Consider the following 288358-nt stretch of genomic DNA (forward strand, 5'->3'; position numbering starts at 1 on the left):
TCTCTTTCATTTAACAGGAGTAAAGTATGTCCTATGTGATATGAATAACTGGATTTGTTGAAATCTAATTGAAATAGTTGATACTTTGGGTGAGGCTAATGCCATACTCCATATTTCCTCCGTTATTATACCCAAGTCTATTTCCCACTTTTCACTTAGCTTGGGAAGATCTTCCCCATGATGTATATTTATAAGAAAACCATATATCCGTGACAATATTTTATTTGAACCTAGGCCTCTCAGATATTTTTTAATAGGTAGATCCGCTATACATACTGAGACACTGTTAAATTGTTTAGAGAGAGCGTGTCTTAATTGTAGGTATCTGAAAACATATGAGGCAGGAAGATCATATTCCCTTTGCAATTGAGCAAAGGTTTTTAAAGTTTGATCAACATACAGTTGCCCTATAGTGTCGATACCATATCGCCCCCATACCTTCCTCACTTGTAAAGATCCCAATTCATTTAGGTATTTAGATTTATATAGTGGAGTATCTGAGTCAACCTCTTCAATTTTCATAATTTTTACTACATATCTCCATATTTTAATTACCTGTATAAATATAGGTGGATCACTTTGTGAATCCTTATTTGCAAGGATTGCTTGTAAAGGAGTATGTTCTGGTGTAACTTGCGTGACTATTTATTTAAGCGAGGAAGTAGTCTGTGACCGATTAAAACATTTAAAGATTAATAAGTCACCAGGTCCCGATGCTATTCACCCAAGGGTTCTAATGGAGCTTCACTCTGAACTTGTAAAACCGCTATTTTTGATCTTTAAGGATTCAGTAATATCAGGTATGGTTCCCAAAAACTGGTGTATAGCAGAAGTAGTGCCTATATTCAAAAAGGGAATTAAAGCTGAACCAGGTAATTATAGACCAGTTAGTCTTACATCTATAGTGGGGAAAGTATTGGAAGGTATTCTAAGAGATAGTATTCAGAAGTTCCTTGAAGTTAATAAGGTCATTAAAAGGAATCAACATGGGTTTATGAAGGACAGATCCTGTCAAACCAATTTACTTGGCTTTTTTGAAACAGTAAGCGCAAACCTAGATCAGGGTAAAGAGGTGGATGTAATCTTTTTAGATTTTGCCAAAGCATTCGACACTGTATCACACATGAGACTTATCTACAAGCTACAAGAAACAGGGCTAGGAAGCACAATATGCACTTGGGTCAAAAACTGGTTAGATAATAGGGAGCAGCGCGTTGTGGTTAATGGATCTTTTTCAAATTGGACTGAAGTGCTAAGTGGTGTGCGCAAGGCTCAGTATTAGGACTGCTATTGTTCAATATTTTCATTAACGACCTAACAGAAGGTTGTCAAAGTCAGAAAAATATCACGATGCACACTGCCATATTTGCACCTCATATGTGTCCCTGCTGCGCATGCGTGCGCTCTCCCGTGCGTGCGCATACTCGCTGTTGCGGGCACCCGCAGGCGCACGGTATGCGCATTTACGGTAGAGATTGTATGCGTCTAGCGGGCGACTCTTTCGTTACATATTTCCACTATATAATGTATTTTGTAGATCATGGTCCCTTTGATAGAATCTGAAAGTTTAGTTAATGTAGCATGTTCATGGACAGAGAAATCCCTCTTTGTTTGATACAAAGGGTCAGACAGGAGTAATACAGTGGTGTTTAGTATCCATCGGAAGAGTATTTAATTAGCAATATTCCGGTGTTGGTTTGAAGCGGATTAATCGCTCGTGCGAATAGTTATGGACATAAGAAGTTTATGTCCATTTACTATTATTTGCACTTACTTATTCATGCGGCGGGAAACCCAGTTTCCCACCCACCTGAGCAGTTGGAAATCGTCACAGCCCACCTGTATGAATCAACCTATGACCTTTTGTTATGATGCGAGGAGGAATCCCTGTGTCCAATGAACAATGAGATTGTAGGGACCATTGAATTGTATTGTGTGTGGGGCATAAATAGACAAGCCGATCACATCCAGCTCACTCTTCAACGGTTCTCATTGCTGAAAATCGGGAGCTGGATGTCCAGAGGCGCATGCGATCGTTCCCCTTGTGCGTAAGTTTTCTCCGCAATCATATTGTCTTTCTTGTTATTATGGGCCATATCTCTCTCTCTCTCTCTTCTCTTTCTCTAGTATTCTCTTAAACGTAATAGGATTGTATTGTATTTACTGTGTAGTTATCTGGTTAGTTAGTCTATGTTATATTGTAGTGTATGACTTGTAATTGTATTATTCTTTTTCAAGTATAACATTCATATTAGGCGTTAGACCCTAAGCACGGTATTTGTGTATTTCTTATAGTGTTACGTATTCTCAGAGCGTCGGTGACGCTCGAACAGCTTTTAAGTTAATAAGGTTACACAGTGTTGCATCTACACTCAATCTCTGCACCAAGGTTTACTGCATAATACACTGTTTTATGGTATAGTTACAAAGGTTTAACATTGTGAGCGTCTGCGCCGCTGGTGATCTCCTCGTGGTCTCGAGCGTCCGCATCGCTATAGCAAAGCATTACGTTAGTCGGCAGCCAATAGTGTGCCTGCCTGTGATCTCTTGGCCGTGAGCGAACGTGACGCTTGAGCGTCTCGACCTCGGCTAAGCGATTGCTACGCAACGTGCGTATCCTTACGGTACTCCATACGTCAATAGCGTACAGTGTTCTTAGACCTCATAAAGGGTTTTAAATAAGATAAATATTTAGCTTTATCAATTGGCGGCTCGTCCTGTCCTTCACATATCTCTGCTAGGTAATTTCAGCAGACATTATCCAGCAGCAAAGGGCGGGAGGTCATATTCCTCGTAGTGCTGTTTGGATAAGCGTCTGCTTCGCTTAGTAAAGGGTGCTGAAGGAATCCGGAACCGGAGGTAAGAACAAAACGCTAGTGTCTTTTAAAACTGTTTATTTCTGTCTTGCGTACGCACGCACGCACATATCTGCATTTCTTTTTCATTCGTGTATTTTCATATATCACTCTCCTGTTTGCCATTTTATAATTGATAAAACGTGCTAAGAGAGATTTGTCGCTATTTCATAGTTAAAGTGTAAAGCCCACACGCAGCTCTACCTAAGGCATAAGGAGAGATTGGTGTGTTGCGCGGTAGACGATCGAGAATCATCTACATTGATAAACGTGTTAGTTGTGTTACGGTGGATATTTGCTTTGCGTACAAGTGTCTCTAACAAAGGGTGAGACTCGCGTACGCAACTCAAAGGCCGACGCACGCAGCGTAAATTACGCAACGGAGCGTCTGGGTATGCCCACGTAACTCAAGCCACACGATAGTGTTGATTTTCAACAGGCGATAAATAGCGCAACAGGCGATAAATAGCGCAACAGGCGATAAATAGCGCAATAGGCGGTAAGTAGCGCAAGTCTATTTTAGTGTCCGAAATTTAGATTAACAGATCCTTCTCCAAATTCACAACACATCTGGTCTAAAGAAAATTTCTGCGCAGAAATAGAAATAGAAACAAAAGTGTGCGTGTGGTGAGTGAGTGTTTTGTATATATAAGTTTATACAATTTTCCAGGTTGAACCACAAGAAGTCGAGTTCTCGCAGAGGTACATGCATGTAAGTGTCGTACATGGTGGCGAGGGAGGCATCCCTTGTTAAATATAAAATTTGAGCAGTAGAGTATAGTAGACCAGGAGGTCATACTACAGACCAAGAGGTACAGACCAGGAGGTCCAGGTACAGCAGACTAAGAAGTCTGCCATAAATAAGAGAAAAGGGCACAACCCAGGGGGGTTGGTGCAAAACCCATATAGGCCAATAAAGCTCTGGCTGAAGGAATTCGCAGCCGAAATTTTCGATTCCACTGGTCGCTCAGTACATAAGATTAGTTGCTTATGTGCTGAACGATTGTACCGCACGTAATTGTGTACATTAGTTAATCTGACCAGTACCATTTGTGTACAAACCCGGTCATAAAACTATTTGTACACTCTGATGTGATTTGTGTAATTTTTTATTTTCTGAAGGGAAGTTCGCTGGTCACTCAGGAATTGTCCAACAACCAATAGTTACTGGAAAGAGTAAGTGTTCTGCGGATATCCCTCGCATGTTCCAGTAAATAGAGGTTCATAGGGGCCCTGGGTCGAGTACGCCAGCGCTAAGGCAGTGTGTGGGTCGTATTGGTCGGCGTGGGCGAGTGAGTGGGGTACTCGGTAAACCGCCACCGTCAGCCTATCGTGAACATTTTGGTTTTTGTAAGGGTTCGCTGAAGACCCTGATTGAAGGTCAGAGGTGGTGAAAGCAACGCCTGCAAGTTATGGGGGCCAATTGTTCAGGAAGGGGGCGATCAACCTCGGTTCGGGTTGATTCAGTAAACCGACCAGTCGGGTCGGCAAGGTACGTAATGTGTGAAAAATATGGTTCACATACAGAGGTTTTATGTGATGAATGGGAGAGAATGACAGTGCATGACGGGGAGAAATTCCCAAGAGTAGGTAGCTTTAGCCCAGAAGTGTTGCAAAATTTAAGGAGGAGGATATGTCTCGTTAAATCAACAAAGAGACGAATCCAACATTATGATTATTTGCAGTTATGGCAACAGGAGGGTGAAATACAGAGAGGATTGGCTCTGGCGGCGGGATCTAATCCTATCAAGAAATTGATAGCGACGGCCCCGCCGCCACCATACATATCAGGAGAGAAATTGGTTGCGGAGAATGACGTATTAGGGTGTAACAAACAAACACTTAGCAACTGTGTAAATGTTAATAAGTTAACTAATGCAAGTATTAACCCGTGCAAGTTGTACCCTGTTTTGAACTTTCCCCAGGAGTGTGATCAAGAGGACGAATCGGCAACAATATCAGCGCTCTCTCTAGCAGCCACCATAGCAGAGACAACAGTAGGCACGGCTCCACCCACGAGATTAGTAACAAAAGCCCCTAGCGGAGGGATAGGTGAGGTCGTATCTACAGGTAAGTACGGCACCATACACTACGCTGAAACCATTTCACCACAGGCTGTAGAACCTACACAGAGTGATGTTAGTAGACTTAATCCTGTTAGGGTAATAGCAGTGCCAAATGGGAAAACTGACACGACAGGAATCACACCTGTTAGGAACATTGCCATGTACAGCCCATTTTCCCGAATGGAATTAAAAACCATAGTGTCTGAATTCCCTGATCCTAGAAAAGACTTAGTTGCTAGCCAGAAATACATCAGAGACCTAGGGAACACTTTAGAGCCCAATAACAAAGACTGGCAGGTATTGCTGAGGGCATGTTTACCCTCCAATGTCGACGCAGCTCAATTTTTAGCTGACTGTGGATTAGATCAGGATGTACCTCTTACAGATGTGTACAACAAAGATAACGTAAAAAGAATAAGTTTACAGTTAAAGGAGTATTTCCCAGCGGTAGTTAAGTGGAACAAGATTTTCTCCATTAGACAGAAAGAGTCAGAAACTGCTGCAGAATATTTTCACAGGGCATTACTAGAAATGGCAAAATACACAGGTATAGAGGACATTAAAACAAACATAAACCATCGAGAAGTAGCAGTATCTGTACTAATGGATGGTTTAAAAGAGACATTAAAGACAAGAGTACAGACCACGCAACCATGTTGGCGAGGTCTGTCGGTGGCTACTTTGAGAGAGGCTGCTATTGATCACGACCGGAATATCACCCGACACAGGGAGTCACAAGGTGATAAGTTAATGGCCGTAAGTATACAGGCCCTGACCACAAGGCAGCCTTTGTATAAATCACCAAACCCTGTGGGTAAGTCAAATGTGGTAACTTGTTTTTCATGTCATAGACAGGGACACATGGCACGAGACTGTAGAGTGAAAAATTCACAAAACTCATATCAACCCCCTAGACAACGACACGACACACGACATTGGGAGCAGGGTCCGCAGAAACGGAGTTATGAGCCACATGCAGGGGAAACAAAAAGATACCCCCCGAACAGAGACTGGCAAACTCCTGGCAGTTCCCATTTAACCCCTTCACAAGTAGTTGCTGCCAGCGGGATTCAGGGAGGTCACCATACCCAATAGGGGTGTGGCCATACCTGGAATCTGCAGCCAGTAAAATTGATTGCAAATCTTGGAAGTGAACCCGAAATTGCAATCAATGTAGCTGGTAAATCATTAAACTTTCTTGTAGATACAGGGGCGGCCAAATCAGTGATAAATTCGACAGTGGGCATGAGAACCACTGGTAAGACAATTCCAGCCATAGGGGTAACGGGAGTAGTCCAGCACTACCCTGTTAGCACACCAGCCGAGATTACAGTAGGGCCTTTACATACCAAGCATTCCTTTTTGCTGGCTGCATCGGCACCGACTAATCTCCTGGGAAGAGATTTATTGTGTAAAATGGGGTGCGTCATCTATTGTACTCCTGAAGGTGTATTCTTGGACATACCTGAGAATCACGCTCAGGAAGTGCAAGACATGTTAGACTCCCCATCAAAATTAATGTCACATACCATCATGACAAATAGGACTCCATCCCAAGTAGAAGAAATGACATCCCAGATACCAGAGTCACTTTGGACTAAAGACGGACAAGACACTGGATTGATGGCAAACGTAGCTCCAGTAGTTGTACAAGTAAAAGATGGTAGGATAGCTCCAAAAATCCCACAGTACCCTCTGAAGCCAGAGGTGGAGTTAGGAGTTTACCCAGTAATAGAGCGCTTGCTACAACAGGGCATTCTGGTAAGAACGTCCAGCACTGCCAATAGTCCCATCTTCCCTGTTAAAAAGAGTGGGGGGAGGGGTTACCGGCTAGTGCAGGATCTAAGGGGGATTAACAAAATAGTTGAGAGTCAGTTCCCCGTAGTGCCAAATCCAGCTGTCATCCTTATGCAAATCCCTCCCACTGCAAAATTTTTCACTGTTATTGACCTCTGCTCCGCTTTCTTTTCGGTACCTCTGCACCCTGACAGCCAATATTTGTTTGCATTCACATACAGAGGAGTCCAATACACATGGACTCGATTACCACAAGGTTTCATAGACAGTCCAAGTATATTTTCCCAGGCTTTGCACGATTGTTTACAGTCTTTCCAACCAGAGAGTGGATCAGTATTAATACAGTACGTGGATGATTTACTACTGTGTTCTGATTCATTGGAAGCATCCCTGAAGGATACGAAACAGCTCCTGTTTCATCTCTCAGACACAGGACACAAGGTTTCCAAAGACAAGTTGCAATTATGCCAAACTAAGGTAAAATATTTGGGACACTGTCTAACACAAGGACTGAGACACCTGACCGCTGATAGAATTCAAGCAATTAGAGACATGACTCTGCCACAAACCCAGCAACAGATCAGAACATTTTTAGGAATGTGTGGGTATTGCCGTAACTGGATCCCAGGGTTTTCCATTCTAGCGTTACCTTTGCAGGAGATGGTCTCCTCAAACAAACCTGATCGGATTTCGCATACAGACGAGTCCGAGTTGGCATTTGAGAGACTTAAACAGTGCCTAACGCAGGCACCAGCATTAGGTATGCCAGACTATGGGAAACCCTTTGAGCTGTACGGAACAGAAAGTGCTGGTTGCGCGGCAGGCGTCTTAACCCAAAAGCACGGTGATGCCAGCAGGCCAGTAGCATACTACAGCGCTCAGCTAGACACGGTAGCGCGATCCCTCCCCACATGCTTGCGAAGCGTTGCTGCGATAGCATTGCTAGTAACGAAAAGCGAAGATGTAGTGCTAGGTCACAACCTCACGATTCATACACCACATGCAGTGTCAGCCTTGCTAAATTCTGCCCAAACCAGGCACGTCTCATCAGCGCGGTTTACAAGATGGGAATTGGCACTAATGGCCCCCGTAAACATCACCATAAGGAGATGCAGTGCATTAAATCCTGCAACATATCTCCCAGGTGTGCCTGGACAGGCACAAAGGGTGGAGGATGAGAGTGGTGGGGAAGGAGAATTTAATACAAGGGAGGACACACATGATTGTATGGAATATTTGACACAAAATTTTACCGCAAGGCCTGACATCAGTGACAACCCACTGGAAGATGTAGATCTAACTTTCTACATGGACGGTAGTTGTCACAGACAGTCAGACTCGGGAGACTTGTGTACTGGATACGCAGTCGTTGATGACCAAGGCACCATAGAAGCGGAACCGCTAGGCCCACCTCACTCAGCCCAGGTTGCTGAACTGGTCGCCCTAACCAGAGCATGTGAATTGGCTAAGGGCAAATCAGCCAATATCTACACCGATTCTAGATACGCATTCGGGGTAGTCCATGATTTCGGAGCCCTATGGCGCCTCAGAAATTTCATGACGGCAGCTGGTACACCGGTAGCGCATGCAGCTCACATCAAAAGGCTTCTAACAGCGATACAGGAACCCGACAGAGTGGCTGTTATCAAGTGTAAAGCACACACATATAGCCAAGACCCAGTATCACTTGGTAACAGCCGAGCAGACGAAGCAGCTAAGTTAGAAGCTGGGACCCCCAGACAGACAGACACCACACAACTGATGGTATTTAATACCATCAACACACAGAAGTTGTGTGAGATGCAAAATTTGTGTTCCACACAGGAAAAGGCAGTCTGGAAGGCAAAGGGATATGGCCAGGAGTCCTCAGGACTCTGGACGGATGGACAAGGTAAACCGGTGGCCCCCAGAGCATATCTCCCATGTTTAGCTGAGGCAGCTCACGGGCTGACTCATCTGGGCAAGGAAGGAATGTGCAAGCTGGTAAGAGCATATTGGTGCGCCCCAGGATTTTCATCTCATGCAAGTAAGAGAGCAATGTCATGCCTTACATGCTTGAGAAAGAATATCGGAAAGGCAATACCAACAGAACCATCTCATATCTCACCTACAGGCGGTCCTTTTCAGGTAATACAGATTGACTTTATTCAATTACCCCCTTGTCAAAATTTGAAATATGTACTTGTTTGTATAGATGTATTCTCAAATTGGGTCGAAGCATTTCCTGCGGCCACAAATACCGCCATGTTTACTGCTAAGAAAATTGTGCAGGAATTTGTATGTAGATATGGTATCCCTAGAATAATTGAAAGTGATAGGGGTACCCATTTTACAGGTGATGTCTTTCAAGGAATGTGTAAGTTGATGGGAATTGATAGCAAGCTGCACACTCCATACCGTCCACAGGCGAGCGCGAAGGTGGAAAGAGTGAACAGCACTATTAAAAATAAACTGAGCAAAGTTATGGCAGAGACAGGATTGACATGGCCAGAAGCTTTACCCATTGTACTGTACAGCATCAGAACCACTCCCAGGTCCCCTCTTAATCTGTCTCCCTTTGAAATCTTGTTTGGTCGACAACCGCATGTTATGATTAACCCTCAGGATGATTTGAAGTGTAACAATGAAGTGACTGTAAAGTACTTGATTAACATGAATAAACAGCTAAGGAATCAAAATGATAATTTGAAGTTGGTGATTCCTGATTTACCAGATAGTAATTGTCATGACATTGAACCTGGGGATTATGTAATGATACGGAATTTTCTACGCTCAGGTTGCCTTATTGACAGATGGGAAGGACCATACCAAGTCTTATTGACTAGCACTACAGCATTGAAAGTTGCCGAGAGAGAGACTTGGGTTCATTCGTCCCATTGTAAGAAGGTTGCTGATCCAGAGAGGTCCCGTGATAAGGAACAGACGGTAGAGGAAGTTGTATCACTGGAGTGTCTGTTCCAGGAGGACTGAGGCGGCACCTGAGCATTGAGAATCACAAGATCAAAAGCAGTTGTCGATTCCCTGTTCCCTTTTATTGTTTTTCTCCACTTCCCATCCCCCCTCCCTCAAATTATTTTTCCCCCTTCTCATTCTTCTTCGTTTCCTCCTATAAGATGGACTTGCCCCAAGAGACTGTGATCCGGATTTTCCTGTTGACCATGATGTTGACCAGAGCAGTCTGTTCCGGCGAGAGTACCATGGAGGTCGAGAGAGGTTCTGGAATGGGTTCTGATGACAGAGATGGAGGCGTAGTTTTCCGAGAACAACATAATCAACAATCAAAGGCGAGTATCAGAAAACGATCCGATAGCATTGACCATAGAAGGAATTGTGAAGGATTGTTAGCTGAAGAAAACTGTATCTGTAGGCTCTGTGACAATGTAGTTGAGGATGGATGCATCAAGAAATGCCAATCCAGTTTTAATATCCACATGGACCGGCATCCCTTGAGTGACTATCACTCCTTAGTGGGTAGTGTGCTAAATCAAACAGATTGTTGGGTATGCTCTCAAGTACCTCAAGGTCATAGCAAATCAGGACTAGTACCATTTCCTTTAACGATAGGGGAGGTACTTGAGCTAAGTGGTGGGAGGCCGGTGGACAAGAGGTTTAATATCTCCAGTCCTCCTAGTTTGAAGCTCCACCAATATCATGTGGATAGATCCCTCATATGTTTTAACATTTCCAATCCCCGAAAGCCGGGAAATTGGGAAGTGTCATGGAGTAACCAAACCATGACCTTTTCATATAGAGCAGATAGAATGCCGACAGATACAGAGCTTATACGCCACATAGCCAGTAGAGGAAAATCTTTCCGATATAGGTATACCCTAGGAAATAGGATTACGAGAGTGGGAGAGGTATCACCAGGATACTGTGCACATATCGTACAAGCTGATACGTGTACTAGACAGATGGGAGAATTAGGGTTAGGAGATTTCACATGGAAGATGTGTAATATGGTTATGTCCTACTCCGTCCCATATGTTCTCCCCGATGATGCATATTTCATATGCGGGAGGAAGGCGTATAAGTGGCTTGCCCCAAACTCTGAAGGATTGTGTTATATTGGAAAAGTATTGCCTGAAGTAATGACTGTATCACATGCCAAAATGAAAGATATACACCGTGTTGCCCAAGCTCCTTATACTCACACCCATTACGAGCACGTAGTTAAACGGCACCTGATAGAAAGAACAGAGCATCCGGCCTCTGACATGATCCATGAATCCACCAGGATTCAGTTTCTAATCGCGTTAGACATCACTCGCACCGCCAGAGGAGTGTTGAATTATAAATACATATCTGCGCTCGCAAATTTGTTAGACAATATCACAGAAATGTATGATGACACGTTTAGGTATACTGGAAGAGAACTTCAAGCTTATAAAACAGAACTGGTTCAGCATAGAATGATTCTCAATTATCTCACGGCAGTGACAGGTGGATATTGTGTCACACTGGCAACGCAGTACGGCGTGAAATGTTGCACATATATTACAAATAGTACCGAGGACCCGGTCGAGGTCATAGACCAAAAGATGGACGATATTCTCCAACTGAAGTGGGAATTTCGCAGGAGACACAATCTCACTCTTGCTGCTGTAGGTAATGAGCTGACTGGTTGGGTGTCATGGTTGAACCCGCGAAATTGGTTCACTGGTTTAGGAGAATGGGCTCAAGGAGTCAAAATGGATGTTGGGAAGTTTCTCCTATGTATCTTAGGTGTTATCATAACGATTGGCTTGATATTTAGATGCGGTCAGGCTTTAACGAAGTGTAAACGAAGTACCAGGGTGATGAGTTTAAGGAATGAGGAAATTGTAATTCCAATGGATTTGATTTATGACCCAAATGTAGAAACAATGATGTGATGAAAATGCGATTTCTACGGTCCGTTTCTTTCACCTGTTTTTCCGTTTTCTCCAAGGTAAAAAGACCCACTTGGACGAGGAATTTGATGATCCTGTATACAGACAACTGATGGATTAAAGAAGAAGTTTTGACAACCTTATACACAGATATTTGATGAACTTTGCCATAGATCCCCAGTTTCCCTAGAAATTTTAAAATTACGCTAGCCCAACACTTTTGTAAATCTATGGACATTGACAAAGCTTTTTGCCCACACGCCTTTTGGCAAAAGCACAAAGAAGACTGCATTCAACAGACACCGAACAAGACTTCAACCGACAAATGTTCATTTACCTGACATAGAATACCACTGCATTTACCGTAATTATGTCTTTTCTTCATCTCTACAACCTTCAGGTAATTACACACATAGTCGATAGGGAATACAGGCACAGATATCAGCAATCACATATTCCCCCATTCATGTATCATCAACTAAAATGTGCTCCCCATTTTGTTACAACCACAGCCGAAAAGAGCTCGGTAAAGTTTGACAGCCCATCCACAGACCCGTACCACGGGATAAGAAGGAATTCAAATGTATACTTCGCAATGCCTCGAAGCTTGATTTAAAACACGTACGGCACGATGATACATGACCCCCAAACACGGATTCATACACACATGCTTCTGCTATCTCACTAGGTCATACCCTTTTCCTACCTTCTCCTCTCCTCCCCTACCCAACCATGGAAATGTATTAACCCCTGACATATATTTTTCTCGTTTTGAAATGTTTTAGGAAGTGGCAGTTATTGTTGACTGCCAAAGGGTGGACTGTCAAAGTCAGAAAAATATCACGATGCACACTGCCATATTTGCACCTCATATGTGTCCCTGCTGCGCATGCGTGCGCTCTCCCGTGCGTGCGCATACTCGCTGTTGCGGGCACCCGCAGGCGCACGGTATGCGCATTTACGGTAGAGATTGTATGCGTCTAGCGGGCGACTCTTTCGTTACATATTTCCACTATATAATGTATTTTGTAGATCATGGTCCCTTTCATAGAATCTGAAAGTTTAGTTAATGTAGCATGTTCATGGACAGAGAAATCCCTCTTTGTTTGATACAAAGGGTCAGACAGGAGTAATACAGTGGTGTTTAGTATCCATCGGAAGAGTATTTAATTAGCAATATTCCGGTGTTGGTTTGAAGCGGATTAATCACTATTGTTACTATTATTTGCACTTACTTATTCATGCGGCGGGAAACCCAGTTTCCCACCCACCTGAGCAGTTGGAAATCGTCACAGCCCACCTGTATGAATCAACCTATGACCTTTTGTTATGATGCGAGGAGGAATCCCTGTGTCCAATGAACAATGAGATTGTAGGGACCATTGAATTGTATTGTGTGTGGGGCATAAATAGACAAGCCGATCACATCCAGCTCACTCTTCAACGGTTCTCATTGCTGAAAATCGGGAGCTGGATGTCCAGAGGCGCATGCGATCGTTCCCCTTGTGCGTAAGTTTTCTCCGCAATCATATTGTCTTTCTTGTTATTATGGGCCATATCTCTCTCTCTCTCTTCTCTTTCTCTAGTATTCTCTTAAACGTAATAGGATTGTATTGTATTTACTGTGTAGTTATCTGGTTAGTTAGTCTATGTTATATTGTAGTGTATGACTTGTAATTGTATTATTCTTTTTCAAGTATAACATTCATATTAGGCGTTAGACCCTAAGCACGGTATTTGTGTATTTCTTATAGTGTTAAGTATTCTCAGAGCGTCGGTGACGCTCGAACAGCTTTTAAGTTAATAAGGTTACACGGTGTTGCATCTACACTCAATCTCTGCACCAAGGTTTACTGCATAATACACTGTTTTATGGTATAGTTACAAAGGTTTAACATTGTGAGCGTCTGCGCCGCTGGTGATCTCCTCGTGGTCTCGAGCGTTCGCATCGCTATAGCAAAGCATTACGTTAGTCGGCAGCCAATAGTGTGCCTGCCTGTGATCTCTTGGCCGTGAGCGAACGTGACGCTTAAGCGTCTCGACCTCGGCTAAGCGATTGCTACGCAACGTGCGTATCCTTACGGTACTCCATACGTCAATAGCGTACAGTGTTCTTAGACCTCATACAGGGTTTTAAATAAAATAAATATTTAGCTTTATCAAGGTCTAGAGAGCATGGTGTCAATTTTTGCAGATGATATCAAATTGTGTAAAGTTATAAATGCGGAGGGGGATGCTGAGTCGCTTCAGAACGACTTAGTTAAATTAGAAGCTTGGGCAGCGAAATGGAGAATGCGCTTCAATACAGACAAGTGTAAGGTAATACACTGTGGTAACAAGAACAAAAATAACACCTACCTACTAAATGGGGTAAAATTAGGGGATTCTGTACTGGAAAAGGACTTAGGTGTCCTCATAGATAGCAAACTAAGCAGTAGTACCCAAAGTAGGACTGCAGCAAAGAAGGCTAATAAGATATTAGCATGCATAAAATGAGGAATTGATGCTAGGGACGAGAGTATTATACTCCCGTTATATAAATCACTTGTGAGGCCACACCTTGAATACTGTGTACAATTCTGGGCACCTTACTACAAAAAGGATATCCTGGAGCTAGAAAAGGTTCAAAGGTGGGCGACCAAACTAATTAAGGGTATGGAGACGCTAGAATACGAGGAAAGGCTTGCAAGACTAGGCATGTTTACACTGGAAAAGAGAAGATTAAGAGGGGACATGATCAACATCTACAAATATATAAGGGGACAATATACAGATCTTGCGTAGGACCTGTTTTTGGTTAGATCAACACAGAGGACTCGTGGACACTCGCTCAGGTTAGGGGAGAGGAGATTCCGCACAATACGGCGTAAAGGCTTTTTTACGGTAAGGACGATACGTGTTTGGAATTCCCTGCCTGAGGGAGTTGTAATGGCCAACTCAGTCAACACCTTTAAGAATGGGTTAGACAAATTCCTAATGGATAAGGATATCCAGGGTTACGGGACATAATCAAGCACTATGGTTATAATAAAAAAGAGGGGTAAAATGTAACGGCAGTCATCAACAACAGTCAAAATTTTATACAAAATAATCCTTCATAGGAGACCACAAATAGGTTGAACTCGATGGACAATTGTCTTTTTTCAACCTTAGATACTATGTTACTATGTTACTATGACTATACTCCTAATCAATAGACTGACATCTTTATCACTGACCCAAGCCTGCATGTGAACCATCTGGACAGCCACATAATATAGCTTAAAGTCCGGCATTGAAAGCCCCCCACATAGTCTAGATCTTGTTAAAGTATCTAATTTAATTCTAGGGCGCTTATTTGACCATACAAAGGAAGATATTATACTATTTAATTTCCTAAATATCTTACTGTTAATATATACTGGTGACTGTTGTATTATATATAAAACCTTTGGCAATATAACAATTTTTATCAGGTTAACTCTACCTGTTACGGTTAGGGATAATCTACTCCATGATTTAATTTTACTGTGTAGATATTCAAATAAGGGCTGGATATTCAGTGGGATAAAATCCTGTGGCACATTAGTAATCCAGGTCCCTAAATATTTTAATCGATCTACCCATTTAAGTAGGAGATTAACCTGCCCTAACTTGGACATATACCCCTAAGTGGGAGGAAGTATGATTTCCCCCAATTAACACCAAGACCCGAATATAATCCATATTCATGAATTATCTGTAAAATTACCGGCATTGATTTAACGTAGTCTGAGAGAAAAATCAGTAAATCATACGCATATAGGGCCACTGTATCTACATTATTCCCAGCTTTAAGACCCAATATCTCAGGATGTGATCTCAAGGTACATGCTAATAGTTCAATTGTTAGTGCGAATAATATTGGAGAAAGTGGACACCCCTGTCTTGTACCCCTATCCAAGGGGAATGATGTTGAAATGTATCCGTTGACTGATACTCGGGCTTTGGGGTTCCTATATAGCAACTGGACCCATTTAATGAAATCCGGATCTATCCCATATGCCCTCATCACTTCCCATAGAAAGGGCAATTCTACTGAATCGAATGCTTTATTGGCGTCTAATGACACTACCGCTGGAAATATTTCATTACTATGTGGAATCTGGAAGTGTGAATATAGACGTTGAAGATTGATAGAGGTAGATTTCCCTGGCATAAATCCCATGTGATCCGAATGCACTATTTTAGTTATAACTTTATTTAATTTAGTAGACAAGATCTTAGCCAGGATCTTAGCGTCTGTAGTTATTAAAGATATGGGTCTATATGATCCTGGTAACTTAGTATCTTTCCCTGGTTTCAGAAAAACTATTATTGCTGCTTCAGACATACACCGGGGTAGTACATTTTCCTCATAGCATCCTTGTCCAATAACCTAGGAGCCAATACATTTATGTGCTTTTTATATACTTCTATAGGTAGGCCATTAGTACCAGGGGCCTTACCTACTGGAAATGAATTTATAGCTGACTCTATTTCCACAATTGAAATTGGAGCATCTAGCCATTCTTGATCTTCAGTTGTAATACTAGGAAGACCAACTGTATTAACATACTCCACCAACTTGACTTGACTAGAAGATACCTTGGAGTCATAGACATCACGGAAATACTTTACAAACATTTCAACAATCTCTGGGGTTGTGCTAACTATATTCCCTTCTTCTGTTTCTAGCCTGGTCACCATATTTAAGGGCCTTTCTAAATTTACTAAGTATGCCAAGTAGCTACCCGCTCTATCTGCATTCAAATATTTAGAATGAGAATTAAATAACAATTGATATTTAGTTCCCTCCTGCATGTATATAATCCACTCCTTCTGAGCCTTCAACCAGGCTAGTCTGGATGGTTCTGATCTATCTCTCAAATACACCCATTCCAAGCTATTACTTTTATTTTCCAGTTCCAATGCTTTTTTCCTATATGAGATTTTCAATTTGGCTATTCTCTTAATTAATGACCCTCATATATACGCCTTACAGGCATCCCACATTACTGCTATTGTAGCCGAGCCCATATTATCCCCCAAAAATTCTTGCCATAGATTTTCCATTTCAGATCCTTCTCCCATTTGTGCTACCCAGGAGGGACGCAATTTCCAAAAGGATTGCCCCTTATACACTAACATCTCCAACTGTATAATCAGTGGAGAATGGTCCAAAATCCCTCAAGCTTTGTATTCTACTGTAGAAATACTGGTTAGCAAATTTATAGATACAAATGAGAAGGAATGGTATGTATTTGAGTAACATGAGTACTGCTGTATCCTCGGATGGCTATCCCTCCAAGGATCGATCCACCCCAAATCTCCCATAAAAGATGCAAATCCTGCCCCCCCACTCAGAGAGGGGGTCGGGATTTTCGCCATCTATCCAGCAGTGGATCGATTACATTATTAATGTCACCCAGGCATATAACTGGTACTTCTGTGGATATTGCTACAAATTCAACAGCTTTTTTTAGAACCTCATACGAGATAGGAGGAGGAATGTATACTGCCAATATTATCATCCGTCTTGAGTATATCTTACAGTCCAGAGAGACATAACGTCCCTGATAATCTATTTTTACCAAGATACATTCAAAAGGTATTGTCTTTTTAACCAAAACAGAAACCCCTCTAGCGTGCGTTGTAAATGGGGCATGGTATGCCCAGCCCACCCAGGGCCTCTTTAGAGTCATAAGTTTTCCTCCTGTTAAATGAGTCTCGGTTAAACACACAATATCAGCTCCATATTGCCGTATCTGTTTTATCACCAAGGAGCATTTTAATTTGTAATTAAATCCCCTCACATTCCAAGTTAATATTTTAGGTATTTATCTCCAGAAAGGTCCACCCATAAAGTAATATATCATCGCAATAATTATTGTCCCATTTCTAATATGTGAGTTAGGAGCTTTTGTCGTTAGCAGTTTCGTGTAGCTGCACACCAGACATTTTACAGTTATAGACAGGTAAACACTCCTATCGACCCTTCCTTCCCCTCCCCCAACCCTATATACCATTCAAACACTGGCATATTTACAACCCCCTTCCAAAACCCTCCCAGTTAACATCCACATACAATACATTAAAAACGTACCAAATACACACAAACATTTCACTTTCAATTGGAGGCAATTAATTCTAATGGCCTCCATAGCACGTTGGTCTCTTCGACCAAAAAAACAAACATATTTTCATCTCTCTATATTTCTTATTTTCCCCTGCATTACCTTAGATTTAATCATCCTTTATTTTTTATGATCTTTACTCATATGTTATATCTATGCTTATATCCCTCCCTTCATGTCCTACCTCTAATAGATTGCCTCCTAAACTAATCTACAGTATATTCCATCTATAAATGAACCAGCCTAATGGCTGATCTTAATAAGCGGCCATCTGCCTAACTCCAGGTGCTTGAGAATCCAGCCATTTTGCAGCTTCTCCTGTTGTTGAAAAAACTTGGTTTCATCATTCGTCATCACCCTGAGTTTAGATGGAAAGAGCATAGAATATTGCAAGTTCAAGTCGCACAGCCTTTGTTTAATTGCCGCAAACTTTGCTCGATCTTTTTGCACTTCTATTGCAAAGTCTACAGATACTTTATCTCGGGCCAACTTCAAAACTCTGTCTCGATCCTGAAAGTGCAGTATCCTTACTATTAATGTACAGGGCGGAGCTCCTGGTGGTTATGGGCGGAAAGGTATACGATGAGCCCTTTCTACTGCGAACTGTGCTGAAAATGAGTCTCTGCCAAATTTTTCACATAGCCATTTACAAACCTATCATTGTTTCTACGGCGTCTCCCTTCTATATCCATCATCTTATTTTGCATAGGTGCCACTTGTTCTGATAGTGATTTTACTTGTCCTTGCATGGGGTTGCATAGATCTTCTAGAGTGCCAACCCGAACTTCCACTTCGCTCACCCTTTCACGCATTTTTTGCATGTCCTGCCACAGGAGTGAAATATCAATTTGCAGACTTACGATTATTTCTGCGAGACGCTGTTCGCTGGTATTAACTGCTTCCAATACTAGTTGAAGTGTCACTACAGGTAGAACAGGAGTGCTGTGAGTTTTAGATGGAGTAGTATGGGGTGTATGGGTCTCTGAACTTGTCCGTGACTGGGTTTGGGAACGGCATACTTTTCTAGCCTTGCAGCCGCTGTATTCTGCCCCTTTTTCCCCATTTTTACCTCGGACTCTAAGTACACTGTCTTTAAAGAAATTCAGTGATTCAATTTTGTATAATTTGTAGTCAATACTATTTTCACTATGGTAATATAATCGTCTTATATTTTCCAACGGCATGGGGGAGAGTATCAAAAATTTAGCTTTCCGGCATATACAATTAAAGGTGCCTTCACTGTTATATCTCCAGAAACTTATCCACACAGTCAATGTTATATTTCCAGCAGCAAGTGAAATAAAGATATAATTAAATCTCTAGCAACATTTCATTTCATGGGGTATAGTTCATGTTATATTTCTGACGGCATACTATTTTACTCCTACAGCATATAGATTTTTATATTTTTGGGATCATAGGACACTTTATATTTCCAGTAGCATAGCACAGGCTTCCATCCTATGTTTCCAAAGTCAAACCAAATATGGCAATCTGCAGGGTTTATCACTCTGCAGAACCCTGCACCAGCCGCAACCATAAAAGATTATTCACAGGTTCTTATACAGTATAAACAGTCTCTCATGCCACTCACCAGAGCGTCTGTCCTCACCCCTTGCTGCACTGTGCTCTTAATGTCAGCCACCGGAGTCATGTTGAATATTTCTATACCCCCATCCGGGCTCCCAGGGTGCCGATATTCGCTAGGGATAGCCCAATGCCATCAGCCTAGCCGCTCTCCCACCACAGGCTAAATGCTTCCAACGCTGGCCTCCCCCAACTGTTACTGCTTGCCGGGACCCGGTCCATGCTGTCAGGGGGCCACACAGGAAGAAGCTGGAGCGGACTCCCAAGATCTCTGCAGCAGTAAGCCGTCTCCGTCCACCTGACCTCGCTCTCACCGGGGGCAGGGGGGCTTCTAGCGTAGATCTCCACCACCCGCCGACGCCTCCAAGACCCGATCCACACCACCAGGAAGCAGCTCAGAGAGACACCGGACCGGACTTCCACAGTGTGTCCGCAGCCACAGAGGTAGGCCGCCTCCGTCCTCCTGACCACACTCTCACCGCAGGCAGGGGAGCTTCCTGCACGATCCTTCAGCGCGAGCTGCTGCTTCCGGGACCCGGACAATTCCAACAGAGAGACACATACAGGGCATCAGGATGTAATCGAAGAGACCTTCAGTTCAGCGTCCTACTCCCGCGCTGCTGTGGCCACGCCTCCTGTATGGTTGGTTTTAAATTGGCAAACTGACAGTTATTTTCTCAAAACGCCCGATAATTTTGATCAAATGCCAAACTGATATTAACCTTTCATAATCTGGTGGTATTATTATTGTCCCCCAAAACATATTTAAGGAGTAAGAGAATTTGATGCGCTATACAAGAAACTTAATAAATAAACAAATAAGAAGCTTTGATGGACTATAATTACACACCTTTACTCTTCTTCTTTCTATATTTAATATATATATATATATATATATATATATATATTTATATATAACTGTTACCTCAACACTGATTGGTTGCCATGCCAAATTCTCCACTGGCTGATTTCTCCACTCTTTTCACTGCTTCATAAATAGACCCCTAAATGTTTCTTATCTAAACTGCTTTTCCCATAAACAAAATCAGGTTTCCATGGAAGTTAACATACAAATTTAAGCAGAAAAGTTGTTTTTCTTATATATTAGAGGTCATTAATCTTAGGCATTTCCAAAAAATATTAATTTTATTCTCATGCAAGCAGTACAATGATAATAGCAGATGTCAGAAAGGGTTTAGATACTTTTAGTTGCCAAGTGAAATGAATACTTAGGACATAAATATAAAGGGAGTATACCAGATAGAGAGACTTAGATCATAGAAAATATACAAATGGTTTCAGAAATGAAGGTTGGTGTCTCAGTTGGATTTAAGTCAGATGAATAATCAAAAGGTACACTTAATAGCAGTTTTAAAGAAGGATCCTACGATGAGTCTCTTGAACTATAAAATTCAGATGGATTATCTTTGTTTCAGAGAAAAAAGTGCATCTGCACTTGTCTAATTGGACAAAAAGGACATAAACTCAGCCTACTGAAATAACCTTGTATATCCTGTGTTAATTGGTAATAGTTAATTGGTATTTATTAAGAGTGGGCCACAACAGTCTTCTTTATTTTATTTATTTTATTTGTATATCCTGTGTAAATGAAAGATATCCACTGATTAAAATGAAAAATATACATGGTCGAGTAACATTATTATGACCACCTCCTACATTTGGTGTCGGCAGCACGAGTACGTCACGTGTCATGCGCTGGCTTGGGGGGGTATATAAAAAGTACGACGATAGATAGTCTGCACACATATCACTCGTTGCTGTCCTGGTTAAAAGGGGCAAATTATCCGAGTTGCAAAAAGGGATGATTATTGGCCAAAATTAATAAAAAAGAATGGTAGATTGGAGTATGAAATATATTGTGTGTGTATATATATATATATATATATATATATCATATGATCATGCTTCCCGAGCGAAATGCACGTCACTTCCGGTCCCAGTGTCCGAACTTCCGGTTGCACGGATCGCGGACATCGGCACCTTGTTCTGGACTCAACTCACATCCATGGCTGTAAGTATGTCTCCCTGTACGGAGGTATATTGAAGGGACTTATCATACGTACAGTAATTACCAGCAACTGTTGGTTATATCCTTCCTTTTGCCCTCCAGGTGTATGTGATTACCTGACTCTGCAATCAGTGAGAGTGCACGCAGGGATTTTCCCACCTTATGATATATTTCATACTCCAATCTACCATTCTTTTTATACATTTTTATATGTATATGTACCTATATACTGAATATTAACTGCTAACACCATATACCTCTATTACATTTATATGTTAAATGCTTTCACCCATCAATTCCACAGTGTCTTTAACCTATGAATGATAATTCATCATCAGTCTGTGATAATAAGAGACATACTGCAGTTTTGGATAATATTACACCAATCTAAGGCAGAGACAGACTGTACCCTTGGATAAACAATACACAGCATTATACATGCATATTACATGCCTTCATACTTATCATTCACCCATAGGCAGCTATGTGCTGTGATCCAGAGTGACCTTACTCGTTTAACTATTTCCCTCCCAGTCTGCCTAAGGTAAAGACAGGCTGTGATCGAGAACTAGAAATGAACCCTGCTATTTCCCACAGACTCAACCCCACTGCAGAATCATTTTTGCTAACATTGATTGCAATTAAATCTCTTGTTCAACTTTATATTTTATAAGAACAATTATTTTACCACCCTTACAGTCTTCTGGACTGAACATAACTCATCACCATTTTTTACTTCTTTCTTTTACCATACAAATTTTATTACTAAACGCTTAGGATCACTCTCTCATCCTGTGAGTCATGATAGGTTCTGCAATGCACAAATGTAACAGAACCTTATCTTTTTGACATCAAAGGACAGCAGAAGTGCTCCTCTATTCTTGCCTAGAGCCAATAACTTATTCTGACCACCCTCTCATTCTGTCATTCGATGTACATACAAATGACAGAAAAGTAGAAGTGAGAGGAATTCTCTGGGACCCACAGGGCCTTTAGCAGCCACCTTGGTTGCCTCGTGGTAAATCCTCTACTGGTGTGAGGGCCATCTGATATGCTACAGTGGAGAAGCTCACCGTCAAAATGAACCTGGGGGCTACCAGACATGTGTATAAAACGACAGTTCAGCCTGACTAGCTGCTGTCCATGCTGCACTACGCTGTTACTCTGGCTATTAGCTGGTGGCCATAATAATGTAACTCCCCCGTGTGTGTGTGTATATATCTCCTATATATTAGCCCAGATCTGTGACTCTGAGACTCATTTCCTAACGCTGGGAGGAATCACAATGCCCAGCGTGAGTCACAGAGTCAGTGGCTGGATGAAGAGCGTGATGCAAGAGGCGGGCGTCGGGTACGCGCACTGTATGCTATATGAAGATGATGGTGGTGGGGGGATTCCCTATTCCGCTGTCCTGGCCTCTGCTCTCCCCACCCTGCAAGGGAAAATGATGCGCGGGCGGTGCAGCTGAGGCCTCCCCCGGACCCGCCCATATCACTCACCTCCCCGCTGTCTGGAGGCAGCCCATCCCCAGTGCACAGCCCGCTCCAGCCCCGCAGCCACCACCACCTCCTCCGTCCTCCCCCACCTCACGCCCAGCGGACTCAGCCCCGCTGCTTCTGCTGGCCTCACGAAATCTCCCCGGCCAACTCTCGCAAGGTCTGGGGGCAGACCCTGGGTCCACTTAAAGGGGACATGCAGCAGTGGCAGCTCCAGCACCAGGCTGAGGGAGCTCCCCTGACATTGTGTGCTTGTGCAGGGCTACTGCTATAGATATATATATGCGGCATCCCCACAACCACCTCTCCCCCACCTGCGGCACCACCACACCCGCCCCTTCCCCATCCACGGCACCCCTGCAACCACCCATCACCCACCCGCGGTTGCTCCAGTCTCCCTCGCCCACTCGCAGCACCCCTGCACCCGACCCTCCCCCACCCGCGGAACCACCGCACCTGCCCCTCCCCCATCCACAGCACCCCCGCAACTGCCCCTCCCCAATCCGCGGGACCCCGTCTCCCATCCGCGTCTCACCTGTACCCGCCACTCCCCCAACCACAGCACCTACAAGGTGATTCATCGTGCCCTGCATGCGCTGTTTACGCCATTGCAAGGGGCTACAACCCCTTAACCATTGCACGCCCTTTGTCCGTGCAATATTTAACTACTCAAAAAATTGTGATTGGAGGTAATACTCCATCTAATAAAAATATTGCATGCCACAAGGGTGTGCAAGGGTTAAGGGGGTGTGGCCCCGATGAATCACCTAATATCTATATATATCTATATATATATATATATATATATATAGCACACAAAGCCCGGCACTCCCACAAATGGCAACATGCCCAGGTGCCCTCAGGAGAGTATATATATATATATATATATATATATATATGTGTATATATATGTTTTTTCAGTGTAGCGTGTCGTCATGGTACCCAGAGCATGTGGATTCTACCCCCTCCCCTCATTCTGAAGTGTGCCAGAGAACGGGTATGCCTAGCATCTGGGGAGAAGTCAAAAGGAAATTAAAAAAATAATAATAATTTAATAAAAAATAATTTGTTGTGCAAATTTCCAAACACCATTTACATGTGCTTACAAAAAATTCCAAAATACAGTGAGCTATTTGAATATTTCAAAAGTTTAGATATTACTTTAAGCATTTTAGTTAATCTGTCCATTCTTTATTTTCTGGTGTCCACTGAGTCTTCTATAAAGTTCTTACATTAATGCCAACAGTTATGGGAGATGTTTGCAAATAACAGAGAACTCTGAAATCTGCCCTGATGTAAAAATCTGGGGAAGTTCATTTGTCATTCTGCTTGAGGTACGTTCAACACTTGTATATGTGAACTCAGATGTCAAATCTCTGGGGGTTTTTTTGTCCACAACAGTCGATCTGTTTCCAAAAGAACATGACTCAGGAGGTTATTCCAGTCTGCCTCATCAATATCTTTTTTCCCTTTCGTACTGGCGCCAAGTGTTGTCATCCATCCATTCAAGCATTACACTGTTCTCTTCACAATCACAAACTTTAGTTAATATAAAAAAAGTCAAAAAAGTCTATGCTGAGAAAGAATGCAGTGACATACTTGTACACCTTTCAAATGTTTTCTTTGTTATTGTTATCTTATTGTTATCTTAACTGTCTCCATTACACGTTGACCCTCACTCTACTTTTAAGGAGGGTACACACGGAGAGATCCATGCTTAAATTCTAAGCAATCTGACTAGATTGCTTATAAATTAAGCAAGGATCTCTCCGGGGTGGTAGTCATGTGACCGCCAGTCGGCTGACCGACAGTCACATGACCTCCTCCGTGAGCCCGACGGCTCACTATCCCGATGGTTGGCATGCCGACCAACAGGGACTATTTCCACTCGTGGGTGTCCACGACACCCATAGAGTGGGAATAGAACCCGTGGCGACTGCAGGTCGCCACCGAGCCCGCAAGGGGCTTGCTGCACTTGCCCCTCCCCGCCGGGATCCCGGCGTCGGTATGCTGCCAGGATCCCGGCGTCAGTAAGGTGACCGGCGGTCAGGAGACCGCCGGTCACCCGTACTACACCCTCTCTCCGTGTGTATGCCCATAGCGATAGCGCTATCGCTGACTCTAGATTTGGCAAATCTAGTAGATCGCTCACTTCACTGCTCTGCTCTGTGAGCGCCCCCCCGCTCAACAGACATCGCGCTTTGTGCTGAGCGGGGGTGGGGGAAGAGAAATGTGTGCTGAGCGTTCTGTGATAGATTGCTCAGCACACATCTTCCCCATGTGTACCGGGCTTAAGAGTTATAGTTCCATATATTGGGTTCCCACATGATAGACCCCATAAATGTATCACCTAATTAAAACTCTCAGGAATGTGATTAAAGGGTAGCGATAGCTTCTAGCACCGGAGCACTCCCATCTGTCAGCATTTTAATCAACACTTTAGAGATATCTGGTCTGTAACAGAAATGTACACACTGGAAAAGTAAAATGTCACCTTTAAAATACTGGACCACTCTCTCATTTATGGATACATTTCTCGTTTGTTTTCTTAAAAAACTTTTTTTTTGCCCATCATTTATAACCCTAAATAACATAACAAGGAAGCTCCCTTTAATTCTTGTATGACATCACAACTTTGCATGTTTCTGATTTATGGAAATCTGTCATATTGGAAGTAATGACTGGGGTAGAATACGTATAGTATGATTCTGCACTAGACCTTTTATTATTAATTTGATAATCAGAAATTTGAAGCAGAATAACCAACTATATTTATCTATAGTATCCTGAACCAAGATACAATTTTCCATTAGCTTGTGCTCTCATAAGTCAGTATACACGTTTTAAGGGGGAAAAAAAACACAGGAAAGATTACTTTTTTGTGGGGCATTCTAGTCTATATGAAAATAATGATGTAGACAGAGTAAAAAGTAAACTTTTGTTAAGTATTTTTTTCTAAATTGAATACTCATACACAGACACATCTATAGGAAAACTAAGTAGAAGTAATCATTACTCAGAACTTGTGGGTCTTGAGACAGCAACTATAAATCATGCAGATTAATATTTGTAGTCACGGTAATCGTACACCTGCTTCTGCTGCCCCACCGTGTGGAAAATGCAGTGGACAGTGGAGTGAGACACATTGATTAACCCCTGATTAGAAGAAAGATTGTAGTTAAATATGCTGTAAGGTAAAATGCTGCTTAGAGAGCCTTGTTGACTAATTGTTTAGTGCAAAGCCTCTGTGGCAAGTTCAGGGATGGCCAATACCAATTTGCTGTCCTAGGCAAGATTTTAGCTGGTGCCTTCCCCCATATTAACCCCTTCAGTGGTGGGTTTTCAATTTAAAAACACACTCTGGGGGGGGGGGGGTGTTTTTAAATTGGCGTGGGAGTGGGTGGGGGAAGGAGCGGAGGGACAACGACGAGTGACGGGGGGGGGGGGTTAAACCCCATAATGGAGTATGATGATTCCCAGGCGCCGTGCACGCTGCACGACTGTCCACAGAGAATCGGGAGGTAGTATGCATCGAAATCTTCCGGGTTAGCCTGCGCTGTCAGTGCTGGCTGGTCCGAAAGATTTCCGTGCATACCACCAAAGGGGTTAGGGGGGAGGGGGGCGGTATCACGGGCCTAGCGCCCAATCACACTTGTCACATGGCCTAGTGCCGGCGCTACATGTGCCCTGGGTTTACAGGTTTAGTTATAAAGATAACTGCCAACCATGGAGGGCACAGAGGTGTACCCTCTGCACTTGCCTTTCCTTGCAGGGGGTCAGCATTGCTCATCAGCTTTCCAAGCACTGGATCCTCTCTTGCTTCTGGGCGATAGGTTGACACCTCCAGCTACTTTAATTTTAATGGACTTCACCTGAACAGCAAGGGAACCAGAATAAGCTTTTCTGCAGAAGCCTCCTTGCCACCAGGGTTAAGGAGACCTTAGAGATTTCTGCCTTAATTTGCCATCTTCTGTGTTCCTTCTGCTGCATATTTCATGCTTCTGTTTTCTGGCACTGTTTTCTGCACCTCATTCACACATCTTCTATGCTCTCCTTCCACTGTAGTATTGTATTGCGCTGCTCATGACATGTATTAAAAGCAGGAGTCAGTGGGGGAAGTGATGATACAACAGCTCTTGATTGTCTGTCAGTCTGTGACTGGCTTGCAGCCAGCTTCAAATTTTAAATCCGAAGCAGCTCCTCAACTGGCACTGTGCTCCAATGTTCGGTCCCAGTACCCAGTACCCAATGGGACACAACTCTACAGTGCTGCTCCTGTGGCAGCCTCTGCCCAGCCTGCAACTGGGTGCCTCCTTGAAGCTAGTTCACCCTAGGCAAGTCTGCCTATGCCCAGGACCGGTCCTAGAAAAGTCACACTAATGAGAGCACAAAATAAAATAAAAGGAGTACCTGGAAGATACAGTAGATGACAAAATTTGCAACAGATAACAGTCAAAGTTACCCTGACTTCAAAAATTCCTCCAGCACACTGAAATGAACTAGCAAAAGAAACTTACATCCTATATGATAATAGAAATGCAGAAATCTTCAACTACATACATTTGCAAACATATGGTACTCCACCAGCCACAGCAAGGCGTATCTGATCCGGTGGCCTTATTTTACATGGTAATAGCACCACTTTGGGCTATATTTTTATGTCATAAACTTGGCTGGTGGGCCAACTAGAGCAGGCTTAGGCCTCATGGCAGGAACTTGAATGTTCTGCCACAAAACTCATACAGATGTTTGCAGGACAGAACTTGTGCACATTCAGAGAAGGTTAATGGTGGTGGTTGATCTATACCTCTGCTCGCTGGGCTGGTTGATGGTGACACAGGCAGCGTGTGTACATTAAGCAGTAAGTTAACTACAGTATGACATTCTGGAGCTTTTAATGTGCAAACACATTATACTATATGCTGGCCAATTCAAGCTGCTTTTTCCATAAGATCTATGCAGTATTATTCAGATATTCAGCATGTGTTACAGCATAGCAGCAGTCAGCAGCATGTTAATACAGGTTGAGTATCTCATATCAAAATACTCTGAAATACAGAATATTCTGAAATCCAAAAAGTGAGACTGAGATAGTAAAACCTTTGTTTTGTGATGGCTCAATGTATACAAACTGTGTATAATACACAAAATTATTCAAAATATTGCCTAAAATTACCTCCAGGCTGTGTGTATAAGGTGTACAGTATATGAAACATAAATGCATTCTGTATTAAGACTTGGGTCCCATCGCCATGGTATGCAATTATTCCAAAATACAGAAAAATCCGATATTCAAAATACTTCTGGTCCCAAGCAGTTTGGATATGGGAGACTCAATCTGTAATGATATCCTAGTATTGTCCTCTCTGTCACAAAATGGAGGTTAGCCGCTATAGCTTACCTTCGCTGCAAGTCTTGGTGCGATCCTTCAATCAAGACGTGTCCCCGCTGTGTCCTGCCGCTCGGCACGGCGTCCATGACTGTGTTCCAGCGTGCTCCTTCAGGCAGCTGCTCCAAGCCGCAGCACGCCGGAGTTCCCGCCGCTCTCCTCCATGAGCAGCGCCATGACAGGCTCCAGTCAGCTGCACTCCCAGGAGCAAACCAGGAATCTCTTCCACATCATGTGAGCCGCTCATCCATTCAGCTGCAAGCACCGGGTATAAGTTTCAGCTCCCTGCACTAACAAGCTGTCAGTGCTTTGGTGTCTCTCAGCCTGGAGAGAGCTCCAGAATCTCCTGCAGATAATAGACTCAGTGCAGATATCATCTATTGCACTCCCTGACTCCCTGGATCCTGACATCTCCAGACTCACTGGAAGTCCGCCAGTGATCAAGAGGGACTGTCTAACATCCCTAGCGACTTTAGAGACTCTGCTGGTTTTTACCAGTTTCCAGTTCAGCACTGCGCAAGGTAGCGCACCATAGTAAACGGAAAACCTGCTTCTGCTGATTACAACATTGCAGACTCTAGGGGAAACCAGCAGTGCTGACACTGCACTGCACAGTATACGGAATCCCCATTGCACTACCACAGTTGTCTATCATCTGGAAACAAGTATTGCTGATATCCTCAGCTTCGTCTTCAAGTATTGCTAACATCCTCAGCTTCATCTACAAGTGTTGCTGACATCCTCAGCTTCGTCTTCAAGTATTGCTGATGTCCTCAGCTTCCTCCACAGTCATTTCTGATATCCTCAGCTTCGTCTTCAGTATTGCTGATGTCCTCAGCTTCCTCCACAGTCATTGCTGATATCCTCAGCTTCGTCTTCAAGAATTGCTGATACCCTCAGCTCTCTCCACAGACTCATCTACCATTGTTGCTGATGCCCTCAGCTTCTTCTAAAGTCATTGCTGATATCCTCAGCTTCATCTTCAGTATTGCTAATGTCTTCAGCTTCCTCCACAGTCACTGCTGATATCCTCAGCTTTGTCTTCAAGTATTGCTGATACCCTCAGCTCTCTCCACAGACTCATCTACCATTGTTGTTAATTCCCTCAGCTTCTTCTACAGTCATTGCTAATATCCTCAGCTTCGTCTTCAGTATTGCTGATGTCCTCAGCTTCCTCCACAGTCAATGCTGATATCTTCGGCTTCATCTTCAAGTATTGCTGATACCCTCAGTTATCTCCACAGACTCATCTACCATTGTTGCAGACGCCCTCAGCTTCTTCTATAGTTATTGCTGATGTCCTCAGTTCTCGTCTACAGTCTTTGCCATAGACTTCAACCTCTTCATAGCTACCACACTGGTTCCAGCCTGTGACCCAAGCCTCTCCTTCGTTGCTGGTCCTCCCAGCATTCCGTTACTCACCAGTCCTCACGTGACTCTCTCTGTAGGCAATAACCCGGCTACCCATTGCACTGGTGGCTCCCACCATCAGTGTTCCAGTACCCATTAGCAGGTCACCGACCATCACAGTTCATACTGCTTGACTGCCACGCCTGAATGAGCAGACCAATTCTTAAGCCAGCCCAGTTCTGTCCACAGCTCTCAAGATCAGACCCAGTGTCCAGTACTAGTCCGGGTGCACAACCAAACTCAGCCGTGACACTCTCATTGGTACTGTAACTGGGATAATGAAGATTTGAATCCTTTCAGTAAGACATTACTATTAACAAATCTGTAGTTATACAATGAACTGTTAAATTGAAGTTCTTGATGTTACAGCATAAAATTCTACCAGGCAAACTGTAATTAGATAAATCTGGTGCCTACATAAACCAACCATATGCTTCAATTAAAAGGGCTTTAATAGCAAATCCTGCTTCTCAAAATAGATAATTTAAAGACCATTTTCCTCACTGGACAAATATCTACATCTTTATAGACTACATTTGATCGCCTGCCATTTGGAATGTATGTCATTTTACTGCCTACACTGAGTCTTGGGAAACAAGTTAGAGCATTATTCCATACACGCTGGCAACAAATACTCTCATTTTTCAATGTGCCAGTGTATATTAATACTATTAATGTCTCTGTTGAGTTGATAGTTCCATTTAGAATAGATCATTTTATTGTTTGCTCACTTTTTATTTGACCTTAAATAGTAATAAATTATTCACAATATATTTCCATCCAAACAGTCATTTTTCAACATGCCCCTCCACCACTAACGAGAAATGGTAGAGGCCTCTCAGCAACTGTGTTAGGGCCCGTACACACGGTGAGATTTTTTCTTACGATTCTGACTATATAGTCAAAATCGTAAGAAAAGTTAGTGCAAATCGCAAGGTGAAAGTCACCTTGCGATCCCGACTCGATGCCGATGCGCGGTCCCGCGCGGTCGGCATCGCAAGAATAGATAGACTATGCAGGCAAGTCAATTTTGACTATCTCTATAGTAGAGATAGTCAAAATTGACACTTAGCCAAAATCGCACAGTCAGTATCACAAGCACACTCATTCTGAGTTGATCGGTAGCTGCCGTTGTTCGCAGAGCAGCGATCAGGCAAAAAATTGGCACTTCTGCGCATGCGTATGATGCACAGTGCGCACGCGCGACGTACTTTCACAAAAGTCGATGCAGTTTCACACAAGGTCTAGCGACGCTTTTCAGTCGCACTGCTGATCGGTGAGTGATTGACAGGAAGTGGGTGTTTCTGGGTGGTAACTGACCGTTTTCGGGGAGTGTGTGTAAAAACGCAGGCGTGCCAGATAAAAACGCAGGAGTGGCTGGGGAAACGGGGGAGTGGCTGGACGAACGCAGGGCGTGTTTGTGACGTCAAAACAGGAACTAAATAGTCTGAAGTGATCGCAAGGTAGGAGTAGGTCTGCAGCTACTCTGAAACTGCACAATTTTTTTTTTGTAGCAGCGCTGCGATCCTTTCATTCGCACTTCTGCTAAGCTAAGATACACTCCCAGAGGGCGGCGGCTTAGCGTTTGTACGGCTGCTAAAAGCAGCTAGCGAGCGATCAACTCAGAATGAGGGCCATGGTGTCTGTTTGTAATTTGGAAAAAAGACATTGCAATTAAGAATTAAGGGTCTGATTCGGACACATCTCTTTTCACAGATGCAAACAGCGCGTTTTAGCATACAGAGTATGCACAGAATATACACATTTTCACGTATCTCCGAGTTGGACAGACCTTTGTCGGATCTGGCCATGGGTATGAACCAAGATATGTTCCATAGGAGTGGAGTTTGCATGCAGCTATAGTTTTGCGCTCTTTTAAAAAGAATATTTTGATTAAATCATATTGCATTGTAACAACGCTTAAGATATATTACTTCAGTTGCAAAACAGGAAAATAGATCACAAGAAATCCAGTGACCAGTGAACAAATTACATTGAGAGAATAAATCGAAAAAACATTGAGAATCATGGGTTATGCAATAAGCGGAAAGGTCACCACCAGTATGTAAGAAACATAGGGCCTAATTCAGCATGGATCGCTATTCAGAGAATTAGCAAATTGAGCGATTATTGAACGACCGCACATGCATAGCGTTCACATTGCGCACACGCAAGGGGTAATATCATAAAAAATTCTGTACAGATCATAATCGCAATGTAGCCACCATTTGACTGACAGGAAGCCAGTGTTTCTGGGCGGAAACCTGCTGCTTTCTGGGTGTGACAGAATAAACTCAGGCATGCCCAGGCGTTTTTGGCACAGACCACTTCCAGGTCGTCTAAGTCGCAGATTAGTTGCAGCCTCAGACCTACTTACACTTGCTCAGATGGCAAAAAATCTTCGATGTTCCAGAAATTGCCTATGCATCTGCGCGTGGATAGCGATCTGCGATGCATTTGCAAAGTTGCATGTGGTGTTTATTCTTCCTGACGGGGCGGAGCCTTTCTACTCATAGACAACTGCAATTTCTTAGAATAACGGGGCGGAGCTTCTCCTCATAGCTGACCCAGCAGCGTTCAGCGCCATTTTCCTGCCTGCAGAAATGCTGTCAGTGAGAGCTGTCCCTCCAAATCAACTCCAGCTATCTTATATGGTATCAGGGGGTTGTAGAAGGGGGGGAGGCTGTAAATCTGTACTGTGCAACCTATTAAGGTGCACAGTAAGTGCTGGATAAGGGTTTCCCTGTATCCTGAAGCACTATGTGTGGGTTGGCTCCAATCTCTGTGTCTCTCTTGCCATTCTTAGGGGGGAAACTCTGTCTGTTCCTAGTGTGTGTGTGTGTGTGTGTGTGTGTGTGTGTGTGTGTGTGTGTGTGTGTGTGTGTGTGTGGAGTGTCTGTGGTCTCCATTAAGCTATGTCAAGGGACTCTGTGTCATATGCTACAGAGAATATGCCCTCTCAGGATGATCGCATTCCATGTAATCAGGATTGCACTGTGTTAGCGCAGGTCCCAGCAAGGGAGCCTGAGTGGTCAGCCTCTATTAAAAGTATGATTTCTCAGATTTCTACTAGAGTTGCACAAAATGAATCTGCAACTCAGGTTTTACAGAACTCTATGGCAGTTTGGTCCGGTTCTGTTACCTCAGGGGCCCCTACTGTATGCTCCCAAAAATGTGCTCTTGCCCAGATTATGCAAGATGACACGGATACCGATTCTGATGTGGCAGACGGTGATGGGGATGTGCTGCAGGGGGTGGCATCTCTTGCAAAAGGGGTGCAGTTGATGACAGAGGCCATTAGAGATGTGTTGAATATTGCTGATACAACACCTGAGCAGGTTGAGGAGGCTTACTTCACTGACAATAAGAAAGCCTCGCTAACCTTCCCTGCATCTAAGGAATTAAATGCTATATTTGAGAAAGCCTGGGAAAACCCAGAGAAAACATTTCTGATCCCTAGAAAGGTTCTGGTTGCTTTCTCTTTCCCTGAGGAGGATAGGAAAAAATGGGAAAACCCAACCATAGTTGACGCATCTGTATCAAGGCTCTCAAAAAAGGTGGTTTTACCTGTTCCCGGATCTACCGTATTAAAAGAACCGGATGATCACAAAATTGACACTATGCTCAAATCCATATACACGGCTTCAGGGCGATACTATGTCCTACTATTGCCTGTGCATGGATTTCCAAAGCTATAGTAAAGTGGTCAGGCACATTACTTGAGGATTTGGATACAATGGATAAAAGTGACGTTGAATTGTTTTTACGTAACATTCAGGATTGAAAGACCTGGGTTCAATGGCTGTGGGGATATCTTCCATGTCTAGCTCAGCTCGTCGAGGACTGTGGCTGTGCCAGTGATCTGCCGATGTGGAATCCAGGAGAGGTGTGGCGACCCTACCCTACACAGGTCAGGCTCTCTTTGGGGAAACGTTGGATGTGTGGATTTCCACGGCTACAGCGGGTAAGTCAACTTTTCTTCCCTCAGTTGCACCTACTACGAAGAAACACTTTTTTTCTGCTGCCTCACAGTCTTTTCGGGCTGTTAAAACAAGAAAGGCCAAGCCTGTACACCTTCTTTAGAGGAGGTCATCCAAAATCCAAGAAACCTGCTGCAGCGGGTTCCCAGGAACAGAAGCCTGCTTCAGGTACGCCAAAGTCCTCAGCATGATGGTGGACAGCGCGGCCTGGAGGTGGAGCCGGTGGGGGCGAGACTCAGGCATTTCAGCCACGTCTGGGTGTCATCCGGCCTGGATCCCTGGGTGCAAGATATTGTGTCCCAGGGATACAGGCTGGAGTTTCAAGATCTCCCTCCTCAGCAATTATTCAAATCAGGCTTGCCAGCTTTGCTGGTGGACAGGGCTATCCTATAGGAAGCCATCCAGAAGTTGGTGGAGTCACAAGTCATTGTACCAGTTCCAACCCATTTGAAAAACAAAGGTTACTATTCGAACCTTTTCGTGGTACTGAAACCGGATTGTTCGGTCAGACCCATTTTGAACTTAAAATCGCTAAACCCCTTTCTGAGGGAGTTCAAATTCAAAATGTAGTCTCTGAGGGCGGTGATATCAGGTCTGGAGGAAGGGAAATTCCTGATATCCCTGTATATCAAGAATGCATACCTCCACATTCCGATTTGGCCGCCGCATCAAGCTTTTCTCCGATTCGCACTGTTAGACAGTCATTTTCAATTCCAGGCCCTGCCATTCAGACTGTCCACAGCACCGAGGGTATTCACCAAGGTGATGGCGGAAATGATGGTTCTCCTCCGCAGACAGGGGTGAACATAATTCCGTATCTGGATGATCTGCTGATAAAAGCATCGTCCAAGGAGAAGCTGTTACAGTCCATTGTTCTCACGACCCACCTACACGGTTGGATCCTGAATCTTCCAAAATCACATTTGGAGCCAAACAGGAGGTTGTCCTTTCTGGGAATGATCCTTGACACGGAAGTGCAGAGGGTGTTTCTCCCAGAGGAAAAAGTGTTGGTGAGAGTTGGAAAAAGATTTGGGGGTATTCATTGATAATAGGCTTAATAACCGTACACAATGTCAAAACGCAGTAAAGAAGGCAAGTAAGGTGCTAGCGTGCATAAAAAGGGAAATTGAGACAAGGGACTCAGATGTAATCATGCCGCTGTATAAGGCATTGGTACGTCCGCACCTGGAATATTGTGTTCAGTTTTGGGCACCATTGTATTTAAAATACATCAGTGAACTCGAAAGTGTTCAAAGGCGAGCTACTAAATTGATTAAAGGCCTAAGAAGGACTGGACTATAAGGAAAGACTTACTAGGCTGAATATGTATACACTAGAAAAGAGGCGCCTAAGAGGAGATATTATTAATATATTCAAATATGTATAGGGACATCACAAAGAGTTATCAGAGGAATTATTTATTAAAAGAACACAGTTTAGGACACGTGGGCACTCGCTGCGACTGGAGGAGAAAAAGTTCCGAACGCAACGGAGGAAAGGGTTCTTCACTGTTAGGGCAATCAGGATGTGGAATTCCCTGCCAGGGAAGGTGGTAATGGTGGACTCTGTAATTGGATTTAAAAAAGGAATGGATACATTTCTGAATGAAAAAGCTATCTAAGGTTATAATACTTAAAATATCAATGTGGTTAATCCGGGGGTAACATGAGTTATAGTAGCTAACTAGTCATAAAACATTATTTAGCAAGTATGTAGAATCATCACAACTTAAAACAGGTTGAACACGATGGGCAATTTGCCTCTATTCAACCTCAAATACTATGTTACTATGATACAAGCAATGGTCCGGGATGTCCTGAAGCCAACCCGGTGTCAGTTCATCAGTGCATTCGACTTCTGGGGAAGATGGTGGCCTCTTACGAGGCTCTTCAGTACAGGAGATTTCATGCTCGACTCTTCCAACTGGATCTCCTGGACAAATGGTCGGGATCTCATCTACACATGCACCAGAGAATTCGTCTGTCGCCAAAGGTCAGGATTTCACTCCTCTGGTGGCTACAATTGCCTCACCTTCTGGAAGGCCGCAGGTTCGGGATTAAGGACTGGATCCTTCTGACCACGGATGCCAGTCTGCAGGGTTGGGGCGCAGTCATTCAAGGGGAGACCTTCAAAGGACAATGGTCAAGTGTGGAAGCTGGCCTACCTATAAACATTCTGGAACTAAGAGCAGTCTACAATGGTCTTCTCCAAGCGGCTCATCTTCTGCGAGATTGAGCCATTCAAGTGCAGACGGACAATGTAACGACAGTGGCTTACATAAACCGACAGGGTGGAACGAAGAGCAGAGCTACAATGTCAGAGGTAACAAGAATCATCCTCTGGGCAGAAACACACGCATTGTCACTGTCAGCAATCTTCATTCCGGGAGTAGACAACTGGGAAGCGGACTTCCTCAGCAGACACGATCTCCATCCGGGAGAGTGGGGACTCCATCCGGAGGTGTTCACGGAGGTAACAGATCTTTGGGGTGTACTTCAAATAGACATGAGGGCCTCTCGTCTCAACAAGAAGCTTCAGCGGTATTGTTCCAGGTTGAGGGACCCACAAGCCATGGCAAATGAGTTACAAACTAAAGATTTTAAGATCTGACAATGGAGGAGAGTATCACAAAAAAGTTTGTCAGACTTCATCAATTTCACTTTCAGGTGCCTGGTATGAACTTACGCCTCTGGACACCACTGTAAATTAATTCCTGTATATAATACATGTAAAAACACAAAGTTTAATGCTATGACTTTAGGGTTCATACAAGAATGTCAATTATAATAAACAATGCATCCCTACTGTACATTTTTTTATGTATATTAGAAGTAACCCAGAAATTTGGTGCCCTGAATAAAAATATCATATCATTTACAGTAGAGTGTGAACTATCCTATTTACAGAAGACAAACTTTAATACTTTTTGTTTGGATAGTAAGACTTTAAATATGTAAGCGTAATGTAAGTGTAATGTAATAAGTGTAATAAAATTCAATACACAGCAAACCAAGCCCGATGAAAGGTCTATCTCATCACTTAACAAGAGCAAAAGGAAAACGTGTTTCCAATAACATAGAATGTAGAATATCCAAAATGTGGCTTATGAGTTTATTAAATATGGCCGACTCTGATACATTCCAAGTTGGCCACACTCCTCACAATTGTACAAGTTGTATTACATTATAAGAAGTGATTGATAAATAGCCCACAACACTAATAAAACAGTAAAGGTGACTGTACTCTTTACTAATAATTATGTTGAGTTTACCAGCCTATGTGAATATACAATTTACATATGTACAGGTATTTATTTATTTATTTATTTATATCATCATGCACAGACACATTATGTCTGTATTTTGTGTAAATAAATATATGGACAACTTTGTCTGGCACATTTAATTTTCCAATTGTTGCCTAGATTATGGTCCTGCAAACTCCTTTAGTGATATATTCTGCGCTGCTTGGTATAGAGACCTTTAACAATATCCAGTGCTGCTAAACTGTCAGTAATATTCATCACAAAAAAAAAGACTTTCACAGCTGCTGCAATTAGAGAGTTTATTGTAGTTGGCAATCTGAAGTATAAGCAGAATAAAATAATTTCAAATGTTAAACTGTAAATCGAATATTTATATATATTTTTTAATACGATTTTTTTATTTTAGTTTCAGAGATAAAAAAAAGAAAGTTAAAGGAAACATGCATTACAAACACAGGAAACATACGAGGAGTAAAAAAAATGCTCCATTTTTTATTTACTAAACTAAAAATTGTTTTAGTTAGAAAGGAAGGAGAAGAGAAGGCAAGGTATGGTGGTAGTGAACAAATGGGGAAGGTGGGGTGCTATATAGGGTTATGGATCAATGCATTGACAGTCAGAAGGTCGACAATGTCTATGTCGACATAAAATGGTCAACATGCACAATGTCGACATGGTTAAAAGATCTACATGTCAACATGGAAATGGTTGACACATGAAAAGGTCGACATGAGGTTTTTATTTTTTTTGGTGTCAAAATGTCCCTTACAGTACGTGGACCCTGAATTAGTGCACTGCATCCCCTCACATGGCTCGCTTCACTTGCCATGCTTTTGGCAAGATGCCTCACTCCGCTTTACTTGGCACAGGTTACTATTCCCAATAGTAGTCCATGTGGATGGTAAAGTATGAAAAAGTTCTAAAAATGAAAAAAAAAACTCATGTCAACCTTTTCATGTGTCAACTATTGTCATGTCGACCATTTGAATCTGTCGACCTGGAGAGGGAAGAGTGAGAGACCCATGGAGAGTGAAAAAATTAGATAATCCTATAGAAGGAAAAGCGAGAAAATCCTAGTCAGGGAAAAGTGAGAGAATCCTGGAGAGGGAAGAGTGAGTGAATCCTGGAGAGGAAAGAGCGAGAGAATCCTGGAGAGGGAAGAGCGAGAAAATCCTGAAGAGGGAAGAGAGAGAGAATCCTGGAGAGGGAAGAGTGAGTGAATCCTGGAGAGGAAAGAGCGAGAGAATCCTGGAGAGGGAAGAGTGAGAGACCCCTGGAGAGGGTAAAAATGAGAGAATCCAATAGAAAGAAAAGCAAGATAATCCTGGAGAGGGAAGAGCAAGAGAATCCTGGAGAGGGAAGTGTGAGAGAATCCAGGAGAGGGAAGTGTGAGAGAATCCAGGAGAGGGAAGAGTGAGAGGATCCTGGAGAGGGAAGAGTGAGTGAATCCTGGAGAGGGAAGAGCGAGAGAATCCTGAAAAGGGAAGAGCGAGAGAACCTGGAGAGGGAAGAGTGAGAGACCCCTGGAGAAGGAAAAAATTAGAGAATCCTATAGAGGGAAAAGCAACAGAATCCTGGAGAGGGAAGAGTGAGAGAATTCTGGTGAGGGAAAAGAGACAGAATCCTGGACCGGGAAGAGTGAGAAAATCCTGGAGAGGGAAGAGAGACAGAATCCTGGAGAGGGAAGAGTGAGATAATCCTGAAGAGTGAAAAGTGAAAAGTGAGAGAAGCTTGAAAAGGGGAGAATGAAAGAATCCTGAAGCTAGGAGAAGGTTATTCTGGAGAGGGAAAATTATAGAATCCTGAAGAGGGAAGAGTGAGAGACCCCTGGAAAAGGGGAAAAAAAGAGAATCCTATAGAGGGAAAAGCAACAGAATCCTGAAGAGGGAAGAGTGAGAAAATCCTGGTGAGGGAAGAGAGACAGAATCCTGGAGAGGGAAAAGCGAGAGAATCCTAGAGAGGGAAGAGTGAGAGAATCCTGAAGAGGGAAAGTGAGAGAAGCTTGAAAAGAGAAGAGTGAAAGAATCCTGAAGCTAGGAGAAGGTTATTCTGGAGAGGGAAAATAATAGAATCCTGGAGAGGGAAGCGTGAGAGACCCCTGGAGAGGGTAAAAATGAGAGAAAGAAAAGCAAGATAATCCTGGAGAGGGAAGAGTGAGAAAATCCAGGAGAGGGAAGAGTGAGAGGATCCTAGAGACGGAAGAGCGAGAGAACCTGGAGAGGGAAAAGCGAGAGAAGAGGGAATAATGAGAGAATCCTGGAGAGGGAAAAGTGAGAGAAGACCGATGAGAGAATAGTGATAGGTATCTGGAGAGTGAAGAGTGAGAACAGCCTGGAGAAGGAACTTGCAGACAACAATATTGCAAAGTTGAATAGTAATATAGGCACTTAAGGGTATATTAACTAAAAGTCAATTTAGGTTTTCAGTTGATTTTGAGTTGATTTTCAGTTTATCTTGTGTGACAGGTGTTTACTAAAATCAAAATAGACTCAAAATTGACCCAAAACTGACAGAAAAACAACTTTACACTTAAATAGAACTACAATAGAACCTTCAATACTTTAACATAGAGTTCAATTCCTAACCCATATTTACTAGTAGTCTATTTGAAAATTGACCCAACATCAACCCAAAATCACAATTTTCAATAGAACCATCAGAAATAGTTCTTTTTTAAATTTTTTTGTATGCAGAATTGTCTGAAATATCAATATGATGGAAATGAAAACATGGTAAAAAAAAACATGTGGGGCACTCTGGCTGCATAAATCATGACATTGAAAGGCACAGCAATTTTTTTTTTTTTTAAACCCAAGAACATGCAAATTAGCCCAGGAATGAAGGTGTTGGTGGGTAATACAGTGCACGTGACCTGTTTTGACCAATATAAATGCTTTTGTTTATTTTGGGTCGATTTTGAATTGATGTTCGATTGATGTTTGATCGATTTTGTCTTTTTTTGTCAATTTTGGGTCAATTTTTGATGAATAGAAGACTTTTAGAACTACAAAATAGAACTCACATCACAGCAATTATTAAAAGGAACTTTAATTTGACTTTAAATAATTGAGCTATTTGGAATAGAACCACTGTAATAAATTTTGCGGGGATGTTGGTTCTATTCTGGTCGATTTTAAATAGAACCAAAATCGACTTTTAGTAAATATACCCTTTACTGTCGGCAGTCATATTGATTTCTTTATCTCCAAAGGCTCCATTTAAGAACAAGTCATAACTCCTTTGGTATCTTGCAAATAGGTCCTGGCAGCAACACAGCTACATTTTACTAAGGGAAATGAAGGAAATATTATTTTAAAATATTATAACGTAAGTTCTCATTAAAAACAAAACACTGAAAGTATGTCATAAAAAGAAAGTACCAGGTACATGTTCTATATGCTACAGGGTTCAAATAGGGACAGAAATAATTTATTACAGGATATACAACCTATTGGAAGGACTAGACTTTAATCAAGAAAAATAGAACACTCTTTACCATTCTTCAGGACAGATCTATGCACCACTTCTTCCAACCTCATTTAATAAGAAATATTCTAGCACTAGCCAAATCAATTGAAAACCAATCCTCTTGAACACAGCAGCAATGAATTCTCTATTCCACAATACATACGGTTAGGAGAAAGGACAACTTTCATATATGACAAATTAGATAATACTGACCCATAAATCACAAAAACAACAAATTTGAGCTTAAATTCTGTGTATACAAATTTGAGTTGGACCAGATTCTCCTTATGTTTGTGCTGCCACCTACCTAGATGAAATGTGTTTCATGAGACACAGCTGGAAAAGGAAGAACTGGAATATACACACTCAGACATCATGAACAAAATGTACTTTATTCCGGGAGCACAGCCTAAATACTGAGCACATAGAAGAAGCCCTGAATAGTCGGCCTGCTGGGCACCTGTTGTAGATTGAGGTGAACTACTGCAATTTACTATGCTGGAAAGCTTAGCAGAGCAATTTGGCAGAAATAAAAAAGCATTCAGTCTTTGTAGTAATGATTCAGTTACTAATAGGAAAAGTGGGAACAGAGACCTATTTAAATTTGAAACACGTTTGAAAATTTATAATAAATTCAAAGTTATAAGCATTCCTGTGCTGTCTACATGCACATGTTCAATGCACAGAACTGACAGGTTACTGGAAATAGGACTTCTTGCGTAATGAAGCTTTGGGAAATGACCTTGCAATAACAAGCAAAACGTGCTGCATGTTTATTTGAGGAATTCGTTAATAAATATTGTTCAATTAGTCCACAGCAACATACTGTGTTCTTAAAATATTAAGAAATGGGAAGGGGGCTTTTAGATCTAATATGTTCCATTTATTGTTCGTGAAAAATAAACGTAGTAACCACAATTTGCAGCAAGACACTACATTAATAGACAGTGCTATAGTACAGAGGAAAATCAGAAAGCCAAGATAAACGATAAACAGAAAAAGGAAAAAAATTGAAAGAAATTACATTCGCTTTTATCTAAGTAAGTGTAGTTCAGTAATTTAATATATTAGATTAACTTTTTACTGTTACAAATAAATATCCTTTCACCTGAAAATATTTTAAAATATTTGCAGGTGAAAAAGCTATAAAGTGTTTTTTGTTTTCTTTTACATACTGTAAGTCCAGTTGAATTAATGACATTTTTTCTTCTTTGAGATTGTTTATCATATGGAAAAATACAGAACAAGACTAAAGGTGTGTATACACGGTGAGATATTTCTTTCGATTTTGACTATATAGTCAAAATTGTAAGAAAATATAGTGCATATTGCACCATGTGTATAGTCCTTGCGATGCCGATGCTCGGTCCCGTGGGATCGGCATTGCAAAGGCAAATAAACTGTGCAGGCAGCCCAACATTGACTATATCGGCAGGACTGGGCTCCAGCCACGTTGAATAGTCAATGTCAGGCTGTACGGCACATCGCCCCATGTCTACACAGCCTAAGACCACAAGGGGCCCCATCCAAGTTATGCAAAGGTTTGAAGGCTGGTGGTACAGTGCATACAGAAAGTATTCACATCGTTTCACTTTTTCCACATTTTGTTATGTTACAGCCTTATTCCAAAATGGAATAAATTATTTTTTCCCCTTCAAATTCTACACACAGTACCCCATAATGACAATGTGAAAAAGTTTTTTGGGAGTTTTTTTTGCAAATTTATTAAAAATAAATAAATAAAAATTATGTGTACATAAGTATTCACAGCCTTTGCCATGAAGCTCAAAATTGAGCTCACGTGCATCCTGTTTCCACTGATCACCCTTGAGATATTCCTACAACTTAATTGTAGTCCACCTGTGGTAAATTCAGTTGATTGGACATGATTTGGAAAGGCACACACCTGTCTATATAAGGTCCCACACTTGACAGTGCATGTCTGAGCACAAACCAAGCATGAAGTGAAACGAATTGTCTGTAGACCTCCGAGACAGGATTGTCTCGAGGCACAAATCTGGGGAAGGGTACAGAAAAATATCTGCTGCTTTGAAGGTCCCAATGAGAACAGTGGCTTCCATCATCTGTAAATGGAAGAAGTTCGGAACCACCAGGACTCTTCCTAAAGCTGGTCGGCCATCTAAACTGAGCGATCAAGGGAGAAGGGTCCTAGTCAGGGAGGCGACCAAGAACCCGATGGTCACTCTGTCAGAGCTACAGCATTCCTCTATGGAAAGACGAGAACCTTCCAGAAGAACAATCATCTCTGTAGCAATCCATCAATCAGGCCTGTATGGTAGAGTGGCCAGACAGAAGTCACTCCTTAGTAAAAAGCACATGGCAGCCTGCCTGGAGTTTGCCAAAATGCACTTGAAGGACTCTCAGACCATGAGAAACAAAATTATCTGGTCTGATGAGGCAAAGATTGAACTCTTTGGCGTGAATGCCAGGTGTCATGTTTGGAGGAAGCCAGGCACCACTCATCACCAGGCCAATACCATCCCTACAGTAAAGCATGGTGGTGGCAGCATCATGCTGTGGGGATGTTTTTCAGCATTAACAAAAAAAGAGAAAAAGTTTTCCTTGATAAGGGCACACACAGGCTAATACACTTTAAATTACTTTAAGTCATCTTCCTGATAGGTAGATGACGATTGATTGATTGATTGATTGATTAAATAATATAACTTTTATTAGATATACATTAGTAGCTTACGAAATATGTGCAAGTGAAAAAATATGAACCAGTGTACAAATTAAATGTGAATTAAAAGGCTAAACCACTGTTCTTGTGTGTTTTATATTTATTCTCCCATATTGGAGTGTATATTAAATGTTGCTAAAGTAGAGTATAATTCAATACTGTAGCAGTTTCTATTGCTTAAAGAGGATACACTTGTATCAGTTCTAAGCTGATATGGATTTCTATTTATTGTGGAGTAATCTCAATGTTCCTTGTTGTGCCTCTCACTTATTGTCACATGGGAAACATTTAGGATGTGTACGCATCACCTACATGTAATTAACCCTTTGTGACTCAGGCATAACTTGTATCCATCTCTGCAATAGATATTGTGTATCCCAATTATATTAGTGTTATATATATATTAATCTTATTTATCTTAAATTAGTTTATTGATACACAATTATACACTGTTGGACAGAGCCTTCAGATGAATTATTAATGGTGGTAATTACATTTAATTTAACTTCAACACATGAAATATAAATTGATATTGTTATGTGCATGGAAACTATACATAGGTTGGCACCATGTTAGGCTTGCTTTATACTGTATAACTATATGTTGGTGATTATATTACCCACCCAGAGGTCAGTCAGTGTGAGGTGGGTGCAGGAGGGTATGTACCCACCTGGAGGCCAGTCAGTGTGAAGTGGGTGCAGGAGGGTATGTACCATCAGTGTGAGGTGGTTGCTGGAGGTTATGTACCCACCCGGAGGCCAGTCAGTGTGAAGTGGGTGCAGGAGGGTATGTACTATCAGTGTGAGGTGGTTGCTGGAGGTTATGTACCCACCCTGAGGTCAGATAGTGTGAGGTGGGTGCAGGAAGGTATGTACCATCAGTGTGAGGTGGTTGCAGGGGGTTATGTACCCACCCGAAGGTCAATCAGTGTGAAGTGGGTGCAGGAAGGTATGTACCATCAGTGTGAGGTGGTTGCAGGATGTTATGTACCCACCCTGAGGTCAGACAGTGTGAGGTGGGTGCAGGAAGGTATGTACAGTCAGTGTGAGGTGGTTGCAGGAGGTTATGTACCCACCTTGAGGTCAGACAGTGTGAGGTGGGTGCAGGAAGGTATGTACCTGCCCGGAGGTACAGTATAATAAAATGACCGGTAACGCTTGTATCATTGTGTAGCTTTCAATCAATATTTTGTGAAAGTTACGCTAGGTAGCAGCTGCATATTTTTGATTATTTTGCACTAATTGAAGCCCCACCACTGCTGTAACTCCACCCACATAATCCACAGGTATGCCCTGCCTATTTTATCAGTCCAGGGCCCCATAATTTCTGATGGCAGCCCTGGTCATGGGTGTTAATCAAAAGCTCCGTCGTGTGTGCGAGGAAGAGAAGCCTATTTCTGATGGTTATTAATGATGATTGTTGAAAAGTCTGGCGGCAATGGGTTTAGCTTGCACATGCACGATCCTCCACTTTAGTTTAATGGATACTCACAATACCAGCAGTGCTTGCAGTGATTTTGAGGCAGAGTGAATGAAAGTCAGTGTGCATTTATAGAAGGAAATAAGCAAGTAGCTAGTCAAATGGCGATATGTTGTGGCACTTTTTGTGTGTGTCGCAGCCTGCGACTGCATCTTTGTACACAGTTGCACTGGCTATGGCAACTGATTCCCACGGTAATTCTGAATCACAGTCGCAAAGGGATTTGTGTCCACCTCTGAATCAGACCGTCAGTGAGAAGAACCCCATCCAGCCTGATAAGATGGGAATCAAGGAGTGACTAACCACAGTACCACAAACTCCTTGACACAACGTCCAACCAAAGAATTCAACCTCTTCTGTACCAAATCTAAATCTACAGGATTCGTTCAACATCTCCACAACTTGTCTTTATGCACTATCAGACCACATAACATGGCAGGAAGACCACATTTCCATAATTCTCCTCAGGGCCCAAGAAACGGCTATCCTAGGATCCAATGAGGTATAAGATGAGATATCGTTACCCCCAGGTGGACTATCAACATAATGTATCAGGCTACAGGAAAGAACATGAATGGAATAATCAAAAAGGACATGCCAACGCATACCTCTACAACCTAACCAACACACCTGATGCAACTCTGGAAACAAGTCAAACTGCTTAGCAAAAGGAGACTGGCCTGCCTAAAAAAAAAAAACAGATTGGCCTAAAAAAACAAACTGAATTAGACAAAACAAAATTAAGAAATAAATATCAACATCAATCATAAAATTGAGAATCAATACGTTCCAAAGTCAGAAAACAAAAAGGTGTGTGGGGGTGGGAGGGTTTCATAACTTGACTGAGACAAAAGACAAAAACCCTACTGGGTTGATTAATCACAGCTCCAGCAAGAAAACAAAATTCCTCAAGGACTCCCACCAAAGGTGACTGAATAGCTAATTCTTAGGTTAGGATACAAATTAAACTAACAGAATGTAATGTGACATCTGTAAACATTAGATTTTCTTAGGCTGAGGGCTTTAGTTTCAGGAACAGAAAAACCTGACACCACAGCTGACATAACTGCACCATTTCTAAATGAATATGAGGGTTATTCAGGTTTGTTAGCAAACCGAAAAAAGATCCTCTGAGGCAACACCATAAGTTTTGGTGATATATACTGTTGTTTGTTGATGTTATGTGAGTGCATTTTTCTAATAAATATTTTATGTCTCTAAGATAGTATTGCACTATATATTTTTTGTCCATTTGAGCTTTAGTACAGAAGATTCCTCTCACCTCTGGGGTGATGATGTTCCTGTGAGACCATATCATTGATGGTGATACATGCTGTTTAACCTTTACATCATGTGAGTGCAATTTTGTGGGAAAAAAATAAAATGTTTTTTTAAGCCTTTATTGCACTGTGGGGGTAATTCTGAGTTGATCGCAGCAGCAAGTTTGTTAGCAATTGGGCAAAACCATGTGCAGTGCAGGGGGGCAGATGTAACATGTGCAGAGAGAGTTAGATTTGGGTGGGGTGTATTCAAACTGAAATCTAATTTGCAGTGTAAAAAAAAAAAGCAGCCAGTATGTACCACAGAAACAATATAACCCACCCAAATCTAACTCTCTCTGCAAATGTTATATCTGCCCCCCCCCCCCCCCCCCCTGCAGTGCACATGGTTTTGCCCAATTGCTAACAAACTTGCTGCTGCGATCAACTCAGAATTACCCCCTATGTTTGCATCTGTTTTGGAGTTCTAGTATAGAAGTGTCCACCTCATAAAAAATCATTTTGGTTATCCATTCACCAGGAATCTAAGTGGGGAAAGAATCTTCTTTTTTTCTGAGTAAACATTTAAGCAATTACTGTACACATCTAAAGGTGACTCTGTAATCTGGGGCAGTGCCATTGTGGGCTACTACTTTTGTAATACATTGCTACTATTTGGAGTTTGGTGTCACCATAGGCTGAAGCCATCAGTGTATGCGCATTGTAAATCTATTTTTTACCATTAAAAACTTGTAATTAAGTCACTCACCTCCTCACAAGGTTTTCTAGGGCTAGCAAATCCGCAACAGAAGGAGATTAGGCTCAGTTCTAATACCCTAGCAATTGCAGGGTAGTCCCAAATAGCAGAAGATATGTACAGGTCAGGTACAAGCCAAGGTCCAGTACTTAGCACTGCTGACAGGCTCAGGAGGTAGGTGATGTCTTCATACAGACATCTGACTCCTAACAATCACTTAGTTTAGGTACCTTTAAGAACTGTCAAACAGCCTGCTCTTTTGTGCCAGTCTGCGCTGACTCCACTGTGAAGGTGCCCAAACTTCCAGCAGCCTGAAACAGAGACCTCTGTGCAAGTGCCTGACCTCCAGGGGGTAAATTTACTGAGGTGGGAGGTCTATAAAACTGGTGATGTTGCCCATAGCAACCAATCAGATTCTACTTAACATTTATCTAGCTGCTTCTAGAAGATAATAGATAGACCAGGATGAGCAGTAATAAACCCTTGCAACAGCACTGTTGGTGCATTCATTTACTTTACTGGATACTGATAAGAATAGAGAATAATGGCATAGAATACATTCAACAGTTACAGAATTTTTAGAGGAACAATTAGCATATGAGCAAGTGGAAACAGCAAATGTGAAATTATCATAAGCTTCAGGAAATGTATGATAATAATAATAATAATAATCAAGTGGTATCTAAGTTCACATGAGCCAAAATGTGGGTCACATATCACAGACGTATCTCTCTCTGTTGCAGTAGCTAATATAAAACACCTAAACATTACTATCCTATCCAATTATGCTATTGCAATTTTTAATAAACTATGTGATCTCGTTGGGTACCATGTATCAGAGGTGCCAATTTATGTTTTTGCTTATGAGTGCTTGAGCCTGTGATGCCTGCAAGCAAGGGGGCATGGCCTTGTTAAAATGGGTGTGGCCTCACTTAAAATGGCTGTGGCCTCACAGGAAAAGACTACCTTACACCCCAGTTTTTGCACCAACAGACCTCGGCCACCACAGGGAAAAACTCAGTTTTGTGTGGTGCTTAATTTGACCATATTAAGCCCAACACAGTAATGCCACTTGCACCATATTATGCCACACACCACAATGCCCGTGATACATTATGCCCTACAGTAAAGCCTCTATTACTTTTAAAATTACCTGCTTGTTGCCAAGGGTTTTCACATGCTGGGTTTCATGCTCATTGCAAGGGGTTTCATGTGCTGGGTGTCATGCTCGTTGCCAGGTTTTTCATGGGCTGGGTGTCTTGTTCATTGACAGGGGTTTCATGCTCTGGAATCCGTGCTTGTTGCCAGAGGTTTCGTACTCTGGGACAGGTGTCATACTCGTTGCCACAATTAATGCTCATTGCTAGGGGTAATACTCATTGCCAGGGGTGTGAAATGATAGTTGACAGGGTTAAATCTAGTTGCCAGGGGTGTGGAATGCTAGTTGCCAGGGGTAATGCTCATTTCCAGGGATGTGCAATGCTAGTTGCCAGGAGTGTGTAATGCTAGTTGCCAGGGGTAATGCTAGTTGCCAGGGGTGTGTAATGCTAGCTGCTAGGGGTGTTTAACATTATTTGCCAGGGATAATGCTCGTTGCCAGGGGAAGTATACAGCCAGCTGGCCAGCCAGCTCCCCTGCATGCCTGCTCCTTCCCTCTCCTCCCTGTCATAGTACTCCAATCGGGGGTGGAGTTTTGCAAAATGACGCATTTTGCAAAATGACGCAAATGCGTAATTCCATGAAACTCCGTCCCCTGAATGGAGTACATTGACAGGAAGGAGGAGGAGGTAGTGAGACAGGGGAAAAGTGCCGCAGCAGGCGTCCATGGGTGCTCATCATTTCTTGTGGGTACTCCCTGGCCCGAGCACCCACTGAAAACGATGAGCACCCATTATCGGCACCTATGAAGGGATGCCAAACAGAATTTTAAGCTTTAGTGTGCTCTGTTGAACATTAACTTTGCCTATTCTTCAGTATTATCCTCAAAGACTGACTTATCTGGTCAGTTCAGGCAGCTTTGGAACCATTAAACCCACTGAACCAATAGGACACAAACAATAATTCAACACTAACAGCAGAAGCACCTCTTTCTACATCTTTGCTGCCAGTATCCCCAATTAATACGAAATCTGCCAACATATTAATCAGATGGTACAGTCAGTCATATGGTACCATTAAAATATAGGTGAGGGTCTCTTTAATGCCTGGGCCCATTGTGGTCTTATCAATACAGTTTTATTTGTACTGGTCAGGTTGGAAGGATGCAGTAAAAACTTATGGCTGCATACCCCTAACCCATTCAACATTGATAATGACCAGAACATACCCTCATTTTTCATAAATTCCTCATATTATAATTGTGAGTGGCAGCTCTCCGATTTATGGTAATCCCAATGAGGATTGAACCTGTATCGTGTTTATGGTGTGTGTGTGTGTGTGTGTGTGTGTGTGTGTGTGTGTGTGTGTGTGTGTGTGTGTGTATTCAGGTAATGTTCCCAGCTGCTCTCTGTGAGATACTGTATATAAAACATTTTAATGTTGGATTATTAAATGTTACGTTTTATTTCCTATACACGTTACACGGTATTTACCGATCCAATAAGAGTGCGCCCACACAAAGAGTCTTCTTTTTTCCTCTTATGTTGTTTGCATACCTCCTTCTGACTCTGGGCGCGCCACCAAATGGACATACTAAGACTGATACATGTTGTATTCTTATTGTCCCATTTTGGTTAATTATTGATTATTCATAATATCTTAACTGGTGCCAATCACCCTTGTTCTCTGTAAAACCACTAAACCCAGTACAGCCAGACACTCACTTCTTGCTTGCAGTATTACTGCAGTTTACTCACATTTCACCAATATCATTATTCTTGAATAAGGGACTGTCTTGCATCTCTGTCATTCTCTCCTAGGGGACAAACTGTGTTTGGAAATACAGTATCTCCCAGGCAGTCAGTATGTAAAGAACTGGATGGAACTCTTAAGGGGAAATGTATCAAAACGTTCTAAATAGTTAAGTTAAAAAGATGCTCATAGCAACTAGCTTTCACATATCCTTTTATAGAATGTACTTGATAAACGCTAGCTAGAAGCTGAATTTGTAACTTTGGAGAAATTCTCCTCTTTTGAAGTTTTGATACATTTCCCTCTATTTTCAGTATACACATATCAGTCGATTCACTGGCTCTTTTTTTTAACCCTCGCTCATGCTGGGATAGGAGGATATGTGTGACCCATGCAATCTGGGAAGCTTTGGACTTTTGTTAGGGTGTACTGTCTTTCAAAACACGCACAGGCAGCCTTAGCCAATATCCCCCAGCCTTAGGCAATATGCCACTGGAGCCCTTCTCCCGGAGCATTTATTCTAAGGCTTCCCACTATTTGCCTCCTTTCTCACTCTGTCTCTCTGATTACGCCCCTTCTTGCCAGCGGGAAATGCTCTTCCTCTCCTTCAGCCACATGTCCACCTAATTTGCTCTTGACCTCATCTACCAATGCGTGGTTCTGTTTTCTGCTGTCATATTTTAGTAGCTGCACATGGCGTCACCATTCTGCATTTTTAGTCCTAATTCCTGAAAGACAAAATAACCAAAATAAATCTGCTGGTACTTACCAACTCAGTTGAAACCAATAAATCAATGTCAAGGCACACTAACAGTCCATGGGGGTCATTCCGAGTTGATCGTATCTGTGCTGAATTTAGCACAGCTACGATCATGTTCCCAGACATGCTGGGGGGACGCCCAGCACAGGGCTAGCCCACCCCGCATGTCTGTCCAGCCCCCCCCCCTCCCGCACAAGTACAAAAGCATCGCACAGCGTACTTGTTAAGTAACTCCGACCAGCACAGCTCCTGTGGCTGACTGGGAGTTGCTCGTCGTTGCCCCTGGTCACAGCGGCTGCGTGAGCACAGATGGTTAAACCAAAATAACAGGCACTAATTAAGTCACAGGACTCAAGTATGGCTATCCTTAAAACGTGTACTGTTAAGGCCCGTACACACTGGTCGATGTATCGGCCGTTCTCTTGAACGGCCGATACATCGCGGGACCGTCGGCCAGTGTGTACGGGCGATACGTCTGTGAACTCCGTCGTTCACAGACGTATCGCGTCGGCCGCGCAGCACAGCCGACAGCCAATATATCTAACGATATATTGGCCCGTCGCTGTGTGTGTACAGGGCGGTCGTCCGACCGCCCGTACACATGCTGCGGCGGCCGGCGGTGATTGACAGGTGAACTGGGCGGGCGCGAGCGCCCGCCCGCCCAGTTCATGACGTCAGTCCCCCGACGGATCGGGCTGTGTGTATGCACAGCACACTGCCCGATCCGTACATAGATATATCTGCAGATCAATTGATCTGCAGATATATCTAATAGTGTGTACCCACCTTAAGTGTTCCCTGAGAACCAAGGTTGGGAAACACTGCTATAAATCATGAACGCTTCAGCTACATAGTCAAAGTCAGGTAGCAATGAAAGGTGACTACATTAGGACATCACAACTGGCACCAGGTACATTGGTTAATTATTTAAAGTTATAGTTTAAATATTAAATAAGTAATTTAAAAGCAAAAAATAAAAAGGACATTGCATTGTTGAAGGACCTTTCCACTGAATGCATAGCAGATGTCGTTTTCTATCCATCTTGGCCTGATTTCTTTCCTGAACATTGTATAATTTTGATAGACTGACAGATTTGTATCCCTTGCCATACTTTTGCCAGTAACAATGAAAATTATGGCTTTTTTAATATTACATTTTATGATTCCCTGATATTTTTGAGAGTTCTTTAAGCTTTTACATTCAAATTGTTCCATGATCCCAGTAAATGTTTTACTTTTTTTCTTTTTTTAATGCCAACTTATATATTGAAAATGCTGGTGATAAGTTAACTGAGAAAATACAGAGATCAGTCTGACACTACCAGCCAGGAAATGTCATACTGTATTATTTCCATTTACCATTATATCCTCTAACCAACTTAATTACTTTTTATACTTGGCACAAATGCATTTAATTCACCAGGCCCGGCCACACAGGCCAATAATTACTTTCAATGTGGATAGAAATTAGAGCAAATAAAACATAGCATAATGTTTCATTGTATGTATTTATGCATGGAGAGGTGTCTGTCTTCATAAAGATGATACATGTGCAGACGTTTAACCTGGACTATGGGAAAATTAATGGGAATCATCAATCCACGTGATGTACACCCAATGTGTTGTTATTGTGGAACCTGCTACTGCGGAGACCAAAAGGAGTCACAGTCTCTTCTAAGATGAACCACAACATTGTACAAATGTATACATGTTCTTTATTATTATTATTACTACCAGTTATTTATATAGCGCACACATATTCCGCAGCGCTTTACAGAGAATATTTGGTCCCTGCCCGGTGGAGCTTATAGTTTCCCTATCACATGTGCACGCAGACACATTTAGTCTAGGGTTAATTTTTGTTATGAGCCAATTAACCTACCAGTATATTTTTGGACTGTGGGAAGAAACCAGAGTACCCAGAAGAAACCCACACTAGTACAGGGAGAATATACAATCTCCACACAGTTAGGGACATGGTGGGAATTGAACACATGACCTCAGTCCTGTGAGGCAGTAATGCTAACCATTACATCATCTGTATTGCCCAATGTTCTACATGAACTCAAATATAACTTCCAATATTGCCTCAAAGGGCATCTTGTAGCAGGCAGTCAACATTGGGTGATTTAAATTTGTCCTAAAAAGTTTTATTTATAAAAAAAAAAATAGGATTGACCAAACTGGTTCATGCTATTTTCTATGCACATGCAGATCTATCCGTAAATGTTTTTGCTACTGGAAATACCAATATTTTTTTATTTCTGTTTGCTGCATGGCACTTTTACAGGGATTGGTTGTCCAGTACCAAATAAAATTAGTTTTGATCACTGTGATAGGAAAAACCAGTGTTGGCAGCTGCCAATCATAAAATATGTTGACAAACAGAAGCACAAAACTGTCCACAACTACAACACTGCACCTAAGGGTGTCAGGTAATCACAACTTACTTAATCATTTTTTCTTGATAAAAAAAAACTTAAAAAAATGCTGATACCCTAGGGTTTCGTGATTCAAAAAAGTTTGGGAATCTCCGGGTTAGTATGAGAAGTATTGAAAAAAGGACAGGAAGAAGAGAGCAGGGCATATTATAATATTAGGTTTATAGTCCATGTAGCGATTACAGGTTTACTCAGGATACAATAATAATAAGAATTACAGTTAGTTATTATTCAGTGTACGAGGGACTAGACTCTGGATACCTGGCCATATTTATTTAAAAGCCATGAAAGAATGGGGATGAAACCTCAAAGTGGTCTAGACATGAGGATATCTCAGAGGAGTAAGGTAGGAACTTTCCTCCATAAAAGGGCTATGGGCCTAATGTCAGACCTGATCACAGAAGCAAACTATTTTTCTAATGGGCAAAACCATGTGCACTGCAGGTGGGGCAGATATAACTTGTGCAGAGAGAGTTAGAGTTGGGTGAGTACTATTGTTTCTGTGCAGGGTAAATACTGGCTGTTTTATTTTTACACTGCAATTTAGATTTCCGTTTGAGCATACCCCACCCAAATCTAACTCTCTCTGCACATGTTATATCTGCCCCACCTGTACTGCACATGGTTTTGCCCATTAGAGAAAATGTTTGCTGCTGCGATCAGGTCTGAATTTGGCACTATTTCTGGACAATGACAAAATATGTGGAGCAGGTTGCCCCCCTGCCCATGTCTGCACCAAGGAAGAGCAAAGCTTTCTAATTTATTTTGTGAATCCATGTCTGGGCCGTGTACCATTGAAGCAACATTTTGGTGGTATTTTCACGGCTATGTAAGTAAGAGGAGGAAATTCTGAAATTAGACCTGATATAGGTCCAACTCTCTGGTTCAAAAGTCTCCCTTACATCACTTTACCAGGCTAGTTCATGAGTATTCAGAATGGACCATTAGTCACAATGAAGGGCATTTGAACAAGAAAACAGGCCTCTGGAGGAGGGCTTGAGTCAATGGAGATATTCTAAGTAAGTTTATGATGTCTACAAAGAGTGTTAAAAAAAAGTGGCATATCTGAAGATGCTGGAAGTACTGGAATTATCAGTATTTTTTCTATAGTATCTAGCTCAGAAAAAAATCTTCCATTTCTTGAAATGGACTAACTGTAGTTTTGCATTAGAGATATGGAAAAGTCATATTTATCAGGCAAATTATGTAATCCTGTGGCCAGAAGTAAATTGCTGGAAGCCTGAAGTGCTAAATGCCCCAGTTATGCTTGCTGCTCTGTGAGAGTGGATAACAAGCAACATGTTCAGATTTATTTATTTTCTAGCAACAGATATTTCTTTGCCCTGCATATAGGATTTTATAGGTACCAATTTAGATTATTGTTTCACCTTCAACTAACATCTTAATAAGAAAGAATACATAATATGAAATATAGTAAGCCAGGGTATTGTGGTTCTGTTGCTTGTGGCCTAACTAGACAAATCTAAGCACGACATGTGACCATTAGAGACCCATCTCCTTGAAAGCTTCCTTACATGGAGATAGATGAAGGCCGCCCTTTGGTAACACCTCAGGCAACCAAGGGAAAAACGTGGCCCCACCAGCCATGGGATGAACCCTTGCTACCAAATGCTATGGTCACAGAAGCTTGGGTGTATTAGAGGTCCTAATTGTAGAAAGAGCCTGAAGACCGGAGTACCAAGTGGACATATTGCTTTTGGTTGGCTACACTGTGCACCTAGTTATAGAAACCGTTTACTCTGGGTTTTCTAAAAAAATAAACTTATAGGTGGACATTCTGTATCATCACAAATCCATATACCATCCTCACATCCACAATCTGTTTTTGTAACATCACCATATAGTCACTGCAGATCTGGTGGACATGTTCATGATGGAATCACTGGAAAGGTCACTACAATGCCCTACCTAACAGCACTTTGGGACCAGTCCCTTCAGTACATTTTTCTAAAACACTACTTAAAGAAATTGCATTTACATCTTAAATTTACCATGAAGGTGAGGACATTATGGCTGTATTTATTATGTGTTACTACAGTACATTTAATGTGTAGAAAAGCACCCATGCATCAATGTACACTTCCTTATAAAAAAGCTCCTGGGAGGTGGAAAACCCAAATTAAATGTTCTGAAACAGTTCTATGATATGCCTCATCCAGGTACATGCCACAGATGGGTTATACCGTCTTCCCACTATGCTGGATACTCATAATTCAAGTGAAGTCCATCAAAATCAACATTTTATAGATTTTTTTGTTAATTCAGAGGAAGGCAAAAGAAAACATCTCCCAATTTAACCTCTAAAGGGAGCAAAATTATTTACTGACTGAAGAATACCCTAATTGCTTAATTTGCTCGTTATAACTTACTGATAAAATTCCTTGTAAGAAATGCATTCAAACAATTTTACAAGGGTGGGATGAGTAGGCAAGTGGCCATGGGGGCAAAGGGGGGTGGGGGAGCTTGGGTGGAGCTCTAGGGAACTGCTTCCATCCATTCTGCTGGAGACTTCAAAGCTAATGAAGCTAACTGCCCATCTCTATATGGGACCGGGTCCCGGGCTGGCTTATCACCCACATATCACCGGTTACAATTATGTGTATCCTTCCCATTTTGTAACCGCCCCTTGCTAGCCATACACTGTATTGGCTGATATTGCCCACAGCTCCCGTATTTAGGGACATCCAGCATTCCTCTCTCTAGCAGTGCCCATTTGGCTGCTAACCTCTGGCCTGGACTGCTCACTGTTCTGGTGGATCTGTCTGCCAGTAACACAATTGGGTCCTCTGTAACACCACTCAGCTGGCACAGGCTATAAGTCTGAACTGTCTTTACTCTACTGAATTCCCTTTCCAGTTGTGAGTACCCCAGTGGTATTTTTCAACCACCAGAGCCATCATCACAGGGGCTGCTAATAACCCCTGCTGTTACCTGCATATGTATAAAGATGTTAGCTTAGCTAAGTGAACAGAAACACCCACCGAAGCCATCGCTACATGCTCAGAAAAGGAATACTCCATCGCAACTGCATGGTGGCACAGAACAGTGGCACAAGCTGCGATGCACACACGAAAACAGTCATGAAAATGCCTGCGTTTTTGCAGACATTCCCGGTTATCTCCTCCAGACAGTCTCTGCGACTGATTCCTCACTGTGAGTGGCATTGCAAAGGTACCTTTGTGTGTGCGCACTGTTGCCATAATGCGTGCGCAGTCTGCTGATAAACGCTCAGCTGAGACCGCATCTGAATCAGGGCCATTGTTAACCACACAGTTAATATTGTCCATGACATTTCATTTAGATGTCCCTCCTCTCCAAGGCTGCTGCATAAGTTTGACAACTTGCCAATTTTGCTGGACTTCTACCAGATCCACTAGACCCCTGGTGCCAGGTGAGCCATATAGTCACTGAGTTTGCAGGTTTTACATTCCAGGCTAGCCATGTTGCTAATAATGCAGATTATTCACTATTGTATATTCCAGCTTTAGTCACAGACAAAATTTTGCCCTTCAACATGTGCCCTCCTCAGTGATTATAAGCCATTCTGAAAAAATTATCAGTATACTGTATATCAGTGGTATATAACCCAGGAGCCATTTCCTGTGACCACCTTGTTTTGGATCATGTGATATATCTGGCCACTGACAAATTCAGCACTTAGGTAGAACAAGTATGAGCAGAAATCTCACTTTTCAAAGATCAGGGCTTGTTGGTGTTATGGGATGTACAGTGGAGGGGGAACGGCAGTCCTGTGTCAGTTATACCCCTTTCACTCTATAAACCCGGGTCCAACCTGAGTTATTGAACATGGTTTTAAGGTGTGTCACAGCTGTTGAAACCGGGTTCACACTGCAGGCTGGCCCTGAGTTATTGCCGGGTCATCCCTTTGTTTGCGCTTGGATATGACATCATCTCCATGCACCAGTGATCCAGCTCTCTGATACTTTTATCATGACCTGTGTCAGATAACCCGGGGCACGCTTTCACACTACAGACTTGGGACGCACCCAGGGTGAAACCCGGGACAGATCCAAATTCAACTATGGCCGCGACCTGGGTTGAATACAGTACCTGGGGCACAGAACCTGGGTAGTCCCTTTCACACCAAGTCAGGACATGGGTTTCCCCAGCAATATCCTGGGTTAGAGGCTTGGTGTGCAAGGGGTATTACTGGCTGAAGTATATCCTGATCGTCCCTAAGTAATGTCACATGCCGAGCCATTGGAACATGGTATGGGTGCGTTATGCTTCAGGGGTGCACTAACTGATTGACCACTTTAGCCCCCTGTAGCACTGAGGCTCAGATTGGTCCTGAAGCTATGGGCTCGATTTTCTTGAAGGCATGGCTGACCTCCTGGGCATAGCTAGGGACAGATCCCTATTTTTACAGAATGAGCAGCATACAAATCAAGTCAGATCCAGACAGGACGATCACCATCATAAACCCCTCTGAACGGCAGTTACTTTACCCTGGATGACCACAAGCTAGGACTGACTGAGGAAAAGGGGCTACTTGTCAGAAGACTTCCCCAAGTCAGAGTCTCATCCCCTCTACCTCCTTAGATTCAGATTTTTAGTAAAGAGACTTTACTTATGCCTGGTACTCAAAGTCACTGCAGTTTGCCAGGAATACAGTCATTAGGTCGACCATACTTAGGTCGACAGTCATTAGGTTGACCACTATTGATCGACATGCATTAGGTCGGCATGGTCGCTAGGTCGACATGTACTCGGTTTTTAAAAAAAATTATCTTTTTTTTTACTTTTTCATACTTTCCGATCCACGTGGACTATGATTCGGAATAGTAACCTGTGCCGAGCACATCGGTAGCGGAGAGAGGCACCTTGTCCAAAGCATGGCGAGCGAAGCGAGGGGACACAGTGCACTAATTGGGGTTCCCCATCACTTTACGAAGAAAACAACGCCAAAAACAGAAAAAAAACTCATGTTGACATTTTCCATGTCGACCTTGTTCATGTCAACCTAATGACTGTGTCAACCTATTTCAGGTGTCGACCTAGTCACTGTCAACCAACAGTGGGCGACCCAATGACTGTCGACCGAAGTGTGGTCGACTCTATGACCCATACCCATTTGCCATCATGCTGATCTGCTGTTACAGCATCTTCTTCCATGCCCTGGAGTGCATTTTGCAGGTTCCCAGCCCAGGGCAGTCCTCTGTCTCCTACCTCAGACGTTAGTGCTCCTGAGTTTGTTGTGAGCTATGGTCAGTGCCAATCTCCCTGCACCAGCTTAACAGCTCTTTTCCAATGTGCAACATCCCCTCTGTCCTCCTCCTGTCTGTGCCAGCCTCTATGCCCTTCTTCTGTCTGCACCAGCTTCTCTTCCTTTCTCCCCTTTGCATCAGTCTCTTTGTCCTTTTCCTGTCTGCTTCAGTCTCTCTTCTAGTCTCCTGTCTACACCAGTCTCTCTGTCATTTTACTATCTGCACCAGCCTCTCTCCCATTCTCCCTGTCCTTGCCCTCTCTTTGCCAGTCTCTCTTCCATTTGCCTGCCTGTACCAGTGTTTCTGCCCTTGCCCTCTCTGCGCCAGCCTCTCTCCTTCCCTTGTCTATGATAGGGTCTCTTTTATAATACATCTGGCAGTTCACGCGAGATCTGGCATAACTGTAAATTCTACGTATTTTCCAAGTATAAGCAAGTAGTTTATTTTTGCAGTCCCTTCAAATGAACTCTTGCATGGGGTGCCATATTTTTATTTGCCCTGGGCAAGAACATCAGTAGGTGAGTCTAGCTAGTGATTCTGCCACTACTACAGCACTCCACAATGAATTGCAGTCTAACTGCTCTTACAGTGAAAATTCCCTTTTTTATTTTACTGTTGCAGTGAAAATTATTCTCCAGTCGCTGTGGATGAAACCTTGTTGCCTTTAGAGTCCTGGGTGTAAAACATTTGCCAAAGGTGCCTTTTATCCAAACTGACATACCCTACTTTCATAAGTCAGTATAATTTATCTAGTTACCAGCCCAATCAGGAACCAGGTGTGGTATCATAGTTCTTTCTAAATAAATAATGGTGCAATAGCAGTTTACTGATTAATATCTATATTAGTATTTTTGGACCTATACATTTTTCTCTCTTCTCTCGACCTTTCCATCTCTGCAACCCACAACCTGCCTTTTTCTCATCTCTGTCTTATTTCTTTTTTACCTATATGATACCCTATTTCACACCATAATATGTGATCTCTATTGCTATATCACCTTCAGTATTATCTATTTAACCAAAATGGTCTCTATAACTCTGGAATAAGGTTAACATCTGCAACTGCTAAAATACTTAAACACATTTTTAAAAGTGCCCAGTTGGTCAGTATTCCATTCCATCTGCTTTAACCACTTTCCTCGCAAAAACGTAAGGGAAACGACCGCAGTCAGGAGTGTGTTACCTGAAAAGGTCGTATCCCATACGTCTGGCATGCCCTGCTGCATCAATGTCTGTTAATAAGGAAATCCATTCTACACAAGTGCAGAACGGATTTCCTCTTGCTGCTGTGGCCCCCAACATCAATCCCAAAACCGCGCCCCAGAATGCCATGCGAGCAGCATTTCAGGGATCATGTGCCGGAACTAAAAGTGTAAAACACTAAAAGTTCTCCCCAGCTCAAGTATGCTGATTTCTGCCTGTGCAGAGGACAGCTGCAGTAAAGGACCCTGACCCACACTCTGCTGTGCTCTGCTATAAGGTGTGATGGCTGGGCTATATTGAGGGGTGGTATTCATGTGACCGGCGGTCGGGAGACCGACAGTCACATGACCTCCTCCAGCATCCTGACCCCTCACTATCCCGATGGTCGGCATGCTGACCAACATGGACTATTTCCACTCGTGGGTGTCCACGACACCCATAGAGTGGAAATAGAACCCGTGGTGACCGTAGGTCGCCACCGAGCCCGCAGCGTGGCGAGTGCAGCGAGCCCACAAGGGGCTTGCTGCACTCGCCCCTCCCCGCCGGGATCCCGGCGTCGGTATGCTGCCGGGATCCCGGCATCGGTAAGCTGACCGGCGGTCTCCTGACCGCCGGTCAGCCATACCACACCCATATTGACAGGGGAGTAATGAGGAGGGTTGTCACCTTTTGGCACTGGGGGTGAGATTGTTGCATAACAAAAAGGTGGGGGGTGGGGTTTGATAATGCTGGGGATCTTTTTCCACAATGGGGGGGGGGCTATTTTTGATGGGGGCCTATAGACACGGGAGATGGGGGCGTTGCAAAACATAAAATATAATATCAACATTATAAAATGTTGAAATATACATTTATTGTAGTTTAAAAACAAAAAAATAAGATTTTACTCACCGGTAAATCTATTTCTCGTAGTCCGTAGTGGATGCTGGGAACTCCGAAAGGACCATGGGGAATAGCGGCTCCGCAGGAGACTGGGCACAACTAAAGAAAGCTTTTAGGTCACCTGGTGTGCACTGGCTCCTCCCACTATGACCCTCCTCCAAGCCTCAGTTAGGACACTGTGCCCGGACGAGCTGACATAATAAGGAAGGATTTTGAATCCCGGGTAAGACTCTTACCAGCCACACCAATCACACCGTATAACTCGTGATACCATACCCAGTTTAACAGTATGAAAACAACTGAGCCTCTCAACAGATGGCTCAACAATAACCCTTTAGTTAACAATAACTATGTACAAGTATTGCAGACAATCCGCACTTGGGACGGGCGCCCAGCATCCACTACGGACTACGAGAAATAGATTTACCGGTGAGTAAAATCTTATTTTCTCTGACGTCCTAGTGGATGCTGGGAACTCCGAAAGGACCATGGGGATTATACCAAAGCTCCCAAACGGGCGGGAGAGTGCGGATGACTCTGCAGCACCGAATGAGAGAACTCAAGGTCCTCCTCAGCCAGGGTATCAAATTTGTAGAATTTTGCAAACGTGTTTGCCCCTGACCAAGTAGCAGCTCGGCAAAGTTGTAAAGCCGAGACCCCTCGGGCAGCCGCCCAAGATGAGCCCACCTTCCTTGTGGAATGGGCTTTTACTGATTTAGGATGCGGCAGTCCAGCCGCAGAATGCGCCAGCTGAATTGTGCTACAAATCCAGCGAGCAATAGTCTGCTTAGAAGCAGGAGCACCCAGCTTGTTGGGTGCATACAGGATAAATAGCGAGTCAGTTTTCCTGACTCTAGCCGTCCTGGAAACATAAATTTTCAAGGCCCTGACTACTTCCAGCAACTTGGAATCCTCCAAGTCCCTAGTAGCCGCAGGCACCACAATAGGTTGGTTCAAGTGAAAAGCTGATACCACCTTAGGGAGAAACTGGGGTTGAGTCCTCAATTCCGCCCTATCCATATGGAAAATCAGATAAGGGCTTTTACATGACAAAGCCGCCAATTCTGACACACGCCTGGCTGAAGCCAAGGCCAATAACATGACCACTTTCCACGTGAGATATTTTAGATCCACGGTTTTAAGTGGCTCAAACCAATGTGATTTTAAGAAACTCAACACCACGTTGAGATCCCAAGGTGCCACTGGAGGCACAAACGGGGGCTGAATATGCAGCACTCCTTTCACAAACGTCTGAACTTCAGGTAGTGAAGCTAGTTCTTTCTGGAAGAAAATCGACAGAGCCGAGATCTGTACCTTAATGGAGCCTAATTTCAGGCCCATAGTCACTCCTGCTTGTAGGAAATGCAGAATTCGACCCAGTTGAAATTCCTCTGTTGGGGCCTTTTTGGCCGCACACCAAGCAACATATTTCCGCCATATGCGGTGATAATGCTTTACAGTTACATCTTTCCTGGCTTTAATCAGCGTAGGAATGACTTCCTCCGGAATGCCCTTTTCCTTCAGGATCCGGCGTTCAACCGCCATGCCGTCAAACGCAGCCGCGGTAAGTCTTCGAACAGACAGGGCCCCTGCTGCAGCAGGTCCTGTCTGAGCGGCAGAGGCCTCTGCTTCCCAGTTGTCCACTCCCGGAATGAACACTGCTGACAGTGCTAGCACGTGATTTTCCGCCCATCGGAGAATCCTTGTGGCTTCTGCCATTGCCATCCTGCTTCTTGTGCCGCCCTGTCGATTTACATGGGCGACTGCCGTGATGTTGTCTGACTGGATCAGTACCGGCTGGTGTAGAAGCAGGGATTTTGCCTGACTTAGGGCATTGTAAATGGCCCTTAGTTCCAGAATATTTATGTGTAGGGAAGTTTCCTGACTCGACCATAGTCCTTGGAAGTTTCTTCCCTGTGTGACTGCCCCCCAGCCTCGAAGGCTGGCGTCCGTGGTCATCAGGACCCAGTCCTGTATGCCGAATCTGCGGCCCTCTAGAAGATGAGCACTCTGCAGCCACCACAGCAGAGACACCCTGGTTCTTGGAGACAGGGTTATTAGGCGATGCATCTGAAGATGCGATCCGGACCATTGGTCCAACAGGTCCCACTGAAAGATTCTGGCATGGAACCTGCCGAAAGGAATTGCTTCGTAAGAAGCCACCATCTTTCCCAGGACCCGCGTGCAGCAGTGACGTGCGGTGGGGTGAGGCAGGTGAGGCAGCACATCTCTGATCAAAACTCACCAAATTTCCAGGAGTTTATAATGCTGCACCTGTGTATAATGCCCAGATGTACCCTTTGGCTCATATATTGCATGTAAATCTGGTTCTTGGGTTAGCCAGTGCCTCCTGAGCCATTTAGCTCACCGCACGTCCCTGGCGTGCAGTGATGCACCGATACCTGTTTCGGTTTCAGGAGGTCTCTGACTAGAGATGACAGCTCCTTGGCTTTCTCCTCCGGGAGAAACACTTTTTTCTGGACTGTATCCAGAATCATACCCAGGAACAGTAGACGTGTCGTCGGAACCAGCTGTGATTTTGGAATATTCAGAATCCAACCGTGCTGGTGTAGCACCTCCTGAGATAGTGCTACTCCCACCAACAACTGCTCCTTGGACCTCGCCTTTATTAGGAGAACGTCCAAGTACGGGATAATTAAAACTCCCTTTCTTTGAAGGAGTATCATCATTTCCGCCATTACCTTGGTAAACACCCTCGGTGCCGTGGAGAGTCCAAACGGCAGCGTCTGGAATTGGTAATGGCAATCCTGTACCACAAATCTGAGGTACTCCTGGTGAGGATAGTAAATGGGGACATGCAGGTAAGCATTCTTGATGTCCAGGGATACCATGTAATCCCCCTCGTCCAGGCTTGCAATCACCGCCCTGAGCGATTCCATCTTGAACTTGAATTTTTTTATGTATGAGTTCAAGGATTTCAAATTTAAAATGGGTCTCACCGAACCGTCCGGTTTCGGTACCACAAACAGTGTGGAATAGTAACCCCGTCCTTGTTGAAGTAGGGGCACCTTGACTATCACCTGCTGGGAATACAGCTTGTGAATTGCCTCTAGCACAGCCTCCCTGCCTGAGGGAGTTGTCGGCAAGGCAGATTTTAGGAACCGGTGGGGTGGAGACGCCTCGAATTCCAGTTTGTACCCTTGAGATACTATTTGCAGGATCCAGGGATCCGCCTGTGAGCGAGCCCACTGATCGCTGAAATTTTTGAGGCGGCCCCCCACCGTACCTGGCTCCGCCTGTGGAGCCCCACCGTCATGCGGCGGACTTGGAAGAAGCGGGGGAGGACTTTTGCTCCTGGGAACCTGCTGTTTGTTGCAGCCTTTTTCCCCTACCTCTGCCTCTGGACAGAAAGAACCCGCCTTTTCCACGCCTGTTTTTCTGAGTCCGAAAGGACTGTACCTGATAAAACGGCGCCTTTTTAGGCTGTGAGGGAACATGGGGTAAAAATGCTGACTTCCCAGCAGTTGCTGTGGAAACTAGGTCCGAGAGACCATCCCCGAATAACTCCTCACCCTTATAAGGCAAAACTTCCATGTGCCTTTTTGAATCTGCATCCCCTGTCCACTGGCGAGTCCATAAGCCTCTCCTAGCAGAAATGGACAATGCACTTATTTTAGATGCCAGCCGGCAGATCTCCCTCTGTGCATCTCTCATGTATAAGACTGAGTCTTTTATATGCTCTATGGTTAGCAGAATAGTGTCCCTGTCTAGGGTGTCAATATTTTCTGACAGGGAATCTGACCACGCAGCGGCAGCACTGCACATCCATGCTGACGCAATAGCTGGTCTAAGTATAATGCCTGAGTGTGTATATACAGACTTCAGGATCGCCTCCTGCTTTCTATCAGCAGGTTCCTTGAGGGCGGCCGTATCCGGAGACGGTAGTGCCACCTTTTTAGACAAACGTGTGAGCGCTTTATCCACCCTAGGGGGTGTCTCCCAACGTGACCTATCCTCTGGCGGGAAAGGGAACGCCATTAGTAACTTCTTAGAGATTACCAATCTTTTATCAGGGAAAGCCCACGCTTCTTCACACACTTCATTTAATTCTTCTGATGGGGGAAAAACTACGGGTAGTTTTTTCTCTCCAAACATAATACCCTTTTTAGTGGTACCTGGGTTTATATCAGAAATTTGTAACACCTCTTTCATTGCTTCAATCATGCAACGAATGGCCTTAGTGGACATTAGACTAGACTCATCGTCGTCGACACTGGTGTCAGTATCCGTGTCGACATCTGCGTCTGCCATCTGAGGTCGCGGGCGTTTTAGAGCCCCCGATGGTCTTTGAGACGCCTGGACAGGCACGAGCTGAGAAGCCGGCTGTCCCGCATTTGGCATGTCGTCAAATTTTTTGTGTAAGGAGTCGACACGTGCACGCAATTCCTTCCATAAGTCCATCCACTCAGGTGTCTGCCCCGCAGGGGGTGACATCCCTTCTACAGGCATCTGCTCCGCCTCCACATCATTATCCTCATCAAACATGTCGACACAGCCGTACCGACCCACCGCACACACACAGGGAATGCTCTAACAGAGGACAGGACCCACCAAAGCCCTTTGGGGAGACAGAGTGAGAGTATGCCAGCACACACCAGAGCGCTATATAATGCAGGGACTAACTGAATTATGTCCCCTATAGCTGCTGTTATATATACTGCGCCTAAATTTAGTGCCCCCCCTCTCTTTTTTACCCTTTTCTGTAGTGTAGACTGCAGGGGAGAGCCAGGGAGCTTCCTTCCAGCGGAGCTGTGAGGGAGAAATGGCGCCAGTGTGCTGAAGGAGATAGCTCCGCCCTTTTTCGCGGACTATTCTCCCGCTTTTTTATGGATTCTGGCAGGGGTAATTATCACATATATAGCCTCTAGGGCTATATATTGTGGTATTTTTGCCAGCCAAGGTGTTTTTATTGCTGCTCAGGGCGCCCCCCCCTAGCGTCCTGCACCCTCAGTGACCGGAGTGTGAAGTGTGTATGAGGAGCAATGGCGCACAGCTGCAGTGCTGTGCGCTACCTTGGTGAAGACTGATGTCTTCTGCCGCCGATTTTCCGGACCTCTTCTTGCTTCTGGCTCTGTAAGGGGGACGGCGGCGCGGCTCCGGGACCGAACACCAAGGCCAGTTCCATGCGGTCGATCCCTCTGGAGCTAATGGTGTCCAGTAGCCTAAGAAGCCCAAGCTAGCTGCAAGCAGGTAGGTTCACTTCTTCTCCCCTTAGTCCCTCGCTGCAGTGAGCCTGTTGCCAGCAGGTCTCACTGTAAAATAAAAAACCTAATTATATACTTTCTTTCTAGAAGCTCAGGAGAGCCCCTAGTGTGCATCCAACCTCGGCCGGGCACAAAATCTAACTGAGGCTTGGAGGAGGGTCATAGTGGGAGGAGCCAGTGCACACCAGGTGACCTAAAAGCTTTCTTTAGTTGTGCCCAGTCTCCTGCGGAGCCGCTATTCCCCATGGTCCTTTCGGAGTTCCCAGCATCCACTAGGACGTCAGAGAAATACAGTATAATTTTACTTCTCAAGATCAGGGTATCTGGGTACTTTCTCCCGTATTCCCTTTTATTAAAAACTAATTTAGTTTGCTTATTTTAAAAACTCTACATAGCTGCCTAACAGTGCTGTGGTCACCTGCAGAGCTGGATTAACAACAGGGCAGCTAGGTCGGTTGCCCAGGGCACCTCACACATTGCCCTTCCCCCCACCGCTTTATTACCAGTGTGGGGGCACTGTGGCTTATGTTATCTGGGGTTTCTGTGTGGCATAACATGAACTGGGAGTATTACTCTGGGTTTAAAGCATTTGTGGTGCTAGGATTATTTACACATTATATTTTTAATAAGTAAAATACTCTGCAACCTTAAGGCAGCAGAAAGGAGTGCTGATATAGATTGCTTAAATAAGAAAGATTTCTTTTAATCAAGGAAATTTACTAATTACACCAAGACATACAAAAAGCAGCATCACATATAAATAATAGCAATAAAAAGTCACATGCAGTGATCATACCAAGAAATCTTGGAGTAACGTATTAATTATTGTATTATTAATTATAGATCTGTTCCTTTATCCGTAATTTGGGTATGCAAATTTGTACTAGTCAGAGACTGTGTATTTCAACACCGGTGACGGAATTAAGTGACGGCTTCACTACTCCCGTGGGTGAGATCAAACTCTGTGGCTAGGGGTAGTAGCATAGCGTACCTGCTTCATGACATCATTAACACATTTGGGATCCCATTTACAATACTGACTTTGCCTTTGAATATTCATCAGATGCACTGTCTCAAAATTTGCATACCCAAATTAGGGATAAAGGAACAGCTTTATAATTAATAAGTTCTCCAAAATTTCTTGGTATGATCACTGCATGTGACCATTTATTGTTATTATTTATATGTGATGCTGCTTTTTGTATGTTTTGGTGTAATTAGTAAATTACCTTGTGATTAAAAGAAATCTTTCTTATTTAAACATTCTATGCAAACAAAAATACAAACACAATGCGCTACCAATGGTGTAAATGCAGCCTGCCACTAATACAGAAACACAGTGAAACCCTGCTCAGAAGCCGGTCTCAGGGGCTAATTCAGACTGGATCATTGCAGCGGCAGCGATTGCAGTATGAATTTTTTTGTGGAGTGCTCCTGTGCACCCCGGGAGCCCAGTGAAATGCTAAAAGCATCTCTGGGCTGTGAATGCCTCTGCTTGATTGACAGGCAGAGGCGGTTGCGGGGTGGGAGGGGGCATGCCAATGGTGTTAAAACACCATTGGTGGGGCGCAGTCCGGACAACGCAGGTGTGTACAGACCGTTGGGGTGGTGGGCCGTGGCGGCTGCCTGACATCACATACAGCTGCTGCGACCCGAGATGTAGTGGATAGTGACCTGCCAGCGCACAGGAGCTGCGCTGGCAGGAAGCTACTTGCCAGGTGCAAAAGCATTGCCACCGTGCAATGCTTTTGCACCTGTGTGGGTGAGGTAGGGCCTGACATGCGGGGTGGACTAAACCTGTGCTGGGCGTCCCACCACATGTCAGATTAAATGATCGTAGATGTGCTGAATTTAGCAAATCTATGATCAGATTTGAATTATCCCCTGTCTCAGTGTCTCTGGATCTCAGCTCCCCTCCAGGTGGTTCTGTTCCAGTTTCCGGGCTTCTTCAGAATCTACATCAGACAGTTTAAGCTAAGTCCTGGGAATTTGCATTAGTTATTTTCAAGAGTCTGAGTTACAACTTGAATTTGATTATTTATATCATCCTGTGCATTGTTGCATAATAATTCAGTATTTACTTTATCAATTGTTTGTACCTTCCTGTGTATTGTTGCATTTATGATCAATTGACAGTTGCTTATATCACCTTGTGCATTGTTGCATTCATATACAGTTTATATTTAGTTGCTTATACCACCTTGTGCATTGTTGCATTTGAATACATTCAAATGCTTATTTCAGTTTGTGCATTTTGCAGCTTTATCCATTATTACCTGTTCCACTTCTCATCCAGTGAACTTCTCTCTATAGTTTCTATTTTTTGCCCTTGCCCAGCCTCCTATAGTCGCCTTGTCCTTCTATAAGACCTGGGGGCATCTAAGTACTGGGTGGACCTAATTAACCCAGAAAAGACGGCTGCTATAGGTGAAGCCTAGTATTGCAGGAGGCTAGAAGACTACTGGGCAAGTGTAACAAAATCCTTTAGTTAGCTAGAAAGCATAATTGCTCTATGATAATCAAGACTGAAAATGTTTATTTAATTAGATTATTACAAATGTTTCCAATACATTTATCAATTTTCTTTGAAAATGTTTTAGGATCCTACAGAAAGCATTATAATAGTGTACATTACACATGTACATGACAAAACAGCAGTTGTATATCCAATTTAGTTGTTTTATTTAATGTAAGAACTCTAATTTAAATGATTATTTTATATACAAGTTTGGTATACTGGTTTACCATGGCCATGTTGGCAAAGATACTGTATTGAGCAACTAGTTTTATTTTACAGAATGTGGCCTCAAAACAACTGTGATGGGCGATTCTATTAGCAGCGACATGCCACCAAACATACCGTGATATTCAGCTGCCTAATATGTAGGCTACTTTTCAATGTTCCAGATTTGCCATTGTTTGCCTTTACTTCTCATAAACCTATTAACGCTTGTCGGAGATCTCCTTTCTTATGGAGATATTTACTACTACTACTACTACTACCACCACAGTGGCTTGGATTGTACACCAATGAAATTGCTTGGAAGTGTGGTCTAGTAGTGAGAGACTTGTGTAATGTTATATGATACTAATGGGGTGTTGAACAGAGATGCAGTTAAAATGCCAGCTGTTGGGATCCCGGCGTTCCGGATACTGATGCCAGAATACGACAGCCAACATTATGCCGGTGGAATCCTGACACCCGCCCGGATTTCCCACTAGCTTGGTGAGTCCATGCCACCAACCGAGTAGGAATAGAACCTGTGGCGTGCAAAGCTCTCCACCGAACCCGAAGCACGGAAAGTGCAGTGAGTCTGTGACGGGACTCGCAGCCTCACAGCCGGCATCCCGTCTGCTGGTATATCATACCAGATCTGTTGAACAGATGGAAGATATGACAAAGAGCAGGCAAAGACATAAAAGCTATTGTAGAAATAAATTTAACAACATAAAGCACTACAACCCAACAAACATACAAATGTACACATACAATCCAAGTGGCACTTTTATTTTAGACATAATAAAGTTTATTGTGTTGGCATTAATAATAAATTTGAAGACAACGCAACATGTCTTTACATATTCTGTAGTTTTCTATATACTAGTTTTGTATGCCATTTACTATGAAAATGTGGTCTCTTAACTCATTCTTGAAATAAAAGCACATCTGAAATATATAGCTTGATTGGCCTTTAGACTGATGTATTAAATACCATCAAAATATGGAAAGAGATTAAAAAATTAAATTATGTCACTAAAAATGTTTAAGAAAGAAGCCACAGCAGTCATGAAATAAACACCATACCGTGAGTTAACAACCTGCAAATGTTAAGTAATTAGGTGTAAAACATTCTGACAATGGGGGTAATTCAGAGTTGATCGCAGCAGCAAATTTGTTAGCAGCTGGTCAAAACCATGTGCACTGCAGGGGGGGCAGATATAACATGTGCAAAGAGAGTTAGATTTGGGTGGGTTATTTTGTTTCTATGCAGGGTAAATACTGGCTGTTTTATCTTTACACTGCAATTTAGATTTCAGTTTGAACACACCCCACCCAAATCTAACTCTCTCTGCACATGTTATATCTGCCCCCCCTGAAGTGCACATGGTTTTGCCCAACTGCTAACAAATTTGCTGCTGCGATCAACTCTGAATTACCCCCAATGTCACTACCTCTTATCTCTCCTTGGAAATGAGTTTTATTATTTCAATAATAAACATAATGAATGGTGGACATATATTACATAGGTTATAAGAACCACTGAAAAAATACTAAGCTCCTATAACAATTACATAAAATGAAATGTTATGTCAGAGGTTTATTATGATGAAGTTAGCAACATTCATGCCAGTAATGTCAAACTGTTACGAACAGCATTGTATCCCGCAACACAATGAAGGTTAAGGAATGCTCAGAACTTTGCGTACTGGTCTTCACCAAATATAATTAGACTCGGGTGGGACGTGCCTGTCTTCAGTCCTCTTAGGTGAAGGCGTGTGCTGTCTGTTTTTGGTACCTGTTGGCCTTAGAGCATTCATGGCATTTGCTCCATAGCCTGTAAAATGAAGAGAACAGAAATGAGAAAACATCATGCACCATTATTCACACTTCACTAACTTTTTTTTTTTACTTCTTTCAAACATCGTATTAACAATCAACATTTAAATGTGTTCGAGAAAAGATACAAGTGAAGCATATCAGATGTGTATAACCAAGAGGCATTGATCCATCCACTACACTAACCACTCCTATGCTATCCTTTAAAAATCATGATCTCTTGTAATTCTTCTTCTGTCAACTATTTAATGACATGTGGATGTAATCTATAGTATGTTGGGAAAACCAAACGATATTCCAAATGCAGGAACACATTCTGCAATATTAGATATTGACTACATTCCTGATATAGATGCACACGCAAACAGCACACAATGCCAATGCTCACATAGCTGAGCAATCAGTGGCATTTGCGGAGGCGGGGCTGCAGCGCAGTCCAAAATCCAAATCAACCAATTGCCACCCCAAATGCTGCCAAACATTGCTGGCCAGGACACACTGGCAGTTGGTGTGGATCGGCCTATTTGAATTTTGGACTGTGCTGCAGCCCCACCTCTGCAACCACCACTGTTAGCTATTATTTGCTACTGCACATGTGCAAAAAAAATCTGAAAACTCCTATGACGCATGCATTATCCTGACATTATGAGAAAGGTGGCGGAGACTGGGAGGTGGCCTGAAGTGAACACAAAAAAATCCATCTCATGGGGTTGTTATGGGAGTTTTGCGATTGTATCAAAAAGTGATTTACAGTAGTTCTCACATGCACAGCTGCAGTGTTCAGATGCAGACATTTCACCTGCCAAAGGGCAAGTGCAAGTGTCGATGGTGGACATGACGACTGTGCACTGATGGGGGGGTGTCTACAATCATTGGCAGTGTTACTGCGTGCGGATCGCAGGAATTGGGTATCTCAAAGCTCGCACATTGAGACACAGGCATCTGCACAAGGGAAAACTGAACTATGGGGGGGGGGGGGGGGAGGGGGGGGTTGGACTGCACACCCTAATTCTAAACATAATGAGATGTTCTACCATGCTGGGACTTGTAGTTCCACGTAGAAAAAAAAAGAAAAATGCAGATGTACACTCTAAACACTGCTAATTTGAATAATTATAATAAACCCTGCAATATAAAACTGAGGTGCTTAGCATCATTTGGCCCAAAACATGGGCCCACCAACCACGACTAGGTGGCCTCATCTGGTGGGTCCCTATCATTAAGACACAGGCATCTGCACAAGGGGAACGCTGAAACTAGCATTTGCATATTATTGCTCCTGCATCTCTGCCAGCAGACGCAGCAACATTCAACTCTGAATCAGGTGCACAGTGTATCATAAAGTTTCAGTTAGATAAATAGAAAAGATCCCAGCTCTCTTAGGCTTAGAGGATTTCAGGTGGTACATTGTAACTCAAGGTGGATATACCGCAGGGACAAAGATTTAGCTAGATGTGAGAGTTTTGGACTTAATGAAAGTATTGACATTGGGCCTGATTCAGAGATGGACGGATATCACACAGCTATTACGTCTTTGTACACAGTGGCTGTATGATAATTTGCTAACACAGATAATATGATAATATGCAAATAAAGATAATATGCTAACACTGCAGGAGGCGTCTTGTGTAAATAAAAGATAAAATAAAAACATAAAAAACACCTAAATATTTTAGACTTGACACAAGTACCCTACTTATATTTAAGTGGATTTTGTTAGGCTTAGATACTGCTGGCCTGTCCTCTCTTCATTTCTGAGTAAGCTGTGGATATTTCCAGCCCTGCTACCTTGGTTGGAGTCCAGAGGAGTCCTTGTAAAAGATGAACAGGAGTGCCAAAGTTAAAAAGGGTCAGAGACTACTGCCAAAATGCAGAACTGACATCAGTGTGCCTATGTTTTATACAGACAGGGATATCATTTAATGCTCCAGGGAAAGTTTAGTGTGTGTTGGAAAGACATCTTTCCAGTAGGTTCTGCTCAAGTAGGAGCTGGTTTATGGTTCCCTGGAGTGAATGGAGGAGAGAGGGCAGGCCTCCCAGCTAGGTAAAAGTCTGATTAGCATGATGTTGTTGTGCACTCTAAAAAACATTGTGTCAACTTGTTATCTGTGTCGCACTAAATGGGGAATACAGCATAGAAGCTTATATTAGGAGACTTACCTATTCTAAGTGGCCCAAACTTGCTGTGTACAACTGTTATGTGCATGAGTACGTAGGCTACAAGCTAGGTTCCTCACAAATATAGAGGATGTTTATGTTAGCTAGAACTGGAGAGAATTTTTCTTGCATTTTTCTTTATTTTCTTCCTTAAATGAGCAGGTCTCGAGGACTTGTATTCTGAAAGGAGATGTGCTTGAAGGAGAGTAGTGCCCAGGGTGATAATACAGGATGCGCTTATGTGACCGGAGGTCAGGAGACCACCGGTCACAATATCGATGCCAGAATCCCGGCATCTGAAAATCCCGCCGGTCAGCATGCTGACCAACAGGGACTATTCCCACTCGTGGGTGTCCATGACAGAGAGGGAATAGAACCTGTGGCAAGCACAGCAAGCCACCGAGCCCGCTGCATGGCAAGAACAGCGAGCCCGCAAGGGGCTTCTTTGCACTCGCCCTCTCTGCCGGTCACCTAACAGCCAGGATCCCGCCATCAGTATTGTGACCGGCGGTCTCCTGACCTCCAGTCACACATACCCAACCCGCTAATACCACTGGCTCTGACTGCACCTCCAGCACATTAACCATAATTTGACCACCATTATTTTGTGTTATAAGAAATCTGTACACTAAGGGAGACACAGTAAAAACAAACAGCACCAGTTCATGAAGGTATAAATCAAATTCCTTTAAATGTGGTTATTTAACAAGTAAGGTGGACAAGTACTAAGCAGTGATTAAGTGGCGAAGTGAGCCAGCGGAGAAATTGACCATGGTAACCAATCAGCACTGACGTAACATTTATAATTTGCATACTATAAAAGTATACAGAGCAGCTGATTGGTTGCCATGGGCAACTTCTCCACTGGCTCACTTCTCCACTTTTATCACTGCTTAGTACATGTCCCCCTTAGTCCTAACAGCTTATTAATGAGGGGCACAGCATGTTGTCACTGTACACGCCTACTCACTGCTCTGTTACTATTCGCAGTGACTGACACCAGTATACAGATGGGTCCACATTTATCTTGACCTTTAATAGGATTAACTGAGACTGGCCAGTCAGACTTAATCCCCTGCTGTAATGACTTAATCCCCTGCTGTATTGTTCTCTGTATTGTATTGCAGTTGAGAACAATAGATGAAGAGTTTATGCTAATAAATCATGTTGTGCCTAGGCGCAGAAAACTAGTCTAGATAACCGTGGACCCATCTGTATATTAGGGAGAGACTTCTAGGGAGAGACTTCACAGAGTGCATCAGAAATAAGTGCTGAAACGGATTCTATCTCACTCCCAGTACACTCTAGCCCTTACTGTAAGCATGTTTCACTGAGTATAGCACAGAGTATATTTTTCTCTTGGATTGATGTTTCCTTGATGTTTTAGACTAACAAAATACACAAAGGACTTGCATACACTATATACTGAATGTACAATGAACCTAAAATCACTATTTACTAAAGATGATGCCGTCATTGTACAATGTTTTGATGTAGTCACAGCAGGAAGACTGGACTGCTGACAGTTGGGACTAGCAGTGGTCATGCTGCATTGGAAGCATAGTCAGACCATGTGAGAGTGTGCGGTGTACCTTGGGCCATGACTAGCGCTTCAGAAGTTCTAGACCACCCTAGCTCCAGAAAATCACCCCTGAATTACAGCACCATAGTGAGTGGAGACAAACTTTCTCCCTCAAACTTGGACTGTCATTCCTAAATCAGGATAGTTATGGAGGTATACAGGAAGTGATGTCAGGCTGATATAAAGTAAGGATTACAAAAGAAAATTGGGGTATGGACTCTAATAAGTAAGTAGTAAGGCGTTACTAATCAAAGTAATATATAGGTATACGATATCGTATTAACCAACGTGGGACTACTGACTTTACCTCAAGTGTTTTTATGCAGTTGTGACTGGTTGGTGGTGCTCCCAGAAATTAGTTCAGGACAAACTACATTTCGTGGGGTTTTCCGAAGAAGAAAAGAAGACTGTTTGGTCTATCTGGGGTAAACTTAAAAATAATTATGCGGTAAGTATATAGGTGTATTTAAAACTTAACTTTTATTACTTTTCGAGACAAACATACATGCAGGCGACTGGAGACATCAGAAAAAGGGGGTTTAAAAAGCGTATTAAATTGATTGCTCACTTATACTCTGCTACACGAAATAATATTTCTGAGAGTATTCAAACATTGGAGAGTGAGTAAGTATGAAAAGAGATATTACAGAGCAAAAAATTCTATTACACTGTTCTCTTTATCAAATTTCTAATAAAAAAAATTGTATATTAGCAATTAGGGAGAACAGGGGTTTGGCTGAGTGACTCAAGGCACCCAAATAGTAAACAGAATAAGTGTGGGAGTAAATTACAGATCTATTCATTCATTGAATTGTACATGTGGGTTAGTGCAGCTTTCTTGCAGGACTTAGGTGTTATGATTCCAGCACTCTGGTCTGAGGAGATCTTATAACAAGGACCTGAGCACTGGAAAGTAATGCTAGGAAAGGGAGCGGGAATGGAAAATAGCCCCTGGCGCCCTAACTCCGTTGTCTCGCCCGTGCTGTCAGAAATCCCTTGCGAGACTATGGTTGCTTGAGCCCATGGCAGCCGCGTTTGAAGGGCGGATTACGTCTGCCCAACTCCGATGCCCCTCAGGTCTTAATGGGAGACAAAGGGAAATCCGAGACAGGGTTATAACAAGGGGCCCTCTAACTAAGCAACAAGGCCAGGGGCTACAAGCTAACTTAAAACTAGAATATGTGCGGAAAAACCGCCAGGGAAAAGGACAACCAAAATACCCACTTGTCCACTCTCCTACCCGGCACCGCCGAGTTCCGGAGAGGACTTGTGGAAGCGGAACCCTCCGCAAATGCTCCGAAACAGAATACAAAATAAAGCGGGCTGAGCCGCAGCACACGGCAGAGCCGCAACTCACGAACACCACACGAGATTCTCTGGCGATCGTTGCGGACAATAAGGGACCAGAAGACTTCTTGGGATGAGATGACAACTCCAAGATTCAGGACCTCTGAGGACAGGAATGACCGGACACAGCAGGACTGGAACAGACGTTCAGCAAACCTAAGCAGCATGCAGGAAGCTATTACCGGCGTCTGTGTGAAGCACTGAGAAGGTATTTAGCAATGAGTCCTCCAATCAGATGTTCAGAATCTGATTACCCTAAATGCTGTGCAGCTGCCCTGCTGCACGCCCTGAAAACCAGTGTGTGTGTGTGTGTTGTTAAATTGACCCTGCAACGGGGAATGCGGTCCGCCCGTGGCGTCCCCGTTGCTAGGGTCCAGGTGGCTCAGCGCGCCCGGCGTCCCTGTGTTGCTAGGGAGCCGGCGGCTACGCACGCACGGCGTCCCAGCGTTGCTAGGGACCCGGCGGCTAGCACGCTCGGCGTCCCTAGTTGCTAGGCGCCGGGCCGCGAGGACATCGCGGACCCCGGCGCCTAACAGTACCCCCCCTTGAGGAGGGGTCAAGGAACCCCCAAAGCCAGGCTTCTGAGGAAATTCTCGAAAAAATGCCCTCTTGAGCCTAGGGGTATGAAGATCCTTATCCAGGACCCAAGACCTTTCCTCCGAACCATAGCCTTTCCAGTGAACTAAAAAATAAAGCCGACCCCGGGACAATTTAGAATCAAGAACTTTCTCTACCAAGAACTCCTGTTGTCCCTGTACATCCACCGGAGATCTACCCTGAGAGATCCTCCGAGGAAATCTACTGGAAGAAACGTATTGTTTCAACAGGGAACAGTGAAAAGTATTTCCAATCTTGAGAGATCTTGGTAAACGTAGCCGAAAGGCAACTGGGTTGACCTTCTTAATAAAAAAAAACGGTCCAATAAATTTGGGTCCCAGTCTAGCCGAGGATTGTCGAAGCCTGATGTTGCGAGTCGACAACCACACCTTATCTCCCACCTTAAAAGTGCAAGGACGTCGGAGCCTGTCAGAAAATTTCTTCTCTCGGAAGGCCGCTTTTCTGAGAGCAAGGTGCACTTTTTTCCAAATTGCTCTGAGATGGGAGGTCAAGGTTAGCGAGGAGACTGGAGAATGATGAAAAAAAGAATTGGCTCTCGGGTGAAAACCAAAAACTGAAAAGAATGGAGACTCTTTGGTGAAGGAATGACAAGAGTTATTATAAGCAAATTCAGCCAAAGGGAGAAACTCGGACCAATCATTCTGGAGTTTGGCTGAATACAAACGCAAATATTGTTTTAATGACTGGTTGACTCGTTCGGTTTGCCCGTTAGACTGTGGGTGGTAACCATATGTTAAAGACAGTGTCATCTTCAATGAGGCACAAAAACATTTCCAGAATTGTGCGATGAATTGTGGACCCCGATCAGAAACAATATCAGTGGGCAAGCCATGAAGCCTGAACACATGGCGGAGGAACAAAACTGCCAACCCTTGAGCAGAAGGCAATCGGGGAAGAGCAATAAAATGAACCATTTTACTAAAACGGTCCACTACCACCCAAATGACTCGGAATCCGGCTGAAAGGGGAAGGTCAACCACAAAATCCATGGAAATATGAGACCATGGCCTGAGAGGAACAGCTAAAGGCATGAGTTGCCCGATAGGCAACGAACGAGGAACCTTATGCTGTGCACAAACCTGACATGAATGAACGAATTCCTTAACGTCTTTAGAAAGACTAGGCCACCACACTGAGCGAGAGACTAACTCCAATGTCTTAGTGATTCCCGGATGCCCTGAGACTTTGTTGTCATGAAATTCAGTTAAAACAGTGGCTCTCAAAAATTCAGGGACATAAAGACGACCAGCAGGAGTAAGTCTAGGAGCTTGGTGTTGAAGCTGGTTTAACTGGGTAAATAAATCCTGTGTGAGGCCTGCCCGGATGACCGAAGATGGAAGTATGGGGGTAACAACAGGATTGCTATTGTGAACTGGAAGAAAGCTACGTGACAGGGCATCAGCTTTTGTATTCTTGGAACCAGGCCTGAAAGTGATTATAAACCTGAAACGAGTAAAAAATAATGCCCAACGTGCCTGCCGAGCATTAAGCCGTTTAGCTGATTCGATATATTGCAGGTTCTTATGGTCAGTCAAAACCGAAATAGTATGTTTAGCTCCCTCCAGCCAATGCCTCCACTCCTCGAAAGCCCATTTCACCGCCAGTAACTCCCGATTACCAACGTCATAGTTGGATTCAGCGGAGGAGAATTTCCTGGACATAAAGGCACAAGGATGTAACTCCAGAGACTCCGGATCCTCTTGAGAAAGGACAGCCCCCACTCCAACCTCTGAGGCATCAACCTCCACAACAAAGGGCAATTCCGGATTAGGATGTCTGAGGACTGGAGCCGAGACAAAGGCTTGTTCCAAGGCCTGGAAGGACAATTCAGCTTCATGCGACCAGTTGGTAGGATCCGCTCCTTTTTTTGTCAGAGCTACTATGGGAGCAACCAGGTCAGAAAAAGAATGAATGAACCTCCTATAATAATTCGCAAACCCTAAAAAGCGCTGAATTGCTTTTAAATTAGTGGGTTGCGCCCAATTAAGGATGGCCTGGAGCTTCTTTGGTTCCATGGAAAATCCCTGAGGAGAAATGACGTACCCTAAAAAAGATACTTCCGTGACGTGGAAATCACACTTCTCCAGCTTGGCATATAAATGATTCTCACGTAACTTTTGAAGAACCAGACGCACCTGGGTAACATGTTGTTCCATCGATTCAGAATAAATCAAGATGTCGTCTAAATAAATGACCACGAATTTCCCTAGGAAGTCACGGAGAACATCGTTAATGAGGTCTTGAAAAACTGCCGGAGCATTAGACAGGCCGAACGGCATCACCAGGTATTCGTAGTGACCCGACTGAGTGCTGAAAGCCGTCTTCCACTCATCCCCAGATTTAATTTGGATGAGGTTGTAAGCTCCTCTAAGGTCAATTTTAGAAAAAATTACAGCAGAACGTAACTGATCAAAAAGTACAGAAATTAACGGCAAAGGATAGGTGTTTTTAACGGAGATCTTATTCAGGGTTCTAAAATCAATGCATGGTCTAAGCGAGCCATCTTTTTTCTCCACAAAGAAAAAACCTGCACTTAAAGGAGATTTTGATGGTCTAATAAATCCCTTCTTTAGGCTTTCTTGAATATAATTATTCATGGCCGTAGTTTCTGGCCCGGACAAGGCATATAATCTCCCCTTAGGCAAAGTGGCACCTGGAACTAACTCAATTGCACAATCATAAGGGACATCGGCAAACTCTTAGTATTCCACAGGAATGAGCTCTGGAATGATTGCTGCAACTCTGACTGGATACGAAATACATTCCTTAGCACAAAATGCACCCCATTGGGAAATCTCCCCGGACCGCCAATCAATGGTGGGATTATGAAAGGCCAGCCAAGGGTGACCCAGAACAACAGGAACTGCCGGGCAATGTGTAAGGTAGAATTCAATATCTTCGGAATGTAAGGCTCCTACTGTAAGTACTACTGGAGGTGTACGGTGAGTAATTACCCCGTTGGAAAGCGGACCCCCATCTAAGCCGTGCATGGTGATACATCTATCTAATGGTAACTGCGGAATGCCTAAGGCCTTAGCCCAAGTTAAATCCATAAAGTTTCCTGCAGCTCCACTGTCGACAAAAGCCGACACCAAAGAACTGAGGCTGCCAAAGGAAACCTTAACAGGGACTAAAAGAGAGTTGTTCGAGGAGATAAGCTGCAGACCTAAGTGAACCCCCTCACAATTCACTTGGTCAAAGCGTTTCCCGACTTGTTCAGGCAATTACGAGCAAAATGTTCCTTACCACCACAGTATAAACAAAGATCGGAAATTTGTCTTCTGGTTTTTTCCTCAGGAGACAGCCGAGAGAGACCCATCTGCATGGGCTCCTCGACGTCCTCTGGAAAGGAATATACACAAGGACTAGACCTTACAGATGTTCCTCTTTCAGCCCTCCGCTCTCGGAGACGACGATCAATCTATATAGCAAGCTCCATTAGTTTATCGAGAGTCTCAGGTGCGGGGTACTGGAGGAGACTGTCTTTAATAAATTCAGATAAACCGAGGTGAAACTGACTGCGCAGGGCCGGGTCATTCCAGCCACAGTCGTTCGACCAACGGCGAAACTCGGTACAATAAACCTCCGCAGGATTTCTACCTTGTTTGAGAGCGCGCAGCTGACTCTCAGCGGACGCCTCTCTATCTGGGTCATCATACAAGAGCCCTAAAGACTTAAAAAAGGCATCTACATATAACAACGCAGGATCCTCTGCTCTTAAATCAAATGCCCAGGTCTGAGGATCCCCCTGGAGTAAAGAAATAATAATCCCAACCCGCTGAGATTCATTACCAGAGGATGTAGGTCTTAAACGAAAATAAAGTTTACAGGATTCTTTAAAATTAAAAAATTCTTTTCTATCACCGGAAAAACGGCCGGGCAAATGCATCTTTGGTTCAGGGACTACCTTCGGGGACGCTCGCAAAAGATCTTCCTGCGATCTCACCGGAAGAGAAAGATCCTGAACCATCTGAGTAAGTTCTTGAATCTGGTTGACTAAGAGCTGACCGGGATTTGGCCCTAAACCTGTCGGATTCATGAGGCCGATAAACTCTCACAAAAACAGAATGAGAAAAAATTAAACCCCGTTTAATTTTAAGTTTTGGTATGGCCGGTAATAATGTTATGATTCCAGCACTCTGGTCTGAGGAGATCTTATAACAAGGACCTGAGCACTGGAAAGTAATGCTGGGAAAGGGAGCGAGAATGGAAAATAGCCCCTGGCGCCCTAACTCCGTTGTCTCGCCCGTGCTGTCAGAAATCCCTTGCGAGACTATGGTTGCTTGAGCCCATGGCAGCCGCGTTTGATGGGCGGATTACGTCTGCCCAACTCCGATGCCCCCTCAGGTCTTAATGGGAGACAAAGGGAAATCCGAGATAGGGTGATAACAAGGGGCCCTCTAACTAAGCAACAAGGCCAGGGGCTACAAGCTAACTTAAAACTAGAATATGTGCGGAAAAACCGCCAGGGAAAAAGACAACCAAAATACCCACTTGTCCACTCTCCTACCTGGCACCGCCGAGTTCCGGAGAGGACTTGTGGAAGCGGAACCCTCCGCAAATGCTCCGAAACAGAATACAAAATAAAGCGGGCTGAGCCGCAGCACACGGCAGAGCCGCAACTCACGAACACCACACGAGATTCTCTGGCGATTGTTGCGGACAATAAGGGTCCAGAAGACTTCTTGGGATGAGATGACAACTCCAAGATTCAGGACCTCTGAGGACAGGAATGACCGGACACAGCAGGACTGGAACAGACGTTCAGCAAACCTAAGCAGCATGCAGGAAGCTATTACCGGCGTCTGTGTGAAGCACTGAGAAGGTATTTAGCAATGAGTCCTCCAATCAGATGTTCAGAATCTGATTACCCTAAATGCTGTGTAGCTGCCCTGCTGCACGCCCAGAAAACCAGTGTGTGTGTGTGTGTTGTTAAATTGACCCTGCAACGGGGAACGTGGTCCGCCCGTGGCGTCCCCGTTGCTAGGGTCCAGGCGGCTCAGCGCGCCCGGCGTCCCTGCGTTGCTAGGGAGCCGGCGGCTACGCACGCACGGCTTCCCAGCGTTGCTAGGGACCCGGCGGCTAGCACGCTCGGCGTCCCTAGTTGCTAGGCGCCGGGCCGCGAGGACATCGCGGACCCCGGCGCCTAACATTAGGTCCTGAGAAGTCAAGAGAAATAGTAGAGACCAGTCGCTTCTGCTTTTGCCCATCTGTTGCCATCGAATGGGCAATGAGAGAGTGGAGAGTCTGGTCTGGAAGGAAGTAAAGTACACTTCTGTCTTCCAATGTGAGTTGTGTGATTGAGCTACCCTGTATTACTACAGTACCTGGTATTCCCAGAGGGTCTCCCTCTCTGATATTGACCCGGCCCAACACTATTTGGCTTCCAAGATCAGATGAGATCAGGCATGTCCAGTGTGGTATGACTGTAAATAGTGGGTTGATAACTTGATGTTTCATATGGGTCTTACCCGTTCTGGATGAGAGAGTGTGTCAGAAAGATAAGGTAAGTATATAGATTGAGGAAGAGGAAGAATTACATTTGGAAATAAGGTAAGTATTACACTTCTGCTGTCCACCCAGGGGCCTCTGTTGCCTGAAATTGGTATTGCAGAGTGCACCACAATTTTGAGGATGAGAGAGTGTACCGAGGGAAAAGTGAGTGGTTTGGGGAAGAATTAATGTGAGAACATTCCTTTCTCCTGGAAAATACTGGTCACATTCATTAGGTTATTGGTAATTGCACAAATGCATACGAATGGACTCTTAACCTGCAGAAAAATGCAGTGATTCCTGCAATCCTCATAAGGCTTCAACAGAGTAAATGAGTATGTTATATTGTTGTAAAATTTTATCCTGTATCCAGATTCTACAAATGAATATGAGTAATCAGGATTCAAAATAATGTGACATACATTGGGAAATGATATTTTCTTTGGATAGACTGGCTTGGGTCACTTCACAATGTAGTAATAATATACAAAGCTGTTATAATATGATGATATTAATATTCGATTTATAACAATTCATAAGTGCAAAACAGCTTATCAGGAAGCTTCATGAAAAATCATATACCGAATTGTATACAGTATTGCAATAGTTTTGTCCTGTATTTAGGTTCTACGACAAGCTTTACAGTTAAATACTATTACTAAAGACATCCAAGCAGTGTCGCTTATAGTGGGACATTATTTCCTTAGAGAGAAAAACCATAATCACCACACATGAAAAGTAGCCATGCTGTTTACCACAGGTGGTTATTTCCATGTTTCAACATTAGATCTTATATCCAGATTCTAAAAGTATATATGAATCATCGGGGTTCCAAGTGATATGACATAAATTAGACACTGATTTTTTCTTCAGAGAGACTCACTTGGGTCACTCACAATGTAGCAATAGTATCTGAGGCTGTTGCAATATGATAGTCTTGGTGTCTAATTTGTAACAACTCATAGATGCAAAATGGCTTGTCTGTAAGCTTCAGGAGAAAAACTGTATACAATGTTGCAATGGTTAAGCCCTGCATCCAGGTTCTACTGCAAACTTTACAAATCGACACAGTTGCCAAAAGTTCGAAAAAATTCACTTATACACCTGTATTTAGACTGGTCATTGTGTTTTAAATTGTTACCCATAGTGTACTCTGTTATATTCTATTACCATAAATTTATAACAATTATAGATCAAAGGGTTTTCTGATAAAGATGCAAAGCAAGTATACACATACTGTATTATGAAGGTCTAATTACAGCCAATTATATTCTATTACCATTAAGGAGTAAAGGAGGGTTCAAATCCATAAGCTCACAATACCGCAGTTTTCAGGAGTGTGGCATTTGTGCTGGAGATCATCCAGCAGGACTCCTTGTTAGAGGGACGATATCCGAGGTGAAGCACCAAGTCAGGAGTCCTCGGAGGTTGCAAAGTTGAGACGCTGTGTGTGGTATGTGCATTGCGGGGTGCCAGGGAGAGAATCAGCACTCCTTTACTTCTCACTGAATTTACCACTAGGGCTACAAATAATAACTGCCACTCCGCTACTCTACAATTCCTAATTAACAGGTTAAGGTCATCATATTATATCCAGCAACAAAACCAATATCAGTGGAAATCACACATATATGGCTGACGCTTTCTATATTGGCTGTAATTAGACCTTCAGTTTTTCTCCTGAAGCTTACAGACAAGCCATTTTGCATCTATGAGTTGCTACAAATTAGACACCAAGACTATCATATTGCAACTGCCTCAGATACTATTGCTACATTGTGAGTGACCCAAGTGAGTCTCTCTGAAGAAAAAATCAGTGTCTAATTTATGTCATATCACTTGGAACCCTGATGATTCATATATACTTTTAGAATCTGGATATAAGATCTAATGTTGAAACATGGAAATAACCACCTGTGGTAAACAGCATGGCTACTTTTTGATGTGTGGTGATTATGGTTTTTCTCTCTAAGGAAATAACGTCCCACTATAAGTATTTAGTAACAGTATTTAACTGTAAAGCTTGTCGTAGAACCTAAATACAGGACAAAACTATTGCAATACTGTATACAATTCGGTATATGATTTTTCATGAAGCTTCCTGATAAGCTGTTTTGCACTTATGAATTGTTATAAATCGAATATTAATATCATCATATTATAACAGCTTTGGATATTATTACTACATTGTGAAGTGACCCAAGCCAGTCTATCCAAAGAAAATATAATTTCCCAATGTATGTCACATTATTTTGAATCCTGATTACCCATTTGTAGAATCTGGATACAGGATCAAATGTTACAACAATATAACATACTCATTTACTCTGCTGAAGCCTTATGAGGATTGCAGGAATCACTGCATTTTTCTGCAGGTTAAGAGTATAGTATAGGACGCCAGGCCTATAAGGACGCTGCAGTGGCTAGTATATGAAGTGGCTAGTTATTAAGTGGCAGCTAATATCAATAGCAGTGTTATACCTGTGTTTCATTGGTTGCATCTTCAACTGATATTTGGAATTGACTCCTGTCTCTCCTTTTCACCAACAGGTAACTACAGCAGAGAGCTGATCACTGTGTGTTTATTGCTAAAAGATATATTTGGTAACTACAGCAGAGAGCTGATCACTGTGTGTTTATTGCTAAAAGATATATTTGGTAACTACAGCAGAGAGCTGATCACTGTGTGTTTATTGCTAAAAGATATATTTGGTAACTAGAGCAGAGAGCTGATCACTGTGTGTTTATTGCTAAAAGATATATTTGGTAACTACAGCAGAGAGCTGATCACTGTGTGTTTATTGCTAAAAGATATATTTGGTAACTACAGCAGAGAGCTGATCACTGTGTGTTTATTGCTAAAAGATATATTTGGTAACTACAGCAGAGAGCTGATCACTGTGTGTTTATTGCTAAAAAGATATATTTGGTAAATTGTTAAGTGGATTAATATCTGTAGTCAGCAAAAACTTTGTGATTGACTGGGGCTTAGTGATCTCACATTTGGTAGTTGATTAACACCTTTTGGTGGAGGGTTGCTGTGTGGGGGAGGGGGTTGTAATCACAAAGAGCATGTGTTTGTAGACTTACTTAACCAGTATAGTATAGGACGCCAGGCCTATAAGGACGCTGCAGTGGCTAGTATATGAAGTGGCTAGTTATTAAGTGGCAGCTAATATCAATAGCAGTGTTATACCTGTGTTAAACCAAAGGAAAACAGAAGGTAAACAAACTAATAAGATAACAAACGGACTGTGTTACAACCTAAATACTCTGGAACTTTATGTGGCCTCTCCTCGCCTCAAACATGAAAACACCAAGACCAGGCTTACCACCTCTCTGTCTGAGAACATCAAGTCTGCCCCTGGGCCTAACCATCAAGATGAACAGGGAACTGTGGGGGAAGAGCACCAGGACCAGGATCAGCAGGGACATCCCCATTGCGTCTGAGTATGCCCCCCTCATTCTCCTACCCACCCGAACTAAGATCTGATCAAAATGTTATCCCACTCCTACTTCTGCCACTAGTTACCTGCTATTGTGTTTTTTTTTCTCTCCATTGCTCGCTTCCAACCCACCATGTGTTTTTCCTGTAATGTTTACCTCCACTGATTGCACACCTTTCCATTGTGCCCTACATGCAGGGTACATCATACTACTACATAAGCATCAGTTTTCCCATATATGAACTTGGCCCTTGTATGGCTCACCTCCCACAGTGTAACCTTCAAAGTGCGCCCAACATGGCTGCCCCATATGGTACACTTGTGGATGGGATGAAAAATACATGGACCTTGTGGTTTTGTTGGAACCCTACTCTAAACTGTAGGACTCTGAAATCACCCCCATTTTGTGTCATCTCTTCTAGGGGTAGACTATTCCACCCTGGGTAATCCTACGCTTAGCGCCCAAGATGGCTGCTGCACTTGGTACCTATAAGGGTGGAATACACAACCCTTGGAAGTTATTACCCAAAATGCCTGCACCAATCCTGCGTTATGCTTTCTGTGGACTTAAGATTTTTCTTTTATGTCTGTGTTGCTTGTCTATTGTTGTATTACTCAAATCCTCTGTATCATGTGCATTGTTTTTGATGTCTGTAAAGCGCCTTGAGTCCTGTTGGAGAAAGAGCGCTATATAAATAAAATTATTATTATATTATTATTAAGAGTCCATCCGTATGCATTTGTGCAATTACCAATAACCTAATGGATGTGACCAGTATTTTCCAGGAGAAAGGAATGTTCTCACATTAATTCTTCACCAAACCACTCACTTTTCCCTCGGTTCACTCTCTCATCCACAAAATTGTGGTGCACTCTGCAATACCAATTTCAGGCAACAGAGGCCCCTGTGTGGACAGCAGAAGTGTAATACTTAACTTATTTCCAAATTTAATTCTTCCTCAATCTATATACATTATCCGGACTCCAGGTCGACACCAAAAAGGTTGATACACCTTAGGTCAACACCAATTGGTTGACACACCTTAGGTCGACATGGCCAAAAGGTCGACATGAACAAAGTCGACGTGGAAAAGGGTTGACATGAGTTTTTCAAATTTTTTTTATTTTTTTAACTTTTTCATACTTTACGATCCACGTGGACTATGATTGGGAATGGTAACCTGTGTTGAGCGCAGCGGCAGTGGAGCGAGGCTCCTTGCCCGAAGCATGGTGAGCGAAGGCAGCTATGCGTAGGTCGCGGTGCACTAATTGGGGTTACCGGTCACTCTACGAAGAAAATGACACAAAAATCATTAAAAACTCATGTCAACCTTTGTTCATGTCGACATTTTGTCCATGTCGACCTAAGGTGTGTCGACCAATTGGTGTCAACATAAGGTGTGTCGACCTTTTTGGTGTTGACCTGGAGTCCCAGACCCTTATATACTTACCTTATCTTTCTGACACACTCTCTCATCCAAAACGGGTAAAACCCATATGAATCATCAAGTTATTAACCTACTATCTACAGTCATACCACACTGGACATGCCTGATCTCATCTGATCTTGGAAGCCAAGTAGTGTTGGGCTGGGTCAGTACCAGAGAGGGAGACTCTCTGGGAATACCAGGTACTGTAGTAATACAGGGTAGCTCAATCACCCGACTCACATTGGAAAGCAGAAGTGTACTTTACTTCCTTCCAGACCAGACTCTCCACTCTCTCATTGCCCATTCGATGGCAACGGATGGGCATAAGCAGAAGCGACTTGACTTCTTAGGTCCTAAGCCGTGCAAGAAAGGTGCACTAATCCACACGTACAATTCAGTGAAGGAATAGATCTGTAATTTACTCCCACACTTATTCTGTTTACTCTTTGGGTGCCTTGAGTCACTCAGCCAAACCCCTGTTCTCTCTAATTGCTGATATACTATTTTTTTATTAGAAATTTGATAAAGAGAACAGTGTAATAAAAAATTTCCGCTCTGTAATATCTCTTTTCATACTTACTCACCCTCCAATGTTTGAATACTCTCAGGAATATTATTTCATGTAACAGAGTATAAGTGAGCAATCCATTTAATATGCTTTTTAAACCCCCCTTTTTCTGACATCTCCAGTCGTCTGCATGTATGTTTGTCTCGAAAGGTAATAAAAGTTAAGTTTTAAATACACCTATATACTAACCGCATAATTATTTGTAAGTGTGCCCCAGATAGACCAAACAGTCTTCTTCGCTTCTTAGTAAAACCCCACGAGAAGTAAAGTAAGGATTACTCTTATGATGACTGAGGAAGTATGAGATATGGCTAAGACATTATGGAGACTATGGAGAGGTGAGCATTAATGAACCTGGGTGCAGGTGAGGGACCCAGGGGCCCATATACACCGCACACCCTTTATAGATTATAGATACACCACTGCACAGATGTGTTTTATAGGTCACTTATACAAAGCAATGGTTTCTAGGGCTAACTCACTGGAGAACATTTTTCCTACACTTACTTATAAGTATTAAAAAAAGGTCTAATGAAAATGGGTTCTGTTCACTGTTACTATAAGCAGGCAACTTATGCAGTATAATTAATTAAAAAACTGACATATGCCTGGTTTGTGGGATGATGAGAGTAAATTAATAAACTATGTTTCTTATTCCAGCAATCCTTCATATGAAGATTTCCAGGTTTATATGAGGCGCCGACCTTGCCAGTGCTTGAACTCAAACATTTTATTGCAAAGTTCCCTTTCTGGCTCTTTTAAAATAGAACCCTTGTTATACGATTGCTGTGTGTATATTATGACTCTTATGCCCTGTCACTGTTTGTTCAGCATACTTACAGATTTGGTAAACAGTTCTGCACGGGGCATGAATACATACGCACAGACCTGTTTGAAGTTCTGTCGCACTCCATAATAGTACCTATCATTATCTGCCAGCATCATCAGATTAAAAGCTTGTGTTGGACATGAGCCAAAAATGTCCCTGCCAGTTTAAACTCCTGTGGTGGTCTGGCTCCTGGTATGCTAAACTCATGGAGGTAAAAAGACCCTAACACTGTTATTTTGAGTGACACTGGGAAAATTGGCAATTTATAGACAGTAGTTTTTTATTGCAGATCTGTGTGGTAGAAGAAGGTTCTTACAATATGGCACCCATCTTAAATTAGCACTTGGTTAAATGCCCGTTTATAGAAGGGGCTGGACTTAGTTGCTGGTGTCACCATCATCATGAATCTTTACACCAGGCCTCCAGTACCTGCATAAGATATATGCTTTCTAAGAAGCATGTCTGAGGATGTGATAAAGTATAATTATGTATCTCCAGGGGGCGTTCTACACTTATTTGAACATATATTTACTATATAAAACTAAAGGGTCTATCTATTAACTATGGGGTCTATTTACTAAGCTTTGGATGGAGATAAAGTGGATGGAGATAAAGTATCAGCCAATCCGCTCCTAACTGGCAGTTAGGAGCTGATTGGCTGGTACTTTATTTCCATCCACTTTAACTCCATCTAAGGCTTAGTAAATAGACCCCTAAGTCTTGGAGATAAAGTACCAACCAACCTGCTCCTAACTGTCATTTTTTAAACACAGCCTGCTGTAACATGGCAGTTAGGAGCTGATTGGCTGGCACTTTATCTCTCTCCACTTTATCTCTCTCCACTTTATCTCTCTCCAAGGCTTATTACATAGACGCCTAAGACTTGCCTTCTCTCGCCAGAAGTAAGCGGACATAACTTAAGATACATAACAACAATCTAAGTATGGATCATTTTAGTGCACAGACTCAGTATGGCAATGTTTATATCCACTCCACAGCCCAGCTCTAAATGAGGACTTTCCCATGGGAGTTCTTTTAATTGTGCTTCAGAGTGTAATAATTGCATTCAATAAATAATTCTGTTTCTTGCCATAAGATGCAAGATCAGCTCCTGACATAAACACTGAAAACTTTCACATAATTATATTAGCCACTCATACACAACCTAAAACCAAATATGTTATTCTCTTTTTTATTTAGCAGTCATTATAAATTAAACATGAAAAGTTATTTGTTATCAAAAACTGATCACAGTGTAAAGAAAATTTAAGATTTAAAACAGTCAAATAAGAGTTCTTTACTATAGTTATCCTAGTACTAATCTACAAAATCCATCTCTATGATCTTCTTACAAAACTACATTTACTATAGAAGTAGACTGCATTATCCTGTAATGGAACATGATTTAGGAAAGATGTAAGTCACCAGCTCAGGGAAGACAGTGGGCTCACTTACGTTTGTTACAGTATCTGCCATTCCATCCTTCCTTACACTGGCATTTGTTGGGTTCAATGCAGGTTCCATGTGAGCCACATGTGGGTTCACAAACAGCTACAGGGAAACAATGTAAGCTTAACATTGTAACACAACTAATACAAAACAATAATATGTATACTATCACATATATAAGGTTATAATAATTTGATACCATCTGTACTACTTTAGAGCATCTACAATATACTGTACAGAAATGAATACATACTGTGAAATGACACCTTCCAGATTATGCTCACAAATAAATGTTTATGTACAGTATACTTTGTGCTGTAGCACATTCCTGTTTGCATTCTGTTTATGTTTTTATGTTCGCATTCTAGGTTTTCTCATGTACCTGTTTAGGCCATTATGTGGTGAGTCTGTGTAACTACAGCCTATCTCCTGGTTGTGTGGCCTGTGCAGTCTCACCTGTCAGATAATTAGGCCATTATGTGCTGAGTCAGTGTAATTGCAGCCTGTCTCCTGTATGTGTGGCCTGTGCAGTCTCACTTGCCAGATAATTAGGTCATTACCATGTGTCTGGCTTCCAGCCATCCTGATTGGGGCTTGCTTTCTTTATTACCCAGCCTGCCCTTCACCTGACGCCGGTGATAGATATACGTTCCTGTTTGTACTTGTGTCCGGGCCCTGTCCTATGGTGGAATCTTGAACCTGTACAATCAGTACTGTAATACTACTTGTGATATCCTGACCAGTTGAAATCCTGTGTACCCTGTCCTGACAGAATCCTGAGCTCATTACCCATCACTTGAGTTCTTGGCTTCAGTTAGAACCTGTCAGCTCATATGAGATCCTGTCTGCCTGTGTTGGACCCATGATCCGGAGAGCTTGTCAGATTGGTACCTGAGCAGAACCAGTTGGCCTTGTATTCAGGTTTTTGTGGAGTTTCCACACAGACACTGCTTGCCTGCATTTCTGTATTATGACACCTTTGAGCATTGTTGCTTTCACAGTTTATTTAGTAGCTTATAACACCTTTAAGCATTGTTGCTTTCCTAGTTTATTAAGTTGCTTATAACATCTTTGAGCATTGTTGCTTTCACAGTCTTAGTTTGGGTTTCCTCTTGTTCACTCTGTGCGGACCTAATTCGCCCATTCAAACACGGCTGCTATAGGAGAAGACTAGCTTTGCAGGTGTCAACCAACCACTGGGGGGAATAACAGAGTCAGAGGCTAGAGTAGATACTCAGATCGAAACAGGCAGTCAATTTACAGAAAGTAAGCAATTTCTCCTTTGCTTTCCCTATCACTTATATAACAGAGTTCACCTCTCTATTAGATCATTCAGCTTGCCCAGCAATGTTCTCACTGCCTCAGGTACCAGCACTTTTATAGACATAAGCTCCACCCCAGCTCCATCCTAATTGGCTGGTTTTAAATCCATGTTTTCTTCTTCCAGAGTCTGATCTGCTGCAAGAGAGCAGAATCTTCCCTAAGCGTACGTGTGGTAACTCCCTTACATTGTCACATATTCCTCCTCCCTAGCATCACCAAATCAGGTGGGTCAGACAACATATGGAAATTTCATGATTATGTACAATGTGGTACTAAAGTATTTGTAAACCCTTTTCTTTGAAACAACACAGCTGAACTGTGATGAATTTGTTTAAAAAAAAATTATTTATTTGTTAAGCTAAAAGAAGTTACGTTTTCTTAAGAAATAAATAGTTCAAATAAAATCACCAGTTACTAACATACTCTACTATTTTCACAATAATGCAAAAAACTAATTTAGTATTTGAAATTAAATTAAAACAGCCATGACAAAAATGATTATAATATATCACTAGTAAAATCTAAATACGACTGACCATTACAATGTTTTAATTTACAAAAAAAACTCAGGAATTTCTTCTCAATAGTCTTACTTGCAAGACCACTAAATGTGTTGCAGCAAATTTGCTAAATGTTTTTGAATAATTATCATAATTATAGTTCACTACTTACGTTTTGAGCAGAGATCTCCTTGGTAGCCTTTGGAACATTTGCATTTGTTTTTACCACTGCATTTGCCTCCATTTCGGCATGGCTGGTGACATTTACCTAAGGAATCCCACAAAAGCACATACCATTCTTAAATTACAAATCTCAATTTACATAAACATCAATCATCCTTATCCGTAAAGGAAATGAGTAAATCCACCTTAAGACTGGTGTTTATTTCAATATATTTATTTTCCTTTCTTTGATCTAGGACATTTTGCAAAGTACCAGACACATTCAATTTACTAGGTTCTTTTTTGTTATGGAAACAAAATCTAAGTAGTCTGCAATTCCCATGACCATAGGCCATACACAATGTATGTACCAATGACTTCATATTTTGAACAATAATAAACATTATAAAGAATACAATATGTGGACAAAACAGATACCTGATTACACATTATTACATACTCAAGCCCCAACCATATACTAATAAAATACAGAAACATAATCCTGTGTCTATATTCTGTTGTATGGACGTTCTTATAAGGCCCCTGTCACTGTTGCTGTGTTTCTATTGGGCAATAAAAAGATAACAAGCAAAAGAGCAGTGATCATTCATTAATATGCAGATAGTTGATGGCTGTCCACCGATAAGGCCAATTGGCACATCAGGAAAAGTGAACAGAAAATATTGCCAACATGTGCTTTAAAGTATTGACTGAAAAATAAACTGTATCCTCACATTATAGTTATACAATATTTTCAGTAATTTATCAAAGGAACGTAATTAGAAATAGTGGGCACTGGCACAAACAGAGGACGTGGTATGGGTGTGTGGACCTGGTCATGCCAAGTTGGGGGCATAGCAGCACCTCTTTGGAAGACCTGCACTCCTGGCAGGCCTGCAACCCCCCTTCTCTATAGCCCTGTATGTAGCCATCTCATAAGTCATTGCTTAAATTCATTACATGTACATTAAGATGGTTTCTAACATAAATAATACAATAGAATTAAGACATAAACGATCCGCATAGCAAATTATATTTTCATACCTCACTCTACTGTTTTGGCACCCAACTTCATAAAATTTAGCCACACATCATAAATGTTTAATAATTCTTATTCAACGTAAATATTGTATTCCAGATGTTCATTTACTTTATTTAGCCAAAATGAACAAGCAACTACAGCACCAACCTCTAATTCCATGGGCAGCACAGTGGTGCAATAATTAGCATTGCTGCCATACAGCCCTGAGGTCGAGTTCAGTTCCTGTCCAAGGCACAATCTGTATGGCATTTGTATGGCATCCCAGTGTTTGCATGACTTCCTCTGAGTGCTTTAGTTTCTTTCCACACTCCAATAACATACTGTTAGTTTATTAGTTGGATTTTGTAAGAGCCACTGGGGCAGGACTGATGTATAGTATATGACTTAAATATTCTCCGCAAAGCGCTGTGGAATATGGGGGTTATGCAGATGTAACATGTGCAGAGAGATTTAGATATGGGTGGGTTATATTGTTTTTGTGCAGGGTAAATACTGGCTGCATAATTTCTACACTGCAATTTAGATTTCAGTTTGAACACACCACACCCAAATCTCTCTCTGCACATGTTACATTTGCCCCATCTGGAGTGCACATGGTTTTGCCCAATTGTTTACTTTTTGGGTTTGCTTGCAAATCTGAATAAGGCCCCATGTGTGCACAGTGTGCTCTATAAATAACTGGAATTAAATAATGTTGTTCATGGATGGGGTTTGGTAATTTTACTGTATATATTTTATAAAGCAAATTCATGCTGCTGGTACATCCTACTATACCTCTTCTGTGTTAACTGTAAGTGAGGGGGCAGAAACCCATTCGAACATGCTCCAATAGTGTCATGTGAACTGGAGGTTTGAGCACTAGTTATACAATGGTAAGTAATTTCCTAAATGGGATCCTTATTTGTGAATTCACATACATGGATATCAACCTGTTGTCAGAGCCGGATTAAGGGGGGGGGGGGGGGGGGGGCAGGGGATACGTACCCCGGGCCCCCCTTTCCAAAAGAGCCCCCTGCCACACCGCAGATCGGATCTCTCTTCCGATCCGATCTGCGGTGCTGTGCTCCCCGGCTCCCGTCCTCACTGCTGCAGCTGCGCACAGACAGGACAGCTGAGCTGAGCGACGGCTCAGCTGTCCAATAATGTATCAATGAAACAGCCTGCGTGCCCAGCCAATGACTGAGCGGCAGGCTGCTTCATTCATACTTTATTGGACAGCTGAGCTGTCGCTCAGCTCAGCTGTCCTGTCTGTGCGCCCACTGCTGCAGAGGGGACGGGAGTGCAGGGCACATACGCGCACGCAGGGGGGGGGGTTCTGAATACCTGGAAACCCCCCCTTTGCACCGATGTATTGGCTCAGATGACCAATGTAACTGGCCCATGCTGCATGCTTAGAACCCCCCACCCTCGCCAGGCCGATCGCTGATGTTTTTAGATGCAGCCGCAGCGCTGCCATCGGGTCTACAGACAGGGATCGTGGCAGGGGTAGTCACAGAGGTACCGCGTTCAGGGAAGCTGCTGTACCGCATACAGTAGCTCCTTGGCTACAGCGCAGCGACGGACAAAAGGTGAGGAGGGAGGTGCGGTGGCGCACACGGTGGGTTGAACCTGGTCTCTGTCTCTCACTGGGCGCAGGCCAACCGCTGCCGTTATTGAAGTTGTCGGCAGCCTGGTGTGGCATCAACCTTTTTGTTAAGGTGCCACAGATGGCTGTGGCAGAGAGCGGGGGAAGGGCGCACCAGCATTGGGGAAGGGTGGTTTAAGCTGAGAGAGGAGGCAGGGGGGCTGCACCCGTGAGTGGGGAAGGAAGGACTGTCTATGAAGTGGAGGGAGGCATCTACGAGCGGAGTCCGACATCGGGGGTGGAGGGAGGCATCCACGAGTGGGGTAGGGGGGTTCGCCACTAGTGGGAGAGGGGCGCAGCAGCGAGTTGGGGAGGAGCAGCAGCCCACCACTGCCGATCGGATCATTGTTTGACAAAGTAGCAGCACAGTGATTACACCTCCGAGCTCCTCAGCTGTGCCTGTCCTGTGGCCAGCCAATTAGGTAGCACCATGTGTCTGAGCAAGCTAGTGTAATGAATTTATCACAACAGGAAGTCTACACTCTGCACATGAAACAGTAAGTAACCACTAATAAGACATGGTGTAGAATATTAGAAAATAAGGTGGGTACACAGTGTAAAATAGGGGGCACAAGTTGGTTGTACATAGTGTAGAATAGGTGGGGATAACCCAAACCTCACCCTGGCCATAGCCTCTAGTCCCTGGTACCCTATACATGGTGCCCTACCCGAAACCACTAGACTAACCCCAATGCCCTAGTCCTTGAACCAAACCGCTAAACCAACCCAATGAAGCAACCCTGATGCCCTGTCCCCAATGCCTTAGCCCCTAAACCAAACACTTAATCTGGCCCAGGCCACTGTACCAAGCCTAATACCCTACCCCTAATGCCCTCACCCAAACCCCTACTAGCTCTAATACCCAAAACACTAGCCTAGACCCCTAAACTGTCCCTAATACCCTAACCTAAACCACTAAACCAACCCTAATAGCCTAACCCAGATGAAAACCAATGTGTAAGTTCGATACGGCAGTGGCACTCACGGGACTTGAAAATCTACGTCTCGGTAATTTAACACCGTCTACAGGATCCTGAAGACGGTATTAAATTACTGAAACCTAGATTATTTCACCTGTGACCGCTGTATCCTGAGTCTTTATTTCTGATTTTCAAGTCCCGTGAGTGCCACTGCCTTCTCATACTGTCTATCAGGTTCACTGACCTGTTTGGAGGCACCTGGGCAATGTCTGCTTTAGAAGGGAGTGCCGGCACCTTATTTATATATATATATACATATATATATATATACATACACATACACACGGCGGAAACCCCCCCATGAAAATCCTGTGTTTGCCCCTGGGGCAGGAGGTCCGCCGTGTGCTGCTTGGGGAGGCAAATATATATATGCATATATATATATATATATATACAGAGAATCAACTGGTGGCACTCTTGGGACTTGCTATCACAAATTGCTCAGACCACTCGTGTGGATGATCAACGTTTCGATTGTTTAATCGTCTTCAGGATACAGCATAATACAAAAAACAAACATTTATAACTCACCCTGTGAATGTACGCCGTCTCACGCCGCCGGGCTCCGGGCGTTCGTCTTCTCCTGATGACGTCACACCTCTGCGACGTGCGCTCTCCGGCGCTCACACCAAGTTCCGAACTGAACTCACGTTGCCTAGCGACGGGAATAGGCATAGACATGTGACATACTTCCACCACCACAGTGCATGTAGATTAAAGATTAAAAACAAATACAAAAGCAGTTCAATTTGCCCACCAATCTGCATTGGAGTATTTTGTGATCAGACATGTCAATAAATACTGAAAGTACTTTATATATTATAACGGGATACCCTATTCCTCTCATTTACAGGAAACAGTTTAAGCCAAAATTTTCATTGAGACCATGTGGGGATACAGTATTTAGTTCATGTATCCACCTTGCCTCACACTGCAATAGACATCTGTCTCTATCACCACCTCTGATCCTTTTTTCCACTTGATCAATAATCATGTATCTCAATGTTGATAACCCATGTTTGTGCGTTCTAAAGTGCCTTGCTACCGGTTGTTCCTGGGCTACTATTTGTCCCTCCATGGCTTTTCTAATAGATGACCGGTGCATATTCATTCGTTCCTTAAATTGCCTAGTGGTCTTCCCTATATAGAGAAGACCACATGGGCACCGAATGAAATATACAACATGAGTACTGGTACATGTTAAAACTTTCCTTATAGGGATCCGTTTGCCGGTATGCGGATGTGCAAATGTGTCACCTTTTTCCAGGTAACTACATGTGATGCACCCCACACACCGGTAACATCCTGGCTTCCTTGTCAGAAAGTTTGATTTTATACACTCTTTGGTGTTTTCAGATATATATTATTTTTTACAAGCCACTGTTTAAGGTTTTTGCTTCGTCTGAAGCTAGGCATTAATCTCACCTTTCTCAATGCTTTTAGGTCAGGGTCTGTAGTGACTAGTGGCCATAACAATTTAGTTTCCTTGACCACTAGCTGACTTTGTGTGTGAAATTGTTGAACAAATGGCATTCGGGATGAGTCTTCTTGAGACCTCCTCCTTTCTGTTAGCAATTGCTCCCTTGGTATCTGTAATGCTTTGGTTTTAGCTTTAATTAATTGGTCATATTTGTAACCTCTGGCCATAAATTGCATAACCATGCAATCTATTTCCTTGATTGTCTTCTCCATGTCATCAGAGATTCGATGAACTCTGATAAACTGGGAAAAGGGGAGTCCTTCCTTGGTTGCTATAGGATGCTGACTTGAGTGATGCAACATATTATTGCGATCTGTTTTTTTCTTGTAAAGAGAATTTTATGGCCAGAGGTTACAAATATGACCAATTAATTAAAGCTAAAACCAAAGCATTACAGATACCAAGGGAGCAATTGCTAACAGAAAGGAGGAGGTCTCAAGAAGACTCATCCCGAATGCCATTTGTTCAACAATTTCACACACAAAGTCAGCTAGTGGTCAAGGAAACTAAATTGTTATGGCCACTAGTCACTACAGACCCTGACCTAAAAGCATTGAGAAAGGTGAGATTAATGCCTAGCTTCAGACGAAGCAAAAACCTTAAACAGTGGCTTGTAAAAAATTATATATCTGAAAACACCAAAGAGCGTATAAAATCAAACTTTCTGACAAGGAAGCCAGGATGTTACCGGTGTGTGGGGTGCATCACATGTAGTTACCTGGAAAAAGGTGACACATTTGCACATCCGCATACCGGCAAACGGATCCCTATAAGGAAAGTTTTAACATGTACCAGTACTCATGTTGTATATTTCATTCGGTGCCCATGTGGTCTTCTCTATATAGGGAAGACCACTAGGCAATTTAAGGAACGAATGAATATGCACCGGTCATCTATTAGAAAAGCCATGGAGGGACAAATAGTAGCCCAGGAACAACCGGTAGCAAGGCACTTTAGAACGCACAAACATGGGTTATCAACATTGAGATACATGATTATTGATCAAGTGGAAAAAAGGATCAGAGGTGGTGATAGAGACAGATGTCTATTGCAGTGTGAGGCAAGGTGGATACATGAACTAAATACTGTATCCCCACATGGTCTCAATGAAAATTTTGGCTTAAACTGTTTCCTGTAAATGAGAGGAATAGGGTATCCCGTTATAATATATAAAGTACTTTCAGTATTTATTGACATGTCTGATCACAAAATACTCCAATGCAGATTGGTGGGCAAATTGAACTGCTTTTGTATTTGTTTTTAATCTTTAATCTACATGCACTGTGGTGGTGGAAGTATGTCACATGTCTATGCCTATTCCCGTCGCTAGGCAACGGGAGTTCAGTTCGGAACTTGGTGTGAGCGCCGGAGAGCGCACGTCGCAGAGGTGTGACGTCATCAGGAGAAGACGAACGCCCGGAGCCCGGCGGCGTGAGACGGCGTACATTCACAGGGTGAGTTATAAATGTTTGTTTTTTGTATTATGCTGTATCCTGAAGACGATTAAACAATCGAAACGTTGATCATCCACACGAGTGGTCTGAGCAATTTGTGATAGCAAGTCCCAAGAGTGCCACCAGTTGATTCTCTGTATCATTGGTGTGTAATACACCTAGGAGGGCACCAGGGCATGGTGATATTTCTATGGAAGAGTGCCGACCAGAATTGCATATATATATATATATATATATATATATATATATATATATATATTCTGCCTTCTCTATTAGGGGCCCCACTCTCTTAAGTGCCCCGGGCCCCCCATGGTCTTAATCCGGCTCTGCCTGTTGTAGTCTACGAACATTTGGCTGTCACTATGAAAATACAGTTAATATGGAGCCAACACACTCAGATAGTGATATCTTGTCTACATCTGTCAGGTAAATTATATAACGTCATATCTGAGGGGCTTTGTGCGCAATTTTCTCTGCAGGCTTCTGGGTTCAGTTGGGGATGTGTCTGTGCCTCTTTGGCAGGCCTGTACTGCCAGGCAGACCTGTGTCCCAGTGCAATGGCATTAAAGGCTACTGTACAACCTTGGGCTAATGATAATGTATAGATCAGGGCTGGCCAAACCGGTCCTCGAGATCTACCAACAGTTCATGTTTTCCAGGCCTCCTGGAGACCTGTAGAATTGTCAGTTGGGAATGAATGCAGCACATCTTAATTAGTAATGACTACACCTGTGCACCAGCTAGGTGATCTGGAAAATGTGTACTGTTGGTAGATCTCGAGGACTGGTTTGGCCAGCCCTGGTATAGATGGATGAAGTACACCACTCTTTAAATGTTTACAGTATGCACTTTATACTGTAGTTCGGAGTAAATCTAGTTAAAAGGTTGTGGCAATGGGGCAAATTAAAAGATGGATGGAAGTTATGGATGGAAGTTTAAAAATAAAGTTTCCCAGAATTTGTATGCTACACATGCAAGCAGGCAATATTTCCCCTGTATGATATCACTTGAAACCTCCATCGCAACAGGTATTTCCAGGTGCATCTTTGCAAACTGTAGCTGAGCTTTCTCTTAACACTAAACCAGACCCTTTGAGCTTTATTTGTTGTTTTAGATATATATAGAAAGATATTTTTTTCTTTTGTTTCCCCCTTACATCCTGGCTGATAGGAAAATGTGAACACATCTCTCTCTCCTTCAAACATCACCGTTACAGTGGCATGTGTGAAAGGCTTTGATGCCAAACCTCTGAAAATTCTTTGATCTTGACATAAATAAAAGCAGGTTGCTGCGGGGGTTACAATTTATTACTTTTTAACCTAACACAGACAAAGGTCACACGATCTCGGAATTTCAGCATACAGTAATTGGTTCTGGTCACTTACTTGTTTCACACTGATCTCCCTCATAACCTGATGGGCAGATGCACTTTCCTGGATAAAAACATGTTCCTCCATTTAGACAGTTTATTGTACAGTTTGCTGCATGAAAAGATGAAGAGTAATATTTTCAGTCATAGTGCTATATAGCAATTTTGTGCAGAGACATATGTGTATAGCCTCTGTGATTTATTAAGCTCTTTTGGATTTTTTAACTATGGTAACAGTTTTCTTTTTCATTCTTACTAGGCTATTAAAGTTTTGATATGTTTCCTATATAGTCCTACAAGTCATATTAAATTAGTATTTTTGCAGGTGTATTATTTGTGTACTAGTTACTGTACCACCGCATCAAAATGATGGAACAACATAACAGTAATGTTAACGCCGGTGGCTGTGTGCGCGGAACGGAGTAACAACTGAATTGCTCGGTCGGTTGCCAACCAGTGGCCGCCGATGCAAAATACACTTGAATTCCCTCCATAGAGGTGAGGACCAGAATTAGCCTTTTATTATATAGGATATATGCACCTATGTCATTATCTTATAAGATGGTATTAGAATGTACAGCTGTGACACAGACTGTTGAGGTATGTAGTTTTGCATTGATTCTAAAAACTTCACTGGCTGCCTGTAAGATGGTGAATCATCTTCAAGATTGGCTTACTGAGTTTCAAAGCAATACATGACCAGGGCCCAAAGTACCTGATGCAGCTTCTGACCCCATACTGCCCCATTCGAATACTGCGATCTGTAGATGAAGGACTTTTAGCAGTACCTAGAATCTCCCGTAAGTCATCTGGGGGTTGAGCTTTTAGTCATGTGGCTCCGACTCTATGGAACTCACTTCCCCGCACAGTGCGAGAGGCCCCAACTATAGAATCCTTCAAAAGTAGACTCACGACTTTCCTATTTACATAAGCATTCCCATAATGTCCCTTTAGTATCTACATGCTTCTGTATGTTATGAAAAGCTTCATAATGTACTTCATTATTTTCTGTACTATATTATGCTATGTACCCGTTAAGCGCCTTGAGTCCTATTGGAGAAAGAGCGCTATATAAATAAAATTATTATTATTATTATTATTATTAGTAAGAGTAATGTGCTGGTCATGGATTTTACCTATGCTTACATAATTATATACTTAATAATTAACTCATAAATACATAACTATTTATTGAAATATTTTCAGGCAAAAATATTGAAGCAAAACAGACCGACGGCAGGGCCTGGCACTGGGCAAATTAAGGCATTTTCTTAGGATGCCAAGGTGTACAGTGCACCTAAACCACTGAATGCCTAGGACCTGGGCACTGCTTCTGTCCAGACTAGTGCTGTAAATTGTACACAATGACAATGGGGGTAATTCCAAGTTGATCGCAGCAGGATTTTTGTTAGCAATTGGGCAAAACCATGTGCACTGCAGGGGAGGCAGATATAACATGTGCAGAGAGAGTTAGATTTGGGTGTGGTGAGTTCAATCTGCAATCTAAATTGCAGTTTAAAAATAACGCAGCCAGTATTTACCCTGCACAGAAATAAAATAACCCACCCAAATCTAACTCTTTCTGAACATGTTATATCTGCCTCCCCTGCAGTGCACATGGTTTTGCCCAATTGCTATCAAAAATCCTGTTGCGATCAACTTGGAACTACCCCCAATTGAAAATCTGATACATAATCAAAAAGGTTTAGAATCAAACCAGTTACTAGTTGGATAAACACAGTTCAGGTCAAGGTTTTAGGTTTGTACATATTAGCAGCAGGTACAAATAGACTTGCAGCAACAATAAACTTTACTCTTGGTTGCGGTATTGAAAATTACAGAACTGGTAGAGTTCAGACCAATGATCTGACACGTCCATAGTGACGTTATAAGCCGACAACCTATTGCCTATCTGCTGATTGATTTTTCTGAGATAAGGATTCCACCACTTGGGCTGTAAGGTTGAGATATTGAAGTCAATGCGATGGAGGGAAGGGGGATTGTTGTATCATTATTGTCTGAATGCTGGTCTATGGGTCACTGCAGTTTTCAACATTGCAATCAGTACAATAGTTCATAATGACCTCAAATTTAGATAGTAGGCAATTTGTTTATGCAAGGCACGCATGCAAATGCAATGGAATGATCCACGTGTATTCAAATAGGGATGTATCTGAATAGCCTTGTGAATGTTCTAAAATACCTATAAAATACCTATAAAATGTAATTGCTGTATATTAGATATGAAATTAGTTTACAGTTATCAATTACACTACGAGCCTGATTCAGATGCGGTCACAGTGCAGCAGGTATCCTCTTCAGTGACTGAACTGCGAGGCATCACTATTGTAGCAGCTGCCCACAAGTGAACAGAGATGCTCACCGGAGCCATCGCAACATGCTCAGCAAGATCAACTCCATGAATGCCTCCATGGCAGCACAGATTAGCCACAGGACCTGCAATGCTGGCACCATGTTTAATGCGTATGAGATCATAGTCACACACCGAGATATGCTCAGAAACGTTCATGAAACACCTGCAATTTTGCAGACACTTCCCTTTACCTCCCCCAAACTGCCTCTTCCAGTCAATCACTTTGGGACTGATTCCTCATTGTGAGCAGCATCGCAAATGTACCTTGACGCATGTGAACTGTCGCCACGATGCATGCGTAGTCTACTGATAATCGCCAAGTTGCAACAACATCGAAGTTGAGACCGCATCTGAATCAGGCCCAATAAGCATTAGGTCAACCTATGAGGTTAAAAAGTCAAGGAATAATGCTGCACCATTACAGAGGTGTCCTCATACATCACTGATTCAATCACGCCAAACAACCCCTCTTGGCATGCCAGGACGCATGAGAATCTTCTAGAGTTGGGTGCCATTTTTGCTGAAAATGCATCTTATTCACAATGCAATGTGACTAGGACGCACGAGGAGACTGTGCTGATTAATTTGATATGACACTTGTATATCTGTGTGCGACTGAGTCTCTGACTCTGTATATGAAGTACAACGTAGCAGCTGCAGTTTTTTTCCAATACAAGTTCTGTTCTGCTTCGTATACAGACTCAGTCACACAGAGTATACACACAAATAATTGAATAACGGTCCTCAAGCGCTGCTAAGTTCTCTAGAGGTATCCTGATGATGATCCCCTGCGTGTTGTCAATATAGGTGGAAGAAAACAAATTATCCAATGTCCCACAATGTACTGTCACCACTGAATGCGAAACCCTCCTACTCACCGTTACTCAGTGAGATGCGTTCACATAAAGGTTTCTTTATATTGACTGTTGTTCTCTATTCACCGATATTGATATGAATGCTCACATAGAATAACACTCACCTAGGCCATAGGCCCTATATGCATCCAAAGGTTTCTTTTGGTCCTAATTTCCGGGAAGGGCTATTTTTACTCCCTGGATATGATCAATCAATGTCACAATGTCCACAGGTATAAAAACTATTTTTTTATTTTTTCTTAAAAAATGTCCATAAATTTATATACACAAAGAAAATAAAAAATCTCCTGATCTGGCTGAAAAAATGGTTTGTTCCAATCTAAACCCCACAGGTTCTTACAGGAAGGTCTCTTTAGGGGAAAAAAAACGCTTCTCACCATACTAATCCCAGGAAAAACAGTTAGGGACAAGGTGCTTCTAGACGATATACTTAGAAAGGACCAACCTTAAAAAAAGCCAAAATGGGGTTCCCAATGAGTGGACATCAACCAACAGGAGTCCTCGTACACCAACGCGTTTCGGATATACTTCCTTCCTCAGGGTGTCTGAATCCGTATATGAAGTGCTACAACATAGCAGCTGCAGTTTTTTTCCAGTACAAGTTCTGTTCTGCTTCGCATACACACTCAGTCACACAGAGTATACAAGTCACATGTCAAATTAATTAGCACAGTCTCCTCAAGCATCCTAGTCACATAGCGTTGTGAATAGGAAGCATTTTTGACAAAAAAAAAACCGCTTGGTGTCAGCAGAATTGCATGGGACCTAGCGGCTCACACACATCAGGCATCTACAGCTGCATGGTGTATTGAGACTAGATGTATGAGGACATATCTACAGTCAGGGCCGGACTGGCCATCTGGCACTTCTGGCAAATGCCAGAAGGGCCGATGGCCACGTGGGCCGGTCCAGCCGAGCAGCAGCAGTAGTTTGCTTCCGAGCTGACTCTCAGCTGTCAGGAGAGGAGAGCGCGCCAGCGCGGCTATGTCTGGCGGCGTGTAACGGACTTCAAACCAGCCGCCGGTTCGTGAACCAATCAGAGCTCGTGGACCGGCAGCCAATCAGGAGCCACCGCTGCTGGTCCGCGAGCTCTGATTGGCTCATGAACCGGCGGCTAGTTTGAAGTCCTACACTCCGGCGCCAGACATAGCCGCACGCCCGCGCTCTGAGCTCTCCTCCTGACACCCTCACATCACAGCCGGAGGAGCAGCAGCAGGAGCAGCGGTAAGCAGCTGCAGCACTACTGTGGGGGCAATTGTATACCTGGCACTGTGGGGGCAATTGGCTGCCACTGTGGGGCATTTGTATACCTGGCACTGTGGGGGCAAATGTTTACCTGGCACTGTGGGGGCATTTGTATACCTGGTACTGTGTGGGCATTTGTATACCTGTCAGGTATACAATTGCCCCCACAGTGCCAGATCCACAATTGTCCCACAGTGTCAGGTATTACCTGACACTGTGGGGGCAATTGTGGATCTGGCACTGTGGGGGCATTTGTATACCTGGCACTGTGGGGGCATTTGTATACCTGGCACTGTGGGGCATTTGTGGATCTGGCACTGTGGGGGCATTTGTATACCTGGCACTGTGGGGAGCTTGAAAAATGACAGTTAGGAGCTGGTACTTTGGGCTGGATGCACCAAGCTGTAAAATGCGGCCAAGCCTCTTAAAATGCTGTTTTCGGAGGTTTGGCTGCTCAAGTTACCTCATATGCACCAAGCCCCGGAATGCAACATCAAAATGACTCATGAAAAGTGAGTACCAATGAGCACCTTTTAAATATAACCTGGGTTGAGTTACCAGAGTCCACTCTTTCACACCACAGTGTATCTGTGCCGAACCTGGGAATTATCCTGGTCATGACCAGGACACTTAACCCAGGGTGACCCTTTCACACTAACACACTACTCTGGCTTACCCAGCAATTTCCTGGGTCAAATGCTTGCTGTGATAGGGGTATAAGTGTGTCTTCCAATGCAAAGATATACCTACTGTATATGAAAAAGAAAAAAGGAAGCCATGAGGGACTCTTTCCTCAATTAAATATAGACTCTCAAGGAGTGGCATCAATTCTTCTGTCACGATCCGGGTATCTGGACGCCATTACTTACCCTTCAGATGCCTCCTAAGGCTGGCTCAGCGTTCCAGGACCGGATCCCGCTGTTCCTGAGTTTCCACATGCAGAATGTCAGAGTGGTGATTTCATCAGCCGCGGCCTCCGCTATGCCCGCGTGGTTAAATGTGCGCTTGTCAGTCTGGCGTCTCCTGTCTCCTGTGGCCGGCGTCGCCATTACTGTTTCAATTCTCACATGGATTACAAACCAAACTTCCCTCCAAGTGTCTGCATGGGCGCAGCCATCTTGGATTTTGTCATCTGATTATTTCCACCAATCTGCTGTCTGTATTGTTGATTTGCATAATTGCCTAGCCAACCCCTTCCTTGCTGCAGGTATAAGTATGCTGTGCCTGAGCAAGGAAGGCGTCAGTGCTTTGGTTGTCTAACCTAGTTCCAGTTTGTCTCTCTCCTGTGGTTGTCTTCCAGGTTCCAGCTCCTGTCTCCAGACTTCTGCTATAGAGACCCGCACCAGCATTCCATCTGCGGTGTAGCCTGACTCTCCGATCCATTCTGGACTCACCTGTTTCCAGCTACAACAATCACCTGCTTCCAGACCAGCTTCCAGCAGTGTACAGCTTCTCTTAAAGGGCCGGTGTCCTTTCTGCAGTTTACCACTCTCCACCGGTATTATTATTTCACCGCTCTCAAACAATCACCTGCTTCCAGCCCAGCTTCCAGCAGTGTATAGCTTCTCTTAAAGGGCCGATGTCCTTTTCTGCAGTTTACCACTCTCCACCGGTATTATTATTTCACCGCTCTCAAACTCCAAACTTCATTATTATTTCATCGCTCTCAAGTTCGTTTATTATTTAACTGGTTCCAGCCAGTATCCACTCCGTACCAACAACAGTCTGGTTCCAGCCAGTATCCACAGCAGCCGTTTTACCTTCAGCAGCCCAGCCTTTCCTGGAACATCAGCTGGTACGATCCTGGGTTCTCTCCATTGCTACAGTCAGGCCTGGTAAGGACTTTCCAACTAGAAGATTATAAGAACTGTCTCACACTACCAGTGCCTGTGGCCCTTGCCACCCTGTAGTACCCAGGAATAGTATTTATCCTCTGTTGACTTTTATGTTTCCTTTTACTGCTGCTGTGTTACGGAGTTTGTCATAATAAACATCATTGACTTTTATCCTGGTTGTCGTGGTCACGCCTTCGGGCAGTTATTCTACATGTTACTTACATGTCTAGGGGTCTGATACAACCTCCCAGGTTCCGTTACATCTCAGCCCCTACAACTGAGGCTGCCTCCCGTCAGCTCAGGCCCTCAGTTGTGACAGTAAGCACTGACCTAATGAATCCAGCCGGAGACCAGGATCAAGCGGCCAGGCCGATGCAAGAACTTGCAGCCCGACTTGAACATCAGGAGGCTGCACAGGGCCACATCATCCGCTGTCTCCAGGATCTCTCTACAAGGCTGGATGGGATTCAAACGACCCTCCGTGGACCTGGCACGTCCGGTGCGTCCACTACAGTAACACCAGCTGTAACCCCACCCACCTTACCCATTTCCAGTCCACATCTTCATCTTCCAACGCCAGCAAAATTTGATGGATCTCCAAGGTTCTGCAGGGGATTTCTCAATCAATGTGAAATCCACTTTGAGCTTCTACCTGGCAATTTCTTCAGTGACCGCACCAAAATTGCCTATATCATCTCCCTTCTCAGTGGCTCAGCCCTTGACTGGGCATCACCTTTATGGGAGAAGTCTGATCCCCTGCTATCCTCCTATACTGACTTTGTAGCTATATTCAGGCGCATCTTCGACGAGCCAGGCCGGATAACATCTGCTTCATCTGAGATTCTCCGTTTACGCCAGGGAACACGTACTGTGGGACAGTATCTTATACAGTTTAAAATCCTGGCATCCGAACTGGCATGGAACGACGAGGCCCTGTATGCTGCATTCTGGCATGGCTTATCAGAACGCATCAAGGATGAGTTAGCTACCAGAGACTTGCCCTCTAAGTTGGATGAGCTAATTTCTCTTTGCACGAAGGTTGATCTACGTTTCAGAGAGAGAGCAACCGAGCGAGGAAGATCATCTACTCCTAAATCTTCTGCTCCTCCTCCTCATCAACCATCTACATCCAAGGATGAGCCTATGCAAATTAGTCGTTCCCGTCTATCTCCCGCTGAGCGCCGAAGACGTCTCTCTGAGTCTCTCTGTCTCTACTGTGCAGCTCCGTCGCACACTATCAATGCCTGTCCCAAACGTCCGGGAAACTCCAGATCCTAGCTCGCCAAGGAGAGGGCCGGCTAGGAGTAATGATCTCCTCTCCATCTCCTCATGACTGTAACCTCCCAGTGTCGCTCCAAATTGCTCAACGTTACAGGAACGTCATTGCCCTCCTTGATTCCGGAGCAGCTGGGAATTTCATAACCGAAGCTTATGTTAAACGGTGGTCCCTACCCACCGAGAGACTGTCCTCATCCATCTCTTTGACTGCCGTGGATGGCAGCAAGATTTTTGACGCAGTCATTTCCTTAAGGACTCTTCCAGTTCGTCTGAGAGTGGGAGTTCTTCATTCTGAGTATATTTCTTTTTTAGTGATTCCAAGAGCCACACATCCAGTGGTTTTAGGCCTTCCATGGCTCCGTCTCCACAACCCATCAATTGACTGGACGACTACGCAAATACTGGCATGGGGTTCCTCCTGTGCTGAGACTTGTTTAGCCAAAGTTCTTCCTGTTTGTTCTTCCTTCCCCAGGTCATCTGATGTTCCGCCTCCTCCATATCAAGACTTCATGGACGTGTTCAGTAAAGCCTCTGCTGATATCCTCCCTCCTCATAGAGAATGGGACTGCCCAATCGACCTCATTCCAGGGAAGGTTCCACCGCGAGGCCGAACTTATCCGTTGTCTCTGCCTGAGACACACTCCATGGAAGAGTACATCAAAGAGAACCTGGCGAAGGGTTTCATCCGACCATCTTCTTCTCCAGCCGGCGCAGGCTTCTTCTTCGTTAAGAAGAAAGACGGTGGTCTGCGTCCGTGCATCGACTACAGAGGTCTGAACGACATTACCGTCAAGAACCGATACCCTTTACCCCTGATTACCGAGCTCTTTGATAGAGTTAGTGGTGCAACTATTTTCACAAAGCTGGACTTGAGGGGTGCCTACAATCTCATCCGAATCCGTGAGGGTGACGAGTGGAAGACCGCCTTTAACACCCGTGACGGACATTATGAGTACCTCGTCATGCCCTTCGGATTGAGCAACGCTCCAGCAGTCTTCCAGCACTTCGTGAATGAGATTTTCAGGGACATCTTGTACCGCCATGTCGTGGTTTATCTAGACGACATCCTCATCTTTGCTAATAATCTCGAAGATCATCGTTTCTGGGTAAAAGAGGTTCTTTCCCGTCTCCGTGTCAATCACCTCTATTGTAAATTGGAGAAGTGTGTGTTTGAAGTTAAAACCATTCCGTTTCTAGGTTACATTGTGTCCGGTTCCGGACTAGAGATGGATCCTGAGAAACTCCAAGCAATCCAGAATTGGCCTATACCCTTAAGCCTCAAAGGGGGTCCAGAGGTTCTTAGGGTTCGCCAATTATTATAGAAAATTTATACGAGACTTTTCCACCATCGTGGCACCTATCACTGCATTAACCAAGAAAAGTGCTAATCCGTCCAAATGGTCCGAGGAAGCTACACAGGCCTTTCACCTTCTGAAGCAACGGTTCATCTCTGCACCAGTTCTGAAACAGCCCGACACCGACTCTCCTTTTATCTTAGAGGTAGATGCCTCCTCCGTTGGAGTAGGAGCAGTGTTATCCCAGAGGGCCAAAGATGGACATCTACATCCTTGCAGTTTCTTCTCCTGGAAGTTCTCCCCAGCTGAGCGCAACTATGCCATTGGCGATCAGGAGTTGCTAGCCATCAAGCTCGCTCTGGAGGAGTGGAGATACCTGTTGGAGGGAGCTTCCCACTCAATCACCATACTTACCGACCACAAAAATCTTTTATATCTCAAAGGCGCACAATGTCTGAATCCTCGTCAGGCCAGATGGGCACTTTTCTTCTCTAGGTTTGACTTTAAACTCCAGTTCTGTCCGGGTTCTCAGAATCGTAAGGCCGATGCCCTTTCCCGCTCATGGGAGCAAGAAAATGAGTCCGAGTCTGCAGACAAGCATCCTATTATTAATCCGTTGGCATTCTCCACGGTAGGGATGGACTCTACGCCTCCACCAGGGAAAAGTTTTGTTAAGCCAGTTCTAAGGAAGAAGCTCATGCATTGGGCCCATGCTTCCCGTTTTGCTGGACATACAGGCATTCAGAAAACCCTTGAATTTATTTCTAGGTCCTACTGGTGGCCAACTCTGAAGAAGGACGTTATGGAATTTATTGCCTCCTGCCCAAAGTGTGCCCAACACAAAGTCTCCCGCCAGTCGCCTGCGGGGCAACTGGTTCCATTATCTGTTCCCCGTCGACCTTGGACCCATTTGTCGATGGACTTTGTTTCCGATCTACCTATCTGCAACAAGTTTAATACCATCTGGGTGGTAGTTGACCGGTTCACCAAGATGGCACATTTCATCCCTCTCACCGGTCCTTCCGTCAGCTTCCAAGTTGGCTCAAGTGTTTATACAAGAGATCTTCCGACTTCACGGTCTTCCTGAAGAGATCATCTCGGATCGTGGAGTACAATTTGTAGCCAAATTTTGGCGAAGTTTGTGTCAAGCCCTCCAAGTCAAGTTAAAGTTTTCCACGGCTTACCATCCTCAGACCAATGGTCAAACCGAGAGGGTGAATCAGGACTTGGAGGCCTTCCTCCGTATATATGTGTCTTCCTCTCAAGATGACTGGGTTCAACTCCTTCCTTGGGCCGAGTTCAGCCACAACAATCAATACCATTCCTCATCTTCTTCTACACCATTCTTCATTAATTATGGATTCCACCCTAAAGTCCCAGAATTCCAACCGCTTCCCGCAACTTCTGTTCCAGCAGTGGATGTCACCTTGCGTCAGTTTTCAAATAACTGGAGGAACGTCCGCGCAGCCCTGCTTAAAGCCTCATTCAGGTATAAGAAGTTTGCCGATAGGAAGCGTAGAGCGGTTCCTGCTCTCAAGGTGGGTGATCGTGTGTGGCTGTCCACGAAGAATTTGAGGTTGAGAGTTCCCAGCATGAAATTTGCACCTCGCTACATCGGACCCTTCAAGATTGAACAAGTCATCAATCCTGTTGCCTACAGGTTACAGTTACCATCCTTCTTGAAAATACCCAGGACATTTCATGTTTCTTTGTTGAAACCGTTGATCCTGAATCGGTTTCATTCCGCACTTCCTCCAGCTCCCAAAGTTCAGACTCAACGGGGAGTCGAGTACGAGGTGGCCAAGATTTTGGACTCACGTTTCCGTTACGGTCAGTTACAATACCTCATTGACTGGAAGGGCTATGGTCCTGAAGAACGCTCTTGGACCAATGCTTCAGACGTCCATGCTCCTGCCTTGGTCCGAAATTTCCACGCAAAGTTTCCTTTAAAGCCTAAGAAGTGTCCTGGGGCCACTCCTAAAGGGGGGGGTGCTGTCACGATCCGGGTATCTGGACGCCATTACTTACCCTTCAGATGCCTCCTAAGGCTGGCTCAGCGTTCCAGGACCGGATCCCGCTGTTCCTGAGTTTCCACATGCAGAATGTCAGAGTGGTGATTTCATCAGCCGCGGCCTCCGCTGTGCCCGCGTGGTTAAATGTGCGCTTGTCAGTCTGGCGTCTCCTGTCTCCTGTGGCCGGCGTCGCCATTACTGTTTCAATTCTCACATGAATTACAAACCAAACTTCCCTCCAAGTGTCTGCATGGGCGCAGCCATCTTGGATTTTGTCATCTGATTATTTCCACCAATCTGCTGTCTGTATTGTTGATTTGCATAATTGCCTAGCCAACCCCTTCCTTGCTGCAGGTATAAGTATGCTGTGCCTGAGCAAGGAAGGCGTCAGTGCTTTGGTTGTCTAACCTAGTTCCAGTTTGTCTCTCTCCTGTGGTTGTCTTCCAGGTTCCAGCTCCTGTCTCCAGACTTCTGCTATAGAGACCCGCACCAGCATTCCATCTGCGGTGTAGCCTGACTCTCCGATCCATTCTGGACTCACCTGTTTCCAGCTACAACAATCACCTGCTTCCAGCCCAGCTTCCAGCAGTGTACAGCTTCTCTTAAAGGGCCGGTGTCCTTTCTGCAGTTTACCACTCTCCACCGGTATTATTATTTCACCGCTCTCAAACAATCACCTGCTTCCAGCCCAGCTTCCAGCAGTGTATAGCTTCTCTTAAAGGGCCGGTGTCCTTTTCTGCAGTTTACCACTCTCCACCGGTATTATTATTTCACCGCTCTCAAACTCCAAACTTCATTATTATTTCATCGCTCTCAAGTTCGTTTATTATTTAACTGGTTCCAGCCAGTATCCACTCCGTACCAACAACAGTCTGGTTCCAGCCAGTATCCACAGCAGCCGTTTTACCTTCAGCAGCCCAGCCTTTCCTGGAACATCAGCTGGTACGATCCTGGGTTCTCTCCATTGCTACAGTCAGGCCTGGTAAGGACTTTCCAACTAGAAGATTATAAGAACTGTCTCACACTACCATTGCCTGTGGCCCTTGCCACCCTGTAGTACCCAGGAATAGTATTTATCCTCTGTTGACTTTTATGTTTCCTTTTACTGCTGCTGTGTTACGGAGTTTGTCATAATAAACATCATTGACTTTTATCCTGGTTGTCGTGGTCACGCCTTCGGGCAGTTATTCTACATGTTACTTACATGTCTAGGGGTCTGATACAACCTCCCAGGTTCCGTTACATCTCAGCCCCTACAACTGAGGCTGCCGCCCGTCAGCTCAGGCCCTCAGTTGTGACATCTTCCTGTCGACAGACATTTCCATGAACTCACAGCTGGCTCTTAATAAACGCATGTCCGATAAAATTATACTGAAAGCCACAATTGAAAAATAAAATTAAACTGAAAGCCATATTGGTGCCACAATCAATATTTTCAATGGGACAATAAACCCAGCAGATTCAGAGCTTTACAATTCCAGAGCGGAACCGCTTACACCCCATCAATCAAAACTACTGCAGGGGCAAACTGTCACATCACTTCAGGTATACCTGCTGCCCAGTGGCGTAAGTTCGCCCCAGTCGCCCGGAGGCATGATAAAATGTTGGTGCCCCCTTCCCCCCCCCCCCCCACACACATATATGCGATATGTAGATATCTGGTACTCAGGGTGAACAGTAGCAGCGTACTCAGATGCCTTTCACAATAGTAGTATAGACACACACACATATATATATTTCACTTACACACACACATGCCTCTTTTTTCCTTACACACACACACACACACACACACACACACACACACACACACACACACACACACACACATGCCTATTTCACTTAAAACACACACCTCTTTCACTTACACAAACATGCCTTTTTTACTAACTCACACGCCTCTTTCACTTGCACACGCACTTTTTACTTACACACTCACCATTTTCACTTACACACGTGCCTTTTTCACTTACACGTGCCTTTTTCACTTACACACACACCTTTTTCACTTACACTCAAGTGCCTGTTTCACTTACACACACACACCTTTTTCACTTATACACGCTGCTTTCCCTAACACACACGCCTTTTTCACTTACACACAATTACACACATCACTTTCACTTACACACACAATTACATGCACACATGCCACTTTCACTTACACACAATTACACACACATCACTTTCACTTACACACAGACACGTTCCACTTTCACTTACACCCACACGCACGTCACTTTCACTTACACATGCACAATTACACACACATGCCTCTTTCACTTACAAACACACAATTACACACACATGCCCCTTTCACTTACACACACACACACACACACACACACACACCACTTTCACTTACACACACATGCCACTTTTATTTACACACAATTACACACACACACACACACACACACACACATACACACACACACACATCACTTTCGCACACACATGCCTATTTCATTTATACACACGAACAATTACACACACACATGCCACTTTCACATACACACAATTACACACAATTACACACACACACACACACACACACACACACACACACACGCCTCTTTTACTTAAACACACATCTTTCCTTGAAAAAACAGACATACACCTCACTTAAAACCATTCACACACATAAACACAGTGCTGCCAACATTTATTAAAGATACCCCCGGTAATCACCCCCCCCCACACACACACACACACACACACACACACTGCAGCAGCTGGAGGCAGGTGGTGCCAGTGCCTACCTGTTGCTATCACCAGGACGGAGGAAGAGAGAGCTTCAGCCGGCCAGCTCAATTGGAAGTCCCTGTGAGCAGCTGTGCGCTGGAGCTCCCCCTAGCTGCAGCCAGCTGTCAGTTCGTCTCTGTGCGTAAGAGGAGGCAGCTGCTGCTGCCGTGTCATGACACTGACACGCACCTCCGTCCAGTCAGATGTGAGGATGGATTGTCGGGCAGTGGGAGGCAATGGAGAAGTGCCCCCTGCAGGTCAGGAGCCCGGCGGCAGCCGACTCCATTGCCTCCCACAGTTCCGCCTCTGCTGCTGCCTCCCTTGCCTATTACTGATAGCTATATACTTATCCAATGACACACATTTTGGGGATCAATTCCTTAAATAACACTGGATCCAAAGCTACCTTGCTGAGGTTGATGTCCCCACCCTTTTGGAGGAAGAGAAAATTATGTTAGACCAGTTCTTTAAGTCTGTTGAATTAGAGGAGGTGATTTAATCAAATGCATATTGTAAGATTCCAGGTCTTGATGGAATTACAATTGCTTATTACTACAGTTTCAGATTTTCTGTTTGTCTCCGATCCCATTGGTTTCCTATTGTGAAGATTTGGAGCAGGATTCATTTACCTGTAATAGAGTGGGGATGTAATAATACTTCACTAGAGTATTTTACATTCAAGGTTCAAATCTACATTTTTATATTCAGTTGACATCTAATTTCCCCTTCAAATTTGAATCATGCTGTCCGGTCTCCTTTATCTTTATGATAACAGCAAGCTCAAATTTAATTTCATATGTAGTCTAAAAAAGAAAAAAGTAACACCACTCTAAAGTAAGCACAAAACAAGTTCCAGCAAATACGTAAGTATGTCCCTGGGGATAAGTAAATCTCGGCTCTTCTGGCCACGTTTATGCCCAATATTTAAGAGGGCAATACTTTTACTAGCCACATCTTGCTAATCAAAGCATTGCCCTTTTAAATACTGGGCATAGACACTATGAGGAGCACCGGGCTTACAACCCAAAGCTTTGTAAATAAACCCCTATGGGGTCTATTTACTAAGCCTTGGATGGAGATAAATCCAATGGAGATAAAGTTCCAACCAATAGGCTCCTAACTGCCATATCACAGGCTGGGTTTGAAAAATGACAGTTAGGAGCCGATTGGCTGGGACTTTATCTCCGTTGGATTTATCTCCATCCAAGGCTTAGTAAATAGACCCCTAAGGGTTTTATGCTCAAGGCAGGGCTATACTGTAGTTAGGGTAGTAGGGTAGTACAATTGGTATAATGATTAGCATTACTGCCTCACTGAGGCCATGGCCCTAACTGTGTGGTGTTTGTATATTCTCCCCGTGCTTGCGTGGGTTTCCTCCGGGTACTCCGGTTTCCTCCCACAATCCAAAAATATGTTCCTATGTTAATTGGCTCCCAAAAAAAATAACATTAACTCTAGTGTGTGCGTGTACATAGGCAGACTAGATGGGCCAAGTGGTTCTTATCTGCCATTACATTCTATGTTTTTATGTTTTTTTTATTTTCATATACATGCACATGTGGCCAGGAAAGACAGCTTACAGAAGCAATGGGGATAGAAGTCAACAGGTATTATTTAGCAGAATCAGCATCATACACCTGTCAAGAGATATGGTTCAGCATCATATTCTTGCACCAAATACTTGTTCAGCATTGCAAATTTGGCACCATATATTGCACACATGACCAAAAATATCTGAAGACTGCATATCCATCAACAGATGGTGAAAACAACAGGAAAATTCAAATGAAAGATGGCAAATTCTACCACTCATCATATTTCAGGGCAATATACAGTACAAACAATGATATTATCTTCTAGCAGTTTCAGCACTATGGGGGTCATTCCGAGTTGTTCGCTCGCCAGCTGCTTTTAGCAGCATTGCACACGCTAGGCCGCCGCCCTCTGGGAGTGTATCTTAGCTTAGCAGAATAGCGAACGAAAGAGTAGCAGAACTGCTACTAAATAATTCCTTGCAGTTTCTGAGTAGCTCCAGACCTACTCCTAGATTGCGATCACCTCATTCCGTTTAATTCCTGCTTTGACGTCACAAACACGCCCTGCGTTCGGCCAGCCACTCCCCCGTTTCTCCAGCCACTCCTGCGTTTTTACCTGGCACGCCTGCGTTTTTTAGCACACTCCCTGAAAACGGCCAGTTTCCGCCCAGAAACACCCACTTCCTGTCAATCACACTACGATCACTCGAGCGAGGAAAAAACGTTGCTCGTGCTTGTGTAAATCTACTAAGTATTGTGTTAAATTACTAAGTGCATGCGCATTTTCCACCTAATCGCTCCGTTGCAAAAATCGGCAACAAACGAACAACTCGGAATGACCACCTAAATGTGTATAACATGCGTACTATTGCTACCTTTATCACAGTTGATGCCATAGTAACCCGGTGGACAGATGCACATTCCTGGAGTTACACAGAGTCCACCATTTAAACACCGCGGCGTGCAGAGTGCTAAAATAAAATAATATGGAGAAATCAATTCAGTCTCAATGTTATAATACAATTTTGTGCTTACACAAGCATGTTAATCTCACACAAAGAGAACATCCGCTGAATACAGCACGAGGCAATGTGACCTTTAGTAGACACACACATTTTGAACCCTGTTATTAATGGACATAATCACAATACATTTTTCTTTATTTGAAGTACTTACTGTATGTAAATAAAATTACTTATACTGCTTACAGTAGAAGTGGTACTGGGAATTGTATTTAAAATATAAACCGAGATATGGGGGTATATTTACTAAAGTTTTTAGAAGTGGAGATGTTGTCTATAGCAATCAATAAGATTTAGCTATTATCTATTAACTAGGTAGTCTTTTAGTTTAGGACAGGAAACGGTACAATCAGTTTGCAGCAGAAGGTGAGCATATCATGCAAGGGGGGTGGGAGTCTGCCAAACACTATACACCACGTTTTAGCAGTCTGGTATATACTCATCACCACATATTACTGAAGTGAATGATCAGTAAACAGTCCATCATATGGGAAACATGTAAAGATGTATGTGTAAATATGTAAAGATGTTGGCTCCCTGATCACAAGAAATTATTTTTCATATCATCCTCCATGAGCAGAGAGATTTCAGTGTCAGACTGTGACCCTTCCCCACCATGATTTTGGCACTTGATCCTTATGTAGGTATATTGGCATACATTACTTCTATAAATTATTTATTTATTGTCTCCCACTACTGATATTCTAGTCTACCACTTGCTTGTTTCTAAGTGGGTGTGACTACAGAATGTATCAATTACATCTAGCTGACAGTTTTGAGTGCTCAGATCTTTTAGTTTTGGACAGGAAACGGTACACAGTAGGCAGCAGAAGGTGAGCATATTATAAGAGGGGGTTGGAGGTCTGCCAAACACTGAACACCACATTTGAGAGGTCTGCTTTACACTGAACACCACATTATTACTGATATGAATGTTCTTTATCCAGTTCAGTATATGGAAAAGATGTTGGCTGTCTCTATGATCACAAGCAATTCTTTCTCATCAGGTTTATCATCCTCCATGAGCAGAGCTACCTGGTGAGTGGGGAATGTGTTTGGAGCCAGCTAGTAGGACAACATGTCAGCTCTGAGTGGCTGACCTTCTCCACAGAGATCACCTCCCAGGGCCATCTACATTCCTTGCTTCATTAAGGAGCTGCCACAAAAGGTTGGAGAATTGTCCACAATAAGCTGCAACCTTCTGAGCCAGTTCAGAACTTAACTGTGGTAACCTACCTGAATTAACTCCTTCTAGTATTTTAGAGATCCAGGGTGGGATGTACTAAAGGGAAAATGTGGTAAAACCCCTGTTTTCAGGGTTTTTACTGCATTTTCATATGTACTAAGACCCGGTCGCCGGGTTTTCGCCGCTGGGGGTATCGCCATCTTTGGATGGAGATACTCTATAAAAGCCTATGGGTTTCTTATCGCCAGCCGCAGAAGCCGACCCCCGCCACAGACGCTGACCCCTCTCCCCCGGCATACCTTCCTCCAGGCAGGCCTGGACACGGAAGGTAAACTCCTCCTCCCCACAGCAACGCAGCCGGAGGTCCTTCCGGCTGCAGGGGGAGGAGGCGCCCCGGACAGCATGCTGCCTGTTTCTCGGCAGCTGAGGAGAGGGAGAGCCCAGGGAGGTGACGCACACCACTTCACAGGTATCACGGGGGGCCACCGTCACCGCATTGCGATGTTGATCACATATGTTAGTACATATGCGATCAACATCGCTGCGATGGGCGGTGATGTATGTTAATACATCCCACCCCCATAGTCGTAGCCTATTAGTACTATTTGTGTTAACTAAACTTCAGGGTGCATAGTCCTGCAACCAACAGTTGCAAGAGTCAGTGCTTAACACACCTATGGAGCAGGCTGTGCTCAGAGCAGTGTTTGCAGGATCACTCTTTCCCTATGGTTGCTAGAGCTATTTTAAAGACATAGGAGGCAGATTGATCAAAGCTTGAATAGAGATAATGTGGAGAGAGATAAAGTACCAGCCAACCAGACAGTGGGGGGAATTAATTTGAGGGCAGGAAATTTGAAAAACCTTGTGGCGCAGGGTTTTTCCCACAGTATCAGGGATTTCCTATTCAATTGCAGGAGAGAAAATGGGATGCAGTGATTTCTATAGAAGTCTTTTTTCACGTACAGATGTGTCCACTTACATCTTTGCTCTGTGCACTATAACGTGTCAGTGCCGTGTGACTTAGTTGCGCAGAGCGTCTTTTTTTTCCCTACAAAAATGCATCTTAGACGCAATGTAATGCAATAGGATGCACAAGTAGTTTCTGCTGATTAAAATTATATGCAGCTTGCCTATGGGGGTAATTCAGACCTGATCGCTGCTGTGCGTTTTCGCACAGCGGGGCGATCAGATCTGAACTACACATGCGTATGCACCGCAATGCACAGGCGCGGCAGACGGCTGCAAAGTGGTTCACCGGTCAGCGACGGGTTTGTGCTAAGAATCCATTCGCACGGGCGTTTGCAAGGAGATTGACAGGAAAAGGGCGTTTGCAACTGACCATTTTCAAGGAGTGTCTGGAAAAACTCAGGCGGGACCAAGCATCTGAAGGGAGGGTGTCTGACGTCAAATCCTGTCCCGATCAACCTGATGTGCTCGCAGCGGCTGAGTAAGTCCTGGGCTATGCAGGGACTGCACAAAATTAGTTTGTGCAGCTCTGCTACACATGCGTTCGCACAGCTAAAATACACTTCCCCTGCAGGTGGCGACTATCTGATCGCAGGGCAGCAAAAATCGCTGCCCAGCGATCAGGTCTGAATTACCCCCTATATTCTGTGTGTGACTGTGAATGTATTTGCATACAAATTGCTACGCTACAGTGTTTTCCTGACATCGCATTTTGGATGCAGATACAGCCGCAATTACACACAAAATATAGGCATACCGCATGTAATTTTACTCAGCAGAAGCTGCTCCTGCATCCTAGTGCATTACATTGCGTCTAAGATGCATTTTCACAGAAAAATCGTATGTCTTGGCGCGACTTGAACGGCTGTTTAGTGTGACTGTAGCAAGGATGTAAGAGGACACATCTGTACCTCCAGAGCAACCTGATTTTTCCTAAAATCCATATTTTCATGAAAAATCACCAGGACTTGCTCTGGCACCCCACTCCACCCCCACAGAGGACTAATTAATCAATTGCAAGTTTCTAATTAGCTTAATTAGTCCAGGGATGTGCAGTCAGGGTGGGCAGAGCCTCCCATGTCACACTCCCTGTCAAACTCCTGAGATGCTATATAAAAACAATTAGAATAATACAAAGAAGATATTTATAACATAAACATCTACTTTGTTTATTGTAATCCTTTTTATAGCTAACACTCACCAGCTTTGCGGAGACACTGTAGCTGTAGGGAGAGGAGAGATGAGGAAGCTACAGTTCTACCTCGGTTCTACAGCCAGACACTGTTTTGCAGAGCTGGGCAAAACGTTGCGCAGAATGGAACACTGATGGACACTTGGATGTGTCATGTGACCAGGAAGTGAACTGTAGTCGGAGCTCAGTCAGCAGCAGCAGCAAGAGAAGACTCATCATCAAAAGATCCGTATTAATTGAAGCGGAGTGTTCTTTCCGTTCTTTCAAAATGCAGACTGAAACGTTGTGGAAGCAGCACCTATGTGTGTACTGCTCTGTCCAGAGGGACGTGTCATGAAATTGACTTAGTCCAACTGTAAATGAGCCTCATATAGTGGCATAGTTTGGATGTGCACACACATCCTGTAATGAAGCAAACACTCCCCACAATGCAATGCATGTACTCTGTAATGGAACAAACATCTCCAGTAAATTATAACTCTTCCTTGGTCACAAACCACCTAGTTCATCACACAACCTTTCGCACACCATTCATGAAGCCATCAGTGTGCCGGAGAGCAGACGTTTTCTTGCATCACACATCCTTCTTATTGATCTCCCCAGTGTTTACTCCATGGTAGGTGAAGAGTGATGACATCGTCACCTGCTCAGGGAGTTTGCTAGACTCTCCAAGAAGAAGGAGATCCTTATTTAAGAGATTCTCTCTGACATTCAGAAGAGTCTGAAAGTATTACTAATATGCTCATATGCAACTAACCAATCACCCCTTTGTCCGTTATTGTAAATGGTAAGTACAGTATAGCTGGTTGGTAAAGACAACAGGGAAAATAATACAGTTAAAAGGAAAAAAGTGAATATGCTGAAAACAATTTATATTCTTACCCATGCTGCCTAAGAGTTATCTTATATGGAATACACAGTTCTGATTTATCAAACCTTGCAGAAAGATAACGTAGAGAGAGAAAAAGTACCAACCAATCAGCTTCTGTTATTTTTTAAACACAGCCTGTAACATGCCAATTAGGAGCTGATTGACTGGTACTTTATCACTCTCCAAGATGGGGCATTTTAAGAGAGGAGGGGGCAGTGTGCAGACTCTGGGTGAGCCTTCTCCTCTCCACGGAGCCATAGGCTCTGGCATTGTGCCGGAATCTACTGCGCATGCGCAGGTCTCCGGAAACATGGCGCCTGCCATGGTCCGGAGACAAATTTCCTGCTGCCATTTTGGAATTGATGTTTGCCGCAGTTGTTGCGGCTGCAGTGCCCATAGTGGGACTTCAGAAAGGTAAATATAAAAGAACATGGGTGCATTGTGTGCGGTGCGCCCCCCCCCCCCCCCCCCCCCCCCTGGACCCAGGGGCCCGTGTGCACCACACACATTGCACCCATGATAGAAATGCCTATGTCTCCTAGGCTTAGTACATCTGCCCCTGATTTGATACCTTTCCCCCTGTATTTAGCAATTCTACCATATAGCATTTCCAAAGTGGGCAGACTTCCATGGTAATAAACAGAAGTGATAGCTATGTTTGCTGCAGATTTATAAGAACCTCTGGGTATCATTGTGTTATGACTCATTCATATATGTGCCAATCTTTAAAGAGTTAAGTGGTGCCGTCTGGGGATAACTGGTGAGCCATCTTTTAATCTAATCCAGTTTGTCTCCTCATAGGGAATTTCAAAGAGTCGGTAGTGTGCATATCAGATCAAGAATGCCTATAATTATGTGGAAGGTAAAGTATTACATTTGATAGTCATATCATCCATCATTATAGAGTTTTATAATATATTGTAGTATTGGCATTGTCAGATTGTATCGACAGGCCACATGCAAGAACACAGAGCTTGCTAGGTTATTTTTCCCAACACTGGCAGGGTTATAAAGCCATTGCTTCAGGCCATCACATACTCAGATTGCATTTTTGTTTGCAAACATCAAATACAAAACAGGACTACAGTACAATGCAAACTGTATTTCACAAAACTATGTTAAACCACAAAGCCTCACTCCAAAAGAATTAGGAATGCCAGAATACCAAAAACACAGGAAGCAAATGAAATTGTAATTTATTATGAGCATAGCCATGAGATATACAAATTATATACTGTAAATGCTTTGCCATACCTCCCAACTGTCCTAATTGGGCAGGATAGTTCTGATTACAGGGGACTGTTCCACTATCCTGATTGTCAGGACTTTGTTCGAGGTGTGTCCCCTACTGTTTCAATACTGCACCTTATAGTGGGCTTTGCAGGGGTGTTTTTGAGACAAGGAGGCACCCCCAGAAAGCGTGAGCACACCCATTGCACTGTGGACAAGCCTCATTAATGGGGTGCGTCACTCCCCTTTTCAGTCATGTCCTGATTTAGGATTTTGGGAGGCATGCCACATAGTACCGCATAACTTGCTTGCTTTTTGGTACTATTTACAAACACTTGCAATTACTTTTTCAGATGATCTAAGGCATGACAATTTACTTTATTGGGCATGTTTCATAATGATTGGTCATGGTATGCAATGCATCAGTGAAATCATTGCTTGCTAGTTGTGAATTGAGAGGCTTCATTCTCATAAGCATTAGTGCAACACAATGCTGCAGTATTCAGGTGACAGATACACTCGCACAATGGGGGTCATTCCGACCCGTTTGCATGCTGCTGGGTGTCGTAGCGGTGCGAACGGGTCAGGAGTGCGCCTGCGTGGTGCCCGCAATGTGTACGCGTGTCGTTGCCCAGCGACAGGCGTCGCCGGGCAACGACCAGAAGAAAGAAGAAAGTGATCGCTAGCGCGATCGCAAGAAGATTGACAGCGGGGAGGCGTTCGGGGGCGGATACTCACCGTCACTGTCCACGCATTTGAAGGGCAGATGTCTGACGTCAACTCCGGGACCTGCATCACTGGATCGATCGCACCTTGTAAGTAACTCTTACCCTGGTCTTGTTTTACAGGAAACTTTTTTTGCATAGCAGGGCTGCACAAGCGTTCACAGCCCTGATATGCAGAAATACACTCTCCCATAGGCGGCGTCTAGTTGATCGCACATGGGCAGCAAAAAGTTGCTATGTGCGATCAACTCGGAATGACCCCCAATAGTATAACATTTTACAATCGTGATTAATAAAAATAAAACATTACAATAAGTTTTAGTGCTGATGTTTATGACATTTTATCAAACCATATAACCTGTTTTGTTTTAGTCTGTGTGTCGTATCAAACAGCTCATATACTTTATTTACCTTGAACACATAGCATGGTCTTACCTTTTTCACAGTGTGGTCCATAGAACCCATCCGGACATTCACAGACATGTCTTTCATTACAGAAGCCTCCATTTCTACATCCACCAGGGCATTTTGCTTGAAAAAGAGAAAACTAAAGATACTAAATTAAAGATATTTTAAAATGCTCTAAAATATACAATTTAGTATAAGATTTGTATTAATGTGTAATATCAGATACCCCTAATGAAGATAGATAGATAGATAGATAGATAGATAGATAGATAGATAGATAGATAGATAGATAGATAGATAGATAGATAGATAGATAGACATATAGATAGACAGGCAGGCAGGCAGAGAGACAGATAGATAGATAGATAGATAGATAGATAGATAGATAGATAGATAGATAGATAGATAGATAGATAGATAGATAGACAGACAGACAGACAGACAGACAGACAGACAGACAGACAGACAGACAGACAGACAGACAGACAGACAGACAGATGAAAAAGCAAATAACCTATAAATTGTAATTTTCCACTTTTACTGATTACAATGATCAAATGACCCATTGGGTAATCAGTTCAAACAAGAAGCATTCTGTAAGCTGTCTGAAGAAATAACACAACTGTCAGGAGTATGTTGCTGAGACCTTTCTTATAAAAGAAACCAAAACCATACAAACACTGGTAGTCACCATCACACTACATAACATGTATGTGCATATTTGACAATGTTCAAAAAAATATATGGTATGTTGATGCTCATGAGAATGCAATGGGTTGTACACTTTTAGCTCAGTGGACAAGCAGATGAAAGTGGCACATGGTACCATAGAACCAACTTCATGGGCCAATGATATTCAGCAAACAGCTACAATGTTGTCATATAGTATACAATCACCATGCATTGAAAAGTTGGTGATGTGCAGTTCTACAGAAAGACCTGGGAATTTCTAACCAATCAGAGCAAAGTCAGTGTATTTGAGACAATGATTGGTTAAACCTGGCATTTGCGATGGAGCTCATCATGTGTTGTCCTGTGTGATTATTAATTTTCATTTTTTGTTAAGTTTGTATTGTGAATTCTATATGGACCATGAAAGTATGTGAGAAGTAAATGGGTAAACAAATGTTTTTATTATAATTTTTTTTACAGGAGGACTGCAAGTCTAAATACAGTAATATGGAGGAAAGAGGGTTGGCGCTGTATTGCTTGGGAGATGAAGTACCCAAATAGATTACCTAAAGCAACGGGATAATGTTATGTGGTGCAAAAATGTATTCACAGTGATTTAACAAGCACATAGATAAAACACAGCACATAATACATAAAAGAGTGGGGGAATGGTCATTCTTCATCTCACCACAGTAAGGTGCTGCAGTGGGCTAATCCCAACAAAGCAAAAGGTCCCGAGCTAGGTATCTTGGCACCATCGCAGAGGGATATCTAGAAAGGCTTTAGACCTTTGTCCCCATTCACAGCATCCAGTCCATGCAACGCGTTTCGGATCAGTAACAATCCTTCTTCAGGTACAGATCCTTTCTGGATATACAAGTGTTGCACATCAAATTGATCAGTGCAGTCTAGCAAAGTCGTTTTGTTGCTTCCAATTGCTTTATTTGTGCAAATAAAATGCATATTTTGAGCGAATGGCTTAATCGTCCAGGACCTGGTGTGCCGAGAAGCTTTTTGCCGTGACTAAAGCCACAGTATATGTGTAATTGTTTTCACAGGGAACTGGCTTCTCTGTTCCTTTATATTGATGAAGCCTTCATGACAGGGGAAACGCATTGATGACTGAGAGGAGAGGGGGACAGTGATTGCCATATCACGGATTATACCCCTCATGTCTGCCAGCAAACTACTTCTGCACTATATTCCACCTGGACCTTTGAAGACTATCTATCACCAATAAAGGTACACATGGTGAGAAACCTGCACCTTTTTTAAGGGACTTACTGCTACTTTTGGCACCTAAACGCCACTAAAATTCTTAACGATAAAAGGACAATTTGGTCCAAACGAACCATCGCCTGTTTTATACCTATTAAATAACAGACTATACAGGCACTGTCCATTATTCTTTTTATAATATCAGAAAAACAGTGGGTTTGAATAAGATCGCTCTAGAGTGCATCACTCCCACACCATCAGAATCTATACACTATTACTATATACACTATTGTTGTGTGTTCTTCTTTTAGTATATGTTGTTCTCTGTATGTCTGTATATTATATGTTTCATGTATGTATACCGGTATTAGCACCATACAATAACTGCTATTTTTTACCTAATTGTACAGTCTACTGCTGTGGAAACATTTCTATTAAATTTCAAATCACGTATATATATTTTAAAATTAGTTTTGTATTCTTTTATTTAAAAAGTACTCTTACTATTCATGTATGGTGAATTTATTATTCTTGCACTGTAAAGTTTTTATATTGGGGAAGCGCATGAGGTAGCCATCTACCAGAAGACCTAAAGAAACCTTTTGATGTATGCATCTCATTGTTATGAGGTCAGTTGAAGGGTTTCAAATTGATAGCTGAAGGCAGAGCCGGATTAAGTCGCTGGGGGTCCCGGGGTACTTAAAACAGTGGGGCCCCTATGCAAGAGAGGAGGAGGAGGAGGAGGGGGGGGGGCGCGCGCGGTCACTCACATACCATCCAGTGAACGAACTGCGCTCCCCTCCCCGCCAACTGCACAGACAGCAGAGCGACGGCTCAGCTCTCCAATCATGTATGAATGAAGCAGCCTGCCGCTCAGCCATTGGGGCAGCCTACTTCACTCATACGTTATTGGACAGCTGAGCCGTCGCTCAGCTGTCCTGTTTGTACGGCCGCCGCTGCAGTGCGGCCGGGAGCACAACACCACAGATCGGATCGGAAGAGAGATCCGATCTGTGGTGTGGCAGGGGGCCCTTTTGGGAAGGGGGGCCCGGGGGTACGTATCCCGGGGACCCCCCCCTTAATCCGGCTCTGGCTGAAGGAACAGTTGATATCTTCAATTGATAGTATCTCTTTGTTCTCTTTTTGAATCCTTTGGAGAATATAGGACATCTTCATAGAACCTCCCGGGGACTGATAAAAAGAACACTATTAAGCTTAATAAGAAGCGCTTCTGGATGACTCTTCTATGGTGTTATATATTGTTCAAGAATTGGGGCTCTTGAGTGTCAGTACTAAACTGCAGCTAGGCAGGGCTGGTGCAAAGTCTCTCTGCACCCTAGGCAAAGCTTCAGCCTAGCGCCCCTTAATCTTCAAAGCCACCAGCACTTCCTGGAGGGGAGATGCAGGTGGCCACAAGGTAGGCTGGGGTGAATTGCATCATTATACATATATAGAGAAAAGGGACAACACTCAAGGATTTTTAAAGTAATAAAGGATATTGCAAACATGTCAGAAAATGTTGTGACTTTGTTCACAAAATACTACTATTCTTTTATATACTGTACAATATTGCATATGGAGTCTGCTGGAGATGTTTAATTGGGGTGGGTACAGAATGCCGCCAGTCAGAATGCAGACAGCGGCATCCCAACCACCACAATACTGACATTTTGAATGAAATAAATTAAACTTACATCTTACCCTAACTCTCCCTCCCCGCAGCCTGACCCTAACCTTCCCCGGCATACTAACATTCAGGATGCCGGCTGTCGGGATTCCGCCACCATATAATGAACGCCAACATCTCGTCCGCTGTGATGCCAACTATATCCCTTTAATTATATGTGTATACATACATATATATATATATATATATATATATCCACAGACATACATATATTTGTATGCTCCTTATTGTGTTCCATGCCCCATCTGTAAGTTCTGAGTAAGCTTACTCAAAATGGGCAAAGGAACTCCTCTGCTGGGGCCAGGGAATATGCATTGGTAGACGCAGACCCTGGCCTCGGCACACCTATAAAACAGGGGCGAGTCAAGTGGTCTGTCCTGGGCAGCATTGTGGCCATGCCCCGCTACACAAACTGGGCATTGTGAACACGAGTAATTTCAAGAATTTGCACCCATTTCTTGGATTGTCTTATGTCAGTGCTAAGGAGTTAACCTTAAGGAAAGCATAGGACAAAGAGCCTGATTCAGAGATGTGTGCAAAGCCAATATTTACAGAGGTGAGCGATTATCCTCTACACATGCTTCACTTTCGCATTGGACACATGCCAAGGAACCTTAGCAATGCCGCTCAGTGGGAATTAATTTGCAAAGTGATTGATAGTCTGGGACCATTTGAGGGAGGTGACAAGGAGTAGTGGTAATAATGTAGGCATATTGAGACTGTTTTCAGGGCATGTCTCAGCCTACAACTGTGCTGGCATAATCACAGGACATGGCGCCAGCGTCTCAGTTCCCATCTGGTATATGCAGTTACTGGGAGCTTTGATGCCGCCGGTAAGCGTCTCAGTACACTTCCAGGCGGCTACAGCATTAGATGTACAGTATAAAAGGAACCTCTGATGTTTGTTGCTGGTATGAAAAGACCACATGGCAGGGCCGTAACTATGGGTGTGCAAGCTGTGCCGACATACAGAGCACAGGGTCCTGTGGGTGGCGCTGTCGCTGCATCTGGCTAGCAGGGTGCCTGGAATGGGAACCTGCTGCTAGAATCGCTGCTGCCAAAGTGTCCTTTGGATGCTCCGGACATGCAGACTGCAATGTGAAGCCCCCCACACACATGAGCATCCAGTCCTAGTTGCACGGCCTCTTACATATGACATCATCCTACAGTATATATAGAAGCAGTTTAATGCTGCACAGACACAGATAGGAAGAGTTCACAGATACACAAGGTGCAGTAATGCAGGTTCCTCGGAGTAGGAAAAAGTATACAAGAACAAAAGTACAGCGTTGCATCAGCCAGGTTTGCAGGAGTCCGTGTAGTACTGAACAAGATATCAGGATAGCACAATGCAGGTATAACTGGATAGCACCATAAGATATTAGGATCCACAGAGCAGGACAGCAGGATTGCACAGTGCAGCTGGCAAGTTTGCCAAGTAGGATATCAGGATTATGCAGTGCAGGTTCAGCAGGATTACTCAGTAGGATAACAGGAGTGCACAGTGCTAGTTTAATCAGGATTGCCCTGCACACTGCAGACTTAGCAGAGTTTCTCAGTAGGATATTAGGATTGAACAATGCAGATTCAACAAGATTGACGATCAGGATAACAGGATAGCACAAAAGGTTACCAGGATGAAGCACACAGGAACCACTAGTCAAACTAGTGACTAATTGGCAGCACCTGAAAAATTAAATAAGGCGCCCTTGCAACTGATGTGGTTGGGATATGCCTTCTCAGGATTGTCCAGATGTCTGAGTGATGTCACTCAAACATGGCGGTACACATGGACCAGTGGCACCGGGAAGCAGCGGACAAAAGCCACACAGGTCAGGATGACAGGAGTTTTGAGGGCAGCAGTGGCAGACTCGATAATGGGGTCCTGTGGACCGGTATGTGACATACACTATGTACACATTGGTCTCCTTAGATACTGATTAGTGTATGTAATACAGTATTAATAATTAACACTATAGATGATCTATACTATAGACCAGTGTTTGCCAAAGTCCTCAGGGATCCCTAACAGTGCATGATTTCCAGATCTCCTATTAGGTGCACAGGTGTATCCATTACTGGCTGACACATTTTAAAAGATCCACAAGGGCTGCTAATATTTCAATAAATAACATAAGTGGTCATAAAAAGGTTGACAATCCCAATACAAAATAAATATACATACATAGTATAACCTGTAGGAGACAGAATTGAGCTTTCAAAGCACGCTCATGCCTGTCGCTTCTTACTGGCACTCGCTCTTTGTCTTATGCGCCAATGTAGCTCTCAGATCCACACACACAGCAGGCTTCATAAGAGAAGCTGCTCACACTGTGTAGTAACTCAGTGCCTCCCCCTATAAAGCACATTGTGGCTACTGGCCAGCTGGGGTCTACTGAGAGAAAACCTTTGGAATGTTTTTGTGCTTTTTTTAGTAGAATGTATTTTAGTGTTAAAGTTTAAAGACACACACTAATGGGCTCATGTAGAGTTGGACACATCTAAAGATTAGCAGCTGTGCCAGCTACAGTATAAGTCAGGCGCCACAAGTGTGATTTATTCACACCAGAATAATGATGAGATAGCATAAATAAAGCTTCAAGGTAGTATAGTGATGTGGCTTGACAATTACTTTACTTGTACTCAGCATAATAATGCAATAAAGTGTCACACTGACAGAATAGTGCGTTGACACTGTTATTAATAAATGCAAATATTTTCCAAATAAAATATCATTGAGTACAAACAGAAATGAAATAAAATGAAATAACAAACATTTGTTTTTCCCTTTAAAAGTCCAATCATTTTTTCTGCATAGGCCAAATGGAAACAAAGAAATTATGAAATAGATGCCCACAACTTCATATAATATAGTTGCTGTATATTGGGGAGGCCAATATGCAGTTAGCCAAGGAAACGCAGATCAGGGCCGCCAAGAGGTGGCTGGAAGCAGGTAGGGAATGCTCAGGCGATGTCGTGGCATTTGGTTAGTACTGTACAAGGGTTTGTAGCCACGACCCTTTCCTGTGGCCTTCCCGGCTCCCCCCAGCACCTGACCCAGCTGGAAGCCTCAGTGGCCCTGAACATAATCATTTCATAATTCTGCATCAATCCTTTGCAGAATATACATCCCCAGACAAGTGAACGTACATGTAGGCACCCACACCAAATTGTATTGCATTTAAGTGAATTTGCCTCTATTCCAGCCAAAAGGAGAACCAAGTCAACGATATGTAAAAGTCTACAAATGGCGTGTGCCTGTGTACTGTATGGAATAGTGTAGATTATGCAAATAAACAAGTAGAAATCTTTCTATACATGTGCCTCAAAAACTGTACTTATGAGAGATGCTTCTAATTAAAGAAGCAATATTCTAAGCTGACATCCATTAACGGCTTGGTCTAAAGCAGTGGTTCCCAACCTCAGTCCTCAAGTACCCCCAACAGTTCATGTTTTCCAGGTCTCCTCACAGGATTTCAAGTGAAATAATTTGCTCCACCTGTGGGTCTTTTATAATGTGTCAGTGAGTAATGAATACACCTGTTCAACTGCTGGGTGACCTGGAAAACATGAACTGTTGGGGGTACTTGAGGACCGAGGTTGGGAACCATTGGTCTAGAGCATGCAATGATTTTAATAATATTATAATCAGTGTATTTTTCACTTACCTTGCTGGCATGTCTTGAAAAAGATGGCATTTTGTGGTGTTTGAAGAATCACATTGCCTTCTGAATTCATAACTATTACATTAACTTCAAATGCTGCCACCCCATCTTGATTGCCAAGGCATGGAAAACCAACCTGTACAACTAAAGCAAAACAACATAATTGCCCAAAAGTAATATAACCATATGAATATCCTTACAAAGAATTAAGGTTCAAAAAGGGTTGAGATTACCTAAAGGATAAAAAAGGGGCAGACTAGATGGGTCAAGTGGTTCTTATCTGCCGTCAAATTCAATGTTTCTATGACCTAGGCAACAAACCCAAGTGCAAAAAATAAAAAATGTATAAAAGAAAAAAGAATGGATAGTAATTAGACCAGTAGTTCTCAAACTGTGTGCCGTGGTACCTCGGGGTGCCTCGGGTACTTGCAGGGGTGCATTGGGTTGGTGGTCCATGAACAATTAAAATTATTTATGGTCAATGTAATAGGCAAAACGAGTTGCTGGTGGCTGTCAATCATAAAGAATCAAATCCTGTCCCTTACCACACAATTGAGCCTAAGGATGACATATAAACACAATTTACAGTACTTAATATTTCTATCTAATTTTCGCAATAAAAAACTTTAAGGTGCCGTGATTCAAGAAAGTTTGGGAACCACTGCATTAGACACACTATATTACAAAACATCAACCTGAGGTAGCAGGAAATACATCAGTATTCATGATTTCTATACTGTATATTAATGCTACCTACAGTAAATATGCTAGTGTTTGTAAAAAGTGATTGTAAAAACTTAGGTCATTTGCATGCGCCGTTCAAAGAAATGGGGGGGGGGGCACTTCCTACCTTGCTTGTTCCAGGAAGCGGGTCCCCCCTCCTCGGCCAGCGCTATCTTCCCAGTGATATTTAAGAAGATAACGCATGTGCCCTAGTAAGCAAAGACTCACCAGAGTCGTTGCTATCAATGTGTGGCGCCATCTTCCCCAAGATGTCACTGGGAAGATAGTGCCACCGGTGGTGGATGGGCCCGCTTTCCGTTTTGCTATCCTGTAAAATTCAGCTAAGTCATACCTCCCGCTATTTGGACCCTGTCCCGCTGTCCTACCCGCGGGCAGCAGTGTCCCGTGGCAGGGGGGAGGGGGGAGGGGGGAGTTGGGAGAGCCGTTGATCACTGGCAGCTCTGCCTGTGATCACTGAATACATGCTGTGCGCACACAGCATGTATTCAGTGCTAGGAGGGGAGTGGGGGCTGCCCAGTTGCTCGGGGAGTGCTGGGCACGCCCACAAAAGGCTGACAAATGGCCAGTTTGGACAGGCCACACCCACTCAAGCAAGGCCACGCCCACCACGAGCAAGGCCACGTCCCTTTTTAAGTGCCACAAAAGTTGGGAGGTACTGTATGCCTAAGTGATTCTTTATCCATGTTATCAAGTATATTTACTTATTTTCCCTTACACCTGGTGCGCTTTAGTAACAAACAAAAACAGAAACAATTCTTTTTTGAGGGATTCAACATACTGATAGACACATTTTAACTTTTAATAGTTTACAGTATGGCGGTCAAACCTCAAAAAAATGATAATACAATTCTCTAGTCCATAGATTGAGAGACCAGATTAATGATGGTAAAAAACCTCAAAGTAGACCAATATGTGTCAGAAGTATATCAAAAAAACTCCTTTCACAACTCATATGGTCATAAGTAAATCATGACACTATGGTCATAGGTCAAATGGTGAAGTATAAAAGTACCTAATGAGTATAAATCTAGGTTAGATTTCCCTTTATAGTCAATTGTCAGCAAACTCCATATGAAATACAGTCAACTATGTAGGTACTAAGCTTAAATGGATGTGCTAAAATATTTTCAATAGCTTTGATTCAGTTGATGCTATTTACAAACTAAATAGTTACAAAATATAAAGTGTCTGGTTCTATTTAGCTAGTTTCAGCCCCAACGCTTAACATGTTTAAATATATTTTGTTGATGGATCATATTATTACAATAACTGCTTACCAGAATATTAGGTAAAACAATTGGTCTTGCATGTATTGATATATAGGTATGTTTAAATTCAAATCATTTCCGTACCAAAATCGAGGAGACACCATATCTGGACTGCGTTTCAAATGTCTCCCTTGTTCTTTTTCATGTCCCATTAAAATACACATTGGCTAAAACCTCATCCTGTTTATTCAACTATAAATAGCACATAAGTCATGTTCTGATTACAGTGTATTGGGCCCACACATCAGTCTAAACACATACTGCACTACACTGTGATGTTTCAGTGGATAATGAACTTGTAGCACACATTTCCCATACTGCCATCTTGAGACCCAAAAGCTAATTGCATGTTACATTAGTTTTATAATAGAGTATAAATATTAGTATGAACACAAAAAAACAACAACACAATATGCCATACAAATAGTTACATTCGAAATTGAAAATTGCTGATTTTCCCAGATATATGGAGGTAACTGCGTATGTTTACATATAGTAGGTGACAAACAAGACTTCTCAGAGACCTTGCAGACCTTGCTATGTTATTAACTGCTTCACTGAGCTGTCTTTCGTTTATACAAGAAACTGGTCCTGTCCATATAAATCCCATGCTTCTTTTTGAAAGGATTGCGTGATGAAATATGTAACAGTTTAAAGAAACAAACAACTCCAGCTATCCTACTGTAATATATAGGGCTAAATGTAATAGTCTCCGACTTGCCGGAGGTGTAGGTATTAGTGCGAGACTGCACAGATTTTTTAAAGCAGCAATCATTTACAAGGCAAAACCAACCTGGCTAGCCCGTAGTATCATACCATTAAAGCAGAACACTTACTAGATCACCTAGTGAATATTTAAATAATTTTAATATATTTTGAAACATATACAGTAGAATCACAACTGCTTTTATTTATAGCACAAGAGAAAATGATTATCAGGGAGCACATATAAAATTTATTACAATTCAAAACATTAATAACATATCAAAAAGTCACATACACAGATGAAATATAATAGATTAAAATTAAATGAACAGTGTTCTGTCTCTTCCAGCGGAAGAAGTTTATCCACTATTTGTAAAACAAACTCCTTTTGTATGTCCATATATCATATAACCGGACTTGCATTAGTTTAAACACAGTCTCTTGTAAACTATATGGATATTATACTACTCTGAGCCACGGGCAAAACGCAGCCAATTGATAACGTTCTACAGCCGTTTTGGTATGATGTGAAGAGGCAGACCTGGAGAGACTCTCATATGCTAATTAGCCAGTATGTTTGTTAGAAACTCCCGCTCCTGTAGCTGAATCTCGCAATTGGTCAGGTGCGGCAGAGGGCTTCAATCGTCTCGACAATATTATAGAGGGATTGCTGTATCTGTACTGCCTACAGCGTGTTCACGCTCACACCGCTGCCTCCAAAGCTCGTACTGTGCTTTCCGGTATACTCACAATGGAGAGGATTTCATTTAGAAGCGCTGACCTCCCGGCTGGATCACTTGCACATCCGTCAGCCTCTAATGCAGAGTGGCGGAGTATACGGTATACAAGTCCGGTATTTAGGAAGGGTCCGCTGGAGATTAATCAGGACAGAGTCCAATCTAAAAGCTCCGTTGCTTACACGTTTCTCCGCAAATAGACAGCTGCAGTTTCATCAGAGGATGTTGTCAGGGCTTTCCTGAGCCGTTTTTATTCCCAGTTGGACCAATCACATAGTAAGTCTTAATCATTAACACCTGTAAGGGAATCTCTCACATTTAACTGTGCATGTTTAAAACTGAATAAGCATATTAACAGAACAATTAGATCAAAGAAACTTGGTGGCCACATTTTCAATAAATAAACATATAAACATCAAAGCAATATTTCAAACTTAATTAATTAAAAGTAAAAAGCAACAATAAGAGCAATAGAAAAAAGCCAGGAGACAAACATTCCTAATCACTAATATAGACTTCAAATACTAAATACACCATTGATCATTCATTTTATCTTGTGCTATTGTTCATTGGTACTGCCCAGTTGAGAGCTGCATTCATTTTAGATAATTGACTGAAGACCAATTAGTATATTAAGCTTGGTGGCTAAATAGTGCTGGAATTTCTTTTTTTCTTTGCTTTTATTTGTTGCTACTATGTATTTTGCTGTCCTTGCCATGTTGTTCTATATCAGGGATGGGGAACCTTCGGTCCTCCAGCTGTTGTTGAACTATACATACTGTACCAGCATGCCTTGCTGAAGTTTTGCTATTTGGCCATGCTAAAACTGTTGCAGGGCATGCTGGGATGTGTAGCTCAATCACAGCTGGAGGGTCGAAGGTTCCCTATACCTGTTCTATATAGTTATAGGCTGAGTCTCCTATATATACGAAATGCTTGGGACCAGAAGTATTTTAGAGTTTTCCGTATTTTGGAATATTTGCATACCATAATGAGATATCTTGGCATGGGACCCAAGTCTAAACACAAAATGCATTTATATTTCATATACACCTTATACACATAGGGGGGAATTCAATTGGCCGCGGTAATTTACCACAGGCTAATTGATCCCCTTGGGCTATCCAATTAGCCCCAAATGCAGCTCAACGCCAGCACTTATCTGGGATTTTTCCCTTTTTTCGTGATCATGGCAGCAAAAACACATATGTCCAGGGATTTATCATGGATTATTTCTGTTTTCACAAAGAAAAAGGTCCTTTTTGGTGCGATAAAAACAGGCTGTAATTGAATTGCCTCCCATTTTCAGAATCAGAATCAGTTTATTGCCAAGTATATCAGTACAAAATACACAATACACAAGGCATTGGTTTCTGATAGCTGCAGCTCCCATACAGCATATGATATATAGCAAAAAAAATAAGAATTTACTTACCGATAATTCTATTTCTCGTAGTCCGTAGTGGATGCTGGGGACTCCGTCAGGACCATGGGGAATAGCGGCTCCGCAGGAGACAGGGCACAAAATTAAAAGTTTGACCACTAGGTGGTGTCCACTGGCTCCTCCCCCTATGACCCTCCTCCAAGCCTCAGTTAGGATACTGTGCCCGGACGAGCGTACACAATAAGGAAGGATTTTGAATCCCGGGTAAGACTCATACCAGCCACACCAATCACACTGTACAACTTGAGATCTGAACCCAGTTAACAGCATGATAACAGAGGAGCCTCTGAAAAGATGGCTTCCAACAATAATAACCCGATTTTTGTAACAATAACTATGTACAAGTATTGCAGACAATCCGCACTTGGGATGGGCGCCCAGCATCCACTACGGACTACGAGAAATAGAATTATCGGTAAGTAAATTCTTATTTTCTCTGACGTCCTAAGTGGATGCTGGGGACTCCGTCAGGACCATGGGGATTATACCAAAGCTCCCAAACGGGCGGGAGAGTGCGGATGACTCTGCAGCACCGAATGAGAGAACTCCAGGTCCTCCTTAGCCAGGGTATCAAATTTGTAGAATTTTACAAACGTGTTCGCCCCTGACCACGTAACTGCTCGGCAGCGTTGTAATGCCGAGACCCCTCGGGCAGCCGCCCAAGGTGAGCCCACCTTCCTTGTGGAGTGGGCATTTACAGATTTTGGCTGTGGCAGGCCCTGCCACAGAATGCGCAAGTTGAATTGTGCTACAAATCCAACGAGCAATTGTCTGCTTAGACGCAGGAACACCCAGCTTGTTGGGTGCATACAGTATAAACAGCGAGTCAGACTTTCTGACTCCAGCCGTCCTTGAAATATATATATATATATATTTTTTTTTAAGGCTCTGACAACGTCGAACAACTTGGAGTCCTCCAAGTCGCTAGAAGCCGCAGGCACTACAATAGGTTGGTTCAGGTGAAACACTGATACCACCTTAGGGAGAAACTGAGGACGCGTCCGCAGTTCTGCCCTGTCCCAATGGAAAATCAGATATGGCTTTTGTACGAAAAAGCCGCCAATTCTGACACTCTCCTGGCCGAAGCCAGGGCCAGTAGCATGGTCACTTTCCATGTAAGATATTTCAAATCCACCGATTTGAGTGGCTCAAACCAATGGGATTTGAGGAATCCCAAAACTACATTGAGATCCCACGGTGCCACTGGAGGCACAACCGGGGCTGTATATGTAGTACTCCTTTGACAAAAGCTTGGACTTCAGGAACTGAAGCCAATTCTTTCTGGAAGAAAATCGACAGGGCCGAAATTTGAACCTTAATGGACCCCAATTTGAGGCCCATAGACAATCCTGTTTGCAGGAAATGTAGGAATCGACCCAGTTGAAATTCCTCCGTCGGAGCCCTCTCCTTCAGGATCCGGCGTTCAACCGCCATGCCGTCAAACGCAGCCGCGGTAAGTCTAGAGGTAGAGTGCACGGATCCTCCGTGCGCATCTCTTGAAGTTCCGGGTACCAAGTCTTTCTTGGCAAATCCGGAACCACGAGTATCGTTCTTACTCCCCTTCGCCTTATAATTCTCAGTACCTTGGGTATGAGAGGCAGAGGGGGGAACACATACATTGGCTGGTACACCCATGGTGTTACCAACGCATCCACAGCTATTGCCTGAGGGTCTCTTGACCTGGCGCAATACCTGTCCAGTTTTTTGTTGAGGCGGGACGCCATCATGTCCACCTTTGGTTTTTCCCAACGGTTCACAATCATGTGGAAGACTTCTGGATGAAGTCCCCACTCTCCCGGGTGGTGATCGTGTCTGCTGAGGAAGTCTGCTTCCCAGTTGTCCACTCCCGGAATGAACACTGCTGACAGTGCTATCACATGATTTTCTGCCCAGTGAAAAATCCTTGCAGCTTCTGCCATTGCCCTCCTGCTTCTTGTGTCGCCCTGTCTGTTTACGTGGGCGACTGCCGTGGTGTTGCCCTACTGGTTCAACACCGGCTGACCCTGAAGCAGAGGCCTTGCCAGGCTTAGAGCATTGTAAATTGCCCTTAGCTCCAGTATATTTATGTAAAGTGAAGTCTCCAGGCTTGACCACACTCCCTGGAAATTTCTTCCCTGTGTGACTGCTCCCCAGCCTCTCAGGCTGGCATTCGTGGTCACCAGGACCCAGTCCTGAATGCCGAATCTGCGGCCCTCCAAAAAGGTGAGCACTCTGCAACCACCACAGAAGAGACCCCCTTGTCCTTGGAGACGGGGCTATCTGCTGATGCATCTGAAGATGCGATCCGGACCATTCGTCCACGCAAAGTTCTTGCGTGGAATCTGCCGAATGGAATCGCTTCGTAAGAAGCCATCATTTACCCAGGACTCTTGTGCATTGATGCACTGACACTTTTCCTGGTTTTAGGAGGTTCCTGACTAGCTCGGATAACTCCCTGGCTTTCTCCTCCGGGAGAAAAACCTTTTTCTGAACTGTGTCCAGAATCATCCCTAGGAACAGCAGACGTGTCGTCGGGCTCAGCTGGGATTTTGGAAAATTTAGAATCCACCCGTGCTGTTGCAGCACTACTTGGGTTAGTGCTACACTGGCCTCTAACTGTTCTCTGGATCTTGCCCTTATCAGGAGATCGTCCAAGTAAGGGATAATTAATACGCCTTTTCTTCGAAGAAGAATCATCATTTCAGCCATTACCTTGGTAAAGACCCGGGGTGCCGTGGACAATCCAAACGGCAACGTCTGAAACTGATAGTGACAGTTTTGTACCACGAACCTGAGGTACCCTTGGTTTGAAGGGCAAATTGGGACATGGAGGTAAGCATCCTTGATGTCCAAGGACACCATAAAGTCCCCTTCTTCCAGATTCGCTATCACTGCTCTGAGTGATTTCATCTTGAACTTGAACCTTTGTATGTAAGTGTTCAAAAGATTTCAGACTTAGAATAGGTCTCACCGAGCCGTCCGGCTTCGGTACCACAAACAGCGTGGAATAATACCCCTTTCCTTGTTGTAGTAGGGGTACCTTGACTATTACTTGCTGGGAATACAGCTTGTGAATAGCTTCCAACACCGTCTCCCTGTCGGAGGGAGACGTTGGTAAAGCAGACTTCAGGAATCTGCGAGGAAGAGACGTCTCGAATTCCAATCTGTACCCCTGTGATACTACCTGCAGGATCCAGGGGTCGACTTGCGAGTGAGCCCACTGCGCGCTGAAATTCTTGAGACGACCCCCCCACCGGACCTGAGTCCGCTTGTAAGGCCCCAGCGACATGCTGAGGACTTTTCAGAAGCGGGGGAGTGCTTCTGCTCCTGGGAAGGAGCTGCTTGCTGCAGTCTCTTACCCTTTCCTTTGCCTCGGGCAGATATGAATGGCCTTTTGCCCGCTTGTTCTTATGAGAACGAAAGGACTGAGGCTGAAAAGACGGTGTCTTTTTCTGTTGGGAGGTGACCTGAGGTAAAAAAGGTGGATTTTCCGGCTGTTGCCGTGGCCACCAAGTCCGATAGACCGACCCCAAATAATTCCTCCCCTTTATACGGCAAACTTCCATATGCCGCTTGGAATCCGCATCACCTGACCACTGTCGCGTCCATAAACTTCTTCTGGCAGAAATGGACAGCGCACTTACCCTTGATGCCAGAGTGCAAATATCCCTCTGTGCATCTCGCATATAAAGAAAATGCATCCATTAAATGCTCTATAGTCAATAAAATATTGTCGCTATTCAGGGTATCAATATTTCCAGTCAGAGATTCCGACCAAACCCCCCCAGCACTGCACATCCATGCTGGGGCGATTGCTGGTCGCAGTATAACACCAGTATGTGTGTATATACTTTTTAGAGTATTTTCCAGCCTCCTATCAGCTGGATTTTGAGAGCGGCCGTATCAGGAGACGGTAACGCCACTTGTTTTGATAAGCGTGTGAGCGCCTTATCTACCCTAGAGGGTGTTTCCCAGCGCGCCCTAACCTCTGGCGGGAAAGGGTATAATGCCAATAACTTCTCTGAAATTAGCAACTTCCTATCGGGGGTAACCCACGCTTCATCACACACTTCAATCAATTCATCTGATTTCAGGAAAAACTACAGGTAGTTTTTTCACACCCCACATAATACCCATTTTTGTGGTACTTGTAGTATCAGAAATATGTAACGCCTCCTTCATTGCCGTGATTATGTAACGTGTGGCCCTACTGGAAAATACGTTTGTTTCTTCACCGTCGACACTGGAGTCAGTGTCCGTGTCTGTGTCTGTCGACCGACTGAGGTAATGGGCGTTTTAAAGCCCCTGACGGTGTTTGAGACGCCTGGACAGGTACTAATTGGTTTGCCGGCCGTCTCATATCGCCAACCGACCTTGTAGCGTGTTGACACTATCACGTAATTCCATAAATAAAGCCATCCATTCCGGTGTCGACTCCCTAGGGGGTGACATCCCATTACAGGCAATTGCTCCGCCTCCACACCAACATCGTCCTCATACCTGTCGACACACACGTACCGACACACAGCACACACACAGGGAATGCTCTGATAGAGGACAGGACCCCACTAGCCCTTTGGGGAGACAGAGGGAGAGTTTGCCAGCACACACCAAAGCGCTATAATTATACAGGGACCACCTTATAGTAAGTGTTTTCCCTTATAGCAGCTTAATATATAATAATATCGCCAAAAAAATGCCCCCCCTCTCTGTTTTAACCCTGTTTCTGTAGTGCAGTGCAGGGGAGAGCCTGGGAGCCTTCCCACCAGCGGATCTGTGTGGGAAAAATGGCGCTGTGTGCTGAGGAGATAGGCCCCGCCCCCTTCACGGCGGGCTCTTCTCCCGGTTTTTTCTGTAATCCTGGCAGGGGTTAAATACATCCATATAGCCCAGGGGCTATATGTGATGTATTTTTAGCCAGTAAAGGTAATTACATTGCTGCCCAGGGCGCCCCCCCCCAGTGCCCTGCACCCTCAGTGACCGCGGTGTGAAGTGTGCTGAGAGCAATGGCGCACAGCTGCAGTGCTGTGCGCTACCTTAAGAAGACTGGGAAGTCTTCAGCCGCCGATTTCTGGACCTCTTCTCTCTTCAGCATCTGTAAGGGGGCCGGCGGCGCGGCTCCGGTGACCCATCCAGGCTGTACCTGTGATCGTCCCTCTGGAGCTAGTGTCCAGTAGCCTAAGAAGCCAATCCATCCTGCACGCAGGTGAGTTCGCTTCTTCTCCCCTTAGTCCCGCGTTGCAGTGAGCCTGTTGCCAGCAGGACTCACTGAAAATAAAAAACCTAACAAACTTTTATTCTAAGTAGCTCTTTAGGAGAGCCACCTAGATTGCACCCTTCTCGGCCGGGCACAAAAACCTAACTGAGGCTTGGAGGAGGGTCATGGGGGGAGGAGCCAGTGCACACCACCTAGTGGTCAAACTTTTAATTTTGTGCCCTGTCTCCTGCGGAGCCGCTATTCCCCATGGTCCTGACGGAGTCCCCAGCATCCACTTAGGACGTCAGAGAAACATAGAGGAAGAAGAACGTGTGACGTATGACTAGAATACCCAAGTAGGGATCTGAATATGAGAGTGATGCTAAGCGAGTGTCGAGTTTAACAGTTTGATTGGAAAGAAGCTGTTTCTGTGTCTAGCAGTTCGCGCTAGTTGCGAGCAGTACCGTCTGCCAAATGGCAGCAGTCGGAACATATCATGAGAAGGATGAGAATGGTCATCAATAATCCTCCTCGCCCTCTTCATAACCCTTGCCCGATAGATATCCTCAACTGCCGGAAGATTTGTTCCTATGATTTTTTTCAGAAGACCTTACAACCCGCTGTAACCTATTTTTGTCGTGGATTGAGGCAGAACCAAACCACACTATTATCGAGGAGCAGAGGATGGATTGAATGATTGCCAAGTAGAAGAGGATTAGAAGTTCTTGCGGCAGTTTGAACTTCCTAAGCTGACGTCAAGTTTTTACCGCCCAAAAAATGAACGCAGGCAATTGAATTACCCCCATAACCTGATGTAATTTAAGACAATATTTTTAATATTTTTGTGCATGAAAAAAAGTAATTTGTGTACACTGAACCATCAGAAAGTAAAGGTGCCACTATCTCAGTCACACTCCAAAAATGACAGACTTTGGGTGTCGGAATTTCGGATATGGGAGATTTATATAGCACATGCATATTATGCAGCACTTTACAGAGAACATATTGTCATTCTCATTACTCCCTACCACATCTACACACTAGGATTATTTTTGTGAGAAGTCCATTTACCTACCAGTATGTTTTTGGATTGTGGGAGGACTCCGGAGTACGCAAAGGAAACTCAGGCGCAAATATGGGGATTACATAAAAACTCTACACAGATAAGGCCCTGGTTGAAATTTAACCATGTACTGTGAGGCAGCAAATCTACCCACCGTGCTACTAGGCTGTCTTCATATGAATTCATTCTAATAACTAAAGTAATTATTAAAAAAATAATCACTAAGAACAGTAACTGTGCTGGAGGTGGGGATGTAAGGTGGGAGGGGTGTATGAGCAGGCATACGCATAGTTGCCTACTCTCTCAGACTGTATGCAGCAATCCTGAATATACTGTATTTTTCCCTAGTTCCTGTGGTGGAGCTGAGCCATGGTGATGCATTACGCTCCCTGCTCTTGCCATTTACAGTAGATATCCCCTCAAAAAGGCACATTCCCAAATGCTGGCAAAAATAAACATAAGTGTGTGTAGCTCATTTTATTAGGGTGTGCATGGCCAGAGGGGGTGTCTCTAGAACCGCCTAATGGGTGTGTCTAGCACCACCTATTTCACAATTTGTGGAAGTGAGAGCATAAGAATGCGGAAAAAAAGGGGAGGGGATCACTGAATAAGATGGGTACGTGGGATCTATGCTAAGTCAATCCCAAAATGCAGCTGTTGGCATGTAAACAAGGTTAATGTTACTTAAAGCATTTTAACGGGATCAACTTTACAACTGTAAACGGTAGGCAGCATGCTTAAAGTTGTGCTCTCGATCTGGCTAGCATGCTGTAAGTTGCATGTTGTCTACATACCGATACCCAACATTTTCACTGTCCATTCTGTAATTACACTGAATAGAGAGAGAGAGAGAGAGAGAGAGAGAGAGAGGCAACAGAAAAGGATCTATTAAAAAAAAACAACACTAATATTCTCAATTATGTCATTATATTGGTAGCATGTTATTAAAGTTAAAATAGCAAGCTATATGATATAGAATTTGCTATATCATATAGCTTGCTATTTTAACACTAATGTAAACTGTAATTATGGGCTCCACTCACTTAGCGATTACACTAAAGTTTATGAATGATCTCATTAATGAACGAGATGTCGTTCATATCTTTCAGTGTGTATGCAACAATGATGAACGATGCACAGACCTGCGTTCATTCATCATTGGTGCCGGCTTGTTTATACATGCATGCCAATATGGACAATCTCGTCCATATTAGCATGCAGGGCTATGGAGCCGTGTGATGGGGGAGTGAAGAAACTTCACTCTCCCCCATCACCCTCCCCCGCCACCACCGAGGCACCTCGCTCAGCAATCGGTAGGTGTGTAGGGCCCATAAGAAATAACAAGCTATCAATATAATTTAATAATTGAGAATATTCAAGTGTTTATTTTTTTAATAGAAACTTTTAAAGAAAAAACTCACCATCAGCCACGGTCATTGTCTACCTCCCAAGTCTGAGTCCTCATGGCAGTGGCATCCTCCTCCTCAGTCCTGGACAGCGGTGCAGCTGTGTGCTGCTGCTCCTCTCTCTATGCCTGGTCCCAAAGTGATGTCATGATGTCAGGTCACAGATTACACTGCTCTTGCCGAGGGTCAGACCTGCTCGGTAGCCGGCAGTGCTATGAAGATGGCTAATAGGTGGCTGCTGCCTTTCTATGAACAGCAGCACAGCTGTGTGTGGTGGTGCCCAATTGTCAAGGCCCATGCTGCCTTCCAAGCACAGTGCTAAGGTGTTGACATGCTTGGCAGGTCAGAGCTAGCATTCAGCCTATGAACAGCAACACAGCTGCAGACGTGGCGTATGGGCGGTGGCTGACATTAGGGTGTGACAGTGCACGAGGCACCCCCAATCTGCATGCTATGTTAATAAAGAATAAAGTTTAGTACACTCAGGTAAATCCTCCACCCTTGCCTTTTCCCAACGAACAAAGGCCCTCATTCCGAGTTGTTCGCTCGCAAGGCGATTTTAGCAGAGTTACACACGCTAAGCCTCCGCCTACTGGGAGTGAATCTTAGCTTCTTAAAATTGCGAACGATGTATTCGCAATATTGCGATTACAAACTACTTAGCAGTTTCTGAGTAGCTTCAGACTTACTCGGCATCTGCGATCAGTTCAGTGCTTGTCGTTCCTGGTTTGACGTCACAAACACACCCAGCGTTCGCCCAGACACTCCCCCGTTTCTCCAGCCACTCCCGCGTTTTTTCCGGAAACGGTAGCGTTTTTATCCACACGCCCATAAAACGCCGTGTTTCCGCCCAGTAACTCCCATTTCCTGTCAATCACATTACGATCGCCGGAGCGAAGAAAAAGCCGTGAGTAAAAAAACTATCTTCATAGCAAAATTACTTGGCGCAGTCGCAGTGCGAACATTGCGCATGCGTACTAAGCAGAAAAACGCTGCGATGCGAAGAAAATTACCGAGCGAACGACTCGGAATGAGGGCCAAAGTTTTTATTTTAGCAATTTCTGCCTTTCCACATTATAGCTTTCCAAAGAGGGACATTTTGAGAATGACCAATACCTGTTATACTACATGACTAAAGCCCTATATTATTACAACCCTAGATACATGACTTTACTTCTTACAGTTAATGCATAATAGATGCATTAATATGTAACCCATTAAAATGATATAAATTCTATTCTCCAAAGGTTTGTAAACACTATAAGTAAACACTCCAAATGAATACCTAACACTCTATTGAATCCTAGCATCAGTCACCTAAATGTACTTCCAAATTTCTTTTTCTTTTAAATAAATATAAAGTATTCCAAAATTAATGTGATACCCTAAAATAAATTACTTTTCTGGACAATTCTTCCTTCCATTGCGGAACATCTCCTTCTGAACAGTAAGTGCTTCGGATGTAGAGATATACAGAAATGGTTGCTCCCAATCAAAACAGAAAAACATACAAGACATATACACGCAATATAAAAACACACTGGAAAGGAGTGTCATATCTAGGAAATCAGTGAAAACAACCCTAAAAGCATACTTCCCAACCGTCCTGATTTTAGCGGACAGTCCCACGTCCAGGACTGTCCTGCTGTCCCCACTGGCCACAGTGTCCTGTAAACGGTCAGGAGGTTGGGGAACTGAGCAACGATGCTGGCAAAGGTGTTTAATGGATGCTGCATGTGTTATTCAGTGCACTGGGGGCAACAGCTGCCGGAGTGCTAAGCTCGCCACCAGCGTGACGCGAAAAAGGGCGGTAGGGGAGTCATTCAGGAATGCCCCCACAATATCATCATTCAGGGGGCATGGCCCATGGAGTGGAGTGGGTCCAGACTCATCAAACTTAAATGTTATGAAGTATGTTATAAGCCCAATTTTTCACAGCTTGTGAGTATAGATTTCTTAAGAATGGAATAACAGTAAAGTGGTTGTAAACTAACTGCAATGGGCCTTCAGTACTTAATATCAAACACGAGGGCTCCGCGCAAATAAAGGACCAGACATGACATGATATACAGTGGCAGATCCAAATTTACAGTAGCAATTCATTATTGCTACAGTGCTGGGGCAACTGCTTTAGAAAGGTCACACATGCGCACAGAGAGGAATGGAGATGAATACATGCCGTGTGCATGCGTACAGCATCCATGGAGAGATGGTTAGGTCTAAAAAAAAGTTGGTGAAGGGACCTCTGTCGTCACCAGGGGGAGGAGCCATAGCCGAACAGGGTACCCGAAATGTACCCTCGCGGGCTCGCTTTGCTCGCTCCGCTCGCCACCAGGTTACTAAAGGGAGTAGCTGGTGGCGTGGATAGTAGAAGAACTATCCCGATGGCCTAGCTCCTCCCCCTCATGTCATTGCTCCTCCTTCTGGCGTCAGAGGTCCTTTAGCCCACTTGATTCTAGCATCTACTATGGAGAGAGGGTCCGGAGGCATGCCCAGCATCTCCCAGCATGACAAAAATGGGGTGAGACCATGGCGCCTTTTTTCAGGTGCACATAAAAGTCACTCTCCGCTATATTGTTGAGAGGTATGTGATGGGCAAAACATGTAAGTGGGATGTCGGACATAAAATATATACTGTAGGGGGTGATGTGTATAATAAACACACACACACTCACATATATAATCATTAACAAAAATGTGTGATCCTTATAAATATATAGGGGTACTGTTCTGGGGTCCTGTAAAATGTTTTAATGTCAGATGGGTTCTCAGAGCAAAATAGTTTGAGACTCCTGCACTAACAACACATAAACACCTGGGCGCGGATCTGACTTGGTGGCAGCCATTAGTTAGCTTCCTAATAAGAGGAATTGCAAACCTCTGAAATGTGGACCAAAAAGAAAACTGGAGAACTATGTTTCCCAAAAAGGAAGTGCTGCTCAACTAATGAAAAAATATTTAGTTTATTCATCAGTATATACTTGCATTTTAATAGATATCATAAAACCATGTACAACCAATGTAACACAATATAATTGGTGCCAATTATCACAAATCATAAAACATATACACTATAATAATAATAATAATAATAATAATGATAATAATAAATTAGTAAAGCACATTAGAATCGTCAGTTCATGCATCCATCTAGATCAATAAAACGTTTTAGCCAAGTTTAATATCTTATTAATCAATATCCATATTGGTTAGTATTTTGCATGCAATTAATATCATATGGCAAGTCTCTCATCCACTCTGGTAAAACAGTCATGGATTAGTTAGTACCCACACAGACCATTCAACTTTATGGCATATAATATCCAGCACTCTGAGTATAAAACCAGGGGTTGGGTATGGGTTGGAATACGAGATTTACGACATAGACCACTTAAGATGTGCACGGCAGAGGGTGTAAGAAATATAGGAAAAGGAGTAGAAACTCTCTATTAATCCACTGCAATTCTGTGTGTATGTAGCAAATAAAATAGGGGTATTTTGGCATATTTTGCAAATTGTTAGTGCCAATAGCAAATGTTTTTCTAGTTGTATACATCATTTATATGGCATGAATATTGCCACATAGCTGGTACAATGTATAATATGGGTAAAACCGAGCGTGGCATATTTCTATTCTGTTTTGCCATTATTTATCTGCCCACTTTAAAACTAAACATGAATGTCATTTAATGGGATTAACAATTTTTGGTGTATTACAGCTATATAAGAACATTGGCATAATAGGGATTAAGATGTGTTTGGCTAAACCCTAAATTAATGAATTTATGATCTTAGCACCATGGTTCACGTGGACTGAATAAAAATGTTGAAATCATTTGATTTAATTAATTAATTAATTGAATTTTATCTTTTTTAGGTGAGTTTGAGAAAGTTTTAGGGGATTGCAGGATGTGTCTTGTGTAAATAGACGCTTCCTGCACGCTTCCAAAGGTGCAGCATTGGATCACTTGCGTGAACATTGGCCATCTGAGTAACCCTCAGATTATAAGGACCAGGGCCGTTTTGAGGGCTGGGCAAGCCGTGCGATTGCACGGGGTGCCTGCAGCCACTGTTTTCATAGTATTTCATACAGTCTGGCCGTCCGCATAAAATACGATTGAAAATGTCCCTTCCAAAATGGCCGCCGTCACAGAGGAGAAAGTTTTGAAGGATGCTAGAGGTGGCTATTTTGGGAGGGACATCACTCCCCATAAGTGCTGGCCAGGACCGAGGGACAGCTGCAGTCTGCAGCCAGCAGCAGTGTGAAACCCCTGACAATGAGCAGGCAGTGGGGCTGGCAATAGTGCAAGGGGCATTTACTGTGTGGGACATGGTGCAAGGGGTATTACATTGTGGGGCATATGGTGCAAGGGTTAATACTGTGTAGGGCATATGGTGCTAGGGGCATTATGTGAGGGGCATATGGTGCAAGGGGCAATACTGTGTGGGGCATATGGTGCAAGGGGTATTACTGTGTGGGGCATAGTGTGTAAGGGGCATTACCATGTAGGGGTATATGCAGGGCCGTAACTACGTGTGTGCCAAGTGGGCTTGGCACACAGCGCAGTTGCCCTGAGGGCGCACGGCCAGCGGCATGTAATGAGTCAAATTGACTCATTACATTCCGCCTCTGCTGTGTGCGCCGTGCGCCGCGCTGGAGGGAGAAGAGACCAGCGCCGGGCAGCGGACAAGGAGGAGGAGGGAGGGGGAGCAGGGAGCCGCAGCAGCGCTATTTCATTGGTAGTAAGCGCCGCTGCAGCATCCCCCTCTCCTTCTGTATTGGCTGCCCGGCGCTGCTATGGATGCTGGGATGCGGTTCCTTCATCCCAGCATCCACAGCAGCGCCAGGCAGCCAATACGGAAGGAGAGGGGGATGCTGCAGCGGCGCTTACTACTAATGAAATAGCGCTGCTGCGGCTCCCTGCTCCCCCTCCCTCCTCACCTCACTGCCTGCACCGAGAGGGAGATGCCAGCACGAGGAGCCTGTCAGCGGGGAGAAGGTAAGTATATCCCTCTCTCTCTCTCTCTCTCTCTCTCTCAGGGGGACACCGTCTGCCGCAATGTGTAAAAAGGGGGCCTGGCTGCCGCAATGTGTAAAAAGGGGTCCTGGCTGCCGCAATGTGTAAAAAGGGGTCCTGGCTGCCGCAATGTGTAAAAAGGGGTCCTGGCTGCCGCAATGTGTAAAAAGGGGGACTGGCTGCCGCAATGTGTAAAGAGGGGGCCTGGCTGCCGCAATGTGTAAAAAGGGGGCCTGGCTGCCGCAATGTGTAAAATGGGGGCCTGGCTGCCGCAATGTGTAAAAAGGGGGACTGGCTGCCGCAATGTGTAAAAAGGGGGACTGTCTGCTGTAATGTGTAAAAAGGGGGATGCTGTCTGCTGTAATGTATAAAAGGGGCTCTACCTGGTGTAGTGGCGCTACTGTGCAGCGTAATTTGAATAATGTAGACAACTGTGCACCGTAGTATGAATTGCTATTATTTTGTGGCCACGCCCCTTCCCCATGAAGCCACGCCCCTAGTGTTAGTAATAAAAGGTATACCATTGTTAGCCTAAAATAGTGATTGGGACATACTAGTATTAATAGCACTGTTGTGATATGTTATATAAGCTATAGATAAAGTAACTCACTTACTGTTGATGAGACCACTGTACTGAACGTGTTGTGTTTGTTATAAGTGCAGAATCATTATTGAAGTGACCTGTTTATTAACCAGGTGTCTGACAGCATAGAGAAATTCAGGGGTTCTCGCCCCAGTGACGTAGTACACATGCAGATTGTAACAACTGTGGAATAATAAAAGACCCTGATTGCATAGCCCTATTGTTACTTGCTCCTTGAGTCCCCAGCAGGTGTCTCTGAACTGCCGGATAACAAGAACTGGGGTTTCCCCGCACCGATAAGGTAATCGCACTCACACTCGGGCCGGGTGCGTCACATCTCTTTTGGCATCTACGAACAGGATCCGGAGCCCAGTTCAAAGAAGTAACCCGGGAAAACAGTAATGGAACAACAACTACAGGCTGGGGATGGAGCACCAATAGCACTAATAGAACAGAGGGGAGAACAACAAAAGCCACCTGCTATGGCAGCAGCCACGCCAATCACGCTTCCATACTACTTTGGGGCGCCGTGGCTTCCTACCTACGGCGGAGATACTAACATGCCGCAAGGAACCACATTCGTTGAATTCAAAAATAAACTGAAGTCGATGTTCCGGTTATACTCATTACAGGAACAGCAGAAAGTGGAGATCCAAATGGGTCAGCTAACGGGGTCTGCCCTCCGCAAAGTGATATCATGGCCCCCAGACAATAAGAAGGATGTGGAACAAATATTGAAAAGACTATCTACCACCTTTGAAACAAAGTCCCTCCCAGAATTAAAAATTAAGCTTTATGCAAGAAAGCAACAGTCAGGAGAGACGCTGCGAGATTATGCTCTCAGTTTACAAGAGACCCTGAGGGCAATCCAGGCCATTGACCCAGAAGAAGCAAAAAACTCTGACGAAGCGTTGACGGTCCAATTGATAGAGGGGGCATCGAGAGAGAGCGTGCGAGCACAACTGAGATTACTGCACAGGCAGATGACGGGAAAATCATTCCCAGAATTCAAAGAAGCCGCTATCGCAGTAGTCGGCACGCAAATAGAACGCGAAGATGAATACCCAGAATTACTGGGTTTCCGCAAACATCAAAACCCACACGAAGCCGCGGCTATGGCCTGATAGGATGAAGAGGAACAAGGAGACCGCGATGCAAGGTGGGCAGAACCCCTCCGGGGACCAGTTACAAATGTTGCGGAAACAAATGGAGGAACTAACAGTCGGGATGGCGGACATGCAAAGAGAGATGCGCCAGCTGGCAAGGCAACCAACGTACAACACCGGGGAGTACGGATGGAGGGCAGAGGGGCGTAGACCAACTGGGAACCGATGGGACCCCCCAAGAGACTTCAGCAGGCGACCCACTGACCAGTTCGATGGCCAGTGACGTCCTATTTGTCGGCGGTGCCAAGAGGCCGGTCATGTCAAGAGAGATTGTTACTGCTCGGAGCCTTTAAACTCCAATGCCCTGAGGATGGAGACCGAGCCTCGGGGAAGACAACAAGAGTAAGGTCAAGCACTGAAGAATGGGGACCCTACTATGGTAGACAATGCCATACAAAGTGTCAAAGTCGAAAAATATCATGATTCACATGCCTTGTACTAACCCCAATGCACATGCCCGCTGCTCGTGCACCCCCCCCCCCCCCCCCCCGTGCGTACACATCCCCGCAGGTTGCGTAAGGGACGCTCCAACGTCTCGTGTGCATGGAGATGTGTATTTACGGCTGAGTTTGTAAGCGTCTAGCGTGCGACTCGATCGTAACATATTTAACCCAAATAGCGTATATTATAGTTAATATTCCCCTAGACAACGTCAGCAAGTATGTTTAGTTTAAACTGTTCCTGGACAGAGAGATTCCTCTTTGCATGATAGGAAGGGTCAGACAAAGGTTGAACGGTGGTGTCTAGTATCCAGCTGTAGGGTATTTTAAGGGTAATATTCCTATGATAGTTAGGAAAGATTCGCATGTTCCTGCGCATAGTTATGCGCAGAAGTAGAAAATAGATATAAAATTGTATTTAAAATATATTACGAATGGGGAGAGGATGAGAATGGAATTCACACATAAATTTCCCACAGACTGAGATACAATGGCCTTATTTACACTAAGCTTTGACATTCTATGAAGAGGGCATACACCTTTGTTTATGAATAGGGCCAGGTTTCTCCCCAGAATAATGAGTGCTGAGTTGCCATTGTCTCAACTGAAAGAGACATAAACAAGGGTGAACAATATCTAGGAACAGAGTTTGTTTGGAAGATCCAAAACAATAGCTTTCCACAACATAACCAGACAGAGAGGAATTTAGAATACTAACAAGTCCTAGCCATCGCCCACTTCTTGAGCTAACCAATGATCCCTGGTGCAGGACATGACCCACCCCCTAACCAATGGAAGAAGAGCACATAGTGTCTATTGTATTATGTCTTGAGCTAGTGAATAAATATAGCTTGCAGCAGGCTTTGACACACAAGACTCTCTCCAAAAGGCTTTCTCTTTGAATGCTGAGGGCTGGAATCCAGGACGCGCTTGCGAATCATCCCCACGTATGTATATTTCTCTGTAGCCATTTTATTATCCTTAGTGTTTGCCATTTATTCTCATTCTGTTTGCTTGTGTTTGTAATTGTATGCTATTGTTCATATTATTCCTTGTTATTCTGTTTAGATTTTGATGTTAGTTTTGTAGTGTATAAGCTGTACTGTTTTTCCCTTTTTACTCTAAAGAATCATCCATGAAGGTGTTAGAGCCGGAGTGGTTTTTAAATCTAAACCACGTCTTGTGTTTTCACTAGTTACTGTAAAGGGTTTTCTTAGCGTCTCAATCGCTCAAACAGCTTTCATATTATCAAGGTTAATAAGCGTTACATCATTGTAGTATTACATTGCTAAGGTTTTGAGTATAAGCATACCCTTACTGTGTGTTGTTAACAAGGTTTACTGTGTGTCATTCTGTGAGCGTCTGCGCCGCTCGTGTCTCACTCGAACGGCGCAGCGTCCGCTACGCCGATAGCGTAGCATTACGGTACTCGGGACGCCTTTTAGCGTGTTCGATACTAAGCGTGAGTCTGTGAGCGTACGTGTCGCTCGTGCGTCGCGCCCACGGCCTAGCGTCTGCTACGCTAAGTGCGTACCCTTACGGTACTCTGTGCGCCAATAGCGTACTTAGTCCGTAAATAGTATATAGCTTATGTTTAAAGTTAATAAATGACATTATCAAAAGGCAAACGGGTTAACCTCCAGAGTAAACACTGACATTCCAGTTTGCGTAAGGAAAATTTATGGGAAGGTCGTCTGGTTTCATGTGCGCCGTGGCTATGGATTCATCAACCGTGATGACACCAAGGAAGATGTGTTTGTTCACTAAACGGCCATCAAGAAAGACAACCCCAGAAAATCCTATTGAAGCTTGGAGGATGGGGAGACCGTGGAATTTGATGTTTTCAAATAAGCAAGAGGTCTACAGGCAGCAAATGTCACTGGTCCTAGTGGTGCTCCAGCTAAGGGCAGCCGACATGCAGCAGGTCACAGGCATTATTGGCGCAGGCAACAACGAAGAGGCTTGCCGCAGCACTACCAGGAAAATAGCCAATACTGTGAAATCAGAATAAACCCCAAAGAAAGGGAAGATGTGACCGAAAGCGCTAATCAGAGGTCTGATGGATGCGATCATCTGTATTCTGATATCCAAATGTTGGATGAGTTGTTGAAAAGAACAGCAGAGCTAGAGGAACTGAGTGGATATACGCCAGCACAGCACCGACAAGAAATCGTCAGACCACCACTTTCTCAGTAGCTATCGCCTCAGTGTGAACCTACAGTGGACAGTACCTACCACAATCAGGCAAGTTCAAGTGCAGTTGATCAGAAAAAGGACACCCAGGAAGTGTTCCACATGGTTGCAGCAGGAAGTTTGAGAGTCCCTACTCAACTGGATTGATCAGAGTCAGTTATGTTGATGTCTGAACCTTTAGATCCTGTAAAGTCCTCGAGTGAAGCTACAAAGGACGTGAAATGGCTTTACCCAGAATGGCACCAGCCAGACGAAGAGTATGCCACGATGACGGTGCCGATTTCACCTTACTAGTGCAGCAGGCATGTAGACGGTCAGAAAGGAGATGCAAGGGGATTTCGGCCCGTTAGACCTCCTATTTCTAGATAGGTTGCCTTTTCTTTTGTATATATTGCATATGTTATGTTGATATGTTCACTGTTTATACTATTTACCTTGTCCAATAGTATGTGTTTGTTCGCAACATCCTGATGTCAAAAGATATTTCACAGATGTGTAGTTAGTTTTCGCAAAGACTTATTCCGGGAGACACTTTCCGAAAGGATCACATGCGTAGGGACACGCATGTTTCAAGTGGGGTAAAATGTGGTATCCCTGTCCCAGCAGGGATCCCTGCAAGATTGCCCTAGAGATATCAGAGATTCCCTCAGACTATTCAAGTTTCTGACAACACAGGGTTATTGGAACAAGAGGGGCACTAGGACCCAGGGAAGGCAGACTCAGCTCTGAAGCAGGAAAGGAAAAACCCGCTATTTTGATAACCCTGTGACCTGTGTGAGGAGTGAGCTGGGGAGTTGCAACATTACATGTGCACAGAAGAGGAAATAGGAGCTGCAGTGTAATGAGCGTGCCAGGAGGGCTAGTATGTGGACACACGTGACGAGGAGCAGGAGTAACGCAGAGGCGGTATTCCCAGAGCAGGACAAGGGGTCAGAGCTGAGTGCGGCAACGCATAGCGCCCACACTAGCGTGACCCAGGTTTAGAGACAGCCAGGCAGTGATCGCTTCCACAGAGGCCTACTACGCACAGGCAGCTGCCGAGCGGGCGAGACTACAGTGACCAAGGGATACTGTGTGTCAGGGATCGCGACATCCAGCTGGAGCTGGCAACTCGGGAAGGTACTGGGCATCAGCATTGTCACCCCAGAACTGAGCCAGGGCTATTACAAAGACACATGTCTCCCCTTCTCTCCTTCCATATCTCATATTAATACTGGGTTACCTGCCCAGAGGCAGATTCAGCTACCCAGCAACGGTGAATGGGACAGTGACTGTGGGTTTAAACCCTATCTACAGAAATAGACTTAAATCCCTGTGCACAGGTCAGGTTTGGTTTACCACACACTTGCAAGTGTTAGTAATAAAAGGTATACCATTGCTAGCCTAAAATAGTGATTGGGACATACTAGTATTAATAGCACTGTTGTGATATGTTATATAAGCTATAGATAAAGTAACTCACTTACTGTTGATGAGACCACTGTACTGAACGTGTTGTGTTTGTTATAAGTGCAGAATCATTATTGAAGTGACCTGTTTATTAAACAGGTGTCTGACAGCATAGAGAAATTCAGGGGTTCTCGCCCCAGTGACATAGTACACATGCAGATTGTAACAACTGTGGAATAATAAAAGACCCTGATTGCATAGCCCTATTGTTACTTGCTCCTTGAGTCCCCAGCAGGTGTCTCTGAACTGCCGGATAACAAGAACTGGGGTTTCCCCGCACCGATAAGGTAATCGCACTCACACTCGGGCCGGGTGTGTCACAGGGACGTGCAGTCAGGGGAGGCAGTGCCTCCCCTGTCATTAATGATTAAGATTATACAAAGAAGATGCATATGACACATATTCTGTGTCATATGTATCTTCTTAATATTATTCTTTGCATTGCTCCCCTCTGTATGTGTTTGGGAGGCAACGATCGTGGTGCCTCCCGTTGTCTCTGGGGAAAGGTATGGGAGCGGGGGCGGGCACGGGCGGGGACAAGCCATGGGCAGTAAATGCCCATTGAAAATATATGGGAAAGCGGCACCATTAGAGGTGCCGCTTTCATACAGGGACGTGCTTTCAACCTATGAAAGCACGTCCCTGTCAGTGAGGCCACAGTGATTGGCCAGCGGATCCGTCACTGGATCCGCTGTCAATCACTGTGTGTGCGACGCTGGCGGAGGAGGTGCGGGCGGCTGGATGCGGCGATGTTGCAGGCGGCGGGATGCGGCGGTGGTGCGGGCGGCGGCGGGTTGCGGCGGCGGAAATTTACCTTTATCTTGCAGAGTTTGGCAGCGGAGCGGTACCAGTTTCAAAAATGGCACCTCAGCGTCATTTTTGAAATTCAAGATGGCCGCCGCAAGCCAATCACGGCTCGCCGCGTCATCGCCCCGCCCCCTCCCGCTGACTTATATAAGTCAGCGCGAGGCAGCGGCTGTCAGTCCGACGGTGGAGGAGGAGCGGAGAAGAGCTCCTGAAGACTGAAGACGCCGTGGAAGTCCTGGATGGGCGGCGGCTATGCAAAAGAGCTTAGCAGCCGCCGCCCGCCAGGTGAAGATGCTGGAAGTCCTGGGAAGGCGGCGGCCATGCAAAAGAGCTTAAAGGCCGGCGCCTCCCAGGTGAAGACGTCGTGGAAGTCCTGGATGGGCGGCGGCTATGCAAAAGAGCTTAGCAGCCGCCGCCCACCAGGTGAAGACGCCGGAGCAAGACCCCAGAAGCCCTGGGGAGGTGGCGCCCCCCAAGGTGAAGACGCCGGAAGCCCTGGGAAGGCGGCGGCCATGCAAAAGAGCTTAAAGGCCGCCGCCCCCAGGTGAAGACCCAGTTTAATAAAGGATTTTTTAAAGAATGTGTCGTGGTTTTTTTTCAATATTTTCTTTACAGGTGGACTACAGGTGCCAGCGGGCCCTTTATGTCCGGGCATGCTGGCACTTGTGGTTCTCCAAGTGCCAGCATGCTGGGGCAGGCTTGCTGGGACCTGTAGGCCACCTGTAAAGAACAATATTACTATTCTTTGCAGGTGGACTACAGGTGCCAGCGGGCCCTTTATGTCCGGGCATGCTGGCACTTGTGGTTCTCTAAGTGCCAGCATGCTGGGGCAGGCTTTGCTGGGATCTGTAGGCCACCTGTAAAGAACAGAACATACAATGAACCCCGCACCCACCGCCACCAGGGGTGCGGGGCATAGCATTGGGCTATCAGCCCAGTGCTGGTTGTTGCTCGGGAGGGGGGACCCCATTAAGATTTTTTGGGGGCCCCACTTTCTGAGGAATTCCAGCCCTGGGCTGACTGGTTTGGGGGGTGTTTAATGGCAGGGGGACCCCACACTGAGTGTCTCCCCTGCTATGGCATTATCCCCCCTGGCTGGTTCTGCCTGGTGCTGGTTTTAGTGGTGTGGGGGGGACTGCACTTTTTTTTTTTCGGGGGGGGGGGGGGAGTTTAGCTGCAGTGCCTCCCCAGGCCCTGACCTCACCGCACGTCACTGGTGTGTCACACAAGGAGCATTACTGTTAAGGGCATATGGTGCAAGAGACATTACAGTGTGGGGCATAATAAGGTGCGAGGGGGATTTACTGTGTGGGGCATATGGTCAGGGCAGGGCTGGCAACAGAAATCTTGCGGCCTGCAACACTGATATCTCTGCAGGCCCCCCCCCCCCATCCCCACCCAAACCCCCTTGCCCCCTGACCCACATATCAGAATCTCACATTGAGGTGATAAATAGGGATCATATTTAACAATTGGTGGCCGGATCCAGCTTTCTGCTCATAGTGGGTGTTTGGTGTTGCAGTGCATCTTGCACTGAATGCTACACCATTTCTGTGAAAAACACTGGAGATTTATTGGTAATAATATTAATAACTGGACTGGTTAATCAGACAAGTGGAAAAACAAAAACAAAAGCACAACAACATGGCACTGCTCTGCTGACTGACTCTGACTCACCAGAGTCGCCACCAAAGCAATCCTGGCTGTCCGGTGCTGTCCATCCCCCCCCCCCCCCCCCTCCCCCTTCAGCAGTCTGTAAGGCCGCTGCTGTGCTGCTCGGCTGCTCTCCTTCTCCTGGACAGTTGCTGAGCCTGTGTTCCTCAGAGGAAGATACGACGGACACCGACGCCACAGCAGGAGGCAGGGAAGGATGGGCGGTGCATAGCGACGCGTTGGACGTCACATGACACGTGATATTGAGGGTCAGAGGATCAGAGCAGGACTGCCGGGATCCGCAGATTACATTACCGCCGCTGCCGAACTATTCAATGCGCGGGCCGGGATGCCCTCCACACCTTGGGGCCCCTCAAAGCCCCAAGGCCTGGTAAGGGGGTACCCTTTGTACCCCCATCGCCGGGCCTGCATATGGTGCAAGGGGCATTTACTGTGTAGGTCATACGGCGCAAGTGGCATTTACTGTATGGGGCATATGATACAAAGGGCATTACTGTGTGAGGCATAAGATGGTGCAAGGGGCATTACTGTGTGTGGCATAATATGATGGAATTTCTTTTTTCCTGTGTTTGCCAATGTCTGGGGATGCAGAGTCAAAAACTGGGGTTTATGGTAGCCTTTTCCTGCAAGGACACACCCATTTTAGTGTGTGTATGCCCCCTTTTATTGGGGCACGCGCTATTATTAACATCTTTGAATGTTTGGGGGGGGGGGGGGCACATTTTTCTACTATACACACTGGGAGCCAAACTGTCTAGAAACAGCTCTGTATCCAGCCATCGGGTTTACTTACAAAAATCAGGTCCTTTGTGCATGTTTTTATGCAATGCAGGTTTTGTGGATGTTAATGTGGATTTGTATGCCAATGTAGCCATGTAATAAATAAATAAATAGATAAATATTTATATAGCACATATAATATAAAAAATATATAATATAAAATTTAATGTAAGTTGAAATTCATTTATGTTGTTGTATAATATATAAGCACGTCCAATGTGGGTAGTAGTCGGCATGTGGGTTTAGAGCACTGGACAGCTGGTCTGACAGATTTACAGCCGAAGTCTGTCATAAGATAAGTCCCCGCTTGCCGCTTCAAGCCAAATGGAGATAGCCTGCAAGGGCGGCAAGAACAGTACCTTGAGACACCCATCTGCTTAACGCGCCACGGTAGTAACAGTCTGCCGGGCGGGAAGCAGAATCTCACGCGCTCGCTGTTCTAACCGCGAGCCGCTGGAGATGGGGAGACGCGCTGATTGGCGCCGGGGATGAGAGGCCACCAATAGGGATATGCCGGTCAGTGCGAGCCTGAGAAGGGAGAGAGATAAAAGTGGGCTCCTCAGCGCTGACCGGCAGTCTGCAGATCCCTCGGTCAGTGCGCTGCTCCTACTTGCTATCCCTGCCAATAAGAGCTGTACATTGGGCAGTGGATGAGCAGTGGGACTGTGGCCAGCATCGAGCAAAATCCTGGATACAGGCGCATTGGGTGGTGGTGCTGAGGTTTCCCTGGCTGCCACTCATTCTCGCTGTAAACATCAAGTGAGCGGCAGGGAGACTAATGCAGCTACATCCTATGCATGCCTATAGGTACTATAGCGATGCTCATGACTACACTCACAGCCACTTCACTTGCTGTAAACATAGAGTGGACTGTGGGGAAGGTTCATGAGGCAGCAAGCTAGGTACTGAGAGCCAGGTACACCACAGTATCTCTGTTTGCCACAACTATTTGCTGTAAACATCAGTGGCAGGCAAAGCAGAGAGGGCCATTCGGTGTTAACGCCATCCTAAGCCCAACCAGGTCAAGGCAGCAGAAGTTCAGTCGATCACCCTACTGCGCCAGAGAGAGAGAGGGAGAGCCAGGTGTAGTTGAGACCAAGCTACCGAGGACAGAGTTGAGGGAGAGGCAGTGTCAGCAATACCAGCTCAGAGCATCGTAAAGCCGTTTCAGAGGAAGCTGTGAGTCCAGATATTCGTGGACGGGTGAGAACTAAAATTTGCATTCACCTGCAGTACTTACAGACACTTAAGCTATGATATACCACTAGCTCATCTTGAACTTTGACATTTAATGAGATATACCACTAGCTCATCTTGAACTTTGACATTTAATGAGCTGCATGTAAGGACTATAGAGCACTAGTACAAAGAAAGTTTTGAGCCTAATACACAGACATCTTCACTACAACGAGCCGCGCTATCCAGTCACAATATAAGGAGTGATTTTCCAAGTATAGTATACCCTATCCAGTCACAATATAAGGAGTGATTTTCCAAGTATAGTATACCGATAAGAAAGACATCTGGAGTACACTGTCAGGCAAGCTCCACAATACATTGGTAAAATTAAAAGACACATTAATTGTATCAGTGCTGTTTGGCTCAACAAAGTAACTATATATTCTGGGAGCACTGCCAGTCTTTCCATATATTGGATACAGTAGTAAAGGAAACAAAACTGATACAGATACTGTTTGGCTAGGTGAGAGTAATTTACCCTGTGGAATCCACCCAGTCAGAATAACATGTTCTACCAGAGTATGTGAAAATCCAATTAGCATACTTATCTTTAAAACAAGATTGGAAGGAGTTCAGCACACAAACTGATTTATTGAACAGCAGCAAAGGATATGCCCTTATAATTATACACCTATATATATATTTGTGAGATATTAAGAATTGAATACAGTTTTGTAAAATTGCTGAATAGTAACCCAACCCTGATGTATATATGAAGTATGTTATGCATAACATTTAGTATTGCAACCCAGGTGTACACCTAGGAATATTTTTTATATCTGCCTAGGCAATATCCGGTAGCTACCAAAAGGTAATTTTTTGTATTGCATGCAGGTAAAACTGTAGGGTAGGATTAGAAGGGAATGTGTGACTTACAAATTGTATTTTATTGTTATATTACAATCTTTGTGATATTATACTACCATTACTATTAAAATTGTCACTTTTATTTAGAAACAAGAAAGCAGTGTGTAGGGTGTTAATATTATCTATTAAATAGAAATATTACTAGCTGCCCCAAGCCAGCCTAATAAAAAAAAAAAAAAATATATAACATCTAGAGTTAAGCTTGGGTGGAGGCACTGAGTGTCAATAGTTTAGTAGTGTATAGCACATTATTAGTATACGTTACCAAGGGTTACACCAAATATTATATTGTGTTTTGTGTTGATATATCTATGTAACCCCTGGTCTATTATCAAGTTTCACTGGGTCTTATAAATAAAGTATTCTTCTCTGGTCTGTTTACTAGCATCTCCACCCAAACCACTTAGAGTAATACTTATTCACCAGGGGCTGGCTAAAGTAATCCCAAGTGAACTGGAAATAAGTTCTAAAAAATACCAATGTACTAAGGTAAATAATCAATCACCACGCAGTAATAAAAGTGAAAAAGGATTATAGACACTTATAACCAAGCATGGATAGTTAAACATCCTATTTAATTATTATTAATACTACTATCCAAATCAATTTCCCCTTAAATAAACTTCATGAATCATTAATCATTACCCATCTATATTCCCAATACAATAGTGCAAAGACTAAAGAGTTTCCTCTCTTTCCCCAAACCACAGTGTACTCATGGCCCGATTCAGACCTGATGGCTGCTGTGCATTTTCGCACAGCGGGCGATTATCGATTGACTGCGCATGCGTATGCACCGCAATTCGCACACACGTCGACAAACAACAGCAATGTGTATGCACAGCAATGTGTAACAAGTAGGTACATGTGGGAATGTCAGTGCAGGTGTCGGTGGACATACCTGGATCCTTCACCCGGAATCACCTCTTGGACCGGTTCTTACTGCTGGAACCCTAGGCAGAAAGGCAAGGAACCCCAACCCCAGAGAACCCAAAACAATAGTCACCACACGGTGACAAAAGATTTATTGTTCTGGAACAAACTGGTCGCCGCTGTGGGATTGACTTATTAAGGGGTAAATACAAACCACAATATGAAGCGAGCAATGCAAACATTAACATACAGTAGTATTGCAAATAACAGTATGGAATTTCAGTATACTGGTATAAAACCACAATATACAGTTCACATTTACATTAAAATATTAGTCACCTAAAGTGATCTTAAACATCCGTCGGGTGGCAGTCTAACTCTCCTGATGCTGCAAGTTAGTTTAACTGATGTCTATACCAAGGAAGGAGTTCAATTTCAGAAGCAATGGAAATACAATAGAAGTTCAGAAGCATAGGAGCTATATTACTTGTAGTCTCAAAGGTTGAGTTGGTTGCTAGCAGTTAGCAACAGAAGCACAATATGAAGAATGCAGTTCAGATACAGAGCAGAAATGTCATGCAAGCTACGAACTCAGTCCAGTCAGTACGTGAAAGCCTGCATAAACTGACATATAGGTTTAATCTGAAAGCAAGTAAGCAAGCAAGCAAACAACAATACCATGCAGTGTCTAGCAGGGACCAGCAAGCATAAATGAGCAGATAAATGCAGAGTGGAGGCATGCAGGTACTGAGATAATTGAGCAGTTTAGGAGTAGTAATGAATTTAAGTACAGTACTCTTTCCTAGTAGAGATAACAGTTTATCAGCGTCTCAGTGTAGCGTAAAGATAGAGTCTAGCCCTTGCAATCACTGTAAACTCCTTTATCACTAACACTCTTAGGGCTATTGCTGTACTTGCTGAGGTTGCAGTCTACTCACAAACTGATAATTAAGGATGTGCAGAGGTACTCAAGAGCTTTTCCCCTCACGACTCTCTTCCTTACTGTAGCTATGTCCACAATATGGAGCTCCCACATGAACTGGGTAACTAGTCCCTTGGGTGCAATAGTCCGTGGGGGTGATCAGGTGCAAGAGTTGGTTTACTCCCTTGGTGAGCACCTCCTAGCTACTGGCTGTAGATGGGCTAACTAGGAGGCAATAACTTTCTCTGGGCAGGGGTAATGCAGTGTGGAGGTGATTGTCTTACCAGCTGTAGAAAAGTCACTACCCGGGGCGCTCTCACTGATCACTGTAGCTGGCTTAGATGCGTGCGGTCTGCTGGATCCTCTCCCCTGTGTCTCCTCACAGCAGTCTCTTCAGCAGCGGCTCCGCTCTACACAGCGTGTCTCCTCACAGCGGTCTCAGCAGCGGCTCCGCTCTCCACAGTGTGTCTCCTCACACACACACTGGCGCGAACCCCGCCTCCACTTTTTCCCGCTCTGGCACAGCCAATCAAATCTCCGTCAGTCTTCTCACTCCCGCCTCCATTACAAGTAAGTACAAGGGTCCTAGTGCCCGTCCGCTCACTGGTCCTACTGATGTCTCCCAGGCAACCGCAGGAGGGGGTGTTATCCCCTTCAGCATTAACAGGATGGGTAGTAATTGAAGCACAGCAAGAGGAAAATTAGGGGACCATACTCATGTCTTTTCCAATCTGACAGTTGTCTGCACTATACAGTACATCCTTTGCAGTATAATTTAAGGGGGATCCAGTTCAGAGTGTCACATAATTCCCTGCTAAAAGCATGCGTGTCCTCATGCAACGTTGCCAAAGCAAAAGTTCTGAGCCACAATATTTTCCATTACACACTCCAGTCTGGGATGTGGCACAACAACAGGGAGCATAAGCAATATACTCAAGGCAATTACACACATGTTATATACATTTCCAGCGGTTAAGGAAACACAATGTATCAGAACATTTTAATTGCAGTACCTTAGAGGTAGCATACCTCTTGTACTGCATTCTGGCCTTTTAGGAATTGCAGTAAGCCCCTTCAGACACATTACAAAGCATATCATCATATTCAGCTGGTATCTCTACCCCGGGTCCTGGGGCTATTGGTGTGACCGAGCTTGGAGTTGTGCTACCCATAAATAATAAGAGCTCTATGGGGTCACGGAATGGAATGCCCCCCTGGGGTCCCCTGCCCCTCTGCCAGAGGTGAGTCTTTCTCTACTGCCGGGACTTCAACGGTGCAGAGCTTCACTTGGTCATGAGGAACGGTACACAAATATCCATCGGGTCTCTGGATTTAGTAAATATAAAGTCCATCAGCTGGAACTCGAACAATAACATAGGGAGCATCTTCCCACATTGCATACAGTTTGCTTAATCGTGATTTTTCCTTTTCCAAATTTTATCTCCGATCTTGAGAGGCGTTGGCCGGGCATCCAAATTGTAGTTTTTCTCCTGACGGTGATGTACCGTTTTCATCCATTGTTCCACTAGTTGCTGAGCAGTTTCTATCCGGTACTCATGTTCTTGCACCCAGTCAATCCGCACTGTGTCAGGCTCATCCACCATTGGCGTCAGCTCTAAGTCCTTTGGGAGTTTGCCCTGTCTCCCGAACATTAAGTAAAACGGGGTGAATCCCGTGGAGCAGTGTACTGTATTATTATAGAAGTAGGTCAATTCCGGAAGGAGGTTAGGCCACTGGGTACATTTCTCTGGCGAGAGGCTCTGGAGCATTCCGATTACAATCTGGTTGGCTCTCTCACATAGGCCATACCCGCGCGGGTGATAGACCGTAGTCCGCAGTTTCTTACAACCGTAGAGGGAACAGAGTTCTAGGAACAACTGTGACTTGAACGCAGGGCCTTGGTCAGTAAGAACTTTGTCAGGGTAGCCGTAAGGGCGTACGAATATGCTGTAGTGATCTGTAATGGTCAGAGCATACTGGAACCCAGTGGAGCTGTGCTCAAGTTTCACATGATCTAACGCAACAATTTCAAGTGGATGGGAACTCTGTATCGGATGTAGAGGATCCTTTTGGGACGAGTCAGCTGGTCTCTCCAGATTACATATCCTGTAGTCACGACACCACTTGTCGATATCAGATCTCATCCCAACCCAAAATAATCTCTGTCAGAGTACCGCCTCCGTCTTCTGGGTCCCAAAGTGCCATGACTGACTGTGATAGGCGTTAAGCAACATGTCAGTTTGCTGTCTAGGTACTACAATTTGTGAGATGAGCTGGTGGGTGCCGGGATCAAGGTTAGTGCGGACGACAAGGCCCTGTCGTAGGCTGATTCAGTCTCAGTGGTGTAACAGTTGGATCAGTTCCAGATCAGCAGCGGCTCTCTGGGACTTGGTTAGATGACTTTTGCTGTGAATGAGGTCCATTAAGTCTTGTAATACAGGACTTGCTTCCTGCACTCTCTTCCAGTCGAACTCAAGATTGTCTGATGAAGCAACATCAAGTGTGAGGTCTGCAATGGCGGTAACAGGATCAGAGGTAACGCTCGGCGTTTCCATTGGACTTGCCACTTCGGTAAGACACTGTATATCTAAAATTGCCAAGACGTGCCATCCATCGCTGCTCTAACGCTCCAAGACTGGCTGAGGACAAATGCGCCAGTGGATTATTGTCCGTGACGATCACCAAGGGCGTGGCAGTCAGATAATTCTTGAACTTTTCAGTAACGGCCCAGATGAGGGCAAGGAGCTCCAGTTAAAAGGTGCTACAGTTTTCGCTGTTTCTTTCGGTCTTCCTTAGACCTCTGCTGGCATACGCTATAACTCTCTCTCATCCGTCTTGTATTTGAGAGAGTACCGCTCCCAGTCCACGGTGGCTGGCGTCCGTATAGACCTGGAAAGGTTTCTCATAGTCCAGATATGCAAGAAGTGGGGCTTTAGTTAGGGACAACTTTAAACGTTCAAAAGCATTCTGTTGCTCCTCTGCCCATGCGACCAGGGCAGTACTCCACCTCACTTGACCTGACTTGCCACATAGTAGTTCATGAAGTGGTGGCGCCACATTGGCAAAATGCTGAAAAGCATCGGTAATACCCAACGAAGCCGAGAAAGCTGCAGACGTCTTTCACTGTACAGGGTACAGGCCAGTCCCGCACCACCCGTATTTTCTCGGGGTCAGGCTTCATTCCTTCAGAGCTAACTATGTGGCCCAAATATTGCACGTTTGGTTTCAGAAGGTGGCACTTGGATGGCTTTAACTTTAGACCACATTTGGTCAATTGGATGAAGACTTCCTTCAGATGATTCAAGTGCTCGTCGTAGGACTTCGAGAATATGATGACATCGTCAAGATACAACAGGACCATCTCGAAGTTCCTATGCCCCAGTGTTCCATAACTCGTTGGAAGGTGGCAGGAGCATTGCAGAGCCCGAGTGGCATGCGATCAAACTCGAACAGACCCATGTGAGTCGTGAACGTGGTCTTTTCCCTGTCTTCTGGAGCCATTGGTATCTGCCAGTATCCGCTCATCAGGTCAAGAGTTGAGAAGTACTGAGCTGTCTTTAGCGCTGTTAACGATTCCTCTATCCGGGGAAGTGGATAAGCATCTTTGTGCATCACCGCGTTCAGCTTTCGATAGTTGGCGCAGAATCTGAGGCTGCCATCCTTCTGCACAATCACTAATGGTGCCGCCCAAGGACTATGGCTTTCATGTATCACACCAGCTTCCTTCATCTCATGTATCATATTTCTCACCGGCTGGTACATGGCCGGTGGTAGAGGCCTGTGTCTTTCTTTAACTGGCGGGTTACTTCCAGTAGAGATGTGATGCTGGACTCCCTCAGCCTTTCTGAAGTCTGACGGGTTCTGACTAAAGGATTCGGCATCTGTACTTCACTCCACCATGGAGCTTCACCAGTGTTCATACTTGTCTGACTAGCCACCGCTCCCTCAGGAATCTTGGGTAAAGCCTCACCAAGGATGTCTTGAAAGTCTACCAAAATTACTCTAGCCACCGGACAGTGAAAAAACAATCGGACTGGATAGCTATGTGGGTTTAATATCCAGACAGTTACTCTCCCACGTGTCACTTTAGCCAGCGTTCGTGCCACCGCGAACGGCTGCTGTCCATCGAAGTCGTTCCAGGATTGCCTCATAGTCTCACCCTCCAGGGCCGATCTGGGCCTTGCACCACACTACATCCTCAGAATTCTGTCGCAGAATGACATGTTGGTGATCGGTGATTCATTGCACTATGTGTTCCTTTCTGCTTTTGAACTATAGAGTGGAAAATCACATCTAAATTTACCGTGTGAAGAGTGAAGAGCTCATCAGTGAAAACACACCAAGTGTTGCTATATGCAAATTCTAATTCTTCTATTGTTAGTTTAATGTGTGCATCTGATCACATTTTCACATAAAAACAATACTGCTTTATATATATGTTTTTAAGTTTTAGAAAAAACTACTGAAGTGGAGCATCAATACCGGTGGTTGTTTTAAAAGAATTTTTTAAATGTAAGCTATTGTGTATTTAATTACATCTGGTATAGGGAGTTGGCGCCATTGTGAATCACCTTTTTTCCTATTACATTTGTTGTGGGGGTTTTGGTGAAGGCTCCTTGTGTGGTCACAGGCTGTTTGCTACATTGCGCAATTTTAGATCAAATACTTATCATTTCTCCTCTTGTATTGGTGAATCTCTTTTGCCCCTCAAGCAACCTGACTGCTGTAGAGTCTTCCACTCCATTGGTGCCACAGACCGCATTTCCAGTTTAAGAGCCTCCACAAATGCATCCGGACAGTTCTTTAGCACGTTCATCCCTAAGATGACCGGAGGTAAATATTAATTGTATGTAGTGGTGACCAGACACCCTTGTCGCTCCATATTAGCCTCCCAATAGCCGCAGAACTTTATTTGCTGTCCATTACTGGCCAATAGGTGTAACCAGGTATTCGGTGGGCTTACTATTTCAGATTCGTCCCAGTGTCTCTGAAACTCGCTAACTTGGATCATCGTCACTTATGAGCCTGTGTCCAGAAGAGCAGATAATCCACTCCATTAACTTGAATCGTTAGGTGGGGACACTCTCCAACATATCAAGGCCACCACACCGGCTTCGATGGACCTACTGATGCATCTCCTCACCTCAGGGTCGGGTCGTTTAAAGATTTATTGGGACACTGCCTCTCGATGTGCCCACTGTGTTTGCACCGCCTGCATATAGGTCTTCCTTGGGCATCAAATTGGTCCATGGGGCATTGCCCCGATTCATGTGGCACATCCCACCGCTGTCGCCATTTACCACCTTGATCCCGGCGCCATCCCTTATGTTTAGCTTCAGCCTGTTCCAGCCGTATTTCTTTTAGCTCTTTCATCAACTTGTGGACGACACTGGTGAGTGCCCACTTGTTCTTGACCACTTGGTCTTGACCAACTTGTAACTCTTGCAGGGCAGTTCCTCTTGAGACAAAGGGTTTGGCCATTGGACTTAGTTGTGAGTCTCTGTGCACTCCATTCTTGAGTGACCCTGACACAGTCCCATACTCGACATCTGTATTTTGATTAAGGTCTAAAATGTCCATCATAGCTTCCTTAAATTCTGAAAAAGTGCAGACAGGGTTTTGATGCCTCCACATTCGCAACTGAGCTCTTCTATGAGTAAATTTACCATGGTCTCATCCACTTCCTCAGCCTCTCTTGGATCTCTGGCCTGTATCGCCCGCATGGTTTCTTATAGTCCCAGTGCGAACTCCCGTAGGGACTCATGCGGTTGTTGCTTCCGGGCATACAAACGTCCCTTTATCGCTGCAATTGTTTGTAAATTGAAGATACCAGCAACTTATTCAAGATGCCATCAGCTGTCTTTCGCACTTCATCAGACCAGGATCTTACTTCCCGTAATGCTGAACCTTTTAGTTGCCTGATGACGACCTCCGATTTTTGTTCCTCATTAAGGGGGTACAGCCTGAACATAGATCTTAATGATTCTTTAAATTCTTTAAAAGAACTCGTGCCAGCTATTTTAGTATATCCCGAGTATATGGGAAGCCATGGGGCCACAAAATAATAAGGCATCGTGATTGGTGCAGCCTGTGATGTTGCAGCTGGTGGTGACTGGCCAGGTGATGCGGGTAGCCTCCTTCTGCCTGTGGTCGAAGCGGGTGTCTGAGTTTCCTCTGGTTCCGACACCCTGAATCCTGTTCGTGGATGCCAAGTTGTAACATGTAGGTACAGGTGGGAATGTCAGTGCAGGTGTCGGTGGACGTACCTGGATCCTTCACCCGGAATCACCTCTTGGACCGGATCTTACTGCTGGAAGCCTAGGCAGAAAGGCGAGGAACCCCAACCCCAGAGAACCCAAAACAATAGTCACCACACGGTGACAAAAGATTTAATGTTCTGGAACAAACTGGTCGCCGCTGTGGGACTGACTAATTAAGGGGTAAATGCAAACCACAATATGAAGCGAGCAATGCAAACATTAACATACAGTAGTATTGCAAATATCAGTATGGAATTTCAGTATACTGGTATAAAACCACAATATACAGTTCACATTTACATTAAAATATGAATCGACTAAAGTGATCTTAAACATCCGTCGGGTGGCAGTCTAACTCTCCTGACGCTGCACGTTAGTTTAACTGATGTCTATACCAAGGTATGAGTTCAATTTCAGAAGCAATGGAAATACAACAGAAGTTCAGAAGCATAGGAGCTATATTACTTGTAGTCTCAAAGGTTGAGTTGGTTGCTAGCAGTTAGCAACAGAAGTACAATATGAAGAATGCAGTTCAGATACAGAGCAGAAATGTCATGCAAGCTACGAACTCAGTCCAGTCAGTACTTGAAAGCCTGCATAAACTCACATATAGGTTTAATCTGAAAGCAAGTAAGCAAGCAAGCAAACAACAATACCATGCAGTGTCTAGCAGTGGCCAGCAAGCGTGAATGAGCAGATAAATGCAGAGTGGAGGCATGCAGGTACTGAGATAATTGAGCAGTTTAGGAGTAGTAATGAATTTAAGTACAGTACTCTTTCCTAGTAGAGATAACAGTTTATCAGCGTCTCAGTGTAGCGTAAAGATAGAGTCTAGCCCTTGCAATCACTGTAAACTCCTTTATCACTAACACTCTTAGGGCTATTGCTGTACTTGCTGAGGTTGCAGTCTACTCACAAACTGATAATTAAGGATGTGCAGAGGTACTCAATAGCTTTTCCCCTCACGACTCTCTTCCTTACTGTAGCTATGTCCACAATTTGGGGCTCCCACATGAACTGGGTAACTAGTCCCTTGGGTGCAATAGTACGTGAGGGTGATCAGGTGCAAGAGTTGGTTTACTCCCTTGGTGAGCACCTCCTAGCTACCAGCTGTAGATGGGCTAACTAGAAGGCAATATGCAGTGTGGAGGTGATTGTCTTACCAGCTGTAAAAAAGTCACTTCCCGGGGTGCTGTTATTGATCACTGTAGCTGGCTTAAATGCGCACGGTCTGCTGGATCCTCTCCCCTGTGTCGCCTCACAGCGGTCTCTTCAGCAGCGGCTCCGCTCTACACAGCGTATCTCCTCACAGCTGTCTCCTCTGCGGCGGCTCCGCTCTCCACAATGTGTCTCCTCACACACACACTGGCGTGAACCCTGCCTCCTCTTTTTTCAGCTCTGCCACAGCCAATCAAAACTCCATCAGCCTTCTCACTCCCTCCTCCATTATAAGTAAGTCCAAGGGTCCTAGTGCCCGTCTGCTCACTGGTCCTTCTGATGTCTCCCAGGCAACCGCAGGAGGGGGTGTTAACCCCTTCAGCATTAACAGGACGGGTAGTAAATGAAGCTCAGCAAGGGGAAAATTAGGGGACCTTACTCGTTTTATCCAATCCGACAGCTGCCTGCACTATACAGTACATGCTTTGCAGTATAATTTAAGAGGGATCCAGTTCAGAGTGTCACATATGCGTATGCACAGCAATGCGCATGCGCGTCGCCAAACAACAAACAACACCAAACAGCTACAGGCTGGTGCAAAAATTTCAATCGCACAGCCATTCGCATGCTGATTGACAGGAAGAGGCCGTTTGTGGGTGGTAACTGACAGTTTTCTGGGCGTGTCAGGGAAAACGCAGGTGTTCCCAAGTGTTTTCAGGGAGGGTGTGTGACGTCAGCTCCGGACCCGATCAGCCTGCGCACAGACTGCAAACAGTGCAAAATCATTCAATGGTGAGTGAGGTGCAAACGGATTTGCAGCTGTCCGCTGAATGAGGGATATTTTTAGCACGACGTACACATGCGATCACACACTTGCACAGGCGAATTTACACTGCCCATGGGCGGCGATTATCTGATCACAGGACAGCAAAACTAGCAGCCAGCGATCAGGTCTGAATTAGACCCTCAGTCCTTACCCCTGTAGTAGTCTATTCCAAGGTAAGCAACGTGTGGCACTCCATCCGCTGGGTAACTACAAATAACAGCACGCCCTGCCACAGTTTTACTGTTAAAAGCTCATGTTAAAACAGTGGCAGGGCATGCTGGGAAGTGTAGATCCACAGCAGCTGGAGTGCCATAGGTTGCCTACCCCTGGTCTATCCCAATCTAACACTATAACAATAGTGTTGCTATAGAAATGCTTAAACCAGTTCTGCTCTCACTCCACATGATAATATTACTTTACAATGGAAATAATCTCTGTACTTTAAAATAATATGGTGACCGCCACCATTATCATATACTAACGTTTTAGCAAGTTTTCTCATACGTCCTAGAGGATGCTGGGGTCCATTTCATGACCATGGGGTATAGACTGTTCCGCAGGAGCCATGGGCACTTTAAGACTTTTCAAGGGTGTGAACTGGCTCCTCCCTCTATGCCTCTCCTCCAGACCTCAGTTTTAGAAATGTGCCCAGGCAGACTGGATGCACTCCAGGGGCGCTCTACTGAGTTTCTCTGAAAAGACTTATGTTAGGTTTTTTATTTTCAGGGAGAACTGCTGGCAACGGTCTCCCTGCTTCGTGGGACTGAGGGGGCAGAAGTAGGAACCAACTTCCTAAAGAGTTTCATGGCTCTGCTTCTGGCTGGCAGGACACCATTAGCTCCTGAAGGGAACTGAACGCTAGCCGTGCCTAGATGCTCACTCCCACAGCACGCAGTCACCCCCCTCACAGAGCCAGAAGTCAGAAGACAGGTGAGTGTTAGAAGACAGATCTTCAATCAAGAAAGTAACGGCTAAAGGCACAGCGCGCCATGTTGCCCACACATACACAGGCACTGCAGGGCGCAGGCGCCCTGGGCAGCGTGAAACCTATGGAAACTGGCATAAATAAGGGGCATAAGTTGCTGAGGTACAGTCCTACCCTCCAGTATAAAAAATTACCTCATAAAAGCTGAGGAGAAACACGCCATTGAAGAGTGGAGCTTCCTCCTCAGTCAGCCAGCACACTGCTCAGCGCCATTTTCTCTCTCTCCTCAGGCTGCAGAGACAACGCTGGTCCTCCTCCACTTCTGAACAAGTATCAGGGTGCAAAACAGGGGGGGCCACAGTGAATTTGGTGCTATATAATTGTGTGATTAGCATTATAAAAGCGCTGCATGTCAGTGGGCATTTTGTGTTCACAGACATTGTGTTACTGGCGCTGGGTTGTGAACTGGCAAATCCTATCTGTGTCCCTCTGACAGATTTTACTGTGGGTCTGTCCCCTATAAGTCCCGGAGTGTCTTTGGTGTGGTTGTGCACGTGTGTGACATGTCTGTGGCAGGGAATTTATTCCTCTGTAGGAGACATGTTAGAGACACAGAGGTGTAATATGACACCAAGAGCCTGACTGGGTGAAAGGTTACATGATAGTGTGAATCACTACTGAATCTCATACAGAAAACTGAATATAATCTGTTGAAGATGTGATTTTTAATAGTTCTGCCTTTCATTCACAGGGACCCCTCTGGGTCACATACAAATTTGCACAAGTAGTACAAACTGATACCGACACGGACTCTGATTCCTGTGTCGACACTAGTAATTCCAGGGAAATAGGTCCTAGGTTAACAAAAAGCATTCAAAACATGTTTTAGCTATAAAGGAGGTGTTAGAAGTTACGAAGCCCCCTCTTTTAGCACAAGGAGAGGGTTTACTTTAGTAAAGAAGTAATGTCATTTTCCCTTCACCTCATGAGTTGAACAGTCTCTTGGAGGGAGTCTGATTTAACCTGAAAAGAAATTTCAGATTCCCAAAAGGAATTCAGGCAGCTTACCTTTTTCCAAAAGGTGGGAGTCACCCCGCATTTTAGACAGGGCCCTGTCATAAAAGAGAAAAGGTGTTTCTCCCTGCGCCTGGAATGGCTTCACTTAAGGAGCTGACAGACCGCAAGTGAGTGAGGTGATCTATTGATGTGGCCAATGGGACACTACTCAGGCCTACCATTGTCTGTGCGTGGGTGAGTAGTGCTATTGAAAAGTGGTCAGAAAACTTGTCATTAGACATTGACACAATAGATGGAGATGAGATACTCCTAACGTTAGGTCATATCAAAGACGCTGCTGCGTACAGACTAGAAACCATGAAATAAATTGGTCTCTTGGGATCAAGAACCGCTACCATGGCAGTATCGGCTCGGAGGGCGTTGTGGATTCACCAGTGGAATGTTGATGCAGATTCCAAAAGAAATATGGAGGCTCTCCCGTATAAAGGTGAGGCCTTGTTTGGTGATGGGCTGGATGCGTTAGTCTCGGCAGCTACCGCAGGTAAGTTGACATTCTTGCCTTCTGCTCCTGCACCAGCAAAAAAGACACATCACTCTCACATACAGTCCTTTCGGCCCAACAAATACAAAAAGGCCAAAGGTTCCCCCTTCTTTGCAGGTAGGGGAAGGGGAAAAGAAAAGAAGTCTGCAGCGTCTCCAGGATCTCAGGAGCAGAAGTCAACCCCTGCTCCTGCCAAATCTGCAGCATGACGCTGGGGCTCCCTTGCGGGAGTCCGCTCGGGTGGGAGCACATCTGAAAGTTTTCAGTCAAATCTGGATTCAATCTGGCCAGGACCCATGGGTCTCACAAATAGTGTCCCAAGGGTACAAACTAGAGTTTCAAGACGTCCCCCCATGCTGATTTTTCAAATCGACCTTGCCAGCTTCTCTTCCAGGAAGAGAGGCATTAACAACGGCAATTGTCACAGCAAGGAGAAGGTTTTTATTCAAACCTCTTCATAGTTCCGAAGCCGGACGGCTCGGTCAGACCGATTTTAAACCTGAAAAATCTGAATCTCTACCTGAAAAGGTTCAAGTTCAAGATGGAATCCCTGAGCGTCGTGATTTCCAGTCTGGAGGAGGGGGACTTCATGGTGTCAGTAGACATAAAGGATGCTTACTTGCATGTTCCCATTTATCCTCCTCACCAAGCTTATCTGAGATTCGCAGTACAGGATTGTCATTACCAGTTCCAGACGTTGCCGTTTGGACTCTCCACGGCACCGAGGGTATTCACCAAGGTGATGGCGGAGATGATGGTCCTCCTTTATCAAATAGGAGTCAATATAATTCCTTATCTGGACGATCTCCTGATAAAAGCAAGATCCAGGGAACAGTTGGTGCAGAACATCGCACTCTCCCTGTCAATACTCAAACAACACGGTTGGATCATGAATTTTCCAAAGTCGCAGTCGGAACCGACTACAAGATTGTCCTTTTTAGGGATGATTCTGGACACAGAAGTACGGAGAGTATTTCTTCCAGTGGAAAAGGCTCTGGAAATCCAGAAAATAGTCAAACAAATATTGAAACCAACAAGCGTGACGATCCATCAATGCATTCGGTTGTTGGGGAAAATGGTAGCGGCCTACGAGGCCATACAGTTTGGCCGATTTCATGCCAGAGTATTCCAGTGGGACCTATTGGACAAGTGGTCCGGATCCCATCTACACATGCACCGGAAAACTATCCTGTCCCCCAAAGCCAGGATTTCGCTCCTGTGGTGGCTACACAGTTCTCACCTACTAGAGGGACGCAGGTTTGGGATTCACGACTGGGTCCTAATAACCACGGATGCAAGTCTTCGAGGGTGGGGAGCTGTCACACAGGGGGAAAGCTTCCAAGGAAAATGGTCAAGTCAGGAAGCCTGCCTTCACATAAACGTTCTGGAATTGAGAGCCATTTACAACGGCCTTCTACAAGCGGTACATCTTCTTCAAGATCATTCAGTGCAGATCCAGTCGGACAATGTAACAGCAGTCGCGTACATAAACAGGCAAGGCGGAACGAAAAGCAGAGCGGCAATGGCAGAGGTGACAAGGATTCTCCTCTGGGCAGAAAGACATGTTAGAGCTCTGTCAGCAATTTTCATTCCGGGAGTGGACAACTGGGAAGCAGACTTCCTCAGCAGACACGATCTCCATCCAGGAGAGTGGGGCCTCCACCAAGAAGTCTTCGCAAAGGTGACAAGTCTTTGGGGAGTTCCTCAAATAGACATGATGGCATCTCGTCTAAACAAGAAGCTTCAGAGATATTGTTCCAGGTCGAGAGACCCTCAAGCAATAGCAGTGGATGCACTGGTGACCCAGTGGGTGTTTCGGTCGGTATATGTTTTCCCTCCACTTCCACTGATTCCAAAAGTTTTCAAAATAATAATAAGAACAAGAGATTGAGCCATCATTATTGCCCCAGACTGGCCAAGGAGGGCTTGGTATCCAGATCTTCAGGAGTTGCTCATAGAAGATCCTCGGCCTCTTCCTCCTCGAGAGGACCTACTACAGCAGGGGCCGTGTGTGTATCAAGACTTACCGCGGCTACGTTTGACGGCATGGCTGTTGAGAGTCGGATCCTAGCCCGAAAGGGTATTCCCAAGGAAGTCATCCCCACTCTTATTCAGGCCAGGAAAGGAGTAACGTCTAAACATTACCACCGTATTTGGAGAAAATATGTGTCTTGGTGTGAACCCAAGAAGGCTCCTACGGAAGAGTTTGAGTTGGGATGTTTTCTCCATTTTCTGCAGGCTGGTGTGGATGCAGGCCTTAGATTGGGGTCAATCAAGGTCCAGAAGTTCAGACCTTCGTGAAAGGGGTTTTGCACATCCAGCCTCCATTTGTGCCTCCAGTGGCACCATGGGACCTTAATGTGATGTTGCAGTTCCTTCAATCGAGTTGGTTTGAACCTCTACAGGAGATAGAGTTGAAGTTTCTCACTTGGAAAGTGGTGATGCTTTTAGCCTTGGCATCCGCAAGGCGGGTGTCTGAGTTGGGGGCCTTGTCTCACAAGAGCCCTTACCTGATCTTCCATGAAGATAGGGCGGAGTTGAGAACTCGCCAACATTTTCTTCCGAAGGTGGTTTCATCTTTCCACATAAACCAACCTATTGTGGTGCCAGTGGCTACTGACACGTTCACTGAGTCAAAGTCTCTAGATGTGGTTAGGGCTTTGAAGATTTATGTCGCTAGAACAGCTCAGATACGGAAAACAGAGGCTGTTTGTCCTGTATGCTCCCAACAAGATTAGGTGTCCTGCTTCCAAGCAGACCATTGCGCGCTGGATCAGAGGTACGATTCAGCACGCTCATTCTTTGGCTGGTTTGCCGTTGCCGAAGTCGGTGAAGGCCCATTCTACTAGGAAGGTGGGCTCGTCCTGGGCGGCTGCCCGGGGGGTCTCGGCATTACAACTTTGCCGAGCAGCTACTTGGTCAGGGTCAAACACTTTTGCTAACTTTTATAAGTTTGACACTTTGGCCGATGAGGACCTCAAGTTTGGTCAATCGGTGCTGCAGGGTCATCCGCACTCTCCCGCCCGTACTGGAGCTTTGGTATAAACCCCATGGTCATGAAATGGACCCCAGCATCCTCTAGGACGTATGAGAAAACAGGATTTTAATACCTACCGGTAAATCCTTTTCTCCTAGTCCGTAGAGGATGCTGGGCGCCCGACCCAGTGCGTACTTTACCTGCAGTTTTGTTCAGTTAGTTACACAAGTTGTGTTACATTTGTTTTCACCATGTTGCTGTAAATGGTTCATGCTGTTGGCGTGTGCTATGTTGAATGACATGTTGTGCGGCATGGTTGAGGTGTGAGCTGGTATGATTCTCACCGTTAGTATAAATGTAAATCCTTAGCTCAAAATATCCGTCTCGATGGACACATTTCCTATAACTAAGGTCTGGAGGAGGGGCATAGAGGGAGGAGCCAGTTGAAAAGTCTTAAAGTGCCCATGGCTCCCGCGGAACCGTCTATACCCCATGGTCATGAAATGGACCCCAGCATCCTCTACGGACTAGGAGAAAAGGATTTACCGGTAGGTATTAAAATCCTGTTTTTTACTTAAAAGTCTTAAGAAAGTGTGTAGTTGTATACCACACTCGTTGGTACACTTACAAATCTAGGTGAAAATAGTATTGGCTTTCAATCACAAACCTAGTTTCCTCAAGTTACGATCTATTTGAATCCATTAAAAGGCCGCTACGTAGCAGCTGTAGTAGTAGTGCATGGTCACTGAGGTACTGTAGTTCACTGGTAAATTCTTCTGTAGGAACTTGTGGTGAAAGGGCTGGTGCTAATGAGGGTTTGTGTTAAGCACATGCACTATACCAGCATGGATGCCCCCTATCGGATAGTATCCATAATGACTCTAAGAAATTATGAACCACTTTCCCTTGCAAATGAGCGCTACTTTAGTCCGTTTCAGAGATACCTCACACTGCTAGGTCTGCTATAACCATACCTCAAAACATTTAGTATAGAAGAGTGACATTTGTAAAATTTTGAAAAGGTGAGCATGATCTATGAAAAGGGGGCGAGCCACGCCCCTGTTTTCGTCACTGAGGGGGCATGTCCAGCACTCTGTGAGCTGCTGGCATTCCCCCTTTCCTTCTGTCTCCAGTGAATAGACGCTGTGCGCATGCGCACACCGTCTATTCACCGCTGCTCTGTTAAGCAGGGTAGCGAGTGACAGGAGCCCCGCAAATGCCTCCCCCGCCGCAGGACAATGCAACCCGCGGGTGGGACAGCAGGACAGTCCCAAAAAAACGAGACTGTTCCGCGAAAATCGGGACAGTTGGGAGGTATGCTACAACAACTGAGTAGGATACAGGACACTATTTAGTCAGTATAATATGAAATATGTTAGGCATTGGCGAATCCAAGGGTGTAGCTACCATAGGTGCAGGGAGTGCAGCTGCTATGGGGCCCAGAGTTGAGAGGGGCCCACCCTCCCTGTCACAGTTACCTGTGTTATATAAAGTTTTCAATATTGCGTTGTACTTAAGCGCCCTTACAAACTGTTGCATTGGGGCCTACAATATATCTAGTTATGCCCTTGGACCTGCTCATTTTAATGTGGTATAAAATTAACTGGAGGACATTATAATAATGAACTGGGGTACTGTAATATGGGACAATATGAAGTGGAGGCAATATAGTGTAGCATAATATGAACTGGGGACACTGAATTTCATACTGTGATTTATGAGTACTGTGTTGATAAAATAAATTAGGGCACCATACCCTCCAACATTTTACACAGGAAAATTGGTATAAATTAGGAAAGGGGGCGTGGTCAAGGGTAAAGGGAGAGGCATAGCCATGCCTCTTTTTCTATACTTTCAATGGTAGTTTGGAGAGCCAAAAATCGGTACAGACCATAAAAAAACAAGGTACTGTACCTGCCAAAAAGGTACAGTTGGAAGGTATGAGGCACTAATATGGAGGATAAAATAAACATCTGCTGTGAAGAATTTGGGACAGGGGCCCCTTCAAAATGTTGCTATGGGGCCCACAAAGTTCTAGCTCTGCCCCTGGGCAGATCCACTGCCACTGGCTGCTGTCTGTATAGCAGTGCAGTGACTCTTCCCAGCCCCGCACGCAGCAGTGTGTCACTAAGTAACAGCAGTCTGCTCTCTCCCTGCAGCCAGCAGCATTGGGCAGGGGAGAAGTGTTAAGGGGGAATGGATCATCCTGATCTCACCCCCCCCCCCCCCCATCTCAATCCACCCCCGACAGTAATTACTGTATATTGGTGGAAGACACTTGATTTTCCCATTGTTACAATTTTTAGATTTGGTTTTAAATAAATCTTTTATTTCGGTTTATGGGTATAAACATTGGATGTCCTTCTTATTCCCGCAACTCTTGACAAAGACTGAGCAGCAGTCAAAAATGCATTGGCTGTGAGTATTTTTAAAGTGCACAAGCAGCTTACTATCCTGCTTTGCCAACTAAGTGACCGCACTGCACCCAGCCCCCCAGCCACAAGAGTGGGTCTGGTATGATATACCGGCTGTCAGGATGCTGGCTGTCACTATCCCGACAGTGGCATCCCATCTGCCGGAATACTGGCAGCGAGGCAGCGAGTCCCCTTGTGGGCTCGCTACGCTGTGGGCCTGATGGTGAGCTTCACATTTGAATCTTTTGCTACAGTATTTTCTCATCATGAGTGGGTGTGTGTGTGTGTGGGTGTGTGTGTGTGGGGGGGGGGGTTTAAGACTCAAAGGTTTGACAGACTTTAACAATCACTAAATGACTACTACAGCTACTGGTCAATATAGCCAATTATATGATATGAAGTAGATTGACTTACAGTGATGTTACAAGTTCAGCACTTCCTTATAGTACAATGACTTAAAATACCAGTTGGCTGAAACGCGTCAGTGGTTTCCCCTTGTGGTGATAATCTGTCACTAGAAATTCTTGTAGGTGAGAATGTCAATACCAGGGCTCCATCAAGGAAAACTTACCTGTAATTCTGAGATGTGAATAAAGTAAAAATAGAGCAAGTAACTGTGCACCTTGGCAAAACATGCTGCACTGCAGGTGGGCAGATGTAACATGTGCAGGGAGATTTAGATTTGGGAGGGTTGTGTGCAAACTCAAATCTCAATTGCAGTGTAAAAATATAGCTGTTCTGCATTTGCGGACTACATGCAAAGGCAGGCAGTATTTACCCTATATGCAAATAAAATAATAATAATAATAATAATAATAATAATAATAATAATGTTGCATCCTTTGCAGTGCAACATGGTTTGTCCAGGTGCACAGTTACTTGCCCTTATTTGCTTTACTCCAACCTCAGAATCCAGCCCTATGTCCAGTAGCGGTATTTGTTACATATCAGCTGGGAGTTTGGCAATGTGTTGCTATTAGTATGTAAGTGCATCTTACATTTTAGTCATCCAATAAAGATGTAATAGACCAGCATACAGTGGCATATCTATAATGGGTGCAGAGTGTGTGGTGCACATGGGCTCCTGGGTTCTGGGGGGGCCACATAGCACAACCTGCACCCATATCCTCTATACTCACCTTTCCAGAGTCCCACGTCGGCAGCACCAGTGCTACACCAATCATCAGGAAAATGGCGCAGCAGTCATTTACCTGCCATTTTGCGCATGCGCAATAGGTAAATCACCAGCGCACCATTTTCTTATTGACCTGCCAATGCACAGTAGACTGTGGCACAGTGCCAGGGTCTACTAGTGCTCACTAGAGCGCTGCCAACAGGAGAGGAGGGGGCCTTCCTGGGCGAAGACTGCACACAGCCCCCTCTTCTCTTGATGCGCCCTTAACCAGCAGGGCCGGTCCTAGACCTTGTGGCGCCCAGGGCGAAAGTTCCCGCTAGCGCCTCCCCCCCCCCACACACAAGTAAAACAGGGCAAGTGCGCACCTACGGTGTGCAACAAAAATAGGGGTGTGGCTGCACGGGGAAGGTGCGTGGTCACAGTTATGCCCCCTGTAGCTGTGCCCTCAGTAGTTGTGCCCCCAGTACTGTGCCCCCTGTGGCTGTGCCTTCAGTAGTAGTGCCCCCAGTGTTGTGCCCCCAGTAGCTGTGCCCCCAGTAATGTGCCCTCTGTAGCTTTGCCCTCAGTGGCTGTGCCACCAGCAGCTGTGCCCCCTGTAGCTGTGTCCCCAGTGCAGTGCCCCCTGTAGCTGTGCCCCGAGTAGCTGTGCCCCTATAGCTGTGCCCTCTGTAGCTGTGCCCCTGGTAGCGCCGATTAACTGAAAAAAATAAAAAATACTTACCATCCCCACTCCTGCCTCCCGACCGCTGCTGTCCTCCGTCACCGGCCGCCGGCGCCGCTCCTCGGATCTATGGAAGAGACATCATGACGTCTCTCCCATAGCACCACACAGATACTAAAGGTCAATTATGACCTCTAGCGTCTATGGCCGCTCCCACAATGCCGTGCAGTGCGCGATGACATCATCGCGCATCGCACGGCAGGCACCAGTAGCGGATCTTGCCACGGCGGCGGCGCCCTCTGGAGAGCGGCGCCCCGGTCAAAAATCCTACTTGCCCATGGCAAGATCCACTACTGCTTGCCAGCATCTTTCTCATTTGTTCACTTCTATGAGATTTATGTCAGGGAAGGTATAATTTCATCACTAATATTTGGTACTTGAATGCAATATCAGTTGGAATATTCCGAAATATAGGAGAATAATATATGTGCTACCTACAGATTTTATTGAGTGTAGTATCCACAATGAAAGTACAGTACAATACCACTGTTGAGTTTTTGAATTATAACAATTTTTATAAATGTTTTAATATGGGCAGTACGGATGGTGTAATGGTTAGCATTACCGCCTCACAGCACTGAGGTCATGGGTTCAATTCCTACCATGGCTCTACCTGTGGCCCCTCTGGGGCAGGGACTGATGTGAATGGCCAAAATATTCTCTGTAAAGTGCTGTGGAATATGTCTGCGCTATACAAATAACTGGTAATATTAATAAATAGTATGTTTAAATAGTTCACTATTTTTTTTTCTTATTTAAGATATGAGCAGTGAATATTAATCACAGGACTGCTCAACAAGTGACTGTTATTTTAAATGTATATGTGAAAGCGCAGACATTTGTACCATTTTTCTTTTTCATTTATTCGTGTAGTTAGTTTTGCCATTAGGAAATACATGAAACGGACGGCATATGTTGTCTTACGCAAGTGATTTATACAAAGTTATCCTCGGACAGAGTGATGTCATGCCAAGAGTGGAAAACTGTTTGGGATAAATATTTGAGTCCAATGAGTGAAACGCTGGGAAAATTAAATAAGGTCTTTATGTATTTTCTGTCTTAGCTAGTCATTGTGGGCCCCAGAGCAACATATGTAAGGACCCCATGTACCGCCCACTGGCAAAAAAAAAACCTCACATAGAAACAAAGGACAGACCCCCACCCCTCCTCCGGGGCCCCATAGCAGCTGCACACACTGGTTGCTCTCATGGTAGTTACCAGTAGCAGTAACCCTATGAGTCCCCTGCAAGGGCGTAGCTACCATAGGTGCAGGGAGTGCAGCTGCTATGGGGCCCAGAGCTGAGAGGGGCCCACCTTCCCTGTCAAAGTTACATGTGTTATATACAGTACATTTTTCACCATTGGTTGATACATAGGGGCCCTTACATACTTTTGTCTTGGGACCTACACTATATCTAGGGATGCCCATGTACCTGTTAATTGTAATGTGGTATAAAATGAACTGGAAGGCATTATAATGTTATGAACTGGGGCACTGTAATTTGGTACAATATGAAATGGAGGCACTATAGTGTGGCATAATATGAACAGGAGCCATTGTAATTTGCCATAATATGAACTGGGGACACTATGTCATAATATGAATTGGAGGTACTGTGTTGCACACAGTATGGTGTACATGCAGCCCTACATGGTAACATAATGGAACTAGAGCACTTCCATGGGCATAGTTTTAATTAAGGCACTACTATGGTTTGGAAAATGAACTAGGGCACTATTAGGGAAGCATAACATTAACAACTGCTGCACACAGGTGTCTTTCTAGAAGCATTGAGGCAAGGACCCCTTCAAAATGTTGCGATGGGATCCACAAAGTTCTTGCTACACCCCTGGTCCCCTGCCACAGATTGGATCATCGTCACTGATGATCTGAAGCCTACATGAGAGACAGCATTATTAAGTCACCAAGCTTCATGCACACTCTAGCCCATACAGCTAGCCCAAGGGGCCCCGGCTCAAATCAACAAACCTTTAGTGTCATAACACACACTATTATTAATGATTAAAGGAGACATAGGGGTATATTTACTAAGGTCCCGATTTTGTCCGAGATGGTGTTTTTTCTTCAAAGTGTCATCTCGGGAATTTACTAAACTCAAATCACGGCAGTGATGAGGGCATTCGTATTTTTTTGGAAGTCCTAGGAAAAAATGACGAATGAATACACCATCGGTCAAATACGCCTGGAATTTGGTAGAAATCGGTCATTTACTAAAAAGTGCAAATCACAAACACTGCCGACAATAGCCAAACACTGCCGTGAAAAAATACAAATCGTGAAAAAGTGCTAAAAAGAAACAGACCTGCTTTTTTTTACCGTGTTCGGATAGGCATGAGATCCGTGCATGTTTTTCAGTGGGAAGGGGTGGGAAAGTGTTAATTTTTCACACAAAAAAATGCGTGGGGTCCCCCCTCCTAAGCAAAACCAGCCTCAGGCTCTTTGAGCCGGTCCTGGTTGTAAAAATATGGGGAAAAAAGTGACAGGGGTTCCCCCTAATTTAAACAACCAGCACCGGGCTCTGCACCTGGTCCTGGTTCCAAAAATACGGGGGACAAAAAGCGTAGGGGTCCCCCGTATTTCTGAAACCAGCACCGGGCTCCACTAGCCAGATACATAATGCCACAGCCGGGGGACACTTTTATATTGGTCCCTGCGGCCCTGGCATTACATACCCAACTAGTCACCCCTGGCCGGGGTACCCTGGAGGAGTGGGGACCCCTTCAATCAAGGGGTCCCCCCCTCCAGCCACCCAAGGGCCAGGGGTGAAGCCCGAGGCTGTCCCCCCCATCCAAGGGCTGCGGATGGGGGGCTGATAGCCTTTTTGTCAAAAATTGAATATTGTTTTTAGTAGCAGTACTACAAGTCCCAGCAAGCCTCCCCCGCAAGCTGGTACTTGGAGAACCACAAGTACCAGCATGCGGTGGAAAACCGGGCCCGCTGGTACCTGTAGTACTACTACTAAAAAAATACCCCAATAAAAACAGAAGACACACACCTTGAAAGTAAAAGTTTAATACATACATCCACACCTCCATACACACATACTTACCTATGTTCACACGAGGGTCGGTCCTCTTCTCCATGTAGAATCCATGGGGTACCTGTTGGCAAAATTATACTCACATAATCCAGTGTTGTTCGGTCCTCTTCTTTTCTATTTGTAATCCACGTACATTGCAAAATAAAAAAACGGATACATGACCACGCACTGAAAGGGGCCCCATGTTTTCACATGGGACCCCTTTCCCCGACTGCCAGGAACCCCCCCTGACTTCTGTCTAAGAGGGTTCCTTCAGCCAATAGGGAGCGCCACGTTGTGGCACCCTCCTGATTGGCTGTGTGCTCCTGTAGTGTCTGTCAGGCAGCACACGGCAGTGTTACAATGTAGCGCCTATGCGCTCCATTATAACCAATGGTGGGAACTTTGTGGTCAGCGGTTGACCGAAAGTAACCTCACCGCTGACCACAAAGTTCCCACCATTGGTTACAATGGAGCACATAGGCGCTACATTGTAACACTGCCGTGTGCTGCCTGACAGACACTACAGGAGCACACAGCCAATCAGGAGGGTGCCACAACGTGGCGCTCCCTATTGGCTGAAGGAACCCTCTTAGACAGAAGTCAGGGGGGGTTCCTGGCAGTCGGGGAAAGGGGTCCCATGTGAAAACATGGGGCCCCTTTCAGTGCGTGGTCATGTATCCGTTTTTTTATTTTGCAATGTACGTGGATTACAAATAGAAAAGAAGAGGACCGAACAACACTGGATTATGTGAGTATAATTTTGCCAACAGGTACCCCATGGATTCTACATGGAGAAGAGGACCGACCCTCGTGTGAACATAGGTAAGTATGTGTGTATGGAGGTGTGGATGTATGTATTAAACTTTTACTTTCAAGGTGTGTGTCTTCTGTTTTTATTGGGGTATGTTTTTAGTAGTAGTACTACTACTACAGGTACCAGCGGGCCCGGTTTTCCACCGCATGCTGGTACTTGTGGTTCTCCAAGTACCAGCTTGCGGGGGAGGCTTGCTGGGACTTGTAGTACTGCTACTAAAAACAATATTCAATTTTTGACAAAAAGGCTATCAGCCCCCCATCCGCAGCCCTTGGATGGGGGGTACAGCCTCGGGCTTCACCCCTGGCCCTTGGGTGGCTGGAGGGGGGGGACCCCTTGATTGAAGGGTCCCCACTCCTCCAGGGTACCCCGGCCAGTGGTGACTAGTTGGGTATGTAATGCCAGGGCCGCAGGGACCAATATAAAAGTGTCCCCCGGCTGTGGCATTATGTATCTGGCTAGTGGAGCCCGGTGCTGGTTTCAGAAATACGGGGGACCCCTACGCTTTTTGTCCCCCGTATTTTTGGAACCAGGACCAGGCGCAGAGCCCGGTGCTGGTTGTTTAAATATGGGGGAACCCCTGTCACTTTTTTTCACATATTTTTACAACCAGGACCGGCTCAAAGAGCCCGAGGCTGGTTTTGCTTAGGAGGGGGGACTCCACGCATTTTTTTTTCAAGATTTTAACAATTATTTATTTTTTAATAAAGGTGCACAATGAAGCCCAGCACGGATCTCACAGATCCGGCCGAGATTCATTGTGTTAAAGTCGGCAGTGTTTTACAAGTCACTCACGTAAAACACTGCAAAAAAATACGAATGACATCGACATCGGTAAATACGAAAATGCAGAATACGACAGCTTAGTAAATTAGTCGTAATAAATTCAAAAAGTTGCAACTTTACACTTTCGATGTCATTCGTGATTGAACTTTAACCTCAATCGGGAAAGTACGAATTTTAGTAAATATACCCCATAGATTATTAATATACACTGGGATGATGTCTTATTGTTTGGTCACTTGGCGCACTACCATGTGCCATATTATGAACTCAGCGTGGTGCCTAGAAGGGAGGAAGTACAAAGCACATTCATGCACCTGGGCCCACCACTCACAAGATCCGCCACTGGTAGTCACTATCTTATCTCCTGGGTTTCTGTCTTCTGCTTTTTAAACTTCAGAAAAATTGTTTATTGTGATGGACAGACAGATTTCCAAAATGCATGGCTCCAATCAGAGCTGTTTAAATGGTTCCCTGGAGCAAATGGTATAACTAAAAAGGTGGAACAGTCTTCTGTGTGTTTTTCACTACCTAGCTAATAAGAAAGCCTATGTGGAGAGGGACACACAGACATACTGCATATTATAATGAAGACCATCTTGCCTGTCACCGTTGTGTATGAAATTTGGACACCAAGTCCTGCACAAATAGATGGGGTTATTATTAGTAAGCACTGAACAGGCCAGACATTATCATCTTTTTGTAGTAGTATTGCATAATGGTTGCATCATACTTCTGGGCTTTTGGTGTCATTTATAGCCTGATGTTGAGCAAGATGCCACCATAGGAGATGGCATCTGGTACTTGTAACAGTTACAGTACATAAAAGCTTTAGACAAAACATACTTAAAACATTCATGCTACCAACCTGAAGCCTTGTGTGGAACAGTTCCCAATAATGGTATGTTAACGGTTGGATCAGCCATGATTGCTTTATCCAGAGAACGAAGAGACAGGAACTCGTAAAAGTATTCTGCCTGTAACACAAAGCATCCAAGTACTATAATAGCATATTTATTTATTACAAGTTATTTATATAGCGCACGTATATTCCACAGCGCTTTACAGAGCATATTTGGCCATCTCCATCAGTCCCTGTCCCAGTGCAGCTTACAATCTATATATTCCCTACCACATGTACACGCACACACACATTCATGCTAGGGTTCATTTTGTTGGGGACCAATTAACCTACCGGTATATTTTTGGATTGTGGGAGGAAACCAGAGTACTGTGAGGAAACCCATGTAAGCAGGGGGAGAATAAACTCCACATAGTTAGGGCCATGGTGGGAATCGAACCCATGACCTCTGTGCTGTGAGGCAGTAATACTAACCATTACACCATCCATGCTGCCCGGATGATGTACATTACCTGACTCATAAAGGATAGCTAAGTGCCAGTAATAAAGATGTCATAGTTTGAAATTACAGTTTCTACAGATGTCAGATTAGAGGGTACAGAATGTTTTTTTATATATTTCTTCTTACAATGTGGATATCCCCACTCAAGCACTCATTAAGCATATACTCAATGCAGCCAATTGTGCCGTAGCTGCTAATTGGAAAAAAGTAGATTCCCCCTCCTCTGCACAACACAACCTTTGATCTAGAATATATCCTCACATATTTGATGGAATTTGGACTGCCTGGATCTCTTATCATGAGGCTCACACTTGACGTTTCTTTAGTTCTTGACTACGCTTTTTTAACCAACACTCTTCCTCCCACTTAATTTTTCTACCCTTAAAAAAATCATTGCCCTCCATCCTTTCCTCCTTTCTCAGACTTTCCCTATTCTTCCTACACCATACCAGCCTCTTTTGGCATCTCCCATCTCTCTGTTCTACCCTACTTTCATTCTACCGTAGTTCACACATGACAGCATTTACGCTTTTGTTCTACCCTATCCGTTTTATGCTATTGAGATTATCTTTGGAACTCTTGCTTTTGTCATTTAACTGCTTGTTATGTCTTATTACCACGGTTTTGGTTGGTTTTCCTCGTGGTGTGATACTAAACCTCTCGGTTATGTTTTTGATGCTTGTAAAGCGACTTTGAGTCCTGCTGGAGAAAAGCGCTATATAAATAAAATTATTATTATTATTATTATTAAAAACTTCTATAAAAACATGTTAAAAAATAAAAATGCACACATTTTGTGTAATACAGTCCTTACTCACTGAAATCCCAATCCCAAAAATAAAGACAGCCATTCAGGGCTCCAGATCGGCTGTGTAGCCCATAAGCAAGCTGGCTGCCACAGCTCCTACCAAGAGGCTAGGAAATCTCTGTCTTTCAATGGAGATGCTGGCCTCAGCACCCCTCAAAATGGAGACAACACACCTCCATTTTGGGAAAAGGAGACCATCGCCACCCTCTCCCCACCCCAAAACATCTCCAGACTGCCAATCTCATGACGTCTGCAGCCGTAGTACATCCTTCGACAAAGAACATGTACTGCAAATGCGCAGTACAGGTCCTTTGTATAAATGTGTCGGGGATGGGGGGGTTATTCCCTTGGGGACTGGACACGACACAACATACATGGGAATATTGGACAACACTTTTTATTACATTTCTTAATAGCAGGCCACAACAGCTCGAGGCACCAGAGATGTGTTGGTTTTACCCACAACACATCTCTGGTGGCAAAATTTATTTTTTAGACTGTAACTATTAAATTTGTGTGCCCTAAAAAGATTACTAAACGTCAACTTCAAAAACTTCCTAAACGTCAGCTTCATTTTTAGCACAGCAATTTCGAGTTGAGTTTGCCCCTCTCAAATCTAAATCTCTCTGCATATGTTACATCTGCCTCATCTGCAGTGCAGCATGGTTGTGCCAAGGTGCAAAGTTACTAGCTCTTTATTTTTTCTTTGCTCCCTTCAGTCACTGTTATGCTCCCATCCAGGGCCGGCGCCACCACTAGGCAGCTTTAGGCAGCTGCCTATGAGCGCTGGCCACTGGAGGGCAGCGCTGCACGCTGCCGATGAAAGAGTGCTTAGTTTATTCCCCTAGCTCAGCTGAGCTTCACAGCTGAGCAGGGATGCTGCACCTTCCTCCCGCCCTCCGCGATGATACCCTGCATATTCCCACCCAACACCATGACAGCACCCTCCGAGTCCCGCATGTTAACCTCCCTCTCTCCCGCGATTACATGCCACCCGCCCCGCCCGTGATTACCCGGCCACCCGCAATTACATGCCGCCCGCCCGTGATTACCCGGCCGCCCAGGATTACATGCCGCCCGCCCTCCTGTGATTACCCGCCCGCCCGCGATTACATGCCGCCCGCCACACGCCCCGCGATTACATCCCACCCCCCTCTCCCGCATGTTACCCACTACCCCTTCCCATGCTGGTAGCGGCGGAAGTGAGCCGGCAGCGGAGGGCGGAAAATGTTCATGGTGGAGCACATGAAGGAGGTGTTGCAGAGCCGACGGTGTGTGAGGCCGCCATCCGCACATGTCTTCCGCCGCTGCTGCTACCTCCCCGGCTCTCCCAGGTCCCAGACTCCTTCTCAACCTACATGGGTGACTGTTTAATACCGCCAGCCGGGTGAGTGGTGTGGAGGGTATGGGGGTTGCAATTGTTGGTGTTACAGAGACTGGCTACATTGTTGGTTAATTGTTGGTGTTACAGAGACAGGACCATTATGTCTGTGATGTGCATTTTATTAATGTGGGGCATATGTGTAAGGGGCATTATGTCTCAGTGTTTGCAAATATGCGCTATATCACGTATTTTACCCAGATCGGAGGACGGGGACTCACTTTTCAAAAATTGGCTGCAGCCAATTCCTGGTTGTAAATTGACGGCGCTTCCTTCCTGTAAAGTGCGGAGGTGAAGCCTTACCACTGCCAGTTCTCTGGCGGTGCCCCCTCCTGGTTACATGCAGCGGCTTCCCACGGGGGCTGGGCAGAGAGTGAAGACGGCTCTGCGGCTGCTGTACGCTGTGCTGCGGGCGGGAGGTTAGCGCTAGTGGTAAGTGCTGTGTGGAAGGGTGAGCAGCCTAGGAGCGGGTGGCTGAACTTGGGTGGTTGCTTTTCTTGTGTGTTTTCTGGGCATGTCATGGGCTTGTAGCCCAACCTCAGTGGTTATTTCAGCCATCAACCACTGAGGTCGGGCCACAAGCAGAAGTAACGGGTGCACCACAGGTAGCAGCAGTGCCTGCACAATAGCTTCATGTTGTATTCTCTTAGATCCTTAGCTTGGTCTAGTTGTGAGTGGCGCTGGGAATATCAGGGTAGCGCCACACTCACAACTAGACCAAGCTAAGGATCTATGAGAACAACATGAAGCTATTGTGCAGGCACTGCTGCTACCTGTGGTGCACCCGTTACTTCTAGGATCATCATGTCAAGCTGCCTAAAACATCTGCTTCAGTCAAAAGCACTTATACAAGTGAGCGGAGCCAGGGCTACATGATATAAAGCTAGAAATTAGAAAACACACCGGCATCCCAATCTCAGCACTGCCGACAAGGGTGCAGAGAGTACCCTAACCTCTTTCCCCTACCCCTAACCCTCCCACTCACAGCCTAACCCTAACCTCCCCCCAGTAGTTCTTAAACCTAACCCCCACTTACCCACAGCCTAAACCTAACCCACCCTTCTTAGTGCGTAACGCTACCCCCCCCTCTGCAGCTTATCCCTAACCTCCCATACCCTAACCCCCCCCCCCCCCCCCCCCCCGAGTGTGCGTAAACCTAACCCCCCATCCCGCACGCTAAACCTGTGGTGGCAGTGCATACTTACTTTCAGGATCCCGACTGTCGGGATATCGTAGTCGGAATCCTGACTCCTCGGGATGCCGGCATCGGTATTCTGGTGGATGTCAGGATTCCGGCATCGGTATTACGGCTGCCGGGATCCTGAACGCATACCTCTGGTATGATAACAGCACAGCAGCATTGTCACCCGCTCGCCCTCCTCCCGCAACAATTTTGAAGTGTCTAAATCCAGTCTGTGGCTCCTATCGTAGCAGCACCATAAACCCATTACATATATACTGTATATGTATTATTTAATAATGTGTTTAGAATAATTTATTGTCCTGTTTTTTAATCATAATTGCCAAGTGCTCTACCTGTTGCAATGTGTATAACGGCGTGCTCTACCTGGTGCAATGTGTATAACAGCGTGCTCTACCTGGTGCAATGTGTATAACGGGGTGCTCTACCTGGTGCAATGTGTATAACGGGGTGATCTACCTGGTTTCAATGTGTATAACGGCGTGCTCTACCTGGTGCAATGTGTATAACAGCGTGCTCTACCTGGTGCAATGTGTATAACGGCGTGCTCTACCTGGTGCAATGTGTATAACAGCGCTTTTCTACCTGGTGCAATGTGTATAACGGGGTGCTCTACCTGGTGCAATGTGTATAACGGGGTGCTCTACCTGGTGCAATGTGTATAACGGGGTGCTCTACCTGGTTTCAATGTGTATAACGGCGTGCTCTACCTAGTGCAATGTGTATAACGGCGTGCTCTACCTGGTGCAGTGTGTATAACAGCGTGCTCTACCTGGTGCAATGTGTATAACGGGGTGCTCTACCTGGTGCAATGTGTATAACGGCGTGCTCTACCTGGTGCAATGTGTATAAAAGTGTGCTGTACCTGTTAGGGTCTCCTGCCCTGTGCTGCCACGTCGTCATGGCAACCGGGAGACAAGTGCTAGTGGAGTAACCTGAGCGCAGCTGATACTCCGGTTCGGGTCTTTTGCTGTGCAGTGGTTATAGGCTCTGTGCACGGCAGGGGATCCGGTGCTGGTTTTTGTGCTCACAGTCTGTGAGGTCTGAGTGGGGCGTGGACAGCACCTGCTTTATAAGGCCTCTTTTCAGGGTAAGCAGATGCTGCTGAATCTTTGTTGGTTAGTCAGTTCATGAACGTTAGCCAGTACTGTGTAGCTTTGTATTTGTTTGTTGCTTACTGCAAATAGGCCTGGGAATTTGGTATTACACTCTGCCAATCCAGACCTAGCAGTAAGACTGGAGTCAGTCGTTTAGCTTGCTGGGGTTCTGTTACTACTCTGTGAACTTAGCAAGTTTGCGGCTGTATTCTAAGACTTGCCTGTCTAATCCTGTCTCACTGTGCTAGGTGTCAGGGGTCAGTTTAGTGGCAGTAAGCTAAAACCTGTGCACTGCAAGTGAGAATTAGGATTGTGGAGATTCTCCTTGTGTCTATCATTCCATCTCTGACCAAGGAGTTTACTGCCACACCCGTTGGTAACCCTTTAGGGTTTTGCTGTTGCCCTTAGCAACAGCATTTCGGGTACTCTACGTATTAAAACACAACATCTTGCTTTTTCCATCTTAGCAGTTCTAATACAAGGGAGATACCCAGTTCCTTAGCCTCTGGGCTTCTCTGTTCACTTTGTGTGTATTTTGTTACCCTATCACCTTCTGTGTACGTTATGTCATATCCCCCAGTTTGTCTGTGAGTCCATCTGTTTTGCATAACAGTTCAAACACCAGTACATTCCTGCAGACACTGGAGTGCATAACAGTTCTGACACCAGTACTTTCCTGCTGGCACTGGTGTGCATAACATATTCAGCAGCCTAATACTCCTGTTGAAATTTTGTGGGAATATGGAGCATACCCCTCAAAATATGTTGCAACAGGTGGTCGATCAGGTGCAGGTCCTGACTCGACAATTTAATGATTTGTCCATTAAAATGCACACCTCCCAGGCTGCTGGCGGAGCTCCCGCAGCAGCAGCACCTGCAGGGGTTAAGGAGCCGAAAGTAAATCTCCCGGATCGTTTTTCTGGAGATCGCTCGCAGTTCTTTTGTTTCAAGGAGAGCTGCAAGCTATACTTCCGGCTTAGGCCTCAGTCTTCTGGGTCGGAGATTCAGCGGGTGGGCATAGTGATTTCCTTGCTACAAGGAGACCCACAGGTCTGGGCATATGGGTTGCAGCCTGACTGTCCGTCGCTTAAAAGTGTTGATGCTTTTTTTACGGCACTGGGCATGTTGTATGATGACCCTGACAAGACGGCCTCAGCCGAGGCTCAGATTTCGATCCTTAAGCAAGGGCGAAGGCCAGTTGAGGTTTACTGTACGGAGTTTCGGAGGTTGGCCCATGATACCCAGTGGAATGACCCAGCCCTGAGACACCAGTACCGAAGAGGTCTTTCTAACCAGATAAAGGACCAACTGGTACAATATCCCTTGCCTGATAGCTTGGATCAGCTCATGCAGTTATCCATCCGGGTGGATAGACGGCTGAGAGAGCGTAGGCTTGAAAGGGAGACTGAGATTTCCTTCCTTCCCAAGGGAACCTCAGACTCTGAGGAATTTTCTGAGGAGCCTATGCAGATTGGGGCTACCCGCCTCTCCTCGCGTGAGAAGACGCGGAGGAGACAGCAGGGGTTGTGTTTGTACTGTGGGAATAAAGGTCATGTGGTAGTATCATGCCCAGAAAAGCCGGAAAACTTCAGGGCCTGAGGGTGATGGGAAATATCCTGTCAGGCCAGAAGTCAGAATTTCCCAAGAAGACTTTTATCATTCCGGTGACCTTGAAGATCCTCGGTCAAACTGTCAAGACTGAGGCCTTTGTGGACAGTGGGGCCGACTGGGTTTTTATGGACCGCCAATTCGCCCTGAAACACTCTGTTCCCTTAGTACCCTTGGCATCGGAAATTGAGATTTGTGGGTTAAACGGGGAACCATTATCCCAAGGTAAAATTACCTCTTGCACTAGCCAGATTTCTTTGTTTATTGGAGCCACACACTCTGAAAAATTGTCCTTTTATGTGACTGTCTGTACTTTTGCCCCATTGGTGTTGGGGTTACCCTGGTTAAGGGCCCACAATCCTCAATTTGACTGGGTCTCTGGGGAGATTCTTAGTTGGGGTACTGATTGTTTCAGGAGTTGCTTGAGCCTTCCAGTCAGGCTCTCGCAGCTAAGTTTGCCAGGATTGCCAGGGTGTTATGCAGATTTTGCGGACGTGTTCTCCAAAAAAGTTGCAGAGGTACTACCTCCCCATCGCCCCTATGACTGTGCCATTGATTTGTTGCCAAATGCTAAGCTTCCCAAGAGCAGGTTGTACTCCCTGTCACGTCCTGAGACTCAGGCTATGGCAGAGTACATTCAGGAGAACTTGGCTAAGGGATTTATCAGACCTTCACAGTCTCCAGTTGGGTCGGGGTTCTTCTTCGTGGGTAAAAAGGACGGTTCGTTGCGACCCTGCATCGACTTCAGGGAATTGAACCGTATCACGATTAAAAACTCATACCCACTGCCTCTCATTTCGGTCTTGTTTGACCAGCTTCGTACTGCCACCATTTTTTCTAAGATTGACCTACGCGGTGCGTACAATCTAATCCGAATAAGAGAGGGGGATGAATGGAAGACTGCCTTTAATACCCACTCAGGGCATTATGAATATTTGGTGATGCCTTTTGGGCTCTGTAATGCCCCGGCAGTCTTCCAGGATTTCATGAATGATGTGCTCAGGGAATATTTGGATAGATTCTTAGTTGTATACTTAGATGACATCCTAATCTTCTCCCATTCCCTGGAGGAACATCGGAAGCATGTACGCTTAGTCCTCCAGAAACTCAGAGACCACCGGCTTGGGGCGAAGCTGGAGAAGTGCGAATTTGAAGTTCAGCAAATCGCATTTCTAGGATATATTATCTCCCCAGAAGGTTTCCAAATGGAGGGTTCCAAGGTACAGGCAGTCCTGGATTGGGTGCAGCCCACTAGTTTGAAGGCGCTTCAGCGTTTCCTGGGCTTTGCGAATTTTTATAGACGATTTATCGCTGGATTTTCGTCTATAGTGGCGCCCTTGGTGGCACTCACTAAGAAAGGGGCGGATGTTGCTCACTGGTCTTGTGAGGCTAAAGCGGCTTTTGCCCGTCTCAAAAGGGCATTTGTTTCGGCCAAGGTGCTGCGACACCCAGATCCAGAGCGTCCTTTTGTGGTGGAGGTGGATGCCTCTGAGATGGGTATTGGGGCAGTGCTTTCTCAGATGGGAGTGTCTGATAATCGCCTTCATCCCTGTGCTTACTTTTCCCGTAAATTTTCGCCTGCCGAGATGAATTATGACGTGGGTAACCGGGAATTGTTGGCTATTAAGGATGCACTCGAGGAGTGGAGACACTGGCTTGAGGGGGCTAAGTTTGTGGTCTCAATTCTCACTGACCATAAGAATCTGGCATATTTAGAGTCAGCGAAGCGTCTCAATGCCAGGCAGGCACGATGGGCTTTGTTTTTTGCTCGCTTTAATTTTTTGATAACATATCGCCCTGGGTCAAAAAACATCAAGGCTGATGCGCTCTCGCGGAGTTTTGCTCCAATCCAGGAGACCACCGAGGAGCCGTTGCCCATTGTTTCCCCATCATGTATTAAAGTGGGCATTACCCAGGACCTCTTATCATTAGTCCTTAGAGCACAGGAGCAGGCTCCTCCAGACCTTCCGGTAGGTCTTTTGTTTGTGCCTCCTAGGTTAAGACAGCGAGTGTTCCTGGAATTCCATGCCAAGAAGTCGGCAGGTCACCCGGGTATTGCCAGAACTCGGGAGTTGCTATCTAGGGCGGTGTGGTGGCCCTCGGTGGCTAAGGATGTGGATCAGTGGGTTCGGGCATGTGACATCTGTGCCCGAAATAAGACTCCTAGAGGGGTTCCTGTTGGCCCATTACATCCACTCTCTATCCCATCTAAGCCATGGACCCACATTTCAATGGATTTTGTGGTGGACTTGCCCAAATCCTCGGGGATGACAGCCATCTGGGTTGTCGTTGACAGGTTTTCGAAGATGGCGCACTTCGTTCCACTGGTTGGGCTGCCATCAGCCAGGCGCCTGTCTGAATTATTTATGCTGCATGTTGTGCGTCTCCACGGGTTGCCACTTGATGTGGTCTCTGACCGCGGATCCCAGTTTGTGGCCAAATTCTGGAGGGCATTTTGTTCCGATCTCCAGATTTCTGTCAGCTTGTCGTCAGGCTACCATCCGCAGTCTAATGGGCAGACTGAAAGGGTGAACCAGTCCTTGGAGCAGTTCCTCAGGTGTTATGTCTCCAAGTGTCAGACTGACTGGGTTGCTCATCTGTCCATGGCGGAGTTTGCCTATAACAACGCGGCTCACTCTGCTACAGGGATCTCTCCCTTCCTTTGTGTGTATGGGCATCATCCTAAGGCCAATTCTTTTGACCCCCTGGACTCCACGCCTGGTGGTTCCTCTGTGGTTTCGGTCCTTAGAGGTATTTGGCGGAAAGTGAAGAAAGCCCTTGTGTCTGTGTCATTAGTGACCAAAAGGGTTTTTGATAAGCGGAAAAGACCCTGCAGCTTCAAATTAGGAGACTTCGTCTGGTTGTCTACCAAGAATTTGAAGTTGAGACAGCCATCTCATAAGTTAGGGCCCCGGTTCATCGGCCCTTATAAGATCACCAGGGTTATCAATCCGGTGGCATTTCAGTTAGATCTGCCCCGTTCTTTGGGTATCAATAAAACATTTCATTGTTCCCTTTTAAAACGGGCGATTAGTAATCCTTCTACCAGTGGAAGACCTTCCCCTCTTCTGATACGTGGCCAGAGGGAGTTTGTTGTTGAAAGGATTCTTGACTCCAAGGTGGTTCGGGGTCGGCTGTCATTTTTGGTGCACTGGAAGGGGTATGGCCCGGAGGAGCGGTCGTGGGTGCGCAGTTGTGATCTTCATGCCCCCAGACTGATACGCTCTTTCTTCTCGCAGTTCCCCGATAAACCCGGTGGTAGGGGTTCTTTGACCCCTCGTCAGAGGGGGGGTACTGTTAGGGTCTCCTGCCCTGTGCTGCCACGTCGTCATGGCAACCGGGAGACAAGTGCTAGTGGAGTAACCTGAGCGCAGCTGATACTCCGGTTCGGGTCTTTTGCTGTGCAGTGGTTATAGGCTCTGTGCACGGCAGGGGATCCGGTGCTGGTTTTTGTGCTCACAGTCTGTGAGGTCTGAGTGGGGCGTGGACAGCACCTGCTTTATAAGGCCTCTTTTCAGGGTAAGCAGATGCTGCTGAATCTTTGTTGGTTAGTCAGTTCATGAACGTTAGCCAGTACTGTGTAGCTTTGTATTTGTTTGTTGCTTACTGCAAATAGGCCTGGGAATTTGGTATTACACTCTGCCAATCCAGACCTAGCAGTAAGACTGGAGTCAGTCGTTTAGCTTGCTGGGGTTCTGTTACTACTCTGTGAACTTAGCAAGTTTGCGGCTGTATTCTAAGACTTGCCTGTCTAATCCTGTCTCACTGTGCTAGGTGTCAGGGGTCAGTTTAGTGGCAGTAAGCTAAAACCTGTGCACTGCAAGTGAGAATTAGGATTGTGGAGATTCTCCTTGTGTCTATCATTCCATCTCTGACCAAGGAGTTTACTGCCACACCCGTTGGTAACCCTTTAGGGTTTTGCTGTTGCCCTTAGCAACAGCATTTCGGGTACTCTACGTATTAAAACACAACATCTTGCTTTTTCCATCCTAGCAGTTCTAATACAAGGGAGATACCCAGTTCCTTAGCCTCTGGGCTTCTCTGTTCACTTTGTGTGTATTTTGTTACCCTATCACCTTCTGTGTACGTTATGTCATATCCCCCAGTTTGTCTGTGAGTCCATCTGTTTTGCATAACAGTTCAAACACCAGTACATTCCTGCAGACACTGGAGTGCATAACAGTTCTGACACCAGTACTTTCCTGCTGGCACTGGTGTGCATAACAGTACCTGGTGCAATGTGTATAACGGGGTGCTCTACCTGGTGCAATGTGTATAACGGCAAGCTCTACCTGGTGCAATGTGTATAACGGCGTGCTCTACCTGGTGCAATGTGTATAACGGCGTACTCCACCTGGTTTCAATGTGTATAACGGCGTGCTCTACCTGGTGCAATGTGTATAACGGCGTGCTCTACCTGGTGCAATGTGTATATCGGTGTACTCTACCTGGTGCAATGTGTATAACGGCGTGCTCTACCTGGTTTCAATGTGTATGATGGACTGGAGAATGGGTACTGGTGTGTGCTTTTGGTCGCCGGGGGGTTACGAGCAGGCTGAAGTTTTGCCTAGGGTGACAAGAAACCTTGCACCGGCCCTGCTCCCATCGGCAATCAGTGTTATGAACAGGTAAGAGATCTACCTTTTTTAAATATCTTTTATACTATTGTGACAATGGTCAGTATTATCAGAGACAAAAATCACAAAGTAGGATAATCCTTATTTACTAATACAGGTTGAGTATCCCATATCCAAATATTCCAAAATACGGAATATTCCGAAATACGGTATTTTTTGAGTGAGAGTGAGATAGTGAAACCTTTGTTTTCTGATGGCTGAGTGTACACAAACTTTGTTTAATACACAAAGTTATTAAAATATTGTATTAAGTGACCTTCAGGCTGTGTGTATAAGGTGTATATGAAACATAAATAAATTGTGTGACTGTACACACACTTTGTTTAATGCACAAAGTTATTAAAAATATTGGCTAAAATGACCTTCAGGCTGTGTGTATAAGGTGTATATGTAACATAAATGCATACTGTGCTAAGACTTAGGTCCCATCGCCATGATATCTCATTATGGTATGCAATTATTCCAAAATACGAAAAAATCCGATATCCAAAATACTTCTGGTCCCAAGCATTTTGGATAAGGGATACTCGACCTGTATACAATTTCAGAAGAATACAGAGATAATGGAGAGCTAGCATGGTGGCATTACAATGAGACATTGGCCCTCATTCCGAGTTGTTCGCTCGTTCTTTTTCATCGCATCGCAGCGATTTTCCGCAAACTGCGCATGCGCAATGTTCGCACTGCGACTGCGCCAAGCAAATGTGCTAAGAAGTTTGGTATTTAACTCACGGCATTACGAGGTTTTTTCTTTGTTCTGGTGATCGTAGTGCGATTGACAGGAAGTGGGTGTTTCTGGACGGAAACTGGCCGTTTTATGGGAGTGTGTGAAAAACGCTGGCGTTTCTGAGAAAAACGCGGGAGTGGCTGGAGAAACGGGGGAGTGTCTGGGCGAACGCTGGGTGTGTTTGTGACGTCAAACCAGGAACGAAACTGACTGAACTGATCGCAGTGGCAGAGTAAGTCCCGAGCTACTCAGAAACTGCTAAGAAATTTCTATTCGCAATTTTGAGAATCTTTCGTTCGCAATTTTGCTAAGCTAAGATTCACTCCCAGTAGGCGGCGGCTAAGCGTGTGCAATGCTGCTAAAAGCAGCTTGCGAGCGAACAACTCGGAATGAGGCCCGTAAACAGAGAAACACTGGGGTATATTTACTAAGCTCCCGATTTTGACCGAGATGGTGTTTTTTCTTCAAAGTGTCATCTCGGGAATTTACTAAACTCAAATCTCGGCAGTGATGAGGGCATTCGTATTTTTTTGGAAGTCATAGAAAAAAAATACGAATGAATACACCATCGGTCAAATACGACTGTTTTTTGATACAACTCGGTAATTTACTAAAAAGTGTATTTCACGAACACTGCCGGCAACAGCCAAACACTGCCGTGAAAAAATACAAATCGTAAAAAAAAAGCAGATTTAAAACAGACCTGCTTTTTTTTACCGTGTTCTGATAGGCATGCACGGATCCATGAGATCCGTGCATGTTTATCAGTGGGAAGGGATGGGAAAGTGTTAAATTTTCAGGAAAAAAATGCGTGGGGTCCCCCCTCCTAAGCAAAACCAGCCTCGGGCTCTTTGAGCCGGACCTGGTTGAAAAAATATGGGGGGAAAAATGACAGGGGTTCCCCCATATTTAATCAACCAGCACCAGGCTCTGCGCCTGGTCCTGGTTCAAAAAATACGGGGGACAAAAAGCATAGGGGTCCCCCGTATTTTTTAAACCAGCACCGGGCTCCACTATCCAGGTACATAATGCCACAGCCGGGGGACACTTTTATTGTGGTCCTGGCGGCCCTGGCATTACATACCCAACTAGTCACCCCTAGCCGGGGTACCCTGGAGGAGTGGGAACCCCTTAAATCAAGGGGTCCCCCCCCTCCAGCCACCCAAGGGCCAGGGGTGAAGCCCGAGGCTGTCCCCCCATCCAAGGGCGGCGGATGGGGGGCTGATAGCCTTGTGTAAAAAATGAGAATATTGTTTTTAGTAGCAGTACTACAAATCCCAGCAAGCCTCCCCCGCAAGCTGGTACTTGGAGAACCACAAGTACAAGCATGCGGTGGAAAACCGGGCCCGCTGGTACCTGTAGTACTACTACTAAAAAAATATCCAACAAAAAACAGGAGACACACACCGTGACAGTATAAGTTTATTACATACATGCACACCACCTCCAAACATACATACTTACCTATGTTCACACGTGGCTCGGTCCTCTTCTCCATGTAGAATCCTAGGGGTACCTGTGAAAAAAATTATACTCACATAATCCAGTGTACCTTCTGTTCTTTGTATAATCCACGTACTTGGCAAAATAAAAAAATGGAAACCCGACCACGCACTGAAAGGGGTCCCATGTTTTCACATGGGACCCCTTTCCCTGACTGCCAGGACCCCCCCTGACTACTGTCAAAGAGGGTCCCTTCTGCCAATCAGGGAGCGCCACGTCGTGGCACCCTCCTGATTTGCTGTGTGCTCCTGTAGTGTCTGTGAGACAGCACACGACAGAGATACAAGGTAGCGCCTAGCCCTCCATTGTATCCAATGGTGGGAACTTTGCGGTCAGCGGTTGACCGAAAGTAACCTCACTGCTGACCGCAAAGTTCCCGCCATTGGATACAATGGAGCGCATAGGCGCTACATTGTATCTCTGCCGTGTGCTGCCTCACAGACACTACAGGAGCACACAGCCAATCAGGAGCGTGCCACGACGTGGCGCTCCCTGATTGGCAGAAGGGACCCTCTTTGACAGTAGTCAGGGGGGGGTCCTGGCAGTCGGGGAAAGGGGTCCCATGTGAAAACATGGGACCCCTTTCAGTGCGTGGTCGGGTTTCCGTTTTTTTATTTTGCCAAGTACGTGGATTATACAAAGAACAGAAGGTACACTGGATTATGTGAGTATAATTTTTTTCACAGGTACCCCTAGGATTCTACATGGAGAAGAGGACCGAGCCACGTGTGAACATAGGTAAGTATGTATGTTTGGAGGTGGTGTGCATGTATGTAATAAACTTATACTGTCACGGTGTGTGTCTCCTGTTTTTTGTTGGATATTTTTTATGTAGTAGTACTACAGGTACCAGCGGGCCCGGTTTTCCACCGCATGCTGGTATTTGTGGTTCTCCAAGTACCAGCTTGCGGGGGAGGCTTGCTGGGATTTGTAGTACTGCTACTAAAAACAATATTCTCATTTTTTACACAAGGCTATCAGCCCCCCATCCGCCGCCCTTGGATGGGGGGACAGCCTCGGGCTTCACCCCTGGCCCTTGGGTGGCTGGAGGGGGGGACCCCTTGATTTAAGGGGTTCCCACTCCTCCAGGGTACCCCGGCCAGGGGTGACTAGTTGGGTATGTAATGCCAGGGCCGCCAGGACCACAATAAAAGTGTCCCCCGGCTGTAGCATTATGTACCTGGCTAGTGGAGCCCGGTGCTGGTTTAAAAAATACGGGGGACCCCTACGCTTTTTGTCCCCCGTATTTTTTGAACCAGGACCAGGCGCAGAGCCCGGTGCTGGTTGTTGAAATATGGGGAAACCCCTGACATTTTTTTCCCATATTTTTTCAACCAGGACCGGCTCAAAGAGCCCGAGGCTGTTTTTGCTTAGGAGGGGGAACCCCACACATTTTTTTTTTCTACTTTAAACAATTTAATTTTTTTAAAAGATGCACAATGAAACCCTGCACGGATCTCACAGATCCGGCCGAGTTTCATTGTGGTAATGTCGGCAGTGTTTTACTATTCACTCCTGTAAAACACTGCCAAAAAATACGAATGACATCGACATCGGAAATCACGAAAATGTAAAATACGGCAGCTTAGTAAATGAGGCGTAAAAAATTCAAAAAGTTGCAAAATTACACATTCGATGTCATTCGTGATTAATCTCACTCCAAATCGGTACAAATACGAATTTTTGTAAATTTACCCCACAGTGTCCGGAAATGTAATGGATTTGAAAGACGTGGATTTGCGGCAACTTTGACAGTACAGAAATCAGTATTTTTTATGGTAACATTGTGAAGCATTTATACATATAAGATTTGCATTATTTTACAATATTAATTTATTTTTATTTATTTTTATTGTATTACGGATCTGTAATTCACGGCATTGTTGGATGCATGCACTCTGCAACTTTTTAGAAATTTAGACATGTTCACTTGTAAAGAATCACTAATGTACGCAAGCAGTAGCATTGCAGAAGACTCAGAATCAGCCCCTTTGTGTGCTGAGATGTCTGAAGCAGACCATTTGGGTGAGAGCTAGGCACATTCCAGATGGTAGTAACAAGATTAAAGATGGGCACTTAGGTCTCATATTCCAAAACCTGGTTTCCTTCTGTTTATAGACAAGAGTACCAATCATTCTAGGAATGATGAGCTCTTTTACCATAAGACATTGAAAATTGGAAAATAAAAACCCAGGATTATATATATCATTTACATACGCTGTAAGCAGCAGTGAGGGCCATTGTTTGGAAGCAGAGGACAATTTTTTATGGAAAATTGCTCTCTTGCAGATGTTGTGGGGAAAGAGATTATTGGTATACTCTGTTGAGGTGGGGCTTTATGATAGGTATACTGTATTATATGTGTATTTATAGGAAACTCTAGGTTTGGCTGGGGTGGCATTCCTAGGGTTCTCAGCCCATTTTGTTTTTCTCACCAAGATAGAAATTGTCACAGGAACCTGTGACTCGGTACACTGTACATTGAGTGGTGGGCAATAGTTAGCTCTAGTTTGACATTCCTCTTAAATGAAGGGTTAGAGTTTATGTAAATAAAAGTCTGATGTTTTCTCTATTGTTTGGTGTCATGTCTATTATTATATGAGTAATGGCTGCTTGTTTTGAGGGGCAGAGAGACACAAAGGGCGAGATTCAAATGTTTGAAAAGTCAGTTGGCAGTCTTTTTCCCCTATCTAATAGACAGGAAAAAACAGACACCCAACCCACTTTTCAAACATTTGAATCTCCCCCATTGTATCCTTGTAAATTATCAAGCTCCTAAGTCATCAAGAAGGGCCATGGCCACAGCAGGGAGTCCACCGCAGGTGCCGTTCTGTGATCAGAAATTATTATGCAGCTGGGGGTTGTATGTTTTAAGTGGTAGGTTAGACAGAGCAATTATCAAGAGCATGGAAAGCATATATGGCCAAACAAGTGGGAAAGGACGGGAGAAACAGGATGGCATACCCCATACCCATCATAGGCAGGAAGATATTTAAAGCTATTGGCACACTCACCTACCTCTCTTTGCTGAGAGGCAGCCTTGGAACCAACCCCACCCAGCCCACCCTGGATGAGCTGTAGTTGGCTGCAATTATGAATTTTCATATGTGAATTGTAATGGTTTATGTAGTATACTTTTTCAACAAATAATTCATGTTTGAATTTATAAAATGTAAAAACAAAAGTGAAATAACTAATATAAAAAATGTGATTACATAACATGATGTAATTGAAAAATAATGTACATTACCAAACAATTGTAGAGTTGTGAGTGGATGTTTGTCACGGCCAGTGTTGTGGTTAACTGGAGGGGGCTTATTAGTATTCCGATGTGAAGTGGGGCTGTATGGTGATACATACTCTAAGTATTTGTATTTTTTTTGGGGGGAACCATAGAATTCACTGGGATAGTAGCCCTGGAAGGGTACCTGAGTCAATGGTTTGGGCTATTATTAACTACACCGGAGAGATAGGTAGTGTCCGGTGGCCACTGGATGAGCATTGTTAATGTGACACATAGATTATAGATTATCCAATGGAGTGTAAGTGGCATGGTGAACAATGGGTTCTCCTGGTATGCCCCTCACCTTACATTGTTAAAATCTGATATTTTGGAAATCAAAGACTGTAACCAATTTCACTGCGCTGCTTGGTGTCATGTCTGTTATATTATATGAGTGATGGCTGCCTGTTTTGCAGAACACACAGGTGCATAATATGCATGATTATATGAAAAAAATCATGTGTATAGTTTGTGATTTGTCTTCTTGAGAAAATTCAGTTTATCATCATGATTTACAAATGTCCTATTAAAAAGTTTCTTAGCTATCCTGCCTGGAAATATATATATTAGGATGTATGATTATAATTTAATCAGAAAAAAAGCATTTTTTACTATTCTGTCTTTAACTATGTTATTAAATGTAATACACAGTGTGGTTCTCTGTTAAACGGGTGTGTATCATTGGGTCGACCCCGTCTAGGTCGACAGTCACTAGGTCATCCACTTTTGGTCTTCATGCACTAGGTGAAGACCTAAAAAGGTCAACATGGACTGAAGGTCGACATGGAAAAGGTTGACACACAAAAAGGTTGATATGAGTTTTTTTACTTTTTTTTTGTGTCGTTTACTCCTTAAACTAAGTGGGAACCTCAAATAGTGCGTAGCATCCCCTCGAATAGCTCGCTTCACTCACCATGCTTTGGGCGAGATGCCTCGCTCTGCTAACACTGCGCCCAGCACAGGTTACTATTACCAATCATAGTCCACGTAGATCGTAAAGAATGAAAAAAAGTGAAAAACGCATGTCGACCTTTTCCTGTGTCGACCTTCTGCCAATGTCGACCTTCTTTGAACCATGTCGACCAATAGTGGTCTACCTAAAAATCGCATACCATGTTGAACACCTGTCATTTCATTGACTGATTTGACTGATTTGTAAAGCACTGAAGGTAAACTTTACTTGATTAAATTTACACATTTAATTCTAAACTGATGATTTTTCTCGGACTAAAATAATTAATAACACAATTTTATTTTGCTGCTATATTCTGCTTTACAACTATTGAAGCATTCAATACATATTAAAATATTTGCAGGAAGAGGAAGCAATTGACCACTATGCACTATAACTAATCCCCTTGAACATTTCTAAACTTTACTTTAGCACTTTTAGGTTTAGCTTACAAACTAACACATCACAGCTTTTTATTCTTGTTTCGTTCGCAGTGATAGTTATTGAGCTTATTTGACTAGAAAGAGTTCTCAGCTTGTAAGAAGGTTAATCCATGCCTTGAAAGGTAAGACACATGGCTAACTGGTACAGACTGATGTTGGACAGGCTTCAAACTATTAAGCCTTTGTTCTTAAGACTTACAGAGTGGCTTTGATGTCTTGAATAAAACACACCGGGCACACTAAAGACCAAATGCCTGATTATGTTCTAACGAAAGTATAATCAATAGTGAACGCAAGTTAAAAGGGTGGAAGAATTAAAATGCTCTTGTAATTAAAGCTTTATTGACTGTTTATGCCTCGTTTAACCCTTTCTGCAAAAAAGTTGTTTATATTATAAATCTGTGTTGCGTATGAGCTGTGTAACAGATATTCAAATAGCTTAGTGTTTACTGTGACAGCTAAAAGGCGTGGCAATATTTGCTGTAAGATGTGCAGGAATAATGATGTACAGACCAACATATTTTACAAATCAGTTGTATACTGTATATTGAAAGCGCTAGTTTCTAAAAAAAAAAAAAGGGCAGATTTTATAAGAGTATAATCCATAAAAGTTTGGCATGTCTTCATGGGAAATCTTTAGTAACTTGACAAACAAATAGGAGAATGTCTGCAGGACTTGTACTCCAGACACGGCCTATCTCATGGCAACAAACATTCATTCAAATGAACAGTCAAATGATTGTGTAGGAAAAATTAGATATTATGAACTCGGGCACAATGTAGTCGGCCCAATCCAACCCACTTAATTATCTGCCCAAACAAATAAAGAGAATTCACAAAAAAGATCCACCTTGAAAAATACCCAGCAGGGTTGTAGCTGCGTTGGTGCCAAGGACAGTATCCCCTTTTTTACTACACAGCCCTACAGACTTTCTTTTTTAAGTCTGTAAAGGTATGTTTTGGTTCCGATTCATGCTATATAGTCCGGACCTGTATTTTGATTTGGATACCTTTTATCATACCTGATGATACCTTTTATCATACCTGATCCATATTAACATCGTACAAGGTTTGTGTAAAAGATTGCAATGTTTTTAATGTATGTCGCTTTGGAATAAACACAGTTTTTTGCAAGTAGAATCTTTGAAAGATACCTTTATGTGTGGACCCAAGTATGCTGACATGTGAGTGGGGTACGCCATATTTGGTAGAAATGATTAATTCATCTGCACTATAAAGATACCTTTACATGCACATTTAAGAGTGTTTAGAAGTGAGTTTCGGAACGCTGCAATATACAAAATTCTTATGTGTGGTGATGAGACTCTATTCTGCTGAACTTCATCTGAAAGAAAGAAAAGTCACCAGGGCTCTGTTTCAGGACACATATTAAGAGATTTGTGTGTGAATGACTACACATTATACATTTTTTCATTTTTTCCTTTATATGACCCTTCTCGAGTGTTGGATTCTGGCATAAAGAATTTGGAAGCTATTCCTCTAAAAGGAACAAGTGACGTATACTGTAATTATCCGCTTTTTAATCATCCTGTGTTTACATATGTTCATGTCGCCTTTGATCTACCCCTTATTTGTTTCTTTTTAGTCAAATGATTGTGGTTCTGATACCACTCATGTGACGTGAATGCAAGGTTCCTTTTAGCACAGAGCACAGAAACAAATTACTTTGCTATCTGGTGGACTATGGCAAATATGACTAATATAAGGAGTGGACCTTTGATGCCCCAAAAACATATGCATACAGTAACTCACAGTAGCTTCACATAGAAAGGCCAAAACGTGTATAGGCAATACAAGGGTGAAGGTATGCTTTCTGTCACCTGGGACTCTGGCATCCTCCCTCCCCTGGAGATAGTGACTGACATACAATACACAGAGGATTGCAGTGACTGAAATATAATGCAGAGAACATCACAGTGACCACCATATAATACAGAGAACATTACAGTGACTGCAGTATAATGCAGGGCACATCACAGTGACCGCCATATAACAAAGATAGCATTAGGGACTACCATATAATGGAGAAAGTATCAGTGGCTGCCATACAATATATAATTCATCAGTGATCAATCACTATATAATACAAAGGAGTTTTTGCATTATTAAGCCCATAGGTTCGATAGACAATGCCATCTATAGATTGACAATCGGGTAGAAGCTTTCTAGAGCTTGCTGCATATGGGCACATTGTAGTCCCATAGAATTCTGTGGGAACTGCTGTACCGTTGTACCACGGCAGATATTGAAGACCTTTTTAGTACATATGGCAATCCATATGTATTGCAGTAAACTGCCTCCAGTTTCACAGAAAACTTAAATTTAATTAACCCCATTAAAACAGTAACCCCTTATTCTTGCTGCCATAATCTATACTCCCTTATCCTAGTTTTCCTCTCACAGATCTCTTCTGTGCCTCCCCTTTTGCAGGCACTGTGATTAGAAAGCCTAATCAAGGAGCTGACTGTCAGGCAGATTCTGTCCTTGGCTACTGCTGTCAGCAAGGAGGAGGAGCCATGCAGAGGCAAGGGTGTGAAACCTATTGCTGCAGAGCATGACCCCTGGGAGGGGATAACTGTATGCTATTTCTCTCCCTCCCAGCTCTCCCTCCCACTGACTTCATTCTCCCTCTGTCACCCAGGGCACATACCCAGCTGGGCCTCCCTAACTGCATCCCTGAGGAAAGATTGTGTGCTGCTCTTTTGTAAAATCATTGTCAATCTGTAGCTTGATCAATGGAATGTTCTATAAATTATCACAGCATATTTTTCAACTTTCTCTTAATGCAAGAAGTCCAAATTGAGCATTTAACATATCCCCTGAAGCAGTGCCTAGTGCTTCCAAAATATTAATTTTCCCCTAACCCCTGCCCCCTACCTTAAAATGCCCTCGCAATGAAGTGCACATCAGTGGCAAATGCGCATATAACCTCAATACACCTTCCAATATTTGTGGCAGATAAAGTTCCTGACTGTCTGGTTCACAGGATAGTCCACTCATATTACAACTTTCTTGCCTAAATCAGGGCAGTTGAGTGAAATGTGACAGGTACTGTATTTGTAGCAAATAATGCGGTAAGCAAGAGTGGGGCTCATTTATAATGAATCTAGGTGGTCATTCCGAGTTGATCGCAGCCAGCAACTTTTTGCTGCTGCTGCGATCAGTAGTCCACGCCCTTGGGGGAGTGTATTTTAGCTTAGCAGGGCTGCGATCGCTTGTGCAGCCCTGCTTAGCTAAAAAAAATTCACACAAAACAAGACTAGGCCTGGACATACGTACCCTGTGCGATGGATCCAGCGATGCTGGAGCCGGCTTTGACGTCACTCCTCCGCCCTCCGTTCTCCTGGGCACGCCTGCGTTTTACTCACAACTCCCCGAAAACGTCTCCAAACGGTCCGGATCCGCCCTGCACCGCCCTCTTCCTGTCAATCTTCTTTGCGGTCCGTCCTGCGACCGCTTTCTACTTAAGCCGCAACGTAACCCGGCGACCCCTGTCGCCAGGCAACGTCGCGCACGCGCACTGCAGCCGCCGCGCATGCGCATTCCACACCCGTTCGCATCGCAGCGATAAACCGCTGCGTGCGAACGGGTCGGAATGACCCCCCTAGCTTTATACACTGGAGTCTGGTTCTGTGCTATGGCCATATAGTACGTTGTTGCTTGGACATAATGTGCAGAAATTTGCTGGCTTTTGTTACACATTTTAGTATGGCTTAGCTTAGTGACATTCATGCACACATGTCATCTCTTAACACTTCCTACAATATCTGTAACCCGCCATATCTTATGTAAGCAATACTATGCATATACTCTTCTTTAAAAACTTGCTTAATCACCACATTTGAGACACATAACTGAAGGGACTGAGGAAATAAAGAGGGCTTGACTAATTTGTTTGTTCTGACCAATTTATGCTTTTCACTACAACATTTTCCCATATGAACACCTGCATGCTTATCACTGATAAGTATGTGAACGTGAAGTATCACTGAAAACCTGAGGTTACATGTCCTCTGAATTAATCAGGCTTTTAAAAGGCTCTGTGGCTCCTCAGTATACTAAGGACATGCCTCTCAGGTTGCCCAGCCAACTTCCAGTCTGCTCAGGTAACCATTTCAGTACCAGATGTTTGGTAAAAGGGTCAAACAAGGCCGAGTTAATGGATTGGCATAACCAGACAAGGCCTCATCTCTGTGAACAAAAGTTCTCTTTATATGTAAACATATATATTTTTTCAAGTTCATATATTTATTTTCTTCTTACTTTCACACTCTCTCGTAATTGGGTATGCTGTATATAAAGACAAAATAAAAAATGCATTTGCAATTAAAGCAAGCTGTTCTATTTGTCCACCTAGTGAGATGACTTGGAAATTCAGTTGAGCTACATACACATCTGCAAAACGTCAGACAGTTCTTTTGAGTCCCAACTAGTTCATGCGTTATCTTAAGTGTGCATGCACCTTCGACCATGTTTTATTGTGTACACACCTTTACAATCTAACTTGCAATCCACAAAACTCATCTGTGTAAAATATCTGCTGAAAAGACACAAAGAAAAAGAAAATACAGCTGCGCCCGGGATTAACAGAGCATATGGTAAACCATAATTAATCAATTAATTGCACATGCGAATACAGGTCACCGAGTGTCAAATCAATCAAGCCCAATCAATAATGCACATAAATGTTTTAATATAACAAAAATAAAATTATATTTAAAAATATACTGTGCACAGTGTCTAATTAATATTGCTTTAAAAAAGCCAAAGGAGAGAACATATAAGACATAAATCATACAAGTGTATCCAATTGTGATCCTCCGGGCCAGCGCAGTCTGGCGGTCACTGTCTGCACCATCTGCGGGACGGATTTTCCGGCGAGAGCTTCACGAGGTGATCACCGAGGCCAGCGCAGTCTGGCGGTCACTATCAGCACCTTTCCTTCCGTTATTCAACCAAGGACCAGCGGTCTCAATATTACCAATCAATCAGCAGCCACATGAGGTGTGCTTAATCCGAACATCGGTTCCTATTTTTCACTACTTATCAGGTAATATTACGGTGGGACGCCACACGTACCTGTTTTAGAGAACAAGCATCTCATATTACAGTTCCGTTTTATGAACAGTACATATCATAACATTAGTTATATACCATATGGACTTGATGAACTGAGATATCTGTCCGAATTTATTTATCACCATACATTATTGTGGACTTCAAACTGATTTCATAGTCATTATTTAAAAATCAATTGCGTAACAGTGTTTCTCAATGACCACATTTCTCAATTGAGACAGGTCTGAGATACATTTATGCCACAGTATTGTGTTCACAATTGGATACACTTGTATGATTTATGTCTTATATGTTCTCTCCTTTGGCTTTTTTAAAGCAATATTAATTAGACACTGTGCACAGTATATTTTTAAATATAATTTTATTTTTGTTATATTAAAACATTTATGTGCATTATTGATTGGGCTTGATTGATTTGACACTCGGTGACCTGTATTCGCATGTGCAATTAATTGATTAATTATGGTTTACCATATGCTCTGTTAATCCCGGGCGCAGCTGTATTTTCTTTTTCTTATATTTATATACAAACGTACAGAAGTTTGTTTGCAGCAGCGAACGGGAGATACAGAGGTACGACCAATTTGGATGTACATGTGCATATTTGCATGTGTATATATACACATATATAAAATTTTCCTTAAAATTAGCGCCTAGGTTTTTCGTTTTTTTTGAAAAGACACAAAGGCGGCGGCTCTGCTGCTGGAAGAGCAAGGGCAGAAGCATTGGACAGAATGGTCCGATACTGTATCCTCACATATGATGAATTTTAGGAAGTCCATAAAACCTTTCGATGCCGCCAGTTTTCTTACAACAAAAATGGATTGCAAGTTAGATTGTAGAGGTGTGTACACACAAATCAGCACTTTGAATGTGACTTAGGGAACCTAGTGTAATATAAAGTTAAATCACATCTGAATTATGATTGTACAGGTATGTACATTGCTTTAAAGCCTAATTAGATGGGAATGTGGGTCTGAAATGAAATGCATATGGTGGAAAAAAATAAGATTTTGAACCTACCAGTAAATCTTTTTCTCGCAGTCCGTAGAGGATGCTGGGACTCCGTAAGGACCATGGGGATAGACGGGCTCCACAGGAGACATGGGCACTTTAAGAAAGACTTTGGATCTGGGTGTGCACTGGCTCCTCCCTCTATGCCCCTCCTCCAGACCTCAGTTAGAGAAACTGTGCCCAGAGGAGACGGACAGTACGAGGAAAGGATTTTAGTTAATCTAAGGGCAAGATTCATACCAGCCCACACCAATCACACCGTATAACCTGTGATATAAAATCTAGTCAACAGTATGGACAACAACATATCATCGGTCCATAACCGACAAAACTATAACATAACCCTTATGAAAGCAATGACTATATACAAGTCTTGCAGAAACAGTCCGCACTTGGGACGGGCGCCCAGCATCCTCTACGGACTACGAGAAAAAGATTTACCGGTAGGTTTAAAATCTTATTTTCTCTAACGTCCTAGAGGATGCTGGGACTCCGTAAGGACCATGGGGATTATACCAAAGCTCCCAAACGGGCGGGAGAGTGCGGATGACTCTGCAGCACCGATTGAGCAAACAGGAGGTCCTCCTCAGCCAGGGTATCAAACTTATAGAACTTTGCAAAGGTGTTTGAACCCGACCAAGTAGCAGCTCGGCACAGCTGTAGTGCCGAGACCCCTCGGGCAGCCACACAAGACGAGACCACCTTCCTAGTGGAATGGGCCTTAACCGATTTTGGTAACGGCAATCCTGCCGTAGAATGTGCCTGCTGAATCGTGTTACAGATCCAGCGAGCAATAGTCTGCTTTGAAGCAGGGCCGCTAACCTTGTTGGCTGCATATAGGACAAACAGTGCTTCTGTTTCTCTGATCCTAGCCGTTCTGGCCACGTAAATCTTCAAAGCCCTGACCACATCAAGGGACTCGGAATCCTCCAAGTCCCGTGTAGCCACAGGCACGACAATAGGTTGGTTCATATGAAAGGATGAGACCACCTTAGGTAGGAATTGAGGACGGGTCCGCAATACCGCTCTATCCATATGGAAAACCAGATAGAGGCTTTTATGTGACAAAGCCGCTAGTTCCGAAACTCGCCTAGCCGAAGCCAAGGCTAACAACATGACCACCTTCCAAGTGAGATATTTCAACTCCATTGTTTTAAGTGGTTCAAACCAATGTGACTTAAGAAAACTTAACACCACGTTAAGGTCCCAAGGCGCCACCGGAGGCACAAAAGGAGGCTGAATATGCAGTACTCCCTTCACAAAAGTCTGTACTTCAGGCAGAGAGGCCAATTCCTTTTGAAAGAAAATGGATAAGGCCGAAATCTGAACTTTAATGGAGCCTAATTTTAGGCCCAAATTCACTCCAGGAATTTGTAGGAAGTGAAGAAAACGGCCTAGATGGAATTCTTCCGTAGGAGCATTCCTGGCCTCACACCAAGAAACATATTTTTCGCCATATTCGGTGATAATATTTAGATGTCACGTCCTTCCTAGCCTTTATTAGCGTAGGAATGACCTCATCTGGAAAACCTTTTTCCGCTAGGATCCGGCGTTCAACCGCCATGCCGTCAAACGCAGCCGCGGTAAGTCTTGGAACAGACAGGGACCCTGTTGCAACAGGTCCTGTCTTAGAGGAAGAGGCCACGGATCTTCTGTGAGCATTTCCTGCAGATCTGGATACCAGGTCCTTCGTGGCCAATCCGGAATAATGAGTATTGTTCTCACTCCTCTTTTTCTTATTATTCTCAACACCTTGGGTATGAGAGGAAGAGGAGGAAACACATAGACCGACTGGAACACCCACGGTGTCACTAGGGCGTCCACAGCTACCGCCTGAGTATCTCTTGACCTGGCGCAATACCTTTGTAGCTTTTTGTTGAGACGGGATGCCATCATGTCTATTTGGAGCAATCCCCACCGACTTGCAATCTGTGCGAAGACTTCCTGATGAAGTCCCCACTCTCCTGGATGCAGGTCGTGTCGGCTGAGGAAGTCTGCTTCCCAGTTGTCCACTCCCGGAATGAACACTGCTGACAGTGCACTTACATGATTCTCCGCCCAGCAAAGAATTCTGGTGGCTTCCGCCATCGCCACTCTGCTCCTTGTGCCGCCTTGGCGGTTTACATGAGCTACTGCGGTGACGTTGTCTGACTGAATCAGCACCGGTCGGTCGCGAAGTAAGGTCTCCGCTTGACGTAGGGCATTGAATATGGCCCTCAGTTCCAGGATGTTGATGTGAAGACAAGTCTCTTGACTTGACCAAAGGCCTTGGAAATTTCTTCGCTGTGTGACTGCTCCTCAACCACGGAGGCTCGCGTCCGTGGTCACCAGGATCCAATCCTGAATGTCGAACCTGCGGCCCTCTAGAAGGTGAGCACTCTGCAGCCACCACAGGAGAGAAACCCTGGTCCTGGGGGACAGGGTGATCCGCTGATGCATGTGCAGATGTGACCCGGACCATTTGTCCAATAGGTCCCACTGGAAAGTCCTTGCATGGAACCTGCCGAAGGGAATGGCTTCGTATGTCGCCATCAATTTTTCCCAGGACTTGAGTGCAATGATGCACTGACACTTGTTTCGGCTTCAACAGGTTCTTGACTAGAGTCATGAGTTCCTGAGCTTTTTCTTCCGGAAGAAAAACCCTTTTCTGGTCTGTGTCCAGAATCATGCCCAAGAAGGACAAGCGAGTCGTAGGATCCAGCTGTGACTTGGGAATATTGAGAATCCAACCGTGTCGCTGTAACACCTTCAGTGAAAGGGATACGCTGTTCTGCAACTTCTCCCATGATCTCGCTTTTATGAGGAGATCGTCCAAGTATGGTATAATTGTGACACCCTGCTTGCGCAGGAGCACCATCATTTCCGCCATTACCTTGGTGAAAATTCTCGGGGCCGTGGAAAGCCCAAACGGCAACGTCTGAAATTGGTAATGACAATCCTGTATCGCAAATCTCAGGTACGCCTGATGAGGAGAATATATGGGAACATGCAGGTATGCATCCTTTATGTCCAGCGATACCATAAAATCCCCCCCTTCCAGGCTGGCGATGACCGCTCTGAGCGATTCCATCTTGAACTTGAACCGTTTTAAGTAAAGGTTCAGGGATTTTAAATTCAAAATGGGTCTGACCAAACCGTCCGGTTTCGGGACCACAAACAGGGTTGAGTAGTACCCCTTCCCCCTCTGAAGCAGGGGAACCTCGGCCACCACTTGTTGAAGACACAATTTTTGAATCGCCTGTAACACTATCTCCCTTTCCAGGGGAGAAGTTTGTAGCGCCGATTTAAAAAACCGGCGAGGAGGCACCTCTTCGAATTCCAGCCTGTATCCCTGGGAAACAATTTCCATTGCCCAGGGATCCACCTGTGATTGAACCCAGATGTGGCTGAAAAGTCGAAGACGTGCCCCCACTGGAGCAGACTCCCTCAGGGGAGCCCCAGCGTCATGCGGTGGATTTTGCAGAGGCCGGGGAGGACTTCTGTTCCTGGGAACTAGCTGTGTTGTGCAGCTTTTTTCCTCTGCCCTTACCCCTGGCAAGAAAGGACGATCCACGTACTCTTTTGCTTTTATTTGAACGAAAGGACTGCATTTGATAATGAGGCGCTTTCTTAGATTGTGAGGGAACATCAGGCAAAAAATTCGATTTACCTGCCGTAGCTGTGGAGTCGAGGTCCGAGAGGCCCTCTCCAAACAATTCCTCACCCTTGTACGGCAAAAACTCCATATGCCTCTTTGAGTCGGCATCCCCCGTCCACTGTCGGGTCCATAAGACTCGCCTAGCAGAAATGGACATAGCGTTTATTCTGGAACCCAGTAAACTAATGTCTCTTTGAGCATCCCTCATATATAAGACAGCATCTTTTATATGCCCTAGGGTCATTAAAATGGTATCCTTATCAAGGGCCTCAATATCCGCTGATAAAGAATCTGTCCATGCTGCTACAGCACTACAAACCCAGGCCGACGCAATTGCCGGTCTGAGCAACGTACCAGAATGAGTGTAAATGGACTTCAATGTAACCTCCTGTTTGCGGTCAGCAGGATCCTTGAGGGTAGCCGTATCTTGGAACGGGAGCGCTATCTTTTTTGATAAGCGTGTCAAAGCTTTGTCTACCCTAGGGGAGGATTCCCACCGTATTCTGCCCTGTGACGGGAAAGGATACGCTCAGGGCCGGTTCTGGGGCTCTGTGCGCCCCGGGCGGCAATAGGGGGCGTGGCTTCGTACAGGGGGCATGGTCATTTACGCCCCCTGTACAGACTGAAATGATGTGCAGTGCGCGATGACGTCATCGCGCACCGCACAGTAAAGGACCTCTCCACGAAGGGAAACTAGACGCGTATGCGTCTAGTTTCCCTTCACAGCGGCCAGCGGCAGCGGGGGACAGCAGGCAGCGGGGGGCACAGCAGCAGCGGATCTTGCCCTGGTGCGGCGCCCTCCGGAAGGCGGCGCCCCGGGCAAAAGTCCTGCTTGCCCGTGGCAAGATCCGCTACTGGATACGCTGTTAGAATCCTTTTGGGAATCTGCAGTTTTTTGTCTGGAGTTTCCCATGCTTTTTCGCATAATTCGTTCAGCTCATGTGAGGAGGGAAAGGTGACCTCAGGTTTCTTTCCCTTATACATGTGTACCCTCGTGTCAGGGACAGGGGGTTCCTCAGTAATATGCAAAACATCTTTAATTGCGATAATAATATATAGAATATATTTAGCCACCCTTGGCTGCAATTTTGCATCATCGTAGTCGACACTGGAGTCTGAATCCGTGTCGGTATCTGTATCAACTATTTGGGATAGTGGGTGCTTCTGAGACCCCGAAGGTCCCAGCGACATAGGGACAGACATGGTTTGACTCCCTGACTGTTCCCTAGCTTCAGCTTTGTCTAATCTTTTGTGCAATAAATTTACATTAGCACTTAAAACATTCCACATATCCATTCAGTCAGGTGTCGGCGCTGCCGACGGAGACCTAATATTCATACACTCCCCCTCCTCCTTAGGTGAGCCTTCAACCTCAGACATGTCGACACACGCGTACCGACACACCACACACACACACACACACACACACACACACACAGGGAAGCTCTTTTCTGAAGACAGGTTCCCCACCAGGCCCCTTTGGAGAGACAGAGAGAGAGTATGCCAGCACACACCCCAGCGCTATATGACCCAGGAAAAAACACAGAATGTTTACCCAGTAGCGCTTATGTATAATGTATATGCGCCAATTATGTGCCCCCCCCCTCTACTTTAAGACCCTCTTTCACCGTGTGTCAAGCAGGGGAGAGTCCGGGGATCTTCCTCTCAGCGGTGCTGTGGAGAAAAAATGGCGCTGGTGAGTGCTGAGGGATAAGCCCCGCCCCCTCGGCGGCGGGCTTCTGTCCCGCTCAAATTAACAAATAATATAGCGGGGGCTCTTTTTATACATGTACAGTGCCCAGCTGTACATGTATATATGTGCATTTGCCACCTGAGGTGTTTATTGCTGCCCAGGGCGCCCCCCCTGCGCCCTGCACCCTTACAGTGGCCGGAGTGTGTGAGGTGAATGGGAGCAATGGCGCACCGCTTCACTGCTGTGCGTTACCTCTTATGAAGATCATCTCTTCTGCCGCCTCTGAAGTCTTTTCCTCACATACTCACCCGGCTTCTTTCTTCCGGCTCTGCGAGGAGGACGGCGGCGCGGCTCTGGGACGGACGGCGAGGGTGAGACCTGCGTACCGATCCCTCTGGAGCTAATGGTGTCCAGTAGCCTAAGAAACAGAGCCCTGAAACTCAGAGAAGTGGGTCTGTTTCTCTCTCCTCAGTCCCTCGATGCAGGGAGTCTGTTGCCAGCAGGCTCCATGAAAATAAAAAACCTAACTAAAATACTTTCTTTTACTGGAAACTCAGGAGAGCTCCCTGAAAGCACCCAGTCTCCACTGGGCACAGTATCAAACTGAGGTCTGGAGGAGGGGCATAGAGGGAGGAGCCAATGCACACCCAGATCCAAAGTCTTTCTTAAAGTGCCCATGTCTCCTGCGGAGCCCGTCTATCCCCATGGTCCTTACGGAGTCCCAGCATCCTCTAGGACGTTAGAGAAATTATAGTGCATTTTCCAAGACCATGGTAGTATAAATGTAGGACCACTTCCTTTATCAATTTAAACTTTCACATTGTACTGTTGATATACTGCTTGGTTTAGTTTCATTATGAATTAATGGGTTAATTGGACCTGTGCTCTTTAGTGGATGTAGACAATCTAAAACCAGGATTCATCCTAAACCTATATAAATTTATAAACAAATTGATAAACAGAATATATAATGCTGCGTCCACATTACATAAATAAAAACTATCCTCCACAGTGGGAGAACAATATTATATGAAATGTTACTACATTCCTGTATAGAGTTTACCTGAATGGTGCAAAAGGTGTTTAATTGAAAGTATATGTTAAGTCTCCCATATCCGAAATGCTTGGGACTGGAAGCATTATGGATTTTGGATGTTTCTATATTTTGGTATATTTGCATACCATAATGAGATATCTTGGGGATGGGACCCATGTCTAAATATTAAATGCATTTATGTCTTTATGCATTTATGTTATACACACAGCCTGAAGGTAATTTTAAACAATATTTTTAACAATTTTGTGTATGATATAAAGTTTGTGCACATACACAAAATTAATTTGTTTTATATACACCTTATACACACAGCCTCAAGGTACTTTTATATCGTATTTTTAATAGTTGTGTGCATGAAACAAAGTTTGTGTACATTAAACCGTCAGAGAGCAAACATTTTTTGGCTATAGGAGACTCAACCTGTATTGGCTCAAACCTGACTTCCAGAGAGCAAATGCTCTGTCCAATACATCCCATATAGTCAATGCTCTCCATAATTTTCACTCTCTATCTCGATAATGTTATTTAAATAGTAAGCAAATCATGTTTTGGCATTTGGGTGGACTACTAGACGCATTCATAGATCTCATAGATCACATTTAGCTGGAAACATCTATCCAGAGCCGGCCCTAATCAATATGATGCCCTAGGCAAGATTTTGGCTGGTGCCTCCTAGCACCGCTGCTAGTTCCACGTCTGACCCTGCACCCCTTTCCCAGCACCATCACCCAACACCCATAGCGGTCCTCATTTTGGTGCTCCTTTCCCCTATAATTTAAATAGAAACAGTGTGCACATTCGGTGCACAGCCCAAAAACGGGCGTATTCTTTTGGGAAGGGACATGGCCACACAATAGTACCCCAAATTAAAATTATGCCACACAACAGTGCAACTTTATTTACATTATATCATGTGATAGTGTCCCTAATTCACATTACATCACACAGCAGTACCACTTTACCTTATAAACGTTACTCCTCACAGTAGTACCCTTATTCACATTACACCATATTGCTCTTTATTCACATTAGATCACACAGTAGTGTCCTTTCTATACGTTACGCCACACAGTAGAGCACCTTATACACATAATGCCACACATTAGTAATACCTTCATACACATAATACCACACAGAAATGCCCCTTACACATATGACACACAATATTTATGTCCTTATAAACATAATGCACCTTACACATTATGCCAACCTTTATTAATGTCCTTATACACATAATGACACACATAATGCCCCTTACACATATGCTGCACCTTATTAATGCATTTATACACATAATGACACACATAATGCCCCTTACACATATGCTGCACCTTATTAATGCATTTATACACATGACACACATAATGCCCCTTACACATATGCTGAACACTATTGCACAACAAACCTACCCACACACACACAGGCTCACACAGCCGCTGACACTGTGACCACTTGAAAAGCTAGACCACAAACACTACATTGCTCAAGCAGATATATTAATTACACTCTATGAAACAAAGTGGATAATGTAACATAAATGATCTGGAATGTTACATAATTAGCACCTCCCACTACAGAATAGAGGCCGGTGGGACAATCAGGGTGGGATGTAACTAAGTCCGAGTTCGGTCGGCATCCTGACTTCATTACTTCCTGTCCCTAGTGTGTTTAGTTACAAGAAACATAACATGCTGCTTATGTGATTGAAATATCATTATTTAAAATATTTGCACAAAAAAGCTAAACCCTAATCACAAACATATCCTAAATAATAGATCAAAATGAAACTAAATCATAAAAAAATAAACAAAAGTGCTACTAAACGATTGCCTAGTAATGGCTCATTCCACATCATGACATTTTCTTTTCAAATTGCAACTAATTGTGTGTACAGAGCGCAGATTGGACAGCTTCTGTAGTGATCTCAGAAGTCACATCCAGCCACCTTTTTTATTCCTTAACCCTGTGACACACCTATAAAGCCACATAATCCAGTTGCTTCTTATGATGTTCATAACAGACTCCTGTGCATGTATACAGCATGATGCCTGTATTTTTTCTAAAGCTGTCACTCACATTCTTTGTGGTTATGGAACCAGGGTCCAAGTGCTAATAAAGTCTTCCTATTGTAAAATATGTTCGGGTCAGGTGGCTTACAAACCTTTCAGTTATTCATACAGAAGTACAATACATATAATTCATTAACGAAGTTTAGTGCAAAAGTGCTTTTTTGGAACCATTACATAAATATATTGTGTATGCCATTTCAAGTGTCCCGATGAGAACAATAGTTGTTACATTGGCAGGGTAACCAGCCAATCAACAAAACCAGCTGCTTGCCTTAAAAATGAGTTGAATACATGTCTTGACGTGACTGCATTAAGATACTTTACTCTTAATTCATCTAAAATACAGCATTTCAGAATTTGAGGATTAATGAGCACTGTAGTGATCTTGCGTGCATTTATTACATGATATAAAATACTGTACATAAATCTATAGCTCTATTTCTGTTATTTTTCTATGCAAATTGTACATCCACTATTAAACTTCCAAAATCCAGAACGTAAAAACCTCCAGCATCAGATGTCCATCATGCAATAGTTTTATTCTACAATTATTCTGCTTCTCACTAGTGTCTTCCAAACCCTTCATACTTATTTGTTTGTTTGTTGATTAATGCCACAACATGACCAGCAGTAGGTTATCATACGGGATACAGTTATATTGGCGGCAGTCAGATTCCCGGCGGTCAGGATACCGACGCTGGAATCCTGAACACTGACAATGCCGACAGCCGGAATCCCGGCTCACAGGGGCTATTCCCACTCGTGGGTGTCCATGACACCCATAGAGTGGGAATATAACCTGTGGAGAGCGCAGTGAGCCTTCGAGCCTGCAGGGTGGCGAGTGCAATGCGGCCAGCGCTAGCCCTGCTGCTGCATTCCAGCGGCCGGGATCCTGGCATCGGTATGCTGACCGAAAGCTATCATACAAGTGCCCATTATTGATAGCACAATCAACTTATACCTTGATCTTTGACTTTAAAGATGCACCCAATTAGACCTTTATCGCATAATTGAGGGAGAAATGAGAGGTAATACAGTATGTACATGACCACATTATGATTGGTCTGATACTACAGTGTATAGTTTCCAGTGCAGAATGCAATAGGCGCAAGTCTCAGAAGCCTTGGCCGTCTCGCATTCCAATACATCCAGCCCCTGTGATTGAAAAGTGCAGTTAGGAGCTGGTTGGTTGGTACTTTATCTCTCTCCAAGGCTTAGTACATACCCAGAGGTGCACCTTTTAGGTTGTGGGGGAGGAAGATATAAATTCATTTTGGTGCCCCTAAATAGCTGAATGTCGCCCTCTAAGGGGCACCCGGACTTACCCACCACACCACCTACCTGATGACAGAGATATCTATCTATCTACAGATGCAGTTGCCGTCCGCTTGCTTACTATCAGGTTGCTTGTGTAGCCGCTTCAAGATTGCGACTAACTGCAGAGATCACAGGTGCGTATGCGGTGCAGACTTTACAGGGTACATTTTTAGGTGACCCCAGTTGGAGTGGGTGGAGGTCAGGGGATGCCATGAGGGAAGGGGGTGGGATAAAGGGGAGCTGACAAAGGGAAGGACAAAGGTGGAAGGGAGAAGAGGGGAGGAACATATGAAGTGGGAGATGAGAAGGGCGCAGGACTGGTCCAAGAGGCGAGGCCAGCCCACAGTAACTAGCTACACACTGTAGTGGTTGGACCTGGGTGTAGTGGGCAGTAGGGCCCTGGAGGCAGGTGGAAAAGAGTTGTGGGGAGGGTGGAGCAGCCCAGAAAGGGTATCATCGCCCTCCTAACACTGCCCATATTGACTGTAGATTCCAGCAGAACTGCGCCCCTTGACCGGCACCTCTCAAATATATGGGGGGGGAAGCCACACCTTTGCCCCCCCCCCCGATCCAGGACCTATGTATACACCCCTCAATCTGCAATAGTCAAAATTCCACTCTTCCTTTTTGTCCCCAGTTTAAACCAGCCATGGAAAGAACAACCTGCCAACCAAATCATCTGAATGGTGATAGCAGGACAGAGGAAATTAGTATTTTGGTATTGTTAGTAGCAGTGACCTGCCACTCATGTAATTATGCTAATGAGATCCAAGCTCTATGAGAGAAAGTTGGAAGTCACAGACTGTAATTAGTAAGGCTCCTGTCAAATTGATGTTGGGAGATCATAGAGTCAAACACACCTCTTTATACATACAGTTTAGATAGTGAAAGCATACCTCTTATTGGTTGCTTTGAGTCACAGTATAGTTTGCTTACATTAATCTGTGCACCTACTTTTATAACTGTACACCACTGGGAAATAATTAGGTCATAACAAGTGGCAAACAGTATAGGACTGACAATTATACTATGTGGCTACAAATGTTCTTTGACTTACATTATGCTCAGCACATATTTATTTTTAATTATAATCACAAAATTATTAACTAAAAGACAACTGAAAGAATAGCAGGTGCTTGAACAATTGGCTTCTAACAGCTATGAAAAACATATGATATAAAATGAGTGTTTGCCTTCTATAAACATGTTATACATTATTTATAGTCCGCAAACAACGTAAAAGGTAAAATGCTATTACTTGTTTATTTTATGTATTTATTTATTTATTCAAAAATGAAAATATAGATCAAAATATGAAGTACTGTATATGTGTATAATCATGTAAGATATTATTATAGTATTATAGCATTATAAACATGCCAGTTTGCCAAAGCTGGTTTTCTATTATACATTTATTTCTATTGTATATTTTGTCAAATTCTTTACAATACACAGATCTCTGCTAGTTGCTTAAACCAGTGTTATATTATATTGTTATAATTTTTTGCAGATTTTTGTGTATTAACAGAAATGTAAACAGTGCACCACAAATTGGAGTGGTTCAGCAACATGGACTCACACACACTTACTTAATAATAATAATAATAATAATAATAATAATAATAATAATAAGCAGCACTTAAATGATACAACTATGTGTATTTTAAAATAAAATACATAATCACGAGGGACTACTTTTTACAGCATAAGAGTTGCTGCCTAAACAGAAAATGAGAACTTATAAGTATTGTCAGTGAATAAATATAAATAATGTCAGCTATGTTATCAGTCCTCTTGTTGCACATCATGTGTGCTGAATTGACTGATCTGCATGACATTAATGATATCTTGTGCACTGATGTGGAGAACAGAGGTTGTGTACTGAACATTTATACTCTGTAAACTACTATGGGATCCAGATGTAGCTTACAAGGTGCTTTGCATCTCATCTCTGAGCAATAAAGCCTTTTTTGGCCAAAGTTTGAGCTGTTTACCGCTGTTTTCTATCAGATACAACAGATGGCATGCACATGCTTGCTGTACTAAATGAAGTGGGATCTCAGCAGCATTATGCTTTGATCCCTGGTGGCATGTCTACAACACCAAGATGCAAAATACCACAGAACAGAATCTCAATATTAAAGGCTGGAAGCCGCACACTACTGATATGTGAACCCCTTTAAGGAAAATAGCCATGCCCGCAGAATGTAAACATATACTGGCATTCCACTGCTGCACCAGAGGTCAGCAAACAAGGTATTTCCTCTGCTCAATGACATTCTACTTAGTATAGGTGCAAGTTACCTGGGCACAATTTCATTAATGCAAAGTCACTTTGGAAAGGAGATACTCATAAATCTTATTAAGAAATCTGCTCCGCTCACATTAGGAAATAATACAATTAATTTAAAACAAAGATCTGCAGTGATCAGGCTCGATGTACTGATCCAACTGACATGCATTATATTGTAGTTTTAAAATTTGAGAAAGATAAAAGACCCAGATTGAAGTTGTGACAACGAGACTTACTGTAGAGAGATAAATATAAACAGCAAGCTTAGTCAATTACGTTGGATTGGCAGCTAAGCACATGTCTGCATTTCCTCACCCTTGCAGTCCTGCATGACTGTCATTATTACATAATACCCAGTGTATAGGTTTCTCAATATGTCGCTTGATCCCTTTGATTAAGGTCTTGTTTTGGATGAACTTAAAAGAAAGGTTAAACACACATTTTTCTTTCTCTTTCATGTTACTATGTGTGACATATTTACAGTCAGTTTTGTGTTTGAGCAGCTGGCTGCCTGGGAAGGGCAGCTGCTTGGGGGCTGACATAGTTTCCTTAAATATTGGATGGCAGCACAACATCAGCCTCGCCAGACCTCTGCCACTGCCTTGACCCACTTCAACAGGTTCATAAAAACTTGAGCACTCTACAGTTATTTCTTCTGGTTGCTATCAATATACTGTATAAGTGTCATGAGAAAATACTTTTCACAGAGTATTTACACTGCCAGTTGTACTACCAGTGGATGTGCCTTACCAAATATAACAGATATGCCGCATCTAATACAGAGTCACTGCATACAGTAATATTGGGATGACAGTGATGAAAATAGTTATATAAATATAAAAAATTCCTAACTGCAGTTTAATACGTACCACTGTATACTTTATTAGTTTGTCATCCTCAGTTTTATCATTTCATTGTACTCTCCCTCTCACATATATGTAAGCGTGTAAATATATTTTATGACCCTTTATTTAATGAGAATACTTTTATACACATATATATATATATATATATATATATATATATATATATATGAGAAATCCCTTAATTATACAGGTATTGATGTAGGAAGTATAGAGTGCAGAAAACAAGTTTCAATATGCTAAATATATACATGCACATATATAATGAATATATTTAGAAGACAAAGTATACATTATTCAGTGCACACAATCACGGTTCCACCCTGATAGCTCCATTAACAGCCTAGTTCTTACATACCTGTCCTGTGGCTTGCCAGGTAAAGTTCATTGCCTGGATATTGACAGGGATAGCGGGCATCCTCTGCTGGGCTTTTCTAAAGTCATGAGTGAATGGTGCCATTTTCCCCTCAGAAACAATTAATATATCTTCTTCAAAGCCTGGAACAAATGGTATGGTGATAGTAAGACAGGTACATGCACTCAGCGGAAATTATTGCTTCTATGCATTACGCTTACCATAACTGGGCTAAGAGATGCATTCACTAGAACAGCAGCTGAGCCTTGCAAAATACCCTTAAATTCTAACTTATTTGTGTATCCACAGAAATAAAGCAAAATGTGGGTACCTATTAACACTCTTGCTTGGTAAGCATCAATCCACATGTACAAGCTGTCTTCCTGTTGTTCACCAGCCTCTGCTTGTGCAAATACACAGAAAAGAATGCTCCAAATCTGGAGTACAAAGCAGCATGATGGGGCCATGCTCCTCAATAACTTGCTAGTGCTTTGCTCTCCACTTTTCACCTCCCTCTGTCTTGGGCTCTTATAAAGATAGTATTTACTTTCCCCGTGTGTTTCGGAGCAGTGCTGCTGACTGCTCTGATCTCATGCAGGGGGCTGGCTTCTGGCAGTTTGGAATCAATGAAGTAGTAAAGGAGGGTGCAGTGTGTGTGTGTGACACGGGGGCGGTGTCTGATGATTACAACTGGCAGCATCTTACTGAGCACGGATGTGCACCAGGGGGCGCCACATAACTGTATAAATTATGTGCAAGATCTCGGAGAATGTCACACATGTGGGTCTCTTTTGGGTGCTTTCTCTGCTCCTGAATTGGTATGTCCGGGACTTTGAAAAAAAAATTATACAATAAATAAATAAATAAATAAATAAATATATATATAAAAATAAAAAAATATGTATAATTTTTTTCTTTTCTTTTTTTTTTAAAGGGAAAGATGCAGTAATGGAAATTATTTAACGTCTGTTTCTCACCTTCAAAAGTTTGGCTATCCGTGAAGTAAATGGATCCAGTTCCTCCTTCAACTACAACAGGTGTCAAATGTTTACGTAACATGCTTTCCCATGTATTAAATGTTATTTTTGAGGTGGGTCCTACACCAGTGCCTGTATTCCCATTTTCTTTTTGGTTATCCGTTTGCAGTCGTTGTATCGTTTTTTGCAGTTATCTATGGTTCTTCTTTGAGCCGCATTGGCACTGCACCCGTCAACAATTTTCAGCCATATTGCATTCTTTCGCTTTGTACATGTGTATTGGGCATTTTTCCCCAAAAACAGGTCAAAATCGGAAATCACTGTAGAAACAAGAATTTAATTTTCTTTCTCCAAAAATGAAGATTACAGATACAGATGGAGGAAGGCCCCTAACCAGCATCCGACTCCTCTTCAATCAGGGTATTTTCAGTCTGAGCGACTTGTCTAGCAGCTGTGAATGAAATTGCACAATTTATAATTTTATAAAAAAATGTACATTAATGTAGATATCCACCAGACAAATACAATAAAACCATAAGACACATACTCCTCACCATAGGCGGATCCAGAGGGGAAGGGCACTCAGGCCCGTGCCCCCCCCTCCCACTCCCCCTCCCCCCCTGTCATTTTTGACTTCTTCTTTTTTCAAAGGGAGAACAGCAGCAGCACTACTGCTATTTCCATCAGTCAGATTTGATAAAAGAGCCGGCAGGCACTAGCACCCGCCGCGGCTCTAACAGCAAGTCCGTGTGGTAACCAATGGGGAGGCTGGAGCTGTAGCTCCAGCCTCCCCCTGCTCACGCCGCAACCTACCTCTCCCACTGCCAGCCAGCCAGAGTCCAGCCCAGGCGCGGGGTTCAAATGCCTGCATCGAGTAAGACTGTTACTTATGACGGTGCAGAAGGCTTCATTAGCCCTCACTGCACCCACAGTTTCCCAGCACTTCCCCCTCCACTTCCTTTATCACCATGCTAGGTGCAGTCAAACTCAGCCTCGGCTTTGAGAAGGCGGCCCGTGTGATTGTGACAGGGCTGTCCTGCAGAAGTCTTATGTTGCTTGTTGGAGATCCAGCTGGCTGCTTCTGCTAATCAAAGATGGGCAGTTCGTGTCCTGCAGTCTGAGTCTCAGTGCAGTGCCCAAAACAAGGTATGCTGTACCTGCCACCACCAACTAAAACCTATAATAATTATATTGTGCTGGGGTGCCTTCCAGGCTTCCATAACTAATGGAACAGGTGACCAACATTTCAACGTCCAATCAGCCTTTTCATTAGGGTGAAACATTGGCAATAAACCAGAATGCGCTCCTACAGCCAATCATTACCTGATGGCGTATTCAGTGAGGCCACGCCCTCTGTGATACCACACTCCTTATCTGGGAGCACGCGTGCCTTAGGTGCATGTAAATATAACTATTACCGTTCCCCTATCATGGTGCCCCCCATTCATTTTCTTCTGGATCCGCCCCTGCTCCTCCCACATATAAAGTAACTAAACAGCCATCAGCCTATACACTTTTCAAGGTAAAAAAAAGAACACCACAGAACAGAAAAAAAAGGCCCCAAGATGATTGCATGCTGATCTGAGCTAGTAGGGGGCAGTGTTGCATGGCAGCCAGTGACTGCCATGTAACACTGCCCATCCACTATGCCTGTCACATCCAAAGCCAGCATGGGCAAAGCCTGCACAGTTCACTAAAGTATATGACAACCAGCCTAGAAAGCCACTGACATTAGTAACAACAGAAACTGTATAACACTAGCATCCACTTCTGTAGCAAAAGGAAAATACACAAACAAACAGGGATACAGCAAAAGTTACAGGATTAAAAAAAAAGAAAAATATACCAACAAAACTTACCATGTGCTAAAAACCTTTTTTCTTCTTGTTTTGAATAACAGGACACTTTTGTCACTGACAGAGGATGATGATGACTATATAGAATGTGTCCAGGATCAAACTACAGCAGCAAACTGACACCCCTTTGCAAAACAGCTCTTTTATATTGCAAGTGGTGGCGCAAATTCCTCCAGAGCTGTGAGTTGATACATTTAGCGCCATTCGAATTAGCCAATAGAAATCGCACAGGTTTGGCGCCAGCTCTTCATCAATAGGATTACCCAGGTTCAGACGAAATAACTTGCTGCAATGACAGCGAGTTACATTGCGAAGGACACGAGTAAGCAAATTGACAACTTGTGCTTGTCAATTTGTGGCTATTTGGATTGACCCCTTAGAACAGGGCCCTTAGACCCCTTAAAACCTTCTGCCCCCCAGCTGTTGTTGAACTACACATCCCAGCATGCCCTGCAACAGCTTTAGCATGGCCAAATAGCAAAACTGTAGCAAGGCATGCTGGTATGTGTAGTTCAACAGCAGCTGGAGGGTCGAAGGTTCCCCATCTCTGCCTTAGAATGTGGACAAGTAGTGTTCGTTGTATGAACTGAAGCGCAAAGTGATAGCGCATAAATAAGTAACCTAGAGTAAAAGAGGGCAGTGGAGCAAATTGTTATGGGGGAACAATTTTGGACACTGTAGTTTAATATGTATGAGTGCATGCTTTACATTACAGGTATATAGAAGAATAAAAAATCTAAAAGTATCTGAATGGCAAGACAAAAAGGACAATGGGATCAAAACAGAAAACTTGGACCTAAGTGCTTTGTGATTTTGAAAATGCACTAGTATCAGAGGTCACGTTTGACCAATCTATATGTCACAGGCATGCTCTGTCCATGGTGCTGAAGGTCGTGGGGCTTTTAAGGTTACCTAATACACACATAATAACATTACACTTGTTATCCAAAAATAACAATAAAATAGCTCCATCTGAAGGGAAATTGTATTGGTGGCTTTTCTGAGGTCCAAAATTTTAATTTGTTTGGGACTGCATATGTATTGCTTAACTTCAGTGAGAGGGCAATGTAATGATGTAGTGATTCATTTATCATGAAAACAGCATTTTACTATAAGCATTCCACGGGCTATAAGGGTTTTCTTTTGTTCAGACTTACAGTATATCTATCTATTATATATACAGTATATCCTGTATAGTAAAGGGCAAACGCTGCTCCTCACCTCTACGAGGTGGGGGGGGGGGGGGGGGGGGGGCAATTAAATAAATGGCATCTGATGGAGCAATTCAAGTGCACAGCCACCGGCACTGACATTACTGTTATGTTGTTCCACTATTTTGGCGGTCTTGTAACAAGTATATATAGAATAAAGGTCTTTTACAAATGTCAATGCAAGTTAGTATAGTGTAACCATTGTGATAACTCCACTAAAGTCTAATCCAGGGTACAGTATACAGTATGTGTGTATGTCAACAGAACCGCATATGGATGGGTGCACCAAAATATGGTAAGGAGATTTGGCGTCTAATTAACAATAATCAAGATTTTAGCTATGCGGATAAAATTCTTTCAGGTACTGTACTAACTAAGATGGGCGTTCTATTTGAGATGGGATGTTACCCATAGCAACCAGATTACAGGTATTATCTTCTAGAAGCTGCTAGATAAATGAGAAGTAGAACTGATTGGCTGCTATGGGCAACATCCCATCTTAAATAGAACTCCCATCATAGTGAATGTACCCTATAGTATATACAGGGCAGGTTCTAGAGTCTAGACCAAGTGGAGTCCATGGTAAAAAGTCTATTTTCTCCACCCTTTAAAAAAATAAAAAAGTACACTGTTTTTGTGTTTGTACTAAATAGAAATACACCTTACCTATATGTTGGTTCGTGTTTTCAGTCGGTGTTCACTATTAATGTATGACCACTTGCCCTGTGTCTCCTCAAGTCTCCTGCCCTATGTGTTGCCAATCTCCTGCCCCTCCAGCATCCTGTCATTCCAGCCTCCTGTCCTGTCTTTCAGCCTCTTGCCAACTGTGTCTCCAGCCTCATGCCCATCAAACCAGCCACTTGCCCCATATCTCTCCAGCCTTCTGTCATCACTCCAGCCTCCTGCCCCATCTACTCAAGTCTCCTGCTTCCAGCCTACATCCCTATGTGTCTCTCCAGCATTCTACCCATGTCTCTACTGCCTCCTGCTCCCTATAGTTCCATTATCCTGTTCTCATGTAATTCCAGCCTCCTGCCCCCATGTAACTCCAGCCTCCAGTCCCATGCAACTCCAGCCTCTAGTCCCCTGTAATGTCAGCATCCTGTCCAGTGGCAAACACAGGATTTCTAGACGGGAGTTTCCAACTGCTTGATGTTAGAGGGCATGTGGCCAGTCGATGAAGAGGGCATAATTAGCATGAAGCCGCTGTAACATGCCTCATACAAAGTTCAGTGTACTGTATGTCATAATTCTGACATATACAGGGCCAGCAATCACAGTAAGTCATTACATGTGGTAGTAGGGACATCCTGCCTGAGCTGAGATGTGGGCACCAAACCAGAGCATGGAAGCAAGTCTGGGGGAATGGCAGAAGAACCTAGAAACTGCCTTGGCCATATATGTACACATTACATTATTAATAATTAACCCTATTGATGTTCTATATCAGAGCACCCCTAACAGTGCATGTTTTACAGATCTTAGTTGGTGCACACATGTGTATTAATTACTGGCTGACACATTTTAAAAGATCCACCAGTGTTGCTAATTATTTTTTTTGTAATACTGAGGAGATATTTAAAACATGTAGTAAAATTGTATTATATACAATTACTATAGTGGTCATGGTGTGGGCTAGCGAGGGGGGTTTCCAGGCAACCGGAACCCCCCTGCGTTTGCCTATGCTGTCCCCTGTTACTTCAGCTTCCTGTGTTACCTCAGCCCTCCAACTGACCTTCATATTGGAAAGCCTGTATGCCCCTCTTCTCACTCCTCTTCCTATCAATGGCGCGGCGCAGAAGGAGAAGCTTGCATGGAGAGCCACTGGGTTTTACTCCCCAGTAGCTGTTGGCCTGCACAGTTCAATAATCAGACAGCAGTGGTAGCCTAATGTCGGCTGTGCTAGCGGGGTGACTGTGGCTGTACCCCTATGACTGCAGCGCCTCAGGCAACAGCCCTACTTGCTCACCCCTAGAATTGCCACCGAGTATATCTATATATAGGTAGGACTGGGGGTATAGGGTTTATGCTAGGAAGCCATCTGCGATGTACTACCAATGTAACCTGTGAACAACTTGCTTCTGATTTGTGAACTGCCATGATGTAAAGCCTATGCTGTTGAAAAGTTACGTGATGCCAATATTATATATTATGTGTGATTGCAAATCGGCCACGTGTGCCGCACAGCGGGGACACGTCGGTGTCTGATCAAGTGGGCGGTTGCAGGTGGTGCCAGTGTGATCACTCCCCATGTAGGGAGAGAGCAAACAGACTGAAGCTGCAGAACATATCTTTGTTACATATGTAAATGTAATGGGGTACAGGGTATGCGGTATATGGAAGGAGCAGTATATGGTGGAGGGGGTGCACTGTATATAGGGGGCGCTATATGGAGGGGTATGTGGGTGCATTGTGTATATAAGGGCAGTACAGTATATGGTGGGGGGTGCACAATATGGAAGATGATGGGGGTGCAGTGTATATAGGGGCAGTATACGGTGGGGGTGCAGTGTACATAGTGTGTGTGTGTGTGTGTGTGTGTGTGTGTGTGTGTGTGTGTGTGTGTGTCGAACGGAGCTCCGTCAAGCGCCCTTCAGTGGCATGCAGCTGCACCACAGAAGTGAAGAGCAGCATTAGCCTTTTATATATAAAGATATGGGAGCCTGTGGTGAGAGCCTTTAGCAGTGAATGGCTTACACAGACTGTATCACGGAGATGGTTGGGTGTGAGAGGTTTGGGTGCACAATGGAATGTTTTGCTGGATGATCAGGTACCTGGCATCCTCACCAAACCCGGGCCTGTATAGCACATGCATGTGTGGGATTTGGAGGTGCGAGGACCTCCAGAGTTGTCATTGTTCCGGGCCCCAAGATTTCTGTTGCCGGCCTTGACAGAGGGGAACATTGCTTGCCCCCCTGTGGCATCTGCAAATACTATTATTTCACATTAATATTTAAGTAGGTATGGCCACGCCTACCATGATCAGGTCATGCCCCCAAAAATAACCGTGCCCGACTTTTTACGGCACTGACCACAACACATATCCATAACAGTAATGAAATGTACAATGGAGTGCTAAATGTGTAGAAAAGCGCTAATACCTGTAAAAAGAGAAAGGGTTAATAAAGCCCTTTTACGTGTGGGTGTGAGCGTCCGTTATTGATCAATATTAGCGCTTTTCTACACATTTAGTGCTCCATTGTACATTACTGCTTTAATTTTAACGGAGCTGCTCACATATATACAAGCACAGTGAATATTTATAATTACATATCCATAACAGGCAGTATTTTCTAGACAGAGCTGCTGGCATTGTACAAACGAGGAGGCTGCAGAATGTCTTCCTTTACAAATATTAATATAACACCAGCCACTCATCTGATAAGAAATAAGGTGCCACTTTCAGATGGCATTATTTAAATATTTAAGGCAGGCATGTCCAAACTGCGGCCCACCAGCTGTTGAGAAACTACACATCCCAGCATGCCCTGACACAGCTTCAGCATTCTCTGACAGCAAAACTGTCAGGGCATGCTGGGATATGTAGTTTCACAACAGCTGGAGGGCTGCAGTTTGGACATGCCTGATTTAAGGTAATGTTAATGATTTTATTAATGGTTTTCTGCTTGCTGCACAGCAGTAGGAGTCAGACATTAACAGAGAAGATAATGTCTTCAAGGCTGCCAAGAGAAATCCTGGGCCCCGGTAGAACAACTTCCCAGGCCAATCCCGGTGTGGGTGTGGCCACAGTATGTATATTTATCTATTTCTATATTTAGGTAAATCTATCTATCTATCTATCTATCTATCTATCTATCTATCTATCTATCTATCTATCTATCTATCATCTACCTATCTATCATTAATGGTAATGTATGGATGCACGTGTTATTGAGTATTTATATAGAATTTATAAGACACAGTGCCATGTCTGTCAGTCACAGTCACAGTTCTCAGCTCACAGTGTTGCAGCCTAACAGACTAGCTCCCAAAAAGATGACCAGCCCTGCTGCTTATTTTTACAACTGAGCTGAGCTGCACCACTTCTTAAACCCACAGGCCACACCCAGCCAGCTGCATGCCTGCCCCTCCTAGTCCCTGTCCACCTCCCGGAGAGTGCTGATTCTAAAGAGGCCATCCAGAGTCGGCTGCGGAGACTGACTCGCAAGTTGAAGATATCATCTCGCGAGATCCTAGCAGCGGTGCGGCAGGTGGAAGTCGCTGTGAGGGGTGCTTAATGACAAGGAACAAACAGCCAGGTGACACACACATACATCCCTTCTCCCGGTGGCCCGACCCGCTGCTCGCACGCCCGCCCACTGATTTATAATAAAGATTAAAAAAATTATCCCACCAAAAAAATGGCTTCTGGCATGCCTTGGCCCGGGTAATCTGTACCCCCTCCCCCCCTCTCTTGACACCACTGGTTGTCTTCTCCACTAACCCTTTCCTACATAGCTTTGATATTTAAACCATGTAGAAACTTTTGTTTCCATGTGATTTATGTGACAATTGTTTGCTAGGTAGACCCCTTAGGCACACAATAGCAATACTATGGTGTGCGTAATAGCTTAATGATGGCAATTTCAGTTGTGCCAGTGATGGACCATGGCCAGCCTTCCAAACTGTTACTGGAGATCTGTTAGAGGGCTCAATTCAGACCTGATCGCTGCTGTGCAAATTCGCAAGGAAGTTGGTTATCGATCAGGAAAAATGCAGGCGTGGCCAAGCACTTTCCGGGAGGGAGTGTGACATCAGCTCCGGCCCCGATCAGCCTGATTCTAGGTATAATTCAGACCTGATCGCTTCTCTGCTAATTTGCAGAGGTTTGCGATCAGATAGTCGCCGACCAGACAACGTGAAAACCTGCCAAGTCTGTGTACGCCTTGTGAAAATCTCTGCAAATGACGGTCAGCTGCAAATCCGTTCGCAACTCACCATCAAATGATTTTTCCAGTCTGTGCGTAACCCAGGACCTACTCCTACAGTGCGATAGAATCCGGCTGATCGGGGCCGCAGCTGACGTCACACACCCTCCCTGAACATGCTTGGCAAAGCCTGCATTTTTCCTGACACTCCCAGAAAACGGCCATTTACTAACCAGAAACACCAGCTTCCTGTCAATCAACTTGTGTACGCCTATTGATCAAAAAGTCGCTGGATTTTTTCGCAGTTTGGACTCGTGCGTGTGCACTACATCCATGCGCAGGCGCAGTCGATCGATAATCATCTGCCTTGCGAATTCGCACAGCAGCGATCAGGTCTGAATCGGGCCCTAAGAGCATTGTGATTCTGGACATATAATTATCTACACCAATGTATGTTATGCTATTAAATAAAAAAATGTTTTTGAATCTGCACTTTGTGAACATAATAATTCTGATCCACTCTTAGGGCCTAATTCAGACCTGATCGTAAGTGTGCTAAATTTAGCACATCTACGATCAGCTTCACAGATATGCAGGGGGCCCAGCACAGGGTTAGTCCGCCCCACATATCTGGCTCTGTCCCCCCCCCCCCCCCCCCCGCACAAGTACAAAAGCATTGCACAGCGGCGATGCTTTTGTACCTGAGGAGTAGCTCCCTACCAGCGCAGCTCCTTTCACTGAAATGAGCGATTCATTGAAATGAGCTATGTGCTAGATTGTGCCAATCTAGCACTGGCGATAGTAACGTAGGGCATACACACGAGAGATCCGTGCTTAAAATCTAAGCAATCTAGTCAGACTGCTTAGATTTTAAGAATGTATCTCTCCGTGTTCACCCCCTGTTAACCCTAAAACCCTTGACATTGTCAAAAGTAATTGCTTATATATAATTCTGCTGCAAGGGTGTCCCTCCAATGTATGTCTATAGTGTGTTTATTTAATTTTTTTACTTGCCAGAGCTATGTGTGTGTGTGTGTGTGTGTGTGTGTGTGTGTGTGTGTGTGTGTGTGTGAAAAAGAGAGAGAGAGAGAAGGAATAGGGGGAAATGAGACAGAAAGAGTGAATAGGGGGAAATTGTAGACAGTGTGTGTGTAAGAGAGCATCAGAGAGAGAGAGAGAGAGAGAGAGAGAGAGAGAGAGAGGTGATAATGTCAATTATTACCATTAAACATAAAGCTATACACTATTACAGACTGAGTACGCTATTTGCGTACTGAGTACCGTAGGGGTACGCACTTAGCGTAACAGACGCTAGGCCGTGGGCGCGACGCACGAGCGATGCGTACGCTCACGGATTCACGCTTCGTACCAAGCACGCTATAGGCGTACCGAGTACCGAGGACTTTGATAACGGATGACATATGAAGATGGCATCCATTCCTACAATCAAATTCAGAAAAAGATGTATTTTTTAGTGATGAGCGGGTTCGGTTTCTCGGAAACCGAACCCCCCCGAACTTCAGCCTGTTTACACGGGTCCGAGCCGTACTCGGATTCTCCCGTGTAGCTCGGGTAAACCGAGCGCGCCCGAACGTCATCATCCCGCTGTCGGATTCTCGCGAGATTCGGATTCTATATAAGCAGCCGCGCGTCGCCGCCATTTTCACACGTGCATTGAGATTGATAGGGAGAGGACGTGGCTGGCGTCCTCTCCGTTTATATAGTTATAGTAGTTAGTTGATCTGATTGCTACTGCTTAGCTTATTGTGGGGAGGATTGGGGAGCAGCTGTTAGAACTCAGGAGGAGTACAGTGCAGAGTTTTGCTAGTTTTTTTTTATCCGTTCTCTGCCTGAAAAAAACGCTCCATACCATATCTGTGCTCAGCCTCAGTGTGCTGCATGATATATCTGACTGTGCTGAGTGCTCACACTGCTTAATTGTGGGGGAGACTGGGGAGCAGGAGTACAGTGCACAGTTTTGCTGACAGTGACCACCAGTATACGTTTGTCTGCCTGAAAAACACTCCGGTGGTGTCTTTTTTTCTTTATACTATAAGTATAAATGCAGTCTGCTGACAGTGTCCACCAGGTCCATTATACTGTATATAGTAGTACGGTAGGCCACTGCTGTACCTACCTCTGTGTCTTCAGTCACTCGTCGTCATACATAAAGTATACTATCCATCCATCTACATTGTATACCTGTGGTGTCTTTTTTTCTTTATACTATAAACGCAGTCTGCTGACAGTGTCCACCAGGTCCATTATACTGTATATAGCAGTACGGTAGGCCACTGCTGTACCTACCTCTGTGTCTTCAGTCACTCGTCGTCATACATAAAGTATACTATCCATCCATCTACATTGTATACCTGTGGTGTCTTTTTTTCTTTATACTATAAACGCAGTCTGCTGACAGTGTCCACCAGGTCCATTATACTGTATATAGCAGTACAGTAGGCCACTGCTGTACCTACCTCTGTGTCTTCAGTCACTCGTCGTCATACATAAAGTATACTATCCATCCATCTACATTGTATACCTGTGGTGTCTTTTTTTCTTTATACTATAAAGCAGTCTGCTGACAGTGTCCACCAGGTCCATTATACTGTATATAGCAGTACGGTAGGCCACTGCTGTACCTACCTCTGTGTCTTCAGTCACTCGTCGTCATACATAAAGTATACTATCCATCCATCTACATTGTATACCTGTGGTGTCTTTTTTTCTTTATACTATAAACGCAGTCTGCTGACAGTGTCCACCAGGTCCATTATACTGTATATAGCAGTACGGTAGGCCACTGCTGTACCTACCTCTGTGTCTTCAGTCACTCGTCGTCATACATAAAGTATACTATCCATCCATCTACATTGTATACCTGTGGTGTCTTTTTTTCTTTATACTATAAACGCAGTCTGCTGACAGTATCCTCCAGGTCCATTATACTGTATATAGCAGTACGGTAGGCCACTGCTGTACCTACCTCTGTGTCTTCAGTCACTCGTCGTCATACATAAAGTATACTATCCATCCATCTACATTGTATACCTGTGGTGTCTTTTTTTCTTTATACTATAAACGCAGTCTGCTGACAGTGTCCACCAGGTCCATTATACTGTATATAGCAGTACGGTAGGCCACTGCTGTACCTACCTCTGTGTCTTCAGTCACTCGTCGTCATACATAAAGTATACTATCCATCCATCTACATTGTATACCTGTGGGGTCTTTTTTTCATTATACTATAAACGCAGTCTGCTGACAGTGTCCACCAGGTCCATTATACTGTATGGTTGGCCAATATGGAGAACAAAAATGTGGAGGTTAAAAAAATAGGGAAAGATCAAGATCCACTTCCACCTCGTGCTGAAGCTGCTGCCACTAGTCATGGCCGAGACGATGAAATGCCATCAACGTCGTCTGCCAAGGCCGATGCCCAATGTCATAGTACAGAGCATGTAAAATCCAAAACACAAAAGATCAGTAAAAAAATGACCCAAAAATCAAAATTAAAAGCGTCTGAGGAGAAGCGTAAACTTGCCAATATGCCATTTACCACACGGAGTGGCAAGGAACGGCTGAGGCCCTGGCCTATGTTCATGGCTAGTGGTTCAGCTTCACATGAGGATGGAAGCACTCAGCCTCTCGCTAGAAAAATGAAAAGACTTAAGCTGGCAAAAGCACAGCAAAGAACTGTGCGTTCTTCGAAATCACAAATCCCCAAGGAGAGTCCAATTGTGTCGGTTGCGATGCCTGACCTTCCCAACACTGGACGGGAAGAGCTTGCACCTTCCACCATTTGCACGCCCCCTGCAAGTGCTGGAAGGAGCACCCGCAGTCCAGTTCCTGATAGTCAAATTGAAGATGTCAGTGTTGAAGTAAACCAGGATGAGGATATGGGTGTTGCTGGCGCTGGGGAGGAAATTGACAAGGAGGATTCTGATGGTGAGGTGGTTTGTTTAAGTCAGGCACCCGGGGAGACACCTGTTGTCCGTGGGAGGAATATGGCCATTGACATGCCTGGTCAAAATACAAAAAAAATCACCTCTTCGGTGTGGAATTATTTCAACAGAAATGCGGACAACAGGTGTCAAGCCGTGTGTTGCCTTTGTCAAGCTGTAATAAGTAGGGGTAAGGACGTTAACCACCTCGGAACATCCTCCCTTATACGTCACCTGCAGCACATTCATCATAAGTCAGTGACAAGTTCAAAAACTTTGGGTGACAGCGGAAGCAGTCCACTGACCACTAAATCCCTTCCTCTTGTAACCAAGCTCCTGCAAACCACACCACCAACTCCCTCAGTGTCAATTTCCTCCTTACCCAGGAAAGCCAATAGTCCTGCAGGCCATGTCACTGGCAAGTCTGACGAGTCCTCTCCTGCCTGGGATTCCTCTGATGCATCCTTGAGTGTAACGCCTACTGCTGCTGGCGCTGCTGTTGTTGCTGCTGGGAGTCGATCGTCATCCCAGAGGGGAAGTCGGAAGACCGCTTGTACTACTTCCAGTAAGCAATTGACTGTCCAACAGTCCTTTGCGAGGAAGATGAAATATCACAGCAGTCATTCTGCTGCAAAGCGGATAACTGAGGCCTTGGCAGCCTGGGCGGTGAGAAACGTGGTTCCGGTATCCATAGTTAATTCAGAGCCAACTAGAGACTTGATTGAGGTACTGTGTCCCCGGTACCAAATACCATCTAGGTTCCATTTCTCTAGGCAGGCGATACCGAAAATGTACACAGACCTCAGAAAAAGAGTCACCAGTGTCCTAAAAAATGCAGTTGTACCCAATGTCCACTTAACCACGGACATGTGGACAAGTGGAGCAGGGCAGACTCAGGACTACATGACTGTGACAGCCCACTGGGTAGATGTATTGCCTCCCGCTGCAAGAACAGCAGCGGCGGCACCAGTAGCAGCATCTCGCAAACGCCAACTCGTTCCTAGGCAGGCTACGCTTTGTATCACCGCTTTCCAGAATACGCACACAGCTGAAAACCTCTTACGGCAACTGAGGAAGATCATCGCAGAATGGCTTACCCCAATTGGACTCTCCTGGGGATTTGTGGCATCGGACAACGCCAGCAATATTGTGCGTGCATTACATCTGGGCAAATTCCAGCACGTCCCATGTTTTGCACATACCTTGAATTTGGTGGTGCAGAATTATTTAAAAAACGACAGGGGTGTGCAAGAGATGCTGTCGGTGGCCAGAAGAATTGTGGGCCACTTTCGGCGTACAGGCACCGCGTACAGAAGACTGGAGCACCACCAAAAACACCTGAACCTGCCCTGCCATCATCTGAAGCAAGAGATGGTAACAAGGTGGAATTCAACCCTCTATATGCTTCAGAGGATGGAGGATCAGCAAAAGGCCATTCAAGCCTATACATCTGGCCACGATATAGGCAAAGGAGGTGGAATGCACCTGACTCAAGCGCAGTGGAGAATGATTTCAACGTTGTGCAAGGTTCTGCAACCTTTTGAACTTGCCACACGTGAAGTTAGTTCAGACACTGCCAGCCTGAGTCAGGTCATTCCCCTCATCAGGCTTTTGCAGAAGAAGCTGGAGACATTGAAGGAGGAGCTAAAACAGAGCGATTCCGCTAGGCATGTGGGACTTGTGGATGGAGCCCTTCATTCGCTTAACCAGGATTCACGGGTGGTCAATCTGTTGAAATCAGAGCACTACATTTTGGCCACCATGCTCGATCCTAGATTTAAAACCTACGTTGTATCTCTCTTTCCGGCAGACACAAGTCTGCAGAGGTTCAAAGACCTGCTGGTGAGAAAATGGTCAAGTCAAGCGGAACGTGACCCGTCAACATCTCCTCCTTCACATTCTCCCGCAACTGGGGGTGCGAGGAAAAGGCTACGAATTCCGAGCCCACCCGCTGGCGGTAATGCAGGGCAGTCTGGTGCGAGTGCTGACATCTGGTCCGGACTGAAGGACCTGCCAACGATTACTGACATGTCGTCTACTGTCACTGCATATGATTCTCTCACCATTGAAAGAATGGTGGAGGATTATATGAGTGACCGCATCCAAGTAGGCACGTCAGACAGTCCGTACGTATACTGGCAGGAAAAAGAGGCAATTTGGAGGCCCTTGCACAAACTGGCTTTATTCTACCTAAGTTGCCCTCCCTCCAGTGTGTACTCCGAAAGAGTGTTTAGTGCCGCCGCTCACCTTGTCAGCAATCGGCGTACGAGGTTACTTCCAGAAAATGTGGAGAAGATGATGTTCATTAAAATTAATTATAATCAATTCCTCCGTGGAGACATTCACCAGCAGCAATTGCCTCCAGAAAGTACACGGGGACCAGAGATGGTGGATTCCAGTGGGGACGAATTAATAATCTGTGAGGAGGGGGATGTACACAGTGAAAGGGGTGATGAATCGGACGATGATGATGAGGTGGACATCTTGCCTCTGTAGAGCCAGTTTGTGCAAGGAGAGACTGATTGCTTCTTTTTTGGTGGGGGCCCAAACCAACCAGTCATTTCAGTCACAGTCGTGTGGCAGACCCTGTCGCTGAAATTATGGGTTCGTTAAAGTGTGCATGTCCTGTTTATACAACATAAGGGTGGGTGGGAGGGCCCAAGGACAATTCCATCTTGCACCTCTTTTTTCTTTCATTTTTCTTTGCGTCATGTGCTGTTTGGGGAGTATTTTTTTGAAGGGCCATCCTGCGTGACACTGCAGTGCCACTCCTAGATGGGCCAGGTGTTTGTGTCGGCCACTTGGGTCGCTTATCTTAGTCACACAGCTTCCTCATTGCGCCTCTTTTTTTCTTTGCGTCATGTGCTGTTTGGGGAGTATTTTTTGAAGGGCCATCCTGCGTGACACTGCAGTGCCACTCCTAGATGGGCCAGGTGTTTGTGTCGGCCACTTGGGTCGCTTATCTTAGTCACACAGCTACCGCATTGCGCCTCTTTTTTTCTTTGCGTCATGTGCTGTTTGGGGAGTATTTTTTTGAAGGGCCATCCTGCGTGACACTGCAGTGCCACTCCTAGATGGGCCAGGTGTTTGTGTCGGCCACTTGGGTCGCTTATCTTAGTCACACAGCTACCTCATTGCGCCTCTTTTTTTCTTTGCGTCATGTGCTGTTTGGGGAGTATTTTTTTTAAGGGCCATCCTGCGTGACACTGCAGTGCCACTCCTAGATGGGCCAGGTGTTTGTGTCGGCCACTTGGGTCGCTTATCTTAGTCACACAGCTACCTCATTGCGCCTCTTTTTTTCTTTGCGTCATGTGCTGTTTGGGGAGTATTTTTTTGAAGGGCCATCCTGCGTGACACTGCAGTGCCACTCCTAGATGGGCCAGGTGTTTGTGTCGGCCACTTGGGTCACTTAGCTTAGTCACACAGCTACCTCGGTGCAAATTTTAGGACTAAAAATAATATTGTGAGGTGTGAGGTGTTCAGAATAGACTGAAAATGAGTGGAAATTATGGTTATTGAGGTTAATAATACTATGGGATCAAAATGACCCCCAAATTCTATGATTTAAGCTGTTTTTTAGGGTTTTTTGAAAAAAACACCCGAATCCAAAACACACCCGAATCCGACAAAAAAATTTCGGTGAGGTTTTGCCAAAACGCGTTCGAACCCAAAACACGGCCGCGGAACCTAACACAAAACCAAAACACAAAACCCGAAAAATTTCCGGTGCACATCACTAGTATATAAATATATAGTTTATGTAGAAAAGGTCGCATACACCAAGAATCCATCATAGGTGCAAGGTCCGCAATTAGATAGAAATGTCCATGACATCAAACTCCACCATTCAGCACATCATACTTTACATGCCACAGTTGAAAATAGAAACATCAGCTCAACCCTACAGCTGTTTCGGTCCCAACCGTCATCAGGGGAGAGTCCATGGTTTCGGTTGGGACAGAAACAGCTGTAGGGATGAGCTGAATTACATCCTGTATTACCTATTATGATGCTGCTGATATGGCTTAAATATATCACGTTTGTGCATTCGACCAAGTGTGCTGGTCTTGTCTGTGCCTGAGACCCTGGTGGAGTTTGATGTCATGGACATTTATATATATATAAATATATATGTGTATATATATAGCATATATGTGTGTGTGTGTGTGTGTGTGTGTGTGTGTGTGTGTGTGTGTGTGTGTGTGTGTGTGTGTGTGTGTGTGTTTGTATGTGTATTGTATTGGGATGGAGGGGGCACCAACACTTATCTTGCCTCCGAGCGACTGGGACAAATTTACGCCACTGCAAACACAGCAACATGTCAATCATATTGTGGTTAAGAGGGGGCTTTAACGTTAACGATAACGTTCTGCACATGCTCAAATGTTGGATTTCTATGCAAACCATCGGGTTTGCGTAGAATACGAGAGGTCGAGTCACTAAGTGTGTACCAATCACTGTTAGGGGTACATTTTCTAAGGTGGGAATTTTATAGAACTGGTGATGTTGCCCACAGCAACCAAACAGATTCTATCTATTATCTTCTAGAAGCAGCTAAATGTTAAGAAGAATCAAATTAGTTGCTATGAGCAACATCACCAGTTCTAAAAAAAACTCCCACCTTATAAATTTACCCCTTAGAGTATTGTGGGTTATTCAGATCTAATCTCTGCTGTGCATTTTCGCACAGCGTGTGATCAGGTCCGAACTGCGTATGCATATGCACCACACTGCGCCGGCATGTCACACGGTTGCAAAGGGGATCGCCAGTCAGCGACGGGTTTGTGCAAAGGATCCATTTGCAAGGAGACTGACAGGAAGAGGGCATTTGTGGGTGTAAACTGACCGTTTTCAGGGAGTGTCCAAGCGTTTGAAGGGAGGGTGTCTGACGTCAAATCCGGGCCCGAGCAGGCTGATTTGATCGCAGCGGCTGAGTAAGTCCTGGGCTGTGCAGAGACTGGACAAAATCAGTTTATGCAGCTCTGCTACACATGCGATCGCACACTTACATAGCAAAAATACACTCCCCCTGTAGGCGGCGACTATCTGATCGCAGGGCTGCAAAAATCGCTGCCTAGCGATCAGATCTGAATGACCCCCTTGTCCGTGTCCAAATTTGAAATGTTCTGGTGACGGTTAAGTCAAAACAGCATAGTCCAACCTTTCTACCAACCCCTAACAGTGGATGGTGCACAATTATTCTATTATATCAAAGAAAAACAAAAAAGTACATATGAACTTAATTTATCAAAAATATATTTAGGGAATGTTTTAATTAAAAAAAAGACATATCTGCATAGTTTCATATTTAAAAAGTCCCTTTTCGCCTTTTCAGATGCTGCACACAAGGAACAGCCAAAGGAGCTCCAGAGAACTTATTTTGAAGGCAACCATTGCCAATTGGGTGTCATCCATTTTGCCCTAGGCCAAGCTATGCAGTTTATAGCTCTGATTAATTTATTTTCATTTTTTTTTTCTAGTTTTGTTGTTGTTAGGTTTTTCTTTTTTACGTATAACATGAACAAATATTTTGGTTACAGTTAAAATATTTAGATACATATTTTATTAACAATTGCACTGTTTTCTCATTGCATATAGATTAATTTAATTTAAGAATTATTACCTAAAAGTAATATGTGTGATTCAGAGGCGTCACTGGGTGTGGTGACACCCGGTGCGCACTCTGCACTATCTCCTCCGTGCTGGGGGCGCGGTCTCCTGAAAAGGGGAGTGTGGCCTAACAAAAGGGGATGTAGTCTCGTGGGGATCTTAGTTTCTTTACTCCAGGGGCGTCCCCGGTGATGCTGGCTGCCCTCGAAGACTGGGCTGAGTGCAGTGCCGGCTCTTCATTTGTGAGAGGGGCCGAGTGCTGCAGGTAAATATCACACTGCAGCATTCGGCTCCTGTCACTGCAGAAGAGCCGGCACTTTAAGAAAATTACTACACAGAAACCATTAAGAATATTTAATCTTTCATCAAAAGATCTCACTACACATCAAAGAAGTTTGTTAAGCTTGATCTTTATACACTGCTCAAAAAAAATAAAGGGAACACTAAAATAACACAATGTAACTCCAAGTCAATCACACTTCTGTGAAATCAAACTGTCCACTTAGGAAGCAACACTGATTGACAATCAATTTCACATGCTGTTGTGCAAATGGAATAGACAACAGGTGGAAATTATAGGCAATTAGCAAGACACCCCCAATAAAGGAGTTGTTCTGCAGGTGGTGACCACAGACCACTTCTCAGCTCCTATGCTTTCTGGCTGATGTTTTGGTCACTTTTGAAAGCTGGCGGTGCTTTCACTCTAGTGGTAGCATGAAACGGAGTCTACAACCCACACAAGTGGCTCAGGTAGTGCAGCTCATCCAGGATGGCACATCAATGCGAGCTGTGGCAAGAAGGTTTGCTGTGTCTGTCAGCGTAGTGTCCAGAGCCTGGAGGCACTACCAGGAGACAGGCCAGTACATCAGGAGACGTGGAGGAGGCAGTAGGAGGGCAACAACCCAGCAGCAGGACCGCTACCTCCGCCTTTGTGCAAGGAGGAACAGGAGGAGCACTGCCAGAGCCCTGCAAAATGACCTCCAGCAAGCCACAAATGTGCATGTGTCTACTCAAACAATCAGAAACAGAATCCATGAGGGTGGTATGAGGGCCCGACGTCCACATGTGGGGGTTGTGCTTACAACCCAACACCATGCAGGACGTTTGGCATTTGCCAGAGAACACCAAGATTGGCAAATTCGCCACTGGTGCCCTGTGCTCTTCACAGATGAAAGCAGGTTCTCACTGAGCACATGTGACAGAGTCTGGAGACGCCAAGGAGAACGTTCTACTGCCTGCAACATCCTCCAGCATGACCGGTTTGGCAGTGGGTCAGTAATGGTGTGGGGTGGCATTTCTTTGGGGGGCCGCACAGCCCTCCATGTGCTCGCCAGAGGTAGCCTGACTGCCATTAGGTACCGAGATGAGATCCTCAGACCCCTTGTGAGACCATATGCTGGTGCGGTTGGCCCTGGGTTCCTCCTAATGCAAGACAATGCTAGACCTCATGTGGCTGGAGTGTGTCAGCAGTTCCTGCAAGACGAAGGCATTGATGCTATGGACTGGCCCGCCCGTTCCCCAGACCTGAATCCAATTGAGCACATCTGGGACATCATGTCTCGCTCCATCCACCAACGCCACGTTGCACCACAGACTGTCCAGGAGTTGGCAGATGCTTTAGTCCAGGTCTGGGAGGAGATCCCTCAGGAGACCATCCGCCACCTCATCAGGAGCATGCCCAGGCGTTGTAGGGAGGTCATACAGGCACATGGAGGCCACACACACTACTGAGCCTCATTTTGACTTGTTTTAAGGACCAGGGCCGGCTCCAGGCCTACTAGCACCCTGAATGAGAAAATTTTAAAGTGCCCCCTCCCATACTCTATGCACGCGCCCCTGGATAAAGTGGGCGTGGTCTCCTGGAAAAGTGGGCGTGGCTTCACAACGTCATATTATCAAACTATAAATAAATATATTTTCACATCCCCTCTACGCACACAATTAGCAGCCTTACACATAACAGCCACAGTAGTGTTCCTTACACACAATGTCTCCAGTATAGTGCCAGATACACATAATGTCTCCAGTAGTGCAGTGCCAGATAGACATGACTTGCCCCGCAGCAGTGCCAACTACACATGACATGCCCCGCAGCAGTGCCAGCTACACATGACATGCTCCTCAGCAGTGCCAGCTACACATGACATGCCCCCCAGCAGTGCCAGCTACACATGACATGCCCCCCAGCAAACATGACATGCCCCCCAGCTACACATGATAGTGTTCACTCTAGGATTTTTTTAGGGCAGGGCGCTGATCACGGGGAGGGCACATTTTTAAGTTAGAAGGGCAAAATAATGTGCATACCGTAATGTTTGCTGCTCCCCTGGCAAAATCATGGACAGTGCGCGCCGAAGGCGCACAGCAAAAATTTAGCGGCGTTGCTTCGTGAGGAAGGGGCATGGCCACATAATAGTGGCAATTCGCATTACACCACACAGTAGTGCAGCTAATACACATTGCACCAGGTAGAACCTCCTATACACACTGCGCCAGGCAGAGCACGTTATACACTTTGCGCCAGGTAGAGCACTGTGACACATTGCACCAGGTAGAGCACTGCGACACGGGAACACTACATGATATGCCTCCCAGCCGTGCCAGCTACACATGATATGCCCCCCAGCCGTGCCAGCTACACATGATATGCCCCCCAGAAGTGCCAGATAGACATGATATGCCCCCCAGCAGTGCCAGATGCATGACATGCCCCCCAGCAGTGCCAGATGCACATGACATGCCCCCCAGCAGTGCCAGATGCACATAACATGCCCCCCAGCAGTGCCAGATGCACATGACATGCCCCTCAACAGTGCCAGATGCACATGACATGCCCCCCAGCAGTGCCAGATGCACATGACATGCCCCCCAGCAGTGCCAGATGCACATGACATGTCCCCCAGCAGTGCCAGATGCACATGACATGCCCCCCAGCAGTGCCAGATACATTAATGCCCCCACAGTGCCAGATATGCCCCCACAGTGCCAGATACATTAATGCCCCCACAGTGCCAAATATGCCCCCACAGTGCCAGATACATTAATGCCCCCAGTGCCAGATATGCCCCCACAGTGCCAGATAAATGACCCCCACAGTGCCAGACACATTAATGCCCCCTCAGGGCCAGATACATTAATGCCTCCCACAGTGCCAGATACATTAATGCCCCCAGTGCCAGATATGCCCCCACAGTGCCAGATAAATGACCCCCACAGTGCCAGACACATTAATGCCCCGTCAGGGCCAGATACATTAATGCCTCCCACAGTGCCAGATACATTAATGCCCCCAGTGCCAGATATGCCCCCACAGTGCCAGATAAATGACCCCCACAGTGCCAGACACATTAATTCCCCCACAGGGCCAGATATGCCCCCACAGTGCCAGATACATTAATGCCCCCACAGTGCCAGTTACGTTAATGCCCCCCACAGTGCCAGATATGCCCCCACAGTGCCAGATAAATGACCCCCACAGTGCCAGACACATTAATGCCCCCACAGTGCCAGATATGCCCCCACAGTGCCAGATACATTAATGCCCCCACAGTGCCAGATACATTAATGCCTCCCACAGTGCCAGATATGCCCCCACAGTGCCAGATACATTAATGTCCCCACAGTGCCAGATATGCCCCCACAGTGCCAGATACATTAATGTCCCCCACAGTGCCAGATACATTAATGCCCCCAGTGCCAGATATGCCCCCAGTGCCAGATATGCCCCCACAGTGCCAGATAAATGACCCCCACAGTGCCAGATATGCCCCCACAGTGCCAGATACATTAATGCCCCCCACAGTGCCAGATACATTAATGCCCCCAGTGCCAGATATGCCCCCACAGTGCCAGATAAATGACCCCCATAGTGCCAGACACATTAATGCCCCCACAGGGCCAGATATGCCCCCACAGTGCCAGATACATTAATGCCCCCAGTGCCAGATATGCCCCCACAGTGCCAGATTAATGACCCCCGCAGTGCCAGACACATTAATGCCCCCACAGTGCCAGATATGCCCCCAGAGTACCTGCTGTGCCGGCGATGAGGGAGGGGGAGTACTGCTGTAGACGGGCGCGCTGTGCGGCGCCTGTGCCTGCAAGTGATCTGTGCGGTGCGCGCTGTTCGGCGCCGGTGTCTGACATCAGACGCCGGCGCCGTAGAGCGCACAGCCACTGCACAGACCACGGACTTTGGGATAGGTCAGGGCCGGCTCCAGGCTCCAAGATGTCGGCACCAGCGTGCGGCGCCCTTTAAGGGTGGCGCCCTGCGCGGGCACTCGACTCGAACATGCCTGGAGCCGGCCCTGTTAAGGACATTACATCAAAGTTGGATCAGCCTGTAGTGTGTTTTTCCACTTTAATTTTGAGTGTGACTCCAAATCCAGACCTCCATGGGTTAATAAATTTGATTTCCATTGATAATTTTTGTGTGATTTTGTTGTCAGCACATTCAACTATGTAAAGAACAAAGTATTTTATAAGAATATTTCATTCATTCAGATCTAGGATGTGTTATTTTAGTGTTCCCTTTATTTTTTTGAGCAGTGTATATATTTGAACAACAATTTACTTAATTTACTTAATTTTAGAAACTTTTGGCCTAGGGGTGCTGTGAAAAAATCCTGATACTATAGGGTGCATGGATATTGAGGTGACACTAGCTAAGGAAATAAAGGGGGGTCATTCCGAGTTGTTCGCACGCAAGCTGCTTTTAGCAGCTTTACACACGCTAAGCCGCCGCCTACTGGGAGTGAATCTTAGCTTCTTAAAATTGCGAACGAAAGATTCTCTAAATTGCGACCACACACCTCTTAGCAGTTTCTGAGTAGCTCCAGACTTACTCGGCATCTGCGATCAGTTCAGTGCTTGTCGTTCCTGGTTTGACGTCACAAACACACCCAGCGTTCGCCCAGACACTCCTCCGTTTCTCCAGCCACTCCCGCGTTTTTCCCAGAAACGGTAGCGTTTTTTCACACACACCCATAAAACGGCCTGTTTCCGCCCAGAAACACCCACTTCCTGTCAATCACATTACGATCACCAGAACGAAGAAAAAACCTTGTAATGCCGTGAGTAAAATTCCTAACTGCATAGCAAATTTACTTGGCGCAGTCGCACTGCGGACATTGCGCATGCGCATTAGCGACTAATCGCTCCGTTGCGAGAAAAAAATACAGAGCGAACAACTCGGAATGACCCCCAAAGTGCTTATTGTTTGAAAATGGGACATAACATTCACAATACACAATATAGACAACATGGTAAAGAAAAAACAAAACCTACCAGATTTTAAAGGTTAACAAAAAGAGCATGGTAAATGGTATTCAAAATGTTGGTACACAATCTAAAAGTGCATGGAATACAGTTTATTTTCAATTAAGTACTATTTTTTTTATTAACATTTACCATGCCTTTTTTGTTAACCTTTAAAACCAGGGAGTTTTTTTTTTTTTTGCCTCACCCTGTAGTAAAGGTCAAAAAAAGTGTTTCTTCGCTGCTGAGGGTTTTCTCACCCTTGTGCTGAGGTTATTTTCCAATGTTATCGCTCGTCACATTCCAACATCAATATCAATGATTTTTAAAATTTGGTACCCACACAAATTATACCTTGTTTTTTTCAAAAGGCTTTGTATTTTCAGAAAATACCATTATCTTTTAACTGAAATGGGGGGCAAAAAGTGTTGTTTTTTTTAAATTGAAATTTCAAGAAAGGGAACAAAAAAGCAAACTTCAATTTTTCCCACCGTAGTATAGAGAAATACTTTGTTGTTTGCCAATAATCCACCTCTCCAAAAACAGTAAAATGCAGGAATCTATGTGTAGGTTTTGACTAAAAAACAAACTGCTTTTGAAATGAAAATGCATTTGTTTTTAATTTTCTCTGTCACAGTTTAAATGCTTCCTATGTATAGGAATAATACTGTGTAGTAGCCCAATAAGGCTTACCGTTTTATAAACTAGACAACCTACTGCATAAAATGAGGAATCACTTTTGTTTAATTTGACACAATAATAAAGGTACAGGGTTTTAGTTCATCTGTGGAAAGGTTTTATTTTTTGTGGACTGTTTCAGTTGGGAGATGTACTGAACCTTGAAAAGTGATACATTTCATGGTGATAAAGTAGCAGCCAATCTGCTCCTAACTGCCATGTCACAGGCTGGGTTTGAAAAATGACAATAACTACTAAGAGGGCAAAACGTTTGAAAGAGAAGATGCCCCTCATTCAAGACAGGGTGCCCCCATGTGTGTGGGCCAGTATGGGGGAGAAAGGGCACAAGTATGAAACATTATTTTTCCCTAGAACTAAGCAATATAGGGGATCATTCCGAGTTGATCGCTCGCTAGCAGTTTTTAGCAGCCGTGCAAACGCTATGCCGCCTCCCACTGGGAGTGTATTTTAGCTTAGCATAAGTGCAAACGAAGGGATCGCAGAGCGGCTACAAATTTTTTTTGTGCAGTTTCAGAGTAGCTTCAAACCTACTCAGCGCTTGCGATCACTTCAGACCATTCAGTTCCTGTTTTGACATCACAAACACGCCCTGCATTCGCCCAGCCACGCCTGCGTTTTTTCTGGCACGCCTGTGTTTTTCCGAACACTCCATGAAAATGGTCGGTTGACACCCAGAAACGCCCTCTTCCTGTCAATCACTCTGCGGCTGCCTGTGCGACTGAAAAGCATCGCTAACCCTGTGTAAAACTACATTGTTCATCGTAATAGTACGCCGCGCCTGCGCACTGCGCTGCATACACATGTGCAGAAGTGCCTTTTTTTGCCTCATCGCTGCACAGCGAACGAATGCAGCTAGCGAACAACTCGGAATGACCACCATTGTCTGGTGATCACATATGATCCCCAGGCAATACCTGCTAAGGGGGCCACATAATTTGAAAGAGGGTACTCCCCTCTTTCATATGTGAGTGACCCCACATTTACAGCTGTAATTATGGGCACGTTATATGAAAACTGTCTATTTTCTGTCGCACAGAGTAATATCGTCCAGTGATCACCAGACAATAGCTACCAATGGACCTCATAATTTGAAACAGCAGACTCCATTTGAAAGAGTGGAGGGGATCTCTCAAATTTGGGTGCCCATAATGTTATCACTGCAGCTATGGTGGCCACAGTGCACATAATGCCCCCCCCCCACACATTTTCTGTAGCGTAGGGCAGCATTTTCCGGTGATCATAGGTGATCACTAGACAATACGCACTAAGGGTCCCATCATTTGAAAGAGGGGACCCTGCCATTCTTTCTATTATGTGTTTCCCTGATTTTTTGGATGCCGGGCCAAGGGAGATCTACAGTAACCCATCTATGTTTGCTTTTGGATCACTCTGACCACAGGACACAATCTCTTTCAAATGAGGGTGCCCCCTTCTTTCTAGGTGCTGGAGTTGGGGAGATAGAGGGATTTTAGGCCACTCCCCCAGCATTTTTCATTCATTCATTTTGTTTTGTTTTTTCTCAAAATAGCGACTTTTCCTGTGTATGATCTGAGCACATATAAGACCAACCTCACATCAGCGCTGTCTTGGAAAATAGATCTCATACTGTACTTGCATTTGCCATGTCAAATAAATACAGCATGTCCGTCACATAACAGAAATCTTCACTCGGGTATACAAGTGCTACATATGTAATAGGTGTTTTTGGTTGGCCAGTGGGCAACATATAATTCCATTTTGGCACACGTAAATCGCTGAATGTAGCCCCCTCAAGGATACCTGCACTTACCTGATGACAGAAATATCTATCTATTTACAGATGGAGCCTTGCTCATCTTACTGCGATGCGTCATGTTGCAGCAAGGCATGCTGCATGGCATGCCACACTGCAACTATTTGCAGTCAGCAATCACTTAATTACTGACATGCCATGCACCAAGCCGTGTTGCAGCAAAGATGAACATGGCTACATTTCTTTCTTTCTTTCTTTCTTTCTTTCTTTCTTTCTTTCTTTCTTTCTTTCTTTCTTTCTTTCTTTCTTTCTTTCTTTCTATCTATCCCTACAGATGCTGCTGCCATCAGCTTACCTGCGAACGATTGTGACTATGTGCACTTGCGTGCAACCCGTTCACAGGAGCGTACACAACTATGCAATCCTATGGATCACCGGTGTGTACACTGTGCAGACTTTACAGGGTACGTTTTCAGCTGAAACCAGTGATAAATGGAGGGTGCTGTGAGGGAAGGGGGTGAGACAAATGGGAGCTGATAAAGGGGAGGACAATGGTGGGAGGGGAAAGAGGTGAGGAACATATGAAATGGGAGGTGAGAAGGGCACAGGGATAGTCCCAGAGGAAAGGCCAGCCCACAGTAGCTAGCCACACAGTGTAGGAGCTGGAGCTGGGTGAAGGGGGACAGAGGGCCCTGGAGGCAGGCAGAGAAGGGCTGTCAGGAGGGAGGAGGTGGAGCAGCCTGGAAAGGATATTTTCTCGCTCCGGACACTGCCCGTATTAACTGTAGATGGCAGCTGAACTGTGCCCCTTGACCCAGCACCTCTTAAATATATGGGGGGGGACGAGATACCCCCTTGCCCCCCTACCCCCGTTCCATCACCTATGCCCACTACCAATGTATATAGTGAGAAATAGTTTTAATGGTGCTTTCGCCTCACCTGTAAAATGGGAAGTACAGTATACGGAATGTGATCGTTTTGAACGGCTCCTCTGGTTAGGAGCAAAGGATACAGTTTGCTCAATCCGACATTGTACTGTATTTGCTTTTATGGAAATCTAAAGGAACATAATTAGGCCCAGAAACGTAGAGACACATTCCTAGACTGAGCAAACAGCAGGCAGCTATACATGTGTTTGAAGTAGAGATATTTTACAACCACAAGTCATGTTCAATTAGTGATTCATCATGAATATTATTTTATTTTCATACCCTTTTCTCTGCAAAATTACTGAGCTTAAGTCTCCTGAAATAATAATGTCAGACTGTTTTATTAAGTATTATTTTGTAATTTTACATATTTTGTTTCCAGATAAATTGCCTCTTTCCAGTATTGCAGGATCCTTTGAATTCCATTTTGCCCATGTCAAAATAACATTTAAGTTATGCTCATTAAAAACATTATGGAACTAAGTTAGTGAACTAAGTAAAAAACATTTCCGCAAATAGTATGAGGTGAGACTTATTTATTTTTTTAGTGCATATTGGAAATAGTGCATGACGGAGACATTTAAGACATCACCTTAAAGTATTACCTAATGTTACATTTGAACCATGCTTATTAACTAATTTTAAGCTTTTTTTTCCCTTCCTGAAGTCTTGCTCATTTGGGGGCCCTTGCAATGTTGCCCCCAAGTCCATTAGCGAATGGATCTTGCATTTTGTAGCACTGAACATGCTTTGCACATATGGGTGCTTCCAAGTTGTTTGGTTCTCAGTTGCATCCCCACTTGTAACTGAATGGGTGTAACTGGGTGGCAATAGGGTGTTCTAACATAAGCTTATTGACGGTATGTCGCCAATGTGTAGATGGAATTGTAGGCTATGCTGACTTGTGCTTACTCAGAGATCTGTCATACAAATTTCTTGCACAAAGATAGGGCTGGGGCAGGCAGGGCAGTCGAGAGCCTGGCTGGGACCAGGTACATTTCAAGGGGTGTGGTCTAATCACAGGAGGCGTGGTCATGCATCATTAGAAAAAATACAGAAAAAAAATGTATTTTACGCACCACCATAGCCACACTCCAGTCAAGAGCTGCAGCTGTTGCTGCCAGTTAAGGGAGAGGAAGCACTGGGCCCTCACTGGGCCCCCCCATCAGACCTGGGCCCAGGTAATTTGTACCCTCCCCCCCCCCCTCTCTCTGCACCCCTGCGGGCAGGAGTGCTCTGATATTGATGATGGCGATGTAACCAAGCATACTGGTGGTGATCTCACATAGATGTGGCTGAATATTCGCATTTTGCCCCATGGATGTAGTGCATTTACAGACACCTTGCATACAACTGTATCAGCACATTGAACTTTTAAATTATGAATTATCTGTGCATGTTAATGTATTATCCATATAAAATGCTGCTTTATTATGGAGGAGATTTTAAACTAGGTGCCTGGGGGGAGGGTTTAGCAAGAAATTACGGGTCATTCGGTAAGAATAGCAGGGGTGGCGTTAGTGAACAAAACGGGGGAGGAGTAGGGGGGAGGAATACAGCAGACGGCAAGGGTAGTAATATGGGAACTAAAAAGGGTTTTAGAATAACAGTATCCAACAACGTAGTCATCTTTACTACATAAGAATTATGATGTCCCTACCATAAGGGGAAATACATATCTCAATTGTATGTATGTATGTAAATGCTAGAAGCCTTACAGGCAAAAAGGGGGAACTAGAAATCCTTGCAGCAAGCAGGGTACATGATATTATAGGCATTACTGAAATGTGGTGGGACGAATCTCACGATTGGACAGTCAATCTAGAGGGTTACACGCTGTACAGGAGAGACAGACTAAATAAACGGGGTGGAGGGGTATATCTTTACGTAAAGCCATTTCTAAAACCTGTTATACGGGAAGATATTCAAGAAGGGACTATAAATACTATTGAGACGTTATGGGTAGAAATTGCATGCGGGGGTAAAGGAATAAAGAAGTTATTATTGGGGTTATGCTACAGGCCGCCTGGTATTAATGTGTCTTACGAGAAATTGTTACTGAACCAAATTGAAAGAGCAGCAGGAGTAGGAGACATAGGGGTATATGCAATTGCAGTCGAATTGCCGAAAATGTCGAAAAACGGGGCATTTTCGACAAACAAAAAAAATTCGACAATGCAATACAGTACTTTTCGTCAAAAAAACAGACTTTTCAGATTCGACTTTTTCAAATTCGACAGTTCACAAATTCGACATGTCTGCAATGGTAAAAATGCGGCTTTTCGACAAAAGTATATTCAATTGAAAAATGTCGATTCGACAACAGTGCTTTTCGACAGTAAATTCGTCCATTTCATTCCGCCTCACTTTGCTGGCGGAATCTAATTAAAAAAATGTAAAACATGTTTTTTTTGTGTTTTTTAATCGCTAATAGCATATCTATTTATATTAGAAGGGATTAGGTACTTGGTTTGTCTATTAGGATTTTCAACTATTATTTATATATTTTTTAAAATAATTTTTTTTTTAACTGACTAAAATTGAGAGAGCATGGTTTTCAGTGGGAAGGGGTGGGAATGGGTTAAAATTCTGAAAAAAAAATGCATGGGGTCCCCCCTCCTAAGCATAACCAGCCTCGGGCTCTTTGAGCCGGTCCTGGTTGTAAAAATACAGGGAAAAAATGGACAGGGGATCCCCCGTATTTTTACAACCAGCACCGGGCTCTGCGTCCGGTCCTGGTGCAAAAAAATATGGGGGACAAACAGCGTAGGGGTCCCCCGTATTTTTTGAACCAGCACCGGGCTCCACTAGCTGGGGAGATAATGCCACAGCCGGGGGACACTTTTATACCGGTCCCTGCGGCCGTGGCATTAAATACCCAACTAGTCACCCCTGGCCGGGGTACCATGGAGGAGTGGGGACCCCTTATATCAAGGGGTCCCCCCATCCAGCCACCCAAGGGCCAGGGGTGAAGCCCGAGGCTGTCCCCCCCATCCAAGGGCTGCGGATGGGGGGCTGATAGCCATGTGTAAAAATGAAAGAATATTGCTTTTTTGCAGAAGAACTACAAGTCCCAGCAAGCCTCCCCCACAAGCTGGTACTTGGAGAACCACAAGTACCAGCATGCGGGGGGGAACGGGCCCGCTGGTACCTGTAGTTCTTCTGCAAAAAAGTCCCAAATAAAAACAGGACACGCACACCGTGAAAGTACAACTTTATTACACACATGCCGACACACACATACGCTTTTTGTCCCCCGTATTTTTTGCACCAGGACCGGATGCAGAGCCCGGTGCTGGTTCTAAAAATACGGGGGATCCCCTGTCCATTTTTTCCCTGTATTTTTACAACCAGGACCGGCTCAAAGAGCCCGAGGCTGGTTATGCTTAGGAGGGGGGACCCCATGCAAATTTTTTTGGGGTTTTTTAACGATTTTTGTGCCGTCCGAAAAGTCGAATCCAGGACGCACTTATCTGTCAATTGGTCCGTTTTTCGACAACGGGACTGTCGAATCCATTTTTTATTGAATATGTCGAATTCCGGCACCCGCCGGCCGGAATTCGACGGCCTAATTGTGTCGAATTTAAAAACGGGCGAAAAAATGTCGCAATTCGTCCAGGATTGCATATACCCCATAGTAGTGATGGGAGACTTTAACTATCCCGAGATAAACTAAAAAATCAATTCATGTGATACTGCTAGGGGCAACATGTTTTTAAACACGCTAAATGATAATTACTTAGTTCAATTAATCGAGGAACCAACCAGGTACAATGCAATCTTAGACCTGGTATTAACTAACAATGGGGAATTGGTATCAAATATTGAAGTAGGAGAGCCCATAGGTAACAGCGACCACAATATGGTCACATTCAATATCAGTTTTCATAAGCAGTCCTATACTGGCTCAACTAGGACTCTAAACTTTAGCAAAGCCAACTTTGACATGATGAAGGAAGCGTTAAGGGACATTGAATGGGAAATTCTGTTTCAAGGAAAAAATACTACAGAGAAATGGGATGTATTAAAATCACTGCTAATTAATAATACTCGTAAATTTATTCCCACCAGCAGCAAAAAAAGGAATAAAAATCCCAAACCAATGTGGTTTAACGAAAATATAAAGGAATTAATGGACAAAAAAAGACGAGCATTTAAAAAATACAAATCTGAGGGGGATGCGGAGTCATTTCAACACTATAAGGACTGTAACAAAATATGCAAAAAAGGAATAAGAGCGGCTAAAGTAGAAACTGAAAAACTAGTAGCAAAGGAAAGCAAAGTGAACCCAAATTTTTTTTTAAGTACATCAACAGCAAGAAACTAAAGAAGGAGAGTATAGGCCCTTTAAAGGACAAGAGGGGAGTTTTGATCAAAAATGATAATGACATAGCAAACAAACTAAACAAGATTTTTTCAGCGGTATTTACCAGAGAAGGCCAAATGCTGGGTCTAACACAAAATCTCAACAAAGATAATGTCCCACTGCTAAATGCTTATTTATGTGAGGAGGTAGTCTGCGACCGATTAAAAAAGTTAAAGATTAATAAGTCACCTGGTCCCGATGGAATTCACCCGAGGGTTCTTATGGAGCTGCACACTGAACTAGCAAGACCTCTGTTTTTGAGCTTCATGGATTCGGTTAAATCAGGTATGGTTCCCAAAGACTGGCGTATAGTCGAGGTAGTGCCGATATTTAAAAAGGGGAGCAAAGCTGAACCAGGTAATTATAGGCCAGTTAGTCTTACATCTATAGTGTGGAAAGTATTGGAAGGTATTCTAAGGGACAGTATTCAAAAGTTCCTTGAAGCAAATAAGGTCATTAAAAGGAACCAACATGGATTTGTGAAGTACAGATCATGTCAGACCAACTTACTTGGCTTTTATGAAACAGTAAGTGCGAACCTAGGGGGTGATTCCGAGTTGTTCGCTATTTTTTTCGTTCGCACAACGTATTCGCAAAATTGCGAATACATAGCACAATAGCGAATATCCGCCCCCAATGTGTTTTTGCTATTTCGTACGCAGTAGTACACAAAGTAGGCGTATGCCAAATGACATCGCACTAATGCGAACCCATCGCATTACCACAATCCTCATCGTAAAAATACAAACTTCACATAGATTTACACATTGGCCCTCATTCCGAGTTGTTCGCTCTGTAATTTTCTTCGCATCGCAGCGATTTTCCGCTAATTGCGCATGCGCAATGTTCGCACTGCGACTGCGCCAAGTAAATTTGCTAAGAAGTTTGGTATTTTACTCACGGCATTACGAGGTTTTTTCTTCGTTCTGGTGATCGGAGTGTGATTGACAGGAAGTGGATGTTTCTGGGCGGAAACTGGACGTTTTATGGGTGTGTGTGAAAAAACGCTGCCGTTTCTGGGAAAAACGCGGGAGTGGCTGGAGAAACGGGGGAGTGTCTGGGCGAACGCTGGGTGTGTTTGTGACATCAAACCAGGAACGAAACTGACTGAACTGATCGCAGTGGCAGAGTAAGTCTCGAGCTACTCAGAAACTGCTAAGAAATTTCTGTTCGCAATTTTGAGAATCTTTCGATAGCAATTTTGCTAAGCTAAGATTCACTCCCAGTAGGCGGCGGCTTAGCGTGTGCAATGCTGCTAAAAGCAGCTTGCGAGCGAACAACTCGTAATGAGGGCCATTCTTCTTAAAATTGCACACGCTTTTGCTAAAAAACGCACATCAATGAGTTTTTCTTTAAGTTAAATTACACCTTTCAGTTCTAACTCAACAAGCCTTCCTCAATTACGATTTCAATTAGTGTAATGACCAATTAAGTCTTCAAAGAATACCTGCATAACACTTTGTAGACATAATTGGCCATCAACATTTTTTTTGTTAATTTTAAAGAAAAATATGTAAATGTGCCTGGTCTAATGCTAATTAGCTTCTTTTTGTGTAGAGGTGTAGTGTGTGAATAAATGGGTTTACATGTTTTTCTAAACAATAAGCTCCTAACTGTCATAAATTAAAAAAAAAAATTTTTTTTAATTAAAAAAATTATTCTTAAGTAAGATGTGTGAACTGTTTTACGTCACCAATTTTTGCACGCCAATCTGCTGTTCCTTTTTAGCATTAATAAACACAACACCCGCTTAACTTGAACAAATTTTTGTTTATTCTGTACAATTTTTTTTTTTTTTTTGAGAAATAATTTTTTTGGGAACAAACTTTTTTATTTTTTTTAGAAAAAACTTTCTAATTTCTCAATATCAGCCAGCACGGCCCTCAGGTTGGCTTTCAAGCTGGCCACAATCCCAGGCAAACTGGTGGGATCTCCAACTGCAACATCTAAAATGAAGAGGCAAAGAAAACATTACTAACTGACTCACATTACCTATTATACAAGCAAGGCACAAAGCACACTTTAATGCAGGCATGTCCAAACTGTGGCCCTCCAGCTGTTGTGAAACTACATATACCAGCATGCCTTGACACATTTTTGCAGTCAGAGAATGCTAAAGCTGTTTCAGGGCATGCTGGGATGTGTACTTTCTCAACAGCTGGAGGCCCGAAGTTTTGACAGGCCTGCTTTAATGGCAAAGTGACTACATCATGGATGTTTAAATGAGAAAACAGTAGCAGAAAAACACACAAGACTGCTCAGCAATGGGTTTTTTTTTTAAATAATATTTTTAAGAAAGTGTACCACACCATGGGGACAATTTACTAATATGTGATTTCTATTTTAGATGGGTCGTTGCCCATAGCAACCAATAACATTAAACATATTATCTTGTACAAGATGTGTAAAAAATGAGATGTAGAATCTGCTTGGTTGCTATGGTCAACATCCCATTTTAAATACAACTACCATCTTAGTAAATGTAACACCATGCTGGGATTAATTCACATCTGGAGTGAAGCAGACTTATCTTTTTTGGTTTTGTCCCTAAATCATCACTCTGCATATCAACATCTTCAGAAGGACAACATATCCTAGTATGCCCACACTCCCTGAAAGCCTGCCTTACTACATAAGGTCTAACAGATTTAAAAATTTATAAATTCTAAATTGTAGGAGTGTAACTTTCACAACACAAATCACTGTGTCCTTAGCCTGCCTAACAAAGTGAATCCTGCGAATTCAATGTGCAAATATTGGAATACTCAGGCACAAGTGTAAAAGTAAAACCACAAACTAAACTCCAATCAGGTCTAAATGTTTTGCATATAATGTATCACATACAAACCCTGTTGTGCAGGCAATCCTGTCGACATAATGATTGTCGACCTAGAGTGGGCATCCTCAACATTGCAGACGTAGACACTGTACATCTAATGTTCCTCACACAAATGTTAATGCATCATCCATACCATGATGAAGAAGACAAGCATTTAACCTTGACAAAAGATTGGGCACAGTACAACACTGCATTTATTAGAATGTGACGTTAAAAACGTTTCAAAAATAAATGTCAATGTGTGTGAACTTACTCTCCTCTGCCACTTGCCCACCTCCCTCAAGTGGCTCCGGGGCCTCTGCTGCCCATTTTGATGGCGAAGATGTTGGCTGGCTGGGTGATGTAGGCTGGATGGGGGATGTTGGATGGATGGGGGATGGCGGCTGGATGGGGGAAGGAGGCAGGATGGGGGAAGGAGGGTCGATTAGGGAAAGAGGATGGAAGGGGGAGGAGCTTACAGAGGGTGGGTCAGATTGAGAGGGTGAGGGTGGTGGAGAGGGTGGTTGGGCCACAGAGGGGGAGGGGGGCAGAGAGATGACTTGGGAAAGAGAGGGGGAGTGGGCCGGAGAGGGGGATTGGGAAAGAGAGGGGGAGGGGGCCGGAGAGGGGGATTGGGAAAGAGAGGGGGGGGGCCGGAGAGGGGGTGGGCCGGAGAGGGGGCTTGGGAAAGAGAGGGGGAGGGGGCCGGAGAGGGGGAGTGGGCCGGAGAGGGGGATTGGGAAAGAGAGGGGGAGGGGGCCGGGGAGGGGGCCGGAGAGGGCGATTGGGAAAGAGAGGGGGAGGGGGCCGGAGAGAAGGAGTGGGCTGGAGAGGGGGCTTGGGAAAGAAAGGGGGAGGGGGCCGGAGAAGGGGAGTGGGCCGGAGAGGGGGATTGGGAAAGAAAAGGGGAGGGGGCCGGAGAGGGGGAGTGGTCCACAGAAGGGGAGGGGTGCGGAAAAGGTGCTTGGCCTGGGCCTCTAATTCTCCGCATTGCAGACGCTGCTCGATGTTGTGCTTGCCCTAGAATGAGATATGTAATAATTAGGTAGTGGCTTAAAAAAATATAACATCAGCATTTTAAAATTACATTGTTCTGTCCCATGTTAAAGACACAGAGCAAGTTATTGGGTTCAGTCGACAGCCTGTGTAGCAACTCAGTACAACAACATTAACTATTTACAAAGCACTTTGCTACACAGTCAGTACTGCTTGCCATAACCACACACACTGTGTAAACTTGTGATGTTTGTTCTACAATACTGTAATAACAGTCTGCTAATTTTCTCACTATATAACTTCTTAGTGAAAATGTACAGTCTTTACATTGAAAGTGTATGCTAATATTCTGTGTAATACACATATTTAATGTAATATGTGAAACTTACTGCGTATACGTCTTGCGCGGATTTGTTGGCGCAATTCCACCAACAGGTCCGGCGTGCGTCGGTGGAGGTCGCTCCAGCGCCTCTCCAACTGGATGATAGTCCTTCTGCTCCGGGTGCGTGTGCGCAGTAAGCGGCGGACCTCCACGTAGGCCTCGCGCTTTACCCTATTTGGGATAAAGGGCCCTGCACGGCCTACGTCCATTACCACGACCAACACGCGCAGCTCCTGTCGTTAGAATGCAGCTGCGCGCATGGTGCCAATGGCGTTTTCCATACATGGGCATATATTTATAGTGTGTGGTGCCATTTGATTGGTTGTAAATTGATGGTGTCATCTGTAATAAACTTTATTGATATGTGTGCATTAATGTGAAGTACAGTTCGCATTCGCGGAAATTCGCACCCGCGGCAGAAATTTAAAAAAAGAACACACACACAAACACACACACACACACACTCACTCACAATCACACTCACTCACAATCACACTCACACACACACAAACACACACACTCACAATCACACTCACACACACACACACTCACTCACATACACACACAATTATTGAAAAGTAATTGTTACAATCTGTGTACTCACCACATTTTGCATGAACAATCAGCTGCACAAAGTCACAAAGTTTTCAGCATTTAGGATCATATGTTGTGTCATTTGTAATGTAAACAGATGCACAAGCCAAACATATAAAATAAAAAAAATATGGGCCCTCATTCCGAGTTGTTCGCTCGGTATTTTTCCTCGCATCGCAGTGAAAATCCGCTTAGTACGCATGCGCAATGTTCGCACTGCGACTGCGCCAAGTAACTTTACTATGAAGAAAGTATTTTTACTCACGGCTTTTTCTTCGCTCCGGCGATCGTAATGTGATTGACAGGAAATGGGTGTTACTGGGCGGAAACACGGCGTTTCAGGGGCGTGTGGCTGAAAACGCTACCGTTTCCGGAAAAAACGCAGGAGTGGCCGGAGAAACGGTGGGAGTGCCTGGGCGAACGCTGGGTGTGTTTGTGACGTCAACCAGGAACGACAAGCACTGAAATGATCGCACAGGCAGAGTAAGTCTGGAGCTACTCTGAAACTGCTAAGTAGTTAGTAATCGCATTATTGCGAATACATCGGTCGCAATTTTAAGAAGCTAAGATTCACTCCCAGTAGGCGGCGGCTTAGCGTGTGTAACTCTGCTAAATTCGCCTTGCGACCGATCAACTCGGAATGAGGGCCATGGTTATTAACACAATTGAACAAAATAGAATTAATTATAAATAAAAAAAACCCATTGTCAACAACAATATTAGACATAAAAACATGATAAAGGAGAACATTACAGATTAATTTATTAATGAAACAATAATATAGACTCACAAAACCAAACCAACACACTATGAACTTGACCAAGCTACCTAAATGACATCAGTCCAAAATTATTACACAAATACAGAGAGTTTTTGGAAACAAAACTAAAGAAATAAAAAAAACAATACCTGAAATAATCCCGGACAATTCTTGCCCTTACTGCATTCCCCCGGCGGGACACACTCCCCCCACCAAATGTCCGGCCAACCCCTGGCTCCTCATCCGCAATTCCTCCATTTGGGGAAGCTCTACGTGACTCCTTACAGCGATGTTATGTAGGATAGCGCACAGGTACGCAATTTTACTTACCATCTCCGGCGAATACATGATGTTGCCACCAGTGCGGTGGAGCACACGAAAACGCCCTTTAAGAACACCAATCATGCGCTCCACCAGCTGTCTAGTGGCAGTAAGCGCGGAGTTAAATGCCGTCTGTGGTCCTGGCCTGGGTTTACTGTAAGGAGTCATGAGCCAGGGGGTGCAAGGATATCCACGGTCTCCTGTTTGATAAGATGAAAATAGAAAAAGGATAAAAAAATTAATAATGTAATACAAAAATATGACTGTTCAAATCATGAAAAATACAAAACTCACCCAATAGCCACATGTCTTGGCCTTCCATCGTTCTTAATCTCTGCCATATCCCTGATTGTCTAATGACATGTGCATCATGGGAGTTCCCAGGGAACTTAGCATTCAGGGACAGGATCTGGATGGATGGCCCACAAACAACCATTACATTCAGAGAATGAAACAGTTTCCTGTTTCTATCAATTTCTTCATTATGTCTTGGCGCAACAATAGCTACATGTGTTCCATCCACAACCCCAATAACGTGTGGGAAGCGACTACCACCTTCCTGAAATTGCCGCTTCACCACAGCCAGGGCACCAACATCCAAAGGCATTGCTATAAATTGTTTCACTCGCTTTATGAAAGCTTGGCTGACACGCCGCAGGACCTTACTGAACTGGCCCTGCGACATGCCAACCAGATCTCCTACCACATGCTGGTACGAACCAGTGGCCACAAAATGTAACACAGCAAGGAATTGTGTCAATGCTGGTTTTGCTGTAGGATACCTAATGGATTGTTCTAGATCACTCTCTATTATGGAGAGAGTGTCTAGGATTAGATGAGGTGGCAGTCTGTACCTGCGCAACACTAATCATCAGGCATCCCAAAAAGGAGGACACGGTTAAGGAAAATTGGTTGCCCAGCACGCGTCCGTTGCCTTGGAGGATGAGGAGCCGGTTGGGGTTGGAGGGCTTGCGGCGGTTGGGGTGGGAGTGGTTTCCATGGGTTGTGGTGGGAGGGCTTCAGCTGCCACATGAATGGACATCACCAACTTAAAATTAAGGTAAGAAACATTAAAAAACCAAAACAATTATCAACACACATTGTCAACCAAAATATAATTCAAAGTGTATGGGTGTTGACTTACTGCAGGAGCATACTCCATATCTTCAAGATGAAAATACGCAACAAAATCACATAAATGATAAAAAAAAACAGTTAGCTAAGTACCTACAACATAGGTTAACATCACAAATCACAAACGTTGAGATTTAAAACATACCCATATAATTACTGCAACAATATATTAAAAAAGTACTAAGTATGTATTATTTTAAATAAAAATAAAAAACATGCAAACATTAAATTCAAAAAAATTACCAGATCCAAAAATAAAGGTGCTCCTTTTTTTGAAAATACAAAGAAAATCTGGCCTACTTTGGCACAACAAAATGCATATGAAAAATCCAAGAAAAGAGACACCTACAAGAGAGAGAAATGGACAATACGAAATAAGATACACACTCGCAACAAACACACACCATGACACTCAGGGACAGGCAACTTACCTGCTCAATAAATAAAGGTGCTACTTTTTTTGAAAATACAAAGAAAATCTGGCCTACATTGGCACAACAAAATGGATATGAAAAAACCAAGAAAAGAGACACCTACAAGAGAGAGAAATGGACAATAAGAAATAAGATACACACTCACAACAAACACACACCATGACACTCAGGGACAGGCAACTTACCTGCTCAATAAATAAATAAAGGTGCTCCTTTTTTTGAAAATACAAAGAAAATCTGGCCTACTTTGGCACAACAAAATGGATATGAAAAAACAAGAAAAGAGACACCTACAAGAGAGAGAAATGGACAATAAGAAATAAGATACACACTCGCAACAAACACACACCATGACACTCAGGGACAGGCAACTTACCTGCTCAATAAATAAATAAAGGTGCTCCTTTTTTTGAAAATACAAAGAAAATCTGGCCTACTTTGGCACAACAAAATGGATATGAAAAAACCAAGAAAAGAGACACCTACAAGAGAGAGAAATGGACAATTGGAAATAAGATACACACTCACAACAAACACACACCATGACACTCAGGGACAGGCAACTTACCTGCTCAATAAATAAAGGTGCTCCTTTTTTTGAAAATACTAAGAAAATCTGGCCTACTTTGGCACTACAAAATGGATTTGAAAAAACCAAGAAAAGAGACACCTACAAGAGAGAGAAATGGACAATAAGAAATAAGATACACACTCGCAACAAACACACACCATGACACTCAGGGACAGGCAACTTACCTGCTCAATAAATAAAGGTGCTCCTTTTTTTGAAAATACAAAGAAAATCTGGCCTACATTGGCACAACAAAATGGATATGAAAAAAACAAGAAAAGAGACACCTACAAGAGAGAGAAATGGACAATAAGAAATAAGATACACACTCGCAACAAACACACACCATGACACTCAGGGACAGGCAACTTACCTGCTCAATAAATAAATAAATAAAGATGCTCCTTTTTTTGAAAATACAAAGAAAATCTGGCCTACTTTGGCACAACAAAATGGATATGAAAAAAAACAAGAAAAGAGACACCTACAAGAGAGAGAAATGGACAATAAGAAATAAGATACACACTCACAACAAACACACACCATGACACTCAGGGACAGGCAACTTACCTGCTCAATAAATAAAGGTGCTCCTTTTTTTGAAAATACAAAGAAAATCTGGCCTACTTTGGCACAACAAAATGGATTTTGAAAAAAACAAGAAAAGAGACACCTACAAGAGAGAGAAATGGACAATAAGAAATAAGATACACACTCGCAACAAACACACACCATGACACTCAGGGACAGGCAACTTACCTGCTCAATAAATAGAGGTGCTCCTTTTTTTGAAAATACAAAGAAAATCTGGCCTACTTTGGCACAACGAAATGTGATAAATAAAACAAACAAGAGAGACACCTACAAGAGACAGAAATGGCCAATAAGAAATAAAATAACCACTCTCAACACTAGAACGGACACACTGTAAATTACAGGTAACAAAACTATTATATAGTACATGTTAATAAATTTTTAGCAAAAAACATTAACCACCAAACTACAAATACCCATTTTTAACCACTACAAAGGACCATTGCACACCCATACATACTTGGTTTGTTAATATCCTAATTTTTTGATTAAAAAAAACCCAAATATGCTGAAAATACGCCCTCCGCAACACAACAGTAGAACATTTGCAAGCAAACAAACGCACATTTTTATGCTATATACTGCAATAAAAACTCACTCTGAAATGTGAGAGGAAGCACGTCCACCTTGCTTGTGTCTTCAAACAGCATTTAGCATCATACACCCACTGACACAGGCTGCAATCCAGGCTTTTAAATAGGCTGTCCAACAATTACTGGAAGTATTAGCATAATTGACACCTGTGCGAATTAGCGCACTGGAAACCACACGCAGCTATAAATCGCTAGACACCTGTGCAAACACACATGCCACCAGCAACATGGCTACTCGTGAGCAGATGGCAGCAGAGATGGACCAGGTGCAGCAGCAGATGTCCGCTTTGACAAATAGGCGCCTAGCGCTGCGGAGGCAGATGCTGGAAGCTGCAAGTGCAGATGTTCAAATTGCAGGACCCAGTACTGTACAAACTCCATCTTCTGATACCCAGGAGTTAGGAGTGAATCCCCTGCCAGACATAGATACTGGGGAAACTGAGGGAGATTCCGGCCTACCATCTCAAACACAAAGTACACAAGCAGCTAGTGAAGAGAAAGATGGTGAGGAGGGACAGGACGATAGCTCACAGGCTACAGCCAAAAAAAAAAAAAGACAGCCCGCCTTCACTAAGAGGGAGTTACGTGTTTTGGTCACACAGGCCATGGAAAAAATTAATCGAGGCCCCAAAAACATGGGTGCTGCATCCAAAGATCGAATCTGGAGGGACATCACTGATTCTGTTAATGAAGTCGGCTCAATAGTCCGCACCTCACAGGAAGTTAGAAGACGGTAAGTGTATATTGACACACCATTTTCTGAGCCAAGTATTATTAAAAACTTAGCTAGATGTGATGTTGCCAATAGCAAACAAATACATAACATGTGTACTATCAATTAAAGCAGGTATTCATAACTTTTCTGTACCTTGCCCCTATTTTTAATCACATATGTAATACAAAAATATGACTGTTCAAATCATGAAAAATACAAAACTCACCCAATAGCCACATGTCTTGGCCTTCCATCGTTCTTAATCTCTGCCATATCCCTGATTGTCTAATGACATGTGCATCATGGGAGTTCCCAGGGAACTTAGCATTCAGGGACAGGATCTGGATGGATGGCCCACAAACAACCATTACATTCAGAGAATGAAACAGTTTCCTGTTTCTATAAATTTCTTCATTATGTCTTGGCGCAACAATAGCTACATGTGTTCCATCCACAACCCCAATAACGTGTGGGAAGCGACTACCACCTTCCTGAAATTGCCGCTTCACCACAGCCAGGGCACCAACATCCAAAGGCATTGCTATAAATTGTTTCACTCGCTTTATGAAAGCTTGGCTGACACGCCGCAGGACCTTACTGAACTGGCCCTGCGACATGCCAACCAGATCTCCTACCACATGCTGGTACGAACCAGTGGCCACAAAATGTAACACAGCAAGGAATTGTGTCAATGCTGGTTTTGCTGTAGGATACCTAATGGATTGTTCTAGATCACTCTCTATTATGGAGAGAGTGTCTAGGATTAGATGAGGTGGCAGTCTGTACCTGCGCAACACTAATCATCAGGCATCCCAAAAAGGAGGACACGGTTAAGGAAAATTGGTTGCCCAGCACGCGTCCGTTGCCTTGGAGGATGAGGAGCCGGTTGGGGTTGGAGGGCTTGCGGCGGTTGGGGTGGGAGTGGTTTCCATGGGTTGTGGTGGGAGGGCTTCAGCTGCCACATGAATGGACATCACCAACTTAAAATTAAGGTAAGAAACATTAAAAAACCAAAACAATTATCAACACACATTGTCAACCAAAATATAATTCAAAGTGTATGGGTGTTGACTTACTGCAGGAGCATACTCCATATCTTCAAGATGAAAATACGCAACAAAATCACATAAATGATAAAAAAAAACAGTTAGCTAAGTACCTACAACATAGGTTAACATCACAAATCACAAACGTTGAGATTTAAAACATACCCATATAATTACTGCAACAATATATTAAAAAAGTACTAAGTATGTATTATTTTAAATAAAAATAAAAAACATGCAAACATTAAATTCAAAAAAATTACCAGATCCAAAAATAAAGGTGCTCCTTTTTTTGAAAATACAAAGAAAATCTGGCCTACTTTGGCACAACAAAATGCATATGAAAAATCCAAGAAAAGAGACACCTACAAGAGAGAGAAATGGACAATACGAAATAAGATACACACTCGCAACAAACACACACCATGACACTCAGGGACAGGCAACTTACCTGCTCAATAAATAAAGGTGCTACTTTTTTTGAAAATACAAAGAAAATCTGGCCTACATTGGCACAACAAAATGGATATGAAAAAACCAAGAAAAGAGACACCTACAAGAGAGAGAAATGGACAATAAGAAATAAGATACACACTCACAACAAACACACACCATGACACTCAGGGACAGGCAACTTACCTGCTCAATAAATAAATAAAGGTGCTCCTTTTTTTGAAAATACAAAGAAAATCTGGCCTACTTTGGCACAACAAAATGGATATGAAAAAACAAGAAAAGAGACACCTACAAGAGAGAGAAATGGACAATAAGAAATAAGATACACACTCGCAACAAACACACACCATGACACTCAGGGACAGGCAACTTACCTGCTCAATAAATAAATAAAGGTGCTCCTTTTTTTGAAAATACAAAGAAAATCTGGCCTACTTTGGCACAACAAAATGGATATGAAAAAACCAAGAAAAGAGACACCTACAAGAGAGAGAAATGGACAATTGGAAATAAGATACACACTCACAACAAACACACACCATGACACTCAGGGACAGGCAACTTACCTGCTCAATAAATAAAGGTGCTCCTTTTTTTGAAAATACTAAGAAAATCTGGCCTACTTTGGCACTACAAAATGGATTTGAAAAAACCAAGAAAAGAGACACCTACAAGAGAGAGAAATGGACAATAAGAAATAAGATACACACTCGCAACAAACACACACCATGACACTCAGGGACAGGCAACTTACCTGCTCAATAAATAAAGGTGCTCCTTTTTTTGAAAATACAAAGAAAATCTGGCCTACATTGGCACAACAAAATGGATATGAAAAAAACAAGAAAAGAGACACCTACAAGAGAGAGAAATGGACAATAAGAAATAAGATACACACTCGCAACAAACACACACCATGACACTCAGGGACAGGCAACTTACCTGCTCAATAAATAAATAAATAAAGATGCTCCTTTTTTTGAAAATACAAAGAAAATCTGGCCTACTTTGGCACAACAAAATGGATATGAAAAAAAACAAGAAAAGAGACACCTACAAGAGAGAGAAATGGACAATAAGAAATAAGATACACACTCACAACAAACACACACCATGACACTCAGGGACAGGCAACTTACCTGCTCAATTAATAAAGGTGCTCCTTTTTTTGAAAATACAAAGAAAATCTGGCCTACTTTGGCACAACAAAATGGATTTTGAAAAAAACAAGAAAAGAGACACCTACAAGAGAGAGAAATGGACAATAAGAAATAAGATACACACTCGCAACAAACACACACCATGACACTCAGGGACAGGCAACTTACCTGCTCAATAAATAGAGGTGCTCCTTTTTTTGAAAATACAAAGAAAATCTGGCCTACTTTGGCACAACGAAATGTGATAAATAAAACAAACAAGAGAGACACCTACAAGAGACAGAAATGGCCAATAAGAAATAAAATAACCACTCTCAACACTAGAACGGACACACTGTAAATTACAGGTAACAAAACTATTATATAGTACATGTTAATAAATTTTTAGCAAAAAACATTAACCACCAAACTACAAATACCCATTTTTAACCACTACAAAGGACCATTGCACACCCATACATACTTGGTTTGTTAATATCCTAATTTTTTGATTAAAAAAAACCCAAATATGCTGAAAATACGCCCTCCGCAACACAACAGTAGAACATTTGCAAGCAAACATTTTTATGCTATATACTGCAATAAAAACTCACTCTGAAATGTGAGAGGAAGCACGTCCACCTTGCTTGTGTCTTCAAACAGCATTTAGCATCATACACCCACTGACACAGGCTGCAATCCAGGCTTTTAAATAGGCTGTCCAACAATTACTGGAAGTATTAGCATAATTGACACCTGTGCGAATTAGCGCACTGGAAACCACACGCAGCTATAAATCGCTAGACACCTGTGCAAACACACATGCCACCAGCAACATGGCTACTCGTGAGCAGATGGCAGCAGAGATGGACCAGGTGCAGCAGCAGATGTCCGCTTTGACAAATAGGCGCCTAGCGCTGCGGAGGCAGATGCTGGAAGCTGCAAGTGCAGATGTTCAAATTGCAGGACCCAGTACTGTACAAACTCCATCTTCTGATACCCAGGAGTTAGGAGTGAATCCCCTGCCAGACATAGATACTGGGGAAACTGAGGGAGATTCCGGCCTACCATCTCAAACACAAAGTACACAAGCAGCTAGTGAAGAGAAAGATGGTGAGGAGGGACAGGACGATAGCTCACAGGCTACAGCCAAAAAAAAAAAAAGACAGCCCGCCTTCACTAAGAGGGAGTTACGTGTTTTGGTCACACAGGCCATGGAAAAAATTAATCGAGGCCCCAAAAACATGGGTGCTGCATCCAAAGATCGAATCTGGAGGGACATCACTGATTCTGTTAATGAAGTCGGCTCAATAGTCCGCACCTCACAGGAAGTTAGAAGACGGTAAGTGTATATTGACACACCATTTTCTGAGCCAAGTATTATTAAAAACTTAGCTAGATGTGATGTTGCCAATAGCAAACAAATACATAACATGTGTACTATCAATTAAAGCAGGTATTCATAACTTTTCTGTACCTTGCCCCTATTTTTAATCACATATGTAGTTGGGCCGACTTCAAATCCCGCCTGAAGGGCAAGAGGTCTGCGGAGTGGAATGCCTCGAGGGCAACAGGGGGAGGTCCAGTTGCCACTGTGGAGTACACAGATCTTGAGGAGATGGCGATGGAGTGTGTGAGCTATGAGGAGGGGGTTGGGGTGTCTCATATGGACACGGAACAGCCTGAAATACTGATTGCACATGACTTGCCAGGTAAGTTTACACACATATTCCTAAACAACTAATTTAGTGGTTCCAAAAGTCTCATGTTGTTTTTTTCTACTCTTTTTTCACTCATTCTTCTATTTGCTTTGAACATAACACAGCACAGGTGGGTGAGCAGGTAGAGTCAGAGGAGGGTTATGTGGCTGAGGCTGAGGTGGGGGGACCTAGTGTCTCTGGCACTGTGGGACCACAGATTCCATCCGTCCAGATTCCAACTGGCCCCCCCACCCAACCCTCTGCTATCCCGGACATCCTGTCTCAAACTGCCAGGTATGGTGAGAGCCTGAATGCTTTTTAGGACAGGATGATCCGGGAGGTAAGCCAGATACCTGTCCGGCTCACTGAGCACAGAACCAGTGTGGAGCAAGGTGTAGCTCAACTCTGCCAAGGTCTGGCAGAGATCAGGCAGGGCCAAGAGCAACTCGCCTCCTCCTTCCAACAAATTGCAAATTCTATTCTGCAAGGGCTCCAGGACATCGCTGTCTCCCTTGCCCACAGTGGCAGAGAGCCAGCCACATCTGCTCCCTCCCCTCCCTCTGCCCAGGAAGAACATCCCACTGGGCAGGGCCCTCGAAGGTCGCTTCGCAGACCGAGCCGTGAAGAACTACATCAGGCGGGGAAAAAGAAGAGAAAGTGATGTCTCTCCAGATGGCCAGCACCCATGTTTTACATGTTGCCTCAATGTTTTTTATTTTTGGCTTGTGTGGCCAGAATGTACAACTCCCTCAAAGTGAAAGGGTATATTTGTGTTTATTTAAATTGTAGCCTGTGAGTTATTTTCGTCTACACCTGAGCCATCTTCCTCTTCCTAGCGTGCTGTGTATGGTTGTGTTTGTGTGTTGGTTCCAGAATCGACCTCAGTTCCCCTAAAAGTATCGTCTGGCTGGGGGTTCACAACATATACCTAGTAAATATTAAACATCATATTTTGTCAGAAGATGGTGTTACCATAGTACTGGGTTCTGCTATGTGAATTTTGGCACTGGCATCTGCTTGTTGCTATGTCCATCTTTGTATGTGATGCTCATTTGTAGCCATGTTGTGTTGCTGATTTATTTTATTTTTTTGAAGTAAACTTTAAAAAAAAAAAAAATTGTTTGTGTGTATTATTAAAGGTTATGCACTATGGAAAACTGTGCCCTGTAAACTTTAACATGGCATATAGACATTTGTGGAACATGGGAACAATCAGAATATTCATACAAACATTGCATATTATAATTTAAAACATGTATGCCTTGCACAACACTTAAGTGGGCATATAAATAAATAAAAAAATTAGGACCTTGGGTTACTAGGGGCAACATGGCATAGTATTAGATATGGACACATATTCCCACAAAATTAAAAAAAAAATGTATTAAGTAACATTAAGTGTAGGCTGCATTATGTTGTTCATGTTATTTGGTATATTACAAAGGAATATGTCTATGTCGAGAAGATTTAGCTGATGTAGTTTATAAATTATAAGTTGGTTTATTCACACTTGATTACATTTGATAGTATTAAACAAATAATTAAAACATGCATTTAACATCAAAGTATTTTTTAAAAGAAAACAAATACAGTGCATTATTTGGGAGCGTATCAGATTTATACGTGCTAACAATAAAAATGTTATGTGCCCATACAATTGCTGTTTGTAGTATTTTGTAAGAGCAGTGTTTGCCAAGTAATTGGTCAACAGGTGAATTCATTGGCAAATGAATTGCTAATTAGGGCAGACACACTTGTAACAGTACTTCGCAAGTGCTGAATAGCTGCAGACTAACTCCGCGGCTGCGACAAGATAGCGAACATTTCTTGTGTACATTTTCCCATAGGATACGCATTTCTGCAAAAAACACGCCTACTGCCGGTTGCATACTCCCACACTAGCCGCCCACTTTCACACCCATTTCGTTAGATAGCGAAGCCGAGCCTCTGTCACGCCTCCGTCACTCCTTGTTTTCAGTGGTGTAGTACGAGCTGATTTTCAGTTAGTAATTTTGCACGAGCGTCGTATCGCTCCCTTTGCGCACGCACATTTCTGCTTTCACGCATGCGCAGTTTGCAAATTTTTGCCGTTTGCAATGCGATGAACTGCTGCGAACAACTCGGAATGAGGGCCCTGGATCAGGGTAAGGAGGTGGATATAATCTTTTTAGACTTTGCCAAAGCTTTCGACACTGTACCACACATGCGTCTTATCTACAAGCTACAAGAAATAGGGCTAGGGAGCACAATATGCACTTGGGTCAGTAATTGGTTAGATAATAGGGAGCAGCGCGTTGTGGTCAATGGATCATTTTCAAATTGGACTAAAGTACTAAGTGGTGTGCCATAAGGGTCTGTACTTGGACCACTTTTGTTCAACATTTTCATCAACGACCTAATAGTAGGTCTAGAGAGCATGGTATCAATTTTCGCAGACAATTCCAAATTGTGTAAGGTTATAAATACGGAGGGGGATGCCGAGTCTCTTCAGAATGACTTAACTAAACTGGAAGCATGGGCAGCAAAATGGAGAATGAGATTCAACACAGACAAGTGGAAGGTAATGCAATTTGGGGGCAAGACCAAAAATGACACCTAAGTACTAAATGGGGTAATATTAGGGGATTCTGTACTGGAAAAAGACTTAGGAGTTCACATAGATAATAAATTAAGCAGCAGTACCCAAAGTAAGAGTGCAGCAAAGAAGGCTAATAAGATATTAGCATGCATAAACCTGTGAATTGATGCAAGGGACGAGAGTATTATACTCCCATTATATAAATCCCTAGTGAGGCCTCATCTTGAATACCATGTGCAATTTTGGGCACCATATTACAAAAAGGATATCCTGGAGCTAGAAAAGGTTCAGAGGCGGGCGACCAAACTAATCAAGGGCATGGAGACGCTGGAATACGAGAAAGGCTTACAAGACTAGGCAAAGAGAAGACTAAGAGGGGACATGATCAACATCTACAAATATATAAGGGGTCAATACACAGACCTTCGGAGGGACCTGTTTTCTATAAGATCAGCACAGAGAACACGTGGTTAGTCAATCGCTTAGGTTAGAGGAGAGGAGTTTCCACACATTGAGGTAAAAAGGTTTTTTCACAGTAAGGACAATACGTGTTTGGAATTCCCTGCCTGAGAGAGTAGTAACTGCGGACTCAGTCAACACCTTTAAGAATGGGTTAGATAAATTCCTATTGGATAAAGATATTCAGTGTTATGGTGCGTAGGTACGCATTTTAGTTAATATAACTAGTCCTAACATAAAAATAACTAGTCCTATAATAAGACTGCATAGGAGACCACAAATAGGTTGAACTCGATGGACAATTGTCTTTTTTCAACCTTAGTTACTATGGCCCTCATTCCGAGTTGTTCGCTCGGTATTTTTCATCGCATCGCAATGAAAATCCGCTTAGTACGCATGCGCAATGTTCGCACTGCGACTGCGCCAAGTAACTTTGCTATGTAGAAAGTAATTTTACTCACGGCTTTTTCATCGCTCCGGCGATCGTAATGTGATTGACAGGAAATGGGTGTTACTGGGCGGAAACACGGCGTTTCAGGGGCGTGTGGCTGAAAACGCTACCGTTTCCGGAAAAAACGCAGGAGTGGCCGGAGAAACGGTGGGAGTGCCTGGGCGAACGCTGGGTGTGTTTGTGACGTCAACCAGGAACGACAAGCACTGAACTGATCGCACAGGCAGAGTAAGTCTGAAGCTACTCTGAAACTGCTAAGTAGTTAGTAATCGCAATATTGCGAATACATCGGTCGCAATTTTAAGAAGCTAAGATTCACTCCCAGTAGGCGGCGGCTTAGCGTGTGTAACTCTGCTAAATTCGCCTTGCGACCGATCAACTCGGAATGAGGGCCTATGTTACTATATATAACAGGATTTTGATACCTACCAGTAAATCCTTTTCTCCTAGTTCGTAGAGGATGCTGAGGTCCACTTCATGACAATGGGGTATAGACGGTTCCGCAGGAGCCATGGGCACTCTTAATACTTTTCATTGGGTGTGAACTGGCTCCTCCCTCTATGCCCCTCCTCCAGACCTCAGTTATAGGAACTGTGCCCAGGGAGACGGACATTTCGAGGAAAGGATTTACTTTAAACTAGTGGTGAGATACATACCAGCTCACACCTCAACTATGCCGCACAACATGGCATTCAACAGAACACACGCCAACAGGCATGAACCAATTACAGCAACATGCTGAAACTAATATAACACAACTTGTGTAACTCTAATAACAAAACTGCAGGTAAAGAACGCACTGGGACGGGCGCCCAGCATCCTCTACGGACTAGGAGAAAAGGATTTACCGGTAGGAATCAAAATCCTGTTTTCTCATACATCCTAGAGGATGCTGGGGTCCACTTCATGACCATGGGGTTTATACCAAAGCTCCAGTACGGGCTGCAGCACCGATTAACCGAACTTGAGATCTTCATCGGCCAAGGTGTCAAACTTGTAGAATTTAGCAAATGTGTTTGACCCCGACCAAGTAGCTGATCAGCAAAGTTGCAATGCCGAGACCCCCCGGGCAGCCGCCCAGGATGAGCCCACCTTCCTAGTGGAATGGGCCTTCACCGACGTCGGTAACGGCAATCCAGCCGTAGTATGAGCGTGCTGAATCGTACTTCTGATCCAACACGCAATAGTCTGATTGGAAGCAGTACACCCAATCTTGTTGGGAGCATACAGGACAAACAAAGACTCTGTTTTCCGTATTCGAGCTGTTCTAGCGACATAAATCTTCAAAGCCCTAACCACATCTAGAGACTTTGACTCAGTGAATGTGTCAGTAACTACTGGCACCACAATAGGTTGGTTTATGTGGAAAGATAAAACCACCTTCGGAAGAAAATGTTGACGAGTCCTCAACTCTGCCCTATCTTCATGGAAGATCAGGTAAGGGCTCTTGTGAGTCAAGGCCCCCAATTCAGACACCCGCCGCGTGGATGCCAATGCCAAAAGCATCACCACTTTCCAAGTGAGAAACTTCAAGTCTATCTCTTGTAGAGGCTCAAACCAATCTGATTGAAGGAACTGCAACACCACGTTAAGGTCCCATGGTGCCACTGGAGGCACAAATGGAGGCTGGATGTGCAGAACCCCTTTCACGAAGGTCTGAACCTCTGGAAGAGAGGCCAGTTGTTTTTGGAAGAACACTGACAAGGCCGAAATCTGGATCAGAAAAAAAAGAAAAAAAGAAAAATAGAGGCGCTCATTTCATTTTGACACTGTGAGGTCCTAGTTCTTTCACAACCAAAAAGTCAGATATAGATATAAAATAAATATTTATTATCAAAATAAATCAATATAAAACACACTTTGTTTAGCACAAGTTCATATATAAAATATAAGGCGTGATACCTATCCTCACTGAATTGCCACGTGTATTAAATTTAGAGCTCACATAAATTGCATATATTGTTTCAACAGACAATAAGAGCAATGATGCAGACTGAATGGCTAACAGAAGTCCAAATGTAGCGACTATTGCAACACTGTTGCCAAGACTGCTGTATAAAGCTGTTTAGCTGTTAAATGAAACACAGTTGCTGGATATGAATAAGAATACTGAGGGCAATTATAGGCTCTTAAATATTGGGCTGTATTGTGAATCGCCTCAGAGTTCCAGAAGCCAGTACATAAATGGAAATAGAGTGTTGAATTACCTCTCCAATAGGGCTAAAGGACCCGAGCATCCTCGGGTGAGTCCAAAATGCCCAATAGGTTGTAGAGTTGGAGGGTTTATCCGTGCAGGCCGGGATCCTACTGTTGTAAGCTTAATTCCCCTGGGCGTGCACCGCCATCTGCAGTGTGTGGGGAAAGACAGGTGTGCGGCTGATTGAATGGAAGACGCTACAGGGATCCAGCATTTTATGAATGTCCTCCGGTACTCCCTGGACGCGCACCGTCCGTTGGTGATGAAAGGGAGAGAGGCTAATGATCGGCCACTAAAGCCGCACGGAACTCACACGTCGGCTACGTCCTGTGCTAGGACGCGTACCGCTTGCTCCTGTAGCCGGTGGAATAGGGCTGTGAGAAGTGTCCCAGAGCGTGCGGTCGGTCAGTGAGAAAGGGGGGAGGAGTGCTGACGCGTTTCGTCATTCAACCCGTGACTTTTTCAAAGATGACTCCTGTGGCAATGTGTGCTCTATTTAAGGTGCTCACAATAAAGCACTCACATGTTTGATCAATAAAATCAACAATATACCAATTAAAAAACAATTCATCAAGACACCTTTGGTTGTTTTAATTGCAATGGCTTAACCAATAGTTGAACCGAGACTCTCTCTATCCACAGATAATGTTTCTGAATACATTCTATAGAACAGTCTATATAACAATAGCGGAGTTAACTAATAATTAAATAATAAAATAGCGGGTTAGTGACAAAATCAAAAAAAGTAAATTAAAAATAATCTAATCTTATAACCAACTGTCAGCATCAATGTGCAGTATAAATTCAGTGCAACTGCACATTTTTAAGAGATATTAAAAAGAATATATTTATATAAAAAAAAAGAAAAAATACATAAAAAAAGGAAACACAAATTGAAACCTTAATAAATGAGCGTATAAATCATGGAGACAATAATCACAATATTCTAAATATTTAACATGGAGGCCCTCATTGAAGTTCCTAAAGTTATCATAAATTTCATGATTATAAGTAAATTTACTAGGAAAAGGACCGTAAAAAGTTGTTCTAACCACCCCACCTTTGTATTGTGGTAAAGATATCACTGAGTAAATAAGTTCTGCTCTATCTATCCCACAGTTTATTCTACTTCTCCATATTAATGGAGCCCACATGAAGGCAGGCATAGAAAACAGGAAACCCAAATCCCCCTGTATTTTGAGGGAGAATAAAAGGAAGCAAGAAATCTGGACCTTGATTGATCCCAATCGTAGGCCCGCCTCCACACCAGCCTGCAGAAAATGGAGAAAACGTCCCAACTCAAACTCTTCCGTAGGAGCCTTCTTGGATTCACACCAAGACACATATTTTCTCCAAATACGGTGGTAATGTTTTGACGTACTCCTTTCCTGGCCTGAATAAGGGTGGGGATGACTTCCTTGGGAATACCCTTTCGGGCTAGGATCCGGCGCTCAACAGCCATGCCGTCAAACGTAGCCGCTGTAAGTCTTGATACACGCACGGCCCCTGCTGCAGCAGGTCCTCGCAAAGAGGAAGAGGCCGAGGATCTTCTATGAGCAACTCCTGAAGATCTGGGTACCAAGCCCTCCTTGGCCAGTCTGGGGCAATGAAGATTGCTCGAACTCTTGTTCTTCTTATGATCCTGAGCACTTTCAGGATCAGCCGAAGTGGAGGGAAGACATACACCGACCGGAACACCCACTGGGCCACCAGCGCATCCACTGCTATTGCTTGAGGGTCTCTCTACCTAGAACAATATTTCTAAAGCTTCTTGTTGAGACGAGATGCCATCATGTCTACTTGAGGTACTCCCCAAAGACTTGTCACCTCTGTGAAGACTTCTTGGTCTAGGCCCCACTCTCCTGGATGGAGATTGTGTCTACTGAGGAAGTCTGCTTCCCAGTTGTCTACTCCCGGAATGAAAATTGCCGACAGAGCCTTTACATGTCTTTCTGCCCAGAGGAGGATCTTCGTCACCTCTGCCATTGCTGCCCTACTTTTCATTCCGCCCTGCCTGTTTATGTACGCGACTGCTGTTACATTGTCCGACTGGATCTGCACGGGATGATCTTGAAGAAGATGTACTGCTTGCTGAAGGCCGTTGTAAATGGCTCTCAATTCCAGCACGTTTATGTGAAGGCAGGCTTCCTGACTTGACCATTTTCCCTGGAAGCTTTCTCCCTGAGTGACAGCTCCCCAGCCTCAGAGACTTGCATCCGTGGTTACCAGGAGCCAGTCCTGAATCCCGAACCTGCGTCCCTCTAGTAGGTGAGAACTGTGTAGCCACCACAGGAGCGAAATCCTGGCTTTTGACGACAGGATTATCTTCTGGTGCATGTGTAGGCGGGATCCCGACCACTTGTCCAACAGGTCCCACTTGAATACTCTGGCATGGAACCTGCCAAACTGTATGGCCTCGTAGGCCGCCACTATCTTCCACAACAACTGAATGCACTGATGGATCGACACACTCGATGGTTTCAATATCTGTTTTACCATTTTCTGGATTTCCAGAGCCTTTTCCACCGGAAGAAATACTCTCTGAACTTCTGTGTCCAGAATCATCCCGAGAAAAGACAATCTTGTCATCGGTTCCAACTGTGACTTTGGATCATTTATGATCCAACCGTGTTGTTGGAGTATTGATAGGGAGCGTGTGATGTTTTGTAACAACTGCTCCCTGGATCTCGCCTTTATCAGGAGATCGTCTAGATAAGGAATTATATTGACTCCTTTTTTGACGCAGGAGAACCATCCTCTCCGCCATCACCTTGGTGAATACCCTCGGCGCCGTGGAGAGACCGAAAGGTAACGTCTGGAATTGGTAATGGCAATCCTGAACCGCGAATCTCAGATAAGCCTGGTGAGGAGGATAAAATAAGATTTTACTTACCGGTAAATCTATTTCTCGTAGTCCGTAGAGGATGCTGGGACTCCGTAAGGACCATGGGGAATAGACGGGCTCCGCAGGAGATAGGGCACTTTAAGAAAGCTTTGGATTCTGGGTGTGCACTGGCTCCTCCCTCTATGACCCTCCTCCAGACCTCAGTTAGAGAAACTGTGCCCAGAGGAGATGGACAGTACGAGGAAGGATTTTTGTAAATCTAAGGGCGAGATTCATACCAGCCACACCAATCACACCATATAACTTGTGATAAACTTAACCAGTTAACAGTATGAACAACAACATAGCCACGGTATCACCGAAAACTATAACATAACCATTATGGAAGCAATAACTATATACAAGTCTTACAGAAGAAGTCCGCACTTGGGACTGGCGCCCAGCATCCTCTACGGACTACGAGAAATAGATTTACCGGTAAGTAAAATCTTATTTTCTCTAACGTCCTTGAGGATGCTGGGACTCCGTAAGGACCATGGGGATTATACCAAAGCTCCCAAACGGGCGGGAGAGTGCGGATGACTCTGCAGCACCGAGTGAGCAAACCGGAGGTCCTCCTCAGCCAGGGTATCAAACTTATAGAACTTTGCAAAGGTGTTTGTCCTTGACCAAGTAGCTGCTCGGCACAACTGTAATGCTGAGACCCCTCAGGCAGCCGCCCAAGAAGAGCCCACTTTCCTAGTGGAGTGGGCCTTAACCGATTTCGGTAACGGCAATCCTGCCATAGAATGCACCTGCTGAATCGTGTTACAGATCCGGCGAGCAATAGTCTGCTTTGAAGCAGGGGCGCCAACCTTGTTGGCCGCATACAGAACAAACAAAGCTTCAGTCTTCCTGATCCGAGCCGTTCTGGTCACATAAATCTTCAAAGCCCTGACTACATCCAGGGACTCAGAATCCTCCAGGTCCCTTGTAGCCACAGGCACGACAATAGGTTGGTTCACATGAAAAGATGAGACCACTTTTGGCAGAAAATGAGGACGAGTCCTCAACTCTGCCCTATCCACGTGAAAAACCAAGTATGGGCTTTTATGCGATAAAGCCGCCAATTCTGAAACCCGTCTCGCCGAAGCTAACGCCAACAACATGACCACTTTCCATGTGAGGTATTTCAACTCCACAGTTTTAAGTGGTTCAAACCAAGGTGACTTGAGGAAACGTAACACCACGTTAAGATCCCAAGGCGCCACCGGAGGTACTTAAGGAGGCTGAATATGCAGCACCCCCTTCACAAAAGTCTGTACCTCAGGAAGAGAGGTTAATTCTCTTAGAAAGAAAATGGATAAGGCCGAAATCTGGACCTTTATGGACCCTAATTTTAGGGCCAAAGCCACTCCTGTTTGAAGGAAGTGAAGTAGACGGCCCAAATGGAACTCCTCCGTAGGATTAGCTCTGGCCTCACACCAAGAAACATATTTCCGCCATATACAGTGATAATGTTTTAACGTCACGTCTTTCCTAGCCTTGATCAGGGTAGGAATGACTTCCTCCGGAATTCCTTTTTCCGCTAGGATCCGGCGTTCAACCTCCATGCCGTCAAACGCAGCTGCGGTAAGACTTGGAACAGACAGGGCCCCTGCTGCAGCAGGTCCTGCCTTAGAGGAAGAGGCCACGGATCTTCTGTTAGCAACTCTTGTAGTTCCGGATACCAAGTCCTCCGTGGCCAATCTGGAACAATGAGGATTGTTCTGACCCTGCTTATTCTTATAATTCTCAATACCTTGGGTATGAGAGGAAGAGGAGGAAACACATAAACCGATCTGAAAACCCAAGGTGTCACCAGAGCGTCTACCGCTACCGCCTGAGGGTCCCTTGACCTGGCGCAATACCGCTTTAGCTTTTTGTTGAGACGGGACGCCATCATGTCTATTTGAGGCAGACCCCACCGATCCGCGATCTGTGCAAAGACTTCTTGATGAAGTCCCCACTCCCCCGGATGCAGGTCGTGCCTGCTGAGGAAGTCCGCCTCCCAGTTGCCCACGCCCGGGATGAACACCGCGGACAGCGCGCTTACATGGCCTTCCGCCCAGCGTAGAATCCTGGTTGCTTCTGCCATAGCCACTCTGCTCCTTGTTCCGCCTTGGCGGTTTATATGAGCCACTGCCGTGACATTGTCTGACTGAATTAGAACCGGTCTTCTCTGAAGTAAGTTCTCCGCTTGGCGCAGAGCGTTGTATATGGCCCTCAACTCCAGGCTTGACCAGAGACCTTGGAAATTTCTTCCCAGTGCCACTGCTGCTCAGCCTCGGAGGCTTGCGTCCGTGGTTACCAGGACCCAGTCCTGAATGCCGAATCTGCGACCCTCTTGAAGGTGAGCACTGTTCAGCCACCACAGGAGAGATACCCTGGTCCTGGGAGACAGGGTGATCCTTAGATGCATTTGTAAATGGGACCCAGACCACTTGTCCAAGAGGTTCCATTGAAAAGTCCTTGCATGGAATCTGCCGAAAGGGATGGCCTCGTATGAAGCCACCATCTTCCCCAGGCCCCGCGTGCACTGATGCACTGAAACCTTCTTTGGTCTCAATAGGTTCCTGACCATGGTCATGAGTTCTAGAATCTTTTCGATCGGAAGAAAAACCTTTTTCTAGTCTGTGTTTAGGATCAGGCCCAGAAAGGTCAGACGCGTTGTAGGAACTAGCTGGGACTTCGGTATATTGAGAATCCAGCCGTGTAGCTGCAACGTCTTCATGGACAGAGACACGCTGTCCAGCAACTTCTCCCGAGATCTCGCCTTTATTAGGAGATCGTCCAAGTATGGGATAATTGTGACCCCCTGCCTGCGCAGGAGCACCATCATTTCCGCCATAACCTTGGTGAAAATCCTCGGGGCCGTGGAAAGCCCAAACGGCAACGTCTGAAATTGGTAGTGACAGTCCTGCACTGCAAATCTCAGGAATGCCTGATGAGGGGGAAATATTGGAACATGAAGGTATGCATCCTTTATGTCCAGGGAAACCATCCAATCCCCCCCCCCCCCTCCAGGCTGGCGATGACCGCCCAGAGTGATTCCATTTTGAACTTGAACCTTTTCAAGTACAAGTTCAGAGATTTCAGGTTTAAAATGGGCCTGACCGAACCGTCCGGTTTCGGGACCACAAACAGGGTCGAATAATATCCCTCTCCCTGCTAGAGAGGAGGAACTGTGACAATCACCTGTTGAACATACAATTTTTGGATTGCTGTCAACACTAACTCCCTCTCTGACGGGGAAGTCGGTAGAGCCGATTTGAAAAACCGGCGAGGAGGCAAGTCTTCGAATTCCAGCCTGTATCCCTGAGCAACAATCTCTATTGCCCAGGGATCCACCTGCGATTGAACCCAGACGTGGCTGAAAAACCGAAGACGAGCCCCCACCAGATCTGCCTCCCCCCAAGAAGCCCCAGCGTCATGCGGTGGACTTTGCAGACGCAGGGGAGGACTTCTGCTCTTGGGAACTAGCTGTGTGCAGCTTCTTTCCCCTGCCCTTTCCTCTGGTAACAAAGGACGATCCCCGCACCTTCCTGTTTTTATTGGAACGAAAGGACTGCATTTGATAATGAGGTGCCTTCTTAGTATGCTGCGGGGGGACATAAGGTAAGAAATTCGACTTACCGGCCGTAGCCGTAGAGACTAGGTCCGAGAGGCCGTCTCCAAACAACTCCTCCCCCTTGTACGGCAAGGACTCCATGTGCCGCTTAGAATCGGCATCTCCCGTCCACTGCCGGGTCCACAGGAGTCGCCTAGCAGAAATAGACATAGCATTTATTCTGGAGCTTAATAAACAAATGTCTCTCTGAGCATCTCTCATATACAAGGCAGCATCTCTGATACGCTCTATGGTCATTTGAATGGCATCCCTATCTAAGGTGTCAATCTCCGCAGATAAGGAATCTGCCCATGCCACAACTGCACTACAAACCCAGGCCGACGCCATCGCCGGTCTAGCAATAGTACCGGAGTGAGAGTAAATGTGCTTCAAGGTAATTTCCTGCCTGCGATCGGCCGGTTCCTTTAGGGAAGCCGTATCCTGAGAAGGCAGTGCCACCTTTTTGGACAAGCGTGTCAGCGCCTTGTCCACTTTTGGTGAAGATTCCCAGCGTATCCTATCAGTTTGTGGAAAAGGATACGCCATAAGAATCCTTTTGGGAACTTGTGGTCTCCTATCTGGAGAGACCCAAGCCTTTTCGCACAATTCACTTAACTCAAATGATGATTGAAAAGTGACTTCAGGCTTTTTCTCTTTATACATGTGTACCCTCGTGTCAGGCACAGGAGGTTCCACAGTAATATGCAAAACCTCTTTAATGGCCATAATCATGTACCGAATACCTTTTGCCACCTTCGGCTGTAATTTTGCATCCTCATAGTCGACACTAGAGTCAGAATCTGTGTCGGTATCTGTGTCATCGATCTGGGATATGGTGCGCTTCTGAGACCCCGACGGGCCTGGCGCTATAGGGACAGGCATGGACTGGGTACCTGACTGATCCCTAGTTTCTGTCTTGTCTAACCTTTTATGCAATAGATTTACATTTGCATTCAAGACATTCAGCATATCCACCCATTCCGGTGTCAGCGTTGCCGACGGCGACCTGACATTCAAACACTCCCCCTCCACCGTAAGCGAGCCTTCCTCGTCAAACATGTCGACACACGCGTACCTTCACACACACACACACACACACACACACACACACACACACACACACAGGGAACCCCTTTTCTGAAGACAGTATCCCTGTCAAGGCCCTTTGGAGAGACAGAGAGAGAGTATGCCAGCACACACCCCAGCGCAATAACCCTGGAGACCAACACAAAATGTTTTTCCCCAGCAGCGCTGTGTAATAAGTAAACCGCCAATTATGTGCCCCCCGCCCCTCTCTTTTAAGCACCCTTTCACCGTGTGTAAGCAGAGGAGAGTCCGGGGAGCTTGCTCTCAGCAGTGCTGTGGAGAGAAAATGGCGCTGGTGAGTGCTGAGGGAGAAGCCATGTAGAGGTTATATTGCTGCCCAGGGCGCCCCCCCCCCCCCCCTGCGCACTGCACCCTTACAGTGACCGGAGTGTGTGAGGTGTATGGGAGCAATGACGCACAGCTGCAGTGCTGTGCGTTACCTCAGTGAAGCTGAAGGCTTCTGCCGCCTGAGACGTCTTTTGACTTCTGTACTTCTAGCTCTGTGAGGAGAACGGCGGCGCGGCTCCAGGGGTGGACGCCCAGTAAGAACCTGCGTTCACCCCCTCTGGAGCTAATGGTGTCCAGTAGCCGAGGAAGCAGAGCCTATCTTTGACAAGAAGGTCTGCACCTCTCTCCTCAGTCCCTCGATGCAGGGAGCCTGTTGCCAGCAGTGCTCCCTGTGAAAAAGTAGTAAAAAGTAGAAGAAAAATCCAAACAAAAATGCTTTCAGGCAGAGAACTCTGGAGAGCTCTCTACAGTGCACCCATCTTGCTCTGGGCACAGTGTAAAACTGAGGTCTGGAGGAGGGTCATAGAGGGAGGAGCCAGTGCACACCCAGAATCCAAAGCTTTCTTAAAGTGCCCTATCTCCTGCGGAGCCCGTCTATTCCCCATGGTCCTTACGGAGTCCCAGCATCCTCAAGGACGTTAGAGAAATGGCAACATGCAGGTAAGCATCTTTTATGTCTACAGACACCATGTAGTCCCCCTCCTCCAGACTGGAAATCACTGCCCTCAGTGATTCCATTTTGAACTTGAATCGTTTCAAGTAGAGATTCAGATTTTTCAGGTTTAGGATTGGTCTGACCGAGCCGTCCGGCTTCGGAACTACAAAAAGGCTTGAATAAAACCCCTCCCCTTGTTGTGACAAAGGTACCAGGACTATGACCTGATCCTGACATAATTTTTGGATTGCCGCTGTTACTGCTTCCCTTTCTGGAAGAGAAGCTGGCAAGGTCGATTTGAAAAATCAGCATGGGGGAACGTCTTGAAACTCCAGCTTGTATCCCTGGGACACTATTTGCAACAGCCAGGGATCCAGGCCAGACAGAATCCAACCTTGGCTGAACAGTTTGAGACATGCCCCCACCCAAGCGGCCTCCCGCAAAGGAGCCCCAGCGTCATGCTGAAGATTTGGCAGAAGTAGGGGTAGACTTCTGCTCCTGGGAACCTGAAGCTGCTGTGGACTTCTTTCCCTTTCCCCTTCCCCTACCCGCAAAGAAAGAGCAACCTCTCGCTTTTTTGTATTTATTGGGCCGAAAGGACTGCACATGCGGATGATTTTCTTGCATGTGCGGGTCTTTTTTGCCGGTGCAGGCGCAGAGGGCAAAAATGTCGACTTACCTGCGGTAGCCGCCGAGACTAACGCATCCAGTCCATCGCCAAATAAGGCCTCACCTTTATATGGGAGAGCCTCCATATTTCTTTTGGAATCTGCATCCGTGTTCCACTGGCGAATCCACAACGCTCGCCGAGCCGATACTGCCATGGTAGCGGCTTGTGAACTCAAGAGTCCAATATCTTTCATCGCTTCTAGCATGTATGCGGCAGCGTCTTTGATATTTCCTAACTTAAGGAGTATCTCATCTTTATTAATTGTGTCAATTTCTGATGACACGCTTTCTGACCATTTTTCAATAGAGCGACTCACCCACGCGCAAGCAATTGTGGGCCTGAGCAGCGTACCATTGGCAATATAAATGGATTTCAATGTAGTTTCCATCTTTCGGTCTGCCGGCTCTTTTAGTGAAGCCGTGCCAGGTGCAGGGAGAATTACCTTCTTTGTCAACCTGGTCAGTGCACTATCTAACACAGGGGGTGACTCCCATTTTATCCTGTCCTCTACCGGGAAAGGATAAGCTATCTGAATTCTCTTGGGAATATGAAATTTCTTTTCGGGATTCACCCACATTCCTTCAAAGAGTGTATTAAGCTTGTGGGAAGGAGGGAAAGTGACCTTAGATTTCTTTTCTTTATAGAAATAAGCCTTCTCCTGAGGTACAGGAGTGGCTTTCGTGACTTCCAGAACTTCCCTTATAGCCACAATCATATATTGTATATTATTTGCCAATTTATGATCTATTTCTCTGGAGTCACTATCGTCGACACAAGAATCAGTGTCCATGTCGGTATCAGTATTCACAATATTCGCAAATGGCCTTTTATGTGACCCAGAGGGGTCACCTGCGGATGGAAGAACAGAGCCCTGAAAAATCACATCCTCCACAGATTTTCTCCAGCACTCAGCATGAGATTCAGACTTATCTAATCTCCTATTGATATGATGCATACTATCACGTATTTCTTTCACCCATGCAGGCTCTTGGTGTGCCGGCAGTGCCACCACATTACACTTCTGTGTCCCTAAAATGGTTTCCTCCGAGGAGGAACTCCCTGCCTCTGACATGTCTTACACACGTGTACAACACACTCACAGACACACTGGGACTTATAGGGGACAGACCCACAGTAAAATCTGCCAGAGGGACACAGTTCAGGAGCAGCCAGTTCACAACCCCAGCGCCAGTATCTAATGCCTGTGAACACAGAATGCCCACTGACATGCAGCACTTTTTACACAGTAAAACACACTTGTAAAGCACCAAATTCGCTTGTGCTCCCCCCCCCGTTTTGCACCCTGATACTTGTAGTCAGAAGTGAAGGAGGACCAGCGATGTCTCTGCAGCCTGAGGAAAGGGAAAATGGCACTGAGCAGTGTGCTGGCTGCCTGAGGAAGAAGCTCCGCCCTTTTTACCTCAGAAACTTTTCATAATATTTATACTGGCGGGGGTAGGGCTGTGCCTGGGCATCTTATGCCTCCTTTTTGCCAGTTTATAGAGATGGTTTTGCTGCCCAGGGCGCCCCCCCCCCCCAGCGTGCCCTGCACCCTGCAGTGCCTGTGTGTGTGGGCAGCAATGGCGCGCTGCGCTCCCACCAGCCGCGCTGTACCTCAGCCGTCACTTTTCTTGATAGAAGATGTGTCTTCTTCTACTCACCTGTCTTCTGACTTCTGGCTCTGTGAGGGGGGTGACGGCATGCTGTGGGAGTGAGCATCTAGACACGGCTAGCATTCAGTACCCTTCAGGAGCTAATGGTGTCCTGTCAGCCAGAAGCAAAGCCATGAAACTCTTCAGGAAGTTGGTTCCTACTTCTGCCTCCTCAGTCCCACAAAGCAGGGAGTCTGTTGCCAGCAGTTCTCCCTGAAAATAAAAAAACTAACATAAGTCTTTTCAGAGAAATTCAGTAGAGCTCCTCAGAGTGCATCCAGTCTGCCTGGTCACAATTCTAAAACTGAGGCCTGGAGGAGGGGCATAGAGGGAGGAGCCAGTTCACACCCAATGAAAAGTCTTAAGAGTGCCCATTGGCTCCTGCGGAACTGTCTATACCCCACAGTCATGAAGTGGACCCCAGCATCCTCTAGGATGTATGAGAAATATATATATATATATATATATATATATATAAGATGTGAGGAGGGGGCATCATATCATGGGCTTTCTCTGGGATCAATCCTGAAGCAAAGTTTTACATCAAGAATTGTGTTAACAACTTTACAATGAAAATAGGCTTTTATGCAGGCTGTTTGCTTACCAGCAGATTATTCAAAACAAAATGTCTGATTTTAAGTAAGAATTATTTACACCTGAAACACCATGCCTGTGGTCTGCTGTAGTCACCTAACATATGACAGGGCTCTAGCCACGGCATTACCACAGCCGGTGAGAAGTAGTATTCTCACCATTTTCTGGATTTTATGAAACACCTTTCCATGAAAGCTGAACGCTTGCTCAAACAAAACCTTATCCTCCAATGTCCATTCTCCAGGGAAGGGGGTAAAGTTGGGTAAATCAGCCAATGCCTTCTCAAATGTTGTGTTTGCGCCAGAAGAGCAAACCAAGAGCCCGCAAGGGAAGCATAAGCCAATCAGGAGGATGACTAAACTGAGGATGACTTACACGCAGAAACATTGTGATTCTGTGATCAATCCTACTAGGTTTTATAGAAATGGATGTTCAAATTATCAGTTAGGAGAGGACCTGTAAGGTCCAACAGGATGTCTCTAGGCCAGTGGTTCTCAAACTTTTTTGAATCACGGTGCCTTAGAGTATCAGAATGTTTTTTCATGGCATCCCTAGGACAAATGTTTCTTATTGAGAAATTTAGAAATAAATATTAAATGAAGTTAACTGTGTTTATCTGTCATGCTTAGGTTTAGTTATGTGGTGGGGGACAAGATTTGCTTCTGATTGTCCACATGTTTTATGATTGGCAGCCCTAGCACTTGTTTTGCCTATTACATTGACCATTGATAATTTGAATCGGTCCTGGACCACCAACCCGAGGGACCCCACAAGTGTCTTGCGTTACCCCAGGGGCCACGGCACACAGTTTGAGAACCACTGCTCTAGGCACTTGGCCCATATAAACACCGTGTTCTGTTTGTCCAGGCTGACCCTGATAGGTATTTTACTCTTCCTGATGAAATGATAACCTATGACATGTATTTGAATGGATAAATGGCATTGGGAGATTTCTAAACACCTGATACAGTGGTACACAAGATTAAAATCAGCAAACAGTCCTCTAAATCACATCTGCCATAGTAGTGCTAGGTTAGAGAATGGGCTGAATTAGATTGCTACAATAGCTGTGGGTTACAGGACATGTTGCTGTGCACCAGGTTTAAGAAAGATCCCCAAGAAGGTTAGGAGTTGGAGAAAGAAGCTCTTGGAAGAGAAAGGAGGAAACAAAAAGATATTTTATTGACAAATAATAACATAATCATTATTACTGCAATCATTCTAATAAATAATAACACCTGCTCAGTCATGTTTACTTTACCCGTCTACAATATTGTGTTTCAAAATACTCTCTATAAGGCATTCTAATTAAGTATGATACTTATGACTACAGTATGTGTCCATTGTGGCAAAATCTACATTTAATAGAAGCAAAAAAATAAAAATACAAACCTTTACTTGTTTCACGTGCTTCTCTTTTGCAAAAGAAATATATTCATCCACTGAAAAGCAATAACAGAAAAGGAGAGTTATGGTAAAATTACCATTGTTAACTCTCTTTCGACGAGGTACATTGGGTTCCATAGAGAAACATTGGGGTGTAGAGTGGATCTTGATCCAGAGGCACCAACAGACTAAAGCTTTAGGCTGTCCCAGGATGCATTGGGGCCTCCTCTATAACTCCGCCCCCAGGCACTGTGAGCTCAGTTTCATTAAGCAGTCCAATGCATGAGCAGGTAAGAGAGAAGGTAGATGTTAGTCACATAGAACCACATTTTCACGACAGGAGAAGGGACTAGCGGCTAATGCCATACAAACCCATAGAAGCTAGGTGCGTCAGTGTGGGCGCCCTGTGGAACCCAATGTACCTCGCAGAAAGAGAGTTAACAATGGTAAGTCTACCATAACTCTCCTTTTCTGCAGCAGGTTACATTGGTTTCCACAGGAAAACATCGGGGATGTCCTAAAGCAGTTCCTCAAGGGAGGGGACGCGCCTTTGCGGGTATGGGAACCCGGCGTCCAAAGGAAGCATCCTGGGAGGCGGAAGTATCAAAGGCATAGAACCTAATAAACGTGTTCACTGAGAACCATGTAGCCGCCTTGCACAATTGTTCTGCGGATGCGCCACGGCGGGCCGCCGAAGAAGGTCCAACAGACCGAGTAGAATGGGCATTAATAGCAGCAGGAGCTTGGAGACCTGCGCATAAGCTTGTGCAATCACCATTCTAAACCATCTAGTCAAGGTTTGCTTATTCGCAGGCCAACCACGTTTATGAAAACCAAACAAAACAAAAAGGGAATCTGACCTCCTGATAAAGGCAGTCTTCTCCACATATATACAGAGAGCCCGTATCAAATCCAAAAACCGCACTTTGGAGGACAAATCAGAAGAGATAAAAGGCCGAATCCACAATCTCTTGGTTAAGGTTAAAAGATGACACCACCTTAGGTAAATAACCTGGGAGAGTCCTAAGAACTGCCCGGTCACAATGAAATACTAGAAAGGGTGGACGACAGGACAATGTGCCCAAGTCCAACACCCTTCTTGCAGAGGCAAACGCCAGTAAAAACAAGACCTTGGCCATGAGCCATTTAAGGTCCACCGTCTCAAGAGGTTCAAATGGAGACTCTTGCAGGGCATTCAGGACAACAGACAGATCCCATGGAGCCACAGGAGGGACTTAGGAAGGCTGAATCCGTAAGACACCCTGAGAGAATGTATGAACGTCAGGTAAAGACGCAATTTTTCTCTGAAACCATACCGACAAGGCAGATATGTGAACCTTGAGGGAGGCCAGATGAAGGCCTAAGTGCAGGTCTCTTTGCAGAAAAGCCAGAATTCTGGAAGTTCTGAATCTGTATGCATCATAATTCTTATCAGCACACCAGGTGAAGTAAGAATTACAGACCCTGTAATAAATCCGAGCAGATGCTGGTTTGCGGGCTTTAACATAGTTTGGATGACCGCCTCTGAGAATCCTTTGGCTCTCAGGAGTGATGCCTCAACAGCCAAGCCGTCAAAGACAGCCTGGCCAGGTCCGGATAAAGACAAGAGCCCTTACGAGGAGGTCTGGGCGCTGAGGAGAGGACACTCTGTCGATAGACTCTGCAGGTCTGAGAACCAATGCCATCTGGACCACTCTGGAGCAGCTAGAAGTAGAAATCCTCCTTCTTGTTTGAACTTACGATGGACGCTGGGCAGGAGTGACACTGGAGGGAACACGTAGGGCAGCTGAAAGTTCCATGGAATTGCCAGTGCGTGCACGAACGTTGCTTGTGTATAATGTAATGTATTGTGGTGCTGTGTCCAGACCGTAAGTAGGGTAGGGAAGACGGTGCCTTGCACACAGCACACTTTTCATGCTGGCACATCATCTTCTCTTACACTTATTGGCCGACTCTGTCTGTATTGCTGTTGACAGTTGCAGCGCTGCCTGCTGTGTATATTACAGCAGGCAGTGCAGGGCACCCCGAGTGTCAACCCCAGTGTGGTGTGCAGTGCAGCTGGAGTCGTGGAACAGTGGGTCCCAAGGCTGCTCACAGAGGAGGGTGAAACGTGGAGCTGCGGGTCGTGCTGAACTGCTGCTGTCTATACACACACAAACACACACACACACTTTCTTTCTCTGGGGTGTAAGGGGCTCTGCCTGGCGTAATGTGTATAATGGACTGCCTGGCAAAATGTGTATAAGGGGTTACCTGGCGTTATGTGTATAAGTGGCTCTACCGTGGCTAATGTGTATAAGGGTCTCTACTGTGGGTAACGTATTTAAGGGGTACTACTGTGCGGTGTAATGTGACTAATGTACACTACTGTGCTGGGTAATATAATGTGAATTCTGTGGCCACGCCCTTCGCATGAAGCCACGCCACTTTATTTGTGACACGCGCCTCTGGCGCTCACTGTGCCTATTCTGCATATGGGTGGGTGAGGTAAACAATTATTTTTCTGGTAGAGAACGCCAAAATGTCTAGTTACAGCTCTGGCTGTTTGTACTGGGTGTAATGTGGGGGCTGTGTACAGTATAATGTAATGTAATATGGTACTGGGTTCAATATGGAGAGGGGGGCTGTGTATAATATAATGTATTATTTTGCTGTGTGTACTGGGTGTAATGTGTAATATACTGTCTGTTTCTTCTCAGAAATGTACACGGTATCTTAATTTAGTGCACCTGTATTATTACTCTAGTATACCTATAGTATTACCCTCTTTTTTTTTTGCTGGTTTTAGTACTAATTTTCACCTGCCATTGCAGGACACACCCCTGAGTGGCAATAAATACGGCTATAGATAGTCCTCGACATGCCCTTTGTGCAAAGCATGACACCCACTTCAACAGCGCGCCACGCTTTGTGCGGTGTATTCTGCTGCGATTCCCTGAAACTAGAATCTCCCTCAAACTAGTTTTCAAAAGTATGGAGAACACCCAGCTCTGAATTCCCTGAAGCCAAGAAGGGGTAACTGATGGGATAAATAATATCATTATGTCTCATTATATGGCACTTTTCTTCAAAAGAACTATAAAGCTACAACCATTGAGAGTCTTGTACCCTATATGGAGGTTCTGTAGGTTTTCTTTCTGAGAATAACATTTTCTCTTACATATCTTAGTTCGTCCCATGCCAGCATCTAGCAGTCTAGAAAACAGCTACATGCAAAGCCTCAACGTTACAAAACCAAATATCAGCCATGCAGAACTGATACATAGATAACGGGATATAAACGAGATGTAGTTCAGCACTGTAGTATGGGGGTCATTCCGAGTTGATCTCTCGCTAACAACTTTTTGCAGCGCTGCGATCAGGTTAAATCTAGGCAAAACTGCGCATGTGTATGCACTGCAATGCGCAGGCGCGTCGTACGGTTACAAAGAGGATCGGTGCTGGGCTATGGATTTAACAAATTATCCATTCGCACAGCCAATCATAAGGTGATTGACAGAAGGAGGGCGTTTGTGGGTGTCGACTGACCATTTTCTGGGAGTGTTTTGAAAAACGCAGGCATGTCCAAGCGTTTGCAGGGCGGGTGTCTGACGTCAATTCCGGGACCGAAAAGACTGTAGTGATCGCAGCGGCTGAGTAAGTCCAGAGCTACTCAGAAACTACAAAAAACCTTTTTGTGCCGTTGGCTGCAAAAGCGTTCGCACACTTACAAAGCGAAAATACACTCCCCCATAGGCGGCGACTATCTGATCGCAGCACAGCAAAAAGTTGCTAGTGAGCGATCAACTCGGAATGACCCCCAATGTGCAGCCAGAGGATATAATGGGCATTGGTGGTCATTCCGAGTTGTTCGCTCGCTAGCTGCTTTTAGCAGCATTGCAAACGCTAGGCTGCCACCCTCTGGGAGTGTATCTTAGTTTAGCAGAATAGCGAACGAAAGAGTAGCAGAATTGCTACTAAATATTTTCTTGCAGTTTCTGAGTAGCTCCAGACC

The 288358-nt window shown here is 44.4% G+C and overlaps 1 protein-coding gene and 2 pseudogenes across 2 annotated transcripts; 1 reads left to right on the plus strand and 2 right to left on the minus strand.

Moving 5' to 3' along the window:
* Nucleotides 1-69274: 69274 nt before the first annotated feature.
* On the minus strand, nt 69275-220799 carry WIF1 (WNT inhibitory factor 1). 2 transcript variants are annotated; one of them, XM_063930490.1, is made up of 10 exons: nt 220506-220798; nt 220178-220317; nt 182641-182749; nt 128607-128747; nt 121389-121484; nt 114637-114732; nt 98584-98679; nt 90629-90724; nt 88640-88735; nt 69275-69712 (listed from the first exon to the last, which is right to left on the minus strand). In XM_063930490.1, the coding sequence occupies exons 1-10, from the start codon at nt 220639-220641 to the stop codon at nt 69591-69593; spliced, it is 1128 nt and encodes a 375-aa protein (XP_063786560.1). In that variant the 5' UTR covers nt 220642-220798; the 3' UTR covers nt 69275-69590. The 2 variants fall into 2 exon arrangements, with proteins under 2 accessions (XP_063786560.1, XP_063786561.1); XM_063930491.1 differs by lacking the exon at nt 114637-114732 and having other exon boundaries at nt 220506-220799.
* LOC134937416 (5S ribosomal RNA) lies at nt 80734-80852 on the minus strand (annotated as a pseudogene).
* Nucleotides 85881-85999, plus strand: LOC134936889 (5S ribosomal RNA; annotated as a pseudogene).
* Nucleotides 220800-288358: the final 67559 nt, after the last annotated feature.

Source organism: Pseudophryne corroboree, chromosome 6 (genome assembly GCF_028390025.1).
Source record: "Pseudophryne corroboree isolate aPseCor3 chromosome 6, aPseCor3.hap2, whole genome shotgun sequence".
Lineage (NCBI taxonomy): Eukaryota > Metazoa > Chordata > Amphibia > Anura > Myobatrachidae > Pseudophryne > Pseudophryne corroboree.

Bases quoted from the DNA above. Each gene is read 5' to 3' on its own strand.
- WIF1 (XM_063930490.1), bottom strand. From the start codon at position 220,641: ATGGCCCCATCATGCTGCTTTGTACTCCAGATTTGGAGCATTCTTTTC. The intron at 220,318-220,505 runs GTACCCACATTT...CATTTGTTCCAG, and splicing joins CCAAGCAAGAGTGTTAATAG to GCTTTGAAGAAGATATATTA. The intron at 98,680-114,636 runs GTAGCAATAGTA...CTTTTCATGCAG, and splicing joins TGGCATCAACTGTGATAAAG to CAAACTGTACAATAAACTGT.